Source organism: Zosterops lateralis (assembly GCF_965231275.1).
Source record: "Zosterops lateralis genome assembly, chromosome: 18".
In the NCBI taxonomy this organism is placed as follows: domain Eukaryota; kingdom Metazoa; phylum Chordata; class Aves; order Passeriformes; family Zosteropidae; genus Zosterops; species Zosterops lateralis.
The window spans coordinates 2,754,958-3,031,462 of record NC_139778.1 but is presented as its reverse complement, the minus strand read 5'-3'; the positions used below and the strand labels follow the sequence as shown (position 1 = coordinate 3,031,462).

The 276,505-nt window shown below is 52.2% G+C and overlaps 12 protein-coding genes and 1 long non-coding RNA gene across 31 annotated transcripts; 9 read left to right on the top strand and 4 right to left on the bottom strand.

The window, feature by feature from the left end:
* Positions 1 to 235: 235 nt before the first annotated feature.
* On the top strand, positions 236 to 16,430 carry CYGB (cytoglobin). The gene is made up of 3 exons (XM_083874510.1): positions 236 to 792; positions 10,823 to 11,054; positions 11,733 to 16,430. The coding sequence occupies exons 1-3, from the start codon at positions 650 to 652 to the stop codon at positions 11,895 to 11,897; spliced, it is 540 nt and encodes a 179-aa protein (XP_083730636.1). The 5' UTR covers positions 236 to 649; the 3' UTR covers positions 11,898 to 16,430.
* A 10,124-nt stretch (positions 16,431 to 26,554) lies between these two features.
* Positions 26,555 to 46,575, top strand: RHBDF2 (rhomboid 5 homolog 2). Its single transcript, XM_083874569.1, is given in 20 exon segments — positions 26,555 to 26,623; positions 36,226 to 36,333; positions 37,887 to 38,047; positions 38,049 to 38,089; positions 38,092 to 38,230; positions 38,529 to 38,721; positions 38,793 to 39,005; positions 39,557 to 39,682; positions 40,022 to 40,155; positions 40,385 to 40,597; positions 40,740 to 40,851; positions 41,163 to 41,237; positions 41,577 to 41,738; positions 42,207 to 42,307; positions 42,769 to 42,832; positions 42,957 to 43,051; positions 43,245 to 43,320; positions 43,675 to 43,775; positions 43,981 to 44,134; positions 44,710 to 46,575. Coding segments are annotated over 18 exon segments (2,556 nt in total). The 5' UTR covers positions 26,555 to 26,623; positions 36,226 to 36,333; positions 37,887 to 37,910; the 3' UTR covers positions 45,130 to 46,575.
* A 1,092-nt stretch (positions 46,576 to 47,667) lies between these two features.
* On the bottom strand, positions 47,668 to 49,470 carry AANAT (aralkylamine N-acetyltransferase; the record flags this gene model as incomplete). The annotated part of the gene is made up of 3 exons (XM_083874793.1): positions 47,668 to 47,973; positions 48,457 to 48,611; positions 49,314 to 49,470. The coding sequence occupies 3 exons, from the start codon at positions 49,468 to 49,470 to the stop codon at positions 47,668 to 47,670; spliced, it is 618 nt and encodes a 205-aa protein (XP_083730919.1).
* Positions 49,471 to 60,298: 10,828 nt separating this feature from the next.
* UBE2O (ubiquitin conjugating enzyme E2 O) lies at positions 60,299 to 119,441 on the top strand (the record flags this gene model as incomplete). Of its 2 annotated transcripts, none has more annotated exons than XM_083874325.1 (18): positions 60,299 to 60,676; positions 93,378 to 93,437; positions 98,530 to 98,640; positions 99,322 to 99,419; positions 100,863 to 100,926; positions 102,614 to 102,757; positions 103,396 to 103,505; positions 104,288 to 104,438; positions 105,181 to 105,683; positions 108,365 to 108,519; positions 109,406 to 109,518; positions 110,590 to 110,715; positions 111,715 to 111,804; positions 114,094 to 114,751; positions 115,648 to 115,784; positions 116,296 to 116,499; positions 117,183 to 117,240; positions 118,682 to 119,441. In XM_083874325.1, the coding sequence occupies 18 exons, from the start codon at positions 60,299 to 60,301 to the stop codon at positions 119,428 to 119,430; spliced, it is 3,909 nt and encodes a 1,302-aa protein (XP_083730451.1). In that variant the 3' UTR covers positions 119,431 to 119,441. The 2 variants fall into 2 exon arrangements, with proteins under 2 accessions (XP_083730451.1, XP_083730452.1); XM_083874326.1 differs by lacking the exon at positions 60,299 to 60,676 and adding an exon at positions 91,128 to 91,267.
* Positions 119,442 to 123,501: 4,060 nt separating this feature from the next.
* SPHK1 (sphingosine kinase 1) lies at positions 123,502 to 131,473 on the bottom strand. The gene is made up of 5 exons (XM_083874608.1): positions 130,951 to 131,473; positions 126,733 to 126,882; positions 126,366 to 126,460; positions 126,013 to 126,128; positions 123,502 to 125,507 (listed from the first exon to the last, which is right to left on the bottom strand). Exons 1-5 carry the CDS (start codon positions 131,468 to 131,470, stop codon positions 124,742 to 124,744), a joined length of 1,647 nt encoding a protein of 548 aa, XP_083730734.1. The 5' UTR covers positions 131,471 to 131,473; the 3' UTR covers positions 123,502 to 124,741.
* A 3,683-nt stretch (positions 131,474 to 135,156) lies between these two features.
* On the top strand, positions 135,157 to 164,456 carry PRPSAP1 (phosphoribosyl pyrophosphate synthetase associated protein 1). Of its 9 annotated transcripts, XM_083874611.1 has the most exons (12): positions 135,157 to 135,397; positions 135,551 to 135,679; positions 139,419 to 139,530; positions 147,428 to 147,480; positions 149,164 to 149,230; positions 153,625 to 153,797; positions 154,200 to 154,315; positions 154,997 to 155,052; positions 155,556 to 155,701; positions 161,560 to 161,630; positions 162,292 to 162,438; positions 163,046 to 164,456. In XM_083874611.1, exons 3-12 carry the CDS (start codon positions 139,448 to 139,450, stop codon positions 163,202 to 163,204), a joined length of 1,071 nt encoding a protein of 356 aa, XP_083730737.1. In that variant the 5' UTR covers positions 135,157 to 135,397; positions 135,551 to 135,679; positions 139,419 to 139,447; the 3' UTR covers positions 163,205 to 164,456. The 9 variants fall into 9 exon arrangements, with proteins under 9 accessions (XP_083730737.1, XP_083730741.1, XP_083730738.1 ...); XM_083874615.1 differs by lacking the exons at positions 135,157 to 135,397; positions 135,551 to 135,679 and adding an exon at positions 138,534 to 138,760; XM_083874612.1 differs by lacking the exons at positions 135,157 to 135,397; positions 135,551 to 135,679 and adding an exon at positions 138,850 to 138,920.
* A 6,439-nt stretch (positions 164,457 to 170,895) lies between these two features.
* On the top strand, positions 170,896 to 171,751 carry LOC310916777. The gene is made up of 3 exons (XR_014591352.1): positions 170,896 to 171,045; positions 171,241 to 171,410; positions 171,557 to 171,751. It is a non-coding gene; the product is annotated as an uncharacterized lncRNA (long non-coding RNA).
* A 3,410-nt stretch (positions 171,752 to 175,161) lies between these two features.
* UBALD2 (UBA like domain containing 2) lies at positions 175,162 to 180,314 on the bottom strand. Its single transcript, XM_083874618.1, has 3 exons — positions 180,133 to 180,314; positions 179,538 to 179,600; positions 175,162 to 176,563 (listed from the first exon to the last, which is right to left on the bottom strand). Exons 1-3 carry the CDS (start codon positions 180,250 to 180,252, stop codon positions 176,243 to 176,245), a joined length of 504 nt encoding a protein of 167 aa, XP_083730744.1. The 5' UTR covers positions 180,253 to 180,314; the 3' UTR covers positions 175,162 to 176,242.
* Positions 180,315 to 184,353: 4,039 nt separating this feature from the next.
* On the top strand, positions 184,354 to 208,991 carry RNF157 (ring finger protein 157). Of its 5 annotated transcripts, XM_083874507.1 has the most exons (20): positions 184,379 to 184,485; positions 189,528 to 189,646; positions 193,565 to 193,653; positions 194,117 to 194,263; positions 194,810 to 194,927; positions 195,028 to 195,094; positions 195,251 to 195,294; positions 195,683 to 195,730; positions 195,993 to 196,064; positions 196,568 to 196,727; positions 197,540 to 197,652; positions 197,965 to 198,203; positions 198,298 to 198,406; positions 198,603 to 198,714; positions 199,141 to 199,340; positions 199,473 to 199,538; positions 199,840 to 199,888; positions 201,359 to 201,469; positions 206,071 to 206,111; positions 206,596 to 206,659. In XM_083874507.1, the coding sequence occupies exons 1-19, from the start codon at positions 184,398 to 184,400 to the stop codon at positions 206,109 to 206,111; spliced, it is 1,992 nt and encodes a 663-aa protein (XP_083730633.1). In that variant the 5' UTR covers positions 184,379 to 184,397; the 3' UTR covers positions 206,596 to 206,659. The 5 variants fall into 5 exon arrangements, with proteins under 5 accessions (XP_083730635.1, XP_083730633.1, XP_083730632.1 ...); XM_083874509.1 differs by lacking the exons at positions 206,071 to 206,111; positions 206,596 to 206,659 and adding an exon at positions 202,082 to 205,850 and having other exon boundaries at positions 184,354 to 184,485; XM_083874506.1 differs by lacking the exon at positions 206,071 to 206,111 and having other exon boundaries at positions 206,596 to 208,991.
* A 2,469-nt stretch (positions 208,992 to 211,460) lies between these two features.
* Positions 211,461 to 215,456, top strand: FOXJ1 (forkhead box J1; the record flags this gene model as incomplete). The annotated part of the gene is made up of 2 exons (XM_083874752.1): positions 211,461 to 211,958; positions 214,656 to 215,456. 2 exons carry the CDS (start codon positions 211,461 to 211,463, stop codon positions 215,454 to 215,456), a joined length of 1,299 nt encoding a protein of 432 aa, XP_083730878.1.
* Positions 215,457 to 227,373: 11,917 nt separating this feature from the next.
* Positions 227,374 to 248,372, top strand: EXOC7 (exocyst complex component 7). Of its 6 annotated transcripts, none has more exons than XM_083874899.1 (20): positions 227,374 to 227,497; positions 228,255 to 228,320; positions 229,364 to 229,548; positions 230,216 to 230,321; positions 230,813 to 231,035; positions 232,095 to 232,262; positions 237,816 to 237,908; positions 238,884 to 238,952; positions 240,171 to 240,316; positions 240,547 to 240,699; positions 241,118 to 241,216; positions 241,818 to 241,880; positions 242,180 to 242,246; positions 244,707 to 244,772; positions 245,848 to 245,968; positions 246,388 to 246,483; positions 246,788 to 246,851; positions 247,365 to 247,406; positions 247,570 to 247,703; positions 248,117 to 248,372. In XM_083874899.1, exons 1-20 carry the CDS (start codon positions 227,438 to 227,440, stop codon positions 248,217 to 248,219), a joined length of 2,124 nt encoding a protein of 707 aa, XP_083731025.1. In that variant the 5' UTR covers positions 227,374 to 227,437; the 3' UTR covers positions 248,220 to 248,372. The 6 variants fall into 6 exon arrangements, with proteins under 6 accessions (XP_083731025.1, XP_083731027.1, XP_083731028.1 ...); XM_083874901.1 differs by lacking the exon at positions 237,816 to 237,908 and adding an exon at positions 233,261 to 233,272; XM_083874902.1 differs by lacking the exon at positions 237,816 to 237,908.
* Positions 248,373 to 254,030: 5,658 nt separating this feature from the next.
* GALR2 (galanin receptor 2) lies at positions 254,031 to 256,489 on the bottom strand (the record flags this gene model as incomplete). Its single annotated transcript, XM_083874860.1, has 2 exons — positions 254,031 to 254,811; positions 256,149 to 256,489. 2 exons carry the CDS (start codon positions 256,487 to 256,489, stop codon positions 254,031 to 254,033), a joined length of 1,122 nt encoding a protein of 373 aa, XP_083730986.1.
* A 5,613-nt stretch (positions 256,490 to 262,102) lies between these two features.
* On the top strand, positions 262,103 to 274,737 carry SRP68 (signal recognition particle 68). Its single transcript, XM_083874879.1, has 15 exons — positions 262,103 to 262,232; positions 262,716 to 262,829; positions 263,735 to 263,930; positions 264,644 to 264,726; positions 264,942 to 265,051; positions 265,383 to 265,465; positions 265,713 to 265,853; positions 269,147 to 269,245; positions 269,535 to 269,599; positions 269,885 to 270,044; positions 270,727 to 270,821; positions 271,053 to 271,182; positions 271,600 to 271,675; positions 272,479 to 272,531; positions 272,960 to 274,737. Exons 2-15 carry the CDS (start codon positions 262,768 to 262,770, stop codon positions 273,185 to 273,187), a joined length of 1,581 nt encoding a protein of 526 aa, XP_083731005.1. The 5' UTR covers positions 262,103 to 262,232; positions 262,716 to 262,767; the 3' UTR covers positions 273,188 to 274,737.
* The last annotated feature ends 1,768 nt before the right edge of the window (positions 274,738 to 276,505 follow it).

Sequence of the window (276,505 nt, the reverse complement as noted above, 5' to 3'; positions counted from 1 at the left end):
GAAATTGGCGCAGCCAGCGCTTGGGCTAACTTTAACTCAGCACTCTGGATTCTGAATTTCCTCTGAGCTGTTTATGAAGGGCTGGAAAAAAAACTTCCAGCACTACCTCCCCCCGCCAGCCCCGTCCTGATGTTGCCCAGAACATCTCTCTCATCCCTCCCTTTCAGGGAGAAAGAGAAAAAAAAAAAAAAAAAAAAAAAAAAAAAAAAAAAAAAAAAAAAAAAAAAAGGAAAGGAGGGAGGAGTGGGAGAGAGGAGGAGAGAGGGAGAAAGTGAGCTCACGTTCACACATTGGTGAAGAGGCTGGTCTTGCAATGCCTTTGAATATTTTACTTTTAGGCAGTTCCTCATCAGTCAGCCACACACATCCGAGGCGAGCAGAAGCTAACTACAGCCATGGACAGCACTAGGAGATCTCAAATCTAATCACACGCATCATTCCTCTGGGATATTTTTTAAATTCCATATCTAAACACGCTGACAGGCAGCTGCACTCACACACACACACACTCTCTCTCACACACACACACATCCACACGTCGCAGAGCTGCCGAGCAAACACCTTGTCTCCTCTCGCAGGATATACCCGCTCACACACATCTCTCTTTATCTCCTCCTGGCTTCCCGGAGGATCCTGCCGGCTGTTTTTCATGGAGAAAGTCCAGGGAGAAATGGAGATTGAGAGATGGGAAAGAAGTGAAGAGATTTCAGACGCAGAAAAAAAGGTTATTCAAGAGATATGGAGCAGAGTATATGCAAACTGCGAGGACGTTGGGGTCTCCATACTCATCAGGTATTTAAAAAACAAACCGAAAAAAAAAGGAAGCAGCAAATCCAACTGAATCTCTTTATAGCTGAGAGAGGCAGAACAATATATAGAACTGAGTGGAGATGAATGACAGCGAGTGGGGAGCTGGCTGGGTGTATTTGCTGCCTGGGAGCAGGGAGGGATTCACAGCGCTCCTCGGATTCCCACACCTTTGAGCCGGGTGGCAGTGGCAGGGGGAGCGGGGGGAGCCTTGCCGGGGACTTTGGGGGAAGCTGCTTCCATGCAAAGGTCACCTTAACCTGCGGCCGGGCCGGGGGGGCGGCGGGGGCGGGGGGAGCTCAGCCCCGGGGCCGGGCGGGTCGGGGCTCTGGGGGTTTTGGCCCCCCCAGGGAGCGGCGTGCGGATGGCACGGGGCCGTAGCAGGCTGGCGGGTGAAATAATGCAAGTTGGGAGCCAAGATAAAACCCAAGCAGGTGTGTCTCCGAGGGCACCATCTGTCCCTCCGGCGGCAGCGTCGGCGGGAAGGAGAGCGCTGAAGTTGGCGGTGGAAGGGGAATGTGGGGGGCACGGGCGGGAGAGGGGGCAGGGGGGGACAGCAGCCCCGGCAGGGGGGTGAGGAGCATCTCCCGATGGCAGTGGGGCACAGACAGCAGCTCAAAGCTCTGCACCTGCAACCGGGCCAGGGGAGATGCTCTGGAAGAGAGAAGCAGAGGCAGGTGGGGGTTCTTGTGTTGTCTGGGAGTAAAACCACGTCCAGGTACACCGGGAAGGTGCCAAGCGGAAATCCCACAGGGTGCCACTGGCACTGGGACTTTGGGGTATCAGTGGGGTATGGCACCAACAGGCCGTTTCCCTTATTTAGGAGGGGATGGGAGGACGGGCAGGGCAAGGAGAGGGGCAGGAGAGATGCCTGCAATGACCTATTGGCAAACAGCAAAGATCCTGTCCAGAGAGTCACACCACTCATCCCTGGGGTCGGTAGTGCTGGGATGTCCCTGGTCAGACTCCCACCTGGAGCAAGCACCAGGCGCCCCAGGTAGGAGACCTGGGACTGGGTTGTGTCCTTCCTGTTTTCTCCTGCAGCAGGGGACTGTGGGTGCACAGGGACCCCCTTGGATGGATGTGCTGTTTACTAATAATCATCTGAAAGTTTTTCAGTTGACTGAGCTAAAGCCCTGAGCCCACGGGGTCTGCAGGGAGCAGAGCCTCCCTGGACATCACAGTGAGCAGAGCCAGTTCCCCTCCAGGCTCACTGCCAGCACTGCAATGAGATTTTCTTACCAAGACCCCTTTGCAGATTCCAAAGTGACATTGGAGCCCCCTCTCCACCTCCTTCACAAATATTTCCTTCTTTCAGAGCCAGCTGATGTCTGAGCCCCTTCTCCCATGGCTCCCAGCCCCTGTAGGCAGTCAGGGCAGTCAGGAGGTGTGACAGCTCCGTGGCTGGGGACACCAAACCTACCTAGGCTGGGCTTGAAGCAGAAATGGCAGAGATCTGGGGGTTACAAGATTCCTCTCAGCCTCATCCCATGAGGTTCAGCTCGAGGCTTGGGCACCATGCATGGCCAGCCCCTTGCCCAGCACCTGGGTCATGCCATGGCTCCAGCTGCCAGCACTTCCAGGTGCCCACCACAGACACAGGGAGAGTGGCTGTGTGCCTACGGCTGGCAGTGAGGAACTTGCGGCAATGCCATGGAGGATTCACCCAGGACAACTCATTGCTTGTGGAGTCCCCACGGTGCTCGGAGCAGGACTGGGCATGAGGGGAATTGAGGTGTGGCAGTGGGGACCAGGCGGCTGAGCTCTGGTCCCAACTTAAACTTTCCCAGCAGAAGTTTTTGGTCCAGTTTGTTGTTTTTTTTGTTTGGTTGGTGGGTGTTTTTTTTGTTGGTTTTTTTTTTTTTTTTTTTTTTAATTCAGGCAGAGTTGTGCACTGTGGTGAAGGTTTTCTGTGCTGTGACAACAGGGCAGGACAGAACTGCCTGCTAGAGTGAACTCTGGCTCTTTGGAAGTCTTTACATCCTTAGTCATGGCACATGCCCTGGCACATCCCAGCTAAACCCACCAGCTGCTCCCTCAGCCAGAGCTTCCCTGGAAAACTCAAAGTGAGGTCTGGCACGTCCCTGGCGATAGTGATGCAATCTGGGAGAGGTACCATCCCCTCCAGCAGCACCGGCTGGAGCAGCACATCCACCTGCACCCGCATGGCACAGCTGTCCCCCAGGTCACAAGCCCTGTCCCCAGAGAGGTCTTTGTGCTGCTGCTCTGAGCCCCCTGTGAGCTCTGAGCGGCACCTGAGCTCCCTGGGGAAGCACATGGTAAGGAAAGCAGGGCAGCCCTGGCCGGGCCTGGGAGCACCGGCCGCTCTCGGGCTGCTCTGGCAGCTGGCAGCAGCCGCCGGGAGAAGTGGGTCAGGCGTGGAGGCCGCTGGGAGCCTTGGCCGGCGGCAGCCGCTTCCCAAGACATGATTCAGCAGCTCCAGAGGTCGGGGCTGGGGAGGGGGCAGCGGGCGGCCCTGGTGGGGTCGGTGCCAGGTGACCCGGGTGGGCACACACACAGCGTGCCGGGGGCTGGGAGCCACCCCGGTCAGCCTGCTTCACCTGGTGGTCCTGCTCGCCTGGCTAGGGAAACTGAGGCAGAAGGGGGTTTGCACAGGTGTGGACAGGGAGAAGGAAGGGGGATGCGTGGCTGTGGACCCGTCTTTGGTGCAACCCCCACGGGCAGAGTGGTGAGAGCAGGTAAATCTGTCAGCACTTCTGTGTTCAGGGTTGTGACCAGAGACTTGGCTGTGCCTGGTGGCAGAGGGTTCTCTCCCTGCTTACCTGCTCCATCCTCTCTCCATCCCTTCAGAGCTGCTGAGGGTAGGGAATTACATTTTCCCATGTGGAACGGTTGGGGGGTTGCAGCACTTCTGAAATTAATCTGGTCCTGTGCCCCAAGGGGGGAGGCAGGAAGGCAGCAATGGCCCCCAAAAGGCAGTGATGGGGGGTCTGCAGTGCTGCCATCCCAGGAACCCAGTCCAGCTCCCTCTGCCCTTAATCACCATCCTACCCCTCCATCCCCAGCCTATCCACGCTTTGCAGGTGGGGGAACTGAGACACAGAGCTGGGCATCATGTTCCCATCCTTCATGGCTGCTGCTGGTGCTTGAACCACAGCAAGCCCCTGGGGTCCTGCCCTAGCACGATGGGTCCCTGATCTCACAGAGTTCTGGGACCCCGGGGGACACAAACAAGAATAATGGGGACTAGGGCTGAGCAGCCACCGGATCCTGGGAATCTGTGCTCTGTGGTTAAAACTATGTTGCTAATTGACAATTTCCTCGGTGGGGAACCTCGCCCCGGAGGAAGCAGAGTCTACTCACCACGCTCATCTTCCTCCTCTGGAGCTCGGGGGCCTCTGCAGGCTCCATCTCACAGCTGCCTTAACCCTTGCTGGAGCTGGAGTAGGAGCTGGGGCTGGAGCTGGAGGCTGGAGCTGCTCAGGCTGTGCCTCCTGGCTGAGTGGCTCCCAAGTGGGCCGGCTGGGAGCCCTGGGCTGAAGCTCTTCCATAGCCTCCCCATGCCTCTAGGCTCATTGCTGCACCTCAGTTTCTCCATCTGTTATTTAGGAATCAGCTCTTTTTGAACCCCCCCTCACCACAGAGCTCAGAGCAGGAGAGCAGGGCAGCCTTCATGACCTGCATTACCCTCGCTGTGCAGTGCAGGAGCCCCAGCGTGTGGCTGTCCCTCCCCAGGGTCCCCCTTCTTTCCTTCCAATAGTTTATAGGAAATACTCTGAGACAGAGCTGGGGGATGCAAACACCTGGGGTGGCTCAGCCCTCTGCAGCACCCAGGGATGAACATCAGGGGAGGTTTGGGACCCTCTCTCCTTTCCTACCAAGCCCAGCTAAAGCCCCAGGGCTAAAACCACAGCCTGTCCCGGCCAGCACACACTCGCTCCCACACCCACACACACGTACCACAGGCACAGATGTGAGACCACAAAACTTTATGGATTCCATCAGGGGATAAAACCTAGGGATAGTTTCTATTAGATCCCAGGAGAATCTGCCCCAAATGTTAATGCCACGCCAAGTGCAGGCAACGCAGGCTGTGCTGGCTCCACAGGGCTTCTCCATCACTGTTCCCTCCATCTACATTTCAGAGCCATCAGCTTTCCAAATTTCCACCTTCTCCATCACACCTGATGTGCTTTTCCCCCACAAGAGGTGTAGGAGGGGAAGCAAAAGGTTTGCCAATGCAGGATCAGGCTCCTGGATTTCGACGGCTGCTTAGTCTGAGCAAACACACCTGGATTCAGACAGTTTGAGAAGAGCTTTAAAATATGAAAGCACTCCTTGGATGCCAGACATTATTGTGAGTTCTAGGTTAAAATAGCAAAAAATCTGAGTAATGAGTCTGGCAGTGCAGAAAACCTTTTTTTCCAGCTGAATCAAAAAAGTATGGGTTGAATCTACCCAAAAATAGCATTTAAAGAAGGGATTTTGCAGCTACCCCCAAAGCCAACATGTGTTTTGAGGAGGCGTCTATAGGGAAAGGCTCCATTCCCAGCTGATGAAGGATACATTTCAGGGCAAAGTGGCTCAGAGAGATGTAATATCTCTTTTTTGAAAGGGCCCAGTGAAAAGACCAGCAGCAGTGTCCCTGTCTCATGCTCATAAATGGTTGTGGTCAAGCTGGGGAGATGTTTTTGTGGGGACAAGGAGAGCCAGAGAGCAGGAAGGACATTTCCCACCCTAACAATCTCTCCATGAGCAGTGAGGGGGCGAGTGAGGGTTTAATAAGCTCAGTCTCAAACAGCCCCTTCTCCTACGGCTGTGTTGTCTCTGATCACAGCTCCTCGGACCAGCCCTTCTGGCTTCCTTCATGGCCAGGGCAGCTGTGTGGGAATGCCTGTGGCACATCTCGCACCAGCCATGACCCCGGAGCTGCCAGCAGCTCTTGGGATGTCCAAGAAGAGCCTTTCCCATGTCCCCTGTCCCCGCTCTGCCCTTGCATCACTTTCCAGCCTCGTGGGGGTAGAAAAATCCCACTCAACACCCCGAGAGCTGCGAGGACATCCGTGACCAAGGCAAGCAAAGGGCACAGAGGGTGAGCAGTTTCCCCGGACAGTTTCCCTGGCTGTGGCTAAGGATGGGTCGGTACCAGCCGCGACAATCGCTCCGCCAGCCGGCCCCGGTAATGAGGATGCTGCGGCGGAGCTTCAGGGCTCATTAACGAGCGGCAGGGAAATGTCAGGACAGCCCCGGCCGGGCTGGCAGGCGCTGAGAGTGCCTGGGGAACGCGGAGTGATGCCTGCCTGGCTGGCGATCCTGCCCGAGCACAGGCAGGGCTGAGCCGGGGCCGCTGGAAATGGCCAAGGGAGCGTTGGGATGGGAGAGGCGGTGGGGGACACCAGCGACACGCGGGGTCACAGCTGTGGTGGAGCACGGACTGTGTCCTTGTGGATGTGTGTCACCTACCTCCCTACCCAGCCAGGGGTCTTCTCCAGCTCTAAGGGAGGTAGGTCTCCAGAGACACCTGGGAAAGCCACTTTGGTGCTATTTATTCACTTCTCCTGTGAAAGGTGTCCTTACCCCTACCCTAAAGGTTCATCCATCAGCCAAGAGGCTTTGGGCTGAATCCACATATGTGGTAGGGGTACAGAACAGCAATGAGGACTTGGAGATGTGAGTTGTGCACACAGCAGTGAGCAGGATGTGCCTCTGGGGGTTTCTAGCTCATCTATTTGGTGTAATCTTTGCTGCTGAGTCCAGTCCCAGCCTCGCTGGGGTGTCCTGGTCCCTCTGCCTTGGGCACTGGGGCATCACAGCCTCTGAGCACAGTTCAGTGTTGTGCTGGATTCTGCCCCCAAGGCTTTGCAATGGGATGTAGGCTTCACCTGGAGGAAGGAGGAGCTACACATTTCTCTCAGCTGTAAAATATAAGTTGAATTTAACATTAGTGTGTGGATGGGGGCCTTGGCCCTTTTCCCCCCAGCCCTCCCATGACAAAGCTGGAGACGTTGCCCACCACCATCTCCACCTGTCCAGGAGCTGTCAGAGAGAGGCCACGGGAGCAGGCAGGCACCATCCTCTTCCTACTCGTTAGATTTGCCTTTTTCTGTCTTGCTGAGCTGTGGCATCGACACGGCTGAGACCTTCCTCACCCTGGGCTTGGTAAACACCCAGGCAGAGCCAGCAGCATTTCCCCGGCCTGAAAAGGAGATGATGGGCTACAGGTGGCTGTGAGGAGCAGGGGGAACGTGCAGGCGAAGCGGTGAGACAGCCCTCGGCATAATAAATAGCAGCATCACACACCACCTGCCTACCCATTATCAGCTGCTTTGTGGGCACCCGAGCAGAGAGGAGTTGGAAGGAGAGGTTTGAAAAGGGACACGGGAGGCTCCAGGCTGCCTTAGAGTTTCTCCCACGTAGAGGGACGAGCCGAGAGAAAACATGAAAGCATTGGTAGGTTGAGTCACCAACCCTGGAGGGATTCAAGAGATGTGTAGATGTGGCACTTGGGGACGTGTGTTAGTGGTGGGCTTGGCAGTGCTGGGTTCAGAGTTGGACTTGGTGATCTGAAAGACCTCTTCCAACCTAAATGATTCTGTGGAAATCTAGGAAAAAAACAGTCTCCAAGTGCTGGCTGGGGATTCAGTTGAAGCCTCCCAGCAGATCTGAAGGTTCACGAGCATTTTCACCCCACAGTTTGCAAATAGGGTAAGTGAAGTATCAAGGGTTTAGGTGCTTGGGGGGACCAGGCATCATCCAGGTGTCCTTTTTCTAGCTGGGGAAGCAAGGAGGTGGCTGTGCCTGGAGGTTTCCTCCATGCAGGATTTGCTCTGTGTGCTCTGGAGAGAGGGAGGAGGGTGGGGGAGATGGAGGAGACACCGCTCTCCCCTAATAGAAAACAGGTTTCCAGTAACTGCAGTGGGTTTGCACCTTAATTATTTCCTTTGGCTCTGCTACTGGGAATGGTTGTGTCCTTAAAGTTGTTATAAGGGCAAAAGAGAGAGGAAAAGCAATCCTGACATCCTGTCCTCTGGGTCCAGATGTAGCTGGCAGAGTACAAATTAGCGGGTGGGGAATGGAATCGCTTAAAAAGAAATTTAATGAGATCGGTATGCAGGCATCTGCTTCCTATCAATCATCATTTTGTGTGATATGCAATGGTAAATATCATCTTTTAATGACTCTGATGGAGAAAAAAAGCCCAAATCACAGACACACATGCATAATGATCCAAAAAACTTCCAGAGCCTGAGAGGTTTGAACTCTCAAAATTTTCTGTAGATGGAAAAACCCCAACCAACACCTCTTCTAACTCACTATTGTTGGAGTTATTTTATTTCTTTTGTTTTTCCTTCTTTCCTCTGGTTATATTTAACCTTTGTGTTAAATTAATCTTCTCTGTTTATTAACAACTACCACTGACTGAGCCTCCTTTCCTCTTCTCTGTGGTTTGACAGCTCAAATATTTGCTCCAGGCAGAAGTTCTTGCTGCAGGCGCCTGCTGCTCTCCAAGGAGAGGTGGCTGCAGTTCTCTGGCCATCCATGGGTTTGCACGAAGCAAAGATGTTTTAGGGCTCCTCTGTTTCAGTTCTCCACCAAAGAAATCCAACAGACACTGGACTGAATGAACACATGAGCTGAGGGTTTGCTGGTTTTACATCCCCAGCCCCGCTGCTGTCCTGATCCCCTGGGAAAGCGGCTGGGCTCAGCTCCTGTAGGTTGTCAGCCTGAGGCTCTGCAAAGCAGGGAAAGGTTGGAAACCAAGTATTTGGATCCTTCGTTGGTCTGGTCTTACACAGGTTGGGGTATTTTAAAGGTTTAACTAGTTTTTGCTCCTGGCATATCTGGCCAAAACTGGGGAGAGGTGGAGGTGATGGTCCCAGTGTCTCCTCTTGGCACTTCTCCTTTTGGGGACACACTGTAAATCCTGGCGATGCAGAGGTCAGTCCCTCTTTGTTATTCCCTTCCTGGTTCAGACCAGGAATTTTTCTCAACTCATTTCCCATGCCTTCAGAACATCCTGCCCTTCAGCTGAGATAAAATACAGCTTTTCAGGGAGCTCCCTGTGGTTTGGGGTTCCGAGGCTGAGGCATGCAGGGACCAGCTGGCAGCCTCCACCCCCTGGCTGGGGCAGCAGGTCCTACTTCCAGTGACATCCCTTGCTCCCAGTGCCTGGGGGGAGCCTGTTCAGGGGAAAGATCCACTAGCAGGGATGGTAAAACCCTTAGCTCTGACCCCAGCAGGATGATCTCTGCTGGAGCTGGGAGACTTTGCTGGGTGACTGGACCTCCAACAGCTTGAGTTGAGGTGAGGAGGGATGGGATGGGGGCAGAGGCATGCTGAGCCCAGCTGGAAAAAAGAGTTCCATTAAACCAGAGTGGAACATTTGCCCTTCTGTGGGGAAAATGTCCAGGGCAGAAGCCTTAAATCCTGGGAATGATGTTATCCATGCAGTTCTGGGCAGCTCCATCCCCCAGCACCTCTCTGACAGCTCTGAGCTGAAGGACCAAACATCTCTGTGGCAGCAGGAGCTGGAGACAGCCAGGCCTGGGAGTGATTTCTCCCGACAGGGCCCAGATGTGTCAGGAGGAGCTGGGAGGAGGCGGCTGCACAACAACAAGAGGAGTTTTGTCACAGGTCCCCTCTGGGTTTTAAAAGCAACACCTTGTCTCCCCCTTCCACCTTCCTTCCTCCCCCACCCTTTCTGCTGCACACTCTTCACACCTCCAAAACCTATTTTGGGCCATCTGATGAATCCCAGATGCCTTGGGGAAGCAACAGAAGTGGTGGTGTACTCCAGGCGCTGCTTCATGCCGCTTCCTTGGCAATGCCCCCAAGCTTTCACAAGCCAAGGGAGCGGGGGAAGGAAGGGAGAGGGAAAAAAGGAGGATAACAAATTGGTAAAGGAGCCTGGTACTCAATATTGTGATTATTCATGGAGTGGTGAGTGGGGAAGAGGATCCCACCCGGTTCTGGAGAGGAGAAGTGATGGTTGGAGAGAGAGGTGGGATGGGTTCAGGTTCCCGTGGTTTGGAATGGTGCTTGGGAAGGGGAGCAGACAGTGTGCCTGGAGCTAGGAATGATGGGGGACAGCCTGGGAGCACTCTGCTGCCTCCTGAGTATCCTCCACCAGTCCAGGAGCCAGGGAGAGCCCCGTAGGAGGGAGGGAGCTGGGTGAAAGCAGGGAACAAACACTGACGTGGTTCTCTCCTGCATAAATTAAGTGGAAGGGGGTGGTTAATGTGACTCAAGTGTCAGCCCCAGCTGCAATCCTGGCATGGTTGGTGTTGCCATTGATGGCTCCAGCCCTGCTCCCTGTTACCCTGTGCCCTTCAACCCCCTGCCCCCTCCAACCCTCCACCTCCCCAGGGAGCTCAGCATACCAGTGTGACCACAACTTCATTTCTTTCACCTGTATTTCGTTTGGGTTGATTTAATCCTGTAAAAAAGAGGGTCCCCAGGCACACCCACCCCCCAGAGGGGCTGGTGAGTTTTTGGAGTATCTTTGTGCTGGGAAAAGTGTCAGAAATGAATGGGGACATCAGCTCAGGCCTTAGGTACTGCTAGAGATGCTGGTGGGGTCTTCAAAGGTGGGGCAACTTGGACAAAAGGAGATTGTTCTGGGTGGCACTGGAGAAATAAAGCCCATGGGAGCAAGGAAGGGGGGCAAGGAGAGGATGGATAGGATAAAAAGAGGTTTTCATGCTCATCTTCAGCTCTCTGAGGCAGGGTGTGATGTTTTGATGTGTGGGCACACATCCAGCATCTGGCACGCTTGGGTGGCATCTCTGGGCATCAAGAACTCAGTCTTGCTTCTGCTTTGTGAATATCCAGCTGTGATGACCTTGTAACAGATGGGGTTTGGGAAAAAGGCATCAACCTTCTGGTTTTCAGACAGCTGAATGCTGCAGCTCCTGGGGAATTTGATAGGAAAATCACCCCGAGCTCTGTAAGATGCAGGGTTGGCTTCCAGCATCTCCATCCCTCATGCTTTGCTTTAACCCCTCAGCCTGCTCTCCCCCTCCTGATGGCATTTCCTGTCTGTTCTTTCTGGAAGGTTTTTTGTGAACTTCCCCTCGGCCAAGCAGTACTTCAGCCAGTTCAAGCACATGGAGGACCCTCTGGAGATGGAGAGGAGCCTGCAGCTGCGCAAGCACGCCCGGAGAGTCATGGGGGCCATCAACACTGTGGTGGAGAACCTCAACGACTCTGAAAAGGTCTCCTCTGTCCTGGCCCTGGTGGGCAAGGCCCACGCCCTCAAGCACAAAGTGGAGCCCATCTACTTTAAGGTAAAGGATAGGAGCAAAAATAACCTTTGGGCTGCTTTAGGAAAAGGAGGGGGGGGAGCAAGAGCTGTGGTGAGCGCTGCCTGTCCTTGGCTGGACGTGGGGGCTGCTCCCCACACAGCTTAAATGTCCCCACTGTGACACTGTGGAGACCACCATCCCCACATACAGCCAGTGCCAGAGGAGCCAGTACCTCCCCCTGCCCAGGGAAACCCACCTGGCTGTGTCTATGTTTGTGGTTGTGTGCCCCTTCTTTTGGAAATTAGGCATGATAGCAGGGACTCAATTAGTTGGCCGATTAACTGGTTAGAGTAATGACACCAAGATCACAGGTTTGATTCCCATGTGGCCGTTCACTTAAGAGTTGGACTTGATGATCCTTATGGGTCCCTTCCACCTTGGAATATTTTGTGATTCTGTAAATAACCTGAGGTGCCCAGACTGGGGAGATGCTTCAACCTGCAAGCAGCTCCCTCCTCATGCCTGGGTCTCTGCCCTGCTGCCTGGGCAGGCTGGTTACCTGTCCTGTCTGCTCCCAGGGGTGCCCACAGACCCCCAGGACTTCTATGCCCTAGAGACAGCAACAGGATTCAAGTGTTTTTGTAGGAAAAAAACTAAATTTCCTGTGAGCATCACCCTGGAGAGTTAGTAACCCTTTGCTTGCTGTCTGCCTCCCCTCAGAAACTCACTGGGGTCATGCTGGAGGTGATTGCTGAGGAGTACCCCAATGACTTCACCCCCGAGGCACACGGAGCCTGGACCAAGATGAAGACCCTCATCTACACCCACGTGACAGCAGCCTACAAGGAGGTGGGCTGGGCTCAGTACCCCACTGCCACCCTGTGAGCGCCCAGGGGGCCACCAGAGGGGCAGGGAGGGCTTCGCTCACCCCAGGACTTCTCTCTGGTCTCTTCTCAAGATCTTTGCTCGGTTTGGGGAGCCCGGTAGGGCCAGTTCTGTCAGCTGCCAAGTCACAATTTGATCTCCATGGGGTTTAAAAACAAACTAAATAAGCCAAAAAAACCACATGAAGGGTGTGGGTGGGTCGGGTGAAGCAGTTGCAGGGGACGCTGGAAGGGGATGCAGAGGGCGAGGGGAGAGCATTGGTTGTTGGCTCCATCTTCCTGTCCTGGCCTGTCCATCACCACCTCCCAAATCCTGCACCTCACTTGCACCATCTCAGTCCCTTGTTCAAGTGCTGCTGCCCTGTTCACTGACGAACAACACAACCCTCACTTTCCATGCAAAGCCCCGGGGCAGCCCTGGCTTTGGGGGCACACATGGAGACCTCTGGCTGGCACCGAGAACGCTTTGCTTTGCACTTTCTGTATCACCTGGCAGGGTGGCAGGGCTGACAGCCAGAGCCACTCTGGGTGCCCATCACCCTGTGCTCCAGGTGGGCAGCACATCACCTCTCCTGTCCCCCACAGTCCCTGTCCTTGGCTGGCTGCTGCAAACCCTCCTGGGGTGGGAGAGCAGAGCTCCCACAGCACCAGAGATGGGAAGGAGGGGGATGCCTTTGGGCTGCCTCTCCTCATGGCTCAGAGCACGGTGTGTAGGTGGGATCCCTGTGCCATATGTGGGGAGCTGGTGAGCCCACCCACTGCCCTTCATCCCCCTGAGGATGGGCTGAGGTGGCACACGATGTGCCACTGCCCTGGGAGCTGGTGTGTGCAGGTCTGTCTGCCCAGCTCTGCCCTCTCGGTGAGAAGCGGGATCAGGCTGTGACCAGGAGGAGGAAAGATGGCACTGACATATCAGGAGGGATTTCTGGGTGTGAGGAAAGGTCCTTTCTCTGTTAAAATTAATAAATACCTTGTATAGAGCATATTTCTGCCCCCGTGGTAAAACTGGGTTCCTCCAAACAAAGTGCCTGGTAGAAATCAGCCCACGCAGGAGCTGTGTCCCTCCTGGGGACAGCAGTGCTCCTGCCTGTGCCTGACAAAGGCTTCTCCCACACCCCCAAAATGTGGGTGCAGGGCTTGGAACACTCATCCTGCCTCCAATACCAACTCCTCCTGAACCTCCGGGTGAGTCTGCCTGGCTTGTGCCTCAGTTTCCCCTGCAGTTATGAAAAAGGGAGGAGAAGCAGCCCCTTTGCCTCCTGCCCACGTGTGGTTGGATTTACAAGATTTCTGGGAACTGAATGGCAAAGGATTGAGGATGAAATGTCAGATGTGCTGGGAAGCTTTGGAATCCTTGCCACCCAATATTTCCCTAAAGGCCTCTGCTATTTTTAGAGCTCTAGCATTAAGGGCAATGTTATCTGTTGAAGTAGGAGGAGAGTTCCCTTCTGAGATTTCCTCTGGCCTTGCTCCACCGCTGTCCTGGAGAGCTGGCAGCTTCCTGAGAGAGACCAGCTCCTCTCCTGGATGCCAGCTGGACAGGCAACAAGCCCGCAGTTCCAACTGGGATCCCTACAGCCATCTTGGGGACATCCCTCCACCGTGGGGACACTGCAGGAGGGGGCAGTAGTTACTCTCCCAGGCTGACCTCCCTCCTCCAGAGCAAACAGACTGACAGAAACTCCTCCTTTGCTCACCTGTGCTTTTAATCATCCCCAGGAACAGGTTTATTATGTCTCAAAATACCCCTAGGACTCCAGTAATGTCACTACAGCCACTCTGGCCTTGCAGTTCCTTCCTTTCTACATCCCACATTAGCCCTGGTGGAGGGGAGCAATGGGGCCTGGAGCAATGGCATGTCCTGGGCATCCACAGAGAGCTGGCTGGCAATAACAGCTCAGGCACAGCTGTCCTTGGCATGGCAGCATGCAAGATCCAGGGGCTTATAAAAGGAAGGGACGGGCACAGAGTGACAAGTGATGCTGATTTGCTCATGGGGAGGGCTGTCAGTTGGAGTCAGCAGCCCCAAAATTCTGCCCACCAGCCTGCACTGGTGAAGGTGCCAACAGCTGCTGCCTCCAGCTCACGCTGGAGTGTCACAGTGGCTGCTCATCCCTCGAGGGTCAGTGGAGGCATCCCTCAAACGGCTGGGGCAGGGATGGATGGGAAAAACCTGTTCAGCCATTAACTTCCCTCCAGTGCAGGACTGGAGAGGGATCACTTGGATCAAGACTGTTAGATGATTGTTGTGTGTGTGCACATCACGGGACTCTCATGAGCACGGCTTTACTGACTCCTGCCAAGGCCTTGAGGCCAGCAGCACATATTTCTGATGAGTTCGTGTACTCCCTGTGCTCTGCGGATGCCGGGCCAGGGACGTTTCCATACAGGGATGTTTCATCTTTAGACAAAATTTGCACATTAACCTTTAAGGTTAATAATCTCCAGGTGGGAATTTTATTTTTGCAGCGCAAACCCTTCCCCTCCCTTCCCACAACCAAAACTGGGCTCCCGGTCCGCAGAGAAGCCACTTTGGAGTGTCTGGAAATTCTCCATGTTCATACCTTCATACCCAACCTACCCGTGTGCCTTGGCTTTTGGGAAGCAGCATCAGGGAGGTCCCCCCCACCTCCCCACTGAACAGTGCTTTGGTTTCTCCTTTCCTTTTTTCCATCCCTAGAACAAACTGACCCGTGGGCTCGTGCGCCTGCACGTGTGCATGTGCTGGGCTTGGGGCTTTTTTCCAGGCACTTTTTCCTAAAGCAGATCCAGATGTGTGCAGCTGCTGTCCCTCGAGGAGCACCCCCCCCCTCAGCCAAATTGCAGGCCACTCCAATAGATGCAAACGAAAACATGTTTATTTTTATCAGCTTCATAGGAAGTAACATGAAGCAGGAGGGCAGCAGGGGCAAAGCTCAGGAGGGGAGGAGATGGAGATAAAACGAACGCCCACAGCTGGGGAGGCATTGCTTAAATCCGGGAACATTCTCATCTGGAGAGAGATGAAGATCAACAGAATAAGGAAAAAGTACCATTCCGGAATGACAGGGCTGATAAATGCCACGTGGAAGAGCAGAAAGGGGGGCCGCGTCCTGGCTCTGTGCACGGCTCTCCAGTACACACACATCCATGCACGGCCACTCCCTGTCGCTGCCAGCCCATTGCTCCCCTCTGATCCCACCACAGCTGACTGGGGGCCCCTTTATCCCCATTTTGTTCGGGTCTTGCTCTTTGAGGCTTGACCTTTCACTTCCTGGCACACTAAGGCTGTGCTTTGCTCTCCTTGGTGGTGGCAGGAAGGGACCAACTTGCAGTCTTTCCCCCAGAACTCACAGGTGAGAAGCTGAGGCTGAGGGCATCATTGCCAGCACGTTGGGGGCTGGCTGGTGTCTCTCCTGCCCTGTGGAGGGCCCCTGTGCCCCCTAGACCCAGCCAACCCTGGCTCAGTCAGCACCTTGGCATTATCATCAGGGCTGGGCTTGGAGCTGTGATCCGGGTGGGAAAGCCTTTGTGCCCTTTGCCAGAGGTAGAGAAATGCTGAGTGAGGGGGGATTTGGTGTCCCTGGGGTCCCCCTCGAGTACCTTGTCTTGGCTCTCTTTGGCAGCACCCACTCACATCAACCAACTCTTGTCTCCTGCCCTGAAGCTCCGTGTTTGGTCAGAGGGGGTTGAGCACTGGAGGGAATGGGGGCCACTGGGTTGGGATGGGGCACAGATCTCACCCACCATGTCTCCCCCTCCCATGGCCAGTGTTCATGGCAGGTTAACTCTTCAGGCACCCAGCTAAAGAGAACCCCCCCCTCCCCAACACCACCAGAACCCTTACAGGCCTTGTACCACCAACCTCATCTTCTCTTGGGGGGTGGCAAATTCCCAGAGCAGCCAAGCCCTGAGCTCTCCCAGGGGAGTCCTCTCACATCTCTGCCACCTTGTCCCAGGAAAGAGGTCGCAGGGTCGCCCCACTGTCTGAGGGGGTGCCCAGCGACTTCAAGGGGGACCAGATTTCACCTGGCTGGACTCTGGTGCCAGAACTCAGCCTTCCCTGCCCCTTGCCATGGGGAAGCTGCCCTGGTGCGGGGATGTCAGAGCGAGGGCTGCTCAGGGCCAGCACCATCAGACAGAGGGATCAAAGGGAAACCCACGTGCTGACCTTGGACCAGCTTAGGGGAAGGGAGGGACAAGACCACCTGCCTGGTTCTGAGCTCTATGCCAGGCTGCGGCGCTGATTATTTTCCATAGCTGAAGTTGTCTCTAATTGTGAGTGTGTCTGAAGCAGCCCCAGCGTGACCCACAGACATGAGTGTGCACGGTCTGATGTAGCTCCGTGTCTTTCCTGTTCCTGCTGCAGATCCTGTTCATGTTCGTGTTCCCCGGCGCTTCCGTGCTGGTTTTATACCTGCGTTCCGTGTATATGGGTGTAAACTTGTTTTGTTTTTTTTTTTCTTTTTTGTAGGTTTTTAGTATGTTTGTAACCGGACAAAATGGTGTTATTAAACTGAAACTTGTATCTTCAGTGGATAAATTAATCAAACTCCCTCCAGCTCTGCTTGCTTTCTTTCTGATGGGGTGGCTGGAAGGTCAGGGGATGTCGGGGGCTTGTCCCATGGCCCTGTGGGTCCCATGGCCCTGTGGGTCTGGGGGTTCCTGCTCACTCTGAGGGAGACTGTTGGCTGGAAAGCAGCAGCAAAGGGAGTGGATGTGCCCACCAAGGGTGGTAGAGGTGGCTGGAGGCACCTTAGCAGTGCACTCAGGTGGGGAGGGAAGGGTTTGCCCATCCTCCAGGCTCTTCACTTGGCTTCCATGTATGTTGTACAAACCAGTGGGGGCTGTCCCTGGATCAGGAGCTATTCCTGTGCCTTTGGCAGCCCAGCCAGTCCAGAATGCTCACTGATGGCCACAACATGCAGCAACCACGACCACCAAGGACTGTGAGCCTGTTCCCAGCCTGTAAAAATAACAAACAGCTCCCTGGGCAGCAGCAGCCCAGTGTTCTGCATCTCAGTCCCTGGAGGCTCCTCCTGTGCCTCTCACTGAGGCTGGATCACGTTGCAGGGGGATGGGTTCAAGAAGGGTTGGGTCACTTTGTGGTTTCCCCCCATGGGTCTTTCCAGCTCCCTCATTTGCAAAACAGACCCTCTCGAGTTCAGTTGACACTGGCCAACCTTTCCAAAGTTGTTGGCAGAGGATGGATGGACAAACAGACAGACTCATGCTATGGTCCCATAAGCTCCATTGCGTGGGATACAAGGCTTGGAAAACAAATTCAAGGAATCCTGTTTATTGTGCTCGTTTTTACCCCGAGTACAGAACAGTCTTTTAGGGATGGGAAAACCCATCCCACCAGGGTTGTACAAAATACCAGCACCTGGCCACAAGTGATTTTAAGGGGAGCAATCCCAGTTTTGGACTAAGGCTGGGAGAAAACAATTCTCAGGGGGAGGAGGGCAGAGATTGGTGCCTTGGAGACTGCTCAGGGGTCTTGGGGATCCTGATGTCAACTTCTCCTGTTGGGCTGAGGGCAGCAATGCTGTTCTCCAGCCCTGCATTTTGGAAAAAAACAGCAGTGGAGTGGTGTAGTTTTGCATGGACAGGCACTTGAGCTACTCTGGAATCCCCAAGCCACAATTACAAGGGTGGCCTTGCAAGGGGAATCTTTTTCTTTCCTTACAGCTTCACAAAACTGAGCCCAACCAGCCATGGCCACAGAGAAGGAATCCAGAGGCCTACTCATGTGGGGAGGGGAATAACTGCCTGGTTCAATCTGTCTTCTCCTGCTGTGTCTTTTCTTGTGGGGTGAAAAACCACTTGGTGTTGTTAATGTGATTAATAAGCCATCCTCAGAGTCTCTGCCACATCCTGTACGTGCTTCCAGGCGGAAGTGAACAGTCAGCAAAGCCTGCACACTGCTCTGCTCCAGATGGGAAACATTGTCTGGGAAACCACGAGCAAAAGGACTCAGCTCTGGAGTGGGGAGGCTGCAGTGGGGACCCGAAGCTCTTAGACCTTTGCACGCTGAGCTGAGAGTAGCCAGGACCAGCAGTGGCCAGAGGGAGCTAAAATGGGGCTGTTTTTTCCAACAGCTTGTTGAAAAGGAGCAGAGAATTTCAGCATTACCTTGCAGGGAGAAAATATGTACACAACCCTTCACTTTGTACTAATATTTACCCCCAGATCCTGTCACGTCAGGGTGGCTGTGACGATCACGCCGTGACCCAGACCCTGTGGCCTCACCAGTGCTCTGCAAGTGCTGGTGGAAAAGGAGAGGGTGGGAGGCTGAGGCTCACACCACACCAGAAAATTGGCCCAGGGGCTGGGACAATGGGCTCACACCCTGTGCTTGTGGAGTGCTAAACCCACCCTGTTCCCAAGGGTCCCAGCCCGGGGATGCTGCTCTCCAGGAGCCACCCTTTGCCCAAGGGAGCTGATGGAGATCCAACTCTGAGAAAGCACCTTGCTGGCCCCAGTGATGTTCTGTGGGCTGGGAGAGGGAGGGAAGGAGGAATTTGATAGCTAAGGCATGGCACAGGGTGTGCTCCTAGCCCACTTGCCATGCTCCAGCGCCAGGAAAGCCCCTCCATCCACACCACTGGCCCCAGGGTCCAGTGCTCCTGCCCAGTGCCTGTCACAAGCTGGGGAATGATGGCTCCACCACCCCAGTGCTGGTGTGGGATCAAAGGTGACACATCTGCACCGTGTGTCTGTATCCTGCTGGCACCTGGTGACAGCTCAGGGCAGGGCCAGGAGGTCACTGTGAGGGTCAGGCAGAAATACAGCTGCAGGGGGAGATTAAGAAAGAGAATATGTAATAACTGCAGTGCAGTTTTTAACAAGGCTATTGAAATTCCTGTGAAACCCCATCCCAGGGGAGCTGGCAGTAAGAAGTGCTGCCATGGCCATGGGGTGGCACAGCATGAGGAGCCTTGGGAGACAGAGCTTGCAGATTCCCACCAGCTTGAAGGACACTTCCCTTCTTCCTCTCTGTTATCTGCACCAGGATAAGAGCCAGGAGCTCCAGGCTTCACTGTATGAACCCCACCTTGGCCATCCTCACCAGTGGGGAGGTTTTGGTGGCTCCTTGCTCTGAGCAAAGCCCCCAGAGAGAAGAAAAAAAGGCAGGAAAATACCCTGGCAGCCCAGGGGGGCTGACACTGAGCAGGAGCCAGCCCTTCCTTCCGCGCCCGGCTCCTCTTCAGCTGCGCCGGCTGATATGGTTTATCTGAGCAGCGCTGAATGTAAACGCTGTCAGCGCCGGCCGGGATTAATTCCCAGGAGTTTGGCAGCCGAGATGAAATAACAGCGCTGCAGGGGGGGAGAAAGGGGGGAAGTGCACATCTCAGACTGAAAAATCCTCCCGGTTAATTTACAGCCGGGTTTCTCTTCTCCCAGGCACTCGTGAGAGAGAGCAAAGCCGGGGGCAGAGGGAGGGTGGGGAGAGGACCAGGAGCAGGAGGAGGGTGGCTGTGGCAAAGGGCCGGGATCCCAGGGATGGGGAGGGTTGTGAAACCCTTCCCCGCGGGCAGGAGCTGATCCCACGGTGCCAGGGGCATGGCAGGGGTGGGGTCACGGCCCGCAGCCCCCAGCCCAACCCAAACACCCCCGCGACCTCCCAGTGCCGCTGGAGGAAGCAGCGCCAAGGGCACCGGGATGCTCCAGGACACCTGAACCTCGGGAGGGGCACCGGGCCCGGGCAGAGCCCCCTCTGCTCCCCGCTGGCCTGGGGGGCCACTCCAGCCCCTCTCTGAGCAGCACCCCACTGCCCCTCCTTGGGGAACTGTTGTGGTTTGAAAGCAAAACGAATGAGAGGCTCCAAGTCAGAGATATAATTTAATAAGAAGGTAAAAAGGTAAAAATAAAATAAAATAAATGCAGTAACAGAAAGGATCACTGACAGAGTCAGAATACAACCTGAGCAGGGTGGTGGGAGCAGTCCAGGTGAGGGGCTCTTCCTGAAGCAGTGATCCTGTAGAGAGGTCTGGGAGCCCTGCTCCTCTGGGAATCCAGTGAATAAGTGCCCTTTGCACTGTCCCAAATCCCAGCTTATATCCAGGTGGGAATGCTTGGCTCCTCCCCCTGGGCAGAGCATCTCACAATAGGATGAGGAGTTGTGAAGTGGGTCCTTGATGGCCCATTAAACAGAGATAACCCTTGGAGGGAGTTACCTGTGACTCATAGGCCAGGCGTTAATGGGCCATGAGCAGAAGACACCCCAAAGGCGTTAATGGGCCATTAGCAGAAGAGGCAGGGGCTTGGGAAAACACTGCCCCACCTGGTTTCAACAGTTCATGAAGATGGTGATAGAATAAATACTTTGTGTACATCCTACACTGCAACCCAGGACAGGAACAAACCACAGATTAACACTTTCCCATTGAATATCCCCATCTCTCACTGAACAGCAAGAGATCACACAAGGGCTTTGCTGCTGGGGGCATTCCCAGCCTGAAATAGGTGGGACTTTTACTGCTGTTTATTACAAATCTTTTTCATTAATTGAGAAATGTATTTTCTTCAAGGGAAAGCTTTGGAAAACTGCCCCATAGACACTGTTGTTTCAAGGCTGACGTTCCAAACAGATCCTGAAATAAAATAATCATTGGGCTCTGCCACATTGCTATGGTTTATATTTATACAGCAGAGGGATTTGGTTTGAGGATGCTTTTCTAAGGAATAGAGTGGTTTTCATTTACTTTCTTTGGATATTTAAGTAAATAACCACGAACGCTTTCACTTATTTTCAGTTTTCTTGGTAGAGGATTGGCTGGACTAAAAGCCCAGCAGTGCACAGGTAGATAAAATGATTTATTTTGAACTTAGGAAAGCCCATGCCCCATCTGTCTGCCAGGAGCTTTGCAGCCAGCAAATTATGATTATACTCAGGATTTAATATATTTTCATATATTTTATATCTACCAACATAAAATGTAGCCCCTGGCCTGCATCTGCCAGGGCACTGGGTGACATCTGCAGCAGGTCGAGAGGTGAAGAGAGGGTGCAAAATGCAGGAAGCAGATCCTGGGAATGGTTCTGTCACATTTGGGAACCTGATTTAAAAATAATCCTCATGGTGGTGGCTGAGTAGGAGGTCAGTGAGGTGGTTCCCTGCTACAGGAAAACCTCCCTGTGCCCTTTTGGATCAGGGGCTGGCAGAGCATTTGGGGTGACAAGAGAAAGGGTTCCCTGTGGGGTTGGGGTGTCTGCAGAGGTGTTGTGCCTGCAGGTCCTGGGGTGCCAGTGGAGAGAGGAGGTTCTAGCAGACACAGGGGGGCTGTTAATGATGCACAGGGGAAGTGTCTGTCTTGGCAGTCCAGCCGTGCTCTCTACCAAGCCCCCATCTCCCCTGGGATGTTGAAGCCCCTCTGGCCCCCCAGCCAAGAGGGGCTGGAGGGTGTTGGAGATGTTTCCCAGCCCAGCTGGTGGATTCAGCTTTGCTCGGCACCAGCGGCAGGAGTGGAGCCTCTCCGCAGGTAAACCCCTCACTGCAGCCTCTGCTCGCCCAGCCCTGGATCCGCCGAGCCCTGCACACCTCGGGGCTCGGCAGAAGGAGCACTGGGAATGCTGGATAACTGGATAAATAGCAGAGGCCGAGGAGCATCGCTTCTCAAAGGTCAGCGCTTCCTCCGCGCTGCTGTGAACTCGCCCACTCGGATCCCTCCTCCTCTCCGGGGCAGCATCCTCTGCCCCAGCCCCGCTCCCGCTGACCGAGCCCCAGAGCAGGGGCAGAAACAGGTCCCCACCAAGCCAAGCTATTCCCAGCTTTGTCATCCTTCCACTAGAAGGAAAATTCCCAAGGCTGGACTATCCTCGGTTATTTCACAGAGTCACAGGATCACAGAATTTGCTGAGTTGAGGGAGCAGGCAGCTCCCAGCCTCCTGCCCTTTCCTGCTCCACTAAATCACTCCAGAGTCCTCCCAAGTGTTTATTCTTCGAGAAAGCAATAAAAAGAGGAGGAAACCCCAGAAGACAAACTCCCACCAGCCTGCCTTTGATTACATTTGATATTGTTATATTTCTTAATGCTTTCCCACTGCAAGCTGGCTGAGGAGGGAAGGAGGGAGGGCCAGAGGGCAGGAGGAGACAGTGCTTGAGAGGGGTAAATATACAAATTTTCCCACTGATATCTGTGGCTTAGGGCTGCTCAGTCAGGATCTCAGGGTATCAGTGGCTCTGAGGATGGGTGTCAGGGTCCCCCAGTTGCCAGTTCACAGTTGAGGCTGTGAAATTGGGGTGAGCAGGAGCATCCCCATCTCTGCTGGGGTGCCAGAGCACGGCACGGGTGGGCAGTGGCTGCTGGTCTCCTGTAGGAGCATCCGTGGACAGCAGGGAGAAGGAACTCTGCAGACCTGAGATAGTCTAGAAACACAGGGTTTTATTGCAAGGGCTGTGGGTGAAAAGGGCTTTGCCTTCAGCCACCAGCCTGGGCTGGAGGGAACCCCAAAGAGAGAGAGAGAGAGAGAGAGGGTAAGAGGTAAGGGAGGTAAAAAAACCAAGAGAGGTAAGAGTAAGAGGTAAGAGCAAGAGAGAGGTCAGAGTAAGAATGGTAAAAGAGAGGGAGCGGCAAGAGAGAGGTAGAAGAGAGTGAGGCCCTTGTTACAATACATTATCTTTTTGTGTTGAATATTCTAATTTACAGTGACCAACTGGTGCAAAATACAAAACCTACAAACTTTGCATGCAGCCTGTGAGAACTGCTATATCACCATGTCATCCTGTATTCTAAACTCTAAAAACTACTTTTCTTATCTACTTTTTCCCTGATGCCTTGGCAGGGTGGAGAGGGGCTGCACCCTTGGGTCCTTTTGTTTTTTGTCCTTCAACCCATCTCCAGCAAATCACTGTCTTCCTGCCTACATTTCAATGCTAGCCTTCATTTCTATTTCACTCACAAGTTTTACATCTCCAGTATTTCTTACCAGGCAATCATATCCACAAGCCCTTCCTGTCCCATCTTTCCCAACAGTCCCCGTGTCCCAGCCCCTGGACGGCTGAGGCAGAGGAGCAGCAGGGACAGACAGGTGAGAACGACACCACAAGCTCCATCTGCCACCCGGCCTGGTGCCACGGTGCCGGTGGGAAGCCCTTGGAGGAGCTTTTCCTTGTGCTCTGCCCCCCTAGAACTAGACCTGAGTGCCCAGTTTGCCCAACAGGTAAAACTTCTCCTGTCTTTGCACGAATCACCAAGATCCGCGTTGTCCCCGGGTTTTCTCGTGTCATCAGGAGCTGGGCAGGGGTGACAGAAGGAGGTGAGAGGGAAGAGAAGGCAGCGCTGATGGCAGAGGCTGAGCATCCCCTGCTGATGGCAGAGGCTGAGCATCCCCTGCTGATGGCAGAGGCTGAGCATCCCCTGCTGATGGCAGAGGCTGAGCATCCCCTGCTGCTGCTGCTGCTGCTGGAGCGCGGCCCCGGCCCGGCCTCTGCCGTCCGCAGCGGGAACAGCAGCGCGGCTCATCCAGCGGGGCCGGGACCCGGCACAGCCCCCGCGGGGGTTCTGCTGCCGGCCAGGGGGCCCGGGGATGGTGACAGCGGGGACACGTATTTTGTATCCCTGACTGAGCTGAGACAGCGTGGGAGGGGGACATGGAGGGTGCAAACCGGTGGTGAGGGATGGGACAAGGTGTGTCCCCTCCGTGCAGGTGTTTTCCCCCAGGCTGATAGAGCAAGGAGGGATGAAGGGATATGAGGGGCAGGTGTCCAGAGGGGCTGTGGGGACACAAACCAAACCCATCTGCCTTCCTGTGGGAGCAACTCAAAACTACCAGAGGGGTCTCACATCCATATTGGGGCTCATAAAAAGCCAATGATGATGAGAAGAATCCTGCAGAACCTGGACATTTAATGAAAAAGGTGGAAAGACTAGAAAACCTTGGACTGCAGCCTTGGGATGGGATTGTGGAGTTTTTACAACACAAAAACTCTGGGGCTGTGGAAACTGGGATCTTTTGTCCCAAGAATCCTTGTGAAAAGTCACTGGAGCTGATGCAAAGCTCCTGGAGCTCCTCCTCAAGGTGAGGGCCCACCCAAAACACCATTGTCCCAGTTCCATCCAGTTCCAGCACATCCCATAATACTGGCCCTTTCCACTTGTGTCACCCAGCCAGGGCTGGAGGTTTCTGGTGAGGGGGAAGACAAAACCCACAGGATGCAGAGCTGCTTTTGCACAGGGAGCAGGAGACTCTTGGCCCCACCAGCTCTCCCAAAACATGACAAGTGGGCTGATGCCACATGTCACAGCCTCACTGGCACCTGGGTTTGTTCAGCAGCATCCCTGGGAAGAAAAACGAGCTGCCATGCCTTCTTACATCATACCTGGATAGCAACACAATCACAGAATGGTTTGGGTTGGAAGGGACCACAAACCTCATCTGCTGCTATAGGGTATAAGGCCAAGGAAAGCAGGGCTCAGTTTGCCCCTAAAAATCCTCTTTTAAATCCCCTGAAACCTTCCCTGTTGTGGTGTCCAGAGAAGCCTGATGCTGCTCAGATCTCCTGCAATGCTCCTCCACATCAGGGACAGGACCTGTGCCAGCAGCAGCCCCGTCCCAGCCTTGGGTGGGCAGTGAGCAGCAGGACCTTGCTGGCTCTGGGCTGCTGGGGACAGATCCCACCCTGGAGTGTTTCATGGCATAAGAGGGAGGGATGTCTCTTGCTGAGATATCCCAGCCCTGGGCCTGGCACATCACTCTGGGGGCTTCCAGCACCCTGCCCAGGATGGTCTCCCAACAGTGGGATACCCTCCCTGCTTTCCTTGGAATACAGACCAGGCAGAACACTCTGGCCAGGCTGTGGAGCCGTTTGCTCCAAAAAAGGGAAGTGCTCTGCAGAGCGTCTCCCCAGCGGTGATGCAACACCCTGCCGTTGCTGCCTTGGGGTTTTTTCGGTCATTTCTTTTGCTTCCTGATTGCTCAATGCTCAGCAGGCTTGGCACAGGTGGCAGTCACCCTCCTCTCCTCCCCTCTGTGGGCTTTGCCATCCCACCTGGCTCCTCCATGGACAGACACACTCCACAGGACACAAGCTTGGAGCAGAATGCCCAAGGCAGGGCTGCAGCAGTGACTGTTTTTGTCAGCCATTGTTTATCTCACTCAAACATTATTCTGTCCCTTCCCAAATGCAGGGAGAAGAGCTGGCACCTTGTCACAGGTCCCTGCTTGCCACCTGCACCTCACCCTTTGCTCACCCCTGAGTCACGGGCAGGGAACACCCCCAGCCCCAGCAGTGCCCAGGTTGGGGTGTCTGTGCCCAGACACTCACCCAGCACCTGCCGGGCTCTCCCTTCTCCACACCCTCAAACCTCGGCTTCAAAGGGGCCGGCAGGAACCAAAGGCTTCCTCCACCCTCCTTTCTACCAGGAACTAGGAGCAGGTTTGCTGATCATGAGGCCATGGAAGGTGGAGAGCTGATGAGAGAGCCCCAACAGGCACCACTGAACCCAGGCTGCACCACCCAAGGCCAGGTTTAGCACAGTGGGTGTGCAGGTAAAAGAAACACAAGGGGAAATTGTAGTTTTGGATAGTGAGGCATAAAATTCCTGGTCCCAGCTGTAAATTCAGCTGGTGCTCGTCTGGAACCTGTAGCCAGTTGTGAATCAAGGATTTATTTTGTGGCAAAATCCAGGGCACATTATCCTGTATAGACCCTCAGCAATCCTGCTGTGCCAAACCCAATTTGTAAGGGTGTCTCCTCAGCCCCCACATCCCACCAGCACCCAGTCTCCCTTTGGGGATGGAGAGGAGCTGAATGTGAGGCTGTTGTGGAAGAAGAACAACCCAGTGCTGCTGGTGATGGAGCAGGTGCAGCTCCCGAGGGGCTGAGCTCCGGCAGCCCCGGGATGAGTCAGGCTGGGAAAGCCGACAGGACCGGCCCTGCATCACCTCGGCCAGCGGGACACGCCCGGGCCCGCAGAGCCCTGGGGGCTGTGCCTGCACCACGCCTGCCACGCTGCCAGCACCCCCAGTGCCCATCGCCTGGGTGTGGGGTCAGGGGCCATGCCTTGGAGTCCTAATGGTGGCCAATTCTACCAGTGATTGGGTCCTAATGATGACCGGTCCTAATACTGAGCAGTTCTTATAGTGACCAGTCATAATAGTGACCAGTCCTAATGGCTACTGGTCATAATAGTGACCAATCCTAAGAGTGGCTGATCCTAACAGTGATCAGTGACCAGTCCTAATGGTGACCAGCCCTAATGTGACTGGCTGTAACAGTGACCAATCCTAAGAGTGGCTGATCCCAACAGTGACCAGTCCTAATACTGACCAGCTCTTATACTGACCAGCTCTTATACTGAGCAGTCCTAATTGTCACCGCTCCCAATGGTTACTGGTCCTGATAGTAACAGGCCCTAATAGCGGCCAGTTCTAACAGACCAGTCCTTATGGTGACTGGTGGTAACAGCGGCCAGTCCCAATAGTGACCAGTTCTTACAGCGCCCGGTCCCGATGGCGCCCAGCCGGCAGTGCCGGTACCGGCGGGGCCGGGCCCGCGGGGCAGAGCCGGGGCGGCCGCGGGGCTCATCCCCACGGGAATTCCCCGTGGACGGGACCGCGGGAACCCCCGCGTGGGGCGGGCGGACCCCGGGGGAGACCCCGCCCTCGGTCACGCCCCTGCCGGGACACGCCCCCGACACGCCCCCCCGGGCACGCCCGGCCCAGGTGGAGGCGGCGGCGCTGCCGCGGGACCGGCACCGGCACCGGGAGCGGCCCCGGGGGCAGGAGCGACACCGGGCCGAGGTGAGCGGGGCCGGGCGGGGGAGCAGAGCGGGGCGGGGTCCCGGTGTCTCCGCGCCGCTTCGCTCCGTGTCCGCCCGGGTTGTTGCTGCTTTGTGAGCGCCGCGTCCCGCCAGCTTCCTCCTCCGCCCCGCGCTCCTGCCCGGCCCGGCCCGGCCCGGCCCCGCGGGGCTCTCGGGGCGCTGTCCCTGCTCACCCCGGACCCTTTTGCGGGGCGGGACCGCGGCTCGGATCCCCCAGCCCGGGCCGTGCCCCGCGCCCTGCCCGGCGCCTCCAGGGCGGGCACCCGGGCGGATGGCGGGGGCTGAGCTCTTCCTCCTCCTCCTCCTCCTCCTCCTCCTCTCCATCGCAGGGGGCAGTGGGTGCGTGTCGCGGCGGGGTGACCCGGCCGGAGGCAGAGCCCTGCCCGCTCCCCGGCCGAGGCAGGGAGCAGAGCTCTAACCTACTTTCTGGCGCTCGTGGCCCGATAACCAGGCGGGCGGGTGGTTTTTGTTTGTGTTTGCAGCTTCTCCCCCTCCCCAGGTGAGCGGGGCTGGCAGCGCCCCCCGGGAGCGGCAGCAGCGGGTCCCTGACCCCGAGCATCCTCCTGCCCTCCCTCCCTCCCGCCCGCCGGGGCTTTGTTGTTGTAGCTGGTTTGAGCTTTGGTTAAAGGCTCTGGGACTCTCGCACGTGCTGCCTGGAGCGGCGAGTGCTGCCCCCAGCCCTCCGCAGGCGAATAAAACCCTTACAGAGGGGGGTCGGGTCATCCTCCGTCCGTGTGTACATCCCGCCGGGGCACAGGGATGCTGTGCGTGGGGATTTTACTCGGATTTTTGCTGTTGGTCCTCCAGGTTTGGGACAGAGGGGTGAGGCTGTCCTTTCAGGCTACCCATAGCCAGGTTGTGGTGCCCAGGGTGATCTGAGACCCGGCAGTTCTCACTCAGCCCCCCAGACCCACGTTCTGCAGGGGGAAGGGGACCCGAGAGGCTGCATTGTCACCGCTGGGTCCCCGTGGCAGGAGGAAGTGTCTGCCTTCTCCCCCAGCGTGGCGTCATCCTCCTGGCCACGAGGAGCCAGGACATTCTCCTGCCTGCACGTTCCCAGTCCCTGGATGCTTGTTCCTGGGGATTTCCAGGGTGAACTCATCACACTGCTGCTGTCCTGGGCACAGAGCCTCCAACCCAGCCGGGGAACCGGGGAGTGCCCCCCAGCACAGTGCCACGGCTGTCCTGAGCAGGGGAGTGCTGCCCACTCAGCTCACTCCATTGTGCCCTCTGAAGCAGCATCCTTTGGCTCCTGCCTTTTTCCCAAGTGGGAAATAACCAGCTTGGAATTGTCCCACCTGCAAAAGGACCTGGACGGTTCAGCTGAGCCTGAGAGAATCCAGATCTGCCTGTGCCACCCTGCTCAGCTCTGGCTTCACACGGGGCTCCCAGCTGCTGCACCTGGGCTCTGCCCTGCCCAGCTCCTTTGCAGTTAATGGGGTGAGCAGCACCTTTTGTTACTTGCTCATGTTGGGGGGCAGCCTGTGCCAGCCCTGCCCCCGTTTTCTATAGAGCAGGTGCCCATCTACCACTTCCCTGTCGTGGGGGGTTCTCTGGCACCGCCGCAGCTGCACGGAGGCACCTGGAGGTGCTGCGAGCCCCGGAGTGAGAAAGGGCAAACCGCAGAGTGGGGTTTGACACCACGGCAGAGCCCTGATGTGAATTCTGAGAGCGGGGCCGAGCTCGGTGTCGGGTGTGGGTGCTCGGGGTGTGAGAGCGGCGCTGCCGGAGCCGCGGTGGGAACAATAGACGCCTCTGGATGCTGGGGATGCCGAGCGTGAATCCGGCGGGGAAGGGATGCCTGGGCTGCCTCGGGGGGAATGCACTCACCGGGATGCGCTGGGGGAGCCGGGGAATGTGGGCTGTGTTTGGGCTGGGGTGAAAGAGGAGCATGTGGCTGTCCTTTGATCTCGGATGCTGCTCCTGTTTAGCTCGTACAGTGAGGCTGAGGGATCCCCCAAATACATCCTTATTCCTTCCCTTAGGTTGTTCTTGGGCTGAAAACAGCCCTTGGGGCAAGCCAGGAATCAGAACAGAGCCCATTATCAAAGGAAGCAGGAGACAGGTGATGGAGAACCAGCTGCTGGGGGAGTTGCAGAGCCCAGACCAACATGGGGCTCGTGAGGCATTTCCACATTTCCCACGGGCATTGGGAGTCCTGCAGGGACCTGACCTGGAGGAGCAAGTGCAGGCCTGGTGCTGCCAGAGCCTCAGCACTGAAGGAGTCAATTACTGAAAGCTGAAAATTAATTACTTAAATTTCTAAGAGCCCACAAGTGATGGGATCATGAACCCTCCTCCTCTTGAGGAGCTTTTTACCTAATGACTTTTGCTTTCTGCTGTCCTGCCGGGCTGTGAGATGTCTGATAACACAACAAGCTCCCAGTGGGGGTAGGCACAGTCTCTTTTAATTACAGGGATCCAGGAGTTATGGTCATTTGGGAGTGTGCAGTGCTTTGAGTTATGGTCATTTCCTGGCCTCCGAGTCGGCCTGGAGAGCTCCGTGTGTGCTGATGGCTGTGGAGGAAACCCCAGGCAATGTTTTTTTCCCACTTATTCCCTATTACTTAAAAAAAAACAAAAAAAAAAAAAAAAAACAAAAAAAAAACAAAAAAAAACCAAAAAAAAACCAAAAAAAAACCAAAAAAAAAAAAAAAAAAAAAAACACCACACAACAACAACAAAAACCAACAACAACAACAAAAAAAGGAGTTGTTTGGTGGTTGCTCTCTTAATGAGGCATTTAAGGTAGAGAATGGACCCAGAGAGGACCAGCCTTGCCCTCTGCTTGCCCACCACACAGGACCCCTGTGCCCCCCTCGTCCCTGGGGTGCTGGTCATGTTAGCTGAGCACAGGACAGGGGCAACCCCCAAATAACTGCTCTGGGAGGGCAGGGGAGCAAATATTTATGGGGTTTGCATGTGAGGGCTTCCTCCTCCACCCTCATCCTCCAGGAACTTAAAACTGGGAGAGCTGTGTGGGTTTCAATGGAGAAGGAACCACCCTGCCTGTGGAGCAGCAGCAGGGTGAGGAGGCAGGCAGCCTTAGTGTATTGCAGTGTCTCAGTTTCCCCACTTACGAAATGCCACAAAGGAGTCAGAAAGCACAGAGGTGTCCAGTGAAACTACAGCTTGTCACCTCGGGGACAGAGTGTCCAGCCACAAGAGGAGGGCTGATGCTGTGGCTGTGCCTTGGGGGTGGGGGATGTGCAGGTATAAACCAACCCACTTGATGCTGTGCTGCCAGGGGCTGCAGTGGGACATGGGACAGAAGGGAGCAGGACAGTGCCCAGGGATGCTCCTTGGCCTTTTTCCAAGCTGCTGACATTGGATGGGAGGAAGAAAGCCACCAGTGTGGAGGGTGTATGGTCTCTGTGCTAAATGTGAGGAGCCATTCACATGGGTGGTGTGTGGTCACTCAGTGGATGCTCTTGCCTTATGGCCACCTCACAGGACCATCCTTCCCATCTGCAGGCACCTTTTTCAGCTGCTGCAGCTCCCAAGGTAATGGAGCCCTCTGAGCAGCCTCTGTCAGCTTGTGTTTTATTGATTTCATGCTTAAAAGTAATATTTCCTGATGTAATTCCTCTGGTCTGACAGACCCACTTGGGGCAGAAGAGATGTGGCCAGTGTCCCCCAAGGTGCCCAGTGAGCCAGTGGGGCTGGCTTCACTCCCTGAGTGTCCTGCTGCAGCTTGTGCTGGGGGTCTGGTACAGTTATTCCTGTAATTTGCCAGCCTGCAGGAATGCCAGGCAGGGCTGGGAGTGACCTCCTGTTGTGTGTGAGCCCAAAGGCTGCACTCTGTGCCCGTGGGCAGCCACAGAGAATCCCCAGCCCTTGGTGCTGGTGTGTCCTGCCCAGCCTCAGCTCCTCCATGGGATGAGCAGGGACATGTCACCAGGACTGTGCTGTTGTCATACAGCTTTTCCAAGGGTGATCCCATAACCAATCCCATAACAAGAGGTACAAGAGTCACGTCTTGTACGTGGTGACTTAACCCAGTCCAGGGTCTCCTGGGGAGGACATGGAGGTGGCTTCTTAAAAAGCAGCATCTCCAGCCCCTGTGCTGAGCTGTGTGGCTTCCCTGTGGGTGCAGCACCCCAGGGCTGGGATAACAGGCGGGAGGAGGGTGAAGATGGTTGAGGAGACTCCATCTCCAGCTCTTGGCAGCTGAGAGGCTGCAAAGTGCCTGGCTGGCACGGGTCCATGGAGATGCTGTGGTGGGAAGAGCATCACGTTCCACAGGTACCAGGGAGTGTAGGATTCCCTGTGCCAGGCTTGCACAGTGTTGGATGGGGATGAGCTGTTCCCAGTCAGGCTCTCCTCTGCAGGGTGTGGGTCTGGGTGCTTCAGGCCTCCTGCAATCAGGAGTGGAAGGAAGGAAGCCGAGGAGTGGCCCACCCACGCTCAGCGGCTGCTGCTTGGGAGGAGGGAGGAGCAGCTTCCCCCAGTTGTCCTGGGGCCAGGAAGCACTGAGACTTAATGGGGTGTCTAGGGGACAGCCTTCAGCCCCCTGCCAGCAGAGGTGTCACCATCCACAGCCCAAAGGGACACCACAAGGTCCTTTTCCCCTCTCCTCAGGGAGCTGCTGGCCCTGGAATGGGAAAGAAGGAGGGTGCTGGTGTCCACCCAGGGCTCCCCCCTTGCACAGGGGCTGTCAGGGCAAGCAGCACTTTGTACAAGCCTTGGAATGGCTCTGTTGAGATAAGGAGTCTGCTCCCAGAGATAGGGAGCTGCAGCCAAGGGGGCTCATCCTGCCTTCAGCCCAGGGCTCATCTTGTCCTTGGGATGAGCCAAATTCCTGCACAGGGCTGAGTGCCACCTCCCACTGCTGCATCCCACATCCCACACAGTATGGGGACAGTCAGAGCCCAGGGCAAGGAAACCCTCTGTAAATATGGGGCATTTCTGCCAGCCCTGTGCTGCTCTGGGTGGCTTGGTGTGCTCTGAAACAGGCAGCAGGGCACTGGGGAAGTCTGCAAGCCCAGCCAGAGCCCTGGCACCAAGAGCTGCTGGAAGAATGAATGTTCAGCAGAAGAGCCAACCCCATTGACCTTTCATGCAAAGAATTTTGCTTCGAGGAGGGAAGTGGGAGTGAACTCAGTAATGACCTGCAGAATGGGGATGGCAGGCACATGGCCTGCAGGGCAGGCTACCCCCTTCCTTTGGGTAAATACTGACCTGGGACCCCTCAGCCCCTTCCAGAAGGTGCAGCCAGGGCTGAAACACTTGCAGCATCATGTCTGTGCACTCTGTGTTTAACCTAAGCTAATAAGGAATTGGAGTAGATTTGAGTAATTAATCAGTTCTTAGATCAAACCAACTTAAATCAACCCTAGTAGGCTGGGGGAAAACAGAAAAGAGCTTTCCTTGTGTGTGCTGTGACCCTGCCTGTGGAACAGCTGACCCCTCTGCACATTCACCAGTGGAGCTGCAGTTCTTCTCTCTCTCCCAGGGCAGACTTTGGCCCTTTGCTCTCCCCAAAGCCATTGGAGTGATTCAAAGTCTCCCTGTGCATGTTCCTCACGTGGCTTGAGCCTGAGGAAGGGACCAGTGGGCTGAGGGTCCCCTTGTGCAGCTACAGCCCCCCAGCACTCCAGTGTGCTGGCAGGAAGCAGAGGATGGGTGTGCACAGTCCTGCCCAGCTGGGGTTGTGCTGTGAGAGTGTGTGGACCACAGGGAAGTGGGGAGATGTGGGGTGGGTGGCCAGTGGCACAGAGGGACCCCAGCCCACCCCAGCAGGTTGGGAAACCTTTGGGTGTGAGCACGTGCTCTGCTGGGGTGGATGGGGCTTGTTGTGCTGGTAAAAATTAACGTGGGAAATGAGCTGTGGCTGGGATGTGGGAAATCCCCCACGTGGCTTTTTCCACCCTCTCCCAGGCATTGCAGGCAAACCCTTCCCTCTCCAGGCCCATAGGAGGGATGGCGTCACCCAGGGCTGTCGGGGAGCCCAGGGCCACATTCCTGGCCCTTGCAGCAGGGAAGGCCAGCCCGGGCTGCTGTGTGCAGTGGTGTGAGTGGCCCTGTGTCCCCATGTCCCTCCTCCCGGACAGGGCTTATCAGCGGCACCAGCGCGGCTCCCCTGCCACTTCCCTTCCTCCCGGGGTGTGCCCTGTTCCCAGCTCGCCCGGGCTCAGCAAACCTGCTGCCATTGCCCAATGTCCTTCCCGACAGAGGAAAATGGGAGAGGATGTTCTAATGGTGGCGTGGGTGAGGTGTGTGCTGGCTGCCTGCACGCCCCGGGGATCAGATGGGATCTCAGCACTCAACTCTACCCCATCTTCCTACCCCAGCCATCACAGAGCTGCTCCTGTGCATGTCCATGCTAACCCTGTGGCTCAGTGATAAGGGTAACCATAACCTCTGAGGCACAGAGGGCCTCTCTCAAGACTCAGGGAGAAATCCTGCATCTCGCAGTTTTGCCATCCAGTTCTGTTGTGACAAGGTTGGGACATGTGGGAAAGAAACAGAGTGTTTTTCTTTGTTTTTTTTTCTTCTAATAATATGTTTTTATTTCAAGAGCTGTTTGTGCTTCGGCTCCTTTTCTCCAGACCTGAAACTTGAGACTGCAAAATGGTAAAAAGCTTTTTGAAAGGGAGGAGAAGCAGAGAAGGTGCTGGATCTCTGCTCGGGTGTGAGTCCACAGGAGCTCGATGCTCAGAGCAGTTGCACAAACTGAGTTTCCTATCCAGAGCTCTTAATAACTGGGAGCACCTTTTAACGCAGCTCCAGCCTTGAGAGAGGTCTTTAACGTGCTCGTGAATCATTAATGGGCAGCAGCAGCAGCAGCTCTGCCTGATGGGCTCTTGGGTGCCAGCCCTGGCAGAGGTTGCAGGGATGTTTGGGAGCTCTGTGGCATTGCTGGTCCCTTTCTCACTGCCCTGTGGAGGTGGAGAGGAAGAGCTGGGGCTCATCGTGCTCAGGGCGATGGGTATGGTGGGTGCTCATGGGGGTCCCACTCTCTGCCCCACAGCCTTGGGTAGCTCAGAGCTGCCTTGTCCTCCAGCTGAACTGTGCCAGCCTGAGACACTGTTTTTCCAGTAATGTGCCTTCCCCCAGTGCCAACAAGCCGAGAGAGAGATATCCCAATCCTTCTCCAAGCATCCATGAGCCCACTGCATACACCTCCCCCTTCAACCAGGGCTGCTCTGCAGGGTTGTCTCTGCTGTCTTGTGCTATGGCTGTCCCAGTTCTGCTCACCTGGCCTTGCTGATGGTCCCTTTGTGTTGCTTGGACCATCCCAGCGTGTCCTGCAGTGATGCTTTGTATGAACCACATAATTTTCTCCATCACTTTCTTCCTTGGGTGTGCTTCCTCTTGATTGTTGTGCTTGTTGTGATTTTCCCTGGGGCTGGGAGCCAGCCCTGGTTATCGTTAGGATTCAGGACTGCTCATGTAACGACACCTAGAACTCTGATTTCTTCAGAGGGATTATAGCAAAGTTTATTGAAAGACACATTCTTTTTATACCGTGTTTGGGTACAATGAATAGGATTGGTCCTTTAGGGCACCACCTTTTTGTAAACATCTCTAGCAGTAAACAAGTTGGAAAAACACCAGGTGTCAGGAGGACGGTATCTACAAGATTGTTTTGGGTTTCTCCTTATGACTTCCCAGGCCAGACTGAGAGAGTCCTTGGCTTTCCCACAGGCTTCAAGGCACTGCCTGGAGCCTAAGAATCCGTGTTCTGACCACTGTCAGTTCCCACACCTGGTCACCTTCCTTGTGCCTTTTTTGGTTGAAGGCTCAAACCTCCTCCCAGTTGCTCCCCAGTGACCCCAGCACGTGTGTCCTCTTGGGAAAGGGTGGGCCCTTCACCCCCTGCTGCTGTTGGAGCACAGGCTGTGTCCCTCACTGCTGGATGTCAGGCTTTGGTGACCTTCAGTGGCCAAGAGCTTTGGGAGTGGAGATGGTGATAGTGGGGAATCTCTTCTTACCACCCAGACCAGGTGGTCCTCCCTCCACACCCTGCCCTTTTATCTCTCTCTGTTGGGTCAGCTATGGCAGCAGCTGCAGTGCATGGAGATCTTTTCCACCCTGAAGTGACAATGTGCTGCCCCCAGGACTTTTCTTCCGGCCCAAAGCACAGTTCCTACTAAGCTCAGGACATGCTTGTGGCTGCCAAGTCCCATGTCTGCCACCCCCTGCTGCCGTGACCTGCCTTGTCTCCACAGCAGGACACGTGCTCAGCCGTGCCCCCACGTCAGCTCCGCACGTCGCCTTTCACTTCCTTTTTCTGTCCCCAGGACAAAGCCACCACGTCCACCCTGAGTGTCCAAGGACTGGGCTGAGGCTCCCTGGGGCCCAGCAGCCAAGCTGTGCCCTGTGATGGGACAGCTGATGCCAGGGCTGCCAGGCAGAGAGCCGTGCTCCTGGTAGCAGAGCCCTCCATGGAGGAGTGACAGGGACCTGGGACTGCAGGGGATCAAGAGGGCCAAGCTTGTGGCAGGCTGTGTCTGCACAGAGGCGCCGTCTGGCCCATTCCCACACTGAGCACAGCAGCTCCAGAGGCCTTGGGTGCCAGCACCAGGCACGTGGTGAGCTGGAAAACACTTCCCAGCACCGTCCGCTGGGGATTTCTCCGCCTGGCACTGGATAAGGCTCCTGCTGGCTCAGGATCTGTGTTCAGGGGGTGGCTGCTGTCTCCAGCCTGTGTGGCAAAGAAGGCTTAAGCCCTCAGGGTCCTCTGCCCTCCTCTCCCTCCCCCTCAGTGCCAAACGTGCTGATGCAGAGCCATGACAAGTGCTCTGGCCTTGCTGTGTGACCGTGACTGGACAGCAGGTGCCTGCTGGGCTGTGCCAGCTCCCCTGGGGCTGAGTCACCTCGGGGGAGGCCAGTCCAGCCCTCCACCCCCCTGCATGGGAAGCTGGTGGGAAGCGAGACCAGGATGTTCATCATGCTGCAAACCTGCTTTGCTGGGAAGCACAGAAGTCTGGGGCTGTCCAGGGAGCAATCAGGGATGGGATTTTGGGATGGGGGTGTAAGAGTGGGGCTGTATAAGAGTTTGGCTTCAATCTTTGTGCTTCAGGCTGTGCTGGTTCTAACCACTCGAGCCATTCCCTAGAGCTGGAGTGGGATAAGGGTGCCCCAGGGATTGCTCTGACCCCAGCATGTTCCCATTCCTGGCTCTCCAAAGCAGCTGCCATCTCAGGCTTGTTTCTGGCTGCCCTGGGAGGAAAACAAACAGAGTCTCCAGCTCACCAGTGGGACGGAAAGTTTTGCTTGCTGGGGGCTGGCACTCTCCCAGTTTAGCAGCTACGAAATACCCAGTGAGGCACTCATGTTCCGTGCCTGCTCTTCCTGGGTGTCTTGCTTCTCAAGAGCTTTGCCTGGCAGCAGCAGGGGAAAACTCCCTGCCTGCCCCCTGCTATTCCCTACCACAGAACGTTGCTGTAAACGGGAGCTTTTCCTCCTGCTGTCCTGTGCCAGCCACTGATCCCTGACACCCTGGTGTCCAGCCACCTGCAGCCCTGTCCCCAAGGTCTAGGGAGCACTGAGCTCAGCTCTCCCTCTGCCAGGATCCTCCTGCAGCCTTTGCCTGCTTTCCCATGCGTGGTTTTTCATCACAGCCTGTCCCCGCAGGAGGAATCTGGCCGTGTCCCGGGGCTCCCGTGCGTGAAGGACGGAGGCAGAGGAAGGCTGCCGTGGGTGTTTGCCATCACTGCTCAGGATCCCTGTCACTCTTATGAGGTGAGTGAGGACCAGCACTGGCTGAGCTCCCAGGGGAAATTTGGGAGTTGGTTACTCCCAGCTTTGGTGCTGGGGAGGGAGGCCAACACCCATTTTAATGCAGGGGCAGAAGGCTGTCACATGGCCCAGGAGCTGATGAAGGGCAGCAGTTCCAGCTAGTGCTGCCGACTCCAGGCTTTCCCATCCCTGGGGAGCTGGTTCTGGACTCCTGCATCCCCCTGAAGCTGATCCATTGGGCACCCTATGCTTCTTAAGACAGGCTTTGCTTGTGGTGTGGTCTAAGAGGAGGGCCATGTTCAGGACTCCAGGTGCTAAGGGAGCTGCAAAAGTGTCCCTTTCCCTGACTCTTGCTTTGGGAATGGGCTGCCAATGGGATCCTGTTGCAGAGGGGGCTGGTGGGATCTCAGTCACTCATCTGGTTGCTCAAGTGATGTTGCCTAAGGAAAGCAGAGCTGTAGGAGTCTGGTCATTGGGATCTTGAGCAGGGAGAGGAACCAGGCTTGCAGATCAAGCTGACATTTTGCAGCACTGTGCAGACGTGGCAGGTGACACCATTCCCATGGCCAGGGCTGTGCTGAGTGACAAGAGATGATTGTGAGACCTGTGTGAGTCGCCTGGGCACTGGCACATGGTCAAGGAGGACAGGAAGAGGTCAGAGAGGGCTGTGCCTCCCTTCTGATTGCCCCCGTAGTCCCTAATAGGATCTGGGACTTGTTCTCTTGCACTCAAATGGAATTACTTTTCCTGCAAAGCCCTGCCTGGTAGAGCTGGCTGCAGGGACCCTCTGGAAGGGATTTCTTGAGGAATTAACCACGTCTTGGCTGTTAAGCTTCCCTCTCCTTGCACGTGGTGCCAGCCTGCTGTGTGCATGCACTTGCCAGAGGGGAATATCCTGCATCTCCCCTTTGTGGGACACCCCAACACATGGCGTGTCCATGTGGGAGCTGTGGTGCATGTGGGGATGTGGATCAGGTGTTTTCAGGCCTTGTGCATCCCCTCCCTTCCCACCCTGCCCAGGCAAGAGGAGCTCTTTGCAGATTTCCCCTGCAATCTCCCCTTGGCTCCCTTGCTAAACTGGGAAGGCTGATGTTCCCATGTGCTGCAGCTGTGTGCCAGGGGCCTGGCCAGGGCTTGCTGGGATCCCCCATGTTTTTGAGGCACATGCTCAGGCTCACCCTGGCAGGGTGTAAAATCTGTGTGTCCCACAGGCATGTGCTGGGATGATGGGGATGCTCTGACCTGGTTACTGTTGCCAGCCCTGCCCTACTCCCAGCAGGTGAAGGGGTGTTGGTGACTGCTGGGGACTGGGAGTGAGTGGTTAATATAAGCCTTCCTGTCCACCCAAACTCAGGGAGGGAATGTGGCTTTTGGGGATGCAGCAGCTGGGTTCATGATGGCAAGGTCTCACCAGCACAGCCAGGGACACAGGGGGCTCAGTCTGGTCCCACTAGACTGGTGAGGCCCTATCTCCTACTAGGACCCAGCCTTTCCTCACACACAAACTCCTGGGGGAGCACTTCTCCCCCTGTGGCTGACCCCCTGCACTCTACCAGCCTGCAGAGCACCACCGGCCCGAGATGTCAGCCGGGGACAAGAACGGGGGCAGCCGCTCCAGCAGCAGCCGCCTGCAGAGCAAGAAGCCCCCCAACCTCTCCATTGTCATTCCCCCCCGGGAGGCAGAAGAGGATGGTGCCCACAAGGAGGTGAGTCCTGGAGCTGTGTCCATCCCACACTGGGCTCAGGGGGCTGCCAGGTGCCATCCTGATCTAATGCCTTGCTCTGCCTTCCAGCCCTCCAAGGTGCCCATCTACCGCAAGAGCAAGAGCCTGCAGGAGCCCCGCCCGGAGCGCCGGCCTGGATTCCGCCGGCAGACATCCCTGTCCCAGAGCATCCGCAAGTGAGGGCAGGGGGGCTCCAGCTGTGGCTGGGTCACTCACAGGGGACCATGTCAGGACATTGTGGGTACTGGCAGAGGATGTGGGGTGGGGTTGGAGAGTTGTGCCTCAGAAGGGAGTGCAGGAATCACTTTCCTCCACTTCCATTTGACCCATAGCCAGGTCAAAACTGTCCTGCTGCAGGCTGACCTGAGACACCCCAACCCCAACCACCTGCTAGAGGGGACCCCTGGGTGGAATGGTGGTGGTACCTGGTGTGGGGGACCAGCTGTGTGACAGTTGTGCCCACCACGTGTCCAGGGGCACGGCGCAGTGGTTCGGCGTCAGCAGCGACTGGGAGGGGAAGCGGCAGCAGTGGCAGCGCAAGAGCCTGCAGCACTGCAGCATGAGGTATGGCAAGCTGAAGCCTGCCTACCGTGACATGGAGCTGCCCAGCCAGGAGGTGCCCTCCTTCCAAGCCACCGAGTCACCCAAGCCTGCCAAGATGCCCAAGGTAGAGCTCAGGGTGAGGGGTCCTACTCCCAGCCTTGCTCTCCCAGCACTGACACCTCTTCCCTCCCCTAGATCGTGGACCCGCTGGCCAGGGGCCGTCCCTTTCGCCATCCTGATGAGACTGACCGTCCCCACACGCCCCACCATGTCCTGCCCCCGCTCACCCCTGGCGTTGTGTCCTTGGCATCCTTCAACAGCATCCGCTCAGGCTACGGCCGCCTGCCCCGCAGGAAGAGGGAGTCTGTCGCACACATGAGCTTCAAGGCGGCCGCAGCCCTTCTCCGTGTGAGTTTTGGGAGTGTGAGGGGGATCATCTTCCTAAGCTGGGTTTCAGTTCTGTCCTTAACTCATCATCTTTGTTTCTTGGCTGTTTGTTTTGCATGGAGACTGCTGTCTCTCCAGGGTGGGTTTGAGGGAGGAGATTGGGTTTTTTTTAACCTGAGCTTTACTTAAAAGTAGAAGAAGTGAAAATTGGACAATCTGAGAAAAAAACAACCTCTAGGTTCCACTTGCTGAGGGGCAAGGAAACTTCTCCAGCAATTTTCTTGCTTCTGAGGAGCCCTGGGCAAACCTTGGGGATAGGTTTGTGGGTATGAGATCAGATGAATTCAGAGGTCACTTGTCATGCTGACCAATGTGGCTGTGGTCCAGTGCAGATTCTGAGGAGCTAAAGGCAGCACCTTCTGCCAGTTCCTCCCTACACAAGAGGCTATGGTGGCTGACTGGGATTTAATCCTTGCTATTTGGCTTTGGAGAGGGAAGATCTGAGAAACCTTCAGTACTGCAAAAACTGAGGGCTTCTGGTTGCTTACCTTCATTTGCTTGTGCTGCCAAAGGGACGCTCTGTCCTGGAGCCACTGGCTCCCAAGCGAAGGAGCAAGAGGAGCTTCCTGTACCCTAGCTTCATGGATGAGGACATGGTGGATGCTGCTGATACCCTGGACTCGTCCTTCTTCAGTAAGGCAAGCAACATTCCATGCTGGCTGTTGGATCTGGGGCATGTCCCAGTGCCCTGCACAGGGATCTGGGTGTGGAGCAGGGCTCTCACAAGGACCCCTGTGTTGGCACTCCCCTCAGTAGTGACAGAGGCATTGGTGGCTGCTGTGCCCCAGCCTTGGTGATGGCCCTTGGGGGTGATAGGGAATGATGTTGCCATCTGGGTACATTTCACACCCTGTGATGGGCCGTTACTGGGATGTCATTGGGGATCACCCACTCCCCCTGGGCAGGGGAGATGGCTCAGTCAGGGGGCTTCTAACCCATCACACTTATCCAAGGACAAGTATCCATCCCCTTTCCAGATGGACATGCACGATGAGACATACTCCATGCCCGATGACGTCTTTGAGTCACCTCCTCTATCAGCCACGTACTTACGCATGCACCAGGTGGGGGAGGATGCCAGGGTGTCCCCCGAGGTGGAGCAGCCCACCCCGTGAGTACCAACCCTCAGCAGGTGTTGCCCCTGAGGCTGCCCAGGTGCCCTGCTGCAGGCAGGACAATATCCCCAGCCACCCCTGCTGTGGGCACCATGATGATCCTGGGAGAATGGAGCCAGGAGGTGCTCAGAGCCTCATCTCAGGGGATCCTCAGGGCTCTGGCCATGGGGTGTTTCTCAGCTGGTCCTTTCTGGCAGGTGTGATGGGTTCCTCCTCTCTCCACAGGCGGGAGGGTGTCCGGCTCACCTCGGCGTCGGGCGCTGCGGGCGCGGCCCCACGACGGGGCAGGCGCATCGCCTCCAAGGTGAAGCACTTCGCCTTCGACCGCAAGAAACGCTACTACGGGCTGGGCGTGGTGGGCAAGTGGCTGAACAGGACGTACCGGCGCAGCCTGAGCAGCATTGTGCAGTCCCAGCTGGAGATCACCGACAGCCACCGGTGAGGGCACCAATGGCACGGGACACCCCATGTCAGATGTGTGTCCCCCCTCAATGACTGGGGATTAGGGGTTGGGGGACTGCAGTGTCCCTTTGCCCAGCCGTCTTTGAACAGCTCCAGTTTTGGGTCCTGTCTCCTCCAGGCCATATTTCACATACTGGATCACCTTTGTCCACATTCTCATCACCCTGCTGGTCATCGGCACCTACGGCATCGCCCCCATTGGCTTCGCCCAGCACGTGACGACAGAGTTAGTAAGTTTAAGAGTCATCTTTCGAGGGGGACTGTAACCACCAGTGTCCCACAGTGTCGAGCATCTTGTGGGGCTCCAGCATTTGAGAGACTCTGTGAAATAGCCAGGGCAAGGGGATGAGCAGCATCCATGTTGCAGTGGAATATGTGGTGGGAGCAGAGCTGTTCTACTATCCTGCCTTGCTGGTGGGACCCAGCAGTCCTTTCTCTCAGATGAAGGGCCTGCTTAGCCCCTTTTGAGTGGAGGGAGACAGAGTGCACCCCTTGAGCATTTGCCCCTTCAGTGGGAGTTGACTCTGGTCTCTCTTGGCAGGTGCTGAGGAACAAGGGTGTCTATGAGAGTGTCAAGTACATCCAGCAGGAAAACTTCTGGATTGGGCCCAGCTCGGTAAGGAGCCTGCCAGACCCTTGGCCCCTGGTCTCATGCTCTGCCCTCTGCTTCCTGTGCCCTGAGCTGAGGGGGTTCTCTGAGGTGCTCCTCTCTTCAGGGGAACAGAGCATGACCTCTTCACTCCAGCCTGCTGTCCTGGGCCCCTGGGCCCCTATCCCACTGGGACATATGTCATCACAGTGGGATGCCTTCTTGCCTTCCCTCCACTGGGATAACAAAGACCTTGGTCTATTGTCTGTGGAGACCCTCTGCCCCTGCTAAACTCCCCTTAGGGATGGCTGGAGTGACAGGAGGTGCACAGACAAAGCATCCCCTTTACTGGCATCTCCCTCCCAGATCGACCTGATCCACCTGGGAGCCAAGTTCTCCCCGTGCATCCGGAAGGACCAGCAGGTGGAGCGGCTCATCCAGCGCGAGCGGGACCGGGAGCGCGGCTCCGGCTGCTGCGTCCAGAACGACAACTCGGGCTGCATCCAGACCCTGCCACAGGACTGCTCGGTGAGTACCCCTGCCCTGGGCACCGGGAAGGGCTGGGCATCTCTGGGGAAAGCAGGGGAAACCATCTCAGCCTTGCACTGCACCAGGTCAGGATGTGTGGGTGCTGTTTCACGCCCACAGAGGACAGCAGGCAGCAGCAGATCAGACATGGAAAGCTTCTTTATTTTCTGACTCCATCAATTTATATACACTTTGTACATAAAGCCAGGATTGGCTCAAGAAGGTTGCGACCTCATGGACCTCATTGGTCACTCTTACCATCAATCAAGTTCTCCTCTCAGAGAAGAACTAAGCAAACACAAGATAATTTCTAAAAATACATATAGTTTACATCAAGCTCCATGAGAATCATGCTGCAAAGATTCAAACACTTGAAAGCAAGAAAATTCAGAGCAACAGGGATGCACGTGGGGTCAGAGCCATGCATTCCCTGCTGCACCCTCAGTCTCTCCATGCTTCTCCCTGCAGGAGACACTGGCAACATTCATCAAGTGGCCAGGCAGCAATGCACCAGCCATGGGCTCAGGAGAGAGGCGGACCTCGGGGGCTGTGTGTCACCAGGACCCCAGGTAGAAGTGGCAGCTGGGTGGAGGATGGCCCAGTCACCTGGCTGTATGTGGGACACAGCAGAAGGGGCTGCCTTTCCAGCTTGGAAGCCTTGAATCTTCTTGTCTGAGGGGATGGGAGGCTTTTGTACACTCTAGGAGAGTGATAAAGAAGAGGGAATCAGTGGGGAAACTGAGGCAGGGCCTATCCTAAACACAGGCAGCAGCAGGTGATGCTGTTGTGTTGTGCTTGTCCCTGTCCTGCTGGGATGAGAACATCCATGGGCATTGGTGGGGTTGTCCAACAGTTCTGAGTTCTGCAGAGTTCACCTGCAGAAGGAGCTGCTGGGAGGGGTGTTGTGGGGCACCCACTGGTGGGCAGGATCGAGGCAGGTCCCAGACCTGTCTGTGCCTGAGGGGGTTACTGGTCTGCAGGGGGGATGTGTTGGGGGGACTCACCTGCCTCACCCCTCTCCTCCTGCCAGGACATGTGAGGAGCCAGCATCCAACCCACCCCATGTGTGGCCAGACGACATCACCAAGTGGCCGGTAAGAGCCCGGTGCCACCACCAGCTGGTGACTCCATGGTGGCAGTGGCAATGAGCCTGCAGGGGGCTGCAGGGACAGCCGGGGGCTGGACTCTGACCAGGGCTCCTTTCCCTCCTGCTTCTAGATCTGCACCTATGAGACCAAAACCAACCACACGGGCTTCGCCCACCTGGACTGTGAGATCAAGGGCAGGCCCTGCTGCATCGGCACCAAGGGCAGGTGGGTCGTGGCAAAGGGAGCACCTGGCTGGGCTCCCCCCTCAGTGTCCTGAGCTGTGCCTGGGGGGAGAGGGAGGTTGCAGAGCCTTGAAGGGTGTGAAGCACAGTGGCAGCAGGCTGGGAGCAGAGGGGGATGCTCAGGGGTGTCCTGAGTGTGCCCTGTCCCCAGCGAGCCCCCTCCTGCCCCCTGCCAGCTGTGAGATCACCACGAGGGAGTACTGCGACTTCATGCATGGCTATTTCCACGAGGAGGCAACACTCTGCTCACAGGTGAGCAGGGCCAGGGAGGCATGGCAGGGCATGTGGGATACAATGCTGGCAGTCATGCTCATGCCAAAGGGCTTTAGAGTATCCTGCCAGGAATGGGACATGGTTGGGATGGGTGTGAGCAGGGGTGATGCAAACTGCAGGGACTTTGCAGCCCAGCTATTGGTCAGGGTCCTGCTGCCATGCCAGCCTTGCTGGTGTGGGGCAAGAGGCACCTTTTCCAGCACCACAGCAGTGTGGGTGCCCCACACCATCCAGAATCCCCTCACAGCATCCACATGGCATCATTGGCAACCCATCCCCGTGACCCATTCTTTTCTCTCTGCGGCTCTGAGGTCAACCCTGCTGCCTTTGCAGGTGCACTGCCTGGATGAGGTCTGTGGGCTCCTGCCCTTCCTGAACCCAGAGGTCCCTGACCAGTTCTACCGCCTGTGGCTGTCCCTGTTCCTGCATGCTGGGTGAGCCACAGCCCCCCATATCCCAGGGATGGGGGAACTGGGGACTGGAGTGCCCATCAGGATGGGATGGGAGAGAAGAGGGAGGGGCATTCCCTGACTGCGATGACAGATGCCTTCAGTGGGGGTGTCTTGTGAGTTGTCTCCTGCCCCAGGGCAGTGGGTGGGAGGGCTGGGCAGGGTCTCTAACACAGGGCCTCTCCCCCAGCATCATCCACTGCCTGGTGTCGGTGACGTTCCAGATGACGGTGCTGCGGGACCTGGAGAAGCTGGCAGGCTGGCATCGCATCTCCATCATCTTCATCCTCAGTGGCATCACAGGCAACCTGGCCAGTGCCATCTTCCTACCCTACAGGGCAGAGGTGAGGGTTTGGGGGCTCTGTTCCAAATCCTGTCAGCTCTCAGGGACCAAAGGACACCTGTCTCCATCCCCATCCTGGGCAGAGGTTTGGGGAGGGGCTGGAGCACAGATTCTCATAGCCTGGCAGGGTTTGCTGCAGGGAGAGGGAGAGGGGGAGGGGGTGTCCCTGCCCCACGTGTGGTGTTGGCACATGCCATGTGTGTCACATGTCACCACGTGTCCGTGAGCGTGTGGGGTCCCTGGGCAGGCAGATGGCTAATCTGCTGCCAGCCAAACCCTGTTAGGCTTTAAATGAGGTCATGCCAAGGGCCCTAATCCCCTCATGGGTGTGCCAGGATGGGGCTGTGGTCTGGGAAGGGGTGATGCTGTCTGGCTGCTGAGTCACAGAAAGTATCAGCTCTGCCAAAACAGCACCACCCTGCTCCCCTCCTCATCCTCCAGTGCCAGGGCTCCCACCCCTGAACCCCATGCGGGATGCTGCACAGGGATGCAGGAGCCAAATGCACTTTGCCAGGGGAGATGATCTCCTGGGGGACATGGGGTGTGTCTGAGGTGACACAATGTCCATCCCTGCAGGTGGGTCCTGCTGGCTCCCAGTTCGGCTTGCTGGCCTGCCTCTTCGTGGAACTCTTCCAAAGCTGGCAAGTGCTGGAGAAACCCTGGAAAGCCTTCCTCAACCTCTTTGGCATCGTCCTCTTCCTCTTCATCTGCGGCCTCCTGCCCTGGATCGACAACATTGCTCACCTGTTTGGGTTCCTGAGCGGGCTCCTGCTGTCCTTCGCCTTCCTGCCCTACATCACCTTCGGCACAGTGGACAAGTACCGCAAGCGGGCCATGATCATCGTGTCCCTGCTGGTCTTCGTGGGGCTCTTTGCCTCGCTGGTGGTGTGGCTGTACGTGTACCCCGTGAACTGGCGCTGGGTGGAGTACCTCACCTGCCTGCCCTTCACCAGCAAGTTCTGCGAGAAGTACGAGCTGGAGCAGGTCCTGCACTGACCCTGCCGGCAGGGATGGGGCTGGGATGGGAGATGTTTGCCGTGGGGTGGGTCCTCCCTGGCCTGTGGGAGATGGTGGCGACTGCTCCAGGATGGGGCAGAGCCTGGGCGTGGCTCCATCCTCAGGGATGGTGGGTTTGGGGTACCCCTTGCTCAACGCTGGGGATGCAGGGCTGAGCCAGCCCTGCCTTTGAACCCCTTTGGGGCTCCCTCCTGATGCTGGAAAGCCGTAACTGGTTTGGGGACTGACTCTGGCTGCTGCCTCTGTGGGGGAAGGGCTGAGGGAAGTGGGATTTTGGTGTATCCGTGGCCAGGCTGGACTCCCAGTCCTGGGGGGAAGTTGCTGAAGTCTCCAGCCTGTGCCCCTGCCTGCCTGGGGCCCCGTCCCACCTCAGTGCCCTGCAGCACTGCAGCTCATACTGTGAACACAACCCCCTTTTTGCAGGGGCACTTTTTTTATCCACAGCTCTTTAGGCCCAGGGTTTCCTCATTTTGGGCTCCCTGGAGTCTCTGTCGTGGCTCCAAGATGTTCAGAGCTGAACTTCAAGGATATTTTTCAGTCCTGTTCCCCCTGAGGCCCCCAAGGAGGCTCATGCCTTCCCACCTGGCTCCTCACTGGATAGAGAGGCAGGACTTGGGAAAGGGGGCTTTTCTTTCCCTTATTTCAGAGAAATTCTCTTTTTGGAAGGGAAGGAGTGGCAAGGACTGCATTTGTAGTGCCATGGTGGGGGGCAGACATGGAGAAAAACGTCCTGGGGGCGGTTCATGTGGCTGCTTCTAGAGCCTACAGACCTCTCAGGAAGCTGTCAGTGCTCCCTCCTTCTGCCTTGAGTCCCTGCTGCTTCCCCTTTCTCTTTTTCAAAGCGTGGAAACCTGGGTATAGCCCTCTGTTCTTCCAGTGGTGCTGGTCAGATGGAGAAGAGCAGGATGGGGCAGTCACTTTCCATCTTCTCTGCCCGGGGCTGCACATTCCCATCTGCCCCCAGCCCTGGGCTGCTCTCCCCAGCATCTCCTCCTCCCTCCCACCAGCCATGGCACAAAGGCAGGTCCTTCCTGGGGTCCAGGTGACCCCTCTGGGCTGGTTTGGACCCATGCTGGTGCCAGGCTGTCTCTCCCCTCAGATGTGTTGCTTTGGTGCTGGAGGCCTCAGTGCTTTTAAATGGGGCCAGGTGGGAATCCTCCAGTTAGGATGTGGTGGGATAAATATTCAAGGGCTGAGTGTCTGGCTCCCTCTCCACAACCACTTGCTGAATGAGCCCAGGAACATCTGCATCCGTCCCTGCATCCCTCCCTCCACCCTGGGCCAGTTTTCAGCCCCACTCTGTCCCTCCAGTTGCTGCTCCAGCCAAAGACAGACACTTCACCTCATTTGTCTCTTTTTGATACTTTTTTTAAAAGCTGTGGGTTTTCCCCCCCTTAATAAATTTCTACCTGTATTTAATGAGAAGCATGAGGCCTCTTCCCCCTTCTTGGGTGTGGGGACGCAGCACTTTTGGGAGTTCTGGTTGTTTTGGTGGTGGCTGGTGTGGCAGGGAGGGAGCACAAGCTGGGGCTGGTGCCCTGATGGGCAACTCAAACCCCTCCCTGGGAGGAAACAGGGTTTGGAGGGTCCCAAGCAGAAGGAGAAGCCAAAGAGTTGGATCCATGGAACCTCCTGGTCCTGCCTGAAGGCAGACTCACCCCTGCCTTTATCCCACCCTTCACTGAATGACCTGAGGCTGGATTTTCCCCTTCTCCCTTGAGGCTGAGGTGCCCCAAGGGGTCCTGGATTGCTCCTCTCATATCAGCTGGTGCTCTCCCTCTGGCCATTGTGGTGAGGTCATGATCAAAGCAGGGCAGGAAACACACATGGGCTGTGTAGAAAATCACCACCACATCTTTATTTGCTGCTTTCCAACAACCTGAGTTGTTTGCAGAAGGCTTGTCCTGTGCTGGGTGTGGGTCTGGGACAGGGAGGACCAAATGGTTTACACTGGTTCCCTGGGGAGGCTCTGCGATGTGCAGCTGAGGATGGCCATGGGCTGGGAATGTGCTCCAAGGGGTCTGGAAGGATGTCTGTGGGCAGGGGGGTGGCTGCTGGGGCCCCTGCCTGGTCTGGGGGCTGCTCAGGGAGGGCTTGCCCATGGTGTGCTCCACTCATGGTGGTGGTGATGGTGGGGTGGGGTGCCAGGCTGGGGCACAGGTTTGCAGGGGCACTTCTGGGTGTCTCAGCAAACTGCTGAAGTGCTCTCAAACCAGCAGAGCCCCCAGCCATTGCCAGGGCAAAGCCTTTCCATCCCAGGGGGCTCGTGGCCCTGCAGCCCACCCAGACCTGCCAGCACAGCTCTGGCTAAAGCAGAGCCCAGGGAGTTGATGCTTCCAGCAGGATCTGGCAGGAATTTCTGTGCCCAGCCCCGCAGGGATGGGATGTGGCTGGAAGGCAGATGTGGCAGAGGGAGCAGCTGCAGCCAGGGCCAGCCAGGGAAGATGGATCACAGTGATGGGGATGGGGAGGGGTTGCAGCCCCTCATCCCCCCAGGCAGGCCAGAGCAGAGGGGCCTCAGCAGCCGCTGTTCCTGCGCATGAAGGCGTGTCCCCGCACGGGGTGCTGCATCTCCACGAAGGCCAGGTCCCCCACGGTCACCTCGCAGGGCCCCAGCGCCTCGAAGCCACACTTCTGGTAGAAGGGCACGAGGAAGGGCTCACACATGAGCAGGGCACGGCGGGCGCAGGGCAGGCAGCGCAGGTGCTGCAGGTAACGCCACATCAGGATGGAGCCCTTGCCCTGCTGGCGGACGGTGCGGTGCACGGCCAGCACGTGGATGTGCACGGCCGAGCCCTGTGCCTTGTGCAGGGTCAGTGCTGCCTGCCAGGGGGGACAGGGGTTAGCAGGACACAGAGCTCCCATCCTGCTTTTTATTCCCCACCCCAAAGAACCAGGCTCAACATCCTCCCCATCATACCTACACTGATGTAGGGGAGAGAAAGTGGGATGTGATGGGGAGAGATGGAATATGTCCTGCTGCCTACTAGGTCTAAAACAGTTCTGAGGGACACAGTTGGTTCCAGGGAGCAGTTCTGCTTCTCCAGGGGCTGGGCACACCCCCTGTTCACCTCCCTCCATTATCCTCACAGGGTTTGTAATTTTAAAATCAATGTTGAGGGAAATTACTTGGGTATTTTTTAACAGTGTCATTTAAATTAATTAATGAGAAGGTTCGTTTCCACCAGAGCAGCCCTGTAGCAGTTAGTCCTGGGAGAAGATTTTGGGCCTCAGGCAGCTTCTCCTGGTGCCCAGGCCCTGGCAGTGCCTCTCTCAGTGCAGGAGGTGGGAAGGACTGGGTCATACCTGGCTGAGCCTCTCCTGGTCCCAGAGGGAGCCGATGATGAACGCCACGAGCCGCCCCTCCTCAAACCAGCCGAGGGACAGCTCCGGGCACAGGTTCAGGAAGTGCCGGATCTCATCCAGGTGCAGGGGACAGTCCCCAGAAACCGATATAAAGGCTGGAGGGGGGCAGTGGTGAGCACAGAGAGAGAGACAAAGCACGCCCGACCCAGAAAAGCTCCCAGCACTGATGTAGGGGAGGGAAAGTGGGATGTGATGGGGAGAGATGGAATATGTCCTGCTGCCTGCTAGGTCCAAAGCAGTTCTGAGGGACACAGATGGTTCCAGGGAGCAGTTCTGCTTCTCCAGGGGCAATTTCCCATGGCCCAGTGACCTGCTCCTAACTCTGCTGATTCCAGAGCCACAGCAGCAGGTGCTGAATTGAGCCCTCCCTCTCAGCATCTCCCTGGCTGCCCCTGTCCTTGGAAAGGAGGGAGAAATGGGAAGAAAACGGGGAAAGGTTGCCAGGGTGGCACCTCAAAGTGCCCCTGTGCAGCAGGAGGCAGAGTGTGGTGTCCTTCCTCCCACTTCCCCATTTCCTATCCCATCTTTCACAGGGAGAGCTGCTCCTCACCCACCTGGTCCCCCTCAGCAGCACCTCCCACCCTCCCCACCCCACCCCAGAGTGAGCCGGGGCCGTGGTTCTCCAGCTCATTAACCGCAGCTCCTCCACCTCATTAGGGAGCCCGTGGTGGCCGGGCCACACCCCACGGCCCCTGCATCCCTCCCAGGGATGGGCACACGGCAGGGAATTCGCCATCCCAGGGAGCACAAGAGACTGCAAAGCTGATGCCACCAGGCAGGACCCCCCTGTCCTTTACCTTCGCGCTCGATCTCGAACACGCTGACGGCGTCCTCGGGGCTGAGGCAGCGGAACTCGCTGGCGGGCAGAGTGTGCCGGCGCTGGCCCCCGGGCGAGCTGCGGGGCGAGCGCAGGTGAACCGGCCTCAGGAAGGGCAGAGCGCTGAGTGCCGACATCCTCCTCCTCTGCCTCCTCCTCCTCTGCCTCCTCCTGCCTGGCTTCCCACCGCTCCCTCTGTCCGGAGCAGCCTCTGCCGGCTCCCGCACCCTTTATTCCTCCTCCAGCTCTGTTAGCCAGCGGAAATACCTGGTGTTCACAGACAGGATTAGGCTGTTTGTCCCCGTTTTCCCATAGATGTGTGTGTGTGTTTATACAGCGAATACCCGCCCACAGTGAGCCCAGCTGCCCTCGCTGTGAGCTGGGGAACGCTGGAGGCTGTGGCTGAGCAAACCCCAGGGACCAGGGGGACAAAAACACAGTGATCCAGGTGGTGAGACAGAGCAGGGAGAAGGGCCAGAGCTGTTGGAGCTGGAGCAGGTGAAGGGCTGATTCTCCTGGCCAACATTGCCCAGGCCATGACAGCACCAGGCAGTGGGATGGGCAGGAGAATCCTGGAGCAAGCCCAGCTGCTGCCCTGGGGACAGGCAGGGTGGGATGTGCCCGCAGGAAGCCAAGAGCTGTAAAACAAGTATCTATCTGTGTGAAAGTTCCCTGTGATGCTCTGGTGTTTGTGGAACAGCTCAGCTGTGCTGGAGTAAGAGGTCAGGGCCAGGCCATAGAGGTGGGACAGGGACACACGTGAGGCAGCCAGAGCCACCTCCTCCAGACAGCACGAGCTGACAGGATTTACCCCCTTCTCTGACTCACTGGGCAGGTGAGTGACGCAGCTTGACATCTGTGGGCTTCTTAGGTCATGTCCAGGCTGACAGGTGGGTGCCTGGCAGGGCTGAGCAGGTCACTGAGGCTGAAAGCCTTGGGTGTCCTCCCTGCTGAGGTGCCCTCAGGCTTTGCCCCCTGCCCCAGGAGCTTTGGGTAGGATGATCCCACAGCCAGCCAGAGCCCAGACCAGGACACTCCACCCTCAACACGGCTTCCCCCAAGAGGGTCACCAGCACCCAAGGTCATCTGGCAGCACCCACCCTGCACAGCCCAGACAAATCCCTTGACCTGGATCAGAGCCTGTAGCTTCAATCTGCCTCTGCTTTCACATGTGAGTGAACTGAGTTAATAAACCCAGACAGAACCACAAACTGAGTGAATAACTTCACCAAGCACACGCATCTGCAGACAGAAATAGTGGCAATGGCTATCAGAGCCGTCCATTCAACCATCCATCCAAACTCACACCAATATGAAAGGAATTTCCAGCAAAGCCAGAGCAAAGCTGGGTCATTTTTGATTATTGTTTCAGAGGTGCCGGCTTTCCCTGCTAATTATAGGCTTGCCTCCAGCTAATAGGATTTATGGAAACAAAAGCATTACCGGCACAAACATTGCACAGGGCACAACTGGTGCAAGCTGGGAATTTTCCATCCCGAAATGCCAAGGGCTGGATGCTTGAAATGCCAGTCTTATACAGTCTGAGGTGAGACAGGGTGGTCTTAGGATTTATTTTCAATGAATGGCTGGTTTGGTTGTGGGTGTGTATCTAAGGGATCAGATCCATCAGGGAGAGAGGGTTTCCTTGGCAGGGGAATTATTTAGCATCCCCAGTGCTCATTCCAGTCACCAAGGACTGGCTGAACTCGTGCTGGGAATGGGTGGTTCATGCTTCTGCAGGAGGGAAGGAAAACAGGGTGAGCGCGAGGGGAGAGTGGGGTGCTGGGGGAGTGGGGGGTGGGTGTAGTGTTTGTAGAGCTTATTATGAAATCTTCTGGAACTCCTCGTCCTACTAATTGGATTAGGGACTCATCTGCATGAATAAATCCCAGAGTAGGTAAGAGGGTAAGCTCAGGGGGCCTTGGAAATGCAGTGGTGGTTTGATCCTGGGGGTGCTGAGTGCCTGGGGTGAGTTCTGGGGAGATGCTGCTGGATCAGGCCAGGGATGGCTGTGCAGGGATGGTAGGCAGAGAGGGCAGTTGAATATGGCCCCAGGCAGGGCTGGCATTTCAGTTGCCATGGGAATTATGGATTGTGCAATTATAGAATGGTTTGGGTTGGAAAGGACTGTTAAAGGTCATGTAGTTCACCCCCATGCAGTGAGAAGGGACACCTTCCACCAGCCCAGGTTCCTCAGGGGTGTTTGCTCTCCCATAGCCACCATTCAGTGCTCACTGGCCAAGAGCAAGTCTTTATCCCAGAGCATATGAAGGCTGAAAACAACTGAGTCACACAAAGTCTCTGCAGGGACACCCATGGAGCTGAAGGGTTCAAAACCTCATCTTTAAATGGCTGCTCCAATCCCATTAGAGAAAACTGGGAAAGGGCAATCAGATCCCTCCAGCTATTTTTAGAAATTGCCTGAAACTCCAATCAGCAACACCCTGGAGCAGTAGTCAGGGAAGGGGAAAAGTTGCTCCTTGTTTGTTTTCCTTGTATTTTTTCCCCTCCAGCACGTTATTTCTGGCAAGCCAGATTATACAGCTGAAGGGCTGATATATTTATGTTTGTTTTCTAGAAATGAACTTCTTGCTTTGCTTCTCAGCTCCCTAAAAAGTCAAAGGTTTTCTGGGCAGGCGGGGGGAAGCACAGAACCTGCAGAGCACAGAGGAACCAACAGTGCTCCCTACCCCTGGAGAAAACCACAAGCCCTGCACAGCCATGGGGGTACCATGGGAAGCATCAAACCTGCAGAAGTGAAGGAAACTGCCCAAGTCCCAAAGTGAGAAACAGTAATAAGGAAAATTCTCTCCCCATGGCTCATCTGTCCTCTGATGCTCCAGCAAAGCCTCCTGTATTTGTTCAAGTCACTTATACCCCAGGCTGAATTTTGTGCTGTGACTCCTTGCCAGTCCTGCCTGAGATGAGCCCACTATGTTTGCATATCATAGCAGTGACCAAGAGCTTGCTCTGTAAATTTTTCCTGCCATTACTTGTGTTTGTGCACCAGAAATCTGAGCATCCCCATGCTCCAGAGAGATGCTCAGAGGTGAATAAACAGGCAGGTGCACAGTGCCCCTCTGGCAGCATCTTTTACTAAGTTATGAATTGTCTGCCTGGGTTTGGAGCTGGAATTTTTTAATTAGTTGACAGTACAGAGTTATCCACCCAGTCTTAAAGTTAAATGCTCTGTGCAAAAGAGCTCAAGTTCTTCCCATATCAAGAACATGGAGGGTTTCAGTGAGCAGAGTCCCTGCAGCTGGGTTTTGGAAGCACGAGTTGGAAGTGTAGGGGTGAGACAGGGGCTGGGATGAGACTCACACCCTTCCCTGTGCCCAAACCACTCCTCAGCAAGCCAAGGTCTGTATACCAACCTCCCACCCCTCTGAGGAAATCCCCTCCGCCCTGGGCTACAGGAGCAAGTCCCAGTGGCCAGGGGAGCAGCAGGTGTCCCCGAGGCTGCCAGGACCCCGGGATGTGACAGGGATGTGATGCTTACCCGCCGGGGCCCCGCGCCGCTCCCTGCCCGCCTGCCTCCAGGGGTGCTGTGCCAGCGCCGGCAGGAGAGGAGGATCTCGGGTTTTGCCTCCCCTCCTCTGTCTGCTGCGTCCTCCACAGCCCCAGCTTTTATATATTTGTTATTTCTGGAGCACGTGATGACATCCTAAGGAGTTTAGAACTCCGATGAAAGACAGAGAGAGGTGAGAGGCTTTAAGGTGTCAGGCCAGCAAAGGGATCACTTTAGGCTTTTTTTTTTTTTTTTTTTTTTTTTTTTTTTTTTTTTTTTTTTTTCCACTGGCGTGACTGGCTGTAGAGGGATAAAGCATTTAGCTGATTGCTCTGCTCTGCGGGCTGGGCAGGGAGAGCAGGGGGCTTAGCCAGGAAAGGGAGCCCGGTCCTGTGCCTCATCCTGACCTCCCCAACAGCATCAGGAGCCCATAGGAAGCCAAAGGCAGCCGTGCCCAGAATGGATGAGCTTTATTTGGGGAAGGATGGGGAGGCTGCTGGTTGTGCCAGGCATGATCATTGCTTGGGCTGGAGCAGGGAGGAGTTTCTCAAGGGAATCAGCTGACTCTTTTAGGATGGAGAGTCAGACCAGAGGTTTCTTGCCCAAGGAGCTTATTCCAAAAACCAAGCATGTCTCCCCCGTGCAGCCCTCTGTCCCCGAGAGCTGTTACATAAGAGACTGGACAGGCACAACCAGCAATGTTTGTCCCCATCAGGACACGTGTAATAAAAGGGAGATTATCCCAGGCAGGAGCATGATGTTGGCATCATCATTATCATTGGGAACCAGCTGCAGCCCTGAAAGCCTGGAGCAGGAGGCAAAGCTGGCTTTGCTCCACTGGAGACATTTCCAGGGCAGCTCTGGACCTGCTTTAGCTTCCAGCCATGGGCAAAATAACCTGGAGCTACCCCTTATCTCTGTCTTTTAAGGTTTTTTTCATTGAATCAAAACAGAAATATGACCCAGCAGCTTTTTGCTCTTCAGAAATGGCATTTTGGAGCAACTCCCAGCCATTAAAACAGCCCGGCAGAGCAGAGGTTGGCCCGTGGCTGGAATAGTCAATCAGGGTCTGTCTCTTCCTGCTCCCACACAGCTGCGGAGGGTCAACAACTCCATTAAATTAGAGCCACAGCAGCGCGCCTAGATTTGCATATTTAGCAGCTCTCTCAGCATCTTCAAAGAGCCCCGAGCTGTCGCTGCGGCCCCGCGGCCGGGCCGGTCCCTCTGTTGGAGAACCCACTCAGGAAGACAGCAATTATCTCCGGGCAGGGATTTGCAGCGAGGGGCGACATGTGGGAGGCAGATGAATCACGGCTCGGCCCCCCCTGTGCCAGGGCTGGGGAATGGAGCCGTGCACACGCAGCTCGGGGGCTCCTCAGCCGTGCCGGGCTGTGTCCCGGCCCCGCCGCCCTGCCCCGTTATCCCGCTGCTCAGCGGATTAAGCCGCTTGCGGTGTCTGCAGCCCCGGCTTTGGGGCCGGCTCTGCCATCACGGCATTCAGATGGCAGCGGGATCCTTCCCTGTGTGACGCCCTTGGAGAGGTTTCTCTCTCAGGCTCACGTAATTGCATAATTCCCAAGCTGGGCGCTGTTTACATCCCTGTTTGGCACCTTCCTCTGGCTTGGCCATGGGGACCCACATTTCCAGGAGGGTGATGCTTTGCTCCTGGCAGTGACCTAACAGCAGGGCTCTGCAGTTGGGCATTGCTGCAAGGTCAGCTGTGGGCTCTGATTTCCTTCTCTCTCCCTCCTTCCTTTTCATCACCCGTGCTGGTGCTTGTTGTTGCTGTGACTTCCCAGCAGGATGTGGCTCTTTGGACATACTCAGTATTCTCAGCACTTGCCAGGTTGCCCACCTGCTGCTTCTATCCCCCAGTGCTCCCTCTCAAGCTGCCAGGAGTGGCTTTAATTCACCAGCAGCTCCTGAGAAGCCAGAGTGCTTCCAGCCTTTCCTCTGGAGCAGGACATTGTGGTTTAGGAACTTGCCAGCTGCTGCTCTTTCAAAATAGCAATACAGGGCTCCTATGGAGGGTGGCCAGCCCCCAGCCCCATGCTCTGAAGAGGCCCTGGAGGGGCTGGTTCAGCTCTGTGCTCTGAAGTGTTTATATATGGTATATATGGGGGGGTTTTATTCATATTATATATATATATATAATATGAATAACATGCAAATATACATGTATATGTCTTTCCTCGGGCATATTCCCTTTGGCCCATCAGTGGCAGGACTGATTCACTCCGCAGACATTCTAAGGGAGCTGGGGAAGGGATAAAAGGATGCTACTTCACAGCTTATTTGGGTTCTCAACAATGGTTGGGAAGAGGCTTTGAACTCTGACCTGCAGTAGATAAACACTTGCCTTTGCAGGGCTGAGGTACCTTGCTGCTCTTCTGCCTTTGAGAAAGGAGAACAAACAAGCCTGGCAGACAGTTTCAGCCATGTCTGCTTGGCCATGGCAACCTCAGCCAAAAGCAGGAGATTGGGTTCCAGGACCCCGCCAGGACCTCTTTTGTCCCTTCCCTGGAGCACAGCACTGCTGGTGATTTACCTCCTGTCCTCTCCTCGATCTGGGGTTTGTAACTAGGTCACAGCCACTGCTGGCACAGTCCTGGGGGGGAAGGGGCTCAGTGGGGGCTGCAGGAGCTTCTCTGGGAGGAGAGGGCTGGGCAGGTGGGAAGGAGCTCAGGAGAGGCAGCTCCACCCTCCAGACCCACACCTCCAAGCAGTTTAGAGCCAGTCCAGCTTTGGAAAGAGGAGATCCCAGCAGTCTGGCAATTGTGGGACACCCTGCTCCTTACAGGAGCTGTCCTGCCCTCGATCCAGCCCTAACCCTGCTGGGACACTGCTGGGAGCCAGGGTCACCCCTGGACGTGGCTGGGGACCAGATGCCACCCCGGGGGGGAGAAAAATCCTGGAGGGCAAGGCTGAGCCTGGAGCAATCCCACTGGGAGGGTTGTGAGGTCTTGGTCTCAGTGAAAAGGGTGAGAGGAGGGAGCAGGGGAGGATCATGCTCACATTGAGTTGTTCATGGACAAGGTGATGCTGCTCGGAATCCTTTGTAGGAGAGCCAGCAGAGTTTGGTCAGGGCAGCACAAGCAGAGAGGGAAGGGCTGGGTGATCACGATTCCTGCGGGATCACAGAACGGCTTGAGGTGGAAGGGATCTCACAGACCATCTCATTATCTGCCCACCCAGCCTCCAGAGGCTCTCCGGGATCACAGAGACAGGATGAAGGATTTCGCCATATGCTGCATCACTTGCTCATATTTCTGTTCCCTGATGTTAATGGGGACACAGGGACTCCTGCTGATCTGCTCGTCTGCGTGATGATGAAGATAAACCCCCATTTCTCCCTGCGGGAGGGTCTGGAAACATTCCCTGTGACACGAGCTGCTCTGAGAGACATTTCCTGAAGGCACCAGCTCTTCCCAGCAGGGAAAGGACAGGGACTCTGTGAAGCATCAAAAGAGAGAAATACCGGGAGGATTGGCCAAGGAGGGGTTGCAGAGGGGGGTGCAGCGCTCCCCTGTACCTGAGCGCCGAGCCCTGAGCCGCCCGCAGCCCCTGGGGACACACGGGCCGGTGTCACCCGCTCCCCCCGGCAGAGCGGGGCCGCCGGGAGGCGACAGCCCACGAGGTGGCACCAGAGCCCCGCCGCAGCCCGGCACCGCCACCGGCACCGGGAGGACACCGCGGGACCCTGCGAGCAGCTACATCGCGGTGCCCTTGGGTACCTGGCACCCTCCGGCCATCCCCGGTGGACATCCCGGCATCCAGAGGTCATTCCAGTCCCTGTGGACATCCCAGAGCCTGGCAGACATCCCCTACACCCGGCAGACATCCTGGTACCCTGCTGGCATCCTTGGCACCTGCCGTGCCTCCTTGCATCCTGTGGGTATCCTCAGTGCCTGGCAGCCCCCCAGCAGCCTGTGGGCACCCTGTGGGCACCCTTTGCCCTTAAACCCTGTGCAAAGGTTCCCTGTGAGAGAACTATGGAGGAAGGACAGGGCTTGCTTTTCACCAGTATCTCTACAGGGAGATAAAGGATATCCTGGGCATCCCAGCACTTGCTGGGCATCTTGGCACCCTCTGGGTATCCTGGCACCCTCCGGGCGTTCTGACACACCCTCGGGGCAGCAGTGTCTCAGCAGGGAGATGCTGGTGATCTAACCTGAGTGCCATAAGGTGGTTAGATCACAGGACAGCTTGGTTCCAGGGAGGATGTTCTCCTGCAGAGCAAAGGCCATCCCTTCCCAAAACAGCCTCACCAGCAAGAATTGTCCCAAAACTGGGCAGGGAAGCAGCTTGACATGTGTCACTTTGCAGGAGTCCTGCGTGTTTTGCTGGCTGGTGTGGACATGCAGAGGTGCCTCAGTGGACGTCTGAACAGTGATGTTAAACAGGAGATTCTCATTTTGACACCCAGGCACTGTAAAATATGAAGGCTGTCAATATTGTGACAGCCCAGGCCCTGGGCTGTTGTGTCCTAAAAAAAGCAGCCAGTCCTCCTTCAGAGCCACTTCCTGCTGGAAGCATATCAGAACTCCAGCTGGGATCAGAGTGCAAAAACACACCCAGCTCGACTCCTGCTAACGAGCAAACAGCCCTGACTTGTCCCCATTATAATCCCCCTGCCGTGAGCCCGGTCAGGGGTATAATGTGATTGTTTTCATGGCTATTTGTGGCTACCTGAACCCCCAGCACTGCTCTTCAGCACATAATTGCCCTGAAGAGGGACAGTTTCCATCTCCACACATGATGGTGCCCATTACTGTATCTATATTTTATTATGGCTGTTGCAATGTACATTAAGGAGATGATGAGGAGCATCGCTGTGCTGGATAAAACTCTGCTTTGAAACCTCGAGAAGACATGGCATCAGATTAAATGAAGTCAAAGGACACCTTCTGCCTTTCTCAAAGGCCTGATTCTGCTTCCACAAAGGCACAATTCTCCCTGGCTTCAGAGGAAGAGGGCTTGGCACCTTGTCCACAGCTCCAGGTGGGCTGGATGAACACCCTGGGGAGATGATTCCAGCACAGCCATTTCAGAGAGTGAAATCCTCATGCCAGAGGCACTCCTGCTCTAGAAGTCCTGAGTGCTGCTTATCAACCCTACCCCTTGTCCACTTCGAAGAGGTCAGGGTGTGTGAATGCAGGTCTGTATTCCCAGGAGCATATCCCTAGAAACAGCTGTAAACCCACAGTGGCACTGACTGGATATTTAAACTGCCTTTCCCTATAGGGCATGCTGCTATTTAGCCACCCAGTGGTCCCTTTTAGCTCTTTCTGATTAACAGGATGCTGTGGGGAGGAATTAAATGCTGGGGTGGAGGCAGAATGGGCCTGGGAGAAGACAGGGGCTGGAGGACACAGCTGCAGACTGCCTGCAGCTCCCTGATTTGGAGGCAGGACAGGGATAGTTTGTACTTCTCCATCCCCTCGAGCATCCTGCTGACCTGCCACCCACACCCAGGGGTGGTGAGGAGCTGGGCAGAGCTGCCAGTGCCCCCATCACCCACACACTGCCTGCCCCAGCCTCTTCTCAGCTGCTCTCCAGGGCTTTAGGGCCATTTGCAAGATTGGAAAATCCCAATCTGGAGGGGAGGGTTCAAGAATTCAGGAGGCAAGCACGGGCAGACCTTTATCCTGGTTGCTGTTACTAAAAGGAGAAGCCTTGTAAGGTGGACTGAAAGCCAGCTGGTTGATCCAGGCAAGGCAGAGCAGTCTGGGAGGGAGAGGGCAAGAAGGAAAACACTGCTCTGCTGCTCCTGGGTTTTATTTTTTCTGCAAGAGAACAAATTAGGCTGAGCATTTCAGGCATTTTCTTGATATTCAAGCCAGCACTGCACAGGCAGGAAGGTCTAGGGAGAGAAGAGGCAGGATGTGTTGTGGTAAAGGATAGGCAGTGAAGGCTATTTTGGATTCCTTTAGTCCTTTGCCTGCCAGAGCAGCAGGACCTGCTCAAAAAAACTTTTCTATTTACAAAATCTCTGCAGACAGAGGGGAAAAAATCCTTAGAGTCGACGAAGCCAAATATTCGGCTCATTTGCACACCCTAATGAGGGCTTCTAGGAGCCATGAAAGGCAAGACCCGGCTTTGATGTCAGCTGGAGAGCAGCTCCCAGCATCGAGCAGTGCCCAGTGCCAGGAGGGCCCCCCAGCTGTGCCCAGGCAGAGGGATCTGTAAACAGCACAGCCCCCAGCTCTGGGGAGTGGGAGATGCTGCAGGGCAGCCCCCAGTGACTGAGGACTGGGCCGTGATGCAGAGCAGTGTCCCCTGTCACTGGGGCTCAGGGACAATGCAGTGCAGCCCTGTGTCTCCGGGGACCAGGGGATGATGCAGTACAGGCTCCTCTGTCCCTGGGGACGGTGCAATGCAGCCTCTCCCCCCACCCCTGGGGTTCCTGGGATGATGCAGCCGAGCCCCCCATCCCCGGGGACCAGGGAACGGTGCACTGCAACCCCCCAGCCCTGGGGATCAGAGCATGATGCAGCCCCCCCGCCATCCCTGGGGATGATCCAGTCGCTCCCCATCCTTGGGGATGGTGCAGAGCAGCCCCACATCCCCGGGGGTCAGAGGAGGGTGCAGCCCCCCATTCCTGGGGACGGTGATGCAATCCCCCTATCCCTGGGGATCAGAGGACGATGGAGTCCCCCCTGTCCTCCCCCAGCCAATCCCTGGGGCCAATGGTGCAGGGCAGCCCCCATCCCGGGGACGATGAGGCAATCCCCCCATCCCGGGGACGATGCAGCCCCCCATTCCCAGGACGATGATGCAATCCCCGATTCCCGGGAATCAGCAGACGATGCAGCCCCCCATCCCGGGGTAATGCAGCCCCCATCCCCGGGGATGATGATGCAATCCCCTGATTCCTGGGGACGATGCAGCCCCCCATCCCCTGGGGACGATGCAGTCCCCCATTCCCGGAGAGGATGATACAATCCCCCCATCCCCGGGGTTAATCCATCCCCCCATCCCGGGGTAATGCAGCCCTCATCCCCGGGGACGACGATGCAATCCCCCGATTCCTGGGGACGATGCAGCCCCCCATTGCCGGGGCGATGAAGTCCCCCATCCCCGGGACGATGCAGCCCCCATGCCCGGGAGACGATGCAGCCCCCATCTCCGGGGATAATGATGCAATCTCCCGATTCCCGGGGACGTTGAAGCCCCCCATCCCCGGGGATGATGATGCAGCCCCCATCCCAGGGATGATGATGCAATCCCCCAATTCCCGGGGACCAGCAGACGACCCGCCCCCGTCCTCGGCCCCGCCCCGTCCCCGCCTTTGGCCCCGCCCCATCCCCGCCCTCCCCTCCCGCCCCACCCCGATGTGGGCGTGGCCTGTGTCCGCCGGGGGCGTGTCCTCCCTGTCCCCGCCCCCGGGCCGTTACTTGCCGCCCCTCCCCTGCCCTCCCCCTCCTGCCGGCCGCGCGCTCCCGCTCACCGGCGCCATGGCGGACCAGCCCGAGGAGGGGGCCCCGGCACCGCCGGCACCGGCACCCCCGGCTCCCCCCGCCGCGCTGCCCCTCTCCGCCCCGCCGGGCGGCTCCCAGCGCCTCCTCTTCTCGCACGACCTGGTGTCGGGTCGCTACCGCGGCTCCGTGCGCTTCGGCCTGGTGCGCCTGATCCACGGCGAGGACTCGGAGGAGGACTCTGAGGAGGGCGGGCGCGGGGCCGCGGCCGGCGGCGCCGCCAGCTCGGGCGGCTCCGAGTCGGGAGGCCCCGGCGGCGGCGGCGGGGAGGAGGGCCGCGCCAGCCCGCTGCGGCGGGGCTACGTGCGGGTGCAGTGGTACCCGGAGGGCATCAAGCAGCACGTCAAGGAGACCAAGGTAACCGGGGCGGGGGGCGGCCTGCGCGGGCCCGGGTCTCTCCCCGGGGGGCTGGCGCCGGTTGCAAGAGCGGGGCGCCGCCTCGGAGGCCTCCCGGGGCAGGGCCTGCTCGGCCTGCGGGGTCGGTGCGCTGGAGGCTCCCGAGCAGGAGGTCGCTGCCCCGTTCTCCCCCGTGACGCCCGGCCTTGCCCGCCCGTGCAGCCGGAGCGGGGAGGGGGCCGGTGTTCTCCGGAGTGTGAAATCCCGTTCCCTCCCCTCATCGCGCTCCCTCTGGCAGCCCGGCATGGATGCTGCCGCTGCCTTGCGCTGCAGGCAGAGCACGGCTGCTCTGCTGAGGCGGCGGGGCTCGCTGGTGTAAGGGGAACCGTGCCTGTGAAGGTGATTTGAGTGAACTTCCAGACATCTCTGACTTGCTGGAGTTGTAGGCCGGTGTCTCAGCCTTTATCACACAGTGTCGTCATCGCCTGTTCTAGGGGAGTCAGCAGGGAAGCCACTCCTGGATAAAGATTTTAGCAGGAAGCAAACACGGCTTGGGTCTGCCCTTGTTTACGCCAGCGTTTGCCCCTTGCTAATGAGGCGCACGTAAATCTGTGGCATCTTAATTATATCTGACGCTCCACAAGGTGTAGGTCTGCACTGGAATATTCCCACTTCCCAAAGTTGGTCCGGGCTGGGGTTTTAGCCCAGGCTGACTGACAGCTCAGAGACAAAAGCGGGCGAGAGGGGCACTGTGATGGAGCACAAAGGGGCTGCCAGGGATGGGCGTTGCACTGAGCAGAACCGGTGCCTCCACTGTCCCTGCAGGCTCCCCCTGCTCCTCGGGGCTGGCAGCGGGAAGCAGGAGGCGTCTGGAGAACTGTCTGCTTTGCTGTTTCAGAAAGGGCCTCACACGCCGCAGGAGAGAGAGAGAGGGGAGAGACTGAGAGGAAGAAAGGTGTGTTGCAGTCCTAAAGGCATCGCTAGGATTGCCAGTGCTACAGAATGAGCTAAATTTAGGTGGTAGTGTCATTAGACACGTGACTGCTGGGAGATAAGGAAAATGAAAACAGGTATTCTGAAAGGATACTGCCACAGGATGGATTTCTACCTTTAAAATAAAAAAAACCCCCTTCTGTTCTCTAAAAAAAAAATAAATCCATAATTCAATCACTGCAACCTTCCAGTGTGTGTTGTTGCAGCAAAAATTTGTCCCAAGTTGAGTTTGGTTTTCAGCGTCTAAACAAAGCCACCTCCGTTTGGGTGAGTAAACACAGATTTAGTTGACGCTGTTGGGTTCCCAAACCCAGAAGTGTTAGCTCTGACTTCAGTCACTTGGTAGCTGCACCCATTGCAGTGTTAGAAAAAGCTGGACTGAGGAGCATCAGAAATCAAAGACAGTTATGTAAACAAACAGTCTATTTGTCTTCCCTTTTAGTGCTTCTGCCATGGTGTAGGTGCCTTTACCACTTGGGTAATGGACCCTGGGGAGAAGTTTCCTGAGTGCTTGAGAAATTTAGGTGTACTTCTATTGATTTTTTTTTTTTTTTTCTTTTTTTGGAAAGCTGCCCACTAACCAAATTGAGAGGCATTGTGTACAGTCTGCACTGCAGTTTGGGGTTGCTGAAAACAAACCTGACGCCACTGGAAACATGCAGTGGGATTGATCATGGTTTTGTGGTTATAAATTGGGTTTTTTTAGCTGTCTGCTGACCCAGCCCATTTTGGGTTCCACTGATGTGTAAGAACCAGCCAGGTAAGCCTGACATGATTGTCATTGTCTGTGCTGGGAGGGTACAAACCACAGGCATTATATGGTTATCCTGGGCATAAAGTTTGTTGGCTTTTTTTATGCTGTTTACCTACAGATACATCTTTTGGCTGTGCCTGACTTTTTAGCATTTTTGGCTGTGGGAGTCTTGTTTGATGTCCCTAAAACATTAACCTGTCCTGGTGACAGCTAAACCCTGCACTCCAGAGGATGCTTGTTACACTCTTTTTTATTTCCCTTAAATCTGAAATGGGCAGAGGGTAAAGATGCTCTTGGGGCCAGAGCTTTTGTGTGTCTATTTAGTGTGTCAGATCCTGATGCCACGCAGAAAGCTGGCTGCATGTCTGCCTCCTGTTTGTCAGGGGTCTGGGAATCCTGGCGCGTGTGCTGGATAGAGCAAGTTTTGTAACTGAGGGAGAAATAAAGCTGTTGGAAATTGTCAGTCCAGTGAAACAGCACCTTTGGCTTCCAGTGCAAAGGTCAAAAACAACTTCCTATACCCAGTTATAATCCTGGAGCTTTCCTGTCCAGTCATTTTTGCTGTTGTTTCTGGAAGTTCAGCACTGCTTTTTCCTGTTGGGAATAGTAGGCAGAGTGCCACTTAAACCCAGGCACAGAATTACTGATTTTAATCAGTAATAAAAACTTTCTCTTGAGATAGAGCTTAGCAGTTGATGCAAAGCCCCACCAGCTCCTCCAAGAATAGTGTATGTGAGCACATTCCTGCCTTTGGTTCCTCTGTTGATAGTCATTAGCAGCATAACAATGTTGTGAATAAAAGAAGAGCCAGGATTTCTTTCTCTCTGGCTTCAGGTGCTCCTTTCCTGCTTTCCATGGCCATGTCACCCATTTAAGACACTGGGAAATAACTGTTGCTGAGGATTGTAAAACCTCAGCAGACTTGGAAGGAGAAAGCTTCTCTTTCCAAATATTGGCCATCCGTGTCTTGCCTGACCCAGCAAATCTGCAGAGCAGTTCCTCTGTCTGCCTAAATCTATATCTGAATGTAACCTGGGAGGCAGGTTTGGAGGTACTATGAACTGCTGTGAACACCTGATGCTTTTCCTAATAAATTATCAGGAGTACTTGGGACCCAGCTGAATTTTAATTTCAGGATCTCTTGCTGTAGTTCAGCATTCCCACTGCACACTTCAACTGCCTTTGGGAACTTGATGGAATTGCTTGAACATCTTGGGTATTAGTCAGGCTCTGGGGACTTTAGAATCCTGCTGCCCTTCGTCCTGCCTCTCCCCTGAGAGCCTCAGAGCTCTCTGCCACCTTTCATTTTCACAGAGCTCTGGGTGAGGCAGACAGGCCTCTTGTGCAGCTGGAGGAAATGGAAAGTGCAGGTGTTGTGTTTCAGCACCTTATCTGAAGGCCTTCAGCCAGCCAGGCCTCCCAGGTTCCCTGTTCACTCTGGGAGTGGGGGCTTGCTGTGATGCTGTGACACACAGGCAGTGCTGGCTGATGTATTACAGTGTAGGAACCATTGCAGGACCCCAGCTTTGCCCCAGGAGTGCAGGTGCAATTTAAAAGAAGTTTTTTAGCAGCCTTTTTTATGAGGTCCAGAATACGATTTAGTTTGGATGACTTTCTTACCTCATTCAGCTTTGCTTTGGAAACAGATTCAAACTATCAGGACTCCTCAGACATAAGTTGGTGGCTGATAAACTCATTACCTGGAAATTGTCTGATGTTATCTCTAAAAGGCTCTCCATGAATTCAGCTCTGCTTCATCCCACACAGACCTTCTGTTCTTTTCTAGCCTTCACTCCTGTAATTTCCTGACCTCCAGATGTTGGGTCATGGATCTAACACAAGGTCACAGGAGGAGTTTCTGAAGATCCTCAAGGTCTGTGTTTTCCCTCTGTCCATTCACAGCCGCTCTGAGCCCTCACTGCTGGGATCCAGCCCACCAGCATTTCAGATGTTGATCCTAGCTAGTGACTTTGCAACTTATTTACAACTGGGGCATGAAAACAGCCTTAAAAATCTTCCATCTTCAAACCTGGTGAGGTGTTGGCCATCTGGAAGTGCAGTGATGCAGTGCGGGTGCATTGGGCAGGTGAAGAGGGATAGCAGGATCCTTTTCAGGGCCGTGAGGAAATGCTGGCCACAGTGCCAAGCTCTGGTTCTGTTGCAGAACACAAATTCCATGCCCATAAACTATTAATAGTGGGTTTTACTGAGTGAGGAAGCTGTGTCTAACCCTCTTCTTGCATCTGACATTTCAGTTAGTCTCCCAGGGGGGTTCTTTGAAACCACCTGATGTTTGTAGCTGTTAAGAGACAGAAGAGAAAAGGCTTACTGGAATTTTTGCAGTTCTGCATAACGTAGAACCAATTAATGTGTGACCTTTCCATCCTGTGAGTATCCATTGCAAGGTTAGGTACCCTTGGGTCAATTCCCTGTTTTACTTTGATTTGTTTGGCTCTTGTGATATAGACTTGGGGATCGTCATTAATATTTTACTGCAAAAGTGGAATCCGGCACAATTCACAGTGTGGAAGTCTCAGGAGTACTAAATATTGTACACTGTTAGTGTTTTGTGTACTGTGTGCAGAGTGAATTGGTAATTCAGGAGTTGAAAGTGGCCATCTGGGCTAAGCCATTTTTTATAATTATTCCAAATGCAGACAGGAGTGTTATTTTTAAAATGGACAAAGCCCATCCTCAAGCAAGCAGTGTTTGTGATGTGCTCTCTTCCAAGGTGTGCGCCCTTTCAGTGTGCTGCTATAGCTTAAAAAAAGAACCCAAACTAAATTAGTAATGCTTTTAGGACTAGTAAACAAACTAATGTGCACTAAAAGCTTTAGAAGGAATCAATCAATACCCATGACAGGCTCTGAAATACCTGTGTGGGTGAGACATTTTGCTGCAGCTTTCTCATACAAGTTTATTTGCTGATGCAATGCAGCTCCAGTGCAGACTTTGGCAAAAAAGGGACTTCAGGCAATTTTATAAAGTTTCTTTTTTGGCTGAAGATTCTTTATTGAAGTTAAATAGCAGCAGCTTTGACAGATGTGTTTTGGGACAAGGTCTTGCTTGCCTATGGCAGCTGTCCTCAGGGCCTCTCCTCTCTTCAGAGGAAAGACATTTTTAATGTTCAACATCTGTGTTGGTGTGGGAAATAATTGGTGTTTGGAAAGCTAAAAGCCTCTTCTCCTTTGACTGTTTAATTGCTTGGGGGATTTCAAAGGCTCAGAAGGTGATGACACCTTCCTAAATGCTACTTAGGAAAACCCTGTCTCATTTTTTCCATTCTGCTGGTACCTCCCACATGTGCAGGGTCTTTGCCCAAAGGGACCCATGTTTAGGTCATCCTAAGTACAGGAGCTGATCATTTGAGCTGAAATCCTTGTGCTTGCTTTTGAGGTTGGCAGTTTTGACTTTCCTGGAACTGAGAGATGTGAGATGATGGCTCAGCATTTTACATAGTTCTCCAGAGTACTTGACCTGTAACTCAGCTCAGGCTCTACCTTGTGTAGCTGGTGTGTCCCATTCCTGAGACCTTTAGACCTGTGGCAAGGTATGAGAATGCTAACTCCTGTGGGGAAAAAAAAAAAAAAAAACAAACTCAAGAGAGACTCCATGGTAATGTTTGGACTTTCTTCCATTTGCTTTTAGGCTCCTAAATAGAAATGTACATGTTTATATCTGAATCAAAAATATTCTGCTAACTTGAATTTGTGAAGTTCAGCAAAAGTGATTTTCTGTTAATGACAATGTCCCGGGACTGGGATAGGGCTTTTTCTTTCTGAATGTTAAATGTTTCTGCTCTAAAGGGAGCAGGAAACTTTGAGGGGTAATGATTGTTAGGGCAGATTAAAAACATCACATACTATGAACAGCATGTGGTTTTGACAGTAAAGATGCTGGGGGTTGCTGGTTACTGTAATAGCTGCAGCACTTTCAGATGTCCCTGAGTTTCAAGCTGACAGGTGTTTTTTTGGGTTTAATGCTGTTTCTAGTCTGTGCTGACTGAATTTCAGAAGATGCTGTGCCTGTGGTGGTACAGAGCACACATAGCCCAGCTTGTTGCAGTTGGAGACTTTACAGACTTGGGTGCATTTCTGGATAGAAAACATCTCTTCCTGTGCATTTCAGGGTTATTGTTACCTCCTGTGTGTGTTTGACTGCACATCTGGCCAAAAGAAAGGGATGGTGTTGTGTGTCTGCTGTGCTTTCTGCCCCATTTTTGGGGGCACTTGGACCAGGCCATGGAAGAGACACACAAGAGGAAACTGTGAACCTTTACTGGGCTCAAATCTTCAGTGTGTGGTGTAGATGGAAACAAATATTGTGGATTTGGATTTGATAAATATGGGTATGAATTTGATAACTGTGTTGGATATGTGCATGTGCAGGAGAGGTAAGGGGAAGTGCAGGTGATGTTATCTTTGTTTTCTGCCCTTAATTGTATTAGGGTTTAGAGCAACTTAATGGAGAGACAGATCCAATAAGTACCTGCAGGTGGAATTTCTTCCTCTCACAGAATGACTTGTAGACTAAGGCTAAAACCATGGGTTGAGAGTGGGCAGATTTGAAGACTAAAGTCTGTACCTCTGTACATGTTTTGGATTGCTTTTTAAAGAAATAGCATCACTTTTATGCTTTGTTTAGCCTTCTCCATCAGTCAGGAGGTGCAGGTTGTACCAGAGAAGCTCTGACTGCAGGGAGCTGCAGTTCAATTCAGGTTACTGGGAAGACTTAAGCTAAATAGCATTGATGCTTCTGTGCTGGGAGATAAGAGTGTGCACTGTGTACCTGCTGACCTTCTGGTCTAAAATTTAACAAATGATTCGTTAATGTGTGGAAGTGGTGTCTTAGACCAGTATCCTGAGGGGGCCTCTGTAGTTTTGGTGGGGTTTTGGGTTTGCTTGCTGTGTTAGCTGCTGCCATGGTGTATCAGGTTGCTTGGATATACAAGGTGGAAGCCAAGATATGAAATGCTTTTTATGCACATATGCTGAGATCTTGAAAGTGGGACACATCATGCTACACCATAAATAATCTGTCCAGTTTTTCAAAGGGTTTGAACAACCAGCTCCCTGATGATGTGTGTTGGATGCTCTAGGTAGGTAGGCTTCTTTGGGATTGCAAAGCTGGGTTTTTTCCATGCTTTTGCCATTGTCTTTAAAATCATAACCTCTGTTTCTTTCCTCAACAGCTGGTGCTGCTGCTCTCTGTGTGAAAGAATGGGCAGTGTGAAGGCTGTTGGCAGGAGGTGAGACCAAGGGCTGGCAGCAGAGCAGGCCGGGAGAGGACAGGAGCACTTGGTGTCTCACTGTAGCTTCCAGGCCAGGAAAAATTAAATTCACAGGAGTACATTAGGAACAAGGAAACCATGCTCAGCTTGCATTTGCAGTGGTATCACTTCACAGCCTCTGGTTACAGCCTCTTGAGTTGAAGAGGGACTGCATAGCCATACTCTTGGTCCATTAAGCAGGATTGGTTTTGTACAATAAAACTGCAGCAGTGGTACCGTGTGGTTCTGTATTCAGCACACATCAGACACAGTCTCAGTGGTTTGCTCTTACTGCTGCCTGTAAAACCTTCAGCTTTTCTGCTTGTGAGGGAGGAGTTTGGAGACAGACGAGTGAAGAGGGCTATTTAATCACCAGCTGAAAAGATGAGGAGCTTAAGGCTTTAAACTATTTTTCTTAGCCTGGAGCTGGGAGTTCTGGTACCTTATTCCTGTGGAAGTGACTGGGTACAGTTGTCATTTGTCAGTGGATGATGAACCTTCTGCTTAGAGAAATACACTAATATGGTGAGCTGGAATTAGTTCCATCATGACTGATTTATTTTTTTGCCTACTTTTGAAAGGATATAACTTCTTTGAGAATAAAAGAACTTTGTGTATGAATCATTTGGGTGTAAGAAATGGTGCTGCTTTTCTGCTGATAAAGGATACTTAGCAAATAAGTAGCACTTTTCATCTTCAAAGCATTTTCAGTGCTCTGATGTGGCAGTGGGTGTTGGAAAGGTGACAGAAACTCTCCCCTCAGGTGACTCTGGGTAAGACAGCCAGCATTTGGGCTGCCAGGTGGTGTTTTCCTGGGGTGTGCTCAGTGCTTTCTCTCTTTGACCATTCCCAGGGCTTAACAGCATGAGCTGGCTGATCAGTGGAAAAACTTTGACATTCCTCAGTGCAGTTACAGCTAGAGATTTGTCTGGGGAAATTACTCTCAGGCAGAGCCACAATACATTGGTTATTTGGCATATGTGTGAAATAGGATGCTTGGGAACTCACCACTTGGCATTGAGTAACTCAAGTTTGATTTGGTTTCACTGATGTGAGGAGCTAAACTGAGTAACCCAGTGTTTTAAAAGTTAGTTTAGGTGTAAATACAGTGAGCTGGGGGTTTTGCAAGGCTGGGTGAGAAGTGTAGTCAGTGAAAAGCAGCCAAGATTAACTCCTATGTTAGATCATAGTGGTGTTTCTGAAATCAAGTGGGTGTTTTCAGACCTCTTGGCTCAAGATCTGTTGTTAGAGAACTGGTTCTAGATCTCAGCCCTCAGTGAAATTGTTGGCAGCAGCTATAGTGAAACAATTGGAGCCTGAGTAATACTGATCACCAAGAAACTTTTGCGTTTTCCTTTACCTTCATGGTACTAAAATGACTATTCTGCTTTACCTGCTGCTGGAGAGGGGTGGAGGTGTCAGCGGTGAGGGGCTGCTGCCCATCCCGAGTGTCCAGTGCTCTGCTCTGCTCTCTGCCCTCACATCTTTGCTTTTCAGTGTTTGGAGTGAGTGTGCACACAGCACTGCTTAATTTTTTGTTACCAGTTGATGAGATTTCCAGCAAGGCCCTACTTGTCCTTTGGCTTTGTCTACTTTTGAAGATGGAAGTTGGGGGGTTTTTTCTCTCTTGGACAGTGGGTTATGTATCTAATCCAACTGAATAAATCTCATGACTATTGCAATATTTATGCTTCTGTTCAGCCTCTGAGTCCAAGTTCCTTGAAACAATATTAGTCTTGAGACAAAATAGCCACATTTTCTAAATTTAGAGTTACTACACAGTTGGATAACTGGCTGGAAATGATACATCATGAACCTCCTCCTCAGATTTTTGTCCTTAGCACATGTGACTTCTGTCAGAAGTCTTTTCTCTGTCCTTGTGCTGCAGGTTGTTGAAGTTGCTTTAATTTCCCATAATGTGATACAGCCTTGTCTTAGAGAACTGTCCATGGGTTCAGTGTAAAGCAGAAAGTGGGAGGAAGGAAGAGAAGGGTCTCCATCCTTTGTTTAAAATTTGTCTTTGTTTTTTGTTTCTTAAAGTCTGCAGATGGGGATGATTCATTTGCTTCCTGTAAGGGTGGTCTGGCCAACATTTCAAGTGTATTCCGAAGAGCTTGAGAAGTTCTTCCTAGTTGTAGTAGTACATAATCACAGAACTTCCTCGACTGTGCATCTCTGTACATTCCTGAAATACAAGAAGGAAGAGAGCATCCTGTGGAATGCCACAGCAGGGAAGGTGACACTGTACAGGAAACACCAGCATTTCTGGCTGCTTAGTTTAGGAAGAAACTTCACAATGGCTTTCTTAATTCATTAACTGACATTGTTATCATCCTAATGTTGTGGGATCTCACTTTGTGTTAAAATTGGACAAGCAGATCCAGTGTGTGTCATTGACTCAGCATTGACTCAGTAACTACTTTTTCACCCAACAACATCTGACCTGCAGAGCTGATTCAGCTTTTTGGTGCTTTTGACTCTGGGGCGAGAAACTTCCTCTGTTTAGTTTTGTGTGGTGGTGGGGATTGTGCTGGTACATGATGGAGAAAAATGTCATTTGGTTCACAAATGAAATCTGCCCTGTAATGATAAAGCCAAGCACGGGGTAACTTTATTGTAACAAAGTGTGTGCTGGGCAGGAGCTCACTATGAGCACTCTGAGGGCATCACTGCAGGAGCAGCCTGTTCTGTCTCTCAGGGAAGTTCTATTAAAGAGTTAACTCTTTGCTTTGATTCCTTGAATTAGGAACCTGTCTCAGTGTGGATGAGAAAAGTTGTAATTTTTAGCATAAACATGCAAACAGTTTACACCCATCTCCTCTAGTAAAAAGCAAATCTAACTCCTAAATAGCTGCTTGTCTTTATACATGTGCTATTATGTGTTGAAGCACAATTATTTTCTCCCTTTTCACCCTCAGATTGTATATCACTAACTTCCTTCCCAGAGAGGCTCTTTCCCCACTATTCCTGCAACCCTTGTCCACACTTACTCCAGCTCACACCTTGTTTTCTTCATCAGAGTTGGCTCTGCCTGCCCTGATCAGTCTCGAGTGCCTTGTTGAATGCTGTTGGTGTTTCTTTCCTCAGCCCAACTGTTAGATGAAAACAATTCCCACATCAAGCACTCTTTGTATTTCACGGGAATATTATGTGATCTGCTCTCGTGTTTCTTGTTCTGTTGTGGAGCTTAGAGAAAATTTAATTTATGGAAAATAAATATCACCAATATGGTAATTGCTCTAGTCACTTCAGTGAATGTGTAAACTCTTTAGTTAGAAGAGTCTTTGTGGTTTTATTCAGTGTTGACACTCTGAACTTTGGAAGAAATCCAGACTGAATTCCTGGCTTTCTCTTAATTTTGCTGTCTGTATTTTTTCCTATTGTCAGTAACATAATTTAGTACCCAATTGCCATCCATAGGTATTGGTTACCATTTGAAATCGATCTGCTTGTGCACAATGGTTAAAATAATTGTGATTGGAATTTCCTCTTATTTTAGTGTAGGGAATGCAGCCTCAGTGTGTGTTGCACTAATTCTGTGTACTCTGCTGCTTAATTGGCACTGAGTGCAAACACACCAGTGTATTCACACCTCATGTCTCCCTCACTGGGATGCTTTGGTTTCTTTTGTTAGTGCCCCACGCAGTTGCTTTCTCTTGAGCTCCAGCAGTCTCTGATTAGCATATATACAGCTGAGCAGGGCAGCTCTGGAGGAAATGCTCTTATCTGAGAGCTCCCAAAGCTGCCATGCTCACTCTGCTCTAAAGTGAGCACTGTGAATAGGGAGCTGCAAAAGTGATTGTTTTATCCCTTTAGTGGTTATGCTAGATAGGAAAGTGGCGCTGCTGGAAACCCAGCCTGTTGAATTTGACAAACAGTGTTTGACTTTGGCCACGGGCAACTGGGTAGAGAAGTCTCATCACCCACCCTACCTCTCATAGTAACCATGGAGTGCACTTTACTGTCCTGGTGACTGGCAAGAGCCTTAACTTTCTCTTGTGATAATCTCTTCTAATCTGGCAGCGATAAGTGCTTGCTGTCAGGAGAGCTTTGATGAGAAGTGAAGGGACTGAAAAATCAACTTCGAAGGTGGTGTTTGTAGGGCAGATTCCCATCTCTGTGCTCCTGTATCTGTCTCTGAATGAGTGTCGTGTCTTGTACTGCTGAGAGGGCAAAAACTCATGGTGCAGAGTTGTTTTCCAGAACTGGGATCTTTGTGGCTGCTTGCTACTGTTTGGGCTAGCAACCTGTTCTATAAAAGCACTTACGAGCCATCTTAAAATCTGCTGTCTCCTTTCTGCTTCCTTTTAGTGCTGGAAGAATTTGTTCAGCAAACTTGAACACCCCAGGAGCTGAGGAGTCCATGATAGCTTTTCTGGAAAGCAGCCTGAGGAATCTTTATGAAGTGCCTGTTGTTCTTGCTAGTGCTGCTAACTTAGCCCAGCTTTAGCACAGTTCAGGTTGCCTGCCTCTGATCTGCAGTGCTGGCAACGCTTGAATAAAGCCTTAAAATAAAAGATCAAGGATTAGAGGCAAAATGATACTCAGAGCATCATTGTCCAACCTGTGTGTTCAACTGAGCATGGTAGAAAAGACACCAAATTGCAGTTCTTAAGTATTTGCTAGCTGGGCTCTTGGCTCAGCTGGTTCCTGCTGTGCTGTAAGAGGATCAGGTACTGCTGCTGTACACAAAAGTTTGTTGTTGTAGCAGGTTGTTTTTTCATAGCTCTTTCTTTCTTTCTTTGGATTTTGATACCATTTGGCTGTTTCAGAGCTCCTGAAGTGTTCATGCCCTGTGATTAGGTTTAGTTTTCTCTCCACACCTGGAGAGACTCAAAGACCCTTTCTTTTCGCATCTCTTATCTTTGCTATTTTCATTGTTCTCTGGGAATTAAGTTATTCAGGGCAATAGCATATTCATTGCTCTCGAGAGCAGTCCCTACCCTGCCGTGACTGGCAGGCTATCTGTTTGCCCTCTCAATTTTCCAGTTTGATCAGAAAAAGATCCCTAGATAGTCTCAAAATGCTTAACTGGTTAATTATGACCTTCTAGCTTGGGAATGTTGCATCTGAACTGAGGAGTGATGTCGAGCTGAGCTTTTAGGTTTTCCTGCTAGTGAACAACGCTGGCACGTGAAATAAAAGGGCATCCTCCCCGCCACTAAATTGCTTTAGGGTGTATAAAATGAAGCAGCATAATCTGTATTCTGAAGAAGAATAAAACAAAGGATGTTTCTTCTGTTCTCATGGAAATGAGGCTCTGGGAGGAACATTGCAAGGTTAGTATGTGCTGTGTGCATACTTAGTGCTGCTCCTTAAGCTCAGTCTCATCCAAACAGTGCCTTTGAGTTTCTCTCCTGCTTTCAGGAAAATCAGGCACCTGCCATCAGCTACAGTGTGATTTAGCAAAGTGGCAAATCTTCATTAGAGACCAGGAAGAGCTTTTAATCAGGAATGACAACATGCAGTCTGTGATTTACACCCAGGCCTCAAGTGATGGGTGAAATCACCCTTCTCAACACCCACCTTGCTATAAATAGCTGTTTTCACTGGTGGCAGGTGCTGCTGAAATGTCACTCGGGTGACATCTGAGTGGTGTGTGTCTCAGAGCTGAGAGAGGCATTGTCTTCCTGGGCTGTATTGAAACGTGCGTGTCTCTGCCAAGAGATGTTGTAATGGTGAGATAGGTATCGATCAGAGCTACTCTTGAAGTGTTTTGAAACTCTAATACTTCCTTGAATCATCTCAGTGCTCCATTCACAAAAGCTGCTCTTGTTAAAATGTCACGCTGTTCAGTATGGCTTGGTTTTATCCCACCCTATGCCGCCACCATAAGGGATTTTTTTTTTCAGGAAACTCGATACTTTTTCTGTTCCTACTTTTGTGTGCATCACAAGGGTTTATTTTCTCCCCATTGTTGTGAACAGAAGTGTTGTTTGAGTGCCCAGACAGTTGGTAACATCTGGCAGTCTGCTTTTTGGTGGAGTGTTAAGTATCTTCAGAGTTCTGTTTTTATAATTGTCCTCTGAAAGAGTGAGCCATGGTGACTTTCCCAATGGAATATTTATCTGTCATGTGCTGTCTCTGCAGTGTTGTTGTGGGACTACACTTCTGGCACTGAAGGTTCCTGCAAGAGGAAAATTAGTTTGTCTTGTTCCATCCATTCAGCCCTGGAGTGTTTCTTGAACTTTGTGGAAGGGTCTAAGATGGGTACATGTGGTACAAGAAAAGTAGGATTCAATTGCAAATTGCCTTTATTACAATCACTTTCCGAGATGACTCTACCAGTCATCACTTGGTCTTGAGATGAGAGCAGCAGCTTCTTTTCAAACTTCATTGCTGTCTTCTTTTAAAAGCTACTTTATGAAAAACATCTTTGCTAGATGAAATAGATTTGGGACCTTTGAATTACAGGCTTTGATTTTAAGCAGACTTCAGATCTTTGGGCTGTTCCTGTTCAAAAGGTGCATGACACTTCAGTGCTTTAACACTGAGGCTTCTGAGCACCTGGCTGGAGAAATTGGACACAAGGCCCATTGAAGTTTTCCTTGTGTTGCCCTGCTTTTGACTGTCAAGGAGGATTTTAGTGCAGAAGCCTGTGGGTAATGGCATTGTGGTGCTAATGTAATCCTGAAAAGGATCTAGATGGAGCATGGTGGTTGCAGACTCAAGCACTGATGGGCAGGTGTGTACCACACCTGTATAAATGATTTAGAGTCATTCCTATTTTTGTCCTGCCATCTATCTCAGCCTGGCCTGATGACCAGACTGAAAGCTATAAAGAGCTCTGAATTTGGGGCTGAAGCAGCATGTGTGTTGTTCAGGGTGAAGGTGCCTGCTCGCACACAGCTGGGTTTGGGAGCTTTGCTTCATTTCCCCAAGTTTGGCATGCAAGATGGACAAGTTTTAGAGTAGGTGCAATGTTGAACAGCACCAGGGACCTGAGCAGTGCTGGTGCTGCAGTGAGGGGGTGGATGTTGTAGGAATGGTGTCTGTGGTGCTGGGTCCTGCTGCAGAGAGACTCAGGTTTGTCCTGCCTTAGGGAGCCTGGGTTTGGCTGTGGTCCGACCTGACTGACCACTGCCTTAGTAGTTCTTTTCACTGGCATTTCCCAGCCAGTGTCTCAGAAAAGAGCTGCCTGAAAAAAGGAAGGAGTTTATACCATGGAAAAGGAGAGGACATGCTTGTTTCCTTCCAATTACAGGGAACTTTAAGCCTGATCTCTTCTTAGTTTGTTCTGTTTGGAGTGATACGAACAAGAGGAAAAATCGTGGGATTTTCTTCATCTGTGATTTTCTTACCCCGCCCCTGGTGATCTCATATCTGTTTAAATCAGAGACCTATTTCTGTGCAACATAATCCTTGTTTTGTGACAGCTTATTGTATGTACATTCTGTGTGCATCTCCTGCTCTTAACTGCTTAGTGTGTACCAAAGCAGGAGTTATTTTTATTGCTGTCAGTGGTGTTGAGCTTTGCAGCACTGGGCGTATCCTGTTCTGCATCCACAGAGCAAGCAGCCTTCACAGGGATCAGGGACTTGCACTGCTGCTGGTGATGGAGAGGGCAGAGAAATGATGATGTTCAGCCTGCAAAAACTGTTGGATTTTTGTGATATGGGATTAAAAAACATATCTGAAACAAATTCCAGTGGGGAAAATGCACTGCTGAAATGTGTGTTTTCCAAAGGCTGTGGCAGTGAGGTGTGTTATTCAGTGCTTTTTCCTCCTTTTCTCAGTTCCTATTGCATTCTGATGACCTCAGTGTGAGCTGTTGTCCCTGATGCCCTGCTGACTGACTGTGGCCGTGTCCCTGGTGTGCCCACGGGAAGCTCTGAGCAGCTCTGGGGGATAGGCCTGGCTCCCTGGATATCCTGCCCCAGAGCAACTTTACACAAATTGCTTCTCTTTTGAACTTTGTGATGCATTTTTGGTTTCTTGGGGACTTTCTTAGGGGGTGGGTGTGTGTGTTGGGGGGTTGGGTTTTGCTAGATCTGCATTAGTAGGAGTTGCATCTTGAAAGCAGCTTGAATTGCCCAGAACTTTTGGCACACAAGAGTTAGGTGTAATCTTTACACGTGAGTTGCTGCTGCTGCTGCTCTGTTTTTTGTATTTTAATGCAGCCCCTGAGTCTGCTTGTCTTTGTTGTCTTCACTAATGGCTCACAGGCTCCTTTCCTGTGGAGATGAGTTGAGCTTGCTGAGTATCCCAAAGCCACTTCCTGAATTTGTCTTCCTCCTCAAATCTGATCTTGACTGCAGTTTCTCCAGGAGACAAGCCCTTGTCCAACAAGGTAAAGCAGCTGGCCAGGCTCACTGGGGGCGTGTGGAGGCTTTTTCATGGATCCCAGTGGCCTCTGGAGAAGCAGGTGCTCATCAGTTCAGATTGCAGGTACTGCCTGCCATTATTTGAAGCTGGGGGATTTTTTCCACTCACTCACGGAGCTTCTGTGTTATCTGAAGAGACATAAGGCCACTCCATCCATCCCTGCTGAACCCTGAAAAAATGCTGGAGCTGATTAAAGAGGCACATTCCCTCTGGAGATGGGGCTTCTTTGAGCAAAAGAATGTAGGTCATGGTTAAGTATATAAAATTAAAAACTACTCCATTGTAGTGGCAGCATTTCATCACAATAATCCAGTGAGGTCCTTGCACTAATAGAAAACCTGTTTTTATATATATGCTATTTAATATGACTCATTAAGCAAGCCTAGTTAAACAGCATCTTCAGCCTTACTGAATAACATGGCACATACAATCCTTAAGGCTTTAGTGTTGGCATCTTGGGCAGTTCATCCTTCTGTGTGCCATGTTTTGTCTTTCCAAATCCTAGTTCTCTGGTGTCAGAGCCCAAGGCCAGGGTAAAGGAGAGCAGTGAGATTGGAGCCCTGTTAAGTATCTGATAGGATAAAGGTAACATCCATGGCAGTCTGAGCCAGGCACAGAGCTCTGGGGAAATGTGATATGAATCCAAATGGAGGAATTAAGTGGGATGGAAGCTGGCTCCTTGGGGAGAAGGAGGTGCTTTGTGGTCACTGCTTGACTTTGTTGCCAAGCTGTGTGTTGTAACATGCAGGGGAGCACCTATTGCACACCTGATAAGAGATGTATCCCCCAAAAAATTCTGACAGGAAGATGAGGAATGCCTGTCAGAAGCAAGCCTCGGACTGGTGGTTGTTATGCAGATGTTCATGGTTGAGGACTTTTCAATAAAGGTTCTACTGCATCAGATGCTTTCTGGATTTTGTGGGTCATATTCCTAGCAAAAGTGTCCCTTTTGTGGCTTTTTCTGTATATTCAACATACTTTTTAATCTTGAGTATGTATGTATCTTGAGTACATGATTAGATACTTGAGTATGTGCAGAGTGTTCACCTTTGCATGGAGAAATGCCATTTTCTTGGTGTATTACTCTCCCCAGTTTAGCATTGCACCTGGTTTTTCATGGGTACCATGTTCAACCCCACTGCTGCTGTATTTCAGTGGCTGATGGCACAGTACCCTGCATATGCCTGCAAAGCTGAGCAACCTTTTTAAAGTAAAAATCACTGTTGTAAGCCTAGGAGTGTCCTGGCAGTGCCTCGTGTGACTTGGTTGGAGTTGCTGCTGGGGGTTACATCTCTGCTCAGGAGCCTGCCACATCTGAGCAGTGTATAATGGCAGTTAATGAGCAGGGGCAGTTTTAAGGAGGAACTTAGTTTGTGTGTTTAATTAGGAATGACAGGCTATATAATGCAGCCTAAGGCTGATCTACCCATGGATTCTTCCCAGAACGTGGCCGGGGCTCAGCACCTCGGAGCAGTTCTGCTTACGGTTGTGCTATTGCTGTTCAGTTCATGCCGTGTGACTTTTCAGCAACTCTGAAATCTGCTGTCCAGTCATTCCTTTCCTCGGTCACAGGCCTGCAGCTTTGTCCCTGTTTCAAGGCTTTTCAGAACAGTCCTCACTGTGGCATTTTGTCAGTGCTGGGTAAAGGCAGAGTTCAGTTAAACTCATTTTTTTTCGAAGAGGAAGAGGCAGAGCAGTACTCCAGCTGTCAGTGGAGCAGAGCCCTCTCAATCATCTTGCAAGGGTGTTTTTATAGTGTTTGCAAATCTGCTCTACCTGTATTTATGGCTCAGTGTTTCACTGGGGTTGTGATGAGCTGAATTCCCTCTCTTATAGCTGAAGTCAATAAAGTAAAGAACATGTTATGTATGTATGGCACATAACAGAATCTGGTGTTAAAGCAAAATACCCACTTACCTGCTGTATATGTGCATAGCAATATATCCTCAGAAAAGGTAATTTTAGCAAGTAGGCATCAAATGAATTACAGTTCCAGGAAATATGGGGCTCACTGTCAAGGATAACAGACTTGGCTTAAGAAGGTAAGATTTATTTTGCAGAGGAGACTATTGATTAGCTGTTCACCAGACTGTTTTTATTGTTTTATGTGTAGATGCAAAGGCATACAGATGTACAAAGCATACACTTGGAGTCAAGCCACTGCAGGGACAGGGATCAGTGGCTTGGATTAGCTTTATCATTTGCCCTTAGTATTTTTTCTTCTTGGTTAAGATACTTGCTGTTAGCTCAGGTACAGTGCAAGACTCTGTATTGCATCTGTACTAGGACCTGGTGCCTTTCTGCTCTGAAAGGTGCTCTGGGTGCTTGTTTAAGAGGGGAAAAAATAGCCTCTCGTGCCTGGCCATGTGGCCATTTGGAGGCAGAACTGCTGACTTTGGGCAAACAGGCTTTTACTGCATTTTGCTTGTGCTGTCTAGAGTGAGCTCTTACTTCTCTAAGGGCATCTCAGTTTAACTGCTTACATCCAGTTAGGTTACACCTGAGAGTCCACAGAGGTAGTGAAGGTGCTTTAGATGAAAGACCTTGGCTCATCTCTGGCGCATCTCAAGGAGGGGTGGGAAGGACAGGAGGGGAGCAAATGCATTTTGTAAGTGAAACATTTGACAGTTTCCAAGTCAAACATGACATCTCCCAATGCTATTTTAGCATCTTCTCCACCCAGCTCTGCATTGAAATACCTTACTGGTGATGTTACTGTGTGATGTTTGTGACATTGGGCCAAGAAGACACTAAAGAAATTTTCCTGCTGGGAGCAGCTTCCTGATCTGTATGCAAGGTGAGGGATGCAGCAAAGCATTCCTTAAAACAATTTTAAACCTCAGTTTGGAAAATTCTGTGGCTTTAGTCTTTGACATTTATGGGGAAATAGTCAGCTCTGAGGTGAGTTCTGCTAACAATCGGTCTCACCTTGCTTGCCTGTAAGGGATGACCTTTCAGGGATGTTTTTAGTGAAGGGGCAGTTCCAGGTCTTGGAAACACTCCTCTTGTTAAAAATGGAATATTTCACAGCTTCCTGGTTGGTCTAGAAGTATGTTACTCCCCTGGGGACTCTTTGGATGCTGGGTCTCCTAAACACATAAGCCTTCCTTGAAAACTGGATTTGAGCATCCTGGGAGATATTTTTTTTCCCAGTAATTTGTGTTTGCTCTGTAGCTGTTGGCCTGTAGAGCCTGTGCAGAGAAGAGGAGTGTAAAGATGTATTCCTACAGGAAGTTTGTACCTCTCTGTGTGTTAGATCCAGAGGAAAACCACACTGGCAAGGATTAATGGACGTAGAAAAGATTCTGCCTTAAAAGATGTGTAGAGGAGAACTTAATCTACCTTTGAGTAGATTTGGAATGGGAACTGTGTGTACCTTGTACAAAACCAGGGAACATCTGGTTTGATTGCTCCTGTGGTTCCTGTGCCATTGCTGTAAGTGTTTACTTAGACCAGGGGCTCGGTGAGTTCTGTGAGCCTTCTCTAGATGTGCTGCTTGGTTGCTTAGTTCCCAAGGAAGAGATGGGGAGAAAAGAAGATTCCCCGAGCTATAACCTTAAATTATTGTCACATCAAATATGCTGCTGAATAGCTGAACCTGCAGAGTAATGTGGAGAGGAGGGTGGTGTTTTCATGCCGATGTTGGATGTTCTGCTGGGCAAATGCTGTGTTGTCTCAGGCTGCTGGCAGAATCTGGAGAGCTTACAGTAAATGGTTTAGAAGTCAGCCAAGAAAACACCCAAAGGCAAAATGATACAGGAGTGTTGTATGATGACATTGATGAGTTTTAAGTATGGTGTTGAAAGCTTTGTGCTCTGGCTGAGATGGGAAGGAAGAAAAAGTCAGTCCAGTAGATTTACCTGTGCAAGGGAGGAGAGACAAGGCTATGCTTCAAGGGTATTAAGTCAGACTCTGCAGGTCTTTTATATTTCTGTCTCTGTTGTATCATAACTGTCACCAGTTCTTGTTGAGATTTTTCTCAGATCTATTGGAAGGAATTGAAGGTTGGTTGCTTTTGTATAATAAGAGTGCATAAGCAGAAGGCAGTGAATTAAACCTGCTGTGGCTGGGAGATGTTTTAGTCTTCCCCCAGCCGTTCCGCAGGTGGCGGATCCACCCCTTGCAGAAAGGGATGTCACAGCACAGGGTTTGCAGAAATCCACTCGTTAAATATCTGGGCTTCTGTGGCTTGGTGTATGGATTCAGTAGGGGCTGTTCCTCCTTTTTGTAATGGCCAATACAGCATTTATGTATGTGGGGGATAACTGAAACTCTTTCAGTGAATAGAAAATGCAGCTGAGGTTTTTTGGGCAATGATGCAATTGTGCTGCATTGTCCCAGTAGCATTCACATACTCTTCTGCAGTGTGAGCTGGGGGAGTGGCTTTGCTGTTTATCAGCAATAAATGCATGCACGGGGTACCCACACTGTCAATGAATTTTGGGTAGATTCTCTCTAGCATTCCAGAGGTTGCTTCAGCTAATGTAAAGGCTTTGATTATTTTTTTAAGCAGTGTCTGACTTAACTGTAGCTACAGCTGGCTCAGAGGCGTGTTAACAGGAAGCCTTTGCAGAATGCTTGCTCTGCCTGGAGCAAGCACTGGCCATTGTACCTCTTAAAGCAGTGTTTGCCTTTGCTCTGTGCCAGGAGGGAGTGAGGTGACCTCAGACCTCTGCCCTGGCTGTGTCCCCACAAGGAGACAGTACCACTGGTTTCCTTGTCAGCTAAATTTGGGTGTCCCCAGAGTGCTCTTAATCACTAGCTGTGGAAGCTGCCCCCAAGGCCAGCCTGAGCATCTTGTATTTATTTCTCAGCTGAGCTAGCCAGGTCCTGATCTGCCTCTGGAATCCACTGCCTCTGTCTTCTGGGGCTGCAGGCAGCCTGTGTGTCCATGCAGCATTCCTGCTGTGTAACAGAGCACTAAGGCACTGCAGTGTGTTTGGGGAGTGTGTTCAGCATGTGAGATCCACCAGGAATATTCCTCCAGGGGGATGCTCTGATTCCAGAGCAGGCATGAAAGTCGGAGAAGGTACAAGGGAGGCTGGGCAGCTTCATGGGCTCGCTGCCTGGGATTGACTTGGGAATGTGGCATGACACAGCATTTGCTGTGCTTTCAGCTACAGCTATTTATACATTGCTTTTCAGGGTTATTTTGTCTCCTCTAGGAGTTTCTGTACTTGATAAAATATTCTTGCTCAAGTTTATTAAATTTGCTGAGGTTCCTAGACCTATTTGAGTGTTTTGGCTCTGTGGCAGTGCTCTAACTCTGGATCCAAACAGGGCTGAATGTGGGGGAATTTTTTCCTTAAGATATATCTGGATTCAGTCCCCTAAAGTAATTTGACCTGCAGACTGGACTTGCACTGAGTCTCATATGTGAACTAAAACAGGCACACTAGGGATTTAAGGATAACACACTAACATCTTCCCTAGGAGAGAAAATTGCAGCAATTGTGAAACATTGCTGTCTGTGGGGGAAGGGACTCCTGTGAGGGTGGTAGTGGAGGCTCTGGGTGAAAGAAAGGGAAAGGAGAGTGGGCTGTATTACACTAACCATCCTGTGTCAACCTCCTACACTCGGGTGTCGCATGGCTGACATCCTATCAAAGAGCTCTGCCTGTGTCCAGAATTTTAAGCAGCTTTATAAATAGTGTTGCTCAAACTGCCTGTGTGTGCAGAGACTGTGAACGACTGGAGTAGACCAAAATATTATTGGTTTAATTTTTGAACCAGTCCAAAAATGGGAGCAGGAAGGAGTAGAAACCTGAAGTGTAGAAGCACGCATGGATTATCTCCTTCCTCTGCAATCTGGGGGGTCTGTGAGAGAGGCAGCATTGCTGGAGATGGCAGGCTGTGAGACTTGCAAGGCATGAATATGTGAATCTTGTCAAGGCATCTGAAACCATTCTTTCTCTCCTACTTGCCTGACGTCTTCCTGCTTGCAGGTTATGCTGTGTCTGAATAATTGTGAACAATTAGAAGCTAATTTAAATGGCTGGTTTGTATTCACAGCAGCAGCAAATGAGCTAACCAGCTGGAAAGCAGACACGGTGATTTTCTGTTGATATGTCTCCCTCTTGTTCTTCCCTTGCAGTTTTTGCAAGGTGGATTTTTTGCTGTGGGCTAATGAGGAGTTTCTGCTGCCAACCTGATTGCAAAGGGGAAGGAGGATGGTAGCACAGAGTCAGCACCAACCCAGCAGAGTTTAGCTCAGCAAAAGAGCCCACCCTGGTTTACTCCAGGAATGTGGGGCAAAGGAATATTTTTTGTGGATACTCTCTTTACTTCTACTCTCAAAGATGTAGAAAGGTGAGGTACATCTCTTGTGCCTTGAGAGTGAATTGGCCAGCAGCAGAAATCACACAGATTTCCTCGCAGTATCTTTTTTTATCCTCTGAAAGGCAGATGGAGATCTGAGCAGCCCCACTCTTCCCTCCAGACCTGGCAGTAAGCCCCAAATGCAGCCCAGAGTGTCCAGTGACTAATTGCTGTGCTGCTGATGCTGTCCAGATGGCATCCCCATCCATCCAGGTCCAGCAAGAACCTGGAAAACCTGTTGCATAATAACCGCCATCTCCCTCCCAAAGCAACAATTTAAGGAATTCTTTAGCTTCAGGTAAACAGAAGAGCTACTGGACAGACTGTTTTTGCACACAGGGAGGTACACAGCTTAATTGGCAAGTTAAAACAATGTGCTGTTGGGAATCCTGGGAATCCAGACTGGAGGCTTAAATGGGATTCTCTTCTTCCTGTCGCACTGGGTGGTGTCAGCATCCATGTGAGCTCCTCAGGGAGTTTCCTCTACCAGTCAAATGCATCTCCCTCGGAGCTTATGAGATGCTGCCAAAAGAGCAGCACAGCCATTGCTTTCACCTGCGTGTTCAGGTGTTCACCAGCGTCTCTGCAGCCATTCCTGTTGGAACCAGGCATCTCTTGTCACCACCCTGGGCTTAGGGCTCTGTGGAGCTGCTGGGTTCCTCACAGCAGGTTCTTCCTGGGGATTGCTGGCTGTGATTTGTGCTTTGGGTGAGGCTTTACTGTGGGAGCCGTGTTGGCTGATGTACAGGCAAACTATTGTCCACTTTCCTGCTTCCTTCTCTCAACCAGCTCCTCCTGCTTGTAACTCCGGTCTCCTGTGGTTTTCCTCAGGTAACAGTGCCATCTGGTGCTGGAGCACTGCTCCTGGTCAAGCTTTCCTCAAATACACAGAGGTGATAGGAGGGTGTTACTGCTTTTACTCAGCCATTTTACTGTGAGAAGATGGGAGAGGGTGTCCTGTAATAATCTGTGCTTTTGGGACATTGCACCTGGGGATGATCCTTTTGTCTTTTCTGTTTAACAGTTGATGTTCCCAGAACTGCTGTACCCAGAAGACTGAGTACATGAGGCAAGAACTGTAAACACTGAGAAGGGAGATAATTGTTTACTACTATTTGCTGCTAAGAATGAAAATCCAACATCTAGATTAAATTCTGTAACTGAGGACATCTTTGAAAGATTCCCTACAGGATTCTAACTGACTTCCTAATCACTAAATATTCTCTTGAAAGATCTTCACATGTTTTCTAGTTATAGCCATATACTTTTGAACTTAACCCTTCTATATCTTTATGCTGGGCATCATTATGTTCATACATTCTGAATTATTTTTACTTTTTTTTTTTCCTCTAAAGTTTTGTAAATCTTTTTGCAGACACAGGATTTGATTGTGTTCCCAGATGAAAGTCCTGGTTCTTGATTGATGGGACTGAGTATGGAATGCACTGTTTGAACAAAGAGCACTTGATGGACAAGGTTGGCAAAATTCAAACTCCTCTGTAGTTTTTTTTCTTTAGATACCAGGTTGTCTTTGCTGCTTTACCCCTTTTTCAGGCACCCAACCCAGGCTGGCACATGTGGGTACATGGTGGTGTTGAGCATTTACACAGCAGACAGGAAAGTGAGGCTGAGGACACTGAAGAGCTGAGAGTGGCTGTTGTTTATGCAGCTTTGCTGTCTACTTCCAGGATCCTCCTCTTTCCCAGTCACATTCTCTCTTCTGGGAAATGCTCCCAAACCTACTTATTTTCCTTTAAATAATAACAACCCAGCAACCTTCTTGTTGTCTTATCTTCTTTCCTTTGGATTACTGCCTTGTATTTCATTTTCAGAGTTGTGCGTTCACTGGACCAGGGAATCTGTGTTGTAGTGTTTTCCAAAATGTCATGTAAATATGCGGAGCCACAGGAGTGATTTGTTGCCAGTAAAATAAATAATACTTCTTGGACAAGGGAAATCCAAGTAGAAGATTTACTTTTACTTAGCAAAAGATTTCTGTTAAAGCCAGATTCTTCTGCTCCAGAGCATAGCATTTACCCATGTTATAATTACAGTAAACTTTATTTTCATCCAGTGATTTATTCAGACTTTTTAACCAAATTCTACCTTTTGGAAAAGAAAAGTAGAATCTTTCAGTGTCTTTCTGCGAGGAGGCTCAAAGGTGATATTTGTTGGGAGGAGGGGAGGATCCTGCATTGTTTGGCTGTGACTAAAAGACCAGAACTTCACTGTGGAAGGAGTTTTGTACTTATTACCCAAAAATAAAAAACAATAGATTGTGTGATCAGAAATATGAACAGGAATAAAAGTAGCTACAAATCCATTGTGGATCAGCATGAAAATAGGGGAGACTCAGGAAGCTTCAGCCTGAAGTTGGAAGGGAATCAACTGAGTGACTTCAGGCTTCTGTGTCTCCGTAATATGTCATAAAGACAAATTACTGAGCTGTCACTTTGTCTTACGAGAGCTGCAGGTCCCCAGGGAGGCTTCACAGCGTTGGGAGATTATCAGAACTAATGACACAGCTGGATTTTGAAGCTGCTGTGCTACAAGCCTCCCTGCACCTCTAGCAGTGTTAAAAGGGAATAGTGATGTGGAGCCAGTGATCAGGTTCTCATTTTTCAGATTGCCTGGTCTCCTGTGCGTGTTGCAGAGACTTCTCTTCTTTGCTGCCTGCCACGAACTCACTTGTTGTTTACTCAGTGACTCTACGTGATGGCAGGTGCTGCCTGGCTCTGGCAGCCCTGGATATAACTTGTGTGTACTTAGATAAAAAATCGTGTTCCCTAAGTACAGGGCTTTAGAGTTCTGTAGACATTCAACTGGTGTCAGGCAAGTGTGTGTTAGAGCAGTGTGTGCTGGCCCGGGGCTGGAAACTGCTGTGTTCATCCCTACCACTGATGGAATCTTCATGAGCTAATTAGGGAATTCTGCTTTAGGCCATGCCTTTTTCTTGTTTTCTGAAACAAATTGTTATGTTCAAACTGTATTATTAATCCACAGTAGTTAGCAGGTAACAGGCACTGTTTGGGGTTGGCTCAGTGGTGGATGTTAGTTTGTGCTGAGTGTTGGATGATTGGCAGATCCAGAGCTGCTGGTTGCACGAACAAAAGAATTGTAATCTGTGATCAGGTGACTGCCTGCAGGTAGAGCTGCTGCCATGCCAAGCTGTCTTGGTTTCATCTTTCCCTCTGTGAAGTGTTCTAAAGCATTTATTTCAGATCTGGGGAGCATTTTGGCACCCCTGCTGTCCACCCCTGTTCTGTCCCTCTGTACCTGAGTTAATCATCAACCTGACCTTTCCCAGAGGAGTGTTCTGCACTGCCCAAAGCAGGCTCTTGAACAAGCTTTTGGACTCTTGCACAGAATACAGGAAACAAAGATCCTGCTCACTGTCCTTCCCCTGCTTTGACCACACCAAATGGAGCTGTGCTTCCTGAGTCACTCAAAGCTCTTAAGAGTTCAGTTGTTCATATTGAACAAATTTTTAATCTCCTGATGCAATACCTAAGTAACTTAAATATTTTCTTCTTTTGTGATTCTTTGAATGCTTTCAGATGACAAGCAATATCATGACATTATGAAAATGCAGGATGATGCTGAAGTAAAATGGGTGAAAATCTCCATGTGTCTACGGGTTGCCCAGACAAGTTGCTGCTCCCCCATCCCTGGAAGTGTTTATGGCCAGATTGGACAGGGCTTGGAGCAACCTGGGATAGTGGAAGGTGTCCCTGCCCATGGCAGAGGGTGGAACGAGATGGTTTTAAAGTCCCTTCCAGCCCAAACCGTTCTGTGAATTAAAGGTATGAGTTATGTGGCAGAGCAGTGACCAGCTCAGTTCTGTGCTGGTGTGGGAAGCCACATACTACACATTTAATACTTGTGCAGGCAAAAGTTTAGGCCCTGCCCCAGCACAGGGTATCCTTCTTCTGTAAGTAATGCAGGAGCCTCCACAGCCTCCTGTCTCCAGCAGATTTTGAATTTTTTGTCTGGAAGGGCTGCAGACTACTTGTGTTGCCATGTAGGAGTAGCCAGGAGGTGTCAGAGGCAGAATTTTTGTACTGATGAGTGCAAAAGATTTATTTTCATATTTTTGCAGCTGCATCCCTCAAGGGCTGATTTTAAAACCCTTTGTATTGTGTAGCTCATTGTTCAGCTCTTCTGGATAGTAGAATTTTAGTTCTCAGGAGTCTTAAGTTTCTAGTAGTCTGTCTTCATTCCCATTTGCCAATCTTTCTTTCCCATAAAAACCCAGCATGGCTGGAAAACTTTGGTTAGAAGTGAAGCAACATGTGCCACTTCAAATGTCACAGTATGAATCAACTTTGAGCTTCCAGAGGATTCTCTGTTGTTGTTTTATCTTCTCTCCTCTTGCTTTTTTCCACTGCTCATGTGCAATCTGGTCAATGTAACACAAGTCTTTCACAGGAAGTGAATTTGGATATGGAACATATTTTTCCAGGAGTGTAGTATGTGATGCCATTGGTAATGTGTTGGTACTGAAAAGATATTAAAATATCTTGGCTTCAGATCTTCTGGGTCGTTGAATTTCTGAACCTTTGTCATCTAACTTGGTGTATCCATGCTATATTTAGCTGACTTGCTTTTTTGGACACCTCATCTAGTTTTAAAATAAAAACAGCTTGTGTTGAGTTGATTGCTATACTACTGTTTTAGCTGAAGTGAACTTGGGTGTGTAATCAGACCTTAAAGTTAAAAAAATGAGAACTGAGGGATGCTGAGTTGGGTTGGCTGCTGGCAGTTGTGCTCTCTTCTGCCCATTTCCATGAGCACCCATTCCACAGCCATTCCAGTGCCAGGGCAGCTCTGGAGCTGCTTTGTTTTCTCCTCGTGCCTGGGGCTGGAGCTGGTGGTGGCCAGCAGCTGCTTCATGTAGTAGGAGGTTTCCTCTTAACCCCCAGTAAGAGCCTGGCAGTGGTCCCAGTCACAAACCAGCACATCTGCTGGAGGTTTCCAAGTCAGAGCTTCAGTCAGGACTGGAGAAAAGGATCTATTTGCTTTTGGGTTTACAAACCAGGCATGGGAACTGTGGTACATCATGTCCTGTTTCAGGTGCTGAGAGGCTGTCCAGGTCTTTCAAAACACTTCCAAGGAGCCTGTTGGCTCAGTGCAGCAAGGTTTTACCTTTTCCCAGCACCAGGCATTTGGATTTAGCTTTAACTGGCTGTGGAGTGTGGTACTGAGGTCTGGAGAGGTCTGTCGTGCCTTGTTACCTGTTGCTGCTGTAGTTGCTTTCCCTGTGGCTTGCTCTTAACCTGTATATTTTCTTCTTCTGGCCATTGATGTTACAAGTTTCCATGGCAACTTCCAAGGTCTCAGGTACGTGTTGTCCATTCAAACCAGAATGCAAATATGGGGATCGTAGGATACTGACAGTCCTGGTGACCCTGGAGGAATGTCCCAGGGAGTGGATTCATTTTTAACTCCAGAACAGATTCAGATGTCGACTTGCCAGGAGAACTCTCCAGTACAGCTTAAAAAACCCCTCCATCTCTGTGAGTCTAAAGTTCTAACTGTTAATGCTGGACAGAAATCAGGTACCTAACTCACGTCTCCTCCATCACAGTGTTGGTCCATTGTTGCAAAAAGAAAAGTGTGACGTTTTCTATGGTTAAAACATTGACTTGACTAAAAAGGAGGCTAGAGAATTATAATACATCTAAAAAAGGCATTATTATTTTTCTCCTCACACTTTCTTTCTTAGTCCCATTGAGGGAATCCAAAATAGGCTTCACAAAATTGCAAGTAATTCCTTCTTTTTTTACTTTTTTTGTTTACGGTTGTAGGCGCAGAGCCTGGGAGCAGAGCTTTAAATGAGATCAGTTACACAAGATGTGCAAGGGGAGGGTTGGGACCTGTGAGATGGACACGTAGCCCAGACTGACTAGAAGTGACAGGTCTGTGCCTGGCCTCTCTGCCCTCGTGGTGGCCACTGCTGTCCAACTCCTTGTTTAAGTCAAGAGGCAGAAGCAGCTTTCATAATAGATAATTCACTTCTGAGTCAGCTGGAGAAATGTCTGAACCATCATACAGGAGTTCAGGTCAACATACAGAGTTTCATATCCAGCATTGTACTTTCCTCTCTGTTTGTTTTTTGGGTTTTTTTTGTGGTGCTTTGTATTCTCATTTTTATAAGCAGATACCAATGTGTTTGAGCTGCTTTTTCTCCTCCATCTGTATGAGCTTGTTTTCAGAGCTCTTGTTTTGGAGGATGAAATTCAGAATGTGTCAGGAATAGAAAGTGATGTTGTCACCACAGTGATTGTGTTGGAGGTAAAGGCTGTGGGATCACACTATCACCCTTAAGCAAATGTAATTCTTTGTTGGTCACACATTGCAATTCTTTAGGTTGGAAAAGACGTTTGAGTTCAACCATTAACTCAGCACTGCTGAACCCACCACTAAATGATGTCCTCAAATGCTATAGCTGCACATCTTTAAATCCCTCCAAGGATGGTGACTCTGCCACTTCCCTGGGCAGCCTGTGCCAGAGCTTGACAGACTTCTTGATGAAGGCTGTGTTTTCCAAATATCCGGTCTAAAGCTCTCCTGGCACAATGTGAGGCTGCTTCCTCTTGTCTTGTTACTTGGGAGAGGAGCCTGACCCCCACCTGGCTACAGCTTCCACCAGGGAGTTGCAAAGAAGGAAGAGGTGCCCCCTGAGCCTCCCCAGCTCCCTCAGCTGCTCCAGAATCTGAGACAGCACTGGCAGAGCATGAACTTTAAAACAGGAGTTGGCACTGGCAGGCATTATCCTGGCTCAGGTCCCCTCTCCCACAGCCAGGGTGCTCTCTGTTGCTGGGCAGCTGAGCAGAAATGCAGCTGTAAAACCATGACTGATCAGGTGAAAGGTGTGCCCCTAAATCTGTGCATAGCTGAGTGTTGAGTCACAGTGCCAAGGTCCCCTGTCCTTCCTGGTGTCCCAGTGTGGGTTGAACCTGCAGTGCAGCTCAGCAGTCAGTTCCTTTGAAGGAAGGTATGTCCTGGCATATTTGACACTGAACAACCAAGGACTGTGTGTTGATGCATTCAGGTTCCTGTCTGTGTTTAAACTTGTCCTCAGCTTTTGTTTTTGGGATGTGTGGAGCAGTTTTTTCATCCCTACTTCCTTTGACAGTATTGTCTACCTGGAGTGCAATGTGACAGTAGCAAACCAAGATGCTATTTTGCAGGTAAAATTACCACCTAAAGTGAAATACCAAGATTCCTGCCCCATGCAGAAAAGAAACTGTGTGGGAATAGGAAGGGATGGTATGTGTTTGCACTAAGCATGAATGAGTTGTCCTTTCTCCTTTTTTGGAAAAAAGCATTCTGAGGGATGATGACAGTGGTAGCTGGAGCCTGTGTGGAAGTGGATTTATCCACTGTTGGGTACCAGTAATGTACAAGCAAACCTAAATTGCTAATTAGTGAATTTAACCTCTGCTTTAGGTATGCAAAGAGAAACCAGGGATTTATGCCTCTACTGAGTATCTCCAGTATTCAGTTTGTATACACACCACCCAGGGCTGGTTGTCCCTGTTTCAGTCCCAGCAATTCCTATATTATTTGCCACTGAACTTCAGAAGTGATTGTTGCTTATTTACTTGCCACAATACGTGGCATTTGTGGCTAGTCCAGATTATCAAAGTAAATTGTTCTGGTTTTGAGCTCCTGTCAGCAGGGAGTTGTTGGAGAGGAAAATTGGCACTTAGTCCTGCATTTGTTCAATGGATTTGAGAGATTAAACCCAGAGAGTTACAGTGGGAGTTTAGCCCACCCCTGCCTGGGGAAATTTGCACCTCACTGCCAAATGGTTTGCTAAAGTGAGGATCCAGTTTTCTGTCACAGACATCTCTCTCAACCTCTGCTGTTAGTTTAAACAAACAAAACCCAAACCACAAAGATTTTTTTTTTCAAATGACAAGTTTGTAATAAAAATTTAGGCAAGTGGATGAAAGCAGAAGGTTCCCAAGGCTTAATGAGTTAGTGCTCAGTGGAAATGTCCGTCCTCTCCCAGTCTGCCCAGTTCCAGGTGTAAGCCCTGATGGCTCCCTTACTTTGTTTGAGGTGAGATGACTCAGCTGAGAAGGGGAATGTGGTCTTGTTGGTGCCTGTTCTCTATGCAGAAAATCAGAATTTGAAAACCAGAATTACCTCCTGCTGTATGTGGTTTGAGAGCATCATCAGCCCTGCTAAAGTATCAGGTGTTCTCCAGATTGCAGCTGCTGCCTTTTGATGAGTAAATTTGCTGTGGAGCTCAGGCACTGATTCAGTGCTGAGCACCACGAGAGTATCTGAATAGCAAAGGAAATAAACGGGGGCCAGAGCTATTCTGCCACTTCATTTTGCAGTCAAGGCTGTAAGGAACATAACTGACCCCAGGCTGGGTGTGTCATCCCTCTTCACCAGGGTAAAATGTGTGTGTAGTGATGAGTGTCTTTGGTTTGCACTATTTAACATGTGTAATAGTGAATTTATTTTTTAAAAAAGCAACAAAAATCACATCTTGCATTTGTGGAGGAAGCTCACCTTGGTATACAGGAGCATTTAGTTCCTCAGAGCATCTCTGGGAAACTGCTGTTTCTCATTCTTGGGGCTATTACTGAGGCACATGGCTAGAACATAAACCCAGCCATGAAATACTGACTTTCTTAGAGGTAAATATAGCAACTGAGCTGAGGACCTATTTTAAAAGTGCTTCTGCAACAGAATTCCCTCAGTGCTGAGGGAGGGGGCTGTCCCTCCGATGATGATCACATTGCTCTGGATGTGACAGAGGACAAGGGGAATGACTGAACTGTTGTGTTCATCAACAGCCATTACAGCTTACTCTGGTTGGGTTTTTTGTGGGTTTTGAGTCTTTTGTGACATGACAGACCTGTGAAGTATTTATTGCTGATGCTGGCATTCTGCCTGCTCCTTGGCTTGCTTTTCCTTGCAACTGAGACAGGTGGGTCTGGCACATGAAGCTGAAAATAGTGCTGCCTTTAAAAGCCAAGAGACGTGAAAATATGTTAAATATAGACCCTCTGTAGAGAAAGTTTTATGCTTTGCTTTGGGAAGAATTTGAATGATTATATTCTTGAGGAAGAATAACAATATGGGAATGCTGCTGATTTACAGCTTCTGTGATTTACCAGCATTGACTAACCCAAAGATATTGCTGCTGCTTCTGCTGCTGGGTAACAATCGAATCATCTTGATGATCCGGGTTCTTCAGAGCTGCATCACAGGGAGCAGTGTGCCTTAGTGATGTGTGGAAACATAATGCATCAGTTTAAGCCCTAATGCATTTTGAAATGAAACTATCATCATACACTTGGAGCTGTGCAGCGAGAATACTTCAGTTACAATACCCAAACTGCTGCTCATGCTTGAGTACTTACTGGAATGAGAAGGTTGCAGCCTGATTCTGAATTTTAAAAGGCTGCCTATACAGTACTTACTTTAACAAATAATTTTAGAAAGCTGTATAAAAATTCATATCTATCTATATACCGCAGTGGGATGTGGGAGGCAGTGAAAACACTTTTTACAATCTGGGAATGTGCTGTGGGGTTCAGGTTTCCCACTGTGATGCGGTTCCGACTCCAGAAGTTGGGTCTAAAAGCCTGCCTGGCTGGGTCTCTTCCTCTCTGACTGAAACACGCAGTCAAGAAGACGATAAATGCCCAGGTTCTTTGGTTTGATTCCAGATCCTGTTCTTGGATTATAGATTGGACTAATTTAGTAAAGCAGGCTGTAAGTCAGGGAGTGGGTTAGGATGAAATGCTGACAAAGCACAGTGGAGTTCAGGCTGGGGGTGAAGAAGTAAAAGGCAGGAATGCAGCAGCAGTGGCACGGTTGGGTCTGAAAGTGACATGTGAGAGAGGCTCTGTCCCCAGTGGTGCATTCATGTGGCACTTCCCAGAGCACAGAGTGTGTCATTAGTGTGTTTGCAGGGCTCAGAGTGGTGTACCAATGCAGATAACTTCTGGACCACTGAAAGGCAGATGAGGCTTCTCCCTGTTCAGGGAGATTTTACCTGAGTTGTTGGGAGGCTGAGCAAGCCTGAAATTGGAATTCAGCCTTGTGGCCTCCTGTGGGACATCATCCCTAATGTAGCATTCCAGTGTATTCAATGGCAGCTGCATTTTATAGTTTTAAGCTTGCTGAAAACACTTAATGAAATAGCCTGCAAGTAGTCTTGAGGTCACTGAAACAGCTGCATGAAGAGCCACTTTTGGAAGGACATCACTTGGTTAATCACTGGAGATTCATCAAGTGATAACATTCCCTTTCGAGGAGCACTCCTGGTGCCCACAGGTCTGTGTGAGCTGCTGTGGGGTATGTGAGGATGGTCCAACCACATCCTTTGTTTCCGGAGCGAGCTCTTTGCCAGCAAGTGCTTTAGCAGGAGCTGGAATAAGCAGTGCTTTGACTTTATCTGTGGTGTTATTGTTGTTTTGTTGCCTGTGTGTACCTGAGAGCTTCTAAGTGCAGAAACAGCCATTTCTTTTCATGTTTTTTTTCCAAGACAAGTCTTTGCTGCAGTGGATTTTTCACCTATTCTCCTGCCAGCCAAGACTTCTTACTGTACAAGACCTTGCTTTATGTGTCCCTGACCAAACAGGCTTCCCACAGATATTTGGGAGTATCTTGGGTGAAAAGCATGCAGGATGAGATGCAGAACTGTGGTGTGATGTGCTGCTTTGTATGTCTTCTGTCTTCTCTACTACATAGACTGGATGTGGGTAGGGAATGATGCGTGGTGCAGGCAGAAGAAGAGGAGAAGGGAGACTTGAGGGGATGAATGAGTCAATGTCTGCACCCTTTTTGATGTGTCTGCTGACTTAGAGCACAGTCATGGATGGATCCCCTGGTTGCTGATGTCAGATCTGTCAACTGGATTTTGCAGCTGTGCCAAGAGGATTAACTCTGTGTATGGAAGTGCCTCAGCATCCTCCACTGCAATCCTCCTCTGTCTGGAGGGTTGGGATACTGTGCATTTGTATTTGTCATGTTATTTCTGACTGTCAGCTGGGGTCATCACTAAAGCAAATCTCTCTCTTTCTCCTTAGCTGAAGCTTGAAGATCGCTCAGTGGTCCCTCGAGATGTGGTCAGACACATGAGCTCCAGTGTAAGTGCTTTTTTTCCTTTGTCCTTTTTTGATTGTGATACTGCTGCATGAATTTCTAAGAGTTGCCAAATTGCCTGAATGGAGCTGGACAGTAATGCTTTGAGCACACTTCTATTTTTAGTCTGTTGAATAGACTTAGCTGCATCCAGTGAAAATGGAATTTGCCTCTCTACAGTTGCATATCTGCAAAGGTCTCCTGAGCAAGCAATCCTGGTCATGGTCAGGGAAGGAGACAAGAATCCTGTCTATCCTGCCATTCTTAAAGTTTTACATTAATCCATTCTGAGACCTGGAGACTGTGGACCTGCTCCCCCAGACCTAACAGGGAGGTTGAAGTGGGAGCAGATCCCAGTTCCACTCTTGCCTTTGCCTCTTTGTGTGCTCTGGTAGAGTTTGGAGGGGATGTTCTCAGACACACCTCTCAATCTGCAGTAAGCAGCATCTTTTCCAGCTTCTCCCAGAAATGCAGTAAACCCAACACTGCTGGAGCATCCAGGACAGCTAGGTTGACAGAAAGCAAGCTGGTTCTTGAACAGCAGCTGATAATTGTTCTCTTTGCTCTTTCTGAATGCTGTCCCATGTCCCAACCGCTCTGTTCTAGTTGTATGGCACTTGTGTCTACCACAGATGTGTGGGTTTGGGGGTTGTGTGGGTAATACTGGGGAGATTGTTGAGTATCAATGATCAGATGGGATGTGCTCTCTTTAGGAGCTCAGCAAGGTTGGCAGTTTTTTGCTGTGGCTCAGACGTAACCTCTAACCCTGAGCCATATGGCCCTGCCATGTGCTTGCCTCTGCCTTCTCTTGACTTGATTCCAGCAATGTGGCTACCAAGGCTGTGGTGAAGGAAGCAGCTGGCCACTAGCTGCTGCACTTGCACCACATGGTGTGCAGCCTGGTGTAGGGAGAGAGAAGGCTTTTCTCTGACCTGCCTGGCTTGTTTGGGTTTTTATTGTTTTTAAATAAAGCCTTTTTTTTGTCAATTAATAAAAGTAAACCCATCCCCTTTTTCATGGTATATTACAAAGAAAAAAAAAAAGGAATAAAATGCTTGAATGATAATTTGAAAATTGCTGAAGCAAAGTATTTCCTTAAGAAATTTAATGGTTGTTTGAAATGGAAATTTGAAGTCAACATATATTTCTAAAAATGCAATTTTATGAAAGAGTTCTCACCCGAAACAATGAACAGGTAGCAACTGGAGTTATCAGCTGTTCACAGTGTTGTACCTGGCACAGCTGGAGCTCTCAGTATATTCTTCTCACTCAGGGGGATGCTTTGAGTCCTATCTCTCAACTGTTTGTTATCCAGTGCTTCTTAAAGTCATTGTAAGCTTTCAGGACAGCAGGTTGTTCTCCTCTTGGCAAACATGGATGTGCTGCTTTTGTTTGCAATTTCCATTCTCATTTGAGCAGAAATTGGCTCCCCTGGCTTGCTGCACATGTTTTGGTAGATATGTACCCAGCAGTTGCCTTGCACATTCATTTTTGTCAGTTTGCATATTTAAATAATGGTATTTTCTTGACCCTTGTGCTCAATAACTTCATTTTTTAAATTGATGGAATGGTGAGATTATAACTCAATTTCTCTCTATTAGAAAGCGTAACAAATCTGATATATTTCCTCACCCTCAAATGTTTTTAAATCAAACAATATGTGGTAAATTAAACAATAAACCCCCTTTATCCCAAAGAAAACCTTCACTTGCTAACAGACATATTCCAAAAATTACAGGAGTGTTTAAAATAGAAAACCTGCGGGTGTCAGCCTGCCAAATTCAGGATGTGGGATGGTTGCCCTGCGCCAGTTGGCCTGGCAAATGGAGAATGTGGAACTTATTCTGTATTCAACACACTCTCTTAAGGCTTGTTTTTAACCTTGAGCGGGAAGGACTCGAAATCCTCTGTTCCTCAAGAGAGGGAGCTGACTCAAATCCGTGTGCTTCTCATTGAGCATTGAGTGTGGGAAAAGACTGCTTCAGGGGGAAATGCATAAAATGAGATCATTTTCACTGAGTGCAGTTGTGCCTGAAAGTCTAATCCAGCTGGATGAGAAGCAGGAAAAGTGGAAAGTTAATTTTTCCAGGTGACTTCCAGGTGATGCTAGTTTGGGGAAAAGGTAGGAAGTAGGTCTGTAATCTGTCAAACACCTGGATTTTGTTGCTTCAAAGGATGCTGGGCTATGCTGTCCCTTTTAAACAAAGGAATTACAGTGGTATAAAGATCCTCTTATTAGAAAAGAGTTATTAGCTGAGGAAAGAGTAGAAGGATGGGAGGTAGCAGATATGGGATTGAAGGCTGTGTTTCCAGAGCTGCTGTGCTCTTGGATGGGACTTTGCTGGTCTTCCTTAAAGCCTTGTCTCTGATGGGGAAGGAATCCATTCACTGCTTAAACGTTCAGTATCTCCAGTATGGTGCATGATGTCAGGGTACCAGAAGAGGCAGGAGCAAGGTCTCAATTGTGGAGTGAGTGGGGCTTGAACCCATCAGCTCTCCTCATTCAGTTCAGTCACCTCCCTTTTCCAGTTCTGTTATTGGAATTGATGAAAATTGATAATCGTAACAGAACTCTGAAATGTAACCTGGTTTCATTTGGCCCCTCCTTTAATGGGATCAGCTAATGAAAGGTGTGTTTGGGCTGTGCCCAGCTGAGGACCTGCCCTGGAAGATGAGACAAGTTGGCCATGTCTCTTTCTGGGACTGCACTGCTGAGCACTGCTATAAACTGAGAGTGATTCAGCAGAACCCCTCAGCCTGCAAATCTGCATCCTCTGTCACAGGCTAATGTTCCCCTGAACCTTCCTTTATTATGAGTTTACTTATTTCCCTACTTGAAATGTAGGAAAATAAGTAAACTCATAGTAAGGGAAGGTTCAGTGACAGGTGAGGGAGGAGAACTGATCTGACAGCCCTGTAGGTCCTGGGGCTGCTCACAACATTGATCTCTGCTTTCTTGACCACACACAGGGCTCTGCACTTGCTCAAGCATTTTATAACTGGAAGGAGAAGCTCAGTTTAGCTGAGCTAAACCTGTTGCTCTTGGCAGTCACTAATAGCACCCAAATGTGTTAGGTGGGAGGCACCTTTAGGGTGGCACAGGTACCTTCTCCATGGGGAAACTCACTTAGAGAACAAGCAGAAGGTGCTGAAGCACATCAGTCGTTCTAGTCCTGGTTTTATTGCTGCTATACTTTCATCATCCATTAAAGGGGTTTTAGACCAGGAGACAATATGATCTACAGAAATCACAGGTGTTAGATTGTATCATGTCTCAGAGCTGCTGTCATGTTGGCTGCTGATAAAGAAAAAAATAAATTCTGAAATGTGCAGTGTAGGGCAAGGAATTTGTTTCTGGAGGGTTTTTTGATTCTGACTAACAGTCTAAAACACAGGGCATGAACTGTAAAGCACAGCACCAAGATGATGTGGGTATACTTGTTTTAGCTTACTCTGGAGGAAAAGCAGGGCAGGTGGCTGTGCTGTAGCCTGCAGAAACTGTGGGTTTGTTGAGCAGGTGCCACTTCTGAGCAGGCCTCACTCATCCCACGGCTCAAATGGTGCTGGCAGCAGCTGTTGTGAAGCCAATGTAGTTCTGGCCAACCCTTTTCAGGTGAGAGTGATGGTACAGCTCTGCTGGGCTCTTTCCTGGCAGCCTGTGCAGGCAACAAGTGAAGCTGCAGTCTGTTGTGATGGAGCTGAAGCTGGGAAAGGTTCCTTTTACTTCCCAGCCCTTCTGAAAGGAATGGGAGTGAGATGTGGAGCAGCTGAAGGGAATAAACCTCTGCTGCTTTGGGGTCTTCCAGCCTGGTTCTCCCAGCCCTCCTGGCTGTGCTGGCACAGCTCTGCCTGGGGCAGGTCCATCTCCTGATCCCATTGCCTTGGGGCTGCAGGGCACAGGGCTGGTGGGGTGTGAGGACAGAACTAGCAGCAGGCAGGTGGAAAGCAAGCCAGCCAAAAAGACTGAGCAGTCTATCCAGGAATTATCCTGGACTGTCTTTGTTCCAGCTGCCAGTCCTCAAGATGAAACTGAATGAGTTGAGCACCAGCAAACTCATGAACTCCCACAAGGGCTGCCCAGAGCTCTGAGTGAAAGCCTTGTCTGAACACTTCCCGTGGTTGAAAGAACAGAACTGAGCAAAGAGTTCTTGCAGGATATAAGCCCTTTGAGTGTTGTGCTCAAGTCCTGCTGGAGCAGAGACCTTGATGTTTGAGATAAGGACAGCTCATACCAGGGCATTTGTCATGCTGGTCCTCAGTCAGCTTTGATAATGGACTTGTGGTCTTTAATAAATAAGAGTATCGATTGTCCCAGCTGTCAGGAGGCCAAGGCAGCTGCTGCCTTTGACAGTGTTTGGGTTAGCAGCCCTTCCTTGCAGGCCTCCACCATATGTGTGAGCAACATGCACATTGTGTGCTCCCTGCCAAGCTGCCCCCAGAAGGCTCCTAACAGCATGCCTTCTTTTCTTAGGGGCAAAAAAGATTAAAACTTTGTTAAAAAGTAAGGGAGATAATGACAGACCATCTTATAATTAGACCAACTGTAAATTATCTGGCTGCAAATGTTGAAATTTGACCACAGGTGCCAGATATTTTTTTTTCAGTATGACACAAAATAAAGACCATTTATAGCATCCTGCAAAATTATGTGAGTTGAAGTCAAAACAGCTTTAAAGAACTTCTGTTTTGTTGCTGATCTACCCCTGCCTTTGCTGATCTAACCCTGCTGACTCAGGGCAGTACCTGCATGGTGATTCTGTGGAGCTGGGGAGCCAGGCAGATTTTAAAGCAAGTAAATCCTAATCACCTGATATAGTGTGGTCTTATTTGACCAGGTGCAGGAGTCTCTGCTTTAGCAGCTATTTCAGGTTCTAACTGGGAAGAAAACACTACAGGTCTGTAATAGTGATCTCACCTTCTGAGCTCTCATAGCGTTGTGTGAAATGCCCCTGCATTTCACAAGGACATGAAGGGTAAAAGAGGGTTTAGTATTAAACTTTATTTGTCTCTGAATTTAGGAGTTGGACACAAAACACATACATTTGTATCTAGGACCTTCCCTAGGTAACAAACCTTTTTTCCCTTTTGTATTTTCAGGACAGTCAGTGTGGAACCGTAATTGACGTCAATATTGAGTGTGCTGTGAAGCTGGTGGGAACCAACTGCATCCTTTACCCTGTCAACAGCAAAGACCTGCAGCATATCTGGGTGAGAACACAGCCAAAATACACATGAGCCAGGGCCTGGTGGTTTGGAGGGATGCTGCTGTACTTCAAGTCTCTCTTGAAGGCAAAGCATCCATGTTGTGCAAGATGCATCTGCAGTTTGGTTTTATTTTAATCTTGCTGCAAGCCACCTCCCTGGCAGAAGATGATGCAGCATCTCCTTGTCTCCCCATCTGTTCTGTGTTTCTCATCACATTGCTGAGACCAAATTGTCTTGAAGGGCTAGACTGACATTAAATTTTGTGAGAACTCCTGCTCTGAGTGTGGAAAGCTCTTGTGGCAACCTGACCAGGGCAGCCCATGGCTGTGGTCCAGAGCTGCTGAGCTGCGACACCACTGCTGTTTAAACAGGCCATAAAAATGCTGAGATGACTCAAGCATGTTTCTGTTGAGCTGGAACAGTCTCAAATGTATCTGTTTCTCTCTTTGAGTGGATAGGTGATTTCCAGAGATGAGGTGGGGTAGGATTTCATTTTCCTTTTTCCTCTGAGATAAAGATAATTTGGGAGTGAAGAGCAGGAATGTCATAACTCATCCCAAGTCACAGCCTGCGGGAAGACAGTAGGATATGAGCTCCTCTGGGATGAAAATTAGTCTTAGTGATAAAAATTGGCTCCAGCTACAACCATTATTTATAAAGCTTTGTTTCCTGTTTTCATCACAGCCTTTCATGTATGGTGACTACATAGCTTATGACTGCTGGCTTGGCAAGGTCTATGACTTGAAGAACCAGGTCATCCTCAAGCTCTCCAATGGAGCCAGGTACTTCTCTCCTTCCTGTGGAAGACTGTCCCCCTTGGCTTTCACAATTCTCATCTGTTTTATGAGGACAAGAAACAGTTTGGGCTTCATTTACATAGTGATAAGTTATCTGCTTGCATAATCTTCAGATGTAGAGCAAGAGAATACATCTTCCTCTGAAAACATTGAGATTCATTGACAACCCTCTGGAAAAGCTGTAATCTGAAGGGTGACAATTTTTTTTTCAATCCCAGCAGATCAGTGCTCCAGAGCTAAAGCACATTGGTCTTTAAACTGTGCTTCTCCTCTGCAGAAGTAGCTTTTTAAGTGGGATGGTTGTTCCAGACTGTTTCTCAGTAGGAGAGCGTAACTTCACCAAGCTGCAGGGAGAATTCTTACCTTAAAAAAGGGCCTGTGAAATGGTGGAAATTTGCAGGCTAGTGGTTTTTATCAAAGATGAAAAAGCAGCCCAAGATAGGACACCTTTCTTTTTCGCTGGAATTTTTATAAATGCAAACACAATACAAAGTCTAGAGGAAGATTTAACCAGAGATATTGAAAGAAATGCATGGTGAAATTTCTGCAAAGCCAGCAGGAGGATCTGAATTCTGTTCCTTGCGTGTGGGACAGTGACTTGTGTGCTAACCCTTATGAACTCACTGCTTTCACTCTGTTACTGAGGCCTGTCTTATCCTACAAACTCTTGATGCAAGGGAAGGAAGGAACCAGTGGAGGGCCAAGAGGGGTGTGGGCCTGGCAGCTGGGGAATAACCCATCTGTCTTGTAAATTGTGTTGACATTGCTGTTTAAAACACAACAATCAAATCCCCAATCTTGCAGCCAGCTCTGAGTCTGAGAGAAGTGAGTAATGTGGGAGCTGTAGCAGATGATTGGTGGATGCATCTGAGAGTTTGACTGTGTTACTATGCTGTTAACCCAGGCTGGAAGGTTCTTAGGTGTATGTCAGACCAGGAGTGAAAAATAGCCACACATCTCTGTCTGTAATTCCTGCGGTTACTGGTGCAATTTAAAACTTTTCTTGAAATCTTGTGCCAGCTCCTGTGTAAAGTGAGGTACTGTTTGCAAAACCTCTTCCTAATGAATCATTTGAAATGCCACCAGAAGTTACTCTGGAATTTAAGCTATTACTGTAGGAAATATGGCCAAATTGCCTTTAAGTCTCAGCATGGCATGAGTAACAAAGGGACCTTTGCAGCAGAAAAATCTTGTCCAGCACCCAGCCTGTTACTTAGCATGGTTTTTCACATGTTGAATGGGACCTTTAGGTACCTTTAATGCTTTTACAGTTTGTCTATAACCAGTTTTTCTCTGGACCATAAAAGCTGATACACTGCTGTGTGCATGGCCAGATGTGCTCAGGCAGTGTCAGTTCCTTGGGTGCAGTTTGCTTTTGGGGTGGATGGCTCTGGAAATGTGACCATGTGTCTCCTGTCTGCTTTCCAGGTGTTCCATGAGCACAGAAGATGGAGCCAAGCTGTATGATGTCTGTCCCCACGTCAGTGACTCGGTGAGCTGCTGGCTCTCCTGAGAGTCCTTTTGATCGACTTTGTCTTGGAAACTTTTTGTCTGGTAGGGAGGGAGAAGGCAAAATTCATAGGCATTTGTTAATCCTAAGAATGTATCACTTACAGTAACAGTTTAAAGGTAATTTTAGCAGAGTTTGAGGAGGTATTACAATTAATACATCCAGCTGGTTTCTTTGTAAACAACTTGTGTAACATGCTGTCAGATGGCTGGTGTCAAGGCAGTTCACTCACTGCTCCTTCTATCTGCACATGCTTCTAAAGGCTCTTCCTCCATTTACTGGTTTTAAAAACTCCTCCTCTTCTGGTAAAAGGTATTTTGTTTAACAGATGTTCTGCTAGAAGCAGGTTTTCAGGTCATGTAAAATAATGTCTCTTGTTAGTGCAGTCCATGGCGCTGTTTGAATGGAGAGCTGCTGCCATACTGGCATTTTCCAAATCACATGGCAGGGAAGGTTTTGCTGGCTTTTGGGTAAAACAGTTTGCTGTGTGATGAGATCTAACCTCTCTCACCTTCAAAGGCTGATGACAGCTTGCTTGTTCTTCCAAAGGGCCTTGCTGCACTCCTGGCAGTGCTGGGAGATGACAGAGGATGACGTGTGATTTTTAGGAGGTAGCAAAGCACTGAGCTCTTATCCTTCCCAGCCTTCAAAGCAAAGGTCCCTTTGATCTAAAAACTGCACTTCTGCTAATACTTGATGCCAGCTTGTTGAAGAGTAAATGGAATATCAGTTCAATAGGATGTGCTGTTGTGGTTTTCTGGTTCTGTACAGAAAAGGAGTGGTCTGTCGCTCGATATTCTCCAGTACCTCAGTCTCTGCTACTTTGGGTTGTGCAGTGTGTTTTCTGCTTGCTAAATCGATGTTGTAACAACATTCAGCTTCTGGTTACCCAATTTTGAGATGGTTTGTTTTGAGTCAGGCTGCCTTTAAAGTGTACAGAGTCCTCTGGGGAGATTCAGCCAGGACTGAATCACAGGCTTTCTCCAGAGTTATTCTTGATCCTGTGCTCAGAATTGCTGTGTGTTAGATGCTTACCTGACTTAGATCTTGTCACACCGCTCTTATCCCTTCTGACAAATTACAAGACTCGATGCAGTTTTGTGCTCAGTATTTTATCTACCCTAAACCGCTCTGTCCGCCCCCACACTCTGAATCTCAGTATCAGTGGGAAGGAGCTCTAGGAAAGCAATTGTGTTTACTGTCCTGTTTTTGTTTTCAAAGAACTGTCATATTAACTAATCCACCTGAGACACGAATAGTACTTACACACTTAATTCGACAAGCAGAGAGTGAAGGCGCACATCCTCTGCTTCTGAGAGATGTAGATGCTTGAATTAGAGCGTGGAAAAGAGAGGGGTGTCCTTGCCAGGCTGCCCTTGCCTATCTTGTTACAGAGAACCTCTGTGTGGAAATATGCATCTTCTGTTTCTTGCAAGCACCTTTGCTTCTCCTGCACCAAGTCCTGGTCCTGTTTGGGTGTGTGACAGAGCAGGTTGCTATAGGAACTGTTGGGCTGCCTTCAGGAGAGGGAGAGCTACAGGAGATGGGCATATTGCAGACTTTACCTTTATAGCTAATTTCACTGATCACAAGAGATTGAAGGGAAATGCTGAAATATTAGATCCTAGAGTCCTTTATGCTGTTTTTCTCCCCTCTATTTCTCCCACAGGGTCTCTTCTTTGATGATTCATATGGCTTTTATCCTGGGCAAGTCCTCATTGGGCCATCTAAAGTGTTCTCCAGTGTGCAGTGGCTCTCGGGTGTGAAGCCTGTTCTGAGCACCAAGAGCAAGTTCAGAGTGGTGGTAGAAGAGGTAAGGACTCACACCCTGACACATGGCCACCTTCTGCCTCGCATGGTCCCTGGCTGGCTGTTTGGAGCAGAGTCAGTTTGCCATGGTAACCTCCCAAGAGCAAATGTGCTGTGGCTGTGGTGTTCTGAGGTGACAAATTTCTCCTTGGGGACTGCCAGGACTTTTGAGCATCCTAGCAAGGGTCCCTGCTGGCACCCTGTAAAGTGATCATGTGTCAGCACACTCAGAGGGCAAAACTGCTGATCATTAGGGCACTAGGAGCACATCTTCTATTGAAACTTAATATTGCCTGCTGTCCAAAAAGGGAGAATTATTGCTGACTCCTTGCTTAAAGAAGGAGCAGCTCCAAGTCCATTAGCATATCTCTTTGTGACATTGGACTGCTGATTTATATATACCATAGCTTCCTTCCCAAGCCACTTGTCTTTCCTTGAAGTTAAAAGTTGTAGAATCTCTGTTGTCAGGGATCAGGCTGTGGGGGCCCTGTGATTGTCCTGGGTGTGGTAAAACTGCACTTGCCCATATTAAATGATAAAAGCAGGTTTGCCATTTTCCTGTGTGTAAACTTTCAGATCTGAGACACTCGTCTGGGAAAGTCTCTGAAATGTTAAATTTTCCTTTCTATCATTACATTGTAGGTACAAGTGGTAGAACTAAAGGTTACTTGGATCACTAAAAGCTTCTGTCCTGGAGGTACTGACAGTGTGAGCCCTCCTCCCTCGATAATCAGCCAGGAGAAGCTGTCCAGGTAAGATCACTTGAAAAAACCCCTTTTCACTCCCTGCACTCAGGCCCTGCAGACTGTGGGTGACAGGCCTACCAAGTGAAGAGACACAATGCTGCTGTTTCCACCATACCCCAGAGCTTCAAAAATACAAGAGAACAACTTCCAGATTAGTTTAGCAGACACCTGAGTTACCAGCACGAGGGCAAGCATCCCGTTAATGCCAAGCTCTCTCCAGCTGACAGGTGCACAGAGTGGTATCTGTGTCTTCTTGTCCTTTGACTCGTGCTGGAGCAGCCTGCAGCTCCGTGTGTGTCAGGGGTGGGGCTGGGCTGGGGCTCAGGGGTGCGGCTGCAGCCCAGGCTGGTGCTGAGGCAGTAACTGGTGCCCTCTGCAGGCTGCAGCTGCAGGAATGGGTTGGGAAAGCTCAAAAGACGAGTGAGATGAGCAGCAGCACTGTCATTGTGGGTCCTGCCTGGAGCTCATGTGCTGGAGGGGAGCAGCTCTCAAATTACAGCAAAAAACCCCGAATGTCTCTTGGCAGCTCTGTCTGGGAGGAAGAGGGGAACTACAGGGAGAGGAGTGACTTGTGTCCCACCCAAACCCTTTATATCCCCACCCAATCCCTGGTGAGATTCCCACTTCTCCTTTAGAATTGTGTGCCTGGAAATGATTTGGTGTGGTGCTCTGCCCCCCCCGAAGCAGCACTGTTGGTGTGGGGCCACGCCAGCCTTGTGAAGGCCCTGGGCACTGCTGGGTTCTGTCACTGTTACTGCTCTGTGCTCATGGCTCTCCTGTTCTGCCAGGGTAAAGCGTCTGGGCTGCTTTGACCATGCCCAAAGGCAGCTTGGGGAAAGATGCCTCTACGTGTTCCCAGACAAAGTGGAACCTGCAAAAATCACCTGTGAATGCCCAGAGAGGAACTGTGTCCTGGGTGAAGGATCAGTTGCCAAAAAGGTGAGTTGAGGGGTCGAGGGAGGCATTGACTTCTCTAAGCATTTGTGGTCACTGTGGCTTTTAAAGCAGAGATCTTCCTGGTAGTCATGTGGTCTGAAATGTGACTCCTGAAGTGGTTGTGAAGAGTAATGACTTGTTGTTGCCAGCAGGGAAGTGACCTTGTGGAGCAGTCTGACTGCTCTGGGTGTAGCATGCAGCTAACACCTTGAGAGAACATGAACAGGACCTGAACACAGAAGTGTCACTTTGCAGGGGGTCAAGTGTGCTCTGACAGCTGCATCCTCATGGAGCTGAAATGTTCAGTTAAATCCTTGCTATGGTGAAACAAGGAAGTTGTTTTTGCTTCCTAGGTCAAGTGAGTCATGCTATAGTCTGTACCTGCTGGCTGTAGAGCTGTGGTGTTTCTATGTCATCAGTGTGTAGATGGTGACCTCTCTGCATGTCCATGCCTGTTACGTGGATTAACTTGTGCAGCTTCTTGTGACCTTCCATAAAAAAAAAAGTTTAAAACATGCTTAAAATAATCTGGGGGGGCAAAGCTGATTTTACTTGGGCTAGTGCAGTGCTGCTCCTGAGCACTGTGAGATGCTGGTTTGCAGATAGTCTGGTGCAGGTGGAATTTGCAGAGCCCCATGGGTGCTGTTGTGCTGTTTTTCCTTGCACAAAGCTGAGCATTCCCCAGGCTGGCTGGCAGCCTGCTGAGTGTCCAGGCACAGGTGTGACCCACGTCTGCTCTCTCCAGGTGAGACGGCTGCTGAAGAAGCAGATTGTGAAGATCATGTCGTGCTCCCCGGAGTCTCAGGGCACCAGTGAAACCCCTGACAAAGAGTCTGCTGCAGCTGCTGACCAAAAATCAGAAGAGCTTAAGCCTGAATCCAAGTGTGAGCTGGATGACTCTTCCAACAGTGCATCGAGTCCTGGGGAGAGAAAGGAGGAGCAGCCTGAGGAAATAGGGAAGGAGAAAGGGGGAGCAGCAGCACGGCAGCAGCAGCCTCCCTTTCTCCTGAAGGATGAAGGGCTGCCTGACTACCGGCTTCAGTCCATGGAGCAGGATGCTGATGATGAGGCAGCTGATGACACTGATGACACCAGTTCTGTCACCTCTTCTGCCAGCTCCACTGCCTCGTCCCAGAGTGGCAGTGGCACCTGCCGCAAGAAGAGCATCCCTCTTTCCATCAAAAACCTGAAGCGGAAGCACAAGAAGAAGAAGACCAAGGTTTCACGAGAGTTCAAGCCAGGAGACAGGTGAGCTGGATTTCCACACCCACGTGTAATTGCCAAAATTTCCCTTAGCCAAGTGTTCAGCTGTAAAGCACCACCTGAACTCAGGTGCAGGATGATGAGGAGTTTGGGCACCACTTGATAGTAACTGACAGCAATTATCTTGTGATGACTGTGCAGTGGCCTGTGTGGAATCAGCTTGGTCTCAGTCCAGCTTCTGATGAAACTGGGGCCATGTGACCTGACACTGGTGCTATTCCATTTCAGCTGTGCCTCAGGGCATCGACAGCATAGCTGTGCTGTGTTAGACTCTGTGTGCAGGGAAAGAGGTGAATAAAGATCACACAGCCTAAACATGACACTAATTGGTTACCTTACTGGCAGCTTCTGCAGAGAGGCTGGGGACAGATCATGCTAGGAATGGACAGCTTATCCTAGAGAGCTGTCTCCAGAGCAGCACGGAGCTCTGAGCTGGCAGAGCATGGGCTCTGTTATCCTTGCCCTGCTCTGCAGAGATCTGCAATTTTTGCCAGAAGTATACTTCTTAATATTAGATTTTTTTAATGAATAAATTGCACTCACTTCTTGAGAGCCTTGAAGGAATTGATTTCAGTAGCTTGGGAGAGGGAGCACTGCATGTATCTGCCCATTTCTAGATAAAACTGGATCTCAGCAACTTTTGCCTTTAACTTAGGAGTGTTTAAACTGTTTTCATGGGATGCAGGGACATCTGACAAGTGGTCTGCCTGTTTGCTAACTTCCCTGGGCTGCTTAGTTGTGTACAGATTCTGCATCAACTGTTACAAGAGAACATGTAAAGTGACAGGAAAGTGACATTATCAGAGATTATTCAAGAGAGATAGTAGTTTTAAAATGTCATTAACTTCATTAGCATTTTTTGTAGGTATTTAACTTTGCCTGTATGCAACTGGAGTGGTTCTTGTAGTCCTTGTGAGTTCTGGAGAAATTAGATTTGAAGGTCACAAAGCCCAGCAGAGCAGTAATCCAAGTGTGAGAGAAAATCGGAGTGTGAGATAGAGTTCCTGGGAAAGGAATCTTGGTTCACTGTTCATGTCTCACTCCCCCGCTGAGTGTCTCTGTTTTACTGAAGGTTTTGCTAGGGCACCTGGTGGCTCCCTGCTCCATACAGGCAATAGAGAGAAATCTCTGTGGCAGCCCCAAGAAATTCCAGTGCTGGATCAGGGCAGCTCCAAAGAGATGCAGAGACAACCATGACACAGAGAATAGGAGAGGCTTTTTCAGCACAGACTGAGAGCCCCCAGCTGATGCTGTGAAGGGTGCATGTGGCATCTGGGCACAGCTCAGTGTGAAGGGGCCAGTGCTGTTGAATGCTCCTCTGGGGTGCTGAGGCCATCAAAGATGTTCTGCCAGGCACTGCTGAGAAATGCTGAGTGCTTGGGCTGCCTGCACTTGGTCACCACATGTGATTGTGTCAGCTCCTGGGCAGTCTGGCTGCAGGGGCCAGCTCAGCATGTGGCTTTGCCATCAGTGAGTGACCTGCTGCAGCTCTCTGTGCAGCACATAGACCACTGGATGTCTTTTAGTGATGGTGTACAGGGATTTTTATTAACATCAAGTTTTGATTTTTGTTTGAAGCCACTGCTGCAGACTAGAGTGCCTCATTTCCTTGCACACCCTTTCCACTCCCATCTTCAGCTGCATGTGTCCTATATCCCCCAGAAACCATCTTGTTGCATATCACATACACACTTGGCCTGTTACAGAACCTTCTCTGATAATTTCTGCTATTGAGTGCTGGCCCTACTAAAAACTTCATCTTGTTTCCACTTAAAAATATTTCTCTGACATTCATAAAAACAGAGCTGGTGGCAAACAGCTGTATTTGCCTATTGTATATTCTTTCTGACTTGGTTCTGAAACCAGCATAAATCCAGCACATGTGTTATTCTGGAAGGCCTGGCCAGCAAAGTAAAGGGAAGTTTTAAAGCCAGTGTGGGATTTGGTTTGTTCTGTGCTGTAGGAAAGATGAAATTAGTGGAGGGCGTATTTAGAAGAGTGTCCAGCTAGGCTGTCCCTCCTGCCCCAAGCACTTTGCCTCCTCAAGCATCCCTGTCAAGCCCCACAGCAGAGAACCAGCATGTGGTCCATTGTGGCATGTTTGGGTTTAATTTCTGCACTGCAGAGACACACATGTGTTTGAACAGCTGGGATGGACATTCTTCTCTTTTAAACAAAATCCTTTTGGTTTACCCACATTCAATGTGTTGCCTCTTTTCTTTTTGTTTTGTTTTTTCCTCTCTGGAAGGGCTGTGACAATTAATATCTTTCTAGTCATGTGTTCTAGTTTCAAAGACTCCTCAGGGCCATCAGGCTGGAAGGTGCTCCAGTAGAGAAGATCTCAGGTTTCAAACTGTTTGAAGCTTCTGTCATGCTTCTGTTGGGGGCAGAAAGTGAGTGCCAGCAGATGTTAATTTGCCTCCATAGGAATAAAAGTGAACTCAGCAGGAGCTCCCTAGAAAGTCAGTCCTCCTTCAGCAATGTAACACCTGCAGGGGTTGAGAACCCATCAAAACAAAGCCCACTGTGTAGCTTCATCCATGGGCTCTGCGTGGGGTTTCCTGACTCGCTTCCCAGCCTGCTGATCCACTTACCTTTGTGTTGCTGAGGTCCATCTTGATCCCTGACATTCCCTTTGGTAACTCCTTGCCTTTCTGTGCTGCCAGGGTTGCTGTGGAGGTGGTGACCACGATGACTTCAGCTGACGTGATGTGGCAGGATGGCACCGTGGAGACAAACATCCGCTCCAATGAGCTGATCCCTGTCCATCATCTGGACAACAACGAGTTCTGCCCCGGCGATTTTGTGGTGGACAAAAGAGGTATTGGGTGTCAGAACAATGCTCTTAATTGCAAAGTATTGTTCAGTTTGGATCCCCTAATTTGCTCTGTGGCTGTTTGTGCTCACTTGAGGTGGGCACCTGACAGGGACAGCAGTGATTCAGCTGGCTTGGTGGGAATGGCAGCAGAGAACCATTATTTACATACCTTGTAAATGTTGTTGGACTGACAACAGGGAGGATGTGGAAGGAATAAATACCAAGGAGCCAAACTAGGATTTTCAGTATTTCTGCAGAGCTGGGGTTGCCCACCTTGAAGGGGCCAACAGCTCTGAGCTCTGTCCCAGAGTGAGGGGAGAAACAAATTACCTCAGGCAGTTTTCTCTGTATGGCTGATCTATCATGACCCTCGTATTTTTTCCATGAAGAGTTTTGGAATCCAGAGGCATCTTCATGAATTCCTTTTCTTCCCCAAACCAATTGGTGATGCTAGTGAGGGCCACGGGACAAGGAGACTTACAGCTTTTGGATATGAAATATTGATGACACCATCTGGCTCTCAGCTCCTTTTTTAGCAAGGGTAGACCCTCAGCAGTGGGGACCAGAAGACTCAGGTTGGGAAACAGGAAAGCTGGCTTGACATAAATAGAGGCTGTTTTATGTGGCCATTTCTGATGAGTAATAGTCTGACTGGTCTTCTGGGTTACACGTAGTCTGTGGAAACTAAAGTAGCCCGTCAGCTCCAGCTCTACCATTCTTGTTTGGCAACAATTTTCACTGTGTAGGAAGAAGTGTTTTTCCTCATGTCATTCACAAGTGGAAGGCTTCAGTCATGAGAATCCAGGAGCTGACAGCCTCAGTCACTGCACAAACTCTGTGCTCCTTTGCCTGATTTGTCTGTTTCCTTCCCTCCCATTGTGACCAAAAGCTCAGAGCTCCCAGGATCCTGGGCTGTATGGAGTGGTGCAGTCTGGGGACCACATCGGCCGTACCTGTGTGGTGAAGTGGTTCAAGCTGAAACCCAGTGGAGATGATGTGGAGGTAAGTGCAGGAGCCAGTGCCTGCTGCAACCAGCTAAGAGAAAGCAGCCACAAAATAACACAAGCCTCACAGATAAGCCTGGAAATCAGCTTTGCATTGATTGTGTGTCCTTGAGGATGGAAACAGTGCCTATGGGCCTGGGAGACTTAGCTAAGAGGTGATGTCACTTCATATTTGTAGATATTTGTGAGGTAGCAAAGACCAGGCAGATAATTTACATACCACGGTATCATCAAGCTCTGGTATGGATGAAGTTTTTTGCTAAAGTTGTCACAGACAATTGATTTCTTGAGTTCACTATAAGAATTTTTTCTCCTCATGTCTTTGCATGGTTCATAGAAAGAGGATCAATCTATTGCACGTTGTTGTGCTTGCCTCTGCCAGGTACTATTGCCCATAGTTACCCTAATGCCTTTTCCTTGGGATTTGTAGGAACGCTGTATTTTCCAGAGTCTTGATAGACTTGCAGTCTAGTTGGAGATGAGAGGGGAGGCCTCAACATTGTTTTGCCTTAGTCTGCCAGACCACACTGTCATAACTGAGCAGGGCCCTTCACATGCAGAAGCAGAACATGAGTCTGGCCTGGGGTTGTGCTCCATTTATTTCTCATCATTTGTGAGCTCCTAGCTCTCTTTCTCCAAGAGAAATCTAAGGAAAGGCTTTTCCCATTAAATGACAAGGGTTTTTTGTCATATACTTCCTGTTGCCTTGGGTAATAATTTCAGAAGTAAACTCTCACCCTTTGGGCCCCAGTGAACTGCTTTGAGAAATCTGGGTGTTCAGAAGGGAATAAAACACTGTGGTTACATGTCTCCTTGTCATGGTGACATGGACCCTGAGGTAATAGTATGGGTGAGTAGATGACACAGAATATCTGCTTCCTTTCACTGTTGTGCCTTGATCCACATTCTACTGGATGATGTGACAAAGAGGGACAGCAGCAGCCCCTTGCAGGCTGGAGCAGCTGAAAAGGGACAAAATAAAACACAAAGTGCTTTGGAGTGCTGGGGGTGTGTTGTGGGGGTCAGTGCAGCCTGCTGGGGCTGACTGTTGCACTGTGTCTCGGTGCAGCTGATCGGGGAGGAGGAGGATGTGAGCGTGTACGACATCGCCGATCACCCCGACTTTCGCTTCCGCACCACCGACATCGTCATCCGCATCGGCAACTCCGACGGAGCTGCGGCCAAGGAGGATGAGGTGGGTCCTGGCACAGTGCTCTGACCACACTGTCACCAGGTATTGCTGGAGACACTTGGAAAAGTTGATAGGAAGGCTTTAGGCCCCACACGAGCATCCTAAACTCCCTAGCTTCCTGATTTTGTATTGGTGTCCCCTGCTGTCGTGAGTAACACATCAGACTTCTGTCTGGCAGAGATGTAACCTTGAAATCCTTTGACCTTGATGACAGTCTGCAGCAGAGCAATAGTAAAGCTGAGACAAGAACTGAACATATGCCTGAGGGCTTTTCATAAAACTCTTGCTTAGGATTTCATAGTAACTTGTAATAAAAGGATATTCTGCGGGCTCCTGAGCAGCTGCGAAGGTGGATTTGTCGTGAACCAGTTTCACTTGGCAACAGAAGACTGGGGTTCAGCTATGGTGACTGAGCTCTGTTCATGTTAATTTTGTTGAGCTGGTTGAGCTCCTTGGGGGAAGAAGGAACAATTTATATTGTAAACACCCCTGGAGAGACCTCCAGCTTTTGAGCCTGCTGCCCTAAAAAAGTGTTAAAAGGTGTAGTGTGGCTCTTACAGCACAAAACACATCCCAGCCTGCTCAGCTGACCTAAATTACCTGCCGCAGGGCGAGGTGCTCCTTGCCTGCACACCCTGCACCACTGTGGCTTGTTTGTTCATGTCTGTGCTCTCTGGGGAGCCCCTAGTGCTGGGTGTTGGGGGGGCTGAGGGCACCCCACTAGAGGGCACCCCCATTCCATGGAGGACCTGTCTCTTGCTGGCACTGAAGGGCCACTGCTCTTGTCAAAGGATCAGGATCTCCTGCAGGACCAGCCCTCCTGTTCCTTACGGAGAGGAGTTCTCCCCACCTCCATGGCAGAGTTGTGTGGTTTTTGTACGTAGGATGCAGGTATTGCTCTAGGTGGTTCTCCAGCTGGGGAATGTTTCTCAAATCCTTCCTTCTTTGTACTGAAGTGCCTGGGGAAGAAAAGGGACTGACAAACCGCTCTTGTCTCCACAGCCTTCAGTCGGGCAGGTGGCTCGTGTGGATGTCAGCAGTAAGGTGGAAGTGGTGTGGGCTGACAATTCCAAGACTATCATTCTGCCTCAGGTGAGGTTCTGTTCCAGCTCCCAATATCACTGTAATTCTTAGCTGAGTGACAAGACTTGCATTTAAATCCTGTGTGTAGAGAGATTCACTGGGTAAAGGACTCTTGCTCTGTTGATTGGAGCAGTCCCATATAATAGGGTGGCTTCCCAATTCTATTAGCACGGGAAAATCCTTTTGTCAGGAGGTGTGGGCAACTAGTTGGTCATAACTGCTCTCTAATCTAGTGATTAGGAAAGTCTGGGCAGGCTCTTCTTGCCTTCAAAAGTGCACTGCATGCTCCCAGCTCTGCCCAGAGCCCTGCTCCTGGCCTCCAGCACCTGGTGCTTTGCAGAGCTCAGGGGTGATGGGTTCTGACTGGAGCCCAGGTTAGTGCATTGCCCAACCAGGGCACTGCTGAAAGACGATTGCATGTTCCATCTCTCTTGTGAAATGCCACCATAGTGGGTTTTGGGCTAAAGAAACTCCTCCAGAAGCTGGGCCAGAGCCACAATTTGTCACCTTAGCTAATGTAGGGATCAGACTCAAATGTTATCCCAGGGCAGGGAGGGAAAGGGTTGAGTGCAAGCTGAAAAATAACAGATGCAACTATGCTGGTAATCCACTGCACCCAGCTGATTTGTGTGGAGTTCTTCTAAGGCTTTTGTCTTGTACTCATACTTGCTGCTCCCCATACAGTTACATCACTTGTCTTCTCTCCTTGTTGCCTGCAATGAAGGCAGACAGCTTAAAGATACAAGACAACCTACATCTGTAGAGTCCCATTCTGTCACTGGCAGGGCAACCACTGCCTCCACTGCAGAGATGCCTTAGCAAGTACTAAGTACTTGAGCAAGATTCCTTTTTAAACCAAGCAGTTCTGCATTAATTACAGTAGAATAGTCAATGCCTGCACTATGGCAGTGGACTGGGGCATACAAAGCAGGCTGCTGTCTCCCTTCCCCCTGTTGTCACATGTGCTTGGATCACAGGCACAATCAGAGGTCTGATGCATGCTCCACAAAGGGCTGTTCTCACACTGCAGTGCTGGGGCTCTGCAGCAGCTCCTGCTGTGTCACGCCAGTCCCTTCGATTCTGCTCCTCTGCATAATTACGGGAGTTAGGGAAATGTCAGGAGCATGAATTATCAGTTGGTAAAACCATGATTTATCAATGCCTGACCATGTGCCCAGAGATGAGCTGTCTGGATGCTTTTTCACAGGTCTAAAAATAAAGATGGCATAACAGGCTAATTAACTTTCCAACTCAGATTTGGATTAGCTTTGAGGGCAGTGAGTTTTGATGGCTTTTCCTGCCTGCAGTCACTTGTGTTGAACCCAGCTAACCTCTGCTGGCTGCCTGTCTCTGGGTGGTACAGGACTGGCTCAACAGTGATGGTTCAGTTGAAGGCTTTGACAAGATGACTGAGGGCCCCTGTGCTTTAGCCTCTGGGGTCAAATCTTGCAAGATTAAGAGGATTCTTGGGCTGTCACTCATGTGTCAGAAGCTTGTGGATAAAATGCTCCCATCCTGTAACTGCAAACACAGCCCTATAAAGGTGTTCTTGCTCCCCTGGTTCTGTGTTGGTGCTGAAAGCTGCAGGAGGTCTGTAAACCTCTGCAGAGAGACCTGAGACATAGTATGTGCCAAAGCAAGTTGTAGGAGGTGAGGCTGGATGGAGTGGGGAATGTGTTCAGCTTCCAGTAGTGAGAGGGAAGAGAACATTTTATGTAAGAGCTTATTCAGCAACTTGGGTGAGGCTCCATTGTCCCAGCTGAATTTTAAGCAGTAGCCACATTTAACAGCTAAAGCAGCCTAGCAAGGATCTGTCGGCAAGTATTGTGTGCCACAGGAGAGGAGAGCTGCTGTGGGAATGTGTTCCTGGTTCCAGCATTGTCTCTGTGGAAGGGACAGAGTGTGGAGGCAGCCAAACCAGGGTTCTGTGCCAACAGTTGCTGGTGCAGAGGCAGGACCAGAAATACCAACTCCTCACATGATACCGAATACCTTCTGAGCTCTGTGTTCTGAAACCCTGGGGCATCCAGGTACCTGTGGGGCACCTGCCAGGTGCTGGATCCCAGACAGTGGGAGGACTGCAGCCCATCTAGAATTTGCCCTAGTTTTACCCCCAATGTCATAGTTGGGAAAGTGAAGGATGGGGCTCTGTGATTTCATAATCTGTGCCAGTATAGATGGAATGAATTTAAACAGCCCAACCAATTCCAAATGGATACTCCTTTTACATGACTTAGTTTTAAAAACAACTAAAACTGTGCTTCAGCCTAAGTCTTGTGTTTCTCTGCTCTCCTTTAGCACTTGTACAATATTGAATCAGAAATTGAGGAGTCAGACTATGATTCTGTTGACGGCAGCACCAGCGGGGCATCCTCAGAGTGGGAGGATGAAAGTGACAGCTGGGAGACAGATAATGGCCTCATGGAAGATGACCACCCGAAAATTGAGGACTTTGAGCCTGAGGAACCAGCAGCAGAGGAGGTGAAAAAAGTAGAGGAACAAGTCCAGGGAGCTGTGGCTATGGCAGTTGCAGATCTTGCTACAGAGAAAGCTGGCAAGGATGGAGCCCCAAAGAGCTTCCGGGAACTAAAGGAGGCCATCAAGATCTTGGAAAGCCTGAAAAATATGACTGTGGAGCAGCTGCTGACTGGCTCTCCCACCTCTCCAACTGTGGAACTGGAAAAACCCACTCGGGAGAAGAAGTTCTTGGACGATATTAAAAAGCTGCAGGAAAATCTAAAGAAGACCTTGGATAATGTGGCTATTGCTGAGGAGGAAAAGATGGAAGCCATGGTAGAGACAGAGAAGAAGGAAGAAAAAGCAGAGGCGCAGACACCAGTGAGGTCAGAGTGGCCCAGTGAGACACCAGTGCTCTGCCAGCAGAGTGGAGGGAAGCCTGGAGTCACCTTCACCAGTGCCAAGGGAGAAGTGTTCTCTGTGTTGGAGTATGCTCCAGGTGAGTGTGGGATACTCAGTCCTTCACTGCTGTCCTGCAGTGTTTCTTTTTCCAAAACCTTTGCCTCAAACCTTTTGGATTCTGTATCCTCTTCTTAATCCTTTTCATAGCTCATTAACTGGAGAGGAGAAATTAAGCCAACTCCTGTAGCACAGTGTGTTCTGGGACCTAAGCATGGCTTTTAGATAGCATCTCTAGGCACTCTTGCACCTTCCCAAGCCTCAGAAGTGTGCTTCCCTCTTTCCCAGGGCGGTGACTAACATTGGAGAGCTGCAGATATCAGTTGCTTTCCACTGCAGACATTTCCTTGCAAGTTGTGGGGTTGGTTCAGGCTTTTTTTTCAAGGCTGCATTGGTTGAGAAGCAGAACAAAACCAGCTGGTGTTCTTGTGGTGGGCGTCCTTGGTGAGTGAGTGTCCTTATTCACTGACACTAGTGTTAATGGCCAGAAAAAGCATCTGGCTGTGTGGGAGGAACATTTGTGACAGTGGAGACCAAGGTGCTCATGAGCCAGCCAGACCAGACCTGGGAGGGAAAGGTGGTCAACTGGGAAACCGTTGTGAAGCTGCAGGTGTGGGCAAGGAAAGTGGGGGAGCTGTGCTTGGATTTGGCAGCGAAAGGGCCATTGCTCTGTGAGATTATCCCAGCAGTGGAACAAGGCTCCTAGCTGGACCACAGGGGACAGTGTTATGTGGGACAGTGAGAACAGGACATGCAGGTTATGGTTGCTGTACCCTGTGGGAAATAATATTTCCTGCCTCCTGGCTCAACACCAAAGCAAGTTAATTCCTCTCTTCCACATGATGCATATTACACATGGGTAGATTTGCCTTCATGAGGAACCTGTGGCAGTTTCCAAAGGCAGGCTGTAATTCTGTTGTCTTCCTTGTCCCACAGATTCCCATGCCTTCAAAAAAATGGAGTTCCAGCCTCCAGAAGCCAAGAAGTTCTTCAGCACCGTGCGGAAAGAGATGGCTCTGCTGGCCACCTCCCTGCCTGATGGCATCATGGTGAAAACCTTCGAGGATCGAATGGCAAGTCCCTGCTCTCAGCTGCCTTTGTGGTAGAGCTGGGCTCAGCATCCAGATCCCTGTCTTTGGCATTCCCTGCTTAGCCCTAATCCTTTGCATTAGAGCTGCAGGAATGTGTGCAGCATGTGAAATAGGGCTGTAATTACCCAAAATGGCTGCTTTTGCTGCTTTTGCATTCCCCGAGTCAAGGTGGCAAAAAAGGAGCTGCTGATTGCAGGGAGCCTGTTCTGGCTGCTGAGTGGGAAGACAGGCGGGCAGCCAGCAAGAGGCTGTGTCAGCAGGGAGTAAATTTGGGAATTTTTGCCCTCCTTGAAGCCCTGTTTCAGATGCAAAGCTTCACTTCTCTGTCAGGGTGCAACTTCTGGCAGGGGAAGGTGCCCTGAGATGTGTTGCTTGAGCTGACAATTGAAAAGGCCAAGTGAATCACATCCCAGCTCTCCCCCCATGTAAATACAGTTCTGCCAGGGTAAGAGGGTATTTCCCAGTGTGCCTGACCTCCTGCCTCTCCCCACAGGATCTCTTCTCAGCACTTATCAAAGGGCCCACACGCACACCCTATGAAGATGGGCTCTTCCTCTTCGACATCCAGCTCCCCAACATCTACCCCGCCGTCCCACCTCTGTTCCGCTACCTCTCCCAGTGCAGTGGGAGACTGAACCCCAACCTGTACGACAATGGCAAAGTGTGTGTCAGCCTCCTGGGGACCTGGATAGGCAAGGTAATGCCATCAGTCCCCTGTCTCTGGGGAGCAGGGGTTGTGCTGGGCTGCTTTTGGAACAAGTCACTTCCTGCCAGGCCTGGGTGACTTCTGCTCTTGGGTGGTACTTGAGCTGGAGTGGCTTGGGCTTTTGGGCTCTGGTTTAGGTATCTGGAGCAGATGACTGGTTTAGTTTGGCTTTTTCTGGGTCTGTATTTGGCTCAAGTGTTTCTCCTCAATGAGAATTCTGTTATCAGACCAGCCACAGCAGAGATGCCAACACCAGCATGGGGTGTGCCTGTGGGTCAGGACTCTGTCTTCCACACTGTGGACAAATCAATGTAATGTGGTACAAAGTCCATCTGGAGACTTGGAATAAACAGAGCCAGCAAAATACATTTTGAGCAGGACAGGGCAGCTGGGGAGGGGCTGGAAATGATAGCTGGTGTGTAGAGTTACACAGTTCCAGACAGAACTGGCCTGAGGGGGTGTGGTGCTAGTAAAAAAATAACGGAGAGATGTGTTGTTGAGATGGGACACCAGCACATCACGTGCTTGTGGAGTCAGTTCCTTGTTCCTGCTGTGAGCCACAGGATGTCAGCAACAGGAATGCTGAGCAACTAGGGCCTCACTTCATCTGACAATAGTCACAGAGCAAACTGATAGTGCTTCAGCCCTTTAACATGTTTGTGTGTGCATTTCAGGGGACAGAAAGGTGGACCAGTAAATCCAGTCTCCTTCAAGTACTCATCTCCATCCAAGGTAAATGTGCCTGCCAAGCCTGTGGGGCAGGAAAAGGCAGAGGGAGGAAGGGATGTTGGCTTATGGGGGGCACACAATTGGGATCTGCCACCCCAGTTGGGTTAGTGCTGCCTTTTGCTCTCACCCTTGCTGGACAAAGCAGTGTCCTTATCTCTGCTTGAGCAGTGGAAGCAGGTGTCAGCTTTTCCCATGCCCACAGTTCTGGCTGCATCCCAGGGCTCTGACACAATGCTCTCCCATCTTCTCACTGCAGCAGCCAAGCACAGAGTTGGCCGCTTGTTACTCTGAGCAGACAGAGGTGAACCACTGTGTCCTCAGCCTGTTACCAAAGTTAGGTGAAGTTGCTAAACTGGGCCTCGTTTGCAGGACTTTTTTTATCCCCACTGAGTCACCCACCCATCGTACCTGGGGCATGTTTTGCACATGATGCTGGTGTTTTTGCTCCTACCAAAGCAGAGAATAATCAGGGGTGTGCCTAGACGAGCCCCAGGGCTTCCTGCCATGGGGCTTTGCTCTGCACTATCCAGTTTAGGAGCAGACAGACTAAACCACATAACTTCCTCATGGGCAACTGTCTGTGCAGGGAGCTCAGGCATGTGATGAGAAAACTTTGACACAGAGCAAGGGTTCCTGCTGACTGGAGGCATCTCCTGCTCCTCTGAACTCCCACAGTCCACCTGTATCCTCCTGTGGGGGAAGGACACCACAATAAAAGCCTTTTCTCGTTTCCAAAGCCAAGGATCCAAATTTAGAAAATGAAACACTAAATGTTTTACTGGAGCAACTTGGTGTTAGGGGAAGATCTCTCCTGCTGCCTGGGTTTTTGAGACTCATGATCTCCCCAGCTCTAATGCAACTTGTGGCAGGCTGCCAGCAGCCTGGCAGTGCTGGTGCTGTTGCTACACACCTGTAATTTCATTAGACCAGAGGTAAGCAGGAGAAATCCTGGTAAAGGTGACTTGTCAATCTTCCGTGTTTCAGAACTGCACTGTCTGATGGGATTCTGCTGGATAAAACAGAACCTGGCCAGCTCAGAGGCTGTTGCTGCAGTCTGGCCTTTGTTCTGATTAAAAGGAGGAGGGGAAAAAAAGCTTTTGTTGTGTTTGTGGGGTTTTCTGCAGGAGGGAAGTGGAAGGAGCTGTGAAACCTCTCCCTTCCTGCCCTTTTAACCTCCTCTGCTGTTGTATGCCCTCTGCATTGTGCTGGCAGAGAGCTGTTACTGCCAGCCAAGGAACATGGGTGCCACTCCCTGCAGAGTCTGAGGTCCCCACCACGTCACACTGTGCTCCCCTTGCAGCACCAGTCCTGTGGGTTCTGGGGGTTCAGCCTGGCCTGTGCTTTTCACCCTGGATCTTGACCCTCTTGGCAGGAGCAAACTGCCAGGGGATGGCGATTCCTGGTGTTCCTGCCTTAACCCCTCGGTGTCCCATTCTCCTGGCAGGTCTCATCCTGGTGAACGAGCCCTACTACAACGAGGCAGGCTTCGACAGCGACCGGGGGCTGCAGGAGGGCTACGAGAACAGCCGCTGCTACAACGAGATGACGCTGATCCGCGTGGTGCAGTCCATGATGCAGCTGCTGCGCCGGCCCGTGGAGGTCTTCGAGCACGAGATCCGGGAGCATTTCCGCTGCAACGGCTGGCGCCTGGTGTCCCGCATCGAGTCCTGGCTGGAGACCAACGAGCTGGTGGAGCGCAGCCACGAACAGGCCAACGGGGCGGATTCTGCCTCCCTCCTGTGTGGCAGCCTGGCCGAGAGCCCCGGGGACACGGCGGGGGCGCTGGCCGAGGGCAGCTCGGAGCAGGGGGCGGCCGCGGAACTGTCCGACTCGGCGCCGGACGGGAGGGAGGAGCCGGACGAGCCGGAGTTCCCCACCACGACGCCCAACGCCGGCGACCTCCAACAGTTCTCAGACTCGGAGAGCACGGGCCAAGCCAGGGGGGACCTGGCCAGAGACCGAACAGACGAGGGGAAGGCTGCCCAGGACTCTGCCTCGCAGCCCAGTGTGAAACCAAAGAAAAGGAGAAAGAGCTACAGGAGTTTCCTGCCGGAGAAGAGCGGTTACCCTGATATTGGATTTCCCCTCTTCCCTTTGTCCAAGGGGTTCATTAAAAGCATCCGCGGTGTCTTGCAGCAGTACCGGGCTGCCTTAGCAGGGGCCAACATCCCAGAGTGGACAGAGGACAAATAAACTATCAGGTTAGGGACAGGCAGGTGCAGGGGAGAAGGGAAAGCAGCAGAAAGTAAATTGGCAAATGCTGTTACCAATCATCTGGCTTCTCCTTCCAGCTTTTCTTCCTCAGCTTGGTTTGTTCCAAAGAAGGTGGTAGGCCTGATTGCTCCTCTGAGGAAAGGTTGTTTAAGCATGAATAACTCTTTGCCCCCAACCCCTCTTCTTCCCCCTGTCCCATGTACGTGCTCTTCTTGCAAGTTTGACCCTGCAATGGTAAGATTTGAGACCTGCACAGAAGCAGTCTTGCAGCCACGTTCCCTCTGCACTTTCATCTTGGGGCACCTTTCCACACAAGGACTCTTCTTACCCAGCGCTACACCCAGCAGTTTGTTCTGGTGGGGTTCCAGCCAGGAGAAGGGATTGCTGTAGTTTCTGGAAATGAAGGGCAATGCCCTCCCAGTCTTTTATTTTTCTCAGCATTCCCACGGGTTCTATGAAGTCTACCCCAGCTTATCTGTACTTAGACATTGGATTGTGTTTGCATTGGAGTTGTCTACACCATACGGAGTTGCTCTAGTCTTAGTTGTTCACCCATAGCTACAAGGTTCTTCCAGTTGGGATTGGTAGGCAGGGCCAGAGCTCTGCACTGGCACTTGTGCTACCCTGGGAGTGCTGCAGACATTCCATCCAGTTCTGCAGCTTCCAGGTAGGTCTCCTGGAGGCAAGTCTAGCCATCCCCACTTCTTTTTCTCCAGAGTGAGGCAAACTTCCCTTTCCCCACCATGCATGCCTGTCTTCTAGAAATACATGGGATTCAGGGTTCTGCCCTCGTTACTTGCTTAGGTATCCGTGTCTTTTGTTCCCAGCCATCCCGGCTGTCACACAGCACTACACCCACCCTGGATCCCAGCCTCACCCGGGCAGGCAGCAGCAAGTGATCCTGGGGCCTGTTGTAGATCTGGATCAACCTGGTGTGGCTGCTGTTCCCTCATCCAGGGTGTTCAGGGGCCATGGGAGCCAGGGTCACCCCAGGGAAGCTGTGTCATGGCCAGGCCCTGTTGTGGCAGCACAGCTTGTCCCAGTTTCCTGTGCTGTTACAGCAGCGCTGTTTTGGGCTGTTATCAGCTCCTTCCCTTGCCAGCTGTTTCCCGTGGTGGCCTGGCTGTGGCCAGCAGCACTGTGGGCACAGCACTTCCCATCCCTAATCCCAACCACGGTGCTACTGGGTGCTCTGGGAAATGCCTGGCCAGGGCAGCCTGTGTTTCACAGCTGCAAACTTGTGAGCACTTTGAAGCAGTGACCTGACAGAGTCCCCTGGTCAACTCCCCTTCCTGAGGGGTGCTCTGGTCCTGTCTGCACACACCTTCACTAGAGCTGGGCAGTCACACTCCACCCCTGCTGCCTTTGCCCAGTGCTCAGGCACTGGAGAGGCAGCTGTGCAGCATCCATGGGGAGGAGCACAGGCTGTCAGGGAGGGTCCTTCCAGCTGCACAGGGAGGAGTGGTGCCAGGCTTCCCGGGGAGGAGTCGGGCTGAGCAGATGGCTCTGCCAGAGGTAAGGATGGAGCCAAAGCTCTCCCTTGCTCTTGCACAGTATGGCTGTGGTTAGAAATGGAGAACAGCAGGAGAATCCAAGCATGTTGGTGCAGTGCTTTTTGCTCCCAGAAACACCAAGGGCTGCACCCACCAGCCCAAATCCACCTCTCCCCCCATCTCCCTGTGCTTTCCCGTTGCCCCCATGATGGTCCTGAGCCAGGGGCTGGCTGCACAAAGCCCTCATATCCCCATCCACTACTGGGATTTTGGAGGACACATCCTTCTCCCAGTGCTCCGGAGGATGCAGGGCGTGGCTGTGATGAAGAGCTGGGCTGCAGAGCTCTCCGGACACTGCTCTGAGGGTGGATAAACCGTGCAGCAGCTCCGGCCCTGCTCCAGGAGCCCTCCCTACCTGGCAGGTGGGAAATGGGGCAGAAGCCGATTTGGGTGCAGGGAGGGGCGGGGCAGGGCCAGCTGGAGCTGTAACCATGGCCACGATCGGGAGTGAATGGATCCCTTTGAGTGGAGCATGGGAGTGTCTCGGAGGGCTGGGGGCAAGGGATGAGGCCCCTGCTCCAGGGAAGGGAAGAAAGAACAGGCAGAGAGGCTGATTCCAGGCAGAGCCACAGTGATCCAGACACTGACACCCTCTGTCCCCAGAGCCAGGCTGTGGCTGCCCCTAGACCCACAGGGCCAGGGCTGGAAGGAGGGAGAAACCGACTGGGGATGGAGGAGCTGTAGGGTTCCCCTTTTCCCCTCCTTTACTCTGCAGCTCTCATCTCACAGGGCAGGGGTTGGGCAGGTACCACGTCCTCCCGTTTGCCCAAAAAAGTCTCTGATCCTACACAAGAGCTTTTGCACAAGCTGGGCTCTCTTCGAGGAGGTGGATGTTGACCTTCTGGAAGGGGACACTGCTCACCCCGGCACCACTCGGTCTCTGCAGCTGTCCCAAACCCAAGCGTGCACAGAGGTTTACAAATTTTCTAAAGCTTTTGATAATGTGAAGCTCCTGGGTGATGAGGTTGGTGGTGAGCACACTGCAGCTATGTAATTTTTTGTGTATGTATGTAATATTTAAGGGTAACAAAATTTAAAAGGCTAAAACCTTAAAAAAAAATTTAAAAACACACAAAAAAAGCCAAAGCATGATGCATATTGTTAGCCTTAAAACTGGCTACACGACTGTGTGATGTACAAATGAGAGCAGCCTGTAACTGTTTTAAGTGCTGGGGAGGGGGAAGAAGCATTACAAAATCAGTTTGTAGCCTTGATTCTGTACAGTATTTAATGAATTTAAAAAACAAACCTGACTATTGAGGCCATGCTTAGAGGTGTGTCGTTCACGTGCAGATGTGGATGCTTGGTTGCTTATGATATATGTATAAAGTGCTGTGTGACCATTAAAACTTTTTTTACCTGCAGATTTTTTTTTGTTTGGCTAACCAAGGTGTAATAAAGGAGGGAAGATGACTTGCCATTAAATTTTGCCTCTGTGAGTAGTTCTGTGAGTTGTCTCTTTCTTTCCCCCACCGGCCCCTGCCGCGCTTCTGGCACTTGCCCCTTCCAGCACATCCCTGTGCCAGCCCCGGGGCTGGACAGGCTCCCACTGCCTGAAGCCGAGTCCGGAGGGATCCAGGCAGGTTCTGGCAGGGAGGGGCTGCCCCGGTGGCTGTCTATAACCTCTTCCCCAAGACCCCGATTTACAGAGGGCATCTGTCTGGCTGGGCTTTTTCGTTTTCCATAGTCTCGGCTGGCGCCTGGTGCTTGCAGGGGGCTCAGTGTGTTCCTCGGCACGGCTTCTGGCAACCCCGGTGATCACGGTCAGACTCGAGCAAAAAAACCCTTTTGCAGCGCCCCCCCCCCAGCCTGGTGGGCCCGGGGAGCTCTGCCCTGCCCGTCACCTCCGCACACAGGGCAGGGTCTGAGGGGTGAGGGTGGCCACAGCCGTGTCTGGGCCGCTGGGAGCCAAGGGCGCCCCGCACCTGCCGGGTACTGTGGAATCTGGAGCGCTCATGTGGAGTCGGGAGTCCTGGCTTTTATTTGTCTGCCTGGGGCCCCTCCCTGGTCCCCCTCAGCCTGCAGGAGCCGCTGGAGGAGCCGGGGCACGACACGGGCAGTGTCTCGGTGTGCCGGGACTCGGCTTGTGCTGGAGTGTTCGCAGCTCCCTGTGCCCCTTCCCTCGGTCCGGGGGCTGTGCGGGAGGAGGGCCGGGGCAGAGCCCGTTACGGGGTTTGGGAGCAGACGGGCAATGGGCAGAGCTGTGCAGCGAAACCCGGGAAATGGAGGGCACGGGCGATCCCGGCCAGGCTGCTGCGAGAGGACCCCGGGAGGAGCCCGCAGGGACCTTTCAGGCGCCGTGAGCCCGAACGGCTCCGCTCTGCTGATCCGCGTCCCTTGACAGAGACAGCGAGAGCTCCGAGCGCATCCCCTGCCACGGGCTCTCCCTCCAGCAGCGCAGCAGGGTTACAGAGTTATTGCTCAGCCTGTTTTTACACCTGGCCCGACGCCACGGGGGAAAATAACTTTATTTTGGGAGGTGGTTCCCAGCTGCTGCCTGCCCTGCTGGCTCAGGAACAGGGCTCCTCTCCATGAGCAAGTGAGGCCATGGGGGAAGGACAATCGTGCTCTTCTTTCCCGGATCTGCCATCCTAATTGCATAGTTTGCAGTTGAATAAATGCAAACAGCCACCACTGTTTACTCTTCTGCTTTGTACTCGAGCGCTGAAAATGAGGTTTAATTACTGCAATTTTATACCAAAGAGGCTGAGTAATCCCCCCCCCCAGGCAAGCCCCAGGGCACAGACCTGTAGCAGGGCTCCAGCTGGCCCCGCGGAGCCCGAGGAAAGGGATGCAAGAGCCCCCCAAAGGGCCCCTGCTTCAGGCAGAAATCCAAACCCCTCAGCTCCAGCGACCCCTCCTTGAACCTCCTCCACGAGCCCTTCCCTGCTGTCGCTCAGAGGCACCGGACTTTCCCCAGGATGTCCCCAAGTGTCACTGCAGGCCTGAGCTCCCTGGATACGATCAGCCCCCAGCAGGAGGCTGAGCAGGGAGGCATCGCTGCACCCCAAAAACGGGGCTGGGTGGTGGCAGCAACGCTCCGTGTCCTGCGGCCTCAGCATCTCCCCCGGGAGCATCTCCGGGCCCTTCGTTCAGTGCTGCTGCTGGCCCCGGGATGTCAGAGAGCAAAGGGCCGCGGTGCTGAGCTAAACCTGCCCTGCCGTCCGTGTACCCGGCCCTGACAGGAGCCGTGAGCTCGGATTCAAAACCCGGGAAGGACTTTTTTTTTTTTTTTTTTTTTTTTTTTGGGAAACTAGGTATTTATTTTGCATTTCTCACAAGAATAAACTCCGCTTCTACAGGAAGCTTTGGGTAGAAACATTCTTTAAAAAAAGTCGGTTTATTGTATTAGATCTATTGGTCCTGACCCTCCCTGGGGGTGGCACTGGCTCCGGGGCGGGGACACAGCAATGCCACCGTGTGCGTCCGAGCCGGGGAGGGGACGGGGCTGTGCCGGCGCAGCCGCCTGGGCCCGGGACCTCGTACCGGGGTAAAACACGCTGGCATCTCGCCGGCACCGAGTACCTGATGGGGCTTGTGGCTCATTTTTGGAACAGCACTGGCGGCCGTCCCAAGGGGGTAAAGCTAAGCGTGGGGACAAGCGAGGGGATGAGCCCCACGCCCCCCCAAGACCTATTGCTATGGAAGGAGGGGTTCCTGAGTGGGAGGAAGGCTCTGCCACCCCCGCGCCGGGCCGTGCCGGCAGCTCAGCGCCGCAGGGAGGGCGAACGGGGAGCTCAGGAGCCGCTGAGGACGCGGCAGAGGCGGGGATGGACCTGGCCCTGCACGGGCTCGCAGGCCAGCGCCTCCCCGTCCACTGTCATGACGCCCGCGGCCACCCGCGGCTCCAGGCGGAACGCCCGGACTGGGACGTAGCACAGGTGGGGACAGTTCAAGTCCAGGTGGGTCCCCCGGGACATGGCCAGGAAGAGCTTCAGCAGCGTCACGCGGCTGATGCCGGCCTTCATGTAGAAGAGGTGGATGCAGCCGTCGTGCAGCCGCGCCGCCGGTGCCATCAGCAGGTTGGTGCCCAGATGGGACTGGTAGATGGCGTAGACCAGGACAAACTCCTCCTCGGGGACCACGGTCCAGTGCGCCGGCACGGGCTGGCCCAGCGGCGCCAGCAGCGAGTCGGGGGGCGGGGAGCCCGGCGCTTCCGTCCCCGCCGGCTGCGGGAGGTGCCCGTTGGTGACAGGGCCGTGCGGAGCCGGGGAGCCGCCCTGCTCTGCGGCCACGGGCAGGTAGGACAGGCGGCCCTGGTACACGCGGAGCTTGGCCAGGCACTGCAGGGTGCCCAGGGTGAAGCGGGCGCTGCCCAGCCAGCGGTACTTCTCGCTGTCGATGTCCACGTCCGAGATGAAGCCCCAGCCAAAGCCCAGGAAGGAGAAGAAGCGCTTGCCCGAGGCCGTGCTCAGCGACACCAGGTCCATCTGCGTGTACAGCCCCTTGCACAGGATGAAGGTGCAGTTCGTCAGCAGCTTTTTCTTGGCAACGTGGTCGTAGCTGTGAGGGATGGAGAGGGTGAGTTTGGAGCTCAGGACCCCTCCTGCTGCCCAGAATCCACCTGCAGACCCCATTCTTGTGTCATGGCTGGGACATGGCCCAGCTGGGTGACAGTGTCCCTCAGGAAAAGCTGCTGGGAATAGTTTTGCAGGGGATGGAAGGAATAAACCAGTTCCTGAAAGAGGGAACTGAGTCAGGGCAATCCTGGGGCCCCACACACCGTGGGACTTTCTGTGCCTGGGGTAGGTCCTTCAGGTCAAAGCTTTCCCAGTCTCTGAGCCCAGAGAAAGGGAGTGGGGGGAGTAGGATACACAGGGATTAATCCCTTGCTCACAGCTGGGGCTGTGCTGCACCAGCCTGTGGGGAGTGAGGACCCTCCCAGGCACCCCATGGCACCCCAGCACCCTGTGTGGAGCCCCACAGAGCCTTTCTCCTCCTTCATCCCCACCTGGTTTCAGTGCAGCCCTGCAGGGGGCAGGGGGTGCCCCACGGGGCTGGCACTCACCCTGCGTAGTAGTTGATGGAGGCAGCCAGGGCATTCCCAGAGCCTCCTGGCAGGATGCACAGTGGCTTCTTCATGGCCTCCTTCCAGTCTGGACGCTCCATCAGCCCGTTCACCACCTGTAGGGATGAAGGAGCCTGTGGTACCCAAGGAACCCAGCGGCCCTTGCCCAGCCTGGGGGAGCAGAGCCCACAGTGCTCCTGCCCAGGGCAGGACAGAGGCCATGGCTGCTCTGATCCAATCTTGGTGCCATCTCTCCTTTGCCATTCCCAGCCTGACTTTGTGACTCAGAGCTTGGTCCTGTCCCAGGCACCCCCTTCTCCCAGCTCTGTGCCCAGCCCCAAGGTGCCCCTCACCTCGAACAGCAGCCCGTCCCCAGACATGACCACCAGCGTGTCCCACTGCGACAGGTCCTCATCTCGCACCTTCTCATGGGCGTGGTGGGCTCTTTCTGTTGGGGGAAGTGGAGACATTTGGAGCATCACCCTCCGCCCCTCTGCCCTTCCTGCTGCCACCCCCAGACAGTGACCCCAGCCCCAGACGGTGACCCCAGCCAGGAATGCAGGAGGCAAAGCAGTCACTCCTCAAGTGCAACATCCTGCAGGATCCAGAGCTGTGCTGATGCAGAGAGCCAGAGGCCCTTGGAGGAGCCCATCCCCATGTGGCAGGGCCAGGTAGGGTCCCAGGGAAAGGAGAAGGAGGAGGAGTGGCTGATGGACTCACCAGTGACGAAGACAGTGGTGGTAATGTCTGCCTCGGCCAGCATGGGCTGCACCACGGCCTGGAAGTCATCGAGGGCACGGCCGGAGCCGCTCTGGGGGTTCAGCAGCACCAGCGCGCGGCAAGGCCGGGGCAGCACCCCATAGCTGTCACCTGGGGGGGGACAGGGGGACAGGTCATGGCCCTGCCCTGGGAGGGCTTTGCCAGCCAGGCCGGCATTTGCCAAAACCAAAAAGGGGAACTGGCCCTCCCCCATCCTCACAAGCTCCCTGGGCTGCATCCCTACCCAGAGGCAACAGGGGTGAGCAGGGATTGAGAGTACTGGGGAGGTGGCAGAGACAGAACACAGGGCTCTGCAGGATCTCATCTGAGCTCCCTGCAATCAGCAGAGATGTTCACACCCGGGATGGAGCCCTGCAGCACTCCAGCCATTCCAGAGTGGGGGGATGAGAACTCCAGGTCCCAATTCCCCGCATCCACCCAGATGGAGCGGGGCCAGGACAGACAGCTGTGCCGGCAGACGGACGCTCCTGCTTCCCCTGCTCCCCACGGGGCTCAGGTTTCGCCTTCGAGGGCCTTGCCCGGGCTGTAATTACAAGCCTGGCAGGGGTCCCACCCCCCTGCCTCCCCTGTTGCTTCCAGCCTCTCCTTCCCCAAGGCCAGTGGTCCCCACGCAGGGGGACAAGGGGAGGCCACTGAGCTTCCCTCTGAGGGAGGCACGGGGAGGAGGAGGAGGGCAGGACCCTGGGTGCTGCTGGGCACCCCAAGCCCTGAAACAAGGAAGTGCAGAAGCCTCAGGCTCCCTCAGCTCCTCTGGAGATCCCTGGTCTTCAGGGAGGAGCCAGTTTTGGGGTTGTTGGGGATGTCCCCACCAGCTCTGTGCCCCCTGAGCTGTGACCTGGGCCAGGGGGGTGTGGGTGCCCACCCCAGCACATGGGCCCAGCACGAGGCTGCTCCTGCTGACTCAGCAGGAAGAGCTGCTGAGTCAGGACAGCAGAGCCTTTCCCAGCACTCTCCCGGCCCGGGAATCCCCTCTCAGCCCCCTGGCACTGCGGGTGTCCCCACCTCATCTGCACACAGGCAGTGATTGAGCTGTTTGGACACACAAGGTGGGGTTCTACAGCTAAACCTCTCCTGCCACCCGCAGTGGGGATAGTGATGGGGAGAGGTGAACGTGGGGCCACAGAGGACACCACATGTGTCACCTCCCCTGGGTGACACCCAGCATCACACCAGTCATGGCCATGAGCTCCACAAGCTGCTTGGAGGGAGGTGGGACTGGAGCATCCCATCTCCATGCCTGTCCCAGCCCTGGGAGCAGACAGAGCTTTGTTGACTTCATCACCACCAGGATTATTTCCAGGCCCAATGGATGGACCCAGTGGTGCTGTCACCCTACAGGACACCTCCTTGTCCCCTTGCCAGCAGCTTGGGACCTGCCACCAAGTCCACAATAGAGATCTGCCTGTGAGAGCCCCAGGCTGGGCCTGGCTCTGGGTGCCGGCTCCAGGCTGGTTGTCCCCACTCTGCCCAGGCCCAGTGGCTCCCTCCACCACAGCCCTCCCCAGCCCCTTATCAGTGGTTCCAGCTGCCCTCGGGGAAAGCAGTGAAGCACCCAGAGGAGAGGCCACTCCAGCTTGAGTCAGGGATAACAAAAAGCAACCCCAGGTCTGGGCTGACCCTCTCCAAGCCCTTCAGAACTTCCCTGGTCCCCACAGGGACTAAATCTCCTGCAAGAAAATGCAGACAAGCACCCACACAGGGCTTGAGCCCAAGCCCCAGCTGCTTTCTCTCCGAGGGGCTTTTCTCTCTCTTTCCCCCTTCAAGCCCTGGATATTGAAAAGCAAAAGCCAAAGGCACTTCAAAAACCTAAATTTTGAGTCCTAAAAGGCACTTTTTAACCCTGCAGTGTTAACCAGGCACATCGTTTCTCACACACACATGGAACTGCAGCTGAGTTTTGCCTGAAAATCCTGCCCAGGCCTGTGGGTTCAGCCCTGTGGCTTCCTCTGGTCAGCAGGGAAAGGCTGGGACCCCAAGGATCATCAGCTCCTTGGCTGGAGGGGGAAAACAAACCCTGCTCAGGGCACAGAGGGATGGCACGACTCCCTCCCAAGGGACAGATTGCTGGTACCAGGCTGTGAGTAGTGACAGGAGTGATCCCAGTGTGGGACTGCTGACAACAGCAGCTCAGGCTCAGTCCTGTGGTGGAACTGGAGGATGTTGGATCAGAGCTGGAGCCAAGCAATGGTGATGCATGAGGGGACAGATTTCAGCAGCATCCTGACCCATCCAACCCTTCCTGTTGCACAACACCGGCCAGTCCCTGGCATCCCAGCATGATTCCACTTCCCAGCACAGTGTGGTCGCTTTCAGCCTCAAATGCTGAGTAGAGCAGAATCTGAGTCAGCAGGAGGAAGGGGCTGTAGCAGCTGCCACAAACTCTGCCCCACTCCCTCTGCCCACGTCCTCCCATGTGATGTGTTCTGGCTGTGCTCAGGCTGGGACCACACTGCCACAGCTCCACTGTCTGCAGCCCAGGCCACTTCACTGCGTCTCTGCATCCTTCTGGAAACTCTCTGGGCATAAAGAGCCAGCGTGCCAGGCAGAATAAGGCTGGGGCTGAGCTTCCTGGGGATGGATTTTGCTTTTGGGACACAAGCCTGGGGGAAGTTTGTTCCCTCCTGCATAGTTTGGGACACGCTGCAGGCAGCCCCAGCTTTGGGGTTATCAGCTGCTGAGGGACTTTGTGTTTATCCCTTGGGGTGAAACGAGGAGGCGGAATCATCCCTGCTGCAGCATTCCACAGGGTTTTTATCCCAGAGGATGCTGGAGCTGCGACAGCACCAGGATGGGATGGCTGGTGGCTGCCCAGGTCCCCTCCCCACGGGGACAAGGTGACAGGACTCTCTGCAGGGACTCGCCCGCAGCTTCCCAGCCCGGCCTTATCAGCCCCGCACAGGCCCCTCCGCCGGCACGTGCGAGCCCAGGGTGTGGACCAGGGGCATTTTTAGCTCTGCCCCAAACTGAGCGAGGAGGATTGCAAATCCTGATGGCCCTCAGCGAGGAAAGTGACTGCAGAACTCTGCACTGCCTTCTCCCATCCTCCTCCTTCCCCCCGCTGCCCCGAGGGCCCTGCGTGCAACCAGCTGCTCCTGCCCCGGCACCTTCGCACCGCCTGCTCACAGGGTGAGGGCTGGAAAGCGCTCGGAGACTTCCAGCTGCAGAGTTCAGGCTGGAAATAGAGTTGGGGAACTGGTTCTGCCCTCGCCCCATTCCGCTGGATTTTTTTGTAATTCTTTAGGAAGAGAGACACAAAGTTGTTTTGTAGCTGCAGGTCATGTAAAAAAAAGAGCTGCATTTTAAAATCCAAGCAAGGAAGAGCTGGGCTAAATGTGATTTGACAGGATCCCTCTAACCGCATGCCTCTTAATTTCCAAGTCTGATCAGAGCGACTGGACAGCCAAATAAATGAAGTAGTGCATATAATTGAATCTCTGCTCAGATGTTCAACTATCTGCCAGCACGCCCTGCCCTGCCTGCGGGAGCTGGGGGACACGGCCCCCGAGCAGCAGCCTCCCCTTCCAGACACTGACAGCTCCCGAGGGGAGCAGGATCAGAAACACAGACCCCGCCAGGCTGCCCTGAGATCCCGCTGGACCACGGGGGTCCTGGGGGGATCTGCCTGTCCCCAAATCCCAGGTGATGGATGGGACCTGCTGGGGACAGTTCCTGGCTCCCGTCCTGCCTGCGTCAGCAATGATTACTTTTTTTTCCTTGGATCACGCTGCCCTTTGGAGCTTTGGAGTTATCGAACGCGAGTAATGGGGGGGGAGGGGGTGTGTGCAAAGGGCCCCCATAGTGTGACCACGTCCCTGCTGCCCCTTCAAATTAAGGGTGAAAGGAGAAACAACCGCCCCCTGCCTGGGGCTGTGAGCGGGAATGTCCCTGACGCCCCCAGACCCGGGGTGGGTGAGGGGAGGGGGGTCCGAGTGACCCCGCGGGGGCGCGGGTCACCTCCCGTCTGTGTCCGCCCGGTGCCCCCGGAACGCGACCCCGCTCAGCGCCCGCGGCCCGGGCACGGCCGTCCCCCCCGGGGCCCGGCGGCGGAGCGACCCCGGCCGCGACCCCGAGCCCGAGCCCGACCCCCAGGCGGCGGCGGCGGAGCGGAGCCCCGCGGGAAGCGGCGCCGGGCGGGCGCGGGGGAGGCTCGGCACTCACCGTCCTGCGCGGGCACGGCGGGCACGGCGAGCTCGCGGATGCGGCGGCTCCAGGCCTGGGCGATGCGCAGGTTGCCCTCGGCGTCGGGACCCCGGGAGACGCGGAAGGTCCGCTCCAGGCGCTGGCGGGCGGGCGGCCCCCAGCGCGGCCCCCGCAGCGGGTAACACACCAGCGAGAAGCAGGCGGCGGCCGCGGCCGCGGGGAAGGCGGCCGAGCCCACGCAGTCGGCCAGGCGGAGCGCAGCGTCGGGACCGGCCGAGCCGCCCGGGCAGCCGCCGGCGCGCCGCACCTGCAGCTCCCGGGCCGTCAGCGACAGCGAGCAGGCGGCGGCACCGGGGGCCGGCCCCGCGCCGAAGATGCCTTGAAGCAGCACCGGGCCCCCGCCGGGCTCCGGGGGAGCGCGGCGGCCGGCGGCCATCGGCGGAGCGGGCGCGGAGCGGACCGGGAGGCACCGGGGAGCGCCGCCCGCCGCCGCTCGCTGCTGACGCCGGGCGATGGCAGGCGGGGCGGCCCCATTCATAAAAATTTAACCCACCCACCCCCCCAGCCACCTCTTCCCTCGCCGAGGGGGGCCCGTCCTGGGGCTGGCCCGGTACCCCCCACACCCCCCGCCAGCTGCCTCAGTTTCCCTAAGCGCCGCCCCGCGCTCGGGGCAGTGCTCCGCGGGGGAACCGGCTCTGCAGACGGGCGGGGGCAAAGCGACGCCGTGGGTTTTCCGCGGGTGGTTCTGCGCTGCCGGGGTGCGTGTCTGGCGTGGGTGCTCTCACGGTGCCGGGGATGGCACGGAACAGACCCGCGGCCACGCCGGGAGAGGGGAGGCAGAGCACCCGGCAGCCACCCCCGCCCCAGTTCCCGCACATCATTCCCAGCAAGGCGCGGATGGGTCCTGGCAGGTGTCCCTGGAGCCCCCACCTTGGACTGAACAGCGTTTTAATACCGTATCTGCATCTCTCCAAGCACGAGAGGAGTGAAGCGGGGGCCTGGAGAAATCGAGGCACGGCGAGGGGTGAGGACAGTTGGCAGACGGCGGGGAACACTCCCAGGAGGGAGGATGGAGAGGGATGATGTCCTGCCCATTACTGGGGGCTCGCCGTCAGGTATCTGTGCGGGTTGGAGGTTGCTGTGGGCATGAGGCCCTGTGGAGGGAGGTGGGGTGTGCTGTGAACCCCACCTTGGGGCACAGAGCTCTGGGGACAGAGCCCAGGAGACTTGTCTGGAGGGTGCCAGCAAGGCTGGGAGCTGCTTTGTGTTCACGGCAGCTGGCAAAAACCATTGACAGCAGCTTTTGCTGGCAACAGGACTGACCTCACCCTCTCAAGGGACTGCTGGGCTCCAAGGGGTCTGGCCCAGCTCAATAAGGATTTATTTTTGCCAACCAGTTCCCCCAGGATGTAACTCTGTCCTTGAGCTTGCACCTCAGGGAGGCATTACTCCTCACACTTAGGGCAGTTTAATTAGCAGTGAGCCCTCTGATCCTGCTTAAACCTTCTGGAACTGGACAAGAAATTGCAGGGAGGGCACGGGATGACCAGATGGGCAAATAACATGGTTGAGTCTTGTTTTCCCAGAGCAGACCTATGAGAAGAGCCAAGATGCTGTGACTTGGAGGATTGCACTTTCCAAAAGGACTTCCCTGGGCGCTGTGGGTACAAAGGGATGCTCAGAGGGGCAAAACCTGCTCCCAGCCCTAATACTTTTGGCCTGGGAGCTGCAGCACTCACAGCTGATTCTGGGTGAGGTTTGAGCTCAGCCGCTCCCCCAGCCACTGCCATGACACAGTCCAGCGTTTGTAAACAGCCCGAGGTTCCTCAGCAAGGTGTCATGGGAGGAAATAGCTGGATGCCGGGGAGTGCAGCGTCCTGACCTGCCCCTCACCCTTCTCGGTGACTAACCCGCTCCCAATTTCCGTTCAGGAAGGCATGAGTCGTGTTGGGAGGATGTGAGAGCAGCTGTCCCACTGCTCCTGGCAGGTGCCATGGGACGATGAGGCTGCTCCGGGCTCTGTCCTCACCAGGCTACATCCGTGCAAGGTCCTGTGCCGCAGGGATCCCCCTTCGTCCTGCCAGTCTATGCTTTAAATAGGAGTGGAATGCTATAGTCTCATCTTTCCCAACAGAATGCCCCTCCAGGCTCTGCTGGCCATGCTCGTGCTGTGGGGAAATGGGCTGAGAGTGGTTTCATTGTGAGGTGTCAGGGCTGGCAGTGGGTGCAGGAAGGGCTGGGGAAGGGCTGTGCATGGTGGAGCTGCCAAGGGCTGGGGCTGCAGCCAGGTTTGTCTCAGATGGGGAATGGGGCTGGCACAGGCTCAGCCTCTGTGATAGCAGGGAAGACACAGACAGGGGTTCTCCATCTCACTTCTGGTCTGTGAGGACTTCCCAGAAGATTGACCTGATGCTGTATCACCCCTGGATGCCCACTCCACGCCGTGACCAGCGTGGTGGCCACCAGCAGCCCCAGGCGGGTCCCTTTGCTCCCCGCAGCCGCCGGCTGATTCAGCCCTGTCCCACACGGACACCACTCGTCAGCCTCCAGACGTGATGTCTAACGCGGAACCGGGATCACTTCCTTCCCCGTGATGATAACCAGTCGTTTGGGGCTATCTTAATTATGAGAGCCTTAACGAGGTCCCCTGACCCCCGGGGCAGCCCGAAGGGTGCTCAGCAGCTCCCAGGCTGCAGGCGGGCGACTGCCGGTCGGGTTTGTCCTGATCGGCTCCATTCCCGCCCGCACGGCGCTGCCCGGGCCGGGTGTGTGGGAGGGCAGTGCCGGGATGAGCCGTGGGGATGTGGCCCGGAGCTGCTGTGATGGGGGACAGCCCGTGGAGAATCCCCCCAGCTCCTTCCTCACTGCAGAGGGGACTTGCCCATGGAGCAGAGCATCCAGTCCAGCCATGACCGCCAGTCTCCCTTCAAGAGCAAACACCTCTCCAGCTCCTGTCCCAGGAGGAGCCCTGGGGTCTCCCACACTCCACAGACATCATTTGGTGGAGAAGGTTTGTACATTTGAAGCACCGTGCCCTGGGTTCGTTGGGCAAGGTGATTTGTGCCCTGAGATTGGGGAAACTGAGGCAGAAACAGCAGACAAGGTTTGTCTTGAGCTGTGCAAGAAGCCAAGGGTTAAATACACCAATAACTTCCCTCAGCTCTCTCCAGCCCAGAGCTCCTCCTGCTCCTGCCTCCAGCTGCGGGAGGAGCTGATCTGCACTGGGAGTTATCCTGGGGAACAAAAGCACAGAGCCTGGGGGCTTCCCACACCTTCCATAACCCTTCGTGCCCCCGGGGGCTCTCGGTGCCAGGGCAGGCCGAATTTCAGGGTCCCACTGCCACATCACAGCCCCGGAGGAGGCGTGCAGAGGAGTGCAGAGGACGTGCCTCTGTCGCAAGATGAGCTGCAGCGTTTCCCTTCGAGGCACTCAGCTCCTCCACATCCCTGCCTGCTCTGCCGCGCCTGCCGGCATCCACCCGGGGACGGGGACGGGAGGGGGATGCGCTCCTCCCGAATCCATCTCTTTTAGCATCGCTCCCACTGCTGAAGGTACATGTCTCAAGGTGGAGCCAGAAATAGCGCGGCTGGCGCTGCACCGGGGCTGGCAGGGCTGCAGGCTTGGCAGGGGGACAGGCACCGACTGCAGCAGTGGGAACTTTCCAGGCAGCTCCTGCGGGAGCGGCCGGTGCGGAGATGGAGCCGTTTCCACGCACACCCAGCCCCTGGACTGCGGATCAGCCCCTCTCAGCCCTGAGGCTGGGCTGACACGGGGGGCAGCTCAGAGCTGAGGGGGGACAGAGAACACAGAGATATCTCCTGGAGGAGAGTGACGGGAACACATTCCCCCTGAGCCAGGACACAGGTCTGGGCCCTGCCACAGATTTGCTGCAGAACTCGGGAAAGTGGCTGCACCTTCCTCCTCCCTCTATGATTCAGGGGTGGCAGATTTCCCCCTAAAATCCAGCTTCTCTCAGGGCCTGGGAGGATTCTCAGCCTCCAAGCAGTTTAGGGGTTTTTTTGTGGCTGCTCCTAAATCACAGCCAGGCTCTGCAGCTTGTTGGGGGCTGCTCCCCAACGCTGACCCTCCACTGAGCTCTCAGCAGCCGCCGGCACAGCCGGGACCGCAGGGCTCACCGGGAGGCCCTGAACAATGCCGACGAGCTGAGCTCATTCCTCCCAGCTGATAATTTGCTTAAAAATATTTCTGAGCTCAGGCCTCCTCGGGGAAAACACTCCCAAACGCCAGGCAAAAAGCTGCTGAGTCTGGAGGAACCACACGCCCACCACTCGTGGCCGAGACGTCCCCCCGATGACAAGCCCTGGCGTCAGAGGGACTGAGGCCAAAGTCTGCCGTTTGATCTCCCCCTTCGCTGGGGGAAGCCGAATTTCAGGCCGTCCAGGGGTTTTACCACTTCCCGGTAGCGGTTTCCTGCCATGATGTGAGCACGGGAATTTTTGGGAGGTGAGTCAGAGGTTGCAATGAGAACCACCTGGCTGGGGCTGGGCTGGGAGGCTCGACCCAGATCTAGGGGTGATCCCTGCTGCGGTGCTCGGTGCCTGCGGGCAGCATTCCCAGAGTGGAATTACTTACGGGGCACACAACATCCCATCACAGACCCCATTTCTGGCCTGGGAAAGAAGAGGAAGGATTCACTGCCTCAGTTCCCACGGCTCCTCCTTCCGTGTCCCGGGCTGGGATCGGTACGCTGCGGCCACCCCACCCGGGCTCCAGGGAGAAACTTGGGTAAGAATAAAGAGCAAAACTCCGTCCAGCTCTGCAGGAAGCCGCCTGGAATGGCTGTCCCGCCCCAGCACCGGGTTGTCCAGAGCATGGAACTGCCACAAAGCAGCGCCGAGGCTTGGTTTTCCCTGGGGAGCAATGCAGGAGTCGGCGGAGCCGAGAAACTGCCCTCCCTGGTCTCTGAAATTCAATATATGAAATGAGTTCCTCCTAAGGAACCTCCCAGGTTTTGCCTGCTGCGCTATTAAAGCTCCATGACCCCGTGCCCACTCTCTCCCCAGCATTACTCAAACCCCTCCGCACAGAGAATAAGTGAGTCGAGTCCAGAGAGTGAGACTGAGCCGGGATAAGCCTTTGGAAAGGAGCTAAACCTGCTCAAAGCCGGCACTGTTCCCTGACCCGCCCTCCTAATCCTGCTCGGCTGATAATGGAATAATAAAGGGCTGCACAGCCTCTCTCTCTGCTGCTCTGTGGGGGAGGTTCCTGCTGCCTCTGTACATGCCAGGAGCTGGGATATTAATGACTCTCTAAGTAAACAGAATTGCTCCTTTCTTCTCCTTTGCCTGGCTGTAAAACTGAGCGTGACCTTCAGCCCGCAGAGAAATCAGAGTCGCTCCCCTTTGCGGGAGAAAGGCTGTTTGTGGCAGTGATAACACGGTGATCTCTGCCCGCCACCCTTCCCAGGGCTGATCCCAACCCTGCGGCCTCAACAACGATCCTGGTGGGACCCGCAGGGCCACCCCCGCCAGGCTTTGGCCTCTCCCCGCAGGGATGAAGCCGGTGATTCACTGAGGGGGGATCTCAGGAGCACAGACCGGGGGGGTTTGGGACACCCAGCCCCTCCAGGCTGTGCACACCTTGTCTGCTGTGCCGGGGGCTGCCCAGTAGCAGAACCTACAAAGTTGTTGTATCTCAGCCTCAGCAGCTGGGAAAAGGGCAGGGAAGTGACAATGGCGATGAGATCCATTCCCTGTGGCAGGGATGGCTCTGAGCTACTCGAATGGTGGCAGGAGGAGGGTCCTGGGGGACCCCGAGGGCAGAGCAGAGGCTGAGAGGACGCAGAGGCCACAGCATCACCCTGGGCTGCTGAGCAAGGAGCCAGCTGGGAAGGGGACAAACAGCCCTTCCTTCTCCACATGCCTGATTCCAGGCAGGGAAGGTCTTTATAGAGAAGGGCAAGAGCAGGTCTCCGGGAGAGAGTTGGTGGAAGGCTGAGTGCTCTGCAGAGGGATGGATGTGCCACGGCTCCTGCAGTGGCAGGATTCCCTCCCCACCCTTTGGGCATGCCCCCCCTGCTTGGGTGTCCCTGCAGCAGGATGTCCCTGGCTCCCCTGGGAACTGCCATTTCTCTGGTGGGTACAGGAGGGAAGCACCCAGCTTCCTACATCACAAAACGTCTGGCTCCCACCAAATTTTTTGAAGGACAGAGGCAGCAACTTGTGAGGAGTGAGTGCCTGTACCGTGGGTGCTGTGACTGCTCTCAGCCTGGGCTCGGGGTGCCCAGGAGGTGTTTGGGCTCTCTAGCTGACAGAGGTTGTGGATTCATCCCAGGATGATGCTGGCCAGGAGGCCTGATCAGAATCCCACACCTGGCCGTGCTGCCTCCTCAGAGTGAACTCGGGCAGCTGATGCTGTCAGCTCCCACCTCACCTCGGGGAAATGAGCTGGGATGTGGGAGTTGAGCTGGAATAGCCTCTACAGCTGAGCTGGAATAGCCCTGCTCTGACAAGGCACCAATTTAGGACCTGCAGGAGGGAGATGTGGGTCTGGAACTGCAAGGGACAGGTAAGGTATCACCATGTGTGGTGAGGGAGACAAAACTCTCCATCCTGGTCCTCGGGCAGTGCTGGCACACAGAGGGGACATGGACAATTCTGTCTCATTTGCATTGAGGACGCTTGAGAGAGACAACCTTTAATGAGGTGTCAGTGCAAGGGGCTGATGGCAGAGCTGCAGCTCCAGTTGAGCCTGTGACAGGAGTCACTGCTGAGGGCACCACGGGCTGGAGCAGCTGGAAAACCACTGGGTCATGGAGGGGCACCTCGTCCATGTCCTGAACAAAGCCCAGCTGGCCTCCTCCTCCTCCCCGCTCACTCCCAGCGAGGAGGACAAAGGCCAAGGGATGATGGTATTGCACAGCAACTTAGAGAACTGCCAGGAAAAGCCTCTCCCTCCAGGGGATGATGTGGGGTGATGCTGCTGATTAAATTAATGCAGTTTGCCTTCCCTGTGATACGTAATTTCTGTCATGTGCCCTCATTTCTGCTGCACTGTGGGGTGCTCTGATCCATCCTGATCACAGGGATCAGGACACTGTTGTCACCTCTCATCATTTTCCCAGCTGCCAAGGCTCAGATGTATATTGTACATATACAAAAAAAAAAAAAAATTAAACCAAAATATAAATAAATATATTTGTTCAGCCAAGTTTCACCTCCTCCTTATATATACCGATATATATATTCTATGCATATAACATATATAGCACATAATATAATTTATATATAATTACTATACATATTTTTATAATATGTAGATTTTATGTGATATGTACACTACATATTATGTTATATATGTAATGTTTTATATACACTGTATTTTATCTATAAAAGTGTATATTGTTTATATAATAATATATACGTTAATAAATTTAATTTATAGGTGTTATAGATGTTATATATAAGCACACTCTTAGTGCATGGAAAGGCCAGCCCAGCACTGTGCCAGGTGGGCTGGAGCTGACCTTTCCTGTTTAGCTAAGGTATCGAATGCCTGTACCCGTGAGGATCGCAGCGCGGACAGCGGAGCGCCGGGCGGGGAGCGTTCCCTGAGGAAAGCGGTACCGGGGCCGCGGGCCGGGCGGGTCTTCCCGCCGCCTCCGCCACAGAGCGGGGCCCGAGCGCCGCCGCCGCGCTTCCGTTTCCCCCGCCGCCATCTTTGGCACGGGCACCGCCGCCACCGGTACGCCCCGTGCCTCTCACCGCCGGGCGGGAGCGGGGGCGGCCGCGCTGCGAGCCGCTCTCGGGCGGGGGGAAGTGTACTTATCCTCCGAGGAGGGACGTTTTCTGCCGCCGTCCTCCGGAGGTACCGGCGCGGTTCGGGCAGGCGGTGAGGGGACGCCGTGACGGGGAGCGCGGCTGCGGTGCCCTCACCTAAGATGGCGGCGGGGGCGGGCGTTGCTCGCCGAGAAGATGGCGGCGGGGGGAGCGGCGCTCTGGCCGGGAGGCAGAACTCGCTCGGCTGGGTGAGGGGAGCGGGATGGGACCGTCCGCCCCAACCACCTCCCCCTTCACAGGGGCCCCCTGTCCCGGCACGGAGACCTCGGTTCAGCCCTGCTGTATCTTAAAGAACCCCCCCAGCCTTCTCCCTCAGCTCACCCGCACCTTCTCCAGCCCAGGGAGCCGCTCTCCGCTTTGCAACCGCCCCTCATTTGGGATTATCTGTCCCCTGTTCCATGAGGGGCCACTGAGTGGGCGTGGGGTTCCCCGTTGCCTGTCTACCCCTCTACTCCCCAAGGCAGCTGCTGCTCGACTTTATTTTAATAACCATAATTTCCACCCTCCCTTTCCTACTTTGCCGTGGGGCATGGACCAGCCAGTCCATAGGTAGCGGAAGGGTCCCCACCCTCCTCTTCCCCTCCTCCTCCCCACCCCCTAGGGGCGGTGATCGCGGCGGAGAGGAAAGAAAAGGATGCCACGGAAGCTGTTGTTGCCTTATAAATCTGTTTTTTCTCACTTTCGAGCTCCGCGGGGCTTGCATGACTCTCTGGCGATGAACGCGGCCAGAAGTGGCTACCGGGTCTTCTCGGCCAACTCCACCGCGGCCTCCACCGAGCTGGCGAAGAAGATCACGGAGTAAGTTGCCTTCTCTTTCAAGTTTCTTTCTCCCCCATCGCTCCCCGGCGCAGGCATGAGCTCTCCCGAGCGGCTGGAGAAGCTTCTGGCATCCCCCACCTTCCCAAGGCGCCTCCTGCCAACACCTTTGTGGAGATTTTGCGCTGGAATCTTCACCAGCTCTGCCTGACCCAGCGATGGGGATGGACCCGCCGCTTGCTCCCTTTGACGTCCATTGCACTGCTGGAAAGGCTGGGCTGCAGCAAAAGCTGTTACTTCTGGGGAGGAAGGAGGTGAAACTTGCCCGGACAAACCTCAGAAAAGCGGTTTTAGCAGGTTTGGGAGATGCTGAAAACTTTCTCTGGCTCCTGACCTTGTTTTCCCCAAAGCTTCGGTGCCTGGGGCAAGGGGAGTGTCCGTGAGCGCCTCGGCACAGCACCTTGCACTGATGGATTTGGGGGAGCTGAGAGAGCTGGGCAGCCTCTGCTCTTTGGTTTAGGGTAAAAGTCTGAGCTGAGAGAGCTGGGCAGCCTGTGCTCTTGGGTTTAGGGTAAAAGTCTGCCCCGTTTTCTTCAGCACATCAGTTTAGGCAGAGTTTGACCTTGTCTTGTCCCGGACAGATGGGCTGGGTCCTGCCGAGTGAAGGGTGTGAGAGCTGCCTCCAAAATGGGGCTCTTGGTGCCCAGAGCTCTGAGCTTCCCCAGCACTCGAACTTTGGGGTTGAATGAGTTTGGTTCAAATTGGGGCAGTCCCAGCCGAAGGGACTGTTCTGAGAAGGGCATCTGTGTATCAAGCTGTCATCTTAGAACAGGATCTGGATTTTCTTTATGCTGTTTTTTTTTAGCTACAGTTCATAGATAGCTGATCCCAAAATCGAAGGGTCTCAGTGCTTGTTTGCCTGCTGCAGCTGACAGTATTCCAGGTATCCTTGCTGGGCATCTGCTGTCCCATTCCCATCTCCAGGTGTTTGCTTAAATTGGAAGTAGGACTTAAGTACAGGTGTGCTGCCACCTTAAACTGCAAGAACACTTTGCTGTTCGTCCTGCTCGCTTAATAAACAATGTTCAATCCTTAGCACAGATTATCTCCACAGAGCTGACTTGGCTCTTTGGCTGGGAGGTGTGTTGGATAATAGTGATGGACTTTTAAAAGTGTGAGGCTAGGAGAAAAATCTTTGTGTAAGCTTTTTTTTTTTTTTTTCTTATGTGTTCTTGCTATATTTAGTCCGTTCTGTTTTACTTTCCTTTCACTGAACTCTGGAACTAATGTAAGTTTTGCTGCAGCAAATGGGACAGAGTTTTACAGGGCTTGTCCTGTTGCATCAACACAGCACAACAGAATTCCCCTGGGGATGAGTTCTGAGTTCTCAGGGCTGGAGGAGCAAACAGGCAATCCTTCTCCCTTGCTCTTTGTCTTAAAAATAACTCCTTTTTTTTTAAAGATGAAATGAGAAGAGACATGGAGAGTCTTCCCCAGGCCATGGTGCTGGCTGGGGTGATGTGCTCATGTTATCCCAGGGATGCTCTGGGAGGGAAAGAAGCAGGATCCAGATCCAGAATGACCTCCTGGCTCTCTCCTTGATCTCTCACCAAGTAAATTTCTAATAGGGGCCATGTGGGGTTTTTCCCTTGGCTCTGCCACCAGTGGGATGTTGGATGCTCTGGTGGTGGTATGAGCCCTGTGACACACAGCTGCTGCTTAACTGAGGCTTAAGGACATTGATCTTTGTTGTGGGTGCAAAATCTGGAACTGTTCACAGTACAGATTTGCCCACAGTAAAAAAATTAAAGGTATTTTTAGCATCTAGTGCACTGGCTTTGCACTGCCTTCCCTTAGGAGCTCGAGGGCTGTTTCACCTGATCTGTAACACATCCCTTGTTCTTTCAGATTGCAAAAGATGCGTGGCTGCTGCCTTTCCCCCGTCTCACATCCCAGCCTGTTCTTTGCTGGGGAGGTCAGTTGCACCTTTAAATAGAGTTGGAGCAATCTTACAAGGGTGAGTCTGTCCTCTAATATTGTGCGTTCTTTTTAAAGTTTTTTTATGACCTTGAGTAAAAGTAGTAAAAGAACTTTAAAACAACACTCAATATTAGGAGGGCCTCTTGAGACACCTGTCCATCTGGGCTCTGTTCTTTAGCTGTAGGTATGAGCTTAAGATCTCTACTTGAGTAGTTCTGACTTACCCTTTTTAAAATCTCAAGCCTGGAGAGGAGAAGTGTGACACTGAGCAGCTTTTAGACACCTGATTTATCTCCTTGCTTTTTTAACTGCAGAACTTCCAGAGCTACTTTCATTTCAGGCTCTGAGCGTCATGTTCTGGCACAGTTCTGATCTTCATGATTCCCCTTGAGCGTTCTGGTTATGGGACAGTGACTAATGGTCAGTCTGACTTTCACTTTAGGTTTTCAGAGCTTTAGTTGATAGTAGTGAGTGCCAGGGAAAGGAGATGGTGCTGGATTATGAGGACTTTGTGAAACTTGAAATAACGAAGATATTCTTAGATTCAGCACCACTGAAACATAAATAAACCCATGTGTTTACTTTTCTCTTATAAATTGAGAGGGATGATTATATTATTTTAAATTCTTTCCATGATGGAAAGAAAACTCCTGCTGTAATTAGGACACTTGGCACCTGATTACCAGCTGCATTTTCAGGGGAGAAAGATAATTTCTGTGACCAATGCTGGTCCCTAATAGGCCTGTGTGCTGCTGGGGGGAGGGAGATCTGGGGAGTCTTTTTGATCTTTAATCCACCAGTTGCATTTAGATCTCGCTCTGCCTGCAGTGCTTGGCTCAGCAGGTACAAATATTACATTCTACTCACTGCTTATGTGTTTGGCTTGGAGGGGGCTGGTGATTGAATCTTGCTAATGCCTCCCCAGTGCTCCTGCAGCTCCGGGGTGTGGGATGTGATACTGCCTCACTGCCAACTGTGGATGTGAGTATTCCAGAGATGCACTCAGTCTGCAGCCTGGAAAATGCTGGTGATCTGAAGATTAAAGCATTGATTGTCATGAGCCTAAACAACATGGAATTAGGAAAGCTTGGGGATTTGTGTTCTGACCTCTGGCTGCAGAGAGCTGGGTCACAATGGCCAAACCCAGGGTGGTGGTTTCTGTGACTGGGTGTGGGTTGAGCCCTGCTTTGGGAGGAGACAGTGCATTCAGAGGACTTCCAGCAGCCTCCCTCATCTGAAGGAGGATTTTTGGCAGGAAATGTATTCTTTAGGTCATTTTTCCAGTATGTGAGAGGGTGGCAGAGGGGAGTCAGAGCATCTCTGGGCAGTTTAGGTAGAGCACAGAATGTGGCTGAGCAGGCTGGGCTCATGTGGAACTTTCTGTGCTGGCCAGCACAGCTTTGGGGGAAGTTCCTTCACCAGGAGTGGGCTGGTAGGAATAGAGGAAGATCTGCCTGGTAATTGCTAGTATGGCTTTGGTGTGGCTGGAACAAGTGATTCTAGTGGCAGATGAGCAGTAGGGGCTTTTCTTCAAATATCCAGTCGTGCTGAGTGGATGGAGAGAGGCAAAGGAGAGTTCAGATAGTTTCAAGGATATCTAAACAGATTGTATCCAGGAAGCTGCCATTCCCTTTCCCTTTCCTGGCTGTTCTTGTACTGGGGGATTAGGAAGTGCACTGCAGAGCTGCCATTGTGCTGGCTGGAGCATGACTGATCTTTATTTAAAGATTTGCTAAAGTTTGAAAAGCAATTCAGAGTCAGGCTGTAGCTTGATTTGGCCACAGTCAGGCACAGCACAGACCCTCTGTCCTCTGCTCCAGCTCCTTCTGAGTCTGCACCAGTTCCTGGAGTCTGTAGATGTGGGGAGAGTTGGGAGTTTGCAGAGCTGACACCAGGGAAAGTGTTTATAATGAAGAGGATATTGCCAAAATAAAATATTGTAATTAAGAGCTTTGTGTGCAGATTTCCCTTCAAATTGAATGTTTGTGCTGTGAGCTGGCCGGAAGCTCCCTGTGGATGTAACCTGACAAATGTCTTGGATTCTGGTCACAGAAGGGGAGAAGGAAACACAGCCTGGGCTGAGGGCACTGAAACAGGCTCTGATGGCACAAAATACTGTGAGTACCTTTGCCCCTTGAAATTTGATTCAGCTGAATGTGGAGTCTCTTTGGCTGCCCTTTGTCTTGAGAGCCCGGTACAGTGGTTTTTGACAGTCTTCTGTGGAGCATTTTAAAGTACAGTCTGATACAACCTCACAGTGTTTCCTGAAATACTGCAGTGTGTCACTTCTCATTAAACTATAGGTGACTCCTGAGCTGTTTGCATTTAGATGTGAATTTGAAACAGGTTTTATAAACACTTTTGTATTCAGAGCTTAATATCCCCTTGGCATGTTTTGAGACTGCGGAAAGTTAGATCATCCTTCCTGGGCAGTGTTTACAGAGATTTCAGATCAATAGGAATTTTTACTGGCCAATTGCTCTGAGTAGGGTTTTTAAAGCCATAAAGAGGGTTGTTGTTTTTTTTTTTTTTCTCTTAGATGCTGTCATGCCCCAGAGGAATTGGCTTAGTGATGGAGCTGGTGTGAGGCTAGCAGCTCATTTTGCTTGGAGATGTGATTTATCTGCAGGACCTAAAGTGTTATTTTTCCCAGAAGCAGCTTTATCTCTGCAGGGTGTGTGGTCTGAGTTACCTGCTGTGGCACCATCTCTGTCCTAGGGCAGGTCTGCCTGTGTCTGCAGACCAGTGATCAGTAACTGTGGTAGCCCAGGTTCATGTCATTATGCTGTTAGTCCTGGAGCTGGATGAAAACAGTTCTTGCTGTCAGTTCAATTCCTCTATCCCCTAAAGCTACAACCAAATTGGGAGCTTTGGGATGGAGAGGCTTTTGAGAGAAAAGAGTTGGGATGGAAAAGAAAGCAAGGAAGAGGTAATAGGAAGGGGAAATTTATCTTTGAACTCTGGCTGCTGCCAGGCTGTGTGGTCAATAAGGCTGTGCCCTGCCCTTGACTTCCATGTAAATATCCCTTTTGATAAAAGTCCTCTGGAATTTGGTGCTTTACAGCAGGAGTTGCACCAACAGTCCCCTCTTTATTGTCCTTGAATCAGCCAAGGTTTATCAGACTCTGTCCCTGGCTGATACCTTGTCTAACCGAAGCCTCCAGGAAGGGATGTGGTGCCAGGTGTTCCCCTGGGGTGCACATTCCTCAGCTGCTGTGGGGGAGCTGCCTGTGGCTCCTGGGACTCTGGAGCGCTGCAGGCAGGGCTGATCTGGGACTGCCATGGGCAGTTTTATCTTGTATCCACTGCTCTTGTTTACTTGCAGTCAATTGTTGGAACAGAGCTGGGATTTATTGTCTGACCAAAGCCGCTCATTCCTCTAAGCTGGCAGCTGTGTCCTCTCTCTTCTGCTGCTCCCTGCACCCAGGTTAGACAACTGAGCTGTTCTAGTGCCCCAAGCTAAGCTGGTTTAGTGTCCCTCTTGCCTTGAGGGAACAAACTTGCACTTCAGATTTCTTGTTTCAGCAGCACACAAACTGCATTGCTGTTTTATGGTGAATAGGAAAGCATTGGGCTCTGGTTTCTGCTGGCTACATCATGGAATCATAAAGTTGGAAAAGACCTCGAAGACTGAGCACTGCTGTTAACCCAGCTCTGCCAAAGCCACCAGTAAACCACATCCCCAAGTGCCACATCTCCATGTCTTTTAAATCCCTCCAAGGATGGTGACTCCAGCACTTCCATGGGCAGTGTGTTCTAAGGCTTGACAAACCTTTCAGGGAAGAAATGTTTCCTAACATCCAATCTAAACGTCCCCCAGTACAACATTTGTACAACCTCCTGTAGTGAGAACATTTCCCCTTGAGCACCACAAATATGGGTTTGTTTGCCACCACTTAGCACTGAAAGTGCCACCTTCCAAGGGGTGTTTTGCTGAGATGAGTCTGACTGGACTGGTTTTGAAGCTTTCCTTCCTGCCATGAGATTCAGGGCTGACTTAGAGCACCTGTACAGTCTCTTCAATTTTTATTTTTTTTTTTTTTTTTTTTTTTTTTTTTTTTTTTTCCTCAGTACTGAGTGAGGTAAGATTGTGCTGTCTGCAGTGAAGTCAGGGCACACATGCCTCCAAGGGGAACTTGCAAGACTTGCTATGCAGTTTTGGAGGAACAAGTGTGAGTCATTAAACATTTCCCACCACACACTGCGCCTGGGGTGGGTGGATGTGTGTGTATGTTTCTGAGCTTGTTTGGACTTGGATGCCTTAGCAGTGATTAGGGCTAAGCTTGGTGGTTGGGAATTCCAGACTATTCTCATCAGGACAGCAAGATCCCACCTGCAGAACTCACCTCTGGTGTCAATCCTGAGGTGCTCAGGATTGCTTTTACTTGACCAGCTGCCAACTCTTTTTTGAAGATACTGAAGGTTCTGAGGATGCCTTTGCATTGCAGCTGCAAGTTTTAACTGAGCTGGGCTGAGAGGAGCCCAGTTAGAGATTGGTGAGACTTGTCTGGCCTGGGCTGCAGGGTGATGCTGCAGTTGGTACCCGAGCAGGGCTGGTGACAGCCTGGCACGTCCAGCTCTCGAGGTGACAGTTTAGTCACCAGCCCAGCCATTGCAAAACGTGCTGCCAGACACTCTGTGGGGAGGGTGTTTGTGCCAGAGACGTGCTCAGGAGCCAGCTAAGCAAACATATCCCATGGCATCCAAGTGTCTGTTATCTCAGCTGTCCCAGGCACTCTCTCTCCAGGCCAGCTTCTAGCTGGGACCTCCAGCTTTGGCTCACAGCTGAGCCCAGCAGTTGCTGATGGGACAGAAGTGTGCCAGGGCCAGGCTGTGTTGCTCTTTCATTTCTGAAAGCAAAGATATTTGTGACAATTGAAGTGCAAGGCCGAGTTAGGGTGTAAGGAGTAAGTGTAAGGATAAGGTAAGGGTAAGGTAAGTGGAGTGAGACTGACTGCTGGAGCCTGTAGACCAAAAAAAAAAAAAAAAAACCCAGCAGAAGATATGGACTCTTCTATTTAGGATTAGTCTTGATCTGCAGAATTTTGGCACATACCCAGGTATATATAGTACAAGTGCAGATGGGAAACTGCTGCCAGAATCAGCGTGGTGAACAAAGGTATTTTTCAGGCATAAACTTTCCTAATGCATTGTGTGGCCATGGCCACAGAGCAGATCCTGGGAGAGGAGGGAATTATTCTGGCTCCATCTCACTTGGCCCAAGCATCTCACTGCTGCAGGGTCTCACGTCTGAGGCTCTGGGTTGAAGCACAAATGCCTTTAAGTACTTAGTAATGGATTACTTGTCAATACAGTTAAATACTGAAGTGTCACCTGAGGGAAAACTCTGCATTTTGGAGCCTTTTAAAATGCTCTTCAAAGCGAGTCTTTGTTTTGTAAGGAGGAAATTAAAAAGAGAAGGAGAGTGACTAATCTTTGTTGTGATGAGTGTTGTGGATTTGATATTTGAGAAAAGGAAGGAGTAATTTGAAAAAAAAATTAAAAAAGAAGTTAAAATCTCATGAATCATTTGAGTTATTTCAGAAGGAAGGTTCAAGGAGAAAGAAAGGAAAAGAGGTGGGAGTAAAAAAAAAAGTGACTCAGCTGCCATTAATTGAGTCTGAGTAAATCATTCAACTCTAGCTGCCTGTCAGACCTGCCCAAGGGGGCATTGCACAGGCTGGCAAGGTGTCCTTTGCCATCAGGGGTCACAGCTGTGGTCAGTCACACAGGCTTTGGGTACAGCAGTGACCTGCTGCAGAGTGGTGTGTCCTGGGCCCTCTCAGGGCCATTGGGGGGAAGGAGACCCCCAGAGAAGGGGATGATGTGAGCCTGGCTGGCTCACTCAGCTCCCTCTTGGGCAGAGCTGTGTTTTGGTGGTGTTTATGTGGTCCAGTCCCTGCTTTGCAGCACAAACTGCTGCATTCCCCCATTTCTAATGTCCTTTTTTTCTTTCCAGGCGTCTCGGGGCTGAGCTGGGGAAATCTGTGGTGTACCAGGAAACCAATGGAGGTAAGAGAAATCTCTACTATTTGCAACTGTTTCGAGGTGATCTTGGAAATGCTGGGTAACTCCATTGGCCAGACCTGCCTCAGAAGTGCAGTGATTCAGCTTTGGTGTTACTGCTGCTCCTGGCAGTGCTGGACCTCCATGGCTGACCTTGGACAAGGCAATTAAACGTTTTCCTTGTTTTCCCTGGTTATCTTGTTTGTTTGCTTACCTGCAAACTCTCCTCTGGAATCCTGCCTCAGGTTTTAGCTGCTGCCAAATCTTTTATGCTCCCGTGCTGGGCAAAACATCTCCAGGTTTAAAAGTAATGCCCTGCTTTTTCAATGTCTTCCTTGTGAACCTTTAAATTACTGCTTTCTTTCAGCCCTTCCCTGCCACACAGAATTTACAGCTACCCTTGCTTTTAAATGAGGAAATTCATGGCTGTGCTGGGGAAAACGACTCTTTGGGGTTGCTTTTGTTTTTAAGGAGGTTAACACTCTCCAAGTATCCATTTTCAGATGCTGGGCTAAAACATAAGGGTATTGGCCAGCAGAGTTCTGTGGCCAAGAGTAATTTACTAGTTCAAGACCTCTGTTACCTTGTTTGCAAGAGAGATTAGGACCAGAGAGCTGCTACAGGTTAGAGGAAGGGGTGGAGGATTTGTGGTAGTGCTGCTGCTGTTGCAGCCCCAATGGGCCTCTCAGTGGGAGAGCTGCTGTGGTTATGGTTGGGCTGGCTGGTGCATTCCTGCCCAGGAGAGCTCGCTGCCCTTTGGGGTTGGTTTTAAATCAGATTGCTTGCCACGAGATCCAAAGTCGTTTTTCATTGCTGCACAGCAAATCAGTCTGCTCTCAGCAGAGTCCTGTGGGGTTACTGCCAGGGCAAGGCAATTAGACTTGGAATTCCACGGCTGAGGAGCTGTTTCTCTCCTTTTCCTTGCCCCTGCCCTTTAGCTCCTGACAGTGTGGGAAATGAGTGGCTAAGGCAGGCAGGCACCTTGGGAAGGCTGGAGTCATTACTTTGGCTTTGCAGAGTTGCTTGGGGCTCAGCTTCTTGCATTTGAGTCAGGGACTGTAGGATTGGTGCTCAGCAGAGACCCAAACTTCCAGCCTGTGTCAGTGTTGAAATGTCTTGACCTTGATAGTGAAACTGGGGAGTTCTCGCTCTGAACTTGGTGCTGCTGGTTTTGCTTTTTGAGCTCTCCAGCCAGCATGGAGCTGATCCCATAGTAAGCTGTGAAAGAGCAAAGTGCAAAAAGTGCTGAGTTACCTTCTTGGAAGTACTGAAGGTTGTACTGCCTTGGGTGGTTAATTGCTCACTAATGAATGTGCTGTTGACAGCTCTCAGCACTCCATGGAAGCATGAAAAGGATTTCTCATTGAGAGTTTAGGAAATCGTTTTCTAAATTTTAAAATTCTAACTTCTAAATTCTAAAATTCTAAATTCTATTTAAAAACCCAGCTTTTGAGTCTGCTTTTGCTTTGTAAATACAGCTAACTCAGTGATATGTCGTGCCAGCTCTACTCAGGTTCAGCCTTTGGAAAATCCACTTGGCTCACCTGCATATGTGTGTGCACAAAGGGCAGGGGAGCAAATCCTCATCTGCCCTGACCAGGGGTCAAGGTTGCTGCTGTGACATGGTGTGTTGTCACTGTCAGCCTGATGTTTGGGAAAAAAACTGACTCTGTTTTCCATCCTTTTCAGAAACAAGAGTTGAAATTAAAGAGTCTGTCCGTGGACAGGATATCTTCATCATACAGACAATCCCCAGGTGAGGCACTTGTGGTTCAGTTTTGCACCTGGGATGGGCTTTGAATACCTGGATCAGCAGATGGTTCAGTGGTTTGCTGACTGTGAACCATAACCCGTGGAGCTCGTGCAGTGTTGTCATTGCTCTGACTTAGATCTCAGGCCTCACGTAGTGTTAAGCTGTTAACATTCCCAGGGGATTGATTGCAACACTGAGATGCTTCCCATCAAATAGCTGGAGTGTGTCACTTGAGGCAGGAACAGGAGTGACTGATTGTTTCCCCTGAAACATCCCTGGTCTGTGTGTTGGTGGCCTTTCAGGCTCAGCTGTTGGGTGATTTCTGACTGGCATTTCCATCCCAGGTTGCGTGATTTTCTCTGCCTCCCAACCACCAGGCAACAAAGCCAGCATCAAACAGCAGCTGCTGCTTTCATTGCAGGCTGGATTACTCTTCTCATTTTGCTGTAGTGATGTGAAACTGAGCTCAGGTGGAAGCCCATAGCCTGCCTCCTGTACTTTTAAGCTCTTGATGATGGTGGACCTTTTTGGGTTTTATTTTGGGCTGTTCTAGGTTTGGAGTAAGAAAAGTGCTGCAGGTAAGCACAGGGCTAGAAAACCATCTGTAACTCCAGGAACTTTGCTCCTTGCTGGCTCAGGAAGAGTAATGGGGCAGCACTAGGGTGATGGGAAGGGAGCCTACAAATAAATGATAAATGCAAATCGACCTACTGTGAGTAGGGGAGGTGCTGTTTTCAGAGATGAGGTATTGATATTAACAAAACAAAGATGTTCCTGTTCTGATAGCTTTTTCCAAGTTACCAAATTCTGCTCAGATTTTGGAAGTAATAGATTAGGAGAGCTCAAAAGTAGCAAGGAGCAGAATTGCCTGGACAGAGGATTTTTCCTTGCTTGCCAAAGAAATGGAGCCCACTGAGAATTCAAGTTCATTTCCTCTGTGAAATGCTTAGCCTGTTGTAAAGAAATCAATGGGGCTACTAGAGCAGCTTACTGGCTTCTGGAATTGCTCTTGCAGGCAGAAACATTTTCCTAGGGCTCATCTCTCTCCAGAGACATGCCCCAAGTGTTTCCTCCCTCAGGGAGCAGCTACATCTCTGCAAGGTGAAAATCTCCTGCTGTAAGATTATGTTTCGGGTGAATGGTGCCATTCTGTTGTCCTTTGTGAGGGAGTTCTCTGAAATAACTTGTAACTGGGAGCTGTGTAAACATGAAACAGATCAAGTGTTCAGAGAGAGCTGACTCAGAGCGTTAGGGACAGGAACGGTTTTGGGAGGGGAAAACCTCCCCTTTGGTTTTAACTTGTTGATCCCCTTGTTTTCCCATTAACTGAATTCAGTGTTTGGGGCCAAGAAATGGATCTTTTTTAGCCAGAATGTTCAAGGCCCTCCAGGTGAGGAGCCAGTGTTGTGCAGCCAAATCATCTTTCATTCCTAAACTGCAGCTGTGCCTTGCTGCATTGCTAGAGAGGACAGGTTCAAGGACATCTCAGTTTTACAGCGGGTTTTAGGGAGCTTTCCAGGAGAGTCAGAACAGCAACTGTGTGGAATAATCTAGGAATAGGACTTCCACACTCAGTAGTGGTGTGAAAAGAAAATATTAGGACTTTTTAGTCGAGAGGGAAACAACCTTGTTATGCTGCAGTGTGAATTCACGGTTTGCATCTTAAATGCAGAGAGAGAACAGAAAGACCTGAATGTTTGTACAGGCTCTCTGTCATAAAAGCTGTAGCACAACCAAAAGAAAGGCGACAGGGGCAGTTACCATCCAAGAGTGGTGTGTGGACTAGCATTTGTGTGAAGGAAAATCAAATACTTCATGTTTAGGGGGTAGAAAAATGAACAATTTGGTGATTTTGTGATACCCTAGAGGCAGAAGGAGCCTTTTAGTTCTGAGTGTTGGTGCTCATTGTTGTAAAGTCCACGGACAGTGTCACGTAAGGTGTTTGCTCAGCCTCCAGAGCAGGGGTGTCCAGAGATGGCCCAGGCAGAGATGAGGAGCAGCAGGGGAGGCTCTGGGGTGGTAAGGAGGGTGTGGGGGATGGCTGAGCTGTCTCTGAGTGTCCTGGTAATGAGCTGCCAGCCCCTGTGTGAGGTCTTGGCTCAGCCCTCCCAGCAGTAACTAACGGAGCATGGCTTCAGGGCCAGAGATGGGGAGGGCAGCAGGGAGCCTGGGGTGCTCTCCTGGGTACCTGTGTTGGAGATGCTGGGGCTGAGTTTCCTCCACCAATGTCATTTTCCCCAGCTGGTGCCCTTGGTTGGGGTCTGTGCCCCTTGCAGAGGAGCAGATCAGTGATGGCTCAGCATGAAGCCATCTCAGCCCTCCCACCCTGGGCTCTGCTGGAAGGACAGACACATCCACCTGTGCCTAGTGCCTGTGCCAGCTGATCTGCAGGGGCTTCCCTGAGCCCAGCTTGGGATCCAGCTTGCATACTGGGAGAAGTACCCTCCTTAAATAACTTCTCCATCAGTATGGCTGCTGGTGTCCTGCAGCAGCACCAGAACTGCTGGTGCCTTTTGAAGTCCCACTTTCGTTCTGTATCTGCTTTCCATGTGAATATGTGTGCATTTTCAAAGAGCAAGTTGAAAAATAATGATGAAAAATACTAAGTTTCTCAGATGGACTTTAAACAGGCTTTAGTTTGACCACTTTGTTTTTATATGACACTGATAGTAGCATCTTTTTCTTCTCTCACAGCCCCACTGGCACAGCTAAATCACCAAAGGGAAGAAACAGTTCTTTGTTTGCTTGTTGTCCTGTGTGGCAGGGGGCTGTGTTTTATGTAATTCTTGGCTGGGTGCTCCAGAGCCAACAAAGCTTTCTTGTGTGTAAATGGCATTATGTGCAGGGCCAGAGGGACAGCAGAGACCCAGAGCCTCACAAAAGAAGAGGCACAAGTGGAGTTTAATTTCCAGAGGAAGGGAGAGCAGTGGAGAAGTGGAATGGTCAGAGGTTTGTCATGAGTCATGTCTCTGGGCAGTTGGAGAAGCTGTCTCTAGTGGCTGTCTCAGGGCCTGAGCAATGTCTGGGCAGTGTCCAGAAAGCTCTGCAGAGCTTTAGGCTGCTCTGTTTACTCCTCTGCTGCTGTGTGGAGAGAGGGCTCAGCCAGCCCTGCCCTGTCACCGTGGGCTGCACAGCTCAGCCACTCCAGCACTGCCCTCCTGAGCCGGCTGGGGACAGGGTGTGTCACTGGGAGCTCTCCATGCTGGAAACCTCCAGGCAAGGAGAGAGGTCTGTGCTGCAGGGCTGCCTGTCCTGCCATCTGAACCACCTGCTCTTCCATTCCCAAAAGTTCTTGAGTCAGTCTGTGGTGGTGCAGACAGTGTCTCTTGGTGTTGGTCTTAAGAACTAAAGCTGAACTAAGGTCTTAGCCTTTTTTCCCCATCCCAAAATGAATTTAAATGTAGATTAATACACTCCTACTGGGCCACTCCAGTCATTGTGGGAGAGCAAACTGTAAATGGATATTCCAGTCTCATGACCAGTGACAGGACTCAAGGAAACAGCATGAAGCTGAGTCAGGGGAGGTTTAGGTTGATATCAGGAAAAGGTTTTTCACCCAGAGGGTGTTTGAGCACTGGAACAGGCTCCCCAAGGAAGTAGTCACAGCACCAAACCTGTCTGAGCTCAAGCATTTGGGCAACACTCTCAGGGGCAGGATGGGATTGTTGGGGTGTCCTGTACAGTACCAGGAATTGTATTTATGATCCTGATGGAGCCCTTCAAACTCAGCATATTCCATGATTCCTCTGCTAAGATACTTTTTTGTTTGCTTGTTTTTCTTTCAAGAAACAGTCCTTTAGCATTTCCTGTGCAGTTGTTCCTTCCATCTCTAGATAAGCTAAAGATTGTGGAGATGCTGATCTCCACCAAAGTGCTGTATCTGGAGTTTGTACTCCTCCAGTTGCAGTATTTCTTAAGGCAGGAAAAATAACCTGCCTTACACTGTTAAAGAAGAAAAAATACCCTAAGAAATCCAATGTGGCTGAAGTTGTGTTGGCTGCACGTGTGCTGCTTCTTTAAAAGACTATTTTATTTCAAATTACACTGTTTCAAGTGACATTTGTTCCAAACTAAATTCTATACAAAGCCTTTTTTTTGTCAGATGATGGAGGGAAATCATCATACAGCTTATGTTAAAATATGAAATCAAATTCCAGTCCACAGCTCTTGAGTGCTGGTCTCGTGTCCTGTACGTGTAAGAGTTGATTGTAATTTGTTGTGGTGTGGTGGAAAGAGCTGTATGACTGCAGTCTGGGTCTGGCATACATTAGCCTGAGATGTAACATTATTCATTATTTGTGTGGAATTTTGGAGAGGGGTGGTCTGGGTATAAATGGAAAAGGAGTTGCATTGGAAAAACGCCTGCTAATATTTGGAATTGTGTTCAAATCTCCTAGAGATGTGAATACTGCTGTCATGGAGCTGCTGATCATGGCCTATGCACTGAAGACTTCCTGTGCCAGGAACATCATTGGGGTCATCCCTTACTTCCCCTACAGCAAACAGAGCAAAATGAGGAAGAGGGGCTCCATAGTGTGCAAGCTGCTGGCTTCAATGCTTGCCAAGGCAGGTGAGTGTCCTAGGGAGCAGCAGCATGGCAGGCTTGGTGCTGCTGGGCATCCCAGAGGTCATCTGTCCTTCCTTTCTCCTCTTTGATGTGGGGATGTGTTGCTGAGATCTTGAGCCACATTGGGGGAATTAATTTTCATCAGCTTTCTTGTGTTTCTTTGTAACTTGCACCTGGGGAAGTGGCCTAGAAATGTTATAATGAAATAGTGTCAGTGCTGTGGCATCACATGTCTGATCCTCATTATGTCTATAGAACTTTCTGTGTTAACCTGTTTATGATTATTTTATGACATGGCATAATAGACTGAGTAGTAGCTAAAAAAGTCTGGAAAATGGAGGTGTTGAAGGAGCTTCAGCCACATGGGAATATTTTCAATAAATTGTTGTCTTTTTTCCCCCTTAGGTTTAACACACATTATCACTATGGACCTTCATCAAAAGGAAATCCAAGGCTTCTTCAGCTTTCCAGTAGACAACCTGAGAGCATCCCCTTTCTTGCTTCAGTATATACAGGAAGAAGTGAGGTTACTCTAGTTCTATGTATATCAACTTGTCTGAGCTCATTTTAATGTGATGGCAGCATTGGGCCTCTGCTTAAGTAGAGGTGGTGGTGTCAGTCTAGGTCAATCCTGTTAATGAATTCTTTCTCAGGGGGTACCTATTGCATGTTTAATGGAAAGATGTTACACTTCTCTTATTGGGTAGAAACTGAAGTGCAGCACAGGCAGGAGAGGAGCTTGCTCTCTGTGGAGTTAGTGTCATTTGAGAGATGCTACTTGTGCTCCTGCTTCTAATCACCCCTGAAATCCTGTTAAACTGCTTCCCCCCCTCCCTTTGTGCTGTGCTGGATTTCTGACTGCTCTGAATTATTGATAGACTCTGTCTTGGGCTGAGTGTAGGAGTGCTGAGCACAGCAGGGCTGGGAGCAGGGCACGGAGGTTTTATTCTCCATGTGCAAGAGATGATGATCTGCTCCCACATGGTGAGAGCAAGGCTTCCCCATATGGGGAAGGTTAAACTAGGAATACACAAATACTGGTTTGTGTATTGGAAGCAAGTGCAGTTGCCTCTCTAGTTTCTTGTCACAGAATGAAAATTTGGTTCTGGGGAGGAGGGTGGGTGAAATTACTCTGCCATATATCAAACCAGTTACTCCCTAGCAAGATCTTTTTTAATCAATTAACTTTTTATCACATCCAGATTCCAGATTACAGAAATGCAGTTATTGTAGCCAAATCTCCTGGTGCTGCTAAAAGGTAAATGGATGCTTTGCTAGCTGGTTAAAAGTTAATTGGAAAATACCTGAGCTGGTGGAACATACACCAGGGAAAGTATGGGAGGGTGGCAGATGGATTGACAATCTGGTCATAATTCCTTTGTGGCTGGAAATGGGATGGATGTGGTGCAGATAGGCAGCTGAACTTTGTATTCCCACCCCTGTGGGAATAACTCTGGTGGTCTCACTGAAATGCTTCACCTGGGGTCAGACTTGCTGCTGGAGTTTCAGCAGTGCCTGACCATCTCAGAAAGTATTTTGCATGTGGAGGAGCACAGGAGACCCTGAGGTGGAGCCAAGGGGTAGAGTGGGCTTTGGGATATTACTGAGGAATGAAGAGTTACTTCCAATGAAGTTTCCTGCAGAGAAACAGCCACAGAGGTGCAGCCTTTGCTTGCTGTTGGTGTGGGAGAGACTGTCTGTAGTGGGCTGTGAAGCTGCATCAGCCCAGCACCTTCCTGAGGGTCTGTTTTTGTCTTGCAGGGCTCAGTCTTACGCCGAGAGGCTGCGGCTGGGGCTGGCAGTGATCCATGGGGAGGCTCAGTGCACGGAGCAGGACATGGACGACGGGCGTCACTCCCCTCCAATGCTCAAAAATGCAACTGTGCATCCTGGCCTGGAGCTGCCATGTAAGAGCAAGCTTCTCTGCTTACCTTTGGGGGGAAAAAAGAAAAAAGTTTGGTGGGAAATTTCTGTTGGTTTATCTGTGTGGGTGTAACCAACCTAAAGGCAGTTAGACCAGTGGAATTTTTTTTCATGGAAAGACTGATATAAGTGAGTTGTGGGAGAAGTCACAGGGGAAGGTTTTTATTTAACTCCTTGTGGCCATGCAGAGCCATCAGTATTTTCTCGTTGGCTGTTCCTGCTCCATAGTGTTAGACTGACAAACCTCTGATAAAGGTGGTGCTTTTACAGTGTTCAGCAATAGAATTCATTGAGCTGATGAAACAAGGGAGATGTAAAAGTGTAAGTAATGAGATAACAACCACTGAGACAGGCTGTTGGCTCCATTGGGGAGGTGAGGGCTGCTCTTTGCCTTCCCTTCTCTGCAGCCATTGTTACTGCTGGAAATTATCTTCACCTTGGCACCCAGGTGATCATATTCCAATGTCTGTTTTGACAAGGTTTTGAGATTTATGTGACTAGGGTGAATAGGTTCTCCAAGAGTGTTGTTGACCTGCTTCTGGAGCTCTTGCCATTGATTTGGGAGCAGAGACCGAAAGAAAAAGAGGAAGCTTATATTCTGGGAAAATGCCTTCCTCAGGATTGCTTGTATTCCTGCAGCAGTCAAATAACAACAGTGCAATCAAAATCCAGCTCCCTTTTGGGAGGATTTAGCTTTCTAGGCAGGTGGTGGTAGGACAGAAATTGGGAGCAGGAAGGTGGCTGAGAGGTGCCCGTGGGAAAGGCTGCATGTGGCAACACCAGCAGTGGTTTAGGCTACTGATAATCATCTAATCTTTGGAAATTCAGAGAGAACATCCAACCAGTTTATGGGCAGCTTGTGGAGGAGAGGCAAGTAAGACTGGAGGCATTTTACGTCACCCCAGTTGTCTCACTGGAATACAATCAGTTAAACAGTGCTTTTGTTGCTGGTGAAACTCCTCTTGGGCCTTGGGGGGGCAGGTAGGGTTTGGCAATGAAGTTTGGCACTTTATTTTTCTCCTGACAAGGGATTTTTTTATGCCTGGCCAAGAAAGCAGGAATTTGCATGGTTATTCTTCACTTTCTCCTTCCCCTCCTATTCTGGAGGATGCTGTCCTCCAGAATATCAGTAGCTGACATTTGTCTGCTACAGAGGAATTGATGTGATTGTATTTTTATTTCCAGTCATGTCACTTCAAAGAAGCTCAACTGTGGAAGGTTGTGCTGCTGGAGAACCCTGTAAATGGTTGTTCATACAGAAATGTGCCCTTGTCTAGTTTAGTTACAAATCCAATGGAAAGCTGTTTTCAGTCCTCAGCTATCCAAACACGAACTAATTTGCTGTGTATCATCACTTTCTTATTTTATCTCCTGCTGCACAAACTCAGCACTTGACCAATGACCTTCCATCCCAGCAAGCCTAAGGCACAGTGTAAAACAGTCAAGCTGTGGCTTGGCAGCTCTCTGTCATGGGATGGATTGTGGGGCAGACTTGTCCAAAACTCTGAGTAGAACTTGCTTTTCTCTGCAGTTTTCTAACCTGAGAGATACCTGGTTTTAAGTGAGCAGGGTTCTGGAGGTGCAGAGTTCTGAGGTTATCCCTGTCTAAAAGCAGTCTGTGCATTCTGGTTGTGTCACAGTCTCTGCCAGACAGAGGTGAAAGTGTCTGTGTTGACCCTCTCTGCTGTGCCTCATTTCTTGTCCAATTCAGCATCTTCCCACCTCAAATGTCACATAATTCCAAACCCTCATTCAGCTCTCCCTTCCTGGTGGTGAAAGCTCTGAGGGCAGAGTGTGGCAGGGTTCAGCTGTGTGGTTGGTTGTGAAAGGTCAGACACGTGCTGCTGCTGCTCAGAACTCGATGTTCCTGACACCAAAACTGTCCCCAAACCCTCAGAAGTGGTCTGTGAGTCTGCCTGGCTCAGCAACCAAAACTGGGCCTGGCAGGGAGAAGGTTGGGAACATTCCTGGGGAGTGGCTGAGACTTTTTATGGAGCATCCCACTCTGGGCTAGGACCAGATCAGTGTGGAGCATCCCAGCCTTGGCAATTGAAGCTGCAGGCAGTTGTGTTAGAGCCAGGAGAGAGGTGAGAGCTGTGTCTGGGAGCAGCCCCAGAGCCCCACAGCGAGGGCTCGTGCTCTGTGCCATTCTCCGTGGGCTTCCCGGTGAATTGGCCGGGCTCCTGGCATGTCCTGGCATGCACCTTCTCCCCCTGCTCTAGCAGGGATCATGTGCCTCTAATTAATGAGTGCTGGGCAGTGTAATGGCTTATTTATTGTCCTGTGAGTGTGGCCTGATGAGATATTCTGATTCGTAGGGAGCCACAACAGAAAAATGCCAGAGGTGCTTCTAACTGCACTTAAAATGCTGCGCTAGAGTGGCAGCAAGAGCCCACATCACTGCAGCCCCCGAAATCAGAGCCTTGGAGACAGGATGTCACTCCAAGGTTATTCCCTTTGATTGTGTGCTTTTGTGTCTCAGAGCTTGCAGCTGGCTCTGGGCTGTGCCTTAACAAATGCATGGGGACTCTTTGCATGCTTCCTCGAGAAAGAGAGCGGAGCACCATCTGTTAAATTGTTTCAGTGGCTGTGGAATTCAGTACTTTATACTGAGAGATAATGGTCTGCTTGAATCCCAGAGCCCAGCAAACTGCCACAAAGGGAGTTTGGGGGAAAAACTGGAGTGACCATAGGTCTGTTCCTACTTCCCTCCCCCCATCTTGCCTGTGTTTAGGCTGGGCACAGGGATGTTTTCATCCTTCCAAGGTTATCTCTACACAAAACAGTTCATTCTTGAGCAGCCTTTTGCTCCCAGGCTCTGTTGTAAATGCAGCATTATATTTCTTGGTGATTGTCATTTTAATTTGTGCTGTCAGCTCCAAACAGGATTTATTTCAGTGTTTCTTAACCTGCTTTTGACCACTTAATTAAAGCAACATGTTTACACACCTGGGAATGTTCTTTTTTTAGTGCCAGTGATCTTCCCTTTAACATGTGGTACTTGGGTGTATATTATGCACATCTGAATGAAAGTGTTCTTTGATATTCTTGTTTTATAAAATATGGTGGTTGGTCTAGTTTTTTCTCTTTTATTTTTCCTCCTCAGAAGCTACAGATACCACAAGCATCTTTTCTTACTCTTCAGAAAATGTCAGCAGCTCTTTAACCCAAACTTGTACATGATCCAAGAGGTTACACCAGGCAAAAGTACCACCATGGCTTATTTCTGTTACCTTCTTCTGTCTACAAACATAGAGGGTTTGTGTCTGGGAAGAAAATATTCTTTTTTATTTGAATCATTTTTCAAGGCGCCTCCTCACAGGAGTTCTGACTTGCACATCTTGATATGTCCAAAGATTTTGAAGAAGAAACTGGCTGCACTAACCCTTGTGTAGACTCTCATCACCTTGGAGCAGTTAAGATTTGATGTGGTTGTGGGTAGATCTTTGGCTTGCAATTTTTTTTTTCTTTTTTTTGCAGAGAATATTGAACAAGGAAAAGGGAGAACATCTCTTTAAGATCCGGGTAGGTCGACACGTTGCCTACCATTCTTTAAAAATAAACCAAAATTGAAATACAGCTTTTAAAAAACAGACAGAGATGCAAAGCACTGCTAATGTCGCTGGTTGCCATGTTAGCCTTTTAAGCATAGCAAGGAATGTGTCTGCTTCCTTCATGGAGTAGAAGGATACTGATTTGCTGAAACTCCATATCTCTGTGAGTAAAATAGTGCTGAATTTCAGCTGCCCAGGCCTTTTCACCATTTGTGTAGAAAGGTTTCCCCTGACCTGGCTGTTGTAAACAGAGATGGCACTCACCAGTGGATACACAGGAAGGCTGGGATGGCAGCCAGGTGGAATCCTTTTGATACTCCACAGCTCCCACCAGGAGCTCTATCACTGCCCAGACTAGATAGTAAACTCATAACTAATCTAAGCAGGTCAGTAGTTCCTGTAAGTGAAATTTATGATCTGCTTATCTCTCGTGGTGCTTAATCTTCATAATTACAAATAATCTTCCTTCTCATTCGAATATTTTTTCCTTCAGGATTTAGATGTGATTTTGCATTTTATAGGAGATTCAGAAATAACCATGCAAGGGAGGGTGAGGAATCTGTGCCATGAAGAGCTGTTGATTAATTCAGTCCAAGATAGCTGTGACTTTAACTGCAAAACCTGGCAGTGAGTGATGGGACTTTGGGCAAAACAGAACTACTGGACACCTTTTATACAGTTTCCACAGGTTTATGGAAATCCAGCCTGTGGAGTTGGTCATGGATATGAAGAACAGCTCTACACAAGAATCTTCGAAGTTGTGGTCCTTATAATTGCTTTCATCATATCCATCAGTGTGACTCATTCACCCAGTTGTGCTTGCACTCTAAGCATTCCCAGGCACTGATGAGATATGGGAATAGTACTGGATCATCCTGCTGTGCAGGATGGGGAGGTCAATGTAAGACTTTTTTGGTGAGGAGTGCAGAGAACAATATTCAGACAGGCTTTTTGGTGGGCAATGGCTTGTGTTCTCCTGCTGCTCAGGTATTACATTGAAGTGGATTATCCTAAAAGAGAAAAATCTTCCTGTATCTGAACTTCTTGAGGCACTTGAGAAGCCTCTGTGGCTGGAATCCCTGCAAGACCTGAGCTTAAAAAAGGAGGGACACCAAATGCCTTGGTAGGACACTTTGCACTCACTGTGGAGAGTATAAAATAGGGGTGTGGAGGTGGGCCAGGTAAGTGTTACAAAATACTGGAAGTGCCTCTTGGCTTCAGTGGTTAGATCAGCCCAGAATGTCACCTGTTGACACATCTGCCCACCACAGTCCTTTCCACGCTGGAAGTTTTTGTACCAGCACCCCATGGCAAGTGAAAGGTTTGGCAGATGGACAGCAAGTCTCTGGCCTGTACTGGAGGTTGGTTACTGTTTGGTGTAAGTCTGAAGGCTGGGAAACATCTGTGCATCTTAGTTCAGATCTCTGGTATTTTTATGATGCTGCTGGAATTTTCACAGCTGGAATTTTGGTTTTGCATGAATCTTGTCAGTGCAAAAGTAGTGTGAGGAGGGAATGGAACCTTATTTCCCAGTACATCTCTTCACTGTGTGCCAGGTAGCACAGCTTGTCAGTGTATCCTTTGATCCAATTGCTGGTTGCACTGAGCTTGTTGAACTGAGTTTCAGCTGGATTTTGTCCTACTCTTTCCATTAATCCACTTAAAATATAATCAGCGAATTTGCTTCTACAAACTTCCTTAAGCTTTCTTTGCCTGAGCAGGTGGTATTAAGGTTCTTACACCCTCTCAAAGACCCCTCTGTGTTTGATGATGGGAGAAAGCAAATGAACTGCCAGTGCAAGTCTCTGATCCTATAGATGATTTACGGAGTCCAAGAGATGAAAAGTTGCACCTTGTAAAGCACCTGCCCTTTGAGAGGTGCTGCTTGGAAAAGCCCATTTGTTATTCCCAGTCATGGAATGGACCTTTTTTCAAGTCCTGTGCTGGAGCACAGAGAAGGTCGCTGATATTGTCCATAAACCAAGTGCTGATTTGTAACTCTCCTTGCACAGGGGTCTATTAGAGTTGGAATTGCTTTCTGTTTCTGAGGTCAGTACAAAATCCCCACAGAAACAGGATTTTCTCTTTATGCAGCAGTGCTGTTTATTTGAGGAGAAAAATTATGGTTAAATGAGGGTTTCTCACTTAGGTGGGTGTCAGGATCATGTAAAGCGTATCTGTGTCTGCATCAATGTAAATGTTTAATGATTCGGCCTCTTGTGTGATGGAACTGTTGGGGTTTACTCAAGCCTGACTCACCTGGATTCTTCTTTTCCCTTTTTCTTTAGTGATGATGGCCAAGGAGAAACCACCAATAACTGTGGTTGGAGACGTTGGAGGAAGAATTGCCATCATTGTGGTATGAGTGTGAGGGGAACAGGTGGGGGGGCTTCCTCACAGCATCTTTGCTTCAGCTGCTCTATCCCTGAGAGTCAGAGAGATGGCTGGTATAGGAGTGGGAACGTGTTCTTTAGACACTGTTTTCTGCAGTAGTTCTGGTGACTTCAGTTATTTCAACTTTCTGTTGAAAACCATTTGCAACTTCAGCCGTTTAAGCCCTAAAATCTCCTTGCTGCCTTGATCCTGAGTGTCAGATGTCTGCAAGTAATGAATAAATCCAGGGCACACAGATAAAACTCATGAAGTGTTAAAAAACCCCAAACAAACAAAAATCTTGCCAAGCCTCTCTTACTATGCTGCAGTGTAAGTAATCAACATGCAGCTCCTACCCCATGAAAAAATACGCCTTGCTCATGATAAACTGCCAGTGCATGTGCAGGGACTAATTTGTTTCCAAGACACAACATTTGTTCCCCACACTAGCAAAAGGGTCATTAAACCAGGGAAATAGCATTCACAGATTAGTCATGCATGTGGCCGTCCTCATCAGCAGCTGAAGTAGACAGGGATTCTATTTTTCATTTGTGTGCATGGCCAAAGCTGCAGTACCCTGCAGATCCACTCCTGCCTTGCAGGCCCTGTAAACTTCTGGTTTTGATGTTATTTCTGTTTCTGCTCAGGATGACATCATCGATGATGTGGAAAGCTTTGTAGCTGCTGCAGAGATCCTGAAAGAGCGTGGAGCCTACAAGATTTTTGTGATGGCTACTCATGGGCTCCTGTCAGCAGATGCTCCCCGTCTCATAGAGGAATCCTCCATTGATGAGGTGAGTCTGCTCTCTCCTCTCCAGGCTGCAGAGGAGGGGCTGGCACCAAACCTCAGAAATTGATGTCCTTCCCAAGGCACGTAGCTCATGTCTGGAATTACTCATTTAATCAGGTGCTTTCAGTTAGCCGGTTCTTCACCGGAACAAAAAAAAAAAGTGTGTGTGTGATTAATACTTGCTCAGATCAGATCTACCTCTCTGAGTGTGTTTTCTCCCTAATGCAAATATTAGTCATCCCTGCCTGGACACTTCCCTCCCAGCAGCTGGGGCTATGTGGCTGCCATCTCACTGTGCAGCCCCTCTCCCCCAGCTGGTCAGGGGCTGCTGGTACATGAAGAGGACAGGATTTCAAACCTTAGTAGTAGATCCTGTGATCTGAATGGACCCATCAGCCTGTTGGAGGGTCCTGGTTATGTTAGTCCCCTCAACAGACTGTTTACAGCAGGGAGACCAATTATTTTAATATTTTTTCCTGATATGTAAGGATTTCTCCCCCTGAACTGTGAAACAGCAGTACACATCCCTCCTGGAGTCAATCCAGGATGGCTGCTCAGGGAGAGTGAATGTTCCAGCAGCACAACTTCCTTTTCTTTCTTGTCCTCCATAGGTGGTAGTGACCAACACTGTTCCTCACGAGGTGCAGAAGCTGCAGTGCCCCAAGATAAAGACTGTGGATATCAGTTTGATCCTGTCAGAAGCAATCCGGCGGATCCACAACGGCGAGTCCATGGCCTATCTCTTCCGCAACATCACTGTCGACGACTAGAGCTGAGCCTGCCCCCGTCCTGGATTCCACCAGAGAAGGAAATCTGCATGGAAAGGCAATACCATAAAACATAGGCATAACACAACTGTTTATTTTTGTAGGAGTGTTGAGGTTTTCAGGGTCTTGAGCCATGAGATCTAATAGAAAAAAAATCAACCTGACCAGCACTTTACAAGTGAATAGAAGGGGCCACTGGCAGTGAGGGGGATTACCTTAATTAAGAGAGATGGAGAAATGAGGTGGTGTTGAGTTTTTAAGTTTCTTTAATGATTTTTTTTTTTTTTTTTTAGTGTGTTCTCCCTTGCCTTGTAGGGGTGGAAAGAAAAGCTAAACAGAAGTAGCTGTCAGCTTGTGAGGAGGGAAAAAAAACTGGTTCATTGCTGTGTGGGCAACGAGAGCAGCCTTTGGTGTTGTTTCTGCCTGTATCTTGCCCCAGAGCATGGAAGGGAACGTTCAGGCTGTGCTGCTGGCAGAGCTGAGCCAACAGCAGCTCTGTGCCAGCTCAGTGGCCTCTCCTCTCCTGCACAGCAGAGCAGGGACTTTCATCAAAACTAAGTTAGCGGAACATCCTGAAAGGACAGCTTAGGGCAAACCCATTGGCAGGGCTGCTCCCATCCCTGGGTCAGGGAGCTGGGAACAGGCTCACGTGTGTGTCCCAGCAGAGCAGGAAATGCTAGTTAATGTGTTGGCCTTTTCATTTTGCGAGCTTTGGATCGTTACTGCTCTTCAGTGACGAGTCACGTGAGGGTCTTGGTCCTCACTGGGACACTTGTCTGCACTGCAAAACCAGGCACGAATTTTGGAGTTGCCTGGGGCTGAGTTTGTGGCAGAGTCTTGTGGGGAAGGGAAGTTGGAACAATATCTGCTTCTAATGCAGCTGTGCTCTCCAAAACACTAACACTGAACCTGCAATAAAAAGTGTAAGATTTTTCAGCTTTGGTGAATCCTGTGCCCTCTGAAGAGCTGCTGTATGTATTCAGCGGGGCTGTTGCTGTAACAAGGCTCACTTGGCAGCTTGCAGCCTTCTTCCACAGGGAAGTAGGACTGGCTCCTTCCTTGAGTGATACTAATTTTTGGGTGGAGGGGACACTTGAGGAAGCAGCAGAAGGTGCATGTGGAGGGCTTTGTCTCCAGCATAATATAAGGATAAACTCCCTGAAACTGATCCTTCCCCTTGATGAGACAAACACACTCCAGAAAAACCTACACCACTGGTCTGCTGATGTGAGAAATAAATAAAAGGAAACTTTTAGTTGTTTAGTTTTGGTTTTCCTTATTCTATACCCTTCTATTCCACTCCAACATCTAAAATGTGCCAAAGGGCCAGCAGTGACTAAGCAGGACAAGCTTGAACACCAGGCAAAACAAATGGACCTCAGCATGGACTGCTTGGACCACCTTCAATATCCAGCATGGATTAAACCTCCACACCAAATTCCATGAGGGATGTGCAGGACTGGATGAGGTATCAAGGCTGTTGATGGGTTTTCCTGCATTTTCAAACCACCACAGACAAACCTCAGCTGTACTCTGTGACCACAGCCTGGCTCCTCAGCCTGGAGGGGTAACATGATGTTGTACTGCAAGTATTGAATGGATCATCTGGAGCTGTGGATTCCTTGCAGATGTCTGTGCCCCCTTCCTTCTGAATCAGTGCTGGACAATGTTCTTCATTCTTGGAGCCAGTGTTAAAAGTGTGAGCAGTATTGCTGTTCTCTCCCCTTCAAAGTTCTTGTCAGACCTATCATGAGCAAGGTTGGGGCTCACTGAGGGTTGTTGCCCCATTCAGGCTTCTGCCTGGCTGTATTTGGGTACAAACCATGGAATCACAGCACCAGTGAGCAGAGGGTCGTCCTGTCTGCCCTGGGCCATTTTCCTGAGTGAATTTTTTATGGTTGCTTAAAGAATCACCAGCAAAGGTATTGGCAAAAGCGGGTTTAGTATAGGAGTGAAAGTTCCACAAAGTTGTTGGCAGGGTTTACTCTACTACTTACTATGTGGTAAAAGCAAACTAAAATCTAAAACCAATCCATCTAAACCCACAATCAATCCAAAAATTATCTACATTGAGGCTGGGGAGGGGGGAAGGGTAAGGACAGGAAAGGGCAAGGAGAAAAAGGAAACACAAGATGAGTCATGGGGCTCAGAGTAGACCACCTTGCAAAACTGAGCCCCAGAATTGACCAACAGTTTAGGCCCAAAGATAACAGCACTTAACAGCATGAGGTGTTAAGCTATTCCTTATGCTGAAATTAAACAATTTAACAATTTCATACAGCATTTACTTAAAAATCTAAAATACTTAAGAATCTAGGAGAGCAACATCCATAGTATATTTGCTGTAGTGCATTCCCCCTCACACACAGACCTGAAGGAGCATGTACAAAGTATCTCTAAAAAATTCTCCTTGAGCCCCTGGAAATACTCAAAATGGATGTCTTTGCATCTTCTCAACAGGCAAAGGATTGAGCCTCGAGGAATGATCATAATTCCTTTCCATCCTGGCCACAATTCAGATCAGCAGCTTTCTTTAAAAGTTTGGTAACAAAAATGTTGTTCCACTTGGGTTGTTGTTCAGGCAAGAAAAATAATTTTCCAAGGCTGTTTGTTAAAAAAACAGGAGCTTGTTAGACAGCACAAGCTCCTGGGAGCAGACAGTGTTTCTGATAAGACTGAGAGTTGCTCAGCCCAGGTGCTGTTCTCAAGGCCAAGGCCTAAAAAGCATTTCTCAGATCATAGTGCAGCTCAAGATCTGGGGGGAGGCATCACCAGACTCTTCCCTGTGGCTAAAAACAACTTCTCTTGCTCCACAGAGTGGCCATGTGGTCATCTCTTGCCTCTGTGCCTATAAATAGGGATTTAATATGTCCAATTTAAAAAAAAAAGTGAGAAATTTTGATCAGGTTAGTTAAATACTCTTGATTTTTAAGACATGTGTGGGAACAATATTATGGATGTAAGGACATCTGTGGGACAGTGTTACCTGTCTAGCTAATACAAACACTCCAACATATAGAACACTACAGTGCATTGTCCTGGACAACACTAAGCATAAAATGACAGAAATCAGCAAAATTACAGCAGGATTCAACATTGGATCTGGAATTCTGGATCTGGAATTGCAGTGGGTGACCACCCAAACAGAATCCCACCAGTGGTGTTCTCCATTTCTCATCATGTGATGTATCTCTTCTGTATTTGATGAACAGTGATTTCAGCTCTGTGTCCATTACTTCAGACACTTTCTAGCAATCAACACAGCTTGTCATGGTGCAGTAATTTTTCCACCAGTGCAAGGTTCATTCCAGTGGTGTGAGCAGGAAATCTTGCTGGGATGTGTAGGTAGATTGTAACAATTCATGGGTTGTGACAGAACTGAATAGTTGAAGTTGTATCCCCTAATTCTGGAGAAAACTACAAACCCAAATGTTTGAGTGATGACTTATTTCTATAGTGGTCTCCATGGAATCACAAATAGTTCTTATTCTTCCTAATGTATATAAGTACAGTTTGAAGCATTTCAGCAGGATGTATTTCAAAATGACAAACATTTTGTTCAGTGCCAAGACAAATGTCTTGGGCATTAGTGGTGTTACTTTCACAAATAAATTCCTGTTGTTCCTGTACAACACACACATCAACAGTGACAGCTTGCTATTTGTTCCCATTTTGTTGGGCCCATACTCTGTGTTGTATTGGAAATAATTCCATGGTGATTTAACCCAAGTGCAGTGGTTGGGTATATAGGGTTTACCAAAGCACTGTGTCTTGTTAAAGCAAAAGCTATGGCTTTACTGTTGGTAGGGTCAAAAGTGAAGTTAACTAGATGCCACCAAGGTTGAAATTCTCATTAAAATTTGTTTGCATTATGCCTGATTATCTTTTACATTTCAGTGGTCAAGGTACTTCTATAGTTTTTCCCTATGGTTGCTGCTGCAGTAAATTGTCTCCACCACTGAGCTTGGATGCAGCTGTAGACAGGGAGAGATGCAGGCTCCAGAATGAGGAGGAGAGTGAAGAGGGAGGAGCCTGCCGGCTGTGCCCATCTTGCTCCATCTCCTGCCACCACCTCCCAGGTGGGATGCTTGGACATCTGGGCCTGTGGGATCTGCCTGCCCAGGAGAGCAGGGAATTGTGACAAGTCCCTGTGGTTCCCACCCCGTTAGACATAGAGAAGATAAGGAAGAAAGTGGAAACCAGTGAAAAAGACATCACCAACGCAGAAGCTCTCCCCAGCCCCTCTGGGTGCTCCCCCTGAGCCACCCCCTCCTTTGGGATCTGCATCCCTCATGCTTTTGGGGAGCTGCTGCCCCTTGGCTGCTGAGGATGTGCTGAAGGCCAAGCCCTGCCACTGCCCTGTGCCAGCCTGGCTGGGCCCTGAGCTGCCCTGGCTCTGTGCAGACCACGGTGGGGGCAAAGGACCTGGTCACCAGAGAGTCTGCCCTGGGGCTCACCTCCATCCTCCTCTCTGAGGTTAGGGCTCTGTGCCAGGACATCCACAAGGAGACTTGAAGTTGGAGCACATGGCAGAGAACAGCTGGACCATCCTGCAGGTCCTGTTGGTTGCTGGAACCAGGACATCACCAGCAGTGGGAGACAATGGGGACATTCCATGTAGGGCTGAGCTATTGCTGTGTAACAATGGGTGTTCTTTGCCAGGGCAGGGGAACACTCTAAACAGGGACACATGTAGCACAGGCTCCAGAACAAGGAAGGAGGAGAGCTGGCTGAGGGGGAGGAGGAGGAGGAGACCAAAGAGAAAGGATCCTGCTGGCTGTTCACCTCTTCCTCTTCCTCCTTCTACCACCTCCTGCCACCACCTCCCACCCTACCTGCTCCTCTCTGGAGCAATAGCACCAGAGGCTCCTGTTCATGGCAGTTCTGTGCTTTAGGACAGATCAGCAGCAATGGCACCCATCACTTTGGGCCAGATGCTGGAGATTGCCCTCGGGTCATCAAGAGATGGATTGGTTGAGTTCGAGCAGCTGCACAACCTCCTGAACGGGTTGCTTTTACACCTGGGCCTGCGGGATCTGCTTGTCCAGGAGAATGGGGAACCACTGGAGGGGGCCGAGGAAAGCCCTTTCGCTTTCCTTAAGGATTTAAAGCAGAGACTGGAAGCCAATGAAAAGGAACTCGCAGAGGTAGAGGCTCTTCCCAGCCCCCGGGTGCTCCCCCCAAGCCACCCCCTCCTCTGGTGTCTGACCCTCCTCATGCTGCTGGGGAGCTGCTGCTGAAGATGTGCTGAAGGCACAGGCCAGGCCCTGCACAGCTCTGTGCACACCATGGTGGGTGTAAAGGACCTGGGCCACAGGGCCCCTGCCCTGGGGTTCACGCTGCCTTCCCCCTCTCCTAGTACCGCACACTTTGCCAGGAGCTCCGTTCAGAGGTTACCGAGATGAAGGCGGAGCAGTCCCGCATAGCAGAGGACATGCAGAAGATCATGGATAATATTGACGTGGTGAGCTGCCAGTGGTGCCCTCGGGAGCTGCCCCTCACTGCACTGCCCTGCTGCCCCTGCCCTGCAGCCCTTGGAGGCTCCCAGTGTGAAAGGCACCAGAAGGGATGAGTCAGAAGGGTGTCCTAAGAGCAGAATGTGGGTGCCCATCCCAACCCACCTGGAGCCCCCCTCTTTCCTTCTGCCAGCACTGCCCTGGGGAGGGCAGAAGGGCACCACTGCCCCCAGGTCAGGCTGGGTGTAGAGGTCACTGCCTCCCTCAGACAAGGCTGCTGAGGCATTTGTATACTAAAAAGCCATCAATAAAAAGTAACCTGGGTGCTGGGAAGGTGGGAAGACAGACATCCACCTGTGAAATACAGCCACAGCCACTTGGCATAGCCCTGCCCAGGATCCCTCTGTCTGGTGTCCAAGTTAATTTGCAAATGTCCCTTTTAAATCTTACTCCTGTGTTCTGACTCCTGTCCCTGTCCTCACCCTACTGCAGGAAAATTTCAAGAGCATGATGGAAGACCTCCGTAAGCAGCTGTTGGAGTCTGTCTTGGTACGTCCTTGAGCACACCCAGGGCCTGCTCCAGGGCAGGGTCCCCCTACATCAGGGCATGGTCCTCAGAAGTTCTTGGGGGGGCCAACACTCCTCTGGATCCCATCCTTCCCCCAGTTACACAGATGGATCTGATACCTTCCTTCCCCCCCAAAAAAAAAAAAGTCTGGAAAAGAGGCTGATGCTCTCCCCAGCCCCAGAGGAGGTGAGGTGCATGATGTGCTGGGATATGCTGGAAGACTTCCTGGTGGGCAGGAAAGCAGGAGAAGGAGAAGAGGAGGCCAAGGTCTGGCAGTGAAGCGGGATCGCAGCCCCCTCCGCCTCCAGCCACTGTGCAGGCCAGCGCCCCTCCCGAGGCTGCTCAGGACTCCTCTTCCCTCTGCATCCCACCGGGAGAAGGACCTGGCATAGCCTGAGCCAGGGCAGCTCCTCAGCTGGCCTAATGTGTGCTCCCAGCTTGTCTTCTGCTCAGAAAAGGGCCATGTTCAGGGTGGTGGGAGAAAGAGCAGGAGCTGGTACCTCCCTGGGGCCAGGCTGCATTGACATCCCACAACAGCCCCTCCTTGCTCAGCATCAGGCAGGACCATGGCTCCCTGCCCTCTGGGTCTCTCTGGAGCAGTGGCAGGAATTGGGGGACAGCAGAAGGGATGTTATGAGGCAGGTCTGGGATACTGAATCCTGTTGCTGGAGGGAACAATGCCTTGCTGTTGTATTAGATGGCATCAGTCAGGTGTTAGCTGATCCCCTGGGTTGGCTGTTAAAACCATGGTCATGGAGGTGCCCAAAGGACTAAACTGGCTGGGGAGGAACACAACAAAGACAAGTGCAGGGTCCTTCCCCTGCACAGAAACGACCCCAGGCACCAGCACAGGCTGGGACAGACCAGCTGGAAAAGCAGCTCTGTGGGGAAGGGCTGGGGGTCCTGGTGGACACTGAGCTGTCCGTGACCAGCGCTGTGCCCGAGGGGACGAGAAGGGCTCTGGTGTCCCGGGGTGCCTTGGGAAGAGCATTTCCAGCAGGTCAGGAGTGATGCTGCCCCTCTGCCCAGCCCTGGCCAGGCCTCCCCTGGAGCAGTGTCCAGTTCTGGGCTCCTCAGGACGGGAGAGACACGGAGCTCCTGGGGCGGGTCCTGTGGAGGGACACAAAGATGATCTGGGGACGGGACCATCTCTGTCCTGGGGAAAGGCTGACAGAGCTGGGGCTGTTCAGTGTCAAGAGGAGACACCGAGAGGGAACCAAGGCTGGGAAGGTGATGCTGAGCATCTATAGGGGATCTGTGCCTCAGTTTCCCCAGGAAGAGCTGGGTTGGGAGGCTGTCTTGGAGACCCTGAATGCAGCCTGTTGTAACAGCCTCTCCTTCCCAGGCTTCCTTGAAGGACAAGGACAAGGACGGAGGCTGGATGGATGGCCATGGGCCCTCAAGCTCGTGGGATGACGCAGGACTGATTGTCATCGGCAACGAAAGTACCACGGGGCACATATGGGGAGGGACCTGGAGGGTGTGAGGGCACAGCAGGCTGGGCAGGGGGCCTGCAGACCCCTGGGCTTTTCCCCAGCCTGACCCTGACCCTGGGGAGCTCCCTTTGGTTTCTTCTTCCAGTTACCCTCCTGGAAAGGACACCCATATCAAGATATGGGGACACCCGGCCCAGCAGCCCCCAGGGAAAAGAGGATTCGCTGGAGGTGGATGACATGGGAGAGAGTGACACAGGACGGAAGAGCACGGGATGGAGTGCAGGACGGAAGGGCAGGGGATGGAGTGTGCGACCAAGCACCACGGGACAGAAGGACATGGGAGACAGTGACATGGGACAGATCAAGGATGAAGGCATCTCCAAGGTAGAGGCTCTTCCCAACCCCCCGGGTGCCCCCCCTGACACACCCTCCTTTGGGGTCTGCACCCCCATCTTGCTGCCCTTAGACCATGGTCTGGGTTAAGGCCAAGCTCACAGTAGCACAGGGGGCTTCCTTGAGGGCAAGGGGTGGAGTTTTGGGGACAAGGGCTGGGGCTGAAACAGTGCTTTTCTTGCTCAGGGTTCTCCTCACATTCAGAGAAAGAGTGCAACTGGCAGTTTCACTGCCTCGAGAATGCATCCAGGAGCCCCTGGCACCCACCTCCCAGCCCAGCAGGCACTGTCAATACAAGGCCTTCCAGTATCCCAGACACCCTCCATCCCAGCTGAGGATGGGGCTGGGACTAGCAGGTGAGTGCCATAGGGACAGCAATGGCTTTGGGGACAGCACTGGCCTTGTTCCCTCCAGCTGGGCCCATGTGGTGCCCTGGTGTTGGATCCATTTATTCACTGATGGAACCGTGGGGATGCTGATGATGATTTCCTCCCAGTGGCAGAAGGCTTCCGACATCCAAGGAGGGACATGGAGGAGGCAGCTCCAGGATGGAGCCATTCTCAGCTGATGATGGACTGTAGGTGCAAAGGCTTTTGTGACAAGTGTGGGGGATGGTGCCTTGTCCCCTGGCAGGGCTGGGACATGGAGTGCCAGAGCTGGGTCATTACCTGTTCTCCTGGCAGGGCACAGGGGGGTCCTGGGTTCTGACCAAGCAAGGAGACAGGTGTGAGGGCTGGTTGGGGTGGCAGGTATGGGAGCCTGTGCCCTCCACCTCCCATCCCTCTGTGTCCTGGGCAGCCACAAGCAGCCACCACATTTTGGAGATGCCAGTGGGACCGATGTGAGCATGTCCCAGGCTGGGAGCATCCCATCCCAGCAAGGGGTACAGGAACCCCCCTCTTTGACCTTGCCACCAGCCCCAGTTCCCATGGGACTGGGTTGCCCCTGGGAGAAATTCCCATAGCAGTGGGTTTTGGGAGCTTCCTTCTGTGGATTCACCATTGTCTAATATGAGCTGAAGCTTTGTCCCAGGTGAGAGTCCACGAATAGCCCATTTCTCCCTTTATTTTGTAACCAGCCAGTGGGTTGGACTGCACTGCGGTGGTGGTGGAGAATCCAGGCTCAGCAACCCACAATTCCCCTGAAAAACTCTTTGCAGTGCTGTGCCAGCACTTGGCTGTGCCTGTGTTCCCCAGGAGCCTGCCCAGCCCTTTTCTCCCTGTTTTAGGATGCTCCTAAAGGTGCCCTCCTCCGAGTACTCATCTTGTGACAAGCTCGCGCAGTTGTCTGGCCAGTGAGTGGCACCAGCACTGGTGCATCGGGGGTGGGACAGGGGCAGATGGGTGCTGGCAGTGCCCTGCAGTGTCAGGGGTGGCTCGTTTTGCCCCTGTCACCCACCCGTGGCCCCTGTCACCCTCCCCAGACACTCGGGGATGATCCCGTCCACGCCACCGCCATCCCCCGGCCTCACTGCGCGCCTGCCCCGTGCTACCAAGAAATCCAAAAAACAGGAGCCAAGGTACATGGGGACCCAACCCTGGCCCCTGGGGCCTAAGGGAGCCCTGTCCCAGCAAGGACAGCTCTTCCCTGGCTGGGGTGGAAGGGGTCAGAGGTGCCTGGGCAGAGAGGAGCTGCAGAGGGTCAGTTGTCCTGTAAAGCCCTGAAACCTCATGTCAAGCCTGAGCTCAGGTTTGGTTGGGGACACAGTGCCACCTGTGAAAGGAGTTTCCAAAATCAAGCCCTGGAGCTGGGACAGCCCTGCTCCAGCCTCCTGGTGTCCCCTGCAAAGGGCACCAGGACCTGTCACGGCCATGGGCAGCTCTTGGCGCTGTGGGGAAAGGGCAGATCCTGCAGGGCCGGGTGGGCAGGGGTCTCTGGGGAGCACCCCCTGAAGCCCTCCTCGACAAAGGAGGTTGAAGCACAGAGTGCCACGGCGCTGGGCACTGAGCGTTATGTACCCTGTCCACAGGGAGCAGGTGCTCGAGGGCTATTCCCGCAGATCCCCGATGTACTGTGGGGGCAAACACACCAGCATCTGCCCCACGCAGCCCCTGGAGCCTCTCCTTCCTGACCCCAACAAGGTAGGGACGGGGAAGGTGGGAATACACACCGGGGACACCGAGGCTGGGGGAGTGATGCTGAACGTCTGGGGGAGGATCTATGCCTCAGTTTCCCCAGGAGGAGCTGGGTGGCGGGGCTGGCTTGGGGATGCTGGGTGCAGCCCGGTGTGGCAGCCAGCCCATCCCATCCTCTCCTTCCCAGCCCGGCGCGGTCGAGCTGGTGGGCACGGATGGACTCGTGTACCGGGGCCGGACTGCCCCGGGGGTGGACTCACCGCGTGACACCAGCCCGCAGAAATAAAGGGTGGCAGCAGCCTGTGCCTCCTGAGTGGAGCAGGATCTTCCCTTCGTGCGTAAGGAAGGGCCGGCAGCATCCCCCGTCCTGAAAACAGCCCCAAAACCCCCGTCCCAGGGTCTGTGTCACCCCCTCACGAGCCCCCCCAGGTGAGCCTGTGGCCCCAAAAGGGTCTGGGACAGCAGCAGCAGGAGGAGGAGCTCATCTGCTGCTGAGTAAGGGGGAAATGGGGATCCCAGTGGAAAGGGCAGCAGCAGAACACAGTGTGATGCCAAAAGCAAATCCCACCCCAAGCCGTTGGTTTCCTGTCGTTTATCCCCCCGGGATGAGCATCACTGAGCTGCCCTCCTCACCCCCAAGTGAAGAAACTCCCTCTGTCACCCCCTCATCCCCCTTGCAGTGCTGCCACTGATTGCAGGCACAAACCCCTCTGCTCCCCATGGCCAACCAACACACCACAACCCCAGGAGAGGGACACCTCCCTCCTTTCCTTAGTGCCACCCCCAAGGCTTGGGGCTGCTTGTCCCCAGCCCCCCCCCGTGTCACCCAGCCCTCACCGTGGGCGGGAGGAAGCCCCAGGGTGCGCTGAGAGCAAACACAGGTCGTGTCACAAATGGGGGGGTACCAGGCAGGGAAATCCCCATCCCTGGGGCAGCACGGGGGACTGAGGGGTGTCACGGCTGGGGACACACGGCTGTGTGTGCAGGGAGCTGGGGATGTCCCCTCCACACACAGGCAGTGACACTTCCTGGGGGGGACACGGAGCCGGAGGCACCTCTCGGGTGAGTGGGAGGGTGAGAAACGCTGCGGGGAAGCCCAGAGGAACACAGAGGGAACCCAGAGTTTGTGGGGGACATCCCCTGGGGGCTGCCCTGTGGAAACCCTGCCCTCCTGCTGGATGTCCCCAAACTTCCTCCTCACAGGGACAGCCTCCATCCCTGTATTCCACTGTACTCCACAGGCATCTTAGTTCCCAGGGAGTTCCCCCTGGAATGTTCCCTCTGGTGGGTTTGGTTTTTCAGGGGAAAACCAGGTACTCAAAACCTGCTCTGGTGGACACAGCAGCATCTGGGATCCCCCCAGTGCCACCTCCTGTAGGATAACTGGGAATATTCTGAGCAAACCACTGGGCACCAGAGCAGAGCCAACAAAGAACCATCCTGCACTCCTGGTTGGGGTTGAGGGGCTTAAAAACAAACACCTTTGGGACCAATTGCATTTGGAGCATATGGCCCAGCTGGGGTCACCTCTCTGGTGCTGATCATCCCTCTGCCCCTTTTGCTGCCCCCAGGATCCAGACACACCCTATAAACACCCCCACCCCCCTGCACCCCCTGAACACACCCCCAGCCCCAACACCCCAGCCTTGGGTGATCTTTGGACAGGTAAGTAACCCCAGATGGGGGATGTTTTTTGCCTTTTCTCCTTGGAGTTTGTGCCATCCTGGAGAACCTCCCCATCCCTGCAGGAAGCTTTGGACTGTGCCTTGAGCCTCCCTGTCTTTCCTGGCATTTCCAGAGCTGCTGTGCTCCCATTTTTGGGGTTTTACCCCAGTTGTTTGTTGTGTGAATAGAGTGGCCACAGGCCTGGTGAGCTACCATATCCTCTAGCTGGGGACACTCAGAGGGTATTATCCCCTCCCCAAGTGTCCCCACAGTGCTGAGGCCCGAGGGGGTCTCATCACTGGGTGGGTGATGGGGCTGGGGGCCCAGGTTGCTGGGGGCTTTTGCAAGCTGTGATATTTTGAGGGGACAGACAGGGGTGTCATCTGCACACCCTGGCACATGGGGGCTCCTTGCTGTGCTGGAACAGAACCCCCATGGCCCCGGGTCTTCCCTCTGACCCTCCACTTTGGGGACAGCAGTGGTGGCCTGTAGAGAACAAACTCAGTCCCCACTGGGGATGCTGCCTCATAGGGGAGTCACCCCCATTTCCAGTGCCATGCCAGGGACACCCTCCCAGCAGAGAGAAAAGGCAGGGACAGCTGGTGTTAAAAAAGTGATTTTTTTTTAATTTTTATTATTTTTTAAATTAATAAAAAACCTTCAACCTGTTTTTTTTTTTGCTGGGTATTTTTTCCTTTTTTTTTTTTTTTTTTTGGTTTGTTTTTCTGTTTTGTTTTGTTTTTTTAAGCAACATTGATTTGAAAACTAAAAAACCCTCAGCTCCCCTCTGCCTGGGGAAGCGCCATGTGGGGCGGTAACAGGGACAGAGGGACATCATTTTGATAAACCCCCAGGCCCTGGAGGTGCTGAGGGAGGGAGGATGGGGTTGGGGGCAAGTCCAGGGGGGGTCTGTGCAAGAAGCCGGGCTGAATTTCGGGAGCCAGAGAGCTGCATTTGCTCTGGGCACTGCAACAAGTGCCCAGGGAAGCCAGAGCTGGGGAGGGTGTCCAGTGGCTCCATGTCCATATGGCCATGATCTGGGGTGCCAACAGCCACCTCCATCCATTTATTTCTGTTATTCCTGTCCTCCTCTTCCCTTCCTGCCCTCATGTAGAGATGCTGGGTGGGGATAAAGCCATAGGGAAAACCCTCCAGACACCTGGCAGCTGCCTCCACACTGCTGCTCCTTCTCTCTGGATTTATATACATTAGATATATTTATATATTATAGTTATATATTTTTTTAAAAAAAAGGGGAGGGGAGTAGAGAGCAGCCAGAGGCTCTCATGGGACAAGCACCCTCCCTGGCAGCATGTGCTCCCCCCGCCCCTTAAAAATAATAATAAAACCTAGAAAATTATTCCAGTGCGTTTCTCGGCGAGCCCCCGCTCCCAACGCCCCGGCCCGGCCCCCCCTGACCCCCCCCCAACCCTGGGCCAGCCCCAGCCTTATCTCTGACCATCCATGGTGGCCATGGCTTTCTGTGGGGGGGCCGGGGGCGGGGGGGTGGGCGGCCAGGAGGGCTGCGGGTGGTGCAGGTGGTGGTGGAGGCCGTGGGTGGTGGGTGAGGATGGGGGCAGCCAGGAGGGCTGGTGGCTGGGAGGAGAGGAGGCCCAGAAGGGGCTGAAGCTGCCTGGCGGGGAGCAGGCCATGGAGGTGATGGGGCTGTTGCTGCTCTGCAGGCTCTCCGAGGTGCGCAGCTTGGAGAACATGGCCAGCGCGTCCGGGAAGTTGGGCGGCGTGGCCGGCGTGTTGCTGGGGGTGCACATCTGCAGGGCACAGGAGAACGGGGCTGTCAGCTCGGCCAACAGGGGATTTTGGGGAGTCCCGACCCACCCACAGCAGCCACACCCATTGCTGAGGATCCTGCCTGTGTCCCACACCCAGCCCCTCCCCACATCCACGGGCTGGTGCGGCCCTCGAGGGTCTGGGTGGCTCCCCAAAGGTGTGGGATGGCTGGGGAGAGGCTCTAGAGAATCTGGGAAGGACATTTTGGACCATCCCAGATGCTCAAAGCCCAAGGATGAGGTGGGATTGGGGAGCAGCACAGACAGGGCTGACACAAAGTGGTCCCTGTATGGTGGGTAGGGAGGATACTGGGGTCCTACCTGGCCCCACAGGACTCCCTTTCACCCAGTTTCCTCACCCTCTTCTCCTTCACACCCCATTACGGCAGAGAGAGCAAAAGGCAAGCAAGGTCCCCCCAGTTCCTGGTACAGCCTCTGCCTTCTTGGTACCCAGCTAAATTTAGCACCTGGACAGTGATGGATCTGTCCCTTTTTCCAGCAGAGGAAAAATCCACTAGGGAGAACCCAGCCCTGCACTGGGGCTCAGGGGCTGGCACAGGGACCCCAAATCAGCAAACAACTGGCTGAACTGAGAACTGGGGAGGTGGTAAAAGGGGGTTAAGGGTGTGTATGCCAATTCCCATGAGGCTGCACACACAGGGAAGGGCTCATGGGCAGGGGGATTCACTGGCAGGGGATGCCTGGACATGGGGGTGGTCTGTACACAGGCAGACTCCACCACTCTGGGTAAAATCCATCCCAAATTCTTTTCTTCTGGAGCCATAGTCCTGATAGATGCCTGTGGGGACTTTGAGCAGAGTTAAGGGGCTTGGACAGTGTGTCTGCTGCCTTTAGCAATGGGGGATTGATATGTTTCTGGTGGGGAATAGCTGCTTGATCTCCCCCTTCCTGGGGCTTATCCCAGGATTTGCCCCTGGCTGGTGCTGAGCAGCCCCTGCTGCTCCCCAGCACAGGCCAACACCAAAATCACTCAGAGAGGTTCCTCCTCATCCCCATCCCGGCCACCCTCAGTGATGCTGGGATCAAGGGAGCAGCACCCAAACGCTTGCTGGGAGGCCCAGACCCCTGAAGTTGGGGTGCTCCCCCAGCCTGGGGAAAGCAGCAGCTGGCTCCCCCTCAGCCTTTGGGGGCACCCCAAAAGAGCAATCACAGCCTGGCTGGCACTGAACAGGTTCATAGTTAACCTGGAATATTCCTCCACAGAACTCATTTCAGAGCTCAGCTTGAAGTGGTGCTAATCCAGCTTTTGCTTTTTAAATTAACCTATAAATTTGGCAGTATCTGAAAAGATACTTGTTGGGAAAAAAAAAAGAAACCAAAATAACAAACCCCCAAAACCTTAAATTTGCTGTTATGAAAAAAAAAAACCACCACCACCACAGCCAGCCCTGGAATGATGCTGGACACAGCTCTGAACTTCTGGGGTGATGTTTGCCAGATAATGTGAAATATTAATTAAAAAATAAGAACTTCCACGTTATCGTTGCCTTCCTCCTCCAACACATCCTGAGGAGAGCACTCGGCTGTCAGAGGGTCAGTCACTGACACCCCAAACAGCTCTAGCAAGTCCTGGCCCCACAGCCTGGAATCTGTGGGGGCTTGGAGAGTGTGGGGAGCCCCCAGGCAGTGGGGGAGATGGGGCTGAGCCCCCCCACGTGGAACCACGGCCGCCCTCGCAGCTTTGTTCCCTGACGCTTGCACAAGAAATAGAAACTGCAAGCACAAAGCTCCTCATCTCACGCCTGCCCTCAGCCCTGTGGGCCACTGCAAACTGCACACATCAGGATGCTGCAAAGGGGGGGAAACACTATAAAAAAAAACCCAAAATAAAGAGTATCTGGGGAGAAGGTAAAAGGTGTTTTAACACCACGTGGAGCACACGGTGTTATGAAAACGTTGCTGGGGAGAGGGAGAACCCAGTGGCTCCAGATCCTCCATGCTGGGGTGGGGGAATGGGGTGTCTGTCATGGTCGGGGTGGCTGGAGGGTCCCTGCACAAGGATAGGGCCGGGATGGGTTTCACCAGCCCTGCTTTGCATCCCACTTCCGACAGGAATTGCCCCGATGAGGCTTTTGGGGTGGGAGCAGCAAGGCCTGGATCTGCCGTGGCTCCCCGGACCCTCTCCCCAACCCGGCCCCTCTCCCCCCCAGGAACGGGAACGGGCTTTTCCAGCACAAGCCCCTCTGGAGCCCCCGGGGAACACGGAAACTGCGGGGTGGGGAGGAACCGCAATAAAAGGGGTTTTAGTGGGAGCTGCCTGACAAAACGATTTTCTCCGAGGGAAACAGAGCGCTGGCTGTCGGCAGTGCCGGGCCGGCTGCGATTCCCCGTGGAATGACAAAAGGGGGGAAATTGGGGTTAACCCAGACCCGCTCCTTCCTTCCCCCACGCGCGGCACCCTTTAGTGGAGGATGGGGAAAGGGGGGGGAGAGGGAAAACAAGAAAGAAACTCCCCCAAGAAACACAAAACAAAACACCCGGAGGGAAATAACTTCCTCCCTCTGGCCGGGGGGATGTGCCCTCGGCCAAGGTCAAGTGGCACGGGGGGGGGAAAGGGGACCAGGGGCGGCCCCGGCCCGGGGAGCCCGAGCTGCAGCGCGATGCTCGCCCAGACAAACTATTTCCTGGCAGACATTTTAGCTCGTGTTTACATTCTCCGGCTGCGTGTTCCTGCGGGCGCCCAGCAATATGGCTGGCAGGGAGCTGACAGCTCCGGGGCCGGGGGCTGCTCCGCCGGGGGGCTGGGGGGATGGGATGGGGGGCTGGGATGGGGGGCTGGGATGGGGGATCGTGGGGGGGGTGGTGCTGGTAGGGGAGGGGGGTGTGCGGGGTTGGTTTGTGCCAGGAAGGGTCTAAAGGTGTTTTTGGGGCTGGGGGCGCTGGGGAGGGGAGGGGGCGGTGCAGGGCCGAGGGAGGGGCTGGGGGTCCCACTTACCATCTGCGGGGGGTGGTGGCTGCTGGGAATGTTGGTCTCCTGGAAGAAGGCGCTGAGGGCTGTCTGTGGGGACAAGCTGTCAGCTCCGGCCCACCCGAGACAAAGCGGGGAGAAAACACGGCCCCCCAAAGCCCACCCCGCATCCCCCGGGACCGCCCCGGGTGTCCCAGCCCCGTCGGGCCCGGGGCTGCCCTTCCCCCGACCCACCGGAGATCGCGTCCCCCGCTCGCCCAGGGCTCCCCCCGCCAGGGGACACCCCAAACCCCGTGTTTGCACCCCCGTCCCCCTCGGCGGCCCCCCATCCCCAGCCCGGAGCGCCAGGGAGGGGCCGGGGCGCTGGGCCGCAGCTCGGGTTACGGCCCGGGTATAAATAGAGCCGGCGGAGCCCGGGCCCGATCCCCCCAGCCCGGGGGGCGGGCGGGACCCCCCAGACCCGGCCACGCGTGTCCGTGGGCCGGGACCGCCCCGCAGGCCGCCCCCACCCCCACCGCCTTCCGCCCCGCGGCTCTGCGGGCGGCGGGAGCCGGATCGGGACCTGCGGCGTCCCGGTTCGCGGGCGGGTTACCCCGATCCGCCCGGCGCGGCCCGTCCGTACCTCGAACTGCCAGTGTGCCGCCTGCAGCAGCTGCTTGGCCTGGTCGGCGGCGCAGCCCGCCGCCAGCACGAACTGGTTGATCATCACCTGGTGCCGCAGCTCTTCCATGTTGACGGACATGGCGGGGCGGCCCCGGCCCCGGCCCCGGCCCCGGCCCCGGCCCCGGCCCCGGCCCCGGCCCGCACCGCCCGGAGCGCCCCGCGCCCGCCGCGCCCGCCGCGCTTCACCGGGGGGACCGGGGGGCGCCGCCGGCCCCGCCCCCGCGCCCTGATTGGCCACCGCCGCGCCCCGCGCCCCGCCCACCCCCGGCTTCGAACGTTCCAGCTGCCCCGGCGCCTCCCCATTGGCCGGCGCCTGTGTTTTGGCTGCAGGCGGCGTCACGATTGGTTGGGGATTGCGGAGGCGGGGCCAGGCGGGAGAGAGCAGGAGAGGACCGGCCGCTGATTGGCTGCGTGGAGGTTTTATCGTGAGGCGTTGGTGACGTCACGTTCATTGAGGAGGTTCATTGAGGAGGCGCGGGAGGGGCCCATTGAGAGGGCTCGGCTCGGGGGGCGCCCATTGGGAGCAGCTGTGGGGGGGATTATTTACAGGGTCTTCAGTTCCTGGAGAGGGGGCCATGGGGGGTTCACGCCGGCCTCTGGATACCCCTGCAGGAGGGGCCACTCTGGCGGGGGCTGCACCCTGTAACCCCCTGCCTTGGCTCCCCCAGCCAGGCTCCCTCATGCCCTTCTCAAGGCTCCTCTCTTCCCTCAGCAAAACTCTCCCAGCACCCCCTCTCCTCCTTCTTGGGGATCCTCTTGTCCCCATCCGGGGGTTTCCCCTTAACTCCCTACCCTGACGCCCCCAGCAAGGCTTTCCCAGTGCCGCCCTCCTATCTGGGAATGGGACTCTAACCAGACGCCAGGGCCAGGAGAGAGACTCATCCTTCATCCCCGTGCCCCATCCATGTAAAGGCTACGGGGTTCAGGGCAGCTCTCAAGTTGGTGGGAGAGAATTGGGATTTTTTTGTTAATGGTTAAAATCCTGATGACTCTGAGCTCCAGCCTGAGCCTGCAAGGATGAGCTCTCCCCTGGTGTGCTTCCCCTGCACCACGTTTGGGGATCTAAGAGGGACTTGTGCAATTCGTGCCTTTGAAGTGTTTTCATTAAAAAGGGAAAATTGGGATTTAAACCCCAAACGAATAAAGAAGGGACTTTGCAAATGCATGGTGTGAAAATAGGTTGATCTGGACAGAGTCATTGGAGATTTGGATGTGGCAGTGGTGACCAGCTGGCCAGGAGAGAGGGAGTGAGGAGGCAGAAGGATGGAAACTTGAAGCTGCATCTGCAGCTGGTTGCCCCCAGCACTGAGGGCCTCTGTGGGGTTTCTGCAAAGTCCTAGAGGTTCCATGGAGCTGAGGTCCAGCAATGGCAGTGTGTGGTTGCCCAGGCTGGACATCCTCCTGGGATATTCAGGGGGATCCCATCACTGGGATCCAGCCATGGGTGTGGAAGGTCCTGCTTGCCCAGTAAGATTTTGGTAGCTTTGTCTTCTTGCAGCAAAACCAGCCTTGAGCCAGGTGGAGGTGTGATAGGAGCAATTCCAGATGCAGGGATCCCAACCCCACCTGCCTCCTGGACACAGCCCTGGAGAGGACTCAGAACCTCCTGCTTGCCAAAGCCACCCACTCTTGTGCACAGCAGGGCTTCGAGCTGGGAGCAGCCAGCACTGGGTAGTGCCCACCTGGGAAACCCATGGGAGTGCAGCTCATGGCACCCAAACCTGTGACAAAGTAGTGTTGGTGACATTTGGAGAAGTCAGCAGGACTGTGAGCTCTTCAAAATGAATCCTTTTTTGGGGCAGGGTTTGCTGTAATCCCTCTCTGTGCTGAGATGCTCTTCCAGATGTGCTGCCCTGACACCCCTGGGGCTGTGACCCTGGGGGTCACCCCTGCAGGCAGGGGGTGGGTCCCCAGCACCTTCCCAGGCAGGAGATGTTGGGGAACCCTCAGCAGCCCCTAAAGAAGGGTCACCCCTCCCCAGCCATCGCCACCGCGGGGCTGCACAGGGCAGAGCCAGCCCGGGAGGAGAGGGGCTGCAGCTCCTCAGTTTGTGCCTGTGGCTGCTGGGGGAACCGGGAACGGGCTGGGTGTACAGACAAACGCCTTCTGCTGTGGGTGAGCTGCACACCCTCCTGGTACAACATTAACTGCTGCACTCCACCGTGACTCGGTTTCCCTCTGAGCACAAGGAGGCGGGATCCTCTCTCCCAAATCCCGGGAGCACGAGCTGCAGACTTGCCCAGCAGCACGTGCATTTTGGGTTTAAACGTGGCATTTTCTCTGGATTCCCCGTCCAGGTCAGCCGTGCTGGGGTTTCTCCAGTCTTTACGTGTGCTGGGATGTGCAGCCGGGCAGAACTGGGAGGGACCCTGCCCTCGAAGCCGAATCGTCACCCAGCTGCTGCCGGCGCTCCCGCGCTCCACTGCGGCACTGTCCTACAAAATCCTCTGCTGCAGTAATCGCTGGGAAAAAAAACCAAACACGAGCCGTGCATGCAGGCAGCAGCCCTGCCTGTAATGACTGCCGGGTTATGGATCTGCACGGGGATAACTTTGAATTATTATCTGCACTAAACCCTGCATTCTGCTGTGTGCTGGTAATGAAATGTGCTGGCTCCCTCTCCCAGTTTCCCGCTGTCGGCGCTGGCTGGAGCGAGGCAGGGGAGCGGGGCTGGCAGCTCAGCTGGGCTGGGCTGGGCTAGATTTCTAAATTATCCGTGTGTAGAACAGGATCCCCAAAAATGTGTGTTGGGGTGAGCAGGGGTCAGTTCTCGGGGCTCCCAGCTGGGCACCAGCACTGAGAGCTGAGCTCCGGGTGTGGGTGCTGCCCTCGGCTCCTTCTGGAACCATTTGGGTTGGAAAAGACCTTTGAGACCATGGAGTCTAAATCCTCCTGGCAGCCGGCCCAGGTGTGACATCCAGCAGCACGGACACGGTGTCACTGCCGGGAATGTGGTCCCGGTGCGGCAGTGACAGGCTGACAAACAGGGTACAAAGCCACCCCGGGCTGCTCTTCCATTTGGCTTTTCTCAGCTGCCTTTGGGGCTGTGTGGGTAGGAAGGGGTTGGGAGGGGGGTCCATGTGTCCCTCTGCAGGGAGGGGATAAAGGGGCGAGCCCCAGGGGCGGCCTTTGCTCGTCACCACCGAGTGGCCGAGGACATCAGGGCCGCGGATCCGCCTCCGTGCGCATCTCCCGTCTGATATTTATAGCGCTCGTGTTATCAACTCCAATCAAAATCATGTGCTGCTCCACTGACTGGCGCTGCCGGGCTAATTAATCACCGCCGGCTTGAAGTGAGCGGTCGAAGGGTCCATCCCTCCTCTTGGGCTGCAAGTGGGAAATGAGGAGGTGCCCAGCGCTTCCCGATAATTTAGAGCTGGGGGGATCTGTTGGGGTGCACTGGAGCGGGCAGGCTCCAGTCCTGCCTCCCGAGCTGCGCCCGGCGGATGCAGCTGCTCCTGGTGTGGAGGGCAGGACGGGGATGATGGGGATGTGCACTGGAGGGGGTTTAACCTGCCCCTCCCCAGCGCTGCACCCCCCTGAGGCGCTGCTGGAGGGGGTCAGCCCCTGTGCCAACAGCTGCACAAAACCCTTAACCCTATAACCTGTCGGGGAAAGTGAGGCCCTTGTCCTCCTCGCAGGGGACACGCCGGCGGCAGGGGCTGCAGGGACAGGAGGGACCATGCCCGGTCTGCCCTGGCGGTCTCTGGGCTGGAATTGCTGCTCGGTGCCACCAGCTGGTGGGGCTGGGGGCAAGGAGGGTGGGCCGTGGTGGGCAGAAGTCACTGGGGGGTGGCAGATGATGGCGAGGAAGGTCCCAGAGCGGTCCTGGAGGCAGCCGGTGACATGGGAGGATGGCACTGTGGACACGCGTGTGCCACCGCGAGGGGACAGGTAAATAGCACCTGAAGGGGGACCCCACTGGGTGGGGAGGGGACACCGGGGCAGGGCGATCCGGGGGGGCAGCGGCAGCATCCCGTCCCCTGACCCCCCCGCCGAGCCGGGCCGGGGCGGGCCGGGGCGTGCGGGCTGACGGCGGCCCCGCCCCGAGTGTCGCAGCCCCGCGGTGGGGCGGAGGCGGCGCCGGGCGCGGCGCGGAGCGGAGCGGAGCTGAGCGGAGGATGCTGCGGGCCGGGGCCGCCGCCAGCCCCGCTCCCGGCCCCCGTCCCGGCCCCGGGCGGGAGGAGCCCCCGCCGCCCCCCGCCCGCTGAGCCCGGCCCGGCCATGGGGGCTCTGACCAGCCGGCAGAACGCGGGGGTGGAGGAAGTGGATGTCCCCGCTAATTCCGTCTACAGATACCCCCCGAAATCCGGTGAGCCCCGGGGGTGTCGCGTCCCGGTGCCGCCGATGGGGAGGGAAACAGGGGAGCGAGGCACGACCTTGCTCCGGCCGGGGGTGACCCCGCGCACCCCAAAGCAAACGGGCAGGGGGGACACCCTAAAAATCCGTGTCTGGTGCGGGGCGCCCTGCGGGAGGGATGGGGCTCACCCCTCTCCGGGCGCCCCTTTGCCAGCGCACCCCGGTCCCCAAACTTGGCTGAGTTGACGCGACTTTAATGACATTATTGTCACAATTATTTCTGTGGCCGCGCTCTGCGGCACCGCGCTCCGGAGACGCTTTGGGTAGCCGGTTACTCCGGTGCTGACCGCTCGGGAAAATCCTGGGTTTAAATTCCCGGGAGGATGAGGGAGGCTGGGCTGGGAGGGATTGGAGGGGATCCCTCCTTCCCAGGGCTCTGCCCCATCGGAGCACCCCAGCCCCTGCCGTGGGGAGCCCTCCCCTGCCCGGCTGCTCTCCCCGCCTGGAGCCTTCCTGGTGATGCATCTCCCGCTCCCCAATCCGGCCCTGTCTCAAACCTTGTGCGTGACCTTGGAAAATCCGTCCCTCCCCTCTGTGCCTCACTTTCCCCTGCCAGGGCCGGGCCGTGTCCGAGCGGGGCCCGCCGGGGAGGGAGGGGTGGTGGGTCCAGCCCTCGGGTGGGCAGCGCTCAGAGCCGCAGAAATACCGGCCCCGGTGGGGGATGCCCCGGAGCCCCGTGCGTGCCTGTGGGGAGATTGCACAGGATCCTTGCAGCGCTAAATATTATTAATAGGTAACTATTTTGGTAGTTAATAGGATAAGGTAAACGGTCGGATCGCTAGCGCTGTGACAAATTGCTCACTAATTACAACTAAAGACCTCCTTAGCAAGAATTACAGCCAACACAAACCCTGTGCCTGTCCTGAAAAGCTGTGCTTGCCTTTTTTTTTTTTTTTTTTTTTTTTTTTTTTAATCTAAAATAGGTTGCACAGCTGGCTGGAGATGGCTGATCCTTGGCAGCCTGGCCTCCTGCAGGGCTCACCCAGCTCCCCCTTTTAATGTTGTTTCAAGGCCTCTGTCACTTTGATGCCAGGCTGGACCAGCCCATCCAGGGGATTGCTCTTTGTAGGGATGGTGTCTCCATGCATTACAGGTTTTTCCCTTGGGACTCCATTTTTTTTAGGGGCTCTTGAAATATCTGGATACAAAGGGGTAGAGGGGGCAAGCACACCCAGCTGAGCACTTCCAAACTTATCTCAGCTGGCAGAGGTCACCAGGCTGATGCTTAACTCGGGCTTTCAGGGAGAGCCTGGGGCTCCTGGCTGTGCTCAGCTGGCCTGGTCCCACTGCTGGGCTCTGGGCAGAGCTGGGGGAATGGTCCTGGTGCTGCCCAGGGTCCTCGAGAGAGGGGCAGGAGGTGCCCAGGTGACACAGCCATCTGCACTGGGATAAGGGCAGGCTGGTGGCCCTGGGAGATTATGGCTGGTGTGCCTTTAATCCAAGTGGGATTTGTCTTCAGCACTGCTGGCAGCCGAGGGAGGACGTGCTGGGCAGTGGAGCTGATTCCTCTGTGGCAGCAGTGCTTCCTTCACCTCAAAAGCCGCCTGGAAACAGCCTGGGAAATGTGGTCCTGGAGGGGAATCTCATGGGACCCTGGGGCATTTTCCCTCTCTCTGTGGATGTGGCTCTGGCTGTTGGACTGTAGGATCTCTCGGGATGGCCAGTGCAGCCCATGGGAAGCGGGCAGCTGTGTCTTGTCCCAGTTTAGCATCTTCCCATCCTGAGGGTCCCATCCCCTCCAGACAGGGTGTCAATGGGATTAGTTTAACCAGAGCTTTAGAAACAAAGGCTGAGATTTATTTCTGTGGCTGCCACTGTGAGGGAGAGCCAGCAGGGCTGAGGTGGAGCCCACTGCCTGGCTCCTGGGATGGCTTTTGGGGCAAGTCTCCAGCTTTCAGCCCCTGGCCCCAGCTGAGGTTGGCACTGAGCTTCCCTGGGGTGCAGGGGACTGTGAGCAGGGCCCTGGCTGGGGGCAGGAGCACAGGGATTAATCCAGCACTGACACTGCCCAGGTAGTGGCAGTGCCATGGTGTGTGAGGGCTGACGCAGCAGTGCTGGGGACAGGTCTGCTGTCAGCTCTGCTGGCTCTGGCTGCCCGCTTTAGAGCATGGAATTAAATAATGGGCTGCCCAGGGGCAGGAGCACCCAGAGCCTTTAACCAGCCCATCGCAGCACCCTGTGCTGGCACCTGCAGCTGCAGGGTGTCCCTGTGCCAGCACTGTGCCATGGCCACTCCTCTGAGCTGACCAAAAGATGTATAAACCCAGTGCTTCCCTCACCAGGAGTGTGTGGATGAGCTGGGAATGAGCTTTTCTGTTTTAGCAGCTTTGGAGAGTGAGGCTGTGACACTGGAGAGCCAGAAGCTGCAGTACCAGAGCCCAGCAGGGCAATGATGGCTTGGGGCACAGTGCAGGACATGTGTCACTGCCTGCCAGGGCCACGGGCACAGCACACACGAGGGTCTTCACCCTTCTCTGTCACCTGGACAAGGTGGCATCGATGGCACTCATGGGGAAAAGGAGCTGACAGCTGGTGCCAGACATGTCCCATGTGCTGGTGCCAGCAGATGTGCAGACACAAAGAGGTTTTTTTTGCTGGGAACCTCAGATAATTTGGGTTCATTCCTCCTTTCCAGCAGCCGCTCTGTGCAGCCCTTCCCGAGATGTGGCTGTCCTTGACAGGCTCTCCTTCCCTGGCAGTGGGCGTTGGATTTACACTCAGCCCATAATAAGGTGGCTGTGGCTGGGAAGGTGCTTCCCTGCTCTGCCCCCCAGCCATGTCCAGGGAGTCACTGACACACTCCTGCCCATGCCCTGGGCTTTCCTGTGCTGCTGCTTCCCTGGAAAAGCCTGGCGTGACTCAAGCCTCGTGTTTAACAGCAAGGAGGACCTTTCCTGGGAGGGAGCACAGAGCTGGTTCTGCCTGCTGTCAAGAGGGAGTTGAAGCCTCTGGAAGATGTGCTGGGATCCTGCAGCACCCAGGGATGCTCCCAACCCTTGGCAGGGAGGCTGGGTGATGGCAGTGTGGTCCTCACCTGCTCTGCCCATCTTGCAGGAGCCCCCAGCACACACTAAACAGTGGCTGGGCCAATCACAGAGAGCCTGTGCTCCATTTTCCAGCTTTTTCTCAGTGCTGGGGTGGCTTTTCTCCATGTTTAAATGTAATTTTTTTGCCATCTCCTGCTCTTGCTCCAGGTCGTTGTCAGGAAAAGCTCTGGATGGCCCCATTCTCCCCTGGCTGTGCTGTTGCAGGCAGCTCCGAAGGCACTTTGCTCTTGGGGCTTTTTTTTCCACGTGGCCAAGTCCTTCCAGGCGAGCTGCCTATAAATTATGTACATGGAAAATGGGACCTGAAAGCAGCAGGCATCAATAATTGATGGTCGACGTTTGCCAGCGGGCTCACAGCATCCGGGCACCCCTGTGCCACGGGGCCTGGGGACAGAGCTGTGTGACCCCACTCATCCCCCCTGGCCTGAAGTTAGGTTCCCCTTTACTCCTCCCCTCGGGCTTTGGGCTCTGTTTTGGGTTTAAGTGCAGTATTAAAGCTGATCCAGCCCTGGACAGTCCCTGCCTCTGCTGGAAGCTGGTTGCAAGCTCTGACCTCAGTACCCACAAGCAGAGCTGCAACCTGGGCTTAAGCTCCTTTATCTGTGGTCCCCAAGTGTTTGGTTTTGAGGTGTCCCCCAGGGGGGTGCAGGTGGATCTGTGCTGGTGGGTTTGGGGCTTTTATAAGCTAAACCCTATCCCTGGGCTGTCAGGATGCAGGACACTGTGTCCATGTCTGACTGACTCCTGTGCTTCTGCTCACCCCTTGCTGCTGCCCCATCCCTTTCCCTTTCCTTGTTTTCCCACCTCAAGTCTCAATCCTCCTGCCTGGCCAGTTGCTGTGCCACAACATGCTTTCCCCATACAGCCCAGATCTCAGGGACAAGGAGCAGGCACTGGTTGGCTCCTGCCCGGGCTGGAGGAAATTCTCCTCTAGTGCAGAAGTGCCTGACCTGGGGGCTGCTTCCAGCTTGGGGCCAGGACATTCCAGTGTTTTGGCTCTGTGAGGGAAAATGGAACCCTGGTCATTGCCCAGTGTTCATCAGAGCAGTGTGGAGCACTCTGCAGGGCAGGTGCTGACCTCCTGGAGGGTCTACAGGACCCCAGAATCCTGCCTCCTGCAGGTGAGCCCTTCTTGGGGAAGGCTGCAGGCTGACAACTGACAGAACTCGGTTCACTTGTGCTTTGCCCACCTTCCTGGTGGCAGCTGCAGCCAATCTGGGCAGTGTCTGGCTGTGCACACGCTGCCTTGGGTGGCACACAAGGTCTGTGACATCCTTTGGGCAGGAGCAGCCCTGCCTGTTTTGAGGGCTGGGTCTGTGCTGCCCTTCCCGGGGATGTGGAGCCAGCCTGGCTCCTCCGGGGCTTGCAGGGTTCTCTGGCAGGTCAGGCTGTGCCCCTGCCTCTCCTGCCTCCTCGGGGCATGAGCTGTTGTTCATGGCCAGGATTAGCTCTGCTCTGCTGCCCCAGGAGCCGTCTCCTCTTCCTCCTCACAGACCAGGATCTGTGTGCTCCTGCCAGTGCAGGGATGGCTCAAGGTCAGGGTGACCTTGGGTGGCTCAGGCCATTCTGGGACTCACAGGGATTTCCCAGAGAGGGAAAGGGGAACAGGCACTGGTAAATCCCACAGATGGAGCAGCCCCCAGGACTAACACCATGGGGCTGGACCCCTGCACCAGCCTCTCCCCATCCCAGCTCTGTGTGCCCAGGCTTGGATCATGGTGCTGAAGTGGGTGGGATGCAGGAAGAGGGGAGGGCAGGGAGTGTGGCTCCTTGGCAGTCTCTGCCTTCCTGGAGGCTCTCAGCGTGTGAGCTCAACCAGAAAGGCTCCCAGCAAGGTGACCCTGGGGACAGAGTCACCTCCGAGCCATCGATCCGGTGGCTTTGTGCCGCTCCATTGCCCGGCTGAGCCTCCCCCTCTGCTCAGGCGCTCACTCTGTTTTCATTTCAGGGAGTTACTTTGCCAACCACTTCATCATGGGCGGGGAGAAGTTCGACTCCACGCACCCCGAGGGGTACCTCTTCGGAGAGAACAGCGACCTCAACTTCCTGGGGAACCGGCCTGTGGTGGTGGGTACCAGCGGGGCTGGGGGGGATCTGGAGCACAGGCAGATCTTCCCAACCTGGTTCTGGCTCTGTGTGCCATGGGGTGTGTGGGACAGGGCTGCTGGCTGTCCCCCTCCACGGGCAGAGCCAGCCAAGCCTGCCTGGAGCAAGCTGAGTGGATTCTCTGATGGCTCATACAGGGGTTGGGTTCCTGCTGCAGCCTGTCCTCTCTCCAGGACTAATGGTGAAGGGCACTTGGGCTGATTTAATCCAACTTCTTTTTCATTCCCTCTCCAAGAGCTGTGTTTTCTCTTTACCTTCCCCATCTCATCCAGGAGCCATATCCCAGACAGGAGGGCACATGGTGGGGGGCTTAACACAGGGCTGCTGGTGGGGTTCAGGGTAGTAGAGCAGCTTGGATAGGAACACATGAAATTACTCCCCAGGCTCTATCAAGAAAGGGGAAGAAATAAAATAAAAGTAAAAAGGCAAGGGTAGGTTGAGGCTGGGGACAGCATGGATGGGTTTTGCAGTGCTGGGTGCTGCCAGCTCCAGCTGGTCTCAGGGCACAAAGGAACCTGGCTGGAGGGGGATCCCTACGGCCCAGGCTCCTTGAGGTGTTTTTTTTGTGCTTGCTGCCTTTGGAAAGGGAGGAAATGAGAGCAGGGATTCAGCCTGGGAATAATGTCCCCCTCTCATCTGAGTGCCTACCAGCAGTGGCTGGAGGAGTCTGGGAGGTCAAGTATTCAAAAGATTCAAGGTGAGGACTTAAAAGTCACCAAAGCTTTTCTGTCAAGTCAAGATAAACTTGCCTGGTGCTTTGGCCCAGCTCTCAAGTATTGCCTGCTGCCAGCAAGGTTCCTGTTTATTCCTTGGAACTGGCTTTGGTAGTGTTTTGGCAGCATCATGTGGTCCTTCAGCAGGGAAGTGTCCAGCCCTGGGCTGTGCCAGAACAGGGATCTGGGCAGAGCCAAGGTCAGGAACACCCACAAAGCACATGAACACTGGGTGGGCAAAGGCAGTGCCTTTCTCTCCATCCTCTGCACTTCCCTGGAAAAGGAGAAATCAGCACTCAGGGTCTCTACCAACAGCGAGTGTTGAGAAATCCTCTTGATTACAGTAAAAGCCTCTAAACTGCCCAGTGAGCAGTTCCCATGTCAGCAGCACCGACAGCAGAGCAGCAGGGAAGGCAAAGGAACAGCTTGGAAACAGCAGAGAGAATTAATACAGCATCACAAGCTAAACTGTTTTGCTCCGGTTTAATTACCGATGGCTCTGGGCTGCAGAGCTGTGACCAAAATCCCGTCTCCCTGGGGAGCAGGGGGGCTCTGGGCTGGACTTTTGGGTCAGGCCAGTTTTGGGGGCTCAGAGAGGAGCTGGGGAGGATCTTTGTTGGTTTTGTGTCCAGGCAACACTTGAGCCTCTCTGATGCTGCATCCAAGTCCTGTCCTGTTGCTTCTTGGCTGCGATACTTTTGCTTTCTGGCCTTCTGTGAGAGCCCTGGTTGGGCTGGAAACATTAAAGATGGCCACTGCTTTTTGGTGGGAGATTAATTTTGGGTTCCTTGAGAATGAAGGGCCAGGAGATCTCGGAAGAATTGTGTCCCAAGTCCTCTGTGAGCAGAGGACTTTGAGCTATGAACAGACAGGGATGTGCAGGGCAGCTGGAGGCTGTGCAGGTTCTCCCCTCCATGGATACATGATAATCTGGATTTTCCAGCTGGGAACAGGTTCCCAAGGGCCTGGGAAGGGCGTTGCAGGTTTAAGTAGCTGCCACCATGCAGGGGCTAAGGAGCAGAGGAGCTGCTGGAGGCACTCAGAGAGCACAGGGGAAGCCAGGAACTGTTGAAATGTGCCACTGGGTTTCCCTGCCCACGCAAAGCTGCTGGGGTTTACTTGTAGAAAAACCCCAAGACAGACTTTTGAGGGTGGTTTTTATTTCACTTTAACAGAAGCTGGCCTGCACCAAATGTTGCTACAGGCACGTGGATGACATTCTTAACTTCACCGCAACCATTATCCATTTTTTTTTTTTCTGTTGTGTTTCAGCTTGATTTAAAGTGAGGAGATGCAAAACATCCTGTGAATAGCCCCTTTCTGATGTGCAAAATCTGGCTTGTAAAATTTAAGGGAAAAAAAAAATCATCCAACCACCCCCAGAAAGTGCTTTTCACACGTGGGAGTGAAAGAGCCCAAAGTGGTTTCTGCAGCACAAAATTTGCCTGCGGCACTTCCCCGTCCTGCCCAGCCCAACGGCCCCTGTGGGTGGCACCCAGGGGACCTGGCTGTCCTTTCCCTCCTCTGTCGCCCACCCCTGGCTGCTGCAGCAGGAGGGGGGATGCACCCATGGGTGCTTTCCCTGCCAGGGCTGGTTTGGGTACCGTTTCACTGGGTGAGGTGCAACAAAGCAATTTTGGATGACTTCATTAGTTTGAACAACAGAGGATGTATCACGACATGGCACAACATGTCATAACATGGTTCAGCTTCAGCCTGGAGCATGTTCTCACTCTCTCCCCTCCAGCTGCAATGGGTGACTCTGCAGGTGCTCAATTCTGCAGGTGCACATTTAGTGACTCATAAAAAAGTTCGTTAACAGCAGTTTAATGACTCTGCTGCCTTTTCCCCCTCCTGGAGAGAATGACAGCAGTGGGATGCAGTTCTACACTGCTGGGAATTCATCTCCAAAGCCTCTGATGCCATCAGCCATGCTGTGTGCAGCCCAGGCTTTGATGTGCCTTTAGTGGCACCTGTGGGATCAGAGCTGTGGGATGGCTGGATGTGGTGATGGTGGAGCAGGGATGGGACAGAGCTGCACTGAGGGGTTGTGCCAGCTGCCTGTCCCATCCTGTCCCTCTGAGCCAGCACAGGTCCCCCAGTCCCATCCATCCTGGTCTGCAGGGCTTTGGGGACGGGAAAGGTGATGATGGCTTTGAGGACAGATTAGGGGATGATGTGAGAGCACCAGGAGTGAGAAATGGGAATCTGGCTCCCTGCAGGGCATCCCCAAGTGCCACCTGCAAATTCAGTCTTGTCCCCTTGGTATTGGGGTGCAGTGGGTGCCTCGGTGAGGGACAGTGGGACACTCTTCCCTCTCCAGAGGCAGTAGTTGAGGCTCTTTGACCATCTGCCATCCCTGATGGCACCTGACACCCTCCTGGCTCTGGCTGTCCCCTGGCACATGGTGGCAGCTTGCCAACGAGCTGGGCCTTAATCAGGGCTGATCCCTCCTGGAGCTAAACCTACCTGGGAGATGGAGAGAGGGCAGGTGGGTCCTGCATCCCTTCCCCACTGCCCTCAGTCTCCTTTGGGTGACTGCAGTGCCAGGGAGAGAGAGTCCCCTGGGTGCCACCGTGTCCCCTCTCCCCAGGGAGCCCTGTACCCCCTGTCAAGTGAACAGAAAGGACTGGGAAGGACAATGTCACCTTGGAGGAGGGATGCTGCTGCTCCCTGCCTGCTCCTGCCCAGACACCTTGCTGGCTCTCTGTTTTGGGCATGGGGCTGACAGGGATCCCACCACCCAAATCCCATCCACCACAGGGAGGAAACAGGGACATTTGTGCCTGTTTTTTCTCAGCTGGTGGGCAGAGAGGGAGCTTCAGCCTCTCTCTGCCCAGCCTCATCCAGCAGCATAAAAATCCATCAGCAGCTACCTGCCCTGTGCCCTACATCCCCCTTGCCCTCCAGCCCCTCTGTGTGTTCCCTCCTCAGTGAAACTGTCCCTGCTGTCCTGGGCTTGCTGTTTGTGGAGGGGTGTCCCTGTCATGGTGCTGCCTGGTACCCAAATGCCAGCAGGAGCTGCAGGTGCTCAGAACCCATCAGGATGCCTAAGCCACCCCAATTCCCTCTGTGGGGTGTTGGGTTTGGGTCACTGGGGGGTCCACAGCCACCATAGTCCCCCCCTGTGTCCCCCCTGCCTTCACTGGTGTCTCTCTTGTCCTAGTTCCCTTATGCTGCTCCACCTCCTCAGGAACCCGTGAAGACCCTCAGGAGTTTAATCAATATCCGCAAGGACACCCTGCGCCTTGTCAAGTGAGTCCAGGCACCCATGGCCCTGAGGGAGGGAGGGAGGGAGGCTCCAGTGGGTGCTCCCAGGGATGGATGGTGGGCACAGGGCTGCTCCCATTCCAGGAGGGATGAGCCGCTCTCTGAACGTGCCCTTCCCCTCCTGTCTCCCGCATGCCAGCACAGGCAGTGCCGCAGGATTAAAGGAGTTTAGCGCTGCCTTTGAAGTGCTTTGCTTCTTCTTCCTCCCCCACCTCCCAAAGGCTTTGCTGGAGGGAGGCTGGGGATTGCGGCAGGGCCCTGAGATTCGGGATTATGGCTCAAATCTGTCTGCGGTGCTTCCCAGCCTGCAGGCGTGACCTTGGGCGTGCCAGGCACTCCTGGTGTGCCTCAGTGTCCCCTGATGGAGGGCAGCAGCCCCTTTTGGTGCCGAGGGGATTAGTCCTGGCACACCCCAAGGCCCGTCTCCTGGAGCCTCTGTGCTCCCCAGGTGCTCGGAGGAGGTGAAGACCCCGGGGGAAGAAGTGAGCAAAGCCAAGGTGCACTACAACGTGGAGTTCACCTTCGACACGGACGCCCGTGTGGCCATAACCATCTACTACCAGGCAACTGAGGAGTTCCACAATGGGGTGGCCAGGTGAGAGGCCCCAGCCAGGCCTGTGTCACACTCCAGCTTGGCCTATGTCCCCACAAGGCTGGTTTGTGTCCCTGGCTGGTGGACATGGAGCCTCCCTCCCTGAGCACCTTTCCCCTTCAGGACAGGGAACAGCTGAGGGTGGTGCTGAGATTGGAGGGGGGCTCCTTGTTTCCCCCAGGGGCCACCACCAGGTCCTTGCCAACCCCTGCCACCTCCTTCCCTATCACATCCTGCTCCCTATTTTTACCTTCAGATCAGAATAGAGACCAGGGGAAATAATTTCCCCCCCAGACCCTTCCAGGCTGGCTGTGGAGTTGTCCCTGTCCCCTCCTATGCTGTGTTGTCTGCCCTGTGTTTACTTTACCTTGTGGATTATTTTAGCCCTTTTTAGAACTTCTTACCTCAGCCCCAAGAGGCATCTGGGAGGGGAGGTGACACACACACACCCCCCTTCCCATTTTCCTGGCATCTCCATGATCTGGGGAGAGCAGGAGGAGTGTGGGGACCCCCGTGGTGCCCTGACCCTGTCCTCTCTCCACGGGCCAGCTACACCCCCAGGGACAACAGCCTGCAGTCGGAGACGGTGCACTACAAGCGGGGGGTGTGCCAGCAGTTCTGTGTGCCCTCCCACACCATCGACCCCTCCGAGTGGAGTGAAGAAGAGGTGGGTCCCCCCAGCCCCGACATCATCCCATGGAAAGGGAGGTGGGATGAAGCCTCAGCAGTGCTCCATCTCACCAAGTCCCTCCCTTGTCTCTCTCCAGCTGGGCTTTGACCTGGACCGCGAGGTTTATCCCATGGTGGTGCAGGCAGTGGTGGATGAAGGAGAGGGTGAGGAGGGGGTTCCTTGCTGGGATGGCCTTTCCCAGTTTGCTGGCACTGTGATGCCAGCTGGGCAGAGCCTCCTGCTTTTCCTCATCTCTGCTGTGGCTCTGCCCATCGCCCTGCCTGTCCCCTGAGCCCTGTGTGTTCCTTTGTGTCTTGCAGAGCACAGCGGGCACTGCCATGTGCTGCTGGCCACCTTTGAAAAGGTAAGTGCCCAGCTGGGGCCATCCTCCCCCCCACCTCCATCACTCACCAGGTCCAAGAGCCTGGAGAACTCCTGGGAATTGGGATGGTGCTGCTGGGCTGGGAATGTTTTGGGCTGCTCCTCAAATCCTGGGAGTATTCCCTCATTTTAAGCACACAGTTCTAAGGCATTTGTGCTCAACTCCATCTTCCTTCCTCCAGCAAGTTCTGGCTTTGCAATGTGTGTGACCTCCCACAGCTATTTGGTGCTGGGCTGTCAGGAAAAGCCAGAATTCCTGCAAAACGGGCTTTGTTGGGAGTGGGGAGGGGGCAGTGGCAGCCACAGGGTGGGTGGGTGTGCTGGCACAGCAGCCCAGGGGTGCCCACCCACGTACTCTTTCCTCCCTCCAGCACAGTGATGGCACCTTCTGTGTGAAGCCCCTCAAGCAGAAGCAAGTGGTGAGTGTTGGGGTGTCCCTGAGCTGCAGGTGTCCCTGCACACCCTGCAGGGAAGGCACTGAGGGGTTTTGGGGAGCCCCAAATGCCCCAAGCCTCTCCCAGCCTTGCCCCTGCCTCCCAGGGAATGCAGTTTCGAGGTTATCAATGCAAAGAGAACCCTTGGATGTTGGAGGGAGGAGGGCTGGCCCAAGCAGGGGGCTGGGAGCTCAGTGGCTCTGGGCAAGGTGTCTCTGCTCCTCACCCCTTCCCCATGGGATTGCAGGTGGATGGTGTGAGCTACCTCCTGCAGGAGATCTATGGCATCGAGAACAAGTACAACACACAGGACTCCAAGGTGTGTGCCTGCATCCCCCTGCCTGTATCCCAGGGTTCTTCCCTCATCCCTTCTTCCCTTCCCCTAGCACAGGTCTGGCCACTGAAACATGCTCAGGACAAGAGTTTGCAGCACAGCACAGAGCTAGGGATGGCTGGGGACACTTTGTGTTGGCATCAAAGCTGATGGAGGCAGAAAACTGAAGGATTGAGCTTTTCCCCCCATCCTTTGTGGTCCCTTGGGGGAAGGGTGATGCCTTAGATGGGGAGCATGGGGCTCAAGGCATGGGATGTGCCCTATGCTCTGCTATGTAAGAACTGGGGTGAAAGTTGGGGTTTCTGTTTCCTTTGGCCTCATCTCCCAGTCTCCTGGAGGAGAGGAATGAGGTCCCAGGGGGGCATTTCAAGAGCAGGCAGCCCATGGACACAGGCACAACTCTCTCTGAGCATCCAGCCAGTATTTTAGAGCACCCACGTGGGTTGGGGACCCCGAGGCTGAGCAGTTCCCCCGTGTCCCTTGGGCAGGTGGCCGAGGACGAGGTGAGCGATAACAGCGCCGAGTGCGTGGTTTGCCTGTCGGACGTCCGGGACACCCTGATCCTGCCCTGCCGCCACCTCTGCCTCTGCAACACCTGTGCTGACACCCTGCGCTACCAGGCCAACAACTGCCCCATCTGCAGGCTGCGTAAGGCCCGGGGGGAGCTGGGGTGGGCTGCTTGGCTTCTCTGGGAATGGGCTGGCATCTCTAGGAATGGGCTGGCATCTCTGGGAACGGGCTGGCATCTCTGGGAATGGGCTGGCTTCTCTGGGAATGGACTGGCATCTCCCACCCTCGAGCTCTGCAGTACCTCTAGCCCCACTGGGGATGCCCCTCTGTAACAGTGTGTCTTTTTGGGAGTGCAGCTAAGGCCTTTCTAGATCTCAGTCAGCCTCTCCAGCAGAGAAACTGCTTGAGAAGAATTCAGGCAGCAAGTCAAGGTCGCACATCCACACAGGTTACAAGGCTGGCTCAGCAGTGAGGCAGAGGACTCCCAGCCCCAGATTAATTTCCAGCAAGCATTTATTTCATGTGCTGAAGGTGAAATCCAAAGCCAAAGAGAGGGACCATGTGGATTTTCTCAGTTATACAGGGTCTCAGGTTCATGGGTGGTACAAGGGGCAGGGCAGGGGGCAAGTGACCATAGGGAAGAGAGGAACAGGACATGAGACCCCACTGCCAATGGGGAAACAGGGAAAGGGGATACCATGGGGTGGGTGATGGACTTGCCAAACCCAGAGAGAAAATTGCACAATGTTTGCAAGGAACCATGGGGGAGAAGCCTTTTGTTACACCTAGGATATCTTTAATCTTCGCTTTTCCAGGGCAAGGCACTTGGAAATTCCTTTAATGCATAAGGGACTCCACACCCCTCTTGGGAAATGGGGTGTCATTTTTTTAACAGGTCTCCTTTCAATGCCGCGTTTTCAGCCCTCCCCTTTTTCTCCCTGCTGCCGCAGCTTTCCGAGCCTTGCTTCAAATCCGAGCCATGAGGAAAAAGCTGGGCCCCCTCTCACCCACCAGCTTCAACCCCATCATCGCCTCGCAGACCTCCGACTCCGAGGAGCACTCGGTCAGTGCCTGGCTGAATGTGGAACCCTGGCCTCTTCCACCAGGATGGGGAGGTTTGGGGATCCGTGTGTCTCTGAAGAACAGAGTTTGTTTATTTATTAAAAATTCGTCTTGCAAAAAATGCAGGGTTGATATTACAAAAAAACAAAAAAACAAAAGAAAAAAAAAAAGAAAAAGAAGAAAAGATTTCTGGCAGGGTGTCCATTCTCTAGATCTGAGCTTCTTCCTGGGGCATCTTGATCCCACTGGGAGTGAGGGGATCAGCAAAAAGCGACCCAGGGAGGATCCTCACCCCATCTCCTCCTCTCCCCAGTCCTCGGAGAACATCCCCCCGGGTTACGAGGTGGTGTCCCTGCTGGAGGCCCTCAATGGGCCACTGACGCCGTCGCCGGCCACGCTGCCCCTGCGAGCTCTGGGGGACCCCCCAGGTGTGGGGACCCTGCCCTCCTACGGCACCGAGGGCCCCCTGCCCCCCCTGAGGGCCCTGTCACCCCTCGAGCGCCTGCCCGACTGCGGCCCCCCGGGGCTCAAGCTGAAGAAGAGCATCTCCAAGTGAGTACTGGGGTGGGTGTGGGGGTCTGGGGTGCTCAGGGGGTCTGGGGGATGTCGGCAGGGGTGAAACTCTCTGCTTTGCCCCTTTCGCCAGGTCCATCTCACAGAACTCCTCTATCCTGCCCGAAGAGGAGGATGAGAAGTCGTGCACTGAGTCAGAGCTGAGGGTCTCCAGGAGGAGATCCCCAGCCCAGCATGAGGAGGTGAGCACTGTCCAAAATGTGCTGGTGAGGAGTGGAGACACTGGGGGGGCAGCAGGATGGGGGAGGCTTGGGATCAGAGAGACTGGCTGGGGTTGCCCCTCCTGGCTCTTGCTCCATCCATAAGGATGCCTGGAGGAGATGGGCCAGCCATGCTGTATATCCCCCATCCCATCCTTCCCATGGGCTCCTCTTCCAGGAATGTGGTGCAACGCCAGAGAGTGAAAACCTCACCCTGTCATCATCTGGAGCCATCGACCAGTCCTCGTGCACTGGGACACCCCTCTCCTCCACCATCTCTTCCCCAGAAGGTACAGCATGGAGGGGCTCGCAGGTGCTGGCAAGGCAGGAGAGTGGCATTGTGATCTCAGGACTCTAACACTGTGCAGGGATGCAAAGAAGGGTGACATGGCCTCTTCTTACCCTGCCATGGGCATTGGATGGATCCCTGGGGCGTCACCTCTGCTTTGCCACCTGTAGATCTGGAGATGGGGATCATGGAGTCACTGATAATGCCTGCTTTGTCACCCTGTAGACCCAGAAACTGGGGGCTGCGAGCCCTGGGGACCTGCTGCTGGGAGCTTTGCACCCAGCACATCTCTGTGGCATGTAGCCAGTCCTTCCTTGGCATCTCACACCTCCTCATTAGCCCCTCTTCCATTAGTGGGTGCTGTGCCATGACCCCCACCAGTGGGTGGGGGGGTCCAGCAGCCCCCTCAGCCCCTGCTCTCCCCCAGAGCCCGTGAGCAGCAGCCTGGCTCAGTCCGTCATGTCCATGGCCTCCTCCCAGAGCCAGCACTCCCAGCTCAGCACCGACACCGTGTCCTCCATGTCTGGCTCCTACATTGCCCCTGGCACGGAGGAGGAAGAGGAGGAGGAGGAGGGTGACATGCTCCCCTCGCCTGCGGCTGCAAGTGCCACAGCCTCTGATGGAGAGGTAGGGACTGGGGGTTGTTGGTGGAGTGCAGGTTGGATACCTTCCCCATGGGATGTAACTGCTTCTCCAAAGCCACTGGCACTAGATTTTTTTTTTTTCCTTCCTTCCATCTTTCCCACCTTCCTCCTACAGTCAACACCTGTGGAGTCCCCGGATCTGAATTTTGTCAGCATTTCTGCCGAGGAGCGCGATGCCGAGGTAACCATAACTATCCCATGAGGAACTGGGAGCTGTGGTGTCACCTGGCACCGTGGGGGGGTCCCAGTTGTGCCCATGGAGGGGGAAGCTGGGCAGCTGGCACCACATTCCCCCAGGGCTGGGCTGGGGAATGGGCTGCCCACACATCCATGTCCCTGCGGGCTGCCCTGGGGATGGATGAGGTAGTGCCCCACTGAATCCATGGAATCCCCTGGGCCAGAGATGTTCCCCCAAAGGGACCTGGGAACAGCCCCTGGCACAGCTCTGGGCTAACACTCACTGCCTCTTGCCTGTGCCACAGGGCAACGATGTGCTGGAGGACGAGGACGCCTCTCCCACGCAGGAAGACGGTAAAAGGCCCTGGGTTGTTGTTGTCCCCTTGCTTTCAGCTCACTGTCACCGCGAGTGGGGGGTCCCACTGTGCTCTCCCCAGCTCCCCCACTGCCATCAGGGAGAGCCCTGGGGGACTCCGTGGGCACTGGAACCAGGGAAACATCTCTCACAACGGGGACACCCACGGAGGGGCTGAACAGCAGTGGGTGGGGAGAGCCAGCCAGCCACGGGGACCCCAGAGAGCTCAGTGTGGGACATGAAGCACGGATGGTGTGCAGGATCCAATGGTTTTTCCAATGAGCCAAATGGGAAAGAGACTTCTCTCTCTGTGCTTTTTCCCTCACCAAGATCTTTTCTCAAACCTCTGAAACTCTCCCCTGTAGAAATCAGTGTCTGGGCTGATTCCCATAGGAAGGGGCTGCAGAGCTGTTCCCTCTGGGATGCTTTCCTCACTTTCTTTGGCCTGTCCTCAATGTGCTTTCACAAATCAACACATGCACATTGAGGGCTCCTCTTGCCTCCTCCCTTGAGCTCAGACAGCCAAGGAAAGAAGTGGTCACCTCTAATCCAACTGCCCTGGATTGCATTTGGGCAATAGGGAGGCCCACGGTGTGCGCCCTCCCACATTTCCAAGTCTCTTTTTAGCAAAAATACGACAAAACTATTTCCCCATCCAACCCGGATGCTCAGCCAAGCTGGAAAGCAGGAACACCCATGGAACACCCATCCCCAAATCATGGCCTCTGACCTGCAGAGAGGCTCATGCTGATGGGGAGATTCAAGTGTAACAAACAGGAACAACCAGGGGCTGTGGTGGACATCCATGGGCATCCCACCAACTCTGGGAGCAGGATGGCCTTTCTCCTTAGGACACAGTCTTGTGCCTGTTCTCAGCAGGGCTACTGGCACATTTGGGAACATCCCTCCTGAGGTTTAGTCACCTGCATCTGATGGATGCAGGTAAGAACCTGGAGGCTGATCTCTTGTAGAAGCGATGCTAAGGAGCAGAGTTACCTCTCTCATCCCCAAAAGCCTCCATCCCCCCCTGCAAAAGCTTGGCTACGGCTTCTTTTGCCCCACGCATCCAGCTACTGCCTCTTCCTGGCATCCACGCAGCTCTCTTTGGTGCCAGAGAGGCTCCTGCAGGAGGTAATGGGTACCACCACAGCCTGGCTGTGCCAGAGGGAAGGTTTGGCTGAACCCTGGGCAGGTTCATGCGTGTGCCCGTGGTCGCATCGTCGCTGTTCCGCTGCCTCCGATGCGGCCGGCGCGAGGGAAGGAGCTGCTTGGGCCGTGCCCAGGCATTATTGTCCACTCTTCACCCGCTCCCACCTGGATGCATCGTTTCTATGTCATTTTTTTTTTGTTTTGAAAGAGGCTGGAGAGGGGAGAGGAAAAGCCCCAGAAATCCCACCCCCCTCAGTGCTAAAAAGGCAACGTCGAGCCCCAGCCCGGCCGCGGCGTTAACTGCCTTAACTCCCTTCCAGGCCCGAGGACAGGCGCTTTCCTCGGTCTGAGGTGTGACAATAACAATGACATGGGCATCGCACACGTGAAAGCGCTGGACAATAAACTGTGCTCTGAGGCCTGCTTACCTGGTGAGTGGCCGTCTGCTGAACATGAACTTGGGGTGGGGGGGACAGTTCCGCTCTTCCCTGCATCCCCCCAGCCCTTTGCATCCATCCCTCCTCTCCCATCACCATCATTGGCCACTGACATCCCCACCAGGTTGTCCTCACTGCACCCCTCACCCGTCCCTCCACGGGACTGAGCACCAGACCCGTCACCCCCTGTAGGTCAGGGTGGCCTGTCCAGACTGGGCTGTCCCCAGGGGGCTGCAGACTTGCCTTGCTGGGATTCTCTGTTCCTGGGTCAGGGGGCTGCTGGCACCCCAGGAGGCACCAGTCCTCCTTAGGAAGGGGTTGTGTGGCACAACTGTAGCCTGCTGCAGACTTGTGGTGGGCACAGCAATATTTTGCATTGGGATGTGATCCACAGGCAGTCCAGCTGCACAACAGGAGCTGCCTGCCTTGTCCTCCTCTTCCTCCCAGGCCAGGGAGATGGGGTGTGTCCGTCAGGTCATCTTTCTACAGAGCCCCAACATTCATCCATCCTTCCCATTTCTTCATGCTTTCTCCCCCACCCTCCTTCCACTTTGGTTTCCTCCCAGCCTCTCTCCATCCCTTTTTTTTTTTCTTCCTTCCCCCCAGGCTCCTCCGTCTGCGTGAAAGTTCATGTTCGCTCTGTGCCAACACGGTTTTCTCCACCCACGCTTGTGCCCCTTCCCTGCCCAGAGTTGCCCAAAGGTGACAAATGTATTGAACACCCCTGGCCCCTGTGTGGAAGGGGGCAGTGGGCTGGGGACCCTGCCCAGCCCTGCAGGCTCTGCTTCCTCAGCCTGTGTGTGGGGAAACGAGCCCAAAAGCCAAGACAACACCCTCCATGGGGTCTCTGTCAATACATTTGTGGACATGTTGAAAGCAACTCTGCCTCTGCCTTGCCCCTTCCGTGGACTTTGTGGCAGGTCCCAGACCTGCAGCAGGTGCTGGAGAGCCAAGAGGGTGGGTGAAACCCACTGGAGGAAGGGGAAATCCTTTTTTCTCTCCAGCTCCATTGGGAAAGCCTCCTCTCCTGCTGCCTTGCCTGTTCCTGGTGGTTTCTGTGCTGGAGAAACACGGCTGAGGCTCTTGGGGAGGAACAGGTGCCTGCCACAAAAGCCCTGTGTCCCCCCCATCACCCTCTGCCAGCAGCTGGCTGAGACCTGCTGGCCTAGGGGGGCTGGGGAGGGAGCTGTGGGTGTCCCAGCAGCACCTCTGCTTTTCTGGAGTGCTGGAGAGCCTAGCAAAGCATCCCTTGGCTGTGGCAGTGGCCAAAGCCATCCTTGACTGCATCTGTCGGATTGTGCTGGGGGGAGGATGAGGAAGGGAGAGCTTTGCAGCCCAGATGGCTCCGGCACAGGGTTGAATTCTCGCTCTGCTGTGAGATGTGCACTGGCCTTGTCCCCTGCCTGGGCTGGGGTGTAGGAGCTGGTCCCTGGGCTGAGCCCAGCCAAGGATGCCTTTTCCATCCTTTGGCCATCACACCTGTCCGTGTGTCTGGCAGCTGCAGCCCTTGGCACGAGCTGTGCTGCACGAGAGAGGTGATCCAGTCTTGGCATTCTGGGGGAAAACACACCTGTGGGGACCAGGGGCAGAGGAGCTGCAGAGTAGGGGCTTTGGGGCTGTCCATGGTCCCCTGAGAACAGCAGACACAATGTTCTCTATCCCTTTTCTCTCACTGTAGGATACAAGGCATTTTTTCCATGTAATAATAGACAGTAATCACTGTTTTCTGACTTTCCTTTTTGAGTTGTACCAGTTTGTGTAGATTAGGATGTTCCAGAAGTTTTTAACCAGAGTAATGTCCATTCCAGTAAGGATTGGAGACAAGGTGTCATATAACATATCTAACATACCTTTTGGTGCACAGTTTTTGATAGGGAGCAGCTGAAGTCACACCCTGCCGTACAGGTGAAGTTACAAACACATGGATTCAAGTGGTTACACAGCTGTATTTTTGTGTTATCCACTGCTAAATTGTCCCAAGGGGTTCTCAGACACACACACCCTTATGCTGTGGATACTGGGATGCATCTGGGGTCATTATCAGGAGATATTTTGAAATGATAGACACAGTTTTGTGTCCAAACACACACCTTAGGCTATGAAAATATTATGTTCACATATAAACCCCTGCCATTATCTCACCACACAACCATCTACATCAGTGGTTTGCCATATATGTGTATGATTGTTCTTAAAAGCCCATGTTGAATGTTCCAATGGATCAAATCCCATTTCTACCACAAGGATTTGGTGCTTGGTATATACAGAAGCACTGTGTATTGCTAAGACAAATGCTGTGACCTTACTAGTGATGGGGACATAAGAAATTTTGATTAAAGACCACCAACATTGAAATGCCCTTTCAAATTCTTTCAAATTTCAATGAATAAAAGTCCCTTTTCCCATTCAGTGACAATCCCTGAACTGGTAGAGTGTAACCACAATGGAGCTGGAATATAGCTGAGTGCTGAAGACACTGCTTTGAGCAATTTCCAGACCATCAGCCACTTGATCATTAGCATTTGGATATTTTTGATATTTGAAGCTAACCACTGTGGGTTTCCAAGAGCAGATAAGGAAGACCTTAAAGGCTGATTTGTGGTGTTCAAATTATTAATGGTTGCACCCAATTGATCAGTCAGAGTTTCAAGACTGATACTGTTCAATATTCCTATTCTAGTTCCCAATATATCAGTTAGATGTGCAAAGTAACAGCCTCTGGTTTAGCCAGGAAAACCACCCAGTAGAGGAGGTACCTGTAAAAGATGAATGTTTTGGTCTGATAGCAGAAACATTGGTCTGCATGTCTTTAAGGACTAGGATTAAACAGTATTTGTTGTTGTTCAACCAAATTGACCTTGAAATGTTTAGAGAGGATTTTATAAGTTTTGGAGAAGTTTTTGGAGCAGTTATGGAGGGCATGCTGAGCACCCTTAAACCCTCTAGGTACAGTCAGCTTCTATATCATAAGGAGATAAGATCAGTATTTTGTCTTTAAATTTACAGTCCTTTAGGCTCATGGTGAGACAGACTGGGGGTGTTCCACACTTTGTGGTTTTGTTTTGGCTGTATAGTTCATAACATTTCTCAGGGCTTGTACGCAGTTCATGACAACCCCATTCACTGATTGTAGCGAAGGCAGTTGCATCCTGGCCCTTGAGATCTGTGGTGATCAAGACTCTACATCTAAGACAGCTTCCAAGCTGGTGACATTTGATAATGATGTTTTTCGTCCTCTCTGTAATGGATGAAGGCACAGGATGTGGTTCCTCAAAGCTTCTTTTGAAATCTCTGCAGATTTCAGTCTGGTGGGAAAGAGCTTTGGGAGGAGGCGAAAGTCTCCATCCCAGGGATTTCAGGACATGAGGTTTAACTAAAACCTATAGATCCATGTCCCTGTGTGGATCCTGCAGAGTGTGGGTTGCAGGGGCTGTCCCCAGGGTTCAGAGCATCCTCTGGCCACAGCCTCTGCTGGGGCAGGGTGGTAAAAACAGCTTTGGGAAGAGAAACTGGGCAAAGGCATCTGCCAGAAAGGCTGGCACTGAGGTGGGGGGGCTGGGGAGCTGCTGAAGAAAACCTGAAATGCCCTGAGGGCTCTTGCTGATTTAAAGCCACAGATGCTCCAAGCTGTGAGCAGTGGGCTGGGAGAGCTGGTTGGGTTTCACCAGGATGGGACTGGGGAGCTGCTCTGCCCAGGGCAGGTCTGCCAGCTGCTGACAGCAGGGGAGACCCCTCCAGCAGCACAGGGGGTGGGAGGTGGGTGGGCACAGGGCTGACAGCCTGCTCCAGGGCCAGACCACGTCCTGCTGCCCCAGCCTGGCTCCTCAGCAGCCTCACAAGGGTGCACTGAGCAGAGCTGGGTCTCTGCACTGGAGCATTGCAGTGACTTAGGCAATATCAAGCTCTTAATGGGATTTCCGTGTGCATGTACATGTGGTCCTGTTTAATTATCCATTCCCTCCGGGATCTGCAGACTTAACATGCCTCGCTCTCCAGCCTGAGCTCGCCATGAAAAGCCAGTCGAAATGGCAGCTGTCACCTCCCATAAATCAGCAGGCAGCAGGATTTTGTTGCTCCCCCTCTGAGAAAGCCTCAGCCCTTGGCCTTGGCATGCCCTCACACAGTCCCTGTGGCTCAGAGCTGCCCTGGGCACAGGGCTGAACCTGGCTGGAGGGTGCAGCCAAGCTGCCTGAGGGGTGCACCCCCTTCCTAAGGGCACCACGCAGCCTCTGATGGGTTTGGTGGTGGGACACAAGCCACGAGCTGAGCTCTGCCATCACCCTGCCCCAGCTGAAGGGCACTGCCTGAACTGGGGCCCTGCAGCCGGAGAGAGGCGTGTGGGGACCCAGCTGCCCCCCACCCCCAGCATGTCCTCCCCTCGGTTCCCTTGGCACGAAACCCCGGGAGGCTCCACGCATGGGGACCCCTCTCCCTGTGCCCTGCAGCAGCCCCCCGGCCCCGTTTGCAGACGGTGAGACCCCCCAGGCCCCGCGGTGACCCCGTTTGCTGGCTCGTGTGCATGTCCCCGTGTCCCCGTGTCCCCACGCCGCCGCTCCCGCCTTCACCATGTGCCTTCTGGTCTCTCCTGCCCGCAGCCGCCGTGCCGGACTCCTGCCCCATTAACATTGAGGAATAGGTGAGACCCCCACGAGACCCCCCAGAGCTGCCCCCGCCTCGTGCCGGGTTCCCTGGGGGGGTTGGCACTGGGGTGTCACCCTTTGCTGGTGGCCCCCTCCCTGCCCAGGCCTGGGGACATCCCTTTGTGCCTGAGCTGCAGCCCCACAGGGCACCTGCACAGCCCCACAGGGCACCTGCACAGCCCCACGGGGCTCTCCCTGGGCAGAGGGGGGCACAGGCACAGGCAGCCCCCCTTGTTTGGGTCATTTAAACCCAGCTGAGCTCCCCGTTTGGCCTCAGCATTCCTGAGAAATTGGGGCTTTAAGGGGCTCCCCCAGCCCGGAGAGGTAAGTGCAGGCCCCAGGCCTCACTGCAGCCAAACCCCACCGGGAGGCCGGGGAGGTGGGCGTCGCTTTGGGAGAATAAATCGCATCCCGCATGGAAAAACGAGCCGAGTGCACAGTGAGCTTTGGGAGCCCCTAACTCCCGTTTTCTCCCCGCAGGCCCAGAGGCAGCCAACAACAACGTGGGGCTGCAGCAGCCGTGGCCCTGCCGCCCCCCCGGCCCCCCCCAGGCAGCGGCCGCCCTGCCCGTGTGAGGGCTCGGCCCCGGGGGGGCACAGAGCCCCTGCCCGCCCACAGGGACCCTGCTGTCTGGGCACCCTGGGCATCACCACCTCCACCCCTCAGCTGTACCTGGACTGATTTTCAAAAGAAAAGAGACGGTAACCTCGTTTTCCGTGGGGGCTGAAAGCCATGTCACTTCGGAGTCCCCCATCAGCACCTTCCCATTCTCCAGCCCTAACGGGGCCGGGCTGGGGTCCCCTCCTGCCCCCTCCCCGGTCATCTTACACCCCCAGGCTCCTCTCCAGTGTGTGGAGCAAGATGGGACAGGGTCACCTCACCAAGAGGGATCTGGGATGTGGGTGGGTGGGGACAAAGGGAGGATGATGTTCAGGGCTGTGGGTTCAAGGATGAGTGTTGGGATTGACATTCTTGGTGCATGAGCTGGTGACTTTCATGGGGGGCCGGCCCCCCCCAGGTTTGCTGGCCCCCGCCCCTGCCCTGCCATGTGCTGTCCCCATGCCATGGGATGTCCCCATTAATGCACTGGCAGTAGTGGTGCCCTCAGAGCTCCCTCTGCTCTCCTCCTGAGCAGCACCTGGGCTCCTGGGCCTGGCCCTGAGGTTGCTTTTCCCCAGGGGTGGGCAGGAGATCTGGTGCCACCCCCCAGCCCTGTCACCAGCCCCTGGGGCATGGATAATTTATCCTCTCTGTCTTCCGCCCTGCTGTGACCTCAGGGCTCTGGGCTGCGCCCTCTCTCTGGAACAAGTGCCAAAAGTGTCACCCCCATCCCACCCGCCCTGCCCTCCTCATAACACTTTGTAGCAAGGGGTGGATGAGGGTGTGGGAGCTGCCCCCATCTCCATCCCCATCCCTCTGGCCAGCTTTGGGCTGACAGCATAAGTGGATTTTGCTCCAAGGGCAGACACCAAGGAATAGTAAAGGAGGAGGGATAAAGCCACAGACCTTGGGGGCCTGGTGGGACCACTGGCAGAGGCCAGGCTCCACTCCAGAGAGCATCAGGGACAGTCAGGAATCACTTGGAGGAGCATCAGACCCTGCATCCCAACCTACCGGGCTCTGGAGCTGTTTGGGGCAGCCCAGGGTGGGAAGCTGAGCCTCCCTTTTCCCCAGCTGGTTTTGTTACATGGCTATGACAGCAAAGGCCACCTCAGCAGACACAGCTGCCTTTCAGAGCCACCTTAGCACAGAGGTGTCCATGCACTGAAAGCAGTGTCCCTGAGGGGTGTGTGTGGGAAGCAGGTTCCCAGTGCCATCCCCGCGGCAGAGCATGGGCTGTGCTGATGATGGCTGTGGCTCCTAAAGAGGGATGAAGCCCCTTTGGGAGCTGGGAGGTGTTTTCTCTGCCTGGCTCACAGCCAAGGCTGTGGTAGCTGCCTCCTCTGTGGCCCCAGTGTGGGTCCTGCCAGAGGTGGGTTTGGAGCAGCCATCCCACTGCTCTCTCCTCAGGGCTGGCTGTCTCCTCTAAGCTCAACAGCTCCCAAATTCCTCCCTGGGAACCGAGGGCTGGGTGCTTGATGTGAGGGGGTGACATCTCCAAAACGCCATCGTGTGGCATGCAAGGTGGGAGCTGCAAACAGCAGGGAGGGCTGCAGTGGTGGGGACAAGACTTGTGTCCCATCTGGGGACGTGCTGGGTGTCCCAGCCCCAAGGAGCCACAGCACCACCCAGGGAGAGCTTTGGAGGTTCACCATCATGCTAAGCTGAGAAAATCACAGCAGCCATCTCTTCCCTAAGTCTCCAGCATGGGCAGGGGAGAGAAAATCAGGCTCTCGGGGCACCTCGTCTACCAAAGCCCAACCTTCCTCATGGTTTCAAAGGGGACAAGGACAGCTGGCCTGGCACCCTGGCACAGGGTGCTTGTGGCTGACAGCAGAACAAGGAGGACTTAGGAGCGACCGTGAAGGTTTCTTGGCCCCTCTGAGCGGTGTCCCCGAGGCTGCAGCAGGGACCAGACCAGCTCAGAGGGTGGGCGCTGCCCCTCGCTCAAGAGCGACCGCGGCTCCATGGAGAGGAGCCGGGAGGAGGATGCTGCGGCCGAGCAGTGCTGCTGCAGGGCTGTGAGCAAAGAATCCATCCTCTGGGTGGCACAGGAGAGACGGGATTTGGGCAGGAGTGACACCAGTGCCGTCCTCGGCCACCCAGAAGGGATCAGGGGCAGGCAGGAGCTGCCAGCGCAGCCTGGGGTGGGAGGTGACAGCCCCTTGTTCCAGTGAGCCGCGTGTCAGGGATTGAAGGAAGGAAACCAGATTTGCTGCTTATGATTTTGCTTTGAGCATGTTTTGGATTTTAAGAGTATGTTTAATAAAGGGTATCTTACGTCGACAAAGTGTCCAGAGTCATTTCATGGTTTCAGGGTGAGGGCAGTCGGGGTTTGGGGGACTGGGTATGCAGAAACCCTTTTTGGCTGGGAGCACTCACTCACCTGTCACCAGGTACCTTCTCCAAAACAGCCCAGCTGATTCATATGTCCTAAAACACTTCCCAAGGTCCCTTCCAACCTGCATTCCCAACTATCCTGAATCCTGCCAGGAAGGAGAAAGGACAAATGCAAACTAAACCTCTGCAGGAAGTGTGGCCTGGGGTAGAGGCATCTTCCTGGTGTGTGGTGTGGGTGGCCCCTATCACTGCTGGGATGAACGAGGACACCCAGAGGGAACTTTTCCTGGAGGAGAAGAGGAGCAACAAAGAGCTGGGAGCTCATGCAAGAGAAATCCCTCGAGTGCCGGGAAGAAAATGTGTGCTGGGAGCTGAAGTCTTGAAGGTGAGGAGAGCTGTAAGGGGGGTTATAATCTGAATTTAGTAGAAGGAGCTGATGATGCAGGGGGGAAAGCAACGTGCAGCTGAATCAGAGTCAAAATCAGAATCAATCCATTTGGAAAAGACCTGTGAGACCATCGAGTCCAACCCATGACCGAACAAGCTGGGGGGAGTGGCTTGCAGATGGTCAGATCCTTCAAAGGGATCCCTCCCTGGCCTCCGTTAAAGCTCTCGGAACAGCAGTTAGGGGGCAGGGATATCCTAGAGAAGCCTGTGACTGTAATTTTTAATATTAAATGAAGGTAGACTTCATCTTTATTTTTGAAGTCTGCCAGCCCCCCTTCAGCTTTGCCCCCATCGCTGTTGGTGCATCAGGAGCAAGAAATAGGATGGGGGCACAGGTAGGAGGAAAGGGCTGAGGCTGCCCCTGGAGGGGCAGGACACAGGTTTTCATGGAACCATGAATGGTTTGGGTTGGAAGGGACATTAGAGATCATACAGTTCCAACCCCCCCACACCACAGGCAAGGACACCTTCCACTATCTCAGGTTGCTCCAAGCCCCATCCAGCCTGTCCTTGAACTATTCCAGGGATGGGGCATCCACAGCTCCTCTGAGCAACCTGTTCCACTACCCTCACAATATTTTTTTCCTATAATCCAACCTAAACCTACTCTCTTCCGGTTTGAAGCCTTTCCCCTTTTCCCTATCACCACACGCCCGTGTCAAAAGTCCCTCTCCAGCTTTCTCACAGCTCCCTTCAGGTGCCGAGAAGCCGCGATAAAAGGTCACCCCAGAGCCTCCCCATCTGTGCGGGGCTGGGCCCGGCCCCGGCGGGTCCCGCAGCATCCCCGGTACCGCCCCCGTCCCCATGGCAACGCGCGGGCCAATGGCGTGCCCGGAGGATGTTTACGGGGCGGGGCGTCGCCGCGGCAACGCGCGAAGCCTCCCGGAGCCGCTACTTAACCCCGCGCGGGGCGGCCGCGGCTCACGGCGGGCACGGCCCGGCCCGGGCACACGGCAGGAGCCGGCACGGGCTACCCCGGCACCCAGGGGCTTCTTTTTCCCCTTCTCTTCTTTTTCCTTACCCCTTCTTTTTGTTTGTTTGGGTGGTTTTTTTTTATTTGTTTGTTTTTTGTTTGTTGTTTTTTTTTACCTCCCGTCTCCTGTTTTTCCAGAAGCTTCTTGCCCTGTGGTGAACTTTGCCGCTCGGGTGGCGACACCGGGACGGGGTAAGGGGATGCGGCGGGGTCGGGAGGGCGGTGGGACGGGAAGGGCAGCGCGGCCGAAGCCGCCGAGAGGGGCGGTGGGTCTGCCCGGGGGAGCGGCTCCGGTTATGCGCCCTCCCGGCGCTCTTTCCTGGCCCAGACACTCGGGATTTCGGGTTTACAGCCACATCCCCGACACAGGACTCCCCAAAGTCTGACTACTGTGTGCTTGGGGTGGGACCCCACCAGTTCCCCCAGCCCACCCCTGAGTTGTTTCTGGGTACCACGGGAAGGTAAAAGCAGAAATAGCATCAAACCAAGAGAAGTTGGCTACGAGGGGAGAAACTTTCAAGTATTTTGTCCTGGTGTGGAATACTGAGAGTTAGTCCTGTGAGTACCAGGTATCCAGAGATGAGTGTTCTCAAGAAACAATCTCACTTTGTGGGATGGCAGGGCTGGATTTTGGTTCTTTGAGAGTTTTTTTGTTGTTGGGGTATTTTTTAAAATTTTTTGTTCAGCCAAGAGCTTGCTGGGCAGCAGGTCAGTGGGTGATACTGAGGTGTAGAAGTTTGAGGGGATTTTCCCCGAGGTTCAAGGGTGCTAAAGCCCCTCGGGGCAGGCATTGCAGGTCCCTTGCACAGCACACCAGGAACGGGTCTCACCCAGCAGCTCCAGGAGCACCCAGGGCTGGCCCTGCCTGGCTCTCAGACAAAGACTGCACCTCGGGAAACCTCACCCCTGTCCCTGTTGTTATTGCAGGATCTGCCCCATCTCTTCTCTCCCCTTCCTGTGCAGCCCAGGGAGCACTGAGGGAGACATGGCGTGGCCGAGCCGGGCGCTGAAAGCCAAGGGCAAACTGAAGTGCATGGAGGAAGACCTGGATGACAGCCTGCCAGACCTCATGTGGCTGAGGGACTTCACAGTGGCCCAGACTGGCCTGCCTCAGTTATACTCTGGCTCAGACCCCCAGGACTGTTACACCATGAGTGAGAGCCTGTTCAGCCTGGTTGATTTTGAGTCCCCGTGCTCACCCCTGGCTGCTGACCCGGCCTGCAAGGGCACTCGCCACACTCCCTGCACGCCCGTCTCCTCCTCCACCTCCTCCACCACCCACCAGGACGTGGCTGTGCCCCCTCATCTCACAGGGGACATTGACTACAAGACCAACCCTCATGTCAAGCCACCCTACTCCTATGCCACCCTCATCTGCATGGCCATGGAAGCCAGCAATAAACCCAAAATCACCCTCTCTGCCATCTACAAGTGGATTACTGACAACTTCTGCTACTTCCGACACGCTGATCCCACCTGGCAGGTAGGAGATGTGGAGCCTTGGCCCCTCTCTCTGCAGGGCTGAGCAGGGCTTTCCACAGCCTCCACCCTGCAAGACAGGACCCTGCAGGGATGCAGGATCCCACTGGGAAAAGAGTGACACTAACTGCCAGTGGGGAGGGGCTGGAATGGGAAAGAACTTGGCTGGACACAAATGCCATGGCCACAGGGGTGGCAGAGGGAAGGAGTCATTCTGGGGGAGAGCCCAGGACCATTTTGGGAGAAGGGAGGTACTTGTTGGGCTCCTGGCACCTGAGAGTCCTCTTGGCTTCAGGGCAAAGGCCTCTCAGTCCCTACATTCCTGCAGTTCTCATGGGGCCCTGAGTCCCTCGGGGTTGAGCACACATGGAGAAAGGTTGAGTGTCCCTGGGTGCTGAAAATCAGGCATGGGAGAAGGACGGAGATGCCACGTGTTGGCCAAGTCTCTCACTGGGGAAGTCTGAGCAGAAATGCTGCTGCTTTCCAAGCAGGGCAGAGTACTGGGCTCCTGGCCTCAGGGACAGGCCAAGGAGGCTCCATCACTGGGATGAGCTGGTGTGACCTGCAGAGGGAAGCCCAGGAGTGGTTAACTCAGGCTGCTGTCCCCAGCTAGCACGAGCATGTCCTCGGTGGGGAGGGGACAGCCCCCAGGCTCACCAGCTTTGGGGACAGCCCGAAGCCAAGGGGCTTTTCCCAGCCACCTTGGCTCGCTGCCCTCCTTTGTCACACGAGGAGACCTCTGGCACGTGAGGTTTTCTAGGATATGGCAGGGCTGGAGGGCCCTGGGGGGCTCAACCCTCCACTGAGGTTATTCCCATCCCAAATCTGCAGTGCGTCACTAATCCCAATGGCAGTGCCCATCCAAGCAGGGCTGGAGAACCCCACTGCAAAGCCCAGGCATTGCCCACCTTCTCTCCAGGCAGGTGGGTCTCCTGTGGCCCTTGAAGCTCATCACAGGGAAGGGAACCTTTCCTGGTCCCCCTCCATGGCCATCTTGGTCCCCCTCTTACACTCAAGGGACCTATGAAAGTGATTTGGAAGCAGGAGCTGGGTGCCAGCCTGTTGACTTTCTCCTGCACACTTCATGGCTGGGCATTCACAACGTTTTTAATTAAATGTGTTCATTAAAAAAAGAAAGAAGGTTTTCAATCCCTCTCTGCAGAGATGCAGGGGGTACCCTGGACCGTTGCAGGCAGGAATGATAAATATGTTGACTGGCTGAGTAATAATTCAGCCTGGGCTGAGGGAAGTTTGGGATGGGGAGGAGAGACGGGCAGCAGAGAATTCAGCTTTCAAGTCTCTGATCCTTGTAAAATTTCATTACACAGTAAAATTGGAGTTACCACAGCCTGGATTCCCCTGTGTGGGGGAATATCTGTGTTCCTGCTTCTTCTTTCTTCTCTCTCTTTTTTTTTTTTTAATCTTTTGTTTCTTTTCACTTTCTTTCCCCCCATTCCTTTTTTTTTTTTCTTCTCTTTCTTGTTGAGGCTGTGTTCTCATCCCCTATCCCGATTCCCGTACGTGAAGACAGCCTGGAAAGGTCATGCCACCCGTAGTCTGAGGGGGAGATGGATATATTCCTGTGGGAGCTGAGTGCTTTGGAGAGGAGCCAACAAACCCAAGGAGCTCCAGCCCAGAGGAGGGTTTTGTTGTGTGTGTGTGAGTGTGCGCGCATGTTTTTCAACAGCTCTAAGCAATTGAGCCTTGTTTTTCCTATTCTGCACTACGGATTATGGATGAATAAGCATAAAGATATCCAGGCAACATTAAAAAAAAAAACCCACCTCTACCATATCCAATCTCTTAGCACAGTCCTGGCTTTGTGGAGTCCAATGCTGGGTTATTTACCCAATAACTGAGTTTCCTTTCTGATTATTCACATCACTCCAGGCACATTCAGGGTTTCAGAACAGCTCGATGGGAGCAGAAACTCCTCCTTTTCTCCCCTCCCCACCTTTTTTTTTTTCCCTCCGCTTATTTGAGCAGTGGCTGATGAAGATGCAGTGATTTTACACCGTGCTTCCCTGGGCCAGGAGGCACCTCTGGGGACACAGAGGGTGGAACAGCCCACGTGTCTCTCCGTGTTCTCCTGTCTGATTTGTGCCAGCCTGGCTGGGGGAAGGCATGGTGCCTATGTTTTGTCCAAATATTTTCCTCTCAACACTAACAATAGACTCAGCTGAACTGGGGGATGCCAGCAGGGCCCTGAGTGCCATCCCCTCACAGTGCTGCCATGTGTAGCCCCCTTTAAAGGGGCCATGGCCACATGGGTATAGAGACACACCTCTTCCTCCCTGGCACCAAGGGATCTCCTCCAGCCTAGCTCCATACCTAGAGCAATTCAAGCTAGTTTCTCCCAGTGCTCTGCATGATCCAATGCCTCATGGCCCCAATTTCCAGCCAAAGAGAGCTGCCCAGAAACTTCCCATTGGGTGGCAAGTCCTAGCTTGAGCCCCTTGGCTCCTTCCACCTTTGGCTGGAAGAGACAGGAATCAGGAAAACTCCTGGAGACTGAGGGGGTAAAACTCAGGGGTTTGAGGGATTTCTGCCAGACATGTAGCCTTGGATGTCTGGATGTTGCCAGTTCTGCTTTGTTTTCCCAAAGGTCCTTGCTGAAAACCTCCACCAGCCTACGCAGGCAGGTAGGTCCCGCAGCAGCAGGAAAGCATTCAGCCTTGGTTTCTTTCTCTTTTGGCTCCAGAACTCCATCCGGCACAACCTCTCCTTGAACAAATCCTTCATCAAGGTGCCTCGGGAGAAAGACGAGCCAGGGAAAGGTGGATTTTGGAAGCTGGACCCCTACTACGCCAACCGGCTCAAGTATGGGACGTACAAGAAGCGCAGGATGTCTCCGGTGCAGATCCACCCCGCCTTCTCCGGGAGAGCCCAGAAAGAACCACGGCACGTTGCCAGCCCGGCCCCTTCCTCCTGTAGCTCCAACAGTGTCCTGGAGGCCAATGTGGCAGCACAGCAGCTGCTCAAAGAGTTTGAGGAAACCACCAGCAGCCAGAGCTGGAACGCGGCGGGTACCAAAGCGGGGCAGAAGCACAAGCAGCCCTCGCCCCTGCCCACGGCCAAGGCCTCCCGGCTTCCCAGCTCGGCCCTGATGACCCAGGAGGAGCAGACTGAGCTGGGGTCACTGAAAGGTGTCTTTGACTGGGAAACTGTCTTTAACACCAACCTCAATGGAGACTTCTCCACTCTGGTGGATATGGAGCTCCCACCTTCCATCAACCCTGTCACGTGTGACCTGGACTGGACAGGACAAGGACAACACGTGGAGTGTCCCCAGGGGCAGGAACAAGTTGTCACCGACTCCAACCAGTACAGTCTGGACTTTAATGAAACCCTCATGGCCACAACTTTCTTGGAGCATCCCTGGGAGGAAGGGACAAGTGATTACCTCTCCAACTGTGTCAACATTGACCAGGTGTTTGAAGACATCGATGCCTCTTTGCTGGCAGATGTCATCAACCTGAGCAGTCTGGCACGCCTCTTGTAGGATGCTCTCCCCAAGCTGGGACTTACAAGGGACAAGATTTCCTAGAGATGCCCATGGTGACTTTTACCAGCTTCATCGTAAGGTTATTCCCAGAAACAGCAGGGAAAAAACCCACCACCCCAGGAACTGCCTGCTGTGTCTTCAAATGACACCTCAGAAATTTCTAGTTTTCTCAAGAGAAGAAAGTTAACACTACTTATTTTTTTACATTTTCCTTTATAATAAGAAATGTGAATTATGATGGGTTCTTTTCCATCAAGGTTAAAATTACCTGTGAAATCCCATCTAAGACATGAGATTCCTGGTGGCTTAGGATTTTGATAGCCTAAAGTGCAATTTCCACACCTCTTTGTCTCTCTGTTTCTCTCTGTCTTTCCTTTTTCTGTCTCAGTGCAGTTGGTAGGTACAGTGTGATAATTAGCTGGTAAGAAAATACAGGTCCCTTCTGGATTCTCCAAGTTCAACATCCCAGGTGACTTGTGCCTAGGGAAGAAGAAAAGGTTTATAAACTCAGCAAGTGTGTCTCTTTAGATGTTTTTATATAATCTATTATATATTATATATTCAAAGAAATCTATATTTTTTAGCTCTAGAATTTCTTAAGGGGGGAGGGGAAGACTGGAAATGCAGTTTGAGAGTTGTTTTATATTTTCACCATTTGCAGGTTTTGTGTTCACTGTTCTGTAAAACAAGACCACACAAGGGAGGACTCCTGCACCAACAGGTTTTGTGAAGAATCCAGGAATTGGCCCTGGCAGGAGAGGAGCAGCAGGGACTGGGATGCTCCCAAAAGCAGCTTTTGTATTTTTTGTACCCAAAACCCTTGCTGCAGTTGCCAAAGGGTCTGGAACACCATGAACCCTCTCTTTCACCCACTGACACAGCCCCTCCCTGCTTTTTTGGTCCAAGACTGTTGCTCTTCACATCTCCAGCTCTTCCATCAGGCTCCAAGAGCAAGGAAAACCCCTTGGCCTGACCCTCAGCTGGTGGTGATGGAGCCACTCCACAGCAAACACTCCCAGGTGGGACTGAGGAGGAAAGAAAAATCCACATTCAGGCTCCATCCAGGAGCTCAGGCCAAAAACTGTGCATTCAACAGGCTCTGGGGACAGCAGTGGAAATGAAGTCCCATCCAGCCACAAGAGACGTTGGGATCTGCACAAAGAGAAGCTTTGGCTCTTTGGCTCGATGTGCAGTGAGAGTGTGATGGGGTAGGTGCAAGGTAACTTGGAAATATTTTGGGAGCAGAGCCAAACTCTGCTGAAACTTGACTTGAAGCTCTCAAGAACCAGATTCTTTGCCTCTGCTTGCTGTAGGCTGAGACAGGTAGAGCATCCATTAAGTAGGAGCAAGTAGAAGCTGGAATTTTAGTTGTGTGTCTTAGACTTGGCAAAAGAAATGGAAGATTGTAATTAGATTCTGTTTTGGTTACAAAAGCACTTAGGAGGGGCTTTGGGGTCTGTGTAGTTGTTTGCATTGACAGTGTTTCTTTTTACTTGCTGTTCTTCTGTTTTCCTGCTTTGGGGATTATGTTGAAGAACTACAGAGATACTTGTGCAATTTAACTTTTTTCATGCAAATTATTTACAAATTTTAAAAAATAATAATAAAGAAAAAAAAAAATGGAGAAGAAAAAAACTCTTTTGTCACCTTGTGTCCTTTCCCCAGCCCAGCCCTGCTTGTAAACCCAGGACACAGGAGCTCTCACCCACTTGCACAACTGTGCAAATTCCCTGTGGGGAAACTGAGGCAACCTCAGTGAGACAATGGTTACACACCACCAATGTGACACAAGGTTGGCCATGCCTGGTGTCCTGAGCCTTGGGAGCTGCTTCAACCCTGGGAATAGCCTTTCCCTCACCCTGCAGGGAGCTCCTGGGGCTGACAGGTCCCTTTGCATGTACCATGTGCCCACTTGGCCCCGAAGATGCTCCAAGATGCCCAGGTGGCTTCAGGGCCCTTTTGGGCACAGGGTGGGGAGAGGAGCTGCACAGAAATCCCTCTCCAGACCCTGCGTGGGGCTCCTCCAGCTTTGGGTGCACCCACTCCTGCATATCCCATCTCTCCTGCCCTGAGGACACAGCCCTGGCTTCTCCTGGAGAGCACATGAGGAGCTGATGAGCCCCCCAGGGATCTACTGGATCCCCTCAGCATCAGGCAGTCAGTCCCAGAGCTGCTACAGCTGCTCCCAATCCAGCCCATCTCAACCCAAACTAAGGCCTGGGCTCAGGACAGACGCTTGCCTTGGTCTGTGTGTGCTTTGTGCTGGGAAGGCAGGATGCTGACCTTGGGAAAAGGCAGGGTTATCCCTGGGGGAGCAGCTTTGATGTGTCTGAAGGGGGGAATTTAGAGGCAGATCTGGGCTCTCCTTTCAGCTTTGGGATATTGGGGGCCATGAATACCAGAAGGCATTAAGGAATTCCTTGTCCTGGCTTCTCCTCCTCTCAGCTCCTTGTTGGAAGAACTGGAAGAGCTGTTCCCTTCTTCCCCCCACCCCCAGTAGTGGTGGCACTTCAGGGTTGCAAAAATCTGGCACCTCCCCTGCCCCTCAGAGCACTCCTTTAATTTGTTCTGCCAGGCACAAACACGTAGTACTGTTTTCAAACCCCCTGGAAAAGAGAAGCCTCCAGCATCCCCACCCTGCCAGGGGACTGAAAAAACCAACCTTGCCAGGAAAAAATATTCCAGCCTGCCGGAGCCAGTCGAGGGGTTTAAAGTGAGAAAGGGTGAATATAAAGGAGGCACTACTAGGCGAGGCCTGAAACAACCCCGTTTTGTTCAGCGGCTGAAAGCAACCAAACCGACTTGGACGTGAATTTTCCTTTCTTTCAGTGAGATAGTTGGGAGGGGGCGGTGTTTTTCCAAGCGGCGGCCGGGAGGTGCCGGGCCGGGGCGGCTCCGGGCGCTCCCCTGGGCGCGGGCACAAAGCGCGGCTGTGCCGGGACCAGCCCGGTGCCAGCTCGGAGGTCAGGACCCGACAGCCGCAGACCTGCCCGGGCCTGCCGGGGCCAGCGGGGCTGCAGCCGGGGCTGGGGCTGCTCCAGGGGCAGCGACGGGCACTGTCCCCATTGATAGAGAGCAGTGAACGCCGAGCGCTCCAGCCCAGAGCCGGCTGAGGTTTGGGGCATCAACCAGCGCCCACCAAAGAGGGGCTGGGAAGAGCCCAGCTGTAAAAACTGTCTGCAAGCTCAGCTCGCTGCCACAGTGAGGTCCTTCCCCAGCACACGGCAATTATTCCTTTATTATTTATTTCTGCTATTTCCCCAGCCGTCCCCTCATCCATCATCCCTCCGTGATGGGCAAACATTGACACCTCAAACCAATCTCCCCTTCACAGAGGCAGAAAAAAAAATATACACATAAGCCCTTCTTTTCTCTCCCTTTCTTGCCGTGTCTTTCTTTTTCCTCCATTGAGTGTGGGGCTGGCATGGAGCCATTCTGGCAACAGCCGGCTTTCACTTGCTAATCATCCTAAATATTGAAAATCAACCCTAGAATAAACAGCTCAAAGATTGGGGCCATCTCTGCTCTGTTTGGAAATGCTAATCTCGCTGCCTTTTGTTTTCCTTGTGTGGATTTGGTGCCTTGAATTTGGAGGAGGTCACAGCTCATGGGTTCTCTCTTCATCCCCAGATTTCTAAAAAAAATTTTTTCCCTCTCATCGTAAAAAATACAGCCCATTTTAACATCCCAGGCTGGGATGGTTGGAGTGGTGAGGGGGGGAGAAGGGGGAAATTGGATGGAGGACGGTAGGGAATGGGCTCGCCTTGCATAGCAATGAATGAACCTCCAAAGTTTGGGAAAAATCAGGTTCCCAAACATGTATCCGGGAGTTCACATGGATGTGAAATCTCTTGGGAACCACACTCGGTCAGGGAGATCTACTCGGTACAGCAGGGCTCTGGTAGGGATGGGATGGGGATGGGATGGGGATGGGGATGGGATGGGGATGGGATGGGGATGGCATCAGGACAGCCTGGCACCCACACAAGGCAGGGCTTGGGGACAGCTCGGGGACCCCCTGCCCTGTGACACTGATTTTTTTTAGTGCTTTATACCTGGTGGGCTGGCGGTGCCACAGCAAACTCCAGAGAGGTTGTGCAGAGCCCCAGGGCCGGACTCGGGTGGCTTTGCCGGGAGGGATCGGGCTGGATCCAAACTCCTCTCTGGGGCTGAAGACGAGAGGTGTCTCTGAGAACAGAGAGGGGGGCAAAGCCCCTGTCCTGCTTTTCCAGCAGTGCCAGCAGAGCCCAGCGGGACCTGTGGCACTCACACAGCCAGGATGGCTCTCAGCACCCTGATGGGGAAACTGAGGCAGGGCTGATGTGGGTCACAACCTGATTATCTCGGCAGAGCTTTTGTAGCCCGTCTGCCCCTATTCCAGTCCTGTTCCTGTGCGGTGTGCGGGGCGCTGCCCCCTCTGGCACTGGGGGAGCACATCCAGCAGAAATCCCCGCGGGTGCCACGTCCCTCCGCGCCCCAGGGAGCCCCGGGACGGGTCAGTGCCCGTTGCCAGCGGCTGTTCCCGGCTGGACAATGTCCCGGCAGGCCGGGGCTTGCCCTGCGGCGGGAGGGGGGAGTGCCGGCGGCCACAATGCAACAGCCCCGCCGTAAGAGCCGCACACGGACACGCTCGGCTGCCTCTTCCTCCTCCTCCTCCTCCTCATCCTCAGCCCCGCCGCCCCCTCGGGGCACGCCCGGGTAGGGGGTGGCAGCTCCCAAGGGGCTCCTGCTCCTCCAGCCCGGCTCATGCCGTGGAAAGGGGTCCCAAAGGAGCGTGGGGAGGTCACATCCAGCTCCCCAGTGGAGGGGCTGAGCTGCCGGAGCCGTGCCAGCATCGCCTCCTTCTTTGGGAAACCACGTCATGCCAAGGTCGAAACTTGGCCGCTTTGCAAACAAGCACCGGGGCCACGGGGATTTCTTTACAAAGGCTGTTTTTCCGAGTGATTTATTTCCAGGTTTGGAGCGTTAGGACCATCCCATGTCTTGAGATTGTGGGGGTTTTTTCACTGCTATCATGACAGTGAGAAAACGGCTTTAGAAATACAAAGTAAACACACTCCTTTGGTGTCTGACTCCTTGGGATGGGTCTCAAACCCCTCAAAAAGGGTGGAAGCAGGGGCAGGCTGCAGGCTGTGCACTGCCTGGACACAGCTTTCCTGTGGGCAGAGCCAGGAGTTTGGGGAATGGCCCAATTCAGAGCAATGAGGGCCAAATATTCGGGGGTTACAGATGAGGTTAATCCAGCCAGGATGAGCAGAGGCAGGCATGGATCCTTTGGGATGCTCCTGTCCTGTGCACAGGGACCACTGGGCTGGAGGCTGGCACAGGCAGCAGGAGGGCTCAGGGTATTACGAGAGGCGGGTGTTGACCTAGAAATTGCAAAGAATTTGGCCTGGCACGGTGCTGGTGGGCAATGTGCCAGGCTGGCAGCCGAGGGAAGCGTGGCTCTGCTCCCAAACGGTTGCTCCTTTTCCCCATGCCTGGCTGGGAGAGGTGACTGCAGCCTGCCCCAGGAGCTCTGGGGGCATTTGGGGCTCGCTGGTGTCGAGGGGTGGGATGCTCACTGCTCCTACCAGAGGCATCAGGGTTTGCTCCTTTGGAAAGCCCGTGCTCCCACCCAGTTTGGGGTCAGTGCCAATTCTCAGCTGGGGAACGGGAGGGAGGCAGCCTGGCAAGTGCTGGGGGGAGTAATGCTCCATCCTGGCAGCTTTTGGTTACGAGACACATTAACAGGCAGGAATGTGCAAACATCCAAAGGTCGGAGCTGTGCAAGGCGGCCGTGGTGGCTCCAGCCCCTGGGAGTGCAGCAGAAAGAGGCAGGACCCCTTGTCCTGCTGCAGGCAGACAGGGATGACCAAGGATAGTCCCCTCTGCACGGGGCTCGTTTGACCTGCACCCCTCAGCAGACCCCGTGGCCTCACTGGGCAGCTCCTTGCCATCCCTGAGTGAATTCCTGCTGAGGGGAGCTGCAGCCCTGCACGGCCTCCCTGTTCCTGTCATGTGGGGGATGTGTGCCCAGCACCAACCCACATGGCAAACACCCCCCTTCCTTCCTTCCTTCCCCAGCAACCTGGCATAGGAAGAAAATGAGCATCATCCCCCAGGCCGGCCCCCAGCTCACAAAACACAGTGCCCTGGAGATGCCCTGTCCCCTGGACCAAGGCTCCTGCTATGTGCACGCACATCTCACCCATTCCAAATCCATCTGGGAACCTCCTGCTCCAGGGAGGCTCTGCCATGTGCTGGGTGGCACCTTGCTGGTCCCCAGTATGTGCCACCTCCTTGGTGGCCCAAGGGGCTTGCCCAGAGCAGGGGGGCTCTATCCTGCTCCCTTCAGAGCACTAAGTAAACAGTGACGAGGGGAACCTCATAATCCTCGGTTTTCATTTACAAAAAGCCATTTAGAGCTGGCTCTGCAGGCAGTTATCAGAGCACAGGGGAGGTTTTCCCAGCAGGGCCTTAATTCCCTCTGCAAATAAAGCCAGAGGGAAGGAGAGCACGGCTTGGGGCTGTGATAGTTGGAGGCTTGGGGGGGCTTCTGGGGCCAGTCTTGAAGGGGCTGACTGCCTTGAGCTCCTTCCTGCAAGGAGCAGGCAGGGCTGTTGAGGGATTTCCCTGCTAGGCACAGTGTCAGGGCAATTCCAGCCGTGCCACATCCTTCCTTGGAGCAGCAATGCTGCCATGGCCCCGCTCAGGGCCACACAGAAATGTCTGGGAAGCTGCTGAAGCCCACCCAGTGCCAGCCCTGGTCTCACACAGACCCGGTTTTCTGGGAGCAGTGCACATCCCTGTGGCACAGTGAATGCTCTGGGCCCAGGTCAGGATCAAAGCAAAGTCAGAAGGGCTCGGGCGTTTCCAGGGAGGCAAAGTCCTGTGGTGGATTTGGTTCCTGTCTCATCCCTTCAAGTTCATGGACACGTAACAGCCGAGGGAATGTGCCTGGGTGCATCCCATGCCTTGTCTGTGCACACTCATTCCCTCTTTCAGGGGCTCTCTGCTTATAAACCCTCCTGGAAGGGAAAACTGGGGTTTGTCAGACAGTTCAGAGCTATTGGTTTTCTGTCTGAAGATTGATTTGGCTGAAGATTGATCACTTTTTCTGTTCAGCTGACCTGAGGGGAGACAGAACAGGCTGTGTCTGGGGAGGAAGGAACACCAGTGAACTCCCGAGTGTCCCTGCAGCCTGGGGCACTGCTGGGTCACACCATAGGGGGAATACAGCCCAGGACAGCCCTGCAGCCCAGAAGGGAAGGTTTTAAATTTATGTTGATCCTGACTCTTCCATACTCTGATCTCTCTCCTCTCCCACATCAAATGTAAAAGCCCTTTTGGAGGCTCTTGGCTGCATTAATCTTGTTTTGCCCTCGCTGCATCCTCAGGCAGCTCCTGTGGCTGGGGAATGCTGCTGCCCTGTTGCATGCCCAGCATCCCCTCCTCCCTGTCCTCTCTTGCAGCAGCAGGATTAACTCTGCCAGGGGGAACCAAGAGCAGGCATATTTTTTTTTTCAATAAAATGGTTTACTATTTATAAGATGGCACTGTATTTTAATGCAGGAACTGTTCCTGGGGTGAGCAGTACTGAGCCACAATGCAGGGGACAGAAAGTCCCTGCTTTAAGAGCTACTATTAATTGAATTTCTCCAAATCTTGTCAAGATCACACTTCTCTGCAATGACCTTTGCCACCATAAAGGCAATCAGTAGAAACAGGAATTTGGGGGATATCTGGGTCTATCCAGCAATTCACTGCCAAGCCCTGAGCAGGCAGAGCAAAACCCCTCTCTGCCTCAGTTTCCCCCCTGCTAATCAAGCTCCCTTCTCTTTCCTGCGGCATTTTGGGTGGCCAACGCCCTGAACACCTTGTCCTGGGAGAGAAGTGACTGTCACGTCCCCGCCAGCAGGTGCCACTTCCTCATGCCTGTGGTGGGGAAAACTCCCGTTGCTGAACAACAGGAGCGGTGCGTTATTGGAGCCCCGCAGGCTCCACACCCCGGGGGCACTGGGCTCCCATCCCAGCTGGAGTCTTGGGGTTTTGGGGTTCGGGGCACTGGAACCAGTTTTGTTTAGCAAAAGGAATAAAGGGACTTTTGTTAACTCTTGTGAAAAACAGAGTTCACTTTTTTTTTTTTTTTTTTTTTTTTTTTTTTTTTTTTTTGGTAAATTTTAAGAAATAGGTTTAATAATAGAAATTAAGACAATTAGGAAACAAATTAGGCAAAAAAGAAGTACAGCACAACCTGCTATTTCAGGGGCTTTCTTTAAATACCTTTTTTATTGTATCAATCTGTTGAATATTCATATTTTTTCATAAACTAGTTTCTATATTTCAGGAACTGTTTATCATGGTCTCTCCTTGGGTCTGTTTTTTTTAGAGCCTGTGTGTTTCTTGGCTGTGTCTTCATTATTATTACCTCTTTTTTGGGCTTTGGTCTATACTTTTTTTCAGATGGGAGATGCTGATAGTTGGTATATCAGTAGCAGAGTCCTCTTTACATGTTTACTGGATGTTATCCCGACCAAACAGACAGTTTAAGCAATTACTATATCAACTACTACCACTATGCCTGATTTTCTTTACTAATAGCAGAAATAAAAACTTATATCTTCACCACAAAGTTATTAATCACATAGCACACCTCTTGTGAAAAGCCAATTTTATACACTTACAACACTCTCTCATTACACACCAACCCCCCAGTCATCGCTGCACTAAGGATGCAACCCTTGGGCACATCGGGCTGAATTTTCCATCCTCTGTGCCCGCGCTGACAGAGTGAAAAATCCTTTTTCCGGCGGGGGGAAAAAGCGGCTTTGCTCCTGATACGGAGGAGGAGGAAGCAGGCGGGAGGTGACTCAGCATTCCTGCCCGGCCACTGCTGTGTCACCGCGGAGCCGCCGCTGCCCCGGGCGGGGAGAGCGGGCCGGGCCCGCGGCTGGCGGGACGGGCGGGAACTGCGGCGGGAAGGGACCGGCCCCGGCCCCGAGCCGCCCCCTGCCCCCGCTGCTGGGGGACAGCCAGCCCGTCACCCGCGGGGCCCGGGTGTGCTCTGCCGTGTTTTGTGTTCAAACGGCAGCATTTCTACCCTTTCTTTTTCCTTTTACCCAAAATAACCCCTTGGACTCTTTATGTTTCGCCAGCTTCCTTTCCTTTCCTTTCCTTTCCTTTCCTTTCCTTTCCTTTCCTTTCCTTTCCTTTCCTTTCCTTTCCTTTCCTTTCCTTTCCTTTCCTTTCCTTTCCTTTCCTTTCCTTTCCTTTCCTTTCCTTTCCTTCCCTTCCCTTCCCTTCCCTTCCCTTCCCTTCCCTTCCCTTCCCTTCCCTTCCCTTCCCTTCCCTTCCCTTCCCTTCCCTTCCCTTCCCTTCCCTTCCCTTCCCTTCCCTTCCCTTCCCTTCCCTTCCCTTCCCTTCCCTTCCCTTCCCTTCCCTTCCCTTCCCTTCCCTTCCCTTCCCTTCCCTTCCCTTCCCTTCCCTTCCCTTCCCTTCCCTTCCCTTCCCTTCCCTTCCCTTCCCTTCCCTTCCCTTCCCTTCCCTTCCCTTCCCTTCCCTTCCCTTCCCTTCCCTTCCCTTCCCTTCCCTTCCCTTCCCTTCCCTTCCCTTCCCTTCCCTTCCCTTCCCTTCCCTTCCCTTCCCTTCCCTTCCCTTCCCTTCCCTTCCCTTCCCTTCCCTTCCCTTCCCTTCCCTTCCCTTCCCTTCCCTTCCCTTCCCTTCCCTTCCCTTCCCTTCCCTTCCCTTCCCTTCCCTTCCCTTCCCTTCCCTTCCCTTCCCTTCCCTTCCCTTTTTTCTGCTGCTTCCTCTTGGCTGTGGTGCTGCACCTCACATTTGCACAGGGTCCAGCAGTTTTTACACAATGCTGTGCATTTATTTCTGTACATTTATTCCCTCCTTATCACCCCACACAGCTGCCATGTGGGGTGGGTGTATCTATCCCACTTTGCTCTAAGGAACTGTTGCTCCATAAAGGGTGAGGGGGCCTTTTTATTGTGGGTTTTCAGGAAATAAACAGTATTATTGGGCGAAACACATAATAGCTCCCCAAGGGAGGATCCTTTTGGCTCTGGCTTCCCTCTGAATGAAGGGGTGAGGGCTGGCAGAAAGAGCATGGAATGCCGTAAAGAAAGAGATGGATCTGCCCTTCAGGGAGAAAGATCTTTCCCAATGACACCAGCCCAGTGTGGGGAAGTACAAAAGGTGCTGGGTGCTGAGTTTGGACAGGGATCTTGTCTCTTATACCCTCAAGATCCCCTTTATCAGGGATCCCCACAAAACACAGGCAGGCAGTTGTGGCCACACAGGGAAAACAGGGCCAGAGCTTGGGCACATCTGTGGGCAGCAGGACAGGGGAGTGGGGCTGTGAAATCCATTGTTGAATGAAAAAAGAGCTGCTCTCTGGAGCTTGGGGTGGTTTGACAAGGGGAAGACAGACGGGCACACAGCAGTCCCTGCACGTGGCAGGACCCTTGGAGTGGAACAGGACAGTGGGAGCTGGGACTGGAGAACCTGCAGGTGCTGGAGAAGCTGCAGGTGCTGGAGAACCTGCAGGGGCTGGAGAAGCAGTTCCCTGCTCTGGGCTTGGTGTGGTTTAGGGGGTGCAGAGCCCCCAGTGTGTGATACCCCAGCCACCCTCCCCTGTGCTGCAGGAGGGAGCAGTGACAGCTCCCCTGTGGGATAACCTTTCTCCCTAGAAAGTGCATTCAGGACAGGGGTGGGCTGACATAATTCACACATTTCTATGAGCCCCTGGACTCTCTCCACATCTGTTGTGCACAAAAATCGTATTCGTTATCCCCAGTGCAATTATGACACACTTGAGAGAGATATTGATTATTTATTTCAGACCTGCACAAGCCTGGGTGCTCGTTGGGATTCCACAAATCAAACCATGATCACTATCAAAACCTTTTAATATTTATAATTTTAGCAACCAAAGGAATTTGTGTTACTTGGCCAGAAGTTACATAGTCCTCTTATTAATTATTATTCTCTCTTCTATTGGAAAATTATTCTCTCGCTTGCCATGCTAATTAATCAATGTGCTCACTCTTTCTCTTCTTTTGGGTTGGTGGGTTTCTTGGATCTGCCCTGCTGGAATTACAGTTACTCACTCAGAGCTGATTCAGCCCAATTGCTGAGTTGGTTTTATAAGTTTCTTCTTTATCTTGGGGGTTCTGCCAAAATGTCCTCGTGGCCCATAAATTCTGCATTCTTTGTGCCCACTATCAGTAGTACATCCTTCTTCCCAAGCTGATCCTAAGTCTAAGATAATTTTAAAAAATCAAACCCCAAACCTTAACAAGGCAATCCTACCAATAAGCAATTTGTTTTTCTAACACCTGGACGTCACTTAGAACTTGTTGGCTGTTATATCTCTCACGGATTAAATCCCATTTTATTGTTGCTTAGGCTTGAAAGTACACAAAGATAAATATCAAAGGACATCCTCTCTTAAGAAAATTTTACGCAACAGTGCCACGCTCAGGACGAGAGGACATAGTTTCAAGCTGTGCGGGGGGAGGTTTAGGTTGGAGATGAAGAGGAATTTCTTCACAAAAATTGTGATTAGACCGTGGAACGGGCTCTCCGGGGAGGTGGTGGAGCCACTGTTCCTGGAGATGTTTAAGTCTGGACGTGGCGCTCGGTGCCATGGTCTGCTTGCCAAGGCGGTGTTGGGGCACGGGTTGGACTGGATGATCTGGGAATCCCAAATAATTGATCAATAATTGATCCTGGGGTCTGTGCCCCATCGCGCCACTCCCAACATGGCGGCGCAGCCATCCCGCCACTCCCAACATGGCCGCCAGCAGGGCAGTGCGCACGCGCTCTCACCCCTGTCACCCCCTCGGGCGCTTCTTGAGCAGCGCCACTCTCAAGATGGCAGCGGCGCTCTCTGCGCATGCCCGGTGCGCCCCGCCGCGCCCAACATGGCGGCGCGGCAGTGACGGGCCGGGCGCGGTGGGAGCGGGCGGCGGAGCGGCTCCGGCGCGATGATTCCGAGCGAGGAGGTGTCGGCCCGCAGGAGGGAGATCGAGGACAAGCTCAAGCAGGTGGGATTGGGCTTGGGACGCGCTGCAGGCGCTGCCGGGGCCGGGGGCTGGGCCTGGGCCCGCAGCCCCCTGGCGTTGCCGGGGAGACGAGGCTGGGTCTGGAGGTCCTCACCGGGCCTGAGGGTGTCCTGAGACCCTTCAAGGCCCTCGTCACCCCCGTCCGGGCTTGGGAGCACCCCCAGGTCCCCTTCAAGGCCTGGTCTGAAGGGTCAGGGTATCTCTGCTCACCTCTTTGGGCCTGGGCTTCCCTCTTCGTGCTTGGGAGGATCCGTGGGCGCTCCTGTCACGTTCTCGGGTGTGAGACCAGCCCTGACAGGCTGCAATTCCCCCTCTCCCTGTGGGCTTTAATGACTTAAAACCAGCCCTTGGTGGCTGCTTTGCATTGGGTACTTGAGTTCCTGGTGGATTTGGAGGGTGCCAGTGCAACACCTGTGTCATGCTGTGGCAGGGAAATGTGTGTTCTGAGTCGTTGTGCCTCAGTGGGAAAGGTGTTAATTTTATATTGTGCTGATGCTCCTGGCACTGAAGGGAATCAGCTAATTCATTAACCCCTCACTCATTATATGATGTGTCCCCACCTTGGGTTACTTGCCAGATTTCTGTTAAGAGATGGTGATATTAAAATATGACTGCAGAATCAGCATCAGACCAAACATGGCTTGCAGCAGAGTTTACAAGATTGGTAAAAACCTGTGTGTAATGTTTAGTGACTTAAACCTTAATGTTTAGAATTTAAGAGTATTTTTTCATCTTACAGGAAGAAGAAACTCTGTCCTTTATCAAAGAGAGCCTCGAGAAGAGTGACCAGCTCACCAAGAATATGGTAGGGAGGTCCTAATGTTGAGCCTGGCTTTACTTTTTCTTAGGCTTTTAGGTGTATTAGTTTTCAAGGCTGTTGTTGTGCCCATCTGGGGGATGTGGAGTGATAAACCACTCTGGGCTTCAGTGACTGGGCAAAGGGGAAACCTGAGAAATGCTTCAATACTGCGCTTCTCTCCTGCTCTGCTGAGGGCTCAGATGAGCTGGTGGCCTCATCTCTGCTACAGTCAGTCCTTTCTCTTGGGGAAAAGGTATTTAGAAACTTCAGAATAGTTTGTGCAACGACACTGTGTTGTTGCTTCATAATTCAGGTTTTGTTTGGAGTTTTATTTCATGAGTGTTCTGTGTAAAGCTAAAAAGTAATTATTGTGTTGTAATTGCTCATAAGCCCTTAGTTTAAATGGTATGTCCAGTTTTGGTCTCAGTGCTTTGAAAAAGTCTTAGAGGCATCACCAGAGAATTGTGGAATACATGACATAGGAGTGAATCCCTAGGAATTACCTTTTGGCCTAGAAATTATGATACTGAGACACCCTTTTATGAGCTTGCTGTGGTTTTCCACCTGTCAGAAGTGCTATCACAATCCTCTCTAAAAACCAGATGTCTGTAGTGGAAAAAGAAGGTTCTCACTAGACTGGTCCTTGTGCAGCTCCTCTTTGGGTCTCTGGTGTGGAGGAAAGGGGCTGCTGGTTTGTGCTTTTGTTGCTCTTTTTACGTGGGGCATCTCCAGGCAGTTCCTGTGGATTTATTTTCTGTTGGCTAATAACATTTTGCTTGTCCTTTACACTGCCTTGGAACATTATCTTCTCTCCTTGCAATCATTTAATTTGGGGTTGGCCCATCCCTACATGGCAGGTGATCTGTTTTGTGATTGTCAATAAAAATCAGGACACAGAGGGATGAAAATAGCTGCCAAGGAGCCGTGGCAAATTAGTAGCAGAGCCCAAAAAGAAAAGCTAAGCCCTGAAGGTCCATGACTTCCCTGCTCTATCTCCTACCCTGCTCCATAGGAAGTCCTCAGCTGTTGGTTTCTCTCTTGGCATGCAGGTTTCAATCCTCTCCTCCTTTGAGAGCCGTTTGATGAAGCTGGAGAACTCCATCATCCCTGTCCACAAACAGACAGAGAACCTGCAGCGCCTGCAGGAGAATGTGGAGAAGACTCTGTCCTGCTTGGATCACGTCATCAGTTACTACCATGTGGCCAAGGACACAGAGAAGATCATCAAGGAAGGGTGAGTTGAGCAGATAGATCCTGCTGGGAGCTTCATCCTGTTGGATTTTTGAGGGAGAGGTGGGGGAGTTGACTCCACACACCCGTGGTGTGCTTTGTATCCTTCCCACACTGTTTCTTTATCCCCTGTCCACAGTGACTTGACCTTCAGCCATTTCCACAGGGCAAAGACAGCTCAGACTCTGCCCTGGGATCTCTTCCAGATCTTGCAGAGGTGCTGCCATAGCTACCTCCATGAGCACTGATGGCTTCCCTGTTTTCCTCTGCCCCTTTCCCAAAGGTTTTCCCTGCCCATTGAGATTGTCACTGCATCCAGGATGTACCAGAGCTGTTCTGGAGCCTCCTTGTGTGGGAGGGTGTTGGATGGCTCCTGTCAGGGGTGTGATGTGCAGTTCCCTCTGCTTTCCCATCAGGGCCTGTCTGGGAGAGGAAAAGCAAGGCTGAGGGTTGTGTGCTGCTCCATCCTTAGTACTTCTACTCTTGCTCTGCGGGTTGGGTGTCCTGCTGTGGCACTGAGTGCAGGCAGAAGGGAATTCCGTGATCTCCTCCTAGCTGAAGAAAAGGGATTTGAGATTTCCCTTATTTTTATCCTGAGTCTGATCTGGTGCTTTCCTGTTATTTTGTTTGCTTCTTGGGGCACTACTTTTTATTTCTGGTTTTATTTTTAGCCCCACGGGGAGGTTGGAGGAATACTTGAGTTGCATGGACAAAATCCAGAAGGCAGTGGAATACTTCCAGGACAACAACCCGGACAGCCCGGAGCTGAACCGTGTGGTGGGTCATGGACCTGGAACCTGTGGATGAGAGGGGACAGACACAGCCCTACTGGGAGAGGCTGTGGGTTTGCTGCCTGGGGAAGGTGCTGTTTGGGCACAGCTGAAGCAACAATTGCCTTGGCTTCTATTTAAGCCTGTACTGGGCAGCATTTTCTGCTCCTGGCGTTTTGGTCTCTTTCAGTTATGCAGGAGGACTCTGAAAGCAGCTCTTGCACCTGTGGAGGAGGAGTTGATTGAACCCCCTCCTGAGCAGCTCTTGTCAGTCCTTCAGCTGCTCGAGCAGAATGGGTGATCTGTTTAAATCCCACTTGAATGACTCCCAAGCATTTTTTAAAATTTAATTCACTTTAAAAATTCTCTCAGGCGTGGTTGGAGTTTAAAGCCTGCAGTACTTGACAGTAGTTAGGAAGGATGTTCTTAAACAAAAATACTCATGAGTGACTGATTACAGAAGTCCTGTTCTCCTTCTGTCCTGCTGTTTTGTGCCAGAAATCCCTCTTTGAGCGGGGCAAGGAATCCCTGGAATCGGAGTTCCGCAGCTTGATGACGCGACACACCAAGCCAGTGCCCCCCATCCTCATCCTGGACCTGATCAGTGGGGATGAGGAGATGGACACGCAGGAGGAGATGTCCCTGGAGCACCTCCCGGAGAGTGTCCTGCACGACATCATCCGCATTTCGGGTTGGCTGGTGGAGAATGGCAGGAATCAAGGTGGGTGGGGCTGCCTCTTCTTCCCTGTGGGCATCTGGCAGCACTGGCAGGACAAGTGATGCCTTAGTGGCACCTTTTAGCTGAGTGGTTCAGTCTTTCCAGCACCTGAAGATCCTGCTTTTTTTTGTAGTGAGACTGAAGCAATGGTTTGTCGGTTGAACAGAATGAGTTGTGTAAACAAAGCACAAATTAGGTTAATGCAAAATCTGTCCTGTAGCAAAAATCCACTGCACTTGCACCTGTAATGCCTTGAGACGAAACTCCAGCTATCCACTGCTCAGGTTTTATAAATGTGCAAGACACTGGGCACTTATTCCCGTTTGGGAAATATTTATGACCAGAACTCTTTGTATGAAATGTCACCAAAGGCAGGAGGAAAGCAGCACAGACTTTCTTCACTCTGTACATGTCTCTCCTTTCCTCTTCTGCAGCATCAAGAACTGCCTAGAGCTTTATAGTCCTTTATTAACTTCTCCTTCAGGATTGAGTGACTTTGTAGACTTGTACAGGAAATGTGAACTTTCACATTCATGCCACTCCAAGAATCACCCCCCCCCCCTCAATGATTTACTCCTGAGGAGGGGATTACTGTGCCTACCAAGTAGGATGAACATCCTTAAAAGCTTCTTAAGAATTTTTCCATGATCAAAGGCAACTCATGCATATAGAGCATATTTTATTAGTCAGTTTGCATTTTGCTTTCAAATGACGAGCACCTCATTAAATTCCCAAGTGCCCCGAATCCTGAAAAGTGTGTAAAGTCTCTCATGCTGGAAACAGAGCTCTCAAATTGACAACGTCTTGCACAAATATCTCCTGTCAGTTCCACCACTTGGTAATGGCAGAATTAATGTTGTGTGTGGCATGAGGGCTGGAATGAAGATTGCAGAGATAGGGAGAAGAAGTTTTTGAAGAAAATAGGATAGGCTCTGGGAGGGAAGGATGCTGACTTGGGGTTCTACACCAATGCTTGTAAGTCCCTGCAGGGGACAAAGTGTCTGCTTTACCATATAGTGTTCCCTGTGTGCTTATAATCTCATTTTTACCTTGTCTCCTCAGATTTCATGACAGTTTATTTCCAAATCCGCTCCGTGCAGCTGGACCGCTCCATCAAGGGGCTGAAGGACCATTTCCGTAAGAACAGCTCCTCCTCTGGGGTGCCATATTCCCCTGCCATTCAGAACAAAAGGAAAGACACCCCCACCAAAAAGCCAATCAAGAGACCAGGTGAGTCCCCGAGGAGGCATCACTGCACTGGGTGTTAACACATCTTCAGGCCTTCTCATTGCTGAGGGATCTCTGTGTCTAAAATGTGGGTTTAGGCCATTTACGTGAGATTTTGGAGGTAAGCACTTCTCTGCTCTGGATTCAGCACTGGAATTACAGACTCTGTCTGTCTGTCAAGCCATCAGGTCTGTTCTCTGGGTGCTGTAAAGGGAGCAGAGGGATCCTGTATACAGGGAGAGGAAAGGCCTTAACAAAGGAGATGAATAAAAAGAGACCTGAGGGGGCTGTAAAAGGATTTGAACTGAGAACACCTCAGATCAAATCCTCAGCCTTGGCATATGGAATAGAGCGTGTGCCACAGCACTTGGAAAGCTCTTATCTGATAAAACACCTCACGTCAATCATTAGCTATGAATAAATTACTATTGTGCTAAAAAGCAAGAAGCCCCCAGGAGCTGAGATGGGAATTAGGTAGATGCCTACAAAAATGAGATACAACATTGTCTGAAGTTTAAAAGGGCTCTTAAAGCTCTTGCCTCAGCCTGTCTCAGGAAGAGCTATGGATGGGGCTGGGGGTTATTCCTCCTCTCCTCACAATGCAGTTTTGCTGCTTTTGGTGCAGCTGGTGAGGTTGGTCACTGGAGTTTGGGAGTGTAGGGCTGGAGTTCCTGTCTCTGGAATGTGCCATCTATTGGGAGCACAGCCAGGAGGGACAGCCAAAGCCAGCACAGGGATATTGATCCTCTGTGTCCCAGCACTCTGTTGTCTCCTCTGTAACAGTGATCACATCAGAAAAGTTCATATTTCTGTAAGTTTACGTGGCCAATACTCCCCTTCCCTATTTTCTCCTGTGTTGTCCAAATACTCTTAGTGGGTTCAGGAAAACACTAAGAAATGTGGGTAGGGCCTGGGAGTGAATGGGATGGGGAAAGGGAGGAAGATGAAATACCCATTTTAATTGTGTTGTGTTTATTTTTATAATCCTGATGTGAATGCAGTCCTCATCCCAGGTAATGTGTGTCTATGTGTGTGTGTGCTGGCCCTGGTGCTCATTCTCTTCACTTCTGTGTGTGGAGAGGCTTTGCTGGGCCTCTTCTTGCTACAGCAGAGGGTGTGCCTGGGATATTTGGAGAGGGAAGGCTGCCTGGGGAAGGCTGTGGCATCCAGACATCTACCCCTGTGATCTTTTAAAATCAATCTGTGCCATTGCTGCTGTACCCTGGAGCTGTCCCTGAAAGCTGATGGAATTGTTTGTGAATTCAGTGAATTTTCCCCTAGCAGCAGAGAACCACGTGGATAAGGTTCAGAGGCACTGAAAGGTGCTGGTGGGGATCTCTAGTTGAGCCAATGGAAGCTCAGGCTGCAGATGCTTCAGATTTGGTTGACACTTTTCAGTTATTCCCCTGATTCTGAAAAGGTTTCTGTGTTTTTATTGCTGTGAATTCAGCATAGTCAGCAAACATTTCTGAGCAGCCTAACAAGTGATAGTATCTCCCCTGTGCTCTCAGGTAAAGAGTCAGGGATGGAGGAGGTTCTTTATTTTCATGGGCAGATTATTGAAAAATCCTTGGGATTTTTTAAGAGTCTCAGATGGTCCCATAGAGATGAGCCCACATGTTGGAGAGCACAAGTTCCTACAAACAGGACTCCTCCAAAGTGGATGCATTTGGTCATCCAGAATTACTTGTCATGAGGAAAGTCTCAGCTGTAGATGTGCCAGAAGATTTTCATGTCTTTATGCCCAGTTCAATTGGATTTTATGAGATGGAGCAGGTAGAGCATGGTCTGAACGTGCTTTTGGAGCTGATGGTGCATGAAGGAAAGAGTGTCTCAAGTGATCCATTGGGTTATTGTAATGTCAAGAAGAAATAGTGGTTCATTTGTCTCCAGTCTTCCGTGAAGCAGAGAGAGAACCAGACTGGAGCTCTTGAAGGACAGTGAATGTTGAACCTCATACACCAGGCATCTCTTATGACTGCTGAATTGTACTTAAGTGAAATTAAAAATGAAGGAAAATAGAGTCTTAGGGCAGAGATTCACTGTTTTTTCTGCAGTTCCATTAGCTTTCAAGTACAGCTCTTGAGGTGGAGGTTTCACACCATTTTCACACTGGCACAGTGTCTGTCTTCAGAGCACCATTATCTTGGTGATGTTTGAGTCCCCTGGGTTTAGCCTTTGTTCAATTTGGACAAAGGTTTTTTTCTGATCTGTTACTTTATTTCAGTAAGTAAAGCCAAGTTCTGCCAATATGGTTTTCAGACAAGGGTTTTTTTTTTTGACAGTTCCAACAAGAGACTTAATTTCCTTGGTCCTTGAGGAAGAATATCCCAGTGCACACCCCAACGCACACTTTAACCTGTTCCAAGGGGTAAATAAAAAACTAAATCTGATGTGCTGTAGCTTTTTTTTTACCACAAAACAGACCACAAGAGAGGCTAAAGGGAAGGTGAGGTGTTAGGGACAGGGTAACAAGGCAGAGATAGCCCCAGGGACTGTGTTGAATTCTAGAGAACATGCTCCTTACCCAAGTTTTGTTTCAGAGGGTGTTGTTCGTCTCTCTGTTCCTGTTTGTCTGTTGATGTACCCCATGCTGTCTCCTGTCATTACATCATGCAGTTAAAAATCTGACTGCTGGAGATGCTTCTAAAGATGAGCTATCTCCTCTTAAGTGACACTCAACAGTGTCAAGTTGATTGTGGGCTTTTTCTGGTTTTAGTTTGCTGTTTGGAATGTCAGTACTCCCTCTCAGAGAGCAGGTGTATTCAGGTTCCCAAAACACCCTGCTACAAACGTGTGCATAAAATAAAACAAAACTTCTTTGTGATGCCTGTAGACCCTGTGCTCTCTTCTGGCTTGAGAGCAGCAGGCAACTCAGCAGCTCTGCACTTTTGTGGAAGGATGGAGCCACTTAGCCTGGATGCCTACAAAAGCCAGAGGGCAATTGTCTGGTTCCATGCAGATTCCTGCAGCTGGAGCTTGAGAAAAGAGGATGTGTTGCCCTGCTCTTTGGATAGAAAACTGCCTGATGGAAGAGAGAAACCAGAGAATGAGTTGCATATGGAAAATGTCTCATGCATGCCCAAACCTCACTCTGTGGAACAACTGGGCTGCAGAAGCAAAGGTTTCAGGTGTTTTTTGACCTTTAGAGACTCTTCTCAGACTACACGGGAGCTCTTTTCCAGTTTCCTCAGTGCTCCAGTGAGGTGGTACCTAAAGACAGGTTGAGTGGCAGAATAAAGAGCCCATTCCTGTTTCCCAGACTGATCACTGCCTGGCTTGAATGTGATGTTTTCATTAGTAGCTGAAACACAGTCCCATTTGATTAGGGAGCTGCTTAATAGGGAAAACAATCCTGGAACAAAAGCATTTGGCTTCCACCAGAATCCATTAAAGCCTGATTATGATGCCAAGTCAGAGGGATCCAGCAGCACTGAAGTGATGCCCCTGGACACTGAACACTCGGTGTGTGTCAGCAAACACAGGTAATTGTGCTCATGCAAATAAAATGTAGCCTAATCAGCTCCTGAAATTGAGAAAAAGAGGAAAAAAAATTAAAAGAGAAGAGACCATCAAGGGTGGGCTGTGAAAACATCCTCTGCATAGCTGTGGAGTGAGAGCCTGCTGACAGCAGCAGCAGTTGTACTGTCTGCTTGGTTTTCACACCAATTCACCCTCTATTTTTATTCCTTTGTATTTCTCCCCTCCCCCTAAATGCTTGAAAATGGGAAAGATGAAAGAACAGGTGGAAGAGCAGTACCTGAGTTGAGCTGCTCTGCAGCTGCTGGGCCATAGGAGCAGCAGTAAGGAAGAGCTCTGCTTGCTCAGAGGAGCTTGCTGGTGTGCCCAGGCTCTTGAGGTTTCTGGAAGCAGATAAGAAATAAGTGGAGATATGGGGTGTGAAGAGCATCAGGAGGCTGATTTGAAGAAGAGACATAGCCCTCATTTCATCATGTGGCAGAAGCTTGGGAGCAAATGCATCAGCCAGCAAAAGCATGAGACTTCCCATCTCCCAGGTGTGGGTTGGGAGGGGAGAGCTTCCTGCTAGAAGTGTTCCATGGATATGATTTTTTCTTTCTTTACAAAGTGACTGAGAGCACTGAACTGGTAGAAGGACAATATCACCAGTGAAATATTACATTTTGGGAACCATGTTCTGTTATTTAGTAAGTGTACCAGGTTAAGGCTGTTTGGTAATTCAAGGGGTACTTCCCTCTCCTGTTCTCCCCAACTGTCTGGGGGACCTGAAGTTTCCTTTCCTTTGCCATAAATCCCTTTATGGGATGAATTCTGTCCCGGAATGTTGTTCCAGGGGTGTGCAGCAGTGTGTACTTGAGCTCCCTTCAACATTTGGGCAGCCAGCACTCATTTCCAGGCTGCACTGTGGCTCACAGTTAGTGGTGGAAGTAGAGATCTTCTGCATGTTTGAAGTATTTATTATATTCCACTTTATAGTGGAAGAACAAGTCTTAATTTTGGCAGCAGCATTTTTATGTTTTTGGCTTCTTCATTTACTCAGCCCGGTTCTGTTTCATTTGGGTCTCCTATAGAAACCCCTTCCACCTTCCCAAAACTTCCAGCTCCCTGTTGTGCAGGCAACAGCAAAGCTCTGCTATGAGAGGGTGTCCGTGTGCTTGTGATAATTGTAGCTTGTTGCATGACAACTAACCTTTTAATGTGGAAACACTGCCTAGGCTTCAGTTGTCACATTAATGCTTTGTTTTGTGCTTTCCAGCTGTATATCCAGCACTGCCTTTTGTTCAGTTCTGTCTGGTTTTTTTGTGTTTAAAGTATAAATCTTCTAACCCAGTGTTATTTTTTTTTTCATGGTTTTAATTGATTTGCAGTTCTTTAGAAAAGAAGTGTCTTGGGGATTAGGGTGGCTTAGTGCAAGTTACACATGGGTGGGCAGCATCCGTTATTCTGGGATTCCTGTGATGGGAATTGCTGCTGCAAAAAAATGCCCAGAGGTTGTCACCCTTTAACTGCTTCCTGTACCATTCCTTGTCTTGGCCCTGGGGCTCCTGATGGTTCTTTATTGATTATGCTCAGAAAATACCCCTCAGAAAGGCATCTCTTACTAAGTGACTGCAGTTGTGGCTCTGAGGAGCAGGCAATGTGTTGCCAAACAGGAATTGTCCATATGCAAAATCCTCAGCTTCCACAGCTGAGGAAAAGCAGCAAACCTTGTGTGCTTGGATGCAGAGCACCAACTCCAGTAAACCCATTACAGAGAAGGGAGCTTCATGCCTTCCCTTCTCTGGTTGTGTTTATCACCCAGCCATACCATGCTGTGTCTCCAAACTGATTATACATCCCTGGCTGGAATTTATGCCTCCAGCCTCAAAGCAGGGAAACATTCTGGAAATGCCATTGTATCTGCACACTTGGACATGAGTTTGGGGTTCACGTTCCCGTGCTGAGCATCCTCATTGCTGCCCAGCATCCTCTTGCTGGGCCCAGGTGACTTGCTGGTGGAGGGCTGGTGTTCTGGGTTTGTTTTCTTTCACTCATTTTCTAGGTTTTCTTGTCTCTTCTCTCTGGTTCTGGTGACAGGCACGATCCGTAAGGCTCAGAACCTTCTGAAACAATACTCTCAGCATGGTCTAGATGGGAAAAAGGGGGCCTCTAACCTCATTCCTATGGAAGGTAATCACAGCTCCAGCTACTTCACCCTTGACTTTCTCTGTGTATCAGCCTTGCTTTCCCAGGTGGAGCTTCCATTAGTTCAGTGCTTGATAGACAGCATTGGGTTGGGGAACCAAGAAGATGCTGGAAGGCCAAATTATTTTTGGTTTGTTTATTCTATTTATTCAGAATTTACTATCTGAATTTCAAAGTCTCCATAAGCATGAGTAGAAGTGGAGAGGAATGTTACCTTAACACTGACCCACCACAGCCACCTGGATAATGGAAGCTCTGCTGACATCTGCTTGTGGTGTTCCTGTTCTCTTTTCTTTTTGCTTGAACTTTGAGACATTCAGTTTCCTAGTGACCTTTCCAAACCTGGTGCTGAAGTGTTGGACCACAGGTAGCTTAGTGCATTGTTCCTGTACATCATCTCTGTGCAGACCTGCCCAAATGGTTGTCTCGTGTTTTCTGACCTCCTTTGCTGCTAGAGGTTGTGCCAGATAAAGGAGAAGATGCTTCAGAGCATCTCTAAGACATTCCTGCCTCCTGCTGTAAATCCATCCTAAGCAGGTCTCTTCAGCACCTCTGCTGTAGCCTGCTAAACCCCAGATGGTGACCAACATCACTCATGTGGGGGAAAATCCTCATGCTGAGCAGGAGAGAGGCTTTGAGTTTGGATTTTTAATGGTTGTGGGTAAAAAACTGGACTCTGAAGCCTGCAATCCCATTCAAAACATATGGCAGGAAGTTCAAGGGATTCTTGTGGTCCAAGAAACAATTTAACTCACACTTCTCATCAGGTTTCAAAGGGTTGCTACAGCTATATAGCCCAACAAAAGGATTTGGTCAGGAAGCATTCCTGGGACTGTAGGGAAAAAGATGAGCACCAGATCAAATAAGCCAGGCTTGAAGCAGCTCCCAGAGTGAGCATCCTTGCTGTGACCACCCTGGATAAATTGCGCCTTCTGTTTGTGCCGGCTGCCATCCCACTAGGTCATGAGCATGACTTACGCGTTAAGCACCTTTCCGATGCCCTGGGCGACAAGCACGGGCTGCCTGCAGGTAAGTACCGGGTTGGCACTGGGAACCAGCTGCTCCCCCCTGCTTCCCAGTGTGTTCCATGTCATGGTGTAGCCAGGGCTGTTCCTCTCTGTGGGCAGTCCTGAAGCATGAGCCTCCTCTGGCTGAGAAGCTCTGGCTCTTCTCTCTCAGTAGAATTCACTCCTACTAATCACACCCTCCCCCTAGCCCTCAGACAGAGAACCTAGCTTTGTCCAACCAAGGGTCACCATGCTGAGGGACATTTTCCTGTAGGTGGCTGCTGGCCTGTTGGGTGCTGAAGCAAAGCAAGCAGGAAAGGGTTCAGTGCAGCACACACTGCAGTGCACTGTTGCACTGCAGACAGTCTGTGTGTTCTGCTGACCAAAACTTTTGAAATATCACCCTGAGGGACCTGTCAGCATAGGGAAGAATTGGTTCTTTTTCCATCAAAAGTCTCTGGGAGGAGAGAAGCAGCAGCCTATAGCTTAGGGAGGGCCTCTCTGTGTCATTTTACTATCTTGCAGGATGTGGTCTGTCTGTGTCTGTCCTGCAGACACAGCAGTGCTTGGCATGAATTGGCCCTTGTATTACTTTTCAATACAAGCTGGCCCTTGTATCACTTTTCATGCCTACCACGTATGATCTTTGATGGATCTTTGACCGAGATATTCATATTTTAGGACTCAGATAATTGTATGCAACGTTGTGTGGCAGATAACTCACCTAGCTGTGCTGATACTCCTGCTTCATAGGATGTAAATGTTCATCAGCTTGGTTTTTATCTTGTTTCTGCAAGTGGGAAGGAGCTGCCTTCCAGGACAGCCTTTATTTCCCAGAAATGTTGATGCCAAATGGCAGTTCTTCATCCACATGATGGATGGAGATAAGGAATTCTAAAAATACAAGCAAAGATGTTGAATAATTCACCTCAGACCTTCCTGAGTTTAGTACTCTGTGTTCAAGCCCATGATTAAATTTAGTCTGTATCCCAGAAGAACTCCAAACTTCCCTTCTGTCATGAGGCTGGAAAGAGGTGGTGCCCTGATGTGCATTTCCTGAACTGCGGGTGACTTTTCCTACCTCCTGCAATGTACTCAGAGATTCCCACACACAAACCCAGAGCAGGAGTGGTGAGAAGATGACTCTTGTTCTCACACTTGGATGGGTGTGAGCCAGAACCAACTTTCCCAGAAGAATCTCATGCTCCCTGTGTAAACCAAAGGCATCTTGCCCTTGCAGGGAGGGACGACGTCTTCGACATCGAGATCGACGCGTACATCCACTGCGTCAGTGCCTTTGTCAAACTGGCCCAGAGTGAATACCAGCTCCTCACAGAAATTGTCCCAGAGCACCACCAGAAGAAGACCTTTGATTCTCTCATCCAGGTCAGTTGAGCCTCTGTGCTTGTAAAGGATGCTGGCTTGTCCTCCAGGACCTGTTGAAGGAACCAGGGCCTGCACAGAGCCTGGAGAACGTGTGCTTAGAGTCCCTCCCTGGTAGCACAAATGACACCTCAGCCAAATGGTCATCTGGAATGGGTGTCCTGCACTGAGCCCTTTGTGCTGCATGGGCAGAAGTCCTGTCCCTTCCTCATGAGTCTCTGGCTTTGTTGCAGGAGTCATTGGATAACTTGATCATGGAGGGTGATAACATTGTCTCAGCTGCCCGGAAAGCCATCATCCGACACGACTATTCAGCTGTGCTCACTATCTTCCCCATCCTGAAGCATCTCAAGCAGATGAAGCCAGAATTTGACCAGGTCTTGCAGGTAAATTTGATGGGATTGGAGAGGGTCCTGTGGCTTGTGTTATCTGGAGAGCTTTTTGGAATGGATTATCACAGTGACTTTGAGCAAAGCCATGCTGCTTCTGTCCCCCAGCATGGACTGCAGTTACACAAATGCACCTTGCTCCTTTCTGAGCTGGTGAATCAGCAACTCAGCATCTCTCACTAGCAGCTCTTTTCAGTTCAAGTCCTGACCTCAATGGACCACCATCTTCCCTTTCTTCCTGTAGAATGTGGGATTTCATGTGTTGATGGTGCCATAAATATTCTTCTGGCATATGGAGAGCTGGAATGAAATGCTGGGGTGGGGGATGAGGGAGAGTAGGTGCTGGGTGGAAGTTATATGTTTTCCTTTTCTACTATATGTTTTCCTTTTCTGATCTATTGTGGAACTATTCCAGGGAACTGCAGCAGGCACTAAGAACAAACTGCCAGGGCTGATCACTTCCATGGAGACCACTGGTGCGAAGGCACTGGAGGAGTTTGCAGACAACATTAAGGTAGGATTCTCCTCAGTGGTCTCTGATTAGGCTTGGAAGAGACTTTTTTGGAGCAAAAGTCCTAGTTTAGCTTTCAGCTTTCCATGAGACCATGCAGTTTCTGACTGAAGCAGGAACGTGCTGGATTGCTTGGGGCAGTCAAATGCCAAATGCTTGGTTCTGGTTTCAAACACAGAAGGCCTTTGCCTAAGGTCCTTAACTACAACATGCATATACTTATACTACAAATAATTTGACCTGTGCATCCAGGCCTCTGCAAATACCACGTCTATCTCAGAATTATTCCTATTTAAAAAGAAAGGAAAATCGCTGCTTTGAAAAGTTTTGGAGGACTCATGTTGTCCCTGTGTAAGGGGGAATTGGTGAATGGTAGGTGAGCTGGAGGTGTGATGGTCACATGTTGAACAGAGCCCTGAGGTTCTGAGCTGTGTGTGCATGGCAGCTCTGGTTTCTGAACACCAGGAGATGGCACTGCAAGAGCTGGGCCTGAGGCTGTTGGGAGTGGCTGGATGAAGAAGCCTTCAGCTCACTTGTAGCAGCAGTTGTATTGTAGGTGTCTCCCTTTACATGCTTACCTTATGTCTCTCTGTTCTCCTTTTAGAATGATCCAGACAAGGAATACAACATGCCAAAAGATGGGACAGTTCACGAACTCACCAGCAACGTATGTGATGATTTTGAACCATTCTTTGTGGAAAACAGCTTCTGAAGGAGTTTTAAAAGGAGCAATAGGGAAACTTCCTAAATTAAGGTGTCTTGGCATTAACAATTACAATTAGCTGGTGGCCCTTGCTCAGCTATGGTGGGACTGTGTGAGGAAAATCCAGCAGTTCAGAGGAGTGTAATGATTTGTTTCTTGAATGCCTGTAAGTGTAGGGGGACAAGTGGTTCTCTATGATCCTTAATAGCAGAGCACAGGAGATATAATGTTCATTGCTCCTAAATTCTCTCCCTTGCTTCCAGGCCATCCTTTTCCTACAGCAATTACTGGATTTCCAGGAGACAGCAGGTGCCATGCTGGCATCACAAGGTATGTATGTGCATGGGGTTTGCTTGGGCATGCAGTTCCTTCCTCACATTGCCTGGACATTCCCTGAAGTAACCAAACCTCAACATGCAATGTGAGCTTGTTCTCCTCCTGTCCTTCACCCTGTGGTTTGTCTTGTCCTCCAGTCTGCCTTGACCACATAGTTGACTATCTCAAGAACTCCAAGGGATGCAGAGTTCCCTGCTGGCCTTCCACACTTGCTCCTGGCAGGTACAATGAGGGTAGTGTTTACTGCTGGTGTGCTTTGAGAGAGGATGTCTGGCCCTGGCCTGGTGCTGTGTGACTACTGGAGTGAGGGTGGCTGCTCCAGCTGGGTTGTGTGTGATGAACAGCACCATCCTCTGCTCAGAGTACAACAGCAGCAGCAAGAATCTCCTCAGCCTTGAGACATGGGCAAGCTGGGGCTCTGGAGCCATTTGTGCATCCTGTCAGAGAGACAAGTTTTAGTTCTGCTCTCCAGACTGCTGAAGAACTCACTGCAGAAATAAATGCATAGATCAGAAGTTGAGAGCTGCTTGTGTAGCAGGTTGTGCTGCTTATCAGCTGGAGTGGGATTCTTGGTTCTGTGCAGAGCAGCAGCTCCAGGCTCTCCAGTGAGCTCTTGGCCTGGGCAGAGCTTGTGCTTTCAAGAGGTTGGAATGGAGCAGACTGGAGATTCAGGGGGCATAGGGCCCTGAGGAGGCACAGACTGGAGAAGGTTAAAGAGCCCATTAGAAGCAGAGGTAGGAGGAACCTTAGAGCTGGCTCCAGACTGTTGTCTGAAAAGTTCTGTTTGGAAATTTTTGCTAATTCTAAATCAACTCAAACTACGATGTCTCTGTTTTTGCCTTGTCTCTTCTAACCACTGCCTTGTGCCTTTTCCACTTGCAAGCTCAGTGTGCTCAGGCCCTTCTGGGCCTTGGCTCTCTCTTCTTGGCCAAAGAAGCAGTCTGAAATTTTTATTAGAACAATCAACTGTTTCCCATGTTGTCCCCTGAATGGTGATGTCAGCACTGTTTGGAAGTCTCAACATCTTGTCTTGCAGGGAGATCTGTCTTAGCTTGTTGAAAAGTCAACATAGATTTGAGGTAGCTTTGTCTTGAAAGTGGGTTTAGACTGATTTGGAATGAGGTGTTGTGCTAAATACAATGAATGACAATGCAAACAATGTCTCCAGCAGGGGAAGGAGGTTGAACTCTGCCTTTCCTCTGTGATCTCCATTCCATTTGTGGCCTTGGAGGGACTCCTGCCTGCTCTTCTGTTCGCCTGCCTGTGGCTGCTCTGTGTTAATATCTGCTTTGTTCTCAAAGGAATGGTGGTCTCTAACCTGTCTTTTTGCACTTTTGCATTTCTTTTTCTCTCTCGTCCCTCCCCTTTTCTCTCTGTTCTGCCTAATCTCTGTAGTTCTTGGGGACACGTACAATATTCCTTTAGATCCCAGAGGTAAGCAAACTTACCCACACCTACCTGTTCATATTGCCTCGGACTCTGGTGATGTATGTCAAGTCTTTATCCTCCAGCAGTTGTAAATAAATTAACACATAATTGAAAAGGGGAGGGTAGATAATCCTTGCCAGTGGGCTGGAGAGAATAGGGAGGGTTGTCAGCAGCAGACAATGAGGGATGCCACAAGAGCTGAAACAGGCTCAAGACTCTCTGATGGCACTGAATCTGTTTGGCACAGGTAGCAGATTGGCCCAGCTGGTGTCATGCTTTATCCTGTGTGCACTCAGCTCCTTATTGTCCAGCTCCCAGCAACAGGAGCCTCGAGGCCTTTCCCATGGGGTGCTGGTGAACTCGGACCACCCGAGCCGGGTCTGGCTGCCAAACTCTCTGGAGGGGGCAGGAGGAGGTGCCACCCCACGTGTCCTGTGGGCCCCGTGCCCACAAGGCCTCAAGGGCAGAAAGGCATCTCCAGACAGAGGAGCATATGCCAGCCTGGAGTCCCTGCTGCCTGTAGGGGCAGCCTCCCGAGCTGGCACAGTCCTCCCTAGAGCCAGGCAGGACCTGTCAGCAGCCATAGGGATGGCTGAAGCTTTCCAGAGCCCTTCTGCTTGTTTCAATTACTGTTGTATGCTTGCTGTTAACAGCTCCAGCTCATTGTTCTCTGATTGCCAGTTTCTAGTGCTTACCAACCCTTTTCGGGCAGGGGGAAAGGACAGGGAGGAGGAGTTTCATGACTCTCTTTATGATCAAAAGGATGTTCACTGGGCACCTGGAAGGACAGATTTCTGCCAGGCTGCTCTGCACTTGATGCAGACACAAGGACTGAGGGTGCAGAGCTCTTGCCCCCTCACCCTGGATGAGCTGATGGCAGTGGGCTCTGAAGCAGGAGCTGATTTCACTGTCATGGGAGCTAATTCCATAGCAACAGGGATGAGGCTTGTTGGAATAGAGGCAGGCTGACCACACAACCCCCCTCTTCCCAGGGCATGTTAGCTGACTTAAGACTTTCCTTTTCAGAGACCAGCTCCTCAGCCAGTAGTTACAGCTCAGAGTTCAGCAGGAGGCTGCTGAGCACCTACATCTGTGAGTACCCTGCACACCTTGGATGCCTTAGGATTTTAGCTTTTGTATTTTTCACACATTTGTAATCCTGCAATTATTTAGTGTGTATCTCTAAATACCATATACAGTGTTAGCTACTGCTTTCCCATTTTGGTCAGACAAAACAATTCCTCTCTAGGCCTGGAAATCAAGGACACCTCACTGCCTCAGTGCCCTGAGAAATGCAAACAAAAGTGAGTTGGGGCGGGGGGGGGCAAACTTGGAGTAAATTGCTTCATTACCTGAAGCTGTAATTGGAAGATTTACCCCTAGTATGCAAATGGACCAAAATAAAAGTATGAAAAGCTGTGACCCGCTGTCCAATTTTGGGTGCAGCCCCTGGGGGGCTTTGTCTGCCCAAAATGTACCTGAAGGGCCTTCAATAAGTATGACTGCTTTTTATTCTCTTAATTTTGTCTAGCCTCTGCTTTTAGGTAGCCCCTAGAAGGCATCACATTCCTGCTTCTGCCCCATGGACATGCCTCCACGGGGCTCATTCCTGGGTGAAGAGCACAGGCTGTGTCTCTTCTCCATGTGATCTTTCCACATTTGAGCTGGAGTCTAACAGGAGGGATGAAAAAAGGGTCAGACTGGGAGTTAGACTGTTAGAGTAGGACAGGACAAAGCACAGGGCAGCAGCTTGCTTTGCTGCAGAACTGTTCCCTTAAACTCTTGTCACCTTCAGCCCCATGAAGGCTCCCAGCTGCCAAAGGGGAGTTTAAGAATGTGAGATCAGTGATTTCTCCTTCTGTTACAATGGAGATCACGTCCTTCAGCTTCTGAGACCTGAGCTTGCACTGTGGCAGGTTCTGGGAGTTCCTCTGAACCCAAAGTGCAGCTCTGTTGCCAAGGCATGGAAGGCAGTAGTTTGCAGAGGGGGTTTGATGACTTGCTGAAGAAAAATCTGTGTAAGGACTGTTAAGTACATGTGATTGTACCTTTGTACAGGCAGTCAGGCCTGTGCTGTTCACTTTGCTGTGGGCCCACAGCTTGGTTTGCTTTGTCAGTAATAAGTTTCAGTGCAAAACTTCTTGTTCTGTGTTTTTCCCTCTTTAAGGCAAAGTTCTGGGCAACCTGCAGCTTAACCTGCTTAGCAAATCCAAGGTTTATGAAGACCCAGCTTTGAGTGCCATTTTTCTGCATAACAACTACAACTACATTCTGAAATCTCTGGAGAAGTAAGTGTGTGTCTTGAGTGAATCTCCCTCAAGTCCAAGGCTGATTGGATGGTTTTGGAGCAGAGCTCTGATTGAGAGCATTTTCTTGCCAGCCTGTCTCATATCTGCTTTTTCTTCTGTCCTTGAAACTCTTTGAAGGTTTTGCAGTATTATAAAAATCACATTACCTGAGAGTGGAAAATAAAAGCATCAGGAAATCCCTTAGGTTTTAGAGAATCCTTTGATCTTGGGAGGATTGAGGATGTGGCTTTGGAAAGTAACTCGGAGTTGCTTCTGTCTCCCAGTCTGCACATTTCAAGGAACATTTTATTGTGAAGGGCTGGAAAGAACTTGTTGATGGGGGTTGAAATGCTGCCATCCTGAGAGCAGCCTAGAGAGCAGCTGGCTCAGGTACTTCCTCAGGTTTCCTGCTCTTCCAGGTCTGAGCTGATCCAGCTGGTGGCTGTGACACAGAAAACAGCAGAGAGGTCCTACCGGGAGCTCATTGAGCAGCAGATCCAAACCTACCAGCGCAGGTCAGTGACATCCTCTGGTCAGTGACATCCTCTGCCTCTCCCTGCTTTTGTCACTTTGGGAGCTCTTGGGAGCCAGGGCTGCTGGAGCAGTGAGAGAGATTTACCTAAACCAGAAACTTTTCTAAAACCAAAGTAGAATATTTTTGGTTTCCAAGTGGTTAATCCAACTTGGGAAGGGGTCACTGTGGGAAGTTCTGGGGTGTGTCTTGTCTGAGTTGGCATTTGGGTGATGGATGAAGACAGAGGTGCTCTGGTAGAGGTGTGAATAACTCTTTGCTTCTCTGCTGTCTCATTGCACATACAGCTGGTTGAAGGTCACAGATTACATCTTGGAGAGAAACCTGCCTGTCTTTCAACCAGGAGTGAAGGTAAGAGGATGGGCAAGAATGGGCTTGACATGACAGAAGTTGCTAGAAACATCATTTCCTTTGTCATAAAAAATTCTCAGAAACCTTTATATCTCATGCCAGTATCACTCTGCAGGGTGAACACTGTGGCTGGCACAAGTGGACAGGAGCAGTGCCTTCTGATCTCCCCTGCCATAGACTCATCCAAGTCTATTAATCTCTGCCTCCATTCTTACATCTTCACCTGAGCGAATGCCACTGTTTTGGATTTTCAAAACCAAGACCTTCCCTTGGAAAGGGTTTGAAGCATGAAGAAGTCTATTTAATGTCTGTTCTGGCTGAAAATTGTCCTTGTTAAACCTACTTCAGCTGAGTGTAGGGTGTGCTGCTCTCTGCATCTCTCTCCTCACTGCTGTAGGGAATCCAAACCAAGTCCTGGACACCTCTTAGGGTGGATGGGGAGTTGTGGGCAAACATTGGTGTTGGGCATTTATTTCTGGAGATGAAATAAGGTCCTTTCCTTCCTTGTTGCAGCTCAAGGACAAGGAGAGGCAGATGATAAAGGAGCGCTTTAAGGTAAGGAGGTTTTGGATGGTGTCAGAACATCCCCTGGTTGATTGGGACACACAGATCTGCCTGAGGAGGAGACCTCGGTGATCAGCAGGGGAGGGAAGAGCATCAAGCTCAATGTGAAGATGTGATTGCAGACGGGATGCTCAGTGAGTTTCTCTTTGGACAGGGTTTCAATGATGGGCTGGAGGAGCTGTGTAAGATCCAGAAGGCCTGGGCAATCCCAGACATGGAGCAACGGGACAAAATCTGCCGGGCACAGAAAACTATTGTGAAAGAGACCTATGGTGCCTTCTTGAACAAGTAAGATCTTCTGCAACACTGTCCTCTCCTCTTTGGGTTTACTGGGATCTTTGGGGCCTTGAATAGTCTGAGCAAGCCCCTTTCCAATTGTCCTGTCTTAGCTTCTTTGCTTTGTACACTCAGACATCCCCAAGTTGACCATAAGTGTTTGCAGATATCTGCTGTCACTCTGATTCCTTGTTCTGTGAGCACAAAGCCCTGAGCTACTCTGGGCTGTTCATGTAAAATGTGTGAGGCCAGTTGTAATCAGGTCACTTGCTCTGTTCAGAGTACTCCGTCACATTCGAGTGGGGTGTGCTGGAGTGGAGCTGATTTGTGACAGAGGAGCGGCCAGTGGGTCTCTTTGCTGTGTTCCAGTTGCTTGTCTGGAACACAGTAAAGAGACCCACAAAGAGACCTGTTTTCTTTTGCAGATATGGCAATGTGCCCTTCACCAAGAACCCTGAGAAATACATCAAATACCAGGTGGACCAGGTGGGGGAGATGATCGAGAAGCTGTTTGACACATCAGCATAAATTTCCAGCTATCGTGACCTCTCCAGCTGCCAAGTACAAACCAGTGCTCTCTCACCAACCCTTGGGACTCCCTTCCCTTCTCCCCTGCCCCATTGTGGTGGGCAGGGTGTTATACTTGTATTTATCAGATTTATAAACCTGTGGAAACACTAACTCCTGGCTGTCTTTGCTCCAGATTCATGGGATAAGGCAAAGTCTGCCCTGTGGGTTCCTGTGTTGGCACATCCACCTCACCTGGGTTTGTGTTAATGCCTTGATATGCAGCAGACAAGGGGAGTGTGTTTAAAAAAGAAAGAAAATTATACAAAAAAAAGAAGAAAACCTGTATGAGTACATCCCTTCTGTTCAGGGCAGGAGGCTGTGAGCTCCAAATAGTGCCACCTGCCTCCCTAATGGGTTTGGGGAATCTCAGTTGTATAGGATCCCAAATTATTTTCCCATTGTTAATCTCAGCTGTTACCTATTTCAGTGATGCTGCTCAATGCTAACTGGGATTTGGGGGGCTGCAGTCCAGTCGTGTACAGGGATGTTTTACCCCAAAAATGGACCTGTATCAGTGGTTTGTTCCACGTGAGGCAGTGGGGTGATGGCAGGGCCTGGAGCTGTGGCAGAGCAGGGGAAGCAGAGGGAGCTCCATGGTGGCCTGGCTGAGTGCTGCTCCTTATTGACCTGAGGCAGAGCAAGTGTTCCCATAGTGATTTCCACTCAGCACGTTCCTCCCATCCCTGTTTGTGTCCTGTCTTCCTAAATCTGATGCATCTCTTCCCTGCAAGCAGCCAAGCCCATTCCCTTTGTTTGACCCATGGGAAGCATGTGAAGAGCAAGTGCTGCTCTCCCACATGCCTTGGAGCAATCCTGACAGGCTTTGAATCAGGATCTGGACTCTGACACTTTGCACCAAGGCTTTTCAGAGCGTTGGAGCACCTGTGTCGTATCTGTGGTCTCTGGCCAGGCACTTGTTGCTCCTCTCTCCCTCTCTCCTGCTGCCTGCTCCATTGTTTGCCTGTAACAATAGAAATACAGGTTTCCATAGAGCGAGGAGCACTTTCAATAGCTGCTGCTTTGCAGTTTGGAGCAAATCCATCATTCACCTGAGCAGTGTTTACAGCAGTGTTTGCTGATGATGAGCCCAAGAGTGGAAGAGCTGTTGGATGTTAGAACCTTGATGAGAGCACAGGTCATGCTGTGGCAGACCCAGCTGCCTGCCTGCACTGTGCCTTCCTAAACATCAGACAGATGTTTATTCAGGTAGCTCCTGCCCCCTTTCTGACCCCCTGATCTTCTCTTCATCAGCCTAGTGTAGCAAATGCCTGAACAACACAGTTCTGACAGGCTCGTCCAGCCCAGAGCTGGACCACGGTGTGAGTTCAAGTCTTGACCACTTCACCTGACTGTTTCTTTGTGTCTGACCATGCAAGCTCACAGTGCCAACACAAGAACCCTCCCTGTAGAAACTTTCCTCCTGCTGTCACATCTCAAATGTCTGTGGAAACCTGAGATCTTGTACTTGCTGTTTTTAACCTCTGCCAGCTCCAAGAGCCTCTGGAGGCCAGCAGGCGCCGGACAGTGTTTTTATACATAAGCAAAGCTCTGCTGACTTCTGTGTTGTGCAGTGTTGAGTCTGCTGGATACACACCCTGACACTCACCAGGAGCTGGATTCCATCTTTCTGAATCTGTTTTTGACACTGCAGCAGCCTGATATGAATTTCTTTCTTGAGGAGAGTGTATGGAATTCATGCTGAGCTGTAAAACATGTTTTATTGCAGCTGCTCCCAGGGTGAGGCAATTCACCCAGAACGGTCACAGGGAAAGCCAGGAGAGGGGAGAGGGAGCTTTGCCTGCAGCTTTACTGGAGCACCTGAGCTTTAGTGTGCAGAACTGAAATCCTTCCTGAGCTGATGCTTTTGTGCCAACCAGAGCCCAAAGAAAATGCATGAGATTTTTCAAGGGTCTGGGATGGGGCCACATCCTGTTCTCCAGAGGGTCTGGGAATGCCTTTGCATGGCCCCCACCAAAAGAGGCCTTTCTGGGCTTTGCTGTCAGCCTTTTGCCCCAGGTCACTCCATTACCAGCACCAGTAGCTCACTGCATTGTTTCTACCCCAGGGATGCCCTGGCTGCATCTGAAAGAAGGAAAGGGGGTAAGAGGCTGCGGGGGGTTGAGAGATGGGCTTGGTGATACTTGTGCAGTGAGGAAGAGCTGGAGGTGGTGATTCCCTGGGGAAACAGGTAACTTCTGCTGCTCCCACGTGGGAATCAAGACCCTCATTTCCCTGAGATAAAGAGAAAGCTGAACCACCTGGTCCCTGTTCCCTAAATCCAGCCTCCCACTTAGCCTGGCTCTAAGTGTTCCCCCACTGTCTGCCTCTCCCCTGCACAGGGAATGCATGTGGGGAGACAGACCTGCTTTGGGAGCAGCAGCAAGTTTTTTCCTGAGCCACCCCTTCCTCAGGGTGGGAGCAGGGGAGCCTCCAGGCTGAGCTTGTGTCCAACGCTCTCAAGTGCCATGGGAGGGCTCTGTGTTCTCCTTGGCTTTTTATGGTAAAGAATGTGTTTGCAGCACGTTAATTAAGAGCGACCATGGCAGCCAGCACAGCCTGACCCTCTCACAGCTGAGCCCTTCACACCCCTCTGAGACCTGAGAGTGGAGCCTGGAGTTGTGTTGAGACCATGGCAAGGGGCCACAGATAGGGATAAACCCCTTCTTGCCTCCCCCTTTGCTTCCCCCAAGGCTCCTGTGGGGTTTGATGCCCTTCCCTCACCTCCCATTCTTCCCTGACATAGGGAACATGTCTCTAATTTCCAAGCTTTTGGGGCCAGAGCCCCATTTCTCCATGGTATATTTTTTAGCTGCCCAGCAGCCCATGCTGGGGGCTGTGCCGGGGTCTGGGGGTGCCACCTGCTGCCTCCTCAGACTGAAGAGCAAATTTGGCAGAGTAAGTACTTGAAAAAGCCCACAAACCAAAATAACTTCTCTAACCTTAGTGATAAATCTGCATGGAAAGCTCACACTAACTGAGGTTTCAGCCAAGTGTCCCTCATCTCCCTGCCCACTCTTGGGCTTGATGGGGCTCAGTTTAGCCTATCCATTTTTCACTTCTAGTTAAATATGCTTTTATTCATTTTTAACTGGAACATAGGGACTTGAAGTGCTCTTAATTTAAAATAAAACCTCCCAAGGGGATGGACCAGGAGCCCATTTCTCTCAGCTGGGAGCATGTTGAGTGTCAGCAGATCCTGATGCTCTTGTCTTTTCCATCTGGGCCTGATATGCTCTGTTATTTGAGGGGAAAGTAACTTCCCAGTATAGTTCTGTGTTGGCAGCAAAACATTGTGTTTGCCCTTGGAGGGCTCGTCAAGGCACAGGCTGGGGGTGAGGGCAATGGTTTCCTCCTCAGATGAGCAGGGACAGTGTCAGATAAGCTAGAGGGGGCTTTTTTCTCTAATTCTGTATTTGCTGTAAACAGTGTAATGATCTGGCCCAGGCTTCACTCTTACAGCCTGCAGACAAGTGATAGCCAACTGATGGGTGAGGATACTTGAAATGAGGAGGGGTGTTGGATGTGTCACAACACAGAGCCCTGACCTTGCTGTCTGACCATCACCAAGCCCCTCTCTGCTCCTGGAGAGGGTGAGAGCAGCCCTGTGAGCCATGGTGCATGTCAGAGGGGATTTGGGGGTGCTGGAGGCAGCAGTGAGGTGCACCCCCCCTCAGGCTGGGAGCTGTGCAGAGCCTGCCCCCAGCCTGCTGTCACCTTTTGGGACCTCATTGCTGAATAGTGACCAGAAATAAGCAGGTTTCAGGGGTGTCTACAGCCTGGGAGAGGGTGATGTGTTGGGCTGGGAGCTGAGTTAGGGGTGTCATGGGACATGCCTTCAAAGTGGTAATGGTGTGGCTGGGCAGCTCTAGGGCAGTTAGCAAGGCAGGGCAGGGTCAGCCATGGGCTTGGGAGGCTTGTCAGAAAGGCTGGGGTGGGATGGATGGGGGAGCAGAATCAGTGTCTCTGACAGGGGACATGGGGATATTGCACCCCCTGCCATGCCAGCACAGGGACCTGCACCCTTGGGCAGTGCAGAGGTGGTGGGCCAACATCTCCATCCCCAAGGTGAGCTGATAACTGTCCAGGAGAGTGGATTGAACCCCTCAGTGTGTGTGGGATCCATTGGAGTCAGATCCTGTGGCTCTCGGAGCAGAGGCAGATGAGGGCACGAGGATAGTAAGGCTTTTAGCTGTGTTTGTGCAGCTGCTTCAATGTTTTCACTGGCTGTGAAGGGTCGAGCGGGGAGATAAATGCAGATGTAATTAATGGAGCTGCTTATACCCTGCTCTCTGTGACTTACGCCGGGAACAGGACTAGACTAAATATCACCACTACTGACAGGAGAAGGTGGCCAATTTATGGCCCTCTCTGTGGGGAGAGGAAGATCTGGTTATAATAACACTCAGCAGGGGAAAAGAAATGTTTTACAGTCAACAGCTTCTCAAGATAACAAGGCCAAGCACTGGGGCTGGGTGGAAGAGGGCTGTGTCAAGACTAGAACTCCAGGGAGAGCCAGGGTCCTGGATAGAAGTACCTGTCCCAGTCCTGGGGAGTTCTGCCATGGGGATTCACAGCAGTGAAATCTGTGCAGACAGACTTAGGGCCTCTGGAACGGCAGTTTATAGAGAAATGACCCTCATGGGGGCTGTTGGGGTTCACACCTGGGAATTGCAGGGATGCACAGCACAGCTCATCCCAGCTCCCCTGCACTTCTGCCACCCCCTCTGTCTGTGCTCTGCCACGGGGGGTTCAAAAGAGTGGCTTGATTCTAATCCGGTGATGCTCTTCTGATGAAGAAAAGGGAGGTCTTCACTTAAAGCCTTTGGCTGGTGGCAGTCACAGGGCTCAGGCACCCCTGGAGCTTTTGCAGCGTTAGGAGATGGGAGTGTGAATCACAGCAGCCTCTTGTGGGCAGCTGCACGAAGCGGGTGCAGTGACATTCCTGTGCTGCAGTGCCCCCCTCCAGGGATGTGTTCGAGCACCAGCCACATCCTCCATCCCCTCTCAGCGTCCCGGCATCCAGCAGGTCCCACCACCCCCCAGCCTCTCCTCTCCTGCAGCTCTGGGGCTTTCTGAAAGGAGCTGGACACAGCAAGTGGGATGGAGGGACTTTATTGAGGCTTCCCCAGCTCTCACACAGCCCTGGCTGTCCCACCTCAGGGAAGCAGTGTCAGTGCCCTGCTTGTCTCCACAAGCACCTCACCTGCTTGAGATGCTGAGCTGTCCAGAAGCATTAAAATCCTTCCCCTACCACGAGTCCATGTCTGTCCTTCCCTGGCAACCAACCTCCCTCCCCTTGGTCCTTGGTGACCTTCTGTGCTTCACTCCTGGATTTCCCTGTTGGAGCTGGGTTTGTGCCCAGCCCTGCCCCTGGATGCAGCTCCTAAACCAGGACACAAACAAATAAGACTCTCCAAATGTCCCTAAAAGTGCACCCACCAACTCCAGATGCTGTGCTGGTTGGAGGGACCAGAGCTTTTCAAAGGCTCTGGGTGCAGATGCAACAGAGAGTAGTAAGTCCATCCATGACAGAGCAACAGGTATTTACATATGGCAGTGAACACTCTCAGCAAGTGTTTGGTGTAAGGATTTGTCCTGTCCTTGGCTGGTTCTTGGCAGAGTTTGTATAAGCAGCATCACAGTTATAATATCTGGATGCATTTGATTGAAAATGGTTCAACTGGTCCCATTTCAACCCAAAACCTAGCCCAGCCCCAGGCTTGCAATGCTGCAGGAGACTGCAAAGCCGTGGGGTGGGAGGAAGCTCTGCTAGCTGACGTTGAAGGTGACAGAGGAGCCATCTGCTCCCTGCTGCTGTCCCCCCAGCTCTGCCTGCCCCCAGGGCTGTGTGGGGACCCTGCAGCGCACACTGGAGTGGCCGGGCAGGACCTCGCTCAGCTGGGTCACCTCACTGAGCTCTGCCTCCAGCATGCTGACCGTGTTGGCAGCCTGGGCCACGTGCACCTTGTGTGCTGCCTTCTTGCGCAGGAGGCAGCTGAAGATCTTCTTGAAGCCCTTGCGGAAGTGTTTGGAGACCAGGGCGTAGACGATGGGGTTGACGCAGGAGTTGGCGTAGGAGATGACGTGCGAGAGGATGCGGAGCACGTACGTGGTGTGGTTGAGGGGGAAGTACCCGAACCACATGCAGAGGATGACCAGGTGATGGGGCAGCCAGCAGAGGCAGAACAGGATGGCAACGATGATGATCATCCTGGTGACCTTCCTCTTGGCCTTCTTGGACTCTGACATGTCTTGGAGAGGGTCCACGGACTGCCACAGGTAGCGAATAGTCCGCACGTAAGTGAGGCTCAGGATGAGCACGGGGATGATGTAGCTGAAGATGAAGGTGCAGACGTCCATGATCTTGCGCTGGGAGATCTCCCAGATGGGGTGGCAGACAGTCAGGTTGGCCAGCTGGAACTCCTGGTAGTAGCTGAGATAAGGGCCCGAGAAGATGAAGGAGAGCCCCCAGATGAGACAAATGGCCAGGAGGGCGTTCCTGGGTGTCCTCAGCTCCCTGGAGTGCAGGGGGTATCGTATGGCCAAATACCTGCACGGGAAAGGGAGAGGGAAATGGCTGCAGTCCTGGGGAGGGCATGGAGGGAGCGTTGCCAGGAGCAGACTGGAGAGAGGGCAGAAATGATGGATTTGAACTTTCCAGGGCAGTTAGTCAGTCACACAACTGATTCCCTGGTGCTTCTCAGGGACCCTGTGCAGCACAAAGGATTGAGGAAGATTCTCTCCCCGACCCTGTTCATCACCCTCTGCTCTCAGCAGTGGTTGTGGGGACAATGGGGATAGTCCCATTCTGTTCCTCCCCTAATCCAGCAAACCTTCACTTGACCATCGCTGTCTGGCACAAGTGACTGGAGCAGTGAGGATACAAAGGCAGGAGCAAGTGCCCAGGATCCCCAGACACAGCATTCCTTGTACTGGCACACATGAGAGCACTTCACCCCTTTTCAGTTCTCTAATTAGCTGGTCCCTTAATTGCACCCAGATCTGAGGCTTGTGCAAGCCCTCCCTTGCTCAACACATCTGTTCCCTCTGCTCTGTAGGATACAGGGGGAGAGGCAGCCCCTGGATGTGCTTTAGCTCCGGGGGGTGCTGTCAGCAGCCAGTGCAGTGCTGTGCTGGGAATGGCAGGACACATCCAGCTGGGCTCCAGGGCCACCCAGGGGACTGGCACATGGACTTTCCACATCCCATCTCACAGGTTTCGGGCACAGAGTGGAGCAGCACCAGGAGCTCTCAGCCTCTTGCTGCAGGGTCATGCCTCACTGGCCCTTGCAGAGGTAAAGCACAGGCAGGAGCAACAGGCTTCCCAGCAAAACTCACCCTGGGACAGGCTGGGATAATCACTGGGACAAGAGATAGCACCAGGACAGAGAGGGGCTTTTTGCTAATAGAAGGGGAGGGTGGGAAAATCAGTGTCTCAGCTCAAACATCCCAGAGTTTTTTCCTCCTCAATGTCTGCCTGCTTTGCTGAGGGCTGTTGGGAGGATAGGGGCTCTCTCTTGCATCCCAGGAAGGCCAGAACTGCACAGGGACTGACCTTTGCTTCTTTCTCATTTTTCATCCCCACTTCACTGCCAGGGCCTGTGGATAAATCCCAGTCCTACAGCTTTGAGGTCTGAAAGCTTTCTCCAGCTGGGCACTGGGGCCAGGATCCCCATCCTGCCCTCTGCAGAACCTCGTGCTGAGTGGTTGCACTTCCTTGCACATATCAACAGGGAAATGCTCCTTGATTCCCCCAGGAGCCCCAGGAGTTCACAGCAGTCAGGATTCAGCTCCAGGGGATTTTGTCCCCTCTGTGCCCCAGTGGGATCCAGAGAAAGGGGAGCCTCAGGGTGCAGGGAGCCCCCCCCCCACCATTCCCTTTCCTACCTGTCGAGGGAGACGGTGGCCAGGGTGAAGCTGCTGGCATACATGGTGAGGTAGATGAAGAAGTGGACAGCCTTGCACATGAAGGGTCCGAACACCCATCCCTCCAGGGTGTAGATGGTGGCTTGGAAGGGGACGCAGAAGAGGATGAAGCAGAGGTCGGCCAGCCCCAGGTTGAGGATGAAGAGGTTGGTCGTGTTCTTCACCTGCCCATTGCGCAGCAGCACAGCCAGGACCAGGCTGTTGCCCACCGTGCCCACGAGGAAGATGATGAGGTACACGAGTGGGATGATCACGGACTCGGGCTGCCAGCCCCCCCCGGAGCCCGCCAGGGAGCCGTTCATGGCCGGGAGGGCACGGACAGGGGCTGGAGGGGGGAACGTGCGTGGAGAAGGCACAGAGAGATCAGTGTGGGGTGTACAGGGATTGCACGGGAAAGGGGTGCAGGGAGAGAACGCTGGGGAGCACAGAAGGGAGGAGAAGGGAAAGGGAGTGCAGGGAAAGGCCAGTGAGGAGAGCACCAGGGATGTACAGGAAAGGGGTGGACAGGAATAGAGGTGCCGTGGGGAGTGCAGCAGGGATGCAAAGGAAAAGGGATCGCACGGGAAAGGGAGTGCACAGAGAGCACGGCGGGGAGCACAGAAGGGATGCACGGGAAAAGGGGGTGCAAGGAGAGCACAGCGGTGAGTGCACCAGGGATGCACGGGGAAGGGAGAGAAGGTAAAAGGGGCGCACAGGGAGCGCACGGGAGCTGCAGGGGAAAGGGGGGTGCAGGGGGAGCGTGCGGGGGTCCCGCCGGGGCAGGGGGGGAGAAGCGGGGGAGCCGGGAGGGAGCCGGGCGCCCTTCACCTCCTCCGGGTCTGCGGGAGCCCGCGGCCGCTCGGGGCGGCTCCGGGGCGGCTCCGGGGCGGCTCCGGCTCTCTCCGTGCGCCGGCGGAGCGGGGGGGCCCGGGGGGCTCCGGGGCGGCTCCGCCCGGCCCCGGGGAGGGATCCCAGCCCCGCTCCCCCCGGGGAACCGCCCGGCACTGGGGCTCGGCCGGGGTCAAATGTCAGTCAGTGCTGTCTCCCCCGGGAGGGCTGGGGCAGCGGGGCCGGGCACCCAAAGGGAGCTGGGCACCCGAAGGGACCTGGGCACCCCAAAGGGACCTGGGCATCCAAAGGGGGCTGAGCACCCAAAGGGAGCCGGGCACCCAAAGGGGGCTGAGCACCCAAAGTGAGGCAGCTGCGAGGTTCTCTTAATCACCTCCCCCTTTCAGCAGTCACTGGAAGAGGGTTTGTTCAACCCCAGGGGCTGCAGGGCTGGATTTTAGGAATGTGTCCCCTCTGACTGGGAATGTGTCCTCGTTGTGAATTCAGCGGGCAGCTAAATCCAATCCTCCCACCAAAACACCCGAGGTGAGCCCGGGTTTTCAGGAAAAACTCTATTTCTCCCCATGGCTGGGAGAGCAGCGTGATACATTGCAGCGAGAACAAATCTTTGTCATGTCGTGTCCTCCTTTCCTGCAAAATTGCCTTTTTGGTCCTGCACCGACCAGTGCAATCAGCTCTCCCAGGACTCTCCGTCTGACCCCACTCCAGCCTGCCTCGTTCTGCTCCTGTGGAGAGAATTAATGCAGCAATTACTCCCGTAACTAACTCACTCCGCAGCTTCTCAGTTCTCCTGGGGGCGTTCAGAGCTGGGCCCGCCGTGCTGGGGACACTCACAGCCCTGGGACATTGCCACTGCAGCACACAGGGCCCTTTCCACCCTCGGCTGCCCTCAAGGAGCCCCACAAAGCAGCCCCTGTTTGGAGGAGGTGCCTGGGGAAGTGAACAGAGCCATTTGGTGTGAGGATGCTCCGTGCTCCTGATGACGCCCCGCAGGGAAAAGCAGAGGATTGGGAGCAGCACAGAGGAAAATCAGCCACCCCACAGGGCTCAGGGAGCTGCGGAGACACAGAGCACAGCTCTGCCTTCCCCTCCTGGTCCCAGACTGGCCTCAGGGAGCCTCTCCTGTGCCACATCCCCAGCCAGACCATGGAGATTCCTGGGACAACTCGTGGGGAAAGCCCGGCCCCAGGGAGGTTTTGCCATGTGGGAATTGCCACAATTCCAGGGAGGTTTTGCCCTGTAGGACCTGCCCTGTGTCCTCAGATACCACAGAGAATTTGGATGGTACTGGTGGTGTCTTTGGTCTCACTGGAGCTTTGGTCAGCCTGCAGAGAGGCCGGGTCCACCCTTATGCTGCAGAGTGAGATTATTTAAAAAAAAAAAAACAAAACTTGAGGGAAAACATGCAGTTTCTTCCCAAATATCAGTAAAACTTGTGAGTAGCAGGATAAAAACAAATAGCAGCAAAATATATTCTTGTCCTGAGACACAAATGTATTATTTGGGCAGGGGTGCAGGAGGATGATCCAGACCCCCAAAAGCAAGATCCTCTGGCCAAAATCAATAGGAAAAGGCAGGCCGTGGGGCTCCCAGCTCTTGCAGGCTGCAGGGCTGGCTGGCAGAGGGATGTGAGTGCCTGGAGCCTGTAACTCTGTGGATTTACTCTCAGCAGCAATCCCTGTGATACCAAAGGCAGCTCAGCCTCGCTCAAGGCTCTGCTCCATGAGGGGCTGCAGGTTTGTGTGATCCTTCTGTCCCCCTCCTGGTGGCTGTCCTGACACTGGAATAGGTCCTTTGAGGTGTTTTTTTGGGCACCCGAGGGTGGGTGCTGCTGTGCCAGCCTAACCCAAGCCTGTCTGAACCACCACAGCTCTAAGAGAGGAGCTGTTGTTTGTAAAATAGGCTTTAATTGCTGTGCCCTCTTAGTTCAGCATCATCCTGGAGCACGGTTTGGTTCAGATAAGGAATGAATCCTTGGGAGATGCATTTGGAGCAGACAGTTTAAAAGATTTGCACAGAAAGCTGTAGCTTGAGGGCATGGTTGATTTTTTTTTTTTTTTTTCTTTTTTTTTTTTTTTTTCTTTTCCTTTGAGCTTTGCTGTCTATGAGAGGAAAGGGGAAGTTTGAAATCAGGAATAACAGGTCACAGCTGAGCCCTTGGAAGGGGAGAGAAGCCAAATTTCTTCCTGTAGTGAGACAACAAAGAGTAGCCAGGCAGGAGCCCAAGGCTGGCAAAGATGAGTCTGGGGGCACAAGCAGCTCTTGGAGCAATTTGTACTTACAAGGCTTTATGTAAATATTACGATTAGGTGCTCAATTAAGTTTGGTGTTTGTCCCTAATGAGGTGTTCAGCCCCATGTACAAAAGGACCTGGTGTTAAATGCTCACACCATGAAGTATCTCCAGAATTAGGTGAGATAACTGCAGTCTCTCCTTTTACCAGGCGCACAGCCCGAGGGGGTTGAGGCAGCTGGAGGTGGGAGGTTTTGTTTTTAGTGTTTAGCCTGGGGGAATTTAAACCCCCTCTCCCGAAGGGCCCCAGAGCAGCAGGCTCCAAGTGCCCCGGGGAGGGAGGGAGGGAGGGATGGATGGATGGATGGATGGATGGATGGATGGATGAAGATGCTCCCCCGGGACTGCCACAGCTCCGGGGAGGGACAGCAGCAACAGCATCGCCAGGTGCGAGGCCATCCTGGGAGGGATTCGGGGGTCAGGGTGGGGGGATGACCCTGGGGGCTGATTTGGAGGACAGTCGAGGGGACTGAGTGGGACAGGACTGAGAAGGGTGACCCTGGGTGCCGGTTTTGGTGTGTGTGTGGGGGGGGGGGGGGGGGTCATTTCTGGGGTGAATGAGCGGGGCAGGGTTAGGGATGGTGACTCTTGGGGCTGATTTTGGGGTCAGCACTGGGGGTGGCGCTGGGGCAAAGCACCGTTCCGGAGCTGGGGGGCTCAGTCCGGGATGAACGAGAGGGACGTGGGCTAGAGGGCTGTCCCCAAACCCGGGATGAGGCGCAGCCCGGCCCCTCCCGGATCCCTCATCCTTCATCCCTCTCCGGGCTCCCCCCGGGTCCTCCCCGTTCCCGGCAGCCCCCGCGCGGCCGCTCGCGCCGCTCCCCGGCCCGTGATGCAGCGCGGCCGCGGCCCTGGCGCAAGATGGCGGCGGAGCGTCAGGGGGGAGGCGGCGGCGGCCGCGGGGCCGCGGCGGAGGAGAACAAGGACCACAAGGACGGCAAGGACAACAAGGAGAACGAGCGGCCGGCGGGGTCGCAGCCCGGCGGACTCGGCGATAGCCTGGGCCTAGAGAGCATCCTGCGCGGCGGCGGCGGGGGGACGTGGCAGGCCCGGCCCGCGGGTGGCGGGGGGACGTGGCGGCGGCGCGGGGGCTCGCGGGGCCCGGGCGGGCAGGGACGGCGGGCGGCGGGGCTCCCCCTTGCTCCGGCTTCGGGCCCCGGGCAGGGGCACCCCGAGGATGTGGGCGGTGCTGCCTGGGCCTGCGTGAGGGTTTGGTTTGGATAAAACGGGTCAGCCTGGCTTTCCTCATTTATGGAATTACCTGTGCTGCGTCTCCTTTCCAACCTCCTGAGAGCTGGCGTCAGGCTCCACAGCGGAGCTGTATGCCGGGCCGGGTGCTTTAGGGTAAGGGCAGGTCACCCGTGAGCTACTCGTGCTGTTATTGCAGCTTGAAGTGAGCAGTAAAACATAAAAAAATCTTAACAGGTGCGCTGAGGTGGCAGAGTGCCTCCGGCAGATTTAGTGTTTCTGAAATCTCGGCGTGTAAAACTCGCGGAGGTTTTGTAGGCGAAACTTGGATGTGAAACCAGCGCAGCTGCACAGCTGTGATAGAGCGAGTTTATCCTCTGGGTCAGAGGGAAACCCGAGGAGATCAGGTCTCAGTTTTCCACGTGGCACACGGCAGGTGTGTGGTCAGTGACTGCCGAGTGAGATGCGGGCAGAGCAATCACCCTGGAAATGTTAGGAATGTCTAAGTCAATGCAAAAATTAAAAAAAAAAAAAAAAAAAAAGTGCAGGGGATATGAATTCAGCAATTAACTGTGCAGGATAAAAGAGAGTCTGAAGAAAATCTTGGGACGAGGAGGGCTGTGTTGGGATATTGCAGTTTGACTTGGTTGTTCTGCAAATACGGAATAATTCAGTGTAATAACTATTGGTGCAGGTTTTTAATACTTCAGAGACTTTCTTTAGGTGTAGTCTCAAGAAAACACTTTGGTAGACGTCTGGCATTTTAAACTTTTAATGTTTGGTGGTTTCTTTAGGTGTAGTTACAGTCTTTCTTTTGTTGGGGTTGGTGTACAGTCTGGCTTTGTGTTGTGGGTTTTATTTAAAGGCTTCTTGGTAAAGTTTGAAGGGGAAATTTTAGGCAATGAATATATACAGCACAGATTTCTTGTGTGTGGTGGAGATTTTATTCCACAAAATAACCCACCTTGTAAAATGAACGAAAAACATCAGATTTACTAAAATATGGCATGCTTTAGGAGTAACTGAGGGAATAAAGGAAGGGCAGGAGCTCTGCAGATCCACTGAGGGACCCAGAGACTGGATGGAAATGATGGAGTGACAATGCCCCAGGTCACAGGGCAGTGCTTTGTGTCACAGCTGCTTGTTACAGCAATGTGCAGCAAGACTAGAAACGTGCTGAAAAACTGAGAAAATCAGCCCTGGAGTTATTTCCAAAAGCTGCTTTTATGAGGTTCTGTGCTGAGAAGGCACTTTGTTTGTGGGAGCTGTGCTGGGGAGGCAGCAGTGATTCTGTTCAGGGCTTTTTTTTCCTTTTCCTGAGCAACGGGACGTTCTGGGGCAGCAAAGCTGCTCTGCCTCAGTTTCCCCTACAAAACTGTGTCATGAGGGTGCCTGGGGAGCTCCTGTAGCCCCTCAGGTCTTATCCTGGATGGATCTTTTGGCTCAGCTGCTTGTCCCAGAGTGAGCTCTGGTGATAGGTGGGTGTCTGTGGGAAGTTTGTTTTGGGGCTCTGCAGGGAGTCCTGGGCTCATGAGGTGCTTTAGGACCATCAGCTCTCTGCTTTTAGGAGGTTTTGGGGTTGTTTGTCTCCTGGGGTCTCTGGGGTTCCTGGTGTTGTTTTGGGGTGGGAGGAGGAGCTGCCTGTGAGTGTCCCTTAACGCCAGCCACAGTCCTGCAGATCGTGAAGGAGTCGCAGCAGCAGCACGGCCTGAGGCATGGGGACTTCCAGAGGTACAGGTCAGTGTTGGGGGCTGCTCCTGGGGCTTGGCTTCACTTCATTGAAAATGTAACCCCCCCTGCAGCAGGCAACAAAACCCATGTGCCAGGTGAATACCCCTGACAGGCTGTGTGTGCTGATCTCCCTTGGCTGTGCTGTGCTCCTGCATCTCCCCTGCCCACAGGAGCTTGTGTTCACACCTCCTGACAGGCACTGTGCTCCTCCAGAACTCATTGTTCAATAAACACACATGAAGCAGTTAGTAATGAGCACATCACCTTGACTTTTCAAGACCATGAATAACTACGTGTCTTCTTACCTTGTTTTCTGTTAATTGCTGCTTTCCAGGTAGTTTTTGAGCTACCATATGACACACCAGGTGGAGTTTTAATTGTTAAAACACTGCCTGGTACAGCCTTTAGTCTCTTTTTCTATTTGGCTAGAGCAGCAAACAGAAGCAAAGCTGTCCTTTGGCCAGGCTGACTGTGGTTGTCTGTTTTTAGGGGTTACTGCTCCCGCAGGCTGAGGCGGCTCCGCAAAACTCTCAACTTCAAGATGGGCAACAGGCACAAGTTCACTGGGAAGAAAGTAACTGAAGAGATTCTCTCAGACAACAGGTAAAGGAATTGAGAATTCAGTATGTTACTGAAGAGTTTCCTTGCAGTACTTTCTGTTTCAGGTGGAAAACTGTTCTGTGCAATATCATCCAAAACATTTCTTTTCAGAGGTGGATGTTGTTGATATTAATAAAAGTTCAGGCTGTAGTGAAGGTGCAAGAGACACTGCTCAGATCCAGCTTCAACTAGTGGGAGAAGAAGGAGCAGCAACAGCCTGTTCCTTCTCTTTCCTCATAGTTGCTAAGATGGATTCTTTTCATAATCAGTAAATTCCTGTGACATTGGAGAGGAAATGCTTTTTCAGGTCTGTTGCAAGGTAGCCATGGGAATGCTGGTAACATAAATGGTGTAACCAGCAAGGTTGTGGTTGGAGATGCAATTCTTTCCTTTGGACAGAAATGTTGCACTGCAAGTTTTACTTCAATCTTCTAAATTTGGCAGAATGCTTCTCTGACAGAATGTGTGGAGAATAGCCAGGATTTTGAGCTCACTTCCCATCTTTTAGGAATACTTGAAATGTTTCCTGTCTTGGCTTTTCTTGTGGGAAAACAACACATGATGCTGCATTCACCTCTTGTTAAGAACAGATTGAACTAGTTTGAAAAGTGGCCTAAAATAATAAATCCCTTGTCTTTTTAGTGTCCGTGGTATTACAGAATGATACCTAATTCTCTTCCTCACTGGGGTAATTACACTTCTGAGTGAGAAACACAACAGAAATCAGTCAGGAATAACGAGACTTTGTGTGCTTAGAACTTTAAGAAGTAAAAGCATCTGCCTCTTACTAACCGAGCTGCACTTCTGCTACTGAACTTAACAGACCAAATGCGTCACCACCAACTGGTGGTGTTGCAACTCTTGTCTGAGTGTCACTGTTGTCCCCTGGCCCCTCCTGTGGCCTGCAGGTATTTGCTGCTGATCCTGATGGATGCAGAGAGGGCCTGGAGCTATGCCATGCAGCTGAAGCAGGAGGCCAACACGGAGCCCCGCAAGCGTTTCCACTTGCTGTCGCGGCTGCGCAAGGCTGTGAAACACGCTGAGGAGCTGGAGAGGCTCTGTGAGAGCAACAGGGTGGATGCCAAGACAAAGCTGGAAGCTCAGGTAGCCACTGATATTTTGGTCTTGTTGTACAGCAAAGGCTGAACAAGAAACCTTTGGAGTTTGGGGTGAGGAAATGATTACTATCTCTCAGTGGGTAATAAAAGTACGAAGAATTGAGGGCAGCTAAGATGGTGCAACACAACCTAAGAAGCTGCTTATCTACTGAGTTACCTTATTGTTAAATGTGCTGATGTAGCCACCTAGAATGCAAAATTCGGAGATTCAGTTCCTGGAAAACAGGAAACAACTGTTGTGACCTCTTTGAACAAGAGGCTGTACTCAGTTAATTAAACTGCCATTGTATAGCATATTGCTGGGGAAGAAAGTTTTGTGACATCAGTGGACCATTGCTTAACAAACAAGAAATATATCTCTGTTTTAATTTCTGGGCAGCCTTGTCTAGTGGAAGGTGTCCCTGTCCATGGCGGGGGGTTGGAGCTTGATAATCTTTAAGTTCCTTTCCAAGTCATTCCGTTCTGTGATTCCATTTTATGATTCTGTGGTTCCTTAGAAATGTAGCAGAGTCAGTTAAAGGAGAAGAGGTGGGTAGCTGTAACCTGTCATCCAAATCAGTTGTCTTCTGTGGGAAGCCCCAGTGAAAAGGGCAAAGCTTAGTCACTCAGTGCAGGAGTCAGAGCAGGCTCCGTGCTAAAGGTGGCACTGCTGAGGCTGTTGGTGGTGGGGAGGTGACCTTGCCCTCGCTCTCTCTGCAGGCTTACATGGCTTATCTCACCGGGATGCTTCGCTTCGAGCACCAGGAGTGGAAGGCAGCAATGGAGGCTTTCAACAAATGCAAGTGAGTCCCTCACTTCACCTGCTTTGTTCAGTAAAAAGTGTTGGATCACTTCAGTTATGTGCAGCAACTCTGTGAGTCGTTTAGTTAATCGTGCTCAGCTGGGAAGTGCTGCTGAAGAAATAGCATCCTCCAGAGCACAGACACAAACTGTTCCCTTAGGATAGCACCTCACAAGTGACACACACTGCAGTGTTAATGTTTGTCCTTTGCTGTAGGACCATCTATGAAAAGCTGGCCAATGCTTTCACAGAAGAACAAGCTGTGCTGTATAACCAGCGTGTAGAGGAGATCTCTCCCAACATTCGCTACTGTGCCTACAACATTGGTAAGGGAAGGGGGCCCCATCTGTTCACATGAAAGCAGTTTTGGTTTAGTTAAACCCTGTCTAAGTGACACTGAGGTCATAATATTTGGGGCAAATTCTGCACTTGTTCTGGGACAGTTTAGCAATGCAGAAAGGGCCTCATTTTGCAACAGCACCTGTGGTTATGTGTAGAGAGACAGAATAACAGTTTGTGGTAGCTTGCCAATGAAGTCAGAATGAAATTGCACGCTTGTCCCTAAACTGCCAGTATAAAATCTAATGATTATTTTTGTATATGAAAGTAATTTGGAAGTCAAATGGAAATGTGATCTCAGTTTGTTGATTCTCTCAGGTGACCAGTCTGCCATGAATGAGTTGATGCAGATGAGACTGAGGTCTGGTGGCACTGAAGGTCTTCTTGCAGAAAAACTGGAGGTAATTTGTTTGCATGCCTCAACTCGAAATCTTCATTATTACCGTGCTGAGCATGAATATTGCTGCAGCAAACCATTCAAGAGCCAGAATAGAACAGAACTGAGCAAGCAAGCCTAGGCTCTGTGGGAAACAACATTTTCCTAAAAAGTCCTTTGATTTCAGTGTAGTCAAGTCTAACATGAATTCTGGAGGTTCAGTTTTGCATCCCTGTAAGTTCAAGCTCCTAAGTTGAGTGTGTTCTGTGCAGGCCCTGATCACCCAGACTCGGGCAAAGCAGGCAGCCACCATGAGTGAGGTGGAGTGGAGAGGGAGAACTGTCCCAGTGAAGATTGACAAAGTGAGGATCTTCCTGCTGGGGCTGGCTGACAACGAGGCAGCGATTGCTCAGGTAACCCAGCAGCCCTCTCCATCCTGCCCTTCCCACCATCCTCTTTTCTTCTATGCAATACCTGGTACCTCAACTAAAACCTTTTGAGTAATCTCATTTTTTTTCAAACTTGAGTCTGGAAGGCTGAAGGTAAAAGTGGGAATACTGATTATAACCCAAAGCTGAAGTGTCAGCTGGGGATAGCTCTCACAGTCTGCTGAGTGGAGTAGTGTGGGAGATGTGTTCTGAGTATTCCTGATCCTTGGAACATTCTGTGCTGCCTTCCAGCAGCAGGGTGGTAACCATTATTATTAGTACATCACTTGGCAATGAAGGTTACATTTTTAAGAGTTACTGGTTTTGAATGACTCTTCAAATTTCTTTAAGCATCTTGCTCAAATGCTTCAACTTCAGAATAGCCTAAATAAAAATACATATTGGCCATGTTTTCTTCAGCTGCAAGTAGCCATTTGCCAGGTGTAGCAGGTGCTGTGAGGATCTATTCCATTCCTTTACTGACTTACAGAAATTGTCAAAAGCAGGAAGTGGATAAATAAATATCAGGATGTAAATTAATTTCATATGTAATGGTTCTGAAATACTTCATAGAATCATAGAATATCCTGAGTTGGAAAGGACTCACAAGGATCATTGAAGTCCAGCTCACTGGCACATACTATGCATGTCTTTAGTATTATAGTCAAGTCTCACACATGTAGTTTTTTCCTTGAAAGCAGTGACCAGATGAGGTATCCTGCTTTTCACTGGCTGCATACACACTCAGAGTTTGAAAAGGCAGTGAAAGGGTCTTCAGTAACAGCTCTTGGCATTAAAAATGGCATTTTTGCAGCATTAAAAACATTTTTATCACCAGGAGAATAATAAATAAAACCAGAAATGATAAAACAAAAACTCTACAGAGGGATAAGACCAAAGCAGGGGACAAAGAAGAGTATGGTTAGGATGAACAGGATATGGCTGGGTTGGAAACCTGACTGTTACCCATAATGTTAGGAATTGATGTTGATGAATGGATTTGGTTTCAGGAAGCACATAAGTGTGGCCAGCAGGTGGAAGTACAGCTCAGAGTTCAGTGTTCCCTCCTTTAACTTCCATCCTGGCAGCTGACAGTTGGACTTTTTCAGTTTATTTGCTCTCTAAAGTAGTGGCAGAACAGCCTGAATTTGTTCTCATCTTGCTTTGCATCCCTGAGAAGTTCTGGCTGAACAGAGGAGTTGAGTGGACTGGTGAGAGCTGAGCATGCAGCAGCACTGTTTACATTCCCAGGGAGCTAAAACTTGCCTTTTTGGCAGCAGTTCTGGAGTTATGTCAGCTGAGATGGGCAGTCCAGCTTCAGGTGAATGAATTGTGCTTCCTGGGATTTTTGGCACCTTTCTGCTCATCTTCACAGAGCTGAAACCCTGACATAACAGCAGCGCTCTGCAAGGTTTAATTAGGAGTAAAACCAGTCTGTTTTGTATAAAAATGGAGTCTCCCAGTGCAATTATACTGTTGCCTTTGGTTCCTTATTGGTAATGGGAGGAACAGAACAAATGAGCCAAACTGGAAGAGGAATCCAGGTTTAAAATTGCTTGTGTCAGTCCTTTTACAGATTTGAAGGCAACACTTTGGGGGCCCATTGGCTCCCAGCAGGTTGAACTGACAAGGCTGTAGAGCAGCATGACACAGGTGTGTGCTCCTACCTGGTATTGCCTCAGGGATTCTGTGCTCATCTCTAGATTGCAACAAAAATGGGTGGTAATAACTGTCAGAGATGTTACACAGTGCTTTAGACCAAAGAAAACCTGACAGCTGAGCACTCCACATGTTTGGAATTGGGTTCAGTGGAATTGGTTTCCATGAACCTGTGCAATTCTATCAGGACAATTGAATCACCAGCTGTAGCACTTGTGTCTCAGTCCCATGATCTGATATCTCCCAAATCAGAACGTGTGTATTTATGCATAGAATCAGCTCAAGGAGTTTCTGCTCAGAAAGGAAAACCTTTGTTTCCTTGCAGGGCCCAGCCCTCGCCCTGTTTGTGCCTGAATGATGATCTGGCCATGTCTGTTTTCATTTTTGTGCTTACAGTGAAATTGCTGTGCTGCTCTGGGTGAGGTTGAGAATGCAGTCAGACTCGTCTCTGCTAATTCTCAGGAGTCAGTCCCACCTTAAAAATTCTCACAGCAAATCTTAAATTAAAAACAAAAACCTCCAAACTCAAAAAACCGCCTCCATTGCAGGATACCTGAGGCTTTGTGAGGGAGTAAAAATAAAATCACTGATTGGGGTTGTGAACGTGGGAAGTGGAGAGGCAGAGACTGTAGAGCTGCACAGAAGAGAAGTGAGCATGGTTTTAGGCAGTTTTTTATTCTTTTGGACAACTGCAAATTTATTGCAGCAAAGCTCATGTAACACTGTTGCATGACTTGGGAGTGGTAGAACATAGTGCTGGTGCTCTTGAATTCTCCTTCAGTCACTGAGGCTGAGATTTGCTTCTGAGTAGTTTTTTTCTTACTGAATCAGTAAGTCTTGCAATCTCCACCTGGTTTCCTTCTCAGCATCTGAATGAAGGCTGAGTTTGCATTTGGGAGCTTTTTTAATTGGGTACACAATATGCCAATAAATTAGGCAGAGATCAGGCTTCAACTTGTTTTTTCAAACTTGTTTTCAAGTTCTGGTTTTGGAACAGAAGGCCAAAAGCTGCTTTTCACTTTTTTTTCTAACAAAACTTATGGCGACAGCAGAAAAGCACTCAGTCACTCCTGCTGCTAAAATATAGGGTTACTGTAAAAAATGCTTCAAACAAGCAAGTTATTGCCACTGTGAACATTGCTAGAGTGGGAGTGGAGGAAAGATAATCATCTGCATGTTCTTACCACATGGGAAAAATTAAATCAGCATAACAAGAGCTGTCTGCATTGGTAATTTGCCAGTTCAGGACAGCTCAGCTCTTCTATTGCTGGGCCTTTCCCACAGTGCAGTTCAGCCTCAACTCAGGGAGCAGTGCAGGTGCCATCCAGGAAGGGAAGGGAGTTGCTAGGAAGGAAGGCAACTGGTGCAGGAATGAGGCCATGAGCTGTGTCTGCTTGGCCTTCACTGCTGTTCAGTTCTCAGCACCGATCCCATTCTCCACAATTTCTGGCAGATTTCCCCCAAGAATATGTTGCAGCCAGGCACAGGTTGGAGTTCTAACTACTCATGGACCTTAAAGACATAATACGGGAGAAACTTTATTTAATCTCCTTAGTTAATTCATGCATCATACAAAAATTTCTGATTTCTCATCCATCTTGACTCTCCTTTGCTCTTAGGCAGAAAATGAAGAGACAAAGGAACGTTTGTTTGAGTCTTTACTCAGTGAGTGCAGAGATGCCATTCAGGCTGTTCGGGAAGAATTGAAACCAGACCAGGTAAGCAGCAAAGATCAGTTTCTACTTCCAGTGACACCATGTTTCCTTGGGGTTGATTTAGTGTTAAACTTGCTAGGATTTCTTTAATAAAGAGCTCCAAAATTTGAATTTACTCTCTTCAGAACTGGAGGGTGGAAATAGCAGTGGAGAAGTCCTCCCTCTTTTGCCTAGAAGTCTGTTACAGCTTCAATGGCTCACCCAAACCCAAACTTTGAGTTGTTTTGTGTTTTGGTCCCTTGGCCACCAGTTTTAAGTAAATCATGCAGTGTTTTGTCTCCATTGCCCACAGAAGCAGCGAGAACACTCTCTGGAAAATGATTCTGGGAAGGTGTCCAACATCCAGTACTTACACAGGTAACAGGCAAACATTGCTGCCAGTGCTAGTGTGAAGTAGCCGCGTTCCTATGTCAAGATTTTATTTTTGTTTGGTTTTGTTTTATGAAGTTTTTCTTCTGGGCCTCTGGGATCCCAAAGGATGACTGTACAGATAAGGATCTAATTCGGGCAGCTCTGTAAACATTTTACTCCAGACTCTCACGTCGACCTTCCAAGATGTTTTTCTACCACCAGTGTAGAACACAGAGTAACGTCTGAGTAGCTCTGACAGTGCTGACGGGATTTCTCATTTTATTTTGGCAGTTATTTGACCTACATCAAGCTGTCCACGGCCATCAAGCGCAACGAGAGCATGGCCCAGTCCCTGCAGAAGGCCCTGCTGCAGCAGCAGCGCTCCGACGAGGACGGCAAGCGCTCGCCACGGCCGCAGGACCTCATCCGCCTCTACGACATCATCCTGCAGGTACTGCTGCCAAAACACATCCAGCCCTCCAGTCTGACCAGGGAACTTGAGTGCAAAAGGTTATTGTAGAGATGCAGTACTGCAAGTGAACTACCGTGAAGTCTGAAGAGCAGCTGAGTACCTTCAAGTACCTCAGTGATGTTCAACATCTGCATGAAACACAAAAACACTCTTTGAGTTATGAGCAGAACCAGCTGCTTGAATGAGTGTCCTTTGTTTTGTATTCTAATACAGGTTTAAAATAGTCTTTCCTACTCCCATGCAGCACCCTTAGAGCTGGCTTAGTTTCTGTTGGCCAGGGAAAGTAGCAGCTAAAAATACTTACTCTTCATAAACAGATTTTCAGTTTCTCCCCATAATTTTGCAGTTAACTGAGGGAGCGTGTAGCTGAAGCAGTTGTGAATGGGAGTGGGAAATGCCTTATGGAAGAATTAGTTCATGTGAAATCTAAGGAGTCTTTGTCTTAATTCCTGTATGTGTCAGGAAGTCTGTCCTGAGGGCAACTTGCACAAGTTTCAATGAGAGTCCTTCACAAGGTTAGAAAACTGATAATTAGAAAACTGGAAACTATTTCCCTGGGAGTGTTCTGTTGACTTGTCAGAAGGGGCAGCTTTCTCTTAGTCCAGCAGATTCCAGAGAAAGGCAATGCCTTCATTTGTTATCCTGACTCTCCTTTGCACAGAACCTTGTGGAACTGACACAACTTCCTGGCCTAGAAGAGGACAAGAACTTCCAAAAGGAGATTGGATTGAAGACACTTGTATACAAAGCTTACAGGTGACTGAGAAGCAGCCAGGTTTTCTTTAGCACAGATGACACCCTCAAAGGTTGTAATTCCATGGCTCTGTGTGCTGTGCAGGCCTTTGATCCATTTTCCCCTATCCTTTGAGACTGGTTCCTAAAGGGAATGCTCACTGCTACTTAAAGATATCTCCTATTGTCAGTCATTTCAGTTGGCAAAAGGCATGGATAACTAACAGGTCAGGAATGCTCTCTTGACTGTTGCAGGTGTTTCTTCATTGCCCAGTCCTATGTGCTGGTGAAGAAGTGGAGTGAGGCCCTTGTGTTGTACGAGAGGGTTCTGAAATACGCTCGCGAGGTTCAGTCGGGAGCTGGAGCTCACAGGAACAGCTTGAAGGTACAAACCCAGTCCTGAAGCTGAAGTTTTAGTGAGCAGCTCAGTCTCACTATTAATTGTTAATTAGGTGCCAGGCCATTACAATTCAGGACTGATCTTTAAATAGGGAGAAGGGTAATGTTCATTATAGTAGAGACTTTCTAGTGACATGGGAACACTTTACCTGGCCGCTCACTTGGAGGAGGGACAGACTTGCACCAACTCCAAAACAATTTACCACTTTTTCTCACCTGTGCATTTTCTCTTATTCAACTTCTGTGGTGCCTGAAGCACAATCCTGTAGCTTTTCCTCTTCTGAGAAAGCTTATCAACACTAGGAATTAATTTCTTAGTTCTTACTCTGTCTGGTTTTACTTTTGCTCTGACTCTTAGACTGGCATATTTCAGGTTCTCAAATAATTTTCTTTAATGCTGTAGGAGCTGCCTGATGTGCAGGATCTCATCACTCAAGTCAATGCAGAGAAGTATTCCTTGCAAGCAGCAGCTATTTTAGGTGAGTAACACAGCTATACTAGAACTCTGCTGTAATGTATCTTGACCAAAGCCCCTGCAGCGATTTCATTCCTTTTATTTCATTTCTAAAGTTCCAAATGTCTTTCCATCACCATTCATGAGGGCTCTGGAAAAGTACTTTTCCCCTAATTCTAGCTGCTTCTAGCTGTGTGTAGTGCAGGTCAGCTGACAGTGACAGGACATTGGCATCTTGCTCCCTGCCCAGGGATGTTAAAACTCTTCCTGGGGATGTGCACCTGTTTAGGGGACCTGCACAGAGCAGCAGTTTAGTGGTGTTTTTTTGCTGCAAACACTTCAGCCTTACTCATCACAGTTTTGCCTGGCTGGGCAAGCTATTTAGAAGAGGGAGAGCAGAGATGTTCTCTCTGTCAGTGTCATCCTGGTCAACAGAGCTTTGGGAGATGGATGAACTTTGTGATTTCTTGCGCTGCTGTTTTTGCTGTGCCGCTGCTGGAAATCCAGGACAAGGAGTGTGTTGCCTCCTTTATTGCCTTAATGTTGCTTTAACAGACACCCCCTGAGTCCTTCACTCAAGCTGTGTGCTGCTTTCCAGACCTTCTCATGACAGTGTGAAGGAGAAGCTCTACCACTGCAGGGCTGTGTTGGCTCTAGATGAGTGTGTGGTGCTTACTCTGGAAATCAAATCTGCTGAAAATACTGTCCTGTGCATCCCAGAGAGCAAGGATCATGGCTAAGCTTGGAGCACAGCTGCTTCCTGAGACAATCTTACTCTACACCTAAGTCAAGCCTGTTAGTTTTATCCCCTTTTCTTCAATTTTGCAGATGCAAATGATCCTCATGAGACTGAGTCTCCATCTCAGGTCAAGGATGGCAAGGTAAGAGCCAAGAGCTCAGGCAAATTCCAGCTGTGCTCTTAGTGACCATCACCTTTATCCTGTTACCTGAGTCTGTCTCACAACACAAGAAATGTCACATTGATCAGGATTTGGTCATGTCTATTTAGGAGATTTTATTAGGCTTGGTGCTAAAGGTACCTGACACAGTGGGGTAGGAGCTGAGAGGCTGTTTGCAGCTTCCAGTGTGGCAGCTTTCTTTATTTAGCTTTCTCTCTGCACATGGGAGGGTTTTCCAGAGATCCTGCAGCTGTGGTTTGACAGGAGGTTAAATAATTTTCAAAGTCTCCAGAGCTCTCACACGGGAACTTGAACTTGTCTTGTCTCAGTTGCTGCTCAGTCCTGTTTGATGTTTGACCCTTTTGGTGTGACTGGAATTTAATTTGTGTCCCTGCCTCGGTCTCTTGCAGCCACTCTCAGAACGGTTTGAGACTTTCTGCCTGGATCCTTCCCTGGTCAGCAAACAAGTCAGCCTTGTGCACTTCCCACCAGGATTCCAGCCCATTCCATGCAAACCCTTGTTCTTTGACCTCGCCCTTAACCATGTTGCTTTCCCTCCTCTGGAGGACAAGGTGGAGCAGAAGGCCAAGAGTGGCCTCACAGGATATATAAAGGGCATTTTTGGATTCAAAAGTTAACCAGGACCCCCAGAGGAACAGAGGTTTTATTCTGTATTGAAGGAAAAGCTCCAAGAGGTTCTAGGACACAAACAGCTGCACCTGAAACCAAGAGAGGGAAGTTTTACCATCTTCTCCCTTGTGTCCTGTGTTTATGTCTGTGCACACACATTCTCTCCCAGTGTTTTAAAGACAAACACTTACTCAGAAAAAAACATACACTATAAATAGTTGAAAATAACCTGGAGCACAAAGAAATTCCTTTCTGTGTGGAGAAGTTTTGTGATCAGTGGTCTGTCCAGGGCTCGTACACATCTTACCATGGACCAGGGCACAGATACAATTTGATTCCTGCCTCTGCCTCATTATTTGACACTATAATTTGGTTTTTTGGTTTAGAACATGGGTGTAATTGGGAAACAGAGGGAGAAATAGATGCAGAACTAAACCAGCAAGGTGAGGCTCCCACACAATGGCTGTGGAACAGTAGCCAAGGGGGCAACTTCTCCTTCCCCTTGAACCCAGAAGTCTCTCTATTTTTTAGGAATGTAACATTCAGAAATGACAAAATAGAGCCTCTTTCCTTATCAATAAGGATGGCAAACATGATGGTTAACTCCTGCTGTGGTGGTGAATTTGTACTCTGGGCCAATAGCACCCTTCTTTATTCATACACACACTTTGTTAAATACCTAAATACAGTGTAGAACCTATTCTTGAAAGTATTTTCCTGGGAGAATAGCTTCATGGGTGGCTTTAGAAATAGCTACTTGCTCTTCTTGGGAAGTTGGGTCTCTTGGTGTTTGTTTTGTCTCTGATCTAAACCTTGCCTGAAAACAAGATGATCTTTTTCTGGAGTTCATCTGCTGCTTTGTTTCTTGTCCCTGGTCAGTAGCTACACCTGAAACGAGGGATAAGGAACAGAAGACCAGTAGGTTTGTGAGTGATAATTCATCTCTGTCGTGCCAGACAGCATTTTTTATAAAGCACCCAGGTGCCACGGGGATGGGCACTTTGAAAGTGCAGACAATTTCATAATTGTGATCACTTCAACAGGAAAAAAACCCATAGCACATGGGCAGAACTGTTCCTAAATAAAGCATTTGGAACCAGCACTGTGTGGTTTTTACTCAGTCTGTAACTGGCAGGTGAAGCAACAGTTTGTTCTGTTTGTGTGGACTTGGTGTTTTTTCTCCTTTTTAGGCATTGGAGTTAAGGTTGGAAACAGAAGGACTGTTTTGAATTATTAGGTTTTTGTTGTAATGGGAATTTTTCCTTGCAAAGTGCATGTCAGATGAATGGGGGAATTAACAATTCCCATTATTTTAATATGAATGCTTACTTTGTTCCAAGTTGATCTGATTTGTGAGTTCGCCAAGTACAGAGGGACTGTGTGCTCAGAGGTGGGAGGAGGAGGAGGAACTTCTTGTTTAATTTTTGCAACATGGAAACAATATGGGAATTTCTTGTGTTGTAGCCAATTCCCTTTTCCTCTGCATTCCAGGGGCATTTCACAGACGAAAGGGAAGTGTATAGGTGAAAGAAATGTGGAAGGCTTTATTCATCAGATGGCAATTTCTAGAACACTTGGTCTTGACTGGCAGCTTTCTCTTCCCCATAAAGCCCATTGCCTTTTAGGCAAGGAAAGGCCCACAGTGATCAGGCTCACCTGGTCCCTGTGTCCACTGAGCTGCTCTTCTCAGCCTTTGAATCAAATCCCACAAGTGTTCTCCTTTGGTTTGCACCAAACACTGCTTTCCTTCTGCGGATCTCTGTTGTGCCTGGATTGGTTCCAGAGAAACTTTCTAGTTACAGTTACAAAAACCTAAGAGCAATTGGCCTCTTTCTGCCAAACGTGGTTTGACAGAGAACTGAGGAGTTGAACGCAGATAAGAAATTTGAAAACAATAAAGTTTTATTCCTGATCTCTGAGGCGTGTAGTTTGTATTAGGAGCACTGAGCCCAAGCACTCAGGCTCGAGGTCACACCATCCCCTGGGGAATGGCCACTTGGCTCTGGAGGAGGATCTTCTGCCCCAAGGCTCAGATAACACCACTCCGAAGTGACTTGGCTTGTTTGTTTTGGTGTAATGTTAGTGGAAAGTAAAGGGAGTGGGGTTTGGGAGTAGTTGTGTGGCTTAAATCGTGGAAGATCCTGATGAGGCTCAGGAGAAAAAACCTAAAAATGTAAAGAAGGGAAAAAAATTGTCGAAGTCATCTGTACGATGCAGACCAGACCAGAGTGACCAAACTGAGGCTTTTAGCCCTGCAGTGGAGCCTGGGCTGGCACAGGTGAGGCTCACAGAGCTGCAGGGGCAAGCAGGTGAGGTGTCTGATGGGCAGAACAAACAATTCCCCTGGGCCTGCCCAGGTGCTGGGCCTGGAACAGCCAGGGCAAGGTTCAGAGCATGTTCTGGGGCTTGGAAACTTCCTTGTTGCACTGCTCTTTCATGGCTGTTCCTTTAAAGTGCTTGCACTCTTTCCATGAATTAATTGGCAAGGAGGCCACGGGATTGCACTCAGAACAGGAAACTCCAGCATAATGGTCAAGAGGATTGCTTTCAATCAACTTTTCCTATGGAGTATCTTTGGGATTAGCTCTGGAATTTTAATTACAGGCTGATCCAGCCATGCCTGGTACCATTGCATGTATTAAAGTAGAAATGAGATGTTCATCATGGTCCTCATTCCACCACCAGTGATAGACCTTGTGTCTGAGCAATGTTTATTTCTGGTTGTGCACTCAAAGGGATGTGTCTCAAAGGACTCATGGGGGACGGAAGTGGGGAGCATGAGGCAAACTGGGCAGTGAAAGAACTGAAAGGTGGGATTGTAACATGGGATTGTAACAGTCTGGCCTGGGAGCTCCTAAATAACAGTGTCTGCCACCTTTGAAAAAAGGGTTTGGGGGTGTTTTTAAAAAGGGATTGTGTTGCTAGAAAGTTGTTGCCTAAGCTAAGCTGCTCCAACTGTGGGACATCCCAGGTGGGCACTGTCAGGACTCCTCTGGGGCATTTGTGGCTCTGGAGCAGCAGTTTGTAGGTTTGGCTGGCAGGTGCTGAATTGAGGAGTGGGAAGTCCCTTGTCCAATTGCTGTGGGAGTAGAATTCATTCTTGGGCGGAGATGCATCTGCCGAGGGGTTTCTGTTCTCCCCCCCAGCTCCTGTGAAGTGCCCTGTCAGCTCAGGTACCCCGTGGGCTGCAGCCGGGGGGTGATTGAGGTGTTTGCTCACTTGAGTGAGTTGATTTGACACTGACTCTCTGTGGCTCCTCCTCCTCTCCAGGATGGGATTGCTGTTTCCAAACAAGAACAGCTGGAGGTCGGTTTTCCTGCCAAAGA

Excerpts from the sequence above, each read along its gene's own strand:
- RNF157 (XM_083874509.1), top strand. The coding sequence starts at position 184,398 with ATGGGGGCTCTGACCAGCCGGCAGAACGCGGGGGTGGAGGAAGTGGAT. Across the intron at positions 196,065-196,567 it reads ACAACACACAGGACTCCAAG|GTGGCCGAGGACGAGGTGAG; the intron begins GTGTGTGCCTGC and ends TCCCTTGGGCAG. Across the intron at positions 198,204-198,297 it reads CTGAAGAAGAGCATCTCCAA|GTCCATCTCACAGAACTCCT; the intron begins GTGAGTACTGGG and ends CCCTTTCGCCAG.
- SPHK1 (XM_083874608.1), bottom strand. The coding sequence starts at position 131,470 with ATGAATGGGGCCGCCCCGCCTGCCATCGCCCGGCGTCAGCAGCGAGCG. Across the intron at positions 126,129-126,365 it reads GGGACGGGCTGCTGTTCGAG|GTGGTGAACGGGCTGATGGA; the intron begins GTGAGGGGCACC and ends TCATCCCTACAG. Across the intron at positions 125,508-126,012 it reads TCCATCAACTACTACGCAGG|CTACGACCACGTTGCCAAGA; the intron begins GTGAGTGCCAGC and ends CATCCCTCACAG.
- PRPSAP1 (XM_083874610.1), top strand. The coding sequence starts at position 139,367 with ATGCCACGGAAGCTGTTGTTGCCTTATAAATCTGTTTTTTCTCACTTT. Across the intron at positions 147,481-149,163 it reads GTACCAGGAAACCAATGGAG|AAACAAGAGTTGAAATTAAA; the intron begins GTAAGAGAAATC and ends CATCCTTTTCAG. Across the intron at positions 155,702-161,559 it reads TCCTGGCCTGGAGCTGCCAT|TGATGATGGCCAAGGAGAAA; the intron begins GTAAGAGCAAGC and ends CTTTTTCTTTAG.
- CYGB (XM_083874510.1), top strand. The coding sequence starts at position 650 with ATGGAGAAAGTCCAGGGAGAAATGGAGATTGAGAGATGGGAAAGAAGT. Across the intron at positions 793-10,822 it reads GGGGTCTCCATACTCATCAG|GTTTTTTGTGAACTTCCCCT; the intron begins GTATTTAAAAAA and ends TCTTTCTGGAAG. Across the intron at positions 11,055-11,732 it reads TGGAGCCCATCTACTTTAAG|AAACTCACTGGGGTCATGCT; the intron begins GTAAAGGATAGG and ends GCCTCCCCTCAG.
- SRP68 (XM_083874879.1), top strand. The coding sequence starts at position 262,768 with ATGGGCAACAGGCACAAGTTCACTGGGAAGAAAGTAACTGAAGAGATT. Across the intron at positions 262,830-263,734 it reads GAGATTCTCTCAGACAACAG|GTATTTGCTGCTGATCCTGA; the intron begins GTAAAGGAATTG and ends TGTGGCCTGCAG. Across the intron at positions 264,727-264,941 it reads GAGGCTTTCAACAAATGCAA|GACCATCTATGAAAAGCTGG; the intron begins GTGAGTCCCTCA and ends CCTTTGCTGTAG.
- EXOC7 (XM_083874899.1), top strand. The coding sequence starts at position 227,438 with ATGATTCCGAGCGAGGAGGTGTCGGCCCGCAGGAGGGAGATCGAGGAC. Across the intron at positions 241,217-241,817 it reads AGTTTGCAGACAACATTAAG|AATGATCCAGACAAGGAATA; the intron begins GTAGGATTCTCC and ends TTCTCCTTTTAG. Across the intron at positions 246,852-247,364 it reads TCTTTCAACCAGGAGTGAAG|CTCAAGGACAAGGAGAGGCA; the intron begins GTAAGAGGATGG and ends TCCTTGTTGCAG.
- UBALD2 (XM_083874618.1), bottom strand. The coding sequence starts at position 180,252 with ATGTCCGTCAACATGGAAGAGCTGCGGCACCAGGTGATGATCAACCAG. Across the intron at positions 179,601-180,132 it reads CGGCACACTGGCAGTTCGAG|ACAGCCCTCAGCGCCTTCTT; the intron begins GTACGGACGGGC and ends TTGTCCCCACAG. Across the intron at positions 176,564-179,537 it reads GCCACCACCCCCCGCAGATG|ATGTGCACCCCCAGCAACAC; the intron begins GTAAGTGGGACC and ends TGTGCCCTGCAG.